The sequence below is a fragment of the Hippoglossus hippoglossus genome, chromosome 17 (genome assembly GCF_009819705.1).
Source record: "Hippoglossus hippoglossus isolate fHipHip1 chromosome 17, fHipHip1.pri, whole genome shotgun sequence".
NCBI lineage: Eukaryota > Metazoa > Chordata > Actinopteri > Pleuronectiformes > Pleuronectidae > Hippoglossus > Hippoglossus hippoglossus.
The window spans coordinates 18,043,769-18,331,152 of NC_047167.1; the positions used below are offsets into that span (position 1 = coordinate 18,043,769).

Here is a 287,384-nt window from a genome sequence, read left to right on the forward strand (position 1 = left end):
CTCACTTGGCAGGTTGAGGTGAGTCGAGGCAGCGGTGGCGCCTCCTCTTTGTTTCAGGTGCGAACCACCTCTCTCTGGCTCATGGGTGCTGTAACCTGTCTCTTATGTAACAGCCTACTTTTCTTTCTCTCTCACACACTCACACATATATAGATATATGCACTGTCTCTCTCTTTTCTTCTCCATGCACACCTCTGCCTGACACTCTCCTCATGTCTTTATCACATCCTCACTGCACATATATCCAGCACACATCTAACACAGATCAGCCTTGTCTTAGCGACTGAACCACAGCACTGTCAAACCAGCGATTTAGCACGGCGATCAACAAGAATCGTTATAAAACCACTACCAGGACAAAGGCTAACAGCGAGGAGCGAGGCCCAGTACGTCGCCTTATGATATCCACAATGCAAGAAGTATGGGAGGTCAAAATCCAACAAGTCAGTGCAGTACCAGTTTCCACCACCGCTAGCCCTCCTTGATCACATTTCCAACACATCTGGGGGAGGGGGGGGGGGGGGGAGTGGTGCTGAAATGGGCTTAGCACAGCCCACCTCCCAAATAGAACAATCCAACAAAGCATGATGGCATGCAGTTTCTAAGCAAACACATGCACCATCAAATAAGAAATGAGTTAAATATTCCGAACTGTAACTCAGATGCTACCTTTTCCTCTCCGCCTGTGCTCGAACACATGTTACATCTCCTGCTTCATACATGTTCTGGGTCCTTTCTCTAAATGTGAAGTGCCGTCCAAATACAATCAACAGGTGAAGCACATTCCTCCGAAAAAGTTCTGTTGACTGAACACGGACAACGATGAGATGAATGTGCACTGTTTAGATTCTATACTGTACATAATACACACACATGGAACATTCTTTAAACAGTCCGGTCGAGCAGGATTTATCCCCCTACACTGCACGACTTTGAGGCAAGTGAGCAAGCAGTGATTGCCGCATACTGTGAACAACCTTCGGGGCTTCCTCTACGTTTGCTGAAGGCAATTTAATGCCCCTCACAAAAGGCCTGCGATGAAATTTCTGTTCTAAAGAGGGGTCGGATTTTGCCACCAGTTACACGAAGGACCATGTAAGTCAGTCGGTTTCTCCATCAAATGAGAGGCTGTTCAACAAAAGCCATCTGAATTCCCCTGGAGGGGCAGCAAGCTGTACAACCCCACAGAGCTCCCATTAAGGGAGCAAGGAGGAGGGTAGACAAGGGCAACATCTATCATTTAGGATAAGCCGGATATGCCTCACATAGCATGCTCACTGCTTCTTTGGGCCTATTTGGAAAAGAAACAAACAAACAACACTAAAAAAATAGAACGTCGCTTACAAAAATAAGTATAACATTCAATACTTTGATTGTCTTTTTAAAATCTATTTATTTTCTGCATATGTAGATGACCTTTAAAGATTTCAAGCGCATAACGTTGAAGGTGCACAATTATCTTTTCTTTTTCTAATGTCTTTTTTTTCTTTCTTTTTTTTTCGGGCATTTTGTTTTGTTTTCAACATCTCAACATGAAAAATAAAATATTGGTCCACAGGGCATAACTGTGCGGTATCAATGTGCTTTTGTACAAAAAGAAAAAAAAACGATATTATTATTAAAATATTCATTTTAATGGCTTTACTTCATACATAAATACATGTTGAAAGAACACAGGCGCAATCCACTGGTTGGTCAGATATATCTGAATGACTTTGATTTAAACGACTGGATTGTATATACACAGGAGGGCAGCTGGGGCGCTTTAGGCAACGCTACAAATAGGCAAGTCGGCGTCCTTTGTTCCTAACTCTCTGTCTGTACCTTCTTCCCAGAACCGCTGCCAGGTACTTCTGCACGGCCATCTGCTTTCTATAGCGACTGTAGCTGTCGGTGAAGATCCATCCGAGTGTCTTTGGACAAGGGCTCTGACTCGTCCTCCATGCTGTTGTCATCACTGGGAATTCAAAAAAAAGAAATGCATACACGTAAATAAATGAACAAGGAAAGTCGAATAAATGTAGATAAACTTCTTCTCCCCTCTCTGCACATTCCTGCCCCTTTCTTATTTTTAAAACCAGCTTTGATCGTCCAGTTGCCAACAAATCATTAAAATTCATTTATGGGCCTTTGTCCTATTTCTTTTTTTCGTTTGGGTTTAAACAACGGGGGGGAAACAAGCAAACAGGCAGAGTTATAGGAGAAACTGTGATTTAAGTGTTTTAGAAAAGTGAAGGAATTATTCATGAGGAGACCATCGCTTATTCTGACGCAGGATTTTTTCTACATCGTGCTGTTTTGGGGGGGGTGGGGGGTGTGGGGTGTGGGGGGGGGAGAATCAATTTATAGATTAATCACATGTAACTCGCAGTTGTAATTTTGGTTTTCAGAAAAAACTGACCCCGCTCATTCACAAGGGGGGGGATTCATGAGCGCTGTGCCACAACAACAACAACAAAAACAACAACAACAAAAACACACAACAAAATGAATGGCATCAAATTGATTTTATGTAAAGAGAGATTTAAATAATAAATGGATAAAATCACGCACATTAAAATGGGAGACAGTGGTGCAGCAGCCTGAACTTGTGCAGCGGAGAAACATTATATTAAAAAAAAAAGAAGAGAAATTAAAAAGATGACTGCAGGTGAACGCTTATAAGAAATGCCCTTACCCTGCACGAATTGTCATCAGAGAATGCAGATAATGCCTCGCTGTTAACTGACCCAGGATCTCCCTCAAGGCTCTATCTAATTCTTCCTCAGCATGCCTTTCTGCTCTGAGATGATAAAACGCCAAAACACATAGATCATCAGTGACTTAAAATAAAAGCGCAGACAAAATGATCAGAAGTAGCCTAAAATGTCCCCCCCCCCCCCCCCTCCCTCAGGTCCAATATCACACCAGGCAAGGTGCAATTAATCCCGAGCCACATGGTCATTTTACGCACCAGGCTTTTTTATCCTTCCTCATTTACCCGCCCACCTTTTTTTTTTTTTTAAACAGTTTTTGGAATCCACATTTTAGGCTACTCAGAGTGAAAATAACACTGAACAGATAACATGAGGAACTCTGGGGAAAACGCAAACAGCAAAAGAGTCATTAACACTGAATCTCCAGCAGCTCAGGGCTCCCTGGCTGCGGTGTGAAGGCGCATTTACCTCTTCTCTGGCGGGTAGTATAGCGTGTACGCGTCGTCGTTTAGGGATGGTGGGCTTCGTATAGCAATCTGATCGCCATCAAAGCCCATGTCGGATAATGAATTCCCGTCCTCATCGAAGGCGTCGTTTTCAAGTCTGCAAATAAATAATATAAAGAAAAGAGCAGAGCACCCGTCACAAATCTGATCCGTGCACAAGTGGGACGCGGCAGAGGAGGGATGCCAAAATGTCTGCATCTGCTTCTAAAATCAGTGGGAGGTTTAAAATGCATTAGAGACACAGCAAAGACAACGAAAAATTTAAAAATTTAAAAATAAGAACCTGTGGGTGTTTTTAAATAAACCCAGAAAACGAATAATCTAAATTCAACCCAAAGAGATTTAAAATGTGTTGAATCTGTGCATCTTAATTTTTTCAATCTTTAAATGGATTATTTAATCGGGAGAATCTGTTTTTAATTCCAACTTGGTGCTTCAGCGCCGAACACGGGGCTACAGGACTCATTAATTATTTACTAATCGAAACAATGGATGTGAAAATGATCACGTTTAGCGTAGGCGTGGAGCCAAGATTTTTATTAAAAGAATGCTGCAGAGAAAGAAAAAAATGAATTGGAGTCAATAACAACCACGCCCAAATTATGGATTATGCTTTTCCCAGAAAAAGGAGAATAAATCTCGCCGCTCTCCTCTTCGTTTTGCCTCGCCTCTCCTTGGTGACGCCAGTCCACCGTCATCCCCAGGGCTATCCAGCGCATTGACTGCACTCTCATTTTTAATAAGGGGAGTTCTGTGAACCGTCCCACCGGACAGATACTTCTACGCAATTTCCATAATCATTTTCCACACACGACTTGCATTTTGTGCGTGTGTGGAAACTGCCGCATTCGCCTTCTGTTGCCCCTCGCAATCCACAATTAAAAGAAACTGCGCGCATTGCCCCTGTGCGTAATTACGCACACTTATTTGGAATAAAGTGCACAATTACCACCATCTCACGCTTAAATCACAATGCATTGAAGAAAACAGTTTTCAGCTGCATTTAAAAAGTGTCAATGTATAATAATAATAATCAGATTGAAAAGCTCACCTACCTGATTTTAGGGTAACTTAGTCCGATAGGTGTGCAGAAGACACTGTAGTGCATTAAGATTCCGTAGATGAGCAAGATTAAAGTCGCTTTACTCGATGTGGCCATGCTGTTAGAAAATGAAAAAAACAGTAACATGAGACAGGTTAGTCACTCATCATGCTTTTTCTTTGTTCTGTCAAATTCACATGCAGTGCTACTTCTCTTAATACTAACTAAAAAAAACTGGATGGAACATAAACCTCTTTAAATTTAAGCAGCGTCCGTTTACTCAAAACAAAACAAAAAAAGGTTTCTGCCTCTTTTATTCCTCCAATATCGTAAAAGTTTAACTGTGATATTGACACTAAATCCCTTGCATGCAGCGCCAAAGTCATTCACAAAAGCAGCAGATCTCCATGCAGCGCAGAGGAGGAAAAACCCTGAATATTTTCCATTACTTTATCTCGCTCTCCATCAATGAATCCCCCCCCCCCGAGTTTGTTTGTTTTTTAAAAAGACGATCCGCAGATAAGGCACATACCTATAGCAGGAGAGCAGGGAGAGCGCTTTGCTGCGGGTTGTGATCCGGGTGCGGCTGCGGTGCTGGAGTGTGTGTGAGCGAGAGAGAGACCGTGTCTTTCTCACGGCACTTCTTTCCCTGGCTGAAGCGCCACCCGTCGTCTCCTTATGTTTCCCCTCGGCGCCGCCTCGCTCACCTTTACGCACAATGAACGGGACTCGCTCAGACCGATGTGGCTCGGGCAAACAAAAAAACTCGGTGGTAAAGTGCGCCGAGTGCCCGTCTACATATCGCTGCTCCAAACTTTTTGTCCTGTGCTGTGATTGCCTTGGATATTTATCCGTGCATCGTAAGCCTCCCCCTCCACTCCGCTCCGCTCCCCCCCCCCCCCATCCCTCCCTCCAATAAGTCACATTAAGGATGCTATAGACGTCATCAAGTCTTCCTCCCGGAATATAATAGTACAGTTCCTTCCCCATCGATGCATCTGTCAGACTCACCCCCACCACACACAACACACGCACACGCACACACCTCCCTCCTAAGATGGAAGTTTACTTCCAAACTTTCGTCTTTTTTAGAAGCAGAAATGGTTGTGAATGCATATAGCTGCTACATGAACTTCACACATGCAGGACGGTGTATGACCAATACAAATCGATTTGTCCCACCGCCACTGCTTTTTTGCCCCCAGTGTCAGCCCCCACCCCGCACGTCATTGATAAGTCCCAATTAAGCTATTTGTGATCATGACTGAGCTGGGGGAGTGGTCGGGTCGGTTTCATGTGACTGGATGGTTTTGATAGAGGAGGAAGATGAGGAAGAAGAGGAAGGGGGGGGGGGGGGGGGGGGGGGGGGGGGAGGGGGGGGGGGGGGGGGGGGGGGGGGGGGGGGGGGGGGGGGGGGGGGGGGGGGGGGGGATTGATTACGAACTTCCGCCCACGCAAGGTTCAAGCCACAGCACCCTGGTGAGTCAGGAGCTGTCCGGTGCTGAAATGAAATCCTCTCAAAGGGCGGTTTGTTCTGACTTCACAATTCCACACCGGTCGACTTTTCCTAATGGTTTTTAAAAATTATTGCTCAGCAGTGGATATGAAGATGGGGAAGTGATGGTGCTTGTGATGGACCTTCAAATGGCGGTGCAATGACAGCGTTAAAAGGCCAGGGCCTGTCCGTCGGATTGTGGAATGAACGAGGTGCGTAATCTGATTTGAACGCAGGCTGGTGACGCAAGATGCCGGATCAGAGCGCCATCAGCCTACGTGGCTTCAGAAACGATTCAGCCACTCAAAGAACATAGTTCTGACATTTAAAATAAAGAAAGGGTAGAAGTGAGAGTCAGAGAAATGGCCTTGATGCTTTGGGGGTTTGTGACAAAGAGTCTGAGGCTTTTTCTACGATTTGCTATCAGTGAAACAAAACCAAGTGTGAACTCTATATGAATATTCATGACGTATAAAGGTGTTGGTCTGCAGCAGGGTGAGTCACATGGGATTTATAGGAGACTTCACTTGGAGAAGGGACGCCATGAGACTTAAGTGCGGTGTCGTGTTGGCCTGTGCGGGGCCTCGACGGGATCACGCACCTTTTCCTTGTGAATCACACCTATAGCTGCAGCAGCCAATTGAAGGAGTTGGCCGAAGAGGAGGAAGATTCACGTCAGCGTTTTGTTTACTCTGACGCGACGTGACGAACAGAGCCCGTCACTGTGGGGAGGGGTGTGTGCTGGGAGGGGGGGATGTATCCTCAACTTGTGTGTGTTTTAGCTCTGAGGATCTTAACTTAAACCCCCATATGTTTAAACTGGAGCAGACTACTATATCAAGCCTGTGGTCTGAGTGAAACGGCGCCATCATGAGGAGAGGAGAGGAACATGCGAGCTGCTCGGAGGTTCATTCATCAGCATCCTGCAGTCCTCACACGAGGGAGAGGAGTAAATCCCCTCCCCTTCATCATCATGTGAACGTATCACATAACACTGCTGTGCTTTTAAAGCAAATCAACTTGCTCATCTTTATCAAAACTCGACTTTAAGAAAAAATCATATATGATCATAGCTTTCAATAACCTGAAGGTATTCATCTTTTTTATATTGTTTTGGGTTGTTAAGGGAAACAAAGAGGGGGGAAGTCTGCTATCACATAGCATCGTGGGTTTAACATATGTTTGTAAGTCAGTGGCTCCAACTCTTTTTGATCATTCGCCGATTAACAACCATCATACTGGTCACAGGTTGAATTTACTGCATCTATGAGTAGTGAGCTGCTCCACTAAGTGATGAGTTTCCACATCTAAACTGCTAATTTGCTTAATTTAAGAGACATAAAGAGATAAACTATAAAAATCAAGATTTCACAAGAAAAAGGATAATATTTGAGAAAAGTCTGACAAATTTAAAATAATTTTTGGTATATTTTACAGTTTAAAAGGAAAACAATCAATTGAAATGTATTATAATATGTATTCCTCTTAAATGTAATGTCATTTTTAGACCTCCTTTTTTTAATATTAATTTATGTAAACTGTTCCCCTCAGAAGAATGGCAGCATCTTAGTGTTGTAACATCATTAAACAGATTTATTTGAACAGTGATTTTGAAAGACAGAGACAAATGATGTCCTCCTGCTGATAGAGGCTTCAGACCAGTAAACACTTTCATTCATCTTTTTAAAAGACGTAGACAAATGACACATTCTCTCATGTAATTTGGAAAAATTGTTTGGATTAGATCACGATGAATAAATAGATATGAATGAAAACATGAAACAAATAACAAATGCCTCACTCAAGGAGGTCCCGTTTTCACCCTCATCTGATTTTTTGTTTACAGAAAAAGTTCGGAACCAATTTGTATCAAACTTGGTGAAGGGATTTGACAGCTTCCAGGAAAGAGCCTTCGGTTTTTTGGTCGATATCCGGTGGGCAGATGTATAAATTATAAAACTATTGGTTTCCTTATTGAGAAATTGGGCATTTGTCCACATTTGAGTCAATTTCTCGGGGGGAAATGTTTGGATCATGACGTAAGAGACATATTTCTAAGGCAGATAAAGGGTTGTTTTGTCTTGGAGGAGTCTAATGAGTGCCATTCTATTTGATTTGTTTTTATTTATTTAAAATCTTCCACCGCCTTGCAACCTGACAGATTTATCTTGGAGAGGTCTCAACTTTTAGATTAAGAACAACTGACACATAACACCTACACAACTCAGCCACTAAGTCTAAATATCCTACAGTTATCTTATTAAAGTGGATGTCTGTGTGTGTGTGTGTGTGTGTGTGTGTGTGTGTGTGTGCGTGTGTGTGTGTGTGCGTGTGTGTGTGTGCGTGTGTGTGTGTGTGCGTGTGTGTGTGTGTGTGTGTGTGTCAGGGCAAGCTTGCAGTGCTGCACTCAGTGTCAATAGGGGTCAGCAAATCACTTCTGAAAAACGGTCTCATTCATACTGAGCCTGCAGTGGTTTAGCTGTTGTCATTGTTTCTGCTGATGTAAGTGGTTTTAGATGTAATCTCAGTATTAACTTCCTCCATCAAAGGCAGTTACCAACATTTATTATCATTCAACCACCCACATCAATAAAACAGACCCGTAGTTCCGCTTTGATTCATTCAGGAAATGTAAGCCTGTTGAACAACATGCCTGCCTTTAAGCTGCCTTTACTTCAACAAACTTATTCTCAGTTTATAACAACCCACGTAAACCCACACTCAGCACTTTATGAAAGCTAGGGGGCGCCAGATTCCTGCGCATTGTCAATAAGATTCACTCAAACAGCTCCATGCACTTTTTACATTTTTAGGTCTGAACTGAAAAAATTTACATGTTTTTTTTAATTATTTGATTTTGTGGAGAATTAAGTTTAAAACGTTTAAAAGTTGTATATGTTTAAAACGAAACCAGATGGAGGATATTCCCTGCAATCACAGACTGGGATGTCGGCCATATTGGGCACACGGGGAAAAACCTTTCAATAGGAGATGATGCGACGTTTCAGGTGCTATCGGAAATAATAAGGATATGACTTCAGGGAAACGAAACAAACTAGAAATAAGATATTAGAATTTGCTCAGTCATTCACTTCTCAGAGTGTTGTTAAAGACTTTTTATTTAAATATTTTGTGCTCATTCATTTTTTCAAAACATCAGCTAAGAGGCAATGGGTCTAGGTTTTCTTTAAATTTATAGCAGAGCTGAAATGGTGAGTTGACCAATCACTCAGCCGATTCAACAGAAGACAATTGCTTACCAATTTAAAATATTTTTAAGAAATAATGTCAATGATCTACATGATGCTATGTTGTATCTTTAGGTTTTTGACCACTAGTCTCAGAAAGTTTCATCAGGAGATGGACAATGAAAACAAAAGTTAGTTGCAGCACTAATTTTGTGGTTCTCAAACTGGAGATCGGGCGCCATACTTAGGGTTAGAGGTGGAATCTTGGGAGTGGTATGTTATTAACTGAAGAAACAATGCATTTTAATTATTTTATTTAATAACATGCAGTGGCAAAGAGAGACGTACATGTGGAGCATAAAAACTAAAAAAAAAGTTGCTTTTCCATGTTTAGTTTAGAAAGCAGACTTGTCCCAGATGACATGAAGGACCTTGATGCTTCATTAACATCAATAGAGAAAGAAAAAACAATCAAAAGAAAAAACTCCCAAAACTTTTGTATATCTGTAGTAATTGGCGCTTGAACTGCCGAGAATCCGAGCTTCATTTGAGCGCCTGAACGCACCGTGATTCCTCCTTTGGCCTCGTCGGCTCCTCGGTGCTCGTCCGGCTATTGTTGTGCGTCTTTCGGGGGAAACCTCGACCCACGAGCAGGCGCCGATTTCTGGATATTCTCACAGTTTTGACTTCGCTCCGAGCTCCGCCACACAAAGCGGTGGTTGTCGGGCCGGCGACCTGCGTCCTGCTGCGGAAGGAACATCCAGGATCCCGGCAGGCGGAGGAGGAGGAGGACTTTGGGCTGGAGAAGTGAGTTAATCGGTATGGGACAGACCGAGAGTCCACGTTAGAGACAGAAGGATCGTGCCCGTGCGTGTGTCGGCGGTTTTCACTTTTCTCTGGATTGTGAAAAGGAGACTAAACCCCGTGCGTAAAAGCACCAGAGGACGCATGTAGCCGAGGGACAACGCTGCTGAGGTCGCGTTCAAGGTAAGAGGAGCGTGGGAGAAGTGCTGGGGTTTGTCCCGGGACTGCGGGGAGCTGGGCCTCGTAGCGCGGTGACACTTGGGAGAAAGTTGGGGGACGCGGTTCAGGAGAAGTTTCCCAGGTTTGGTTAAAACACTGGATCGTGGCTGTGGCTGATCCAGGAGCAGATCTGTGCGCGTCTTTGCTTTGGAGAAGGACGAGAATAGAGAAAAAAGAAAACTCCCTAAACCTGGAGACTGGACCGGTGCTCTGGTCGGTTTTTTACTCATGAAATCAACAATACAATGAATTATATACAACACTTTCTCTGTAGGTTGCACACGTTCATTTAAAGTTTGTTCGAATTTCTTTCACATAAGTTCAATACACTTGTATTTCTCTTGTCTGCCTCACCCAATGTCCCCCCCCACCCACCCACCCCACCCCACACACACACACACACTTTGCACACACACACAATCAGCTGCTGCAGGCCTCAGCTGTACTGGGCCTTTACTGCAGGACATATTGTATTACAGCACTTTCCAAAATGACCAAACTCCTGGGAGCCTATTCCTGTGCTTTCCTACATGTTCCTCTCAAACTGCTCCAAATCTGTAGTTTGTGTGTGCGGTGGTTTTAAAACCCAGTGTAGTGTAGTAGTTGTGTTGTGTTGCAGTGTGTGTACATGTTCATATATTCAGCGTTTCTGTGTGAACGGGTCTGATGCTGTGCTTATATACTCTGGTGCCACAGTAATCCTGCTCCATGGTAATCCCTGTGTTAGTACAGCCCCAGTGGACTGGACAGTCGTGTCTCCCTCACACACACACACACACACACACACACACACACACACACACACACACACCACACACACACACACACAGCTGGGATGGAGAGGGCTGTTGGCAGAGGAGTGAGGAGCACTAACAGGTGGTGTTGGCTGCGGTTCAGCGACTTGAGTTTTAACTGGAGACATGAAGGATCGTCGGGTTCTCGTCGAGAGTCCTCTCAGCATGAAAAAGACTCACACTATCATTACAGTAGACTCATGAGACACTGAGTAAATGTCAAAGCCTGACTGCGACACACTTACGTGTTAGGAAACGGAACAAATGTATGAATTTTGCGATTCTCAGATTTCGTGAATCCACAGTGAGCGACGTGGGCACAGAGACCAAGAAGAGCTCCTCTGTTTTTTATAGCTTGAAGATGGCTTTTATTCCACCCCAGCCTCGCTCTGGACCCATTGACAGGCACAGCAGGTGGCCCCAACGGCATGAATGGATGCGGAAGGAAGTTCCTCTTTCTCCACTTCCCCCTCCGCCGGGCCCCCCCTCCACTCACTGTGATTGGCAGAGATGGCAGGCTGCCCTGAAGATAAGGCCGAGCTGCGCCTCAGCGAGTGTGCCAGGGCAATTACTGTATTAGGCATCAGTAACGGTTCACAGCCCCATGTAGTGTCCCATCTCGCTGTGATTTACGCTGCAAGTCTGTCAACTCAGTTCTGGGTTTCATACACTGGATTTATGCTTCAGACTATGGGCGGTTTGGTTGTGGACTTCATGTGCTGATGTTTGCACAAGTCATGGAAACACTGATGCAGATACATCTCCCTGACTGTTTGTTGTAGAGCTGAAAGGATCAATGAAAAACAAATCAACAACATTATAGTGTTCGATTCGACTGTTGTGTGGACAAAACAGGCAATTTGATCTTATCAACTTGCACGGGGGGTAAATTGAGATTTACATTTTACATCCTAAATGGTGACTCAATCTGTTTTAGTGCCTTAAGCCCAATTCATGCTTCTGCGTGGAAGCTACGCCGCAGCTGGAGAAAGTCCAGAACCAATTGGCCGGACATTTCCTGTGGTTCAAGTCTGAAAACTACTTCACAAACAAATAACTGAGGGTTAAACTATTGCTCATACTAATTACAAAGTCATACTTTTGTCAATAACCAATATTCTGTCGACCAGCTGCAGCAGCGTGCTCTTATCTCGCTTCAGTGATGCACTGTGACACTATAGCACTACGTTACATCACAGCTGGGAGCGGCCACAGTGCAAAGACCCGACCACACCTCGCTGTGATGTTGAATGTCGTCAGTGGGTGCTCAGAAAAAAAGATTTCCTTAAAATAAAAAAAATACAATGGGTGTGTAGCTGAGACAAATGAATTAGGGCTGCACCTTTCAAACATTTTCATTATTGAGTAATCGGCTGGTTATTAGTTGACTGGTTATTGAATGTCTAAAAATAGAGACCAAGGTGAAGCCAGCTGTCAAAACCTCAAATATAATAAGTTTACAATGAGATGGAGCTGAGAACCAACAAGTCATTTCATTTAAGAGGCTGGAACAAGAGAATATTTGACCTTTTTTTGTATTTACTGTTACAAATTGTTAAAATAGTTGCCCGGCTATTTTTGTGTCTGTTGATTTAATGTTTTAGCCCCAGATGAGGTTTTTCATTTTTAAATGTTTTAATAATGAAAGCCAATTAGTGTGGAAGTTGCTTGTTTCTCTCATCAAGTTGCTTAAGCGTAACTTTGCTTAAATATTTGTGTCTAAACTTGAAATTCTAATTAAAACCTCTATTCATTTTTACTCAAAGTTCCATTACTTCCTGTAGCAGCACAGTTTGCCTCAGTTTTGTTCGGAGTGACTTCACAGATTACACAAGGCAGCAGCTCAAAGGTCGAAGGGCCTCTCCCAGATCGTATCATCTTATCTGAGTGGTCACGAGAGCTGCGCCTCACTTCCTGTTACTGAATGTGAAATCACACTGACTTCACTGCAGTCATTCGTTCTGTATTATCAGGACTGCTCTGAGGAAATTCTGGAATTTCCATGATAAAAATAACCTCAAATAATAACACAACAGCTTGGACAACATCAGAGCTAAATATAGAGGGACCAAAAGATTTAGTTTGTTGTTTTGTACCCATGTTATATTAATCAATAGCAATATAATAGAAGTTCAACATATATCGCATTGTGCACGTACACGTAATTGTTTTTTATGTCGTACCACTGTTTAATACTCAGTTTTGTTAATGTTTGTCATTCTCTGCCCATTAAGAAGAGTTTTCTATCCCCAACCTTCACTTAGTCTGTAAACTACAAAGAAATAATAACGTGACATTTATGGTGATACTTATCTTTATCGACTGATATGAGTAATTTAAAATCTTGATATACTTTTTTGGCCAATCGTCCATTCCCTCTGGATTAATCAGATTTTCCTGCTTTTCTTTCTCCTGAGAAAACGGTCAACACTTGCCTGTATAACCGGGTTATAAACATAACCGGAGTCTGGTCTCTCTGTATAAATGGAGTCAACCGTTTGGCCTGATAACTTGTAGTGTTGGGATGTTTTTTTCTCTTCCTGAATGTCGCCTGCATGCCAGCTACAGCCAGAGCGTCCCTCCTGCGGCTCTCTGGCATTGTTTGTATTCGACCCTGTGGGAAGCGGCAGCCTGTGTCTCCTCAATCTGACACGGCATCGCTGGCAGTTTGTCACACAGCCTCGCATGTCACATGTCCTTGGATGGGCTCTGCTTCCAGCATTTGTTGGAGCACATACCACTCCCCTGTGTGTGTGTTCTTGTACAGTATGGCAGGGAGTAAACTAATTCACAAATATGTGTAGGAGCATATATGGATTTATTTTTTTCCATTTCTATGCCAGATTTCCAGGCTGGTTTAAAACCTAATTATGTCTTTTGCATGGTCATATAACTTTTGCTCTCGGACCAAAAGGGATTTAATAAGAGTTTGGGGGTTGTAGTTATGTGAAGTTTGTCAAAAATGTTCCACTAACTTTTGTTTTTAAGCCAATGGGCTCGTAGTTGTGTTTACTGTGTTGATGTGGAGCCACCGAAAGAATGACACACTTCTTCCAGATAATCTCACTGTGGACATAACAGCTTCATTTAGAAAACCATCTGTGAGAGAATATTCACTAATCTGCCTGCAAATTGACTTTCTTTGAAGTCGATTTGAGACGTCAATAGTTTTGGTAAATTTGTCAAAAGAGGGAAAAAAAGCACTGAGGGTAATCATTGTCTTGGCCATAAATATTCTCCAACTTGTTTCTCAGTTTAATGTATTTTCCTAGAAGATTTTTCTTTTCAGGACTTAAACTTCTGCAGCAAATGTGTCCTAGACGCTCTGTGGAGTGTTTTGGATAAAGTCATCCATGAAATAGAATTTGTCGTTTACTGCCATGATTTTATTACATTTTCTGTAGTGATAAAACTGTCCACTCACACCAGCTGTGGTTGCAAATCTGCCCCAGCGTGTGGAAGCATCTGCTTGTTTTGAATATTGAATTGGAGCACTTGGTTTGATTGATTGCCGGGGGTTTTCGGCTCCACTGTAACGATGGCGTGTCTGTGCCCTTATTAGCATTTGCGCTGCTCAGTGTTAGCATGTGTATGGGATTGTGAGTCTGTGGGGGGAGCACCACAAGGTACTTTCTCTTTGTCCATAACAAAAGGTAGATGGGGCCGAATAAAGAGCCTTTCTCTCGGTCCTGAACGGACAGAGGTGAGGTTTTCTCCTTGGGTGGTTTCAAAGCTGCGTAGTGGATTCCTTATCTAAAATGTTTTGTTATTTAAACCAAAAGGTATTCATTTCAAAGACCACTTTCTAAATGGAGGTTAACTACAACCCTGATCAATACGTTGGTGATTTTGGGATAGAATATCACAGCTCGACATTTTAGAGACAGATTTGTGCAAACAATAAAATCTGTTAAGTAGCATGTGTGCTATTAAAGTTCAGCCCAAGCAGCCTCTATTTAGCAGTACATTTAGATCTAGAAGGGTGTGAGGAGGGTGAATACTTCCAGCAAGGCAAACACCCTATCTCGCCTATTTCAAAGTTCCTTGGTACCCTGTTTGTCCGAATCTGCACCAAACTCGTGTATTTGTAGCCTTGGAATAATGAAATCATTTTTCTTGTAGCCCTGGATTTGACATGTTTTCATTGAGTTACTGAAATTCTTTATGTGCCACATTTTTACCCAGTAGCTCTTTTGGGGGGGAATAAGAGAGCGTCAGGGCCTGAGTACGAACAGCAGCGAAATGTTCTTCCTCTTAATGGACTCTGGCTTTCTCTAAAGAAGAGCTGTTAAGTCTCTGTAGCAGCCAGAAAAGTGAACCTATCATTAAAAACAAGACCTTCTTATTCCTTCTGTATTAATGTTATCCTTATTGAGTTATTGATAAGTGACATTTACTATAAATACAATATCCCCGGTTTCATTCTGGATTTCACCGAAGGCCACGTCCTGTCTTTTTTGCCAAAGAGGAAAGGTTTGACATGCCGGATCATGTGCCAACCCTGTGGGCTCGCTCAGGCTTGTGATCTTTTCATGGCCATTTTACAAGCAAATCCTCTGGGTGCATTATACAGAAAATGGGAAAAGGTTGCCAATTATTAAAGAGAGGGGAGGTTTGTAACATAGTTCTCAGCCTGTAATTACATGACAGAATAGAGGAACATTAATCAGAGGAGTCGTTTTAAAGAAAGGGAAACCGCTGTAGGAGTCATGAAGTCATCCAGAAATATTGATGGAAGCTAAATGAGCGTTTTTAATCTGCAGGAAAGGAATGGCTCCCTGTCTATCGAGTTATTTACCAGGGTGATTTGCTTTACATTAAAGCAGTTAATGTTGTGCTCATTTGGAAGAACAGAATCTGTTGCAGGCATCACAATCACCATGAATCTGGTTTCATCAGAGACCCAATTCAGATCTGATTTCGTCTGGACGAACCCAAGTACATCCTGAGATTCAGACTCCTCTATATATTCACTCTCGGTAAAAACAACATAATTTGATCTTCGAGAACACAAACGAATGTGTTCAAATGTTTGCATTTGGAGTGGGGAAGTAAGATCTGGTCACAAGTGGTCACAGGAGACACTTTCAGGACGCACTTTAAAACCCCACGTGTACTTAACTCTGTCCCCTTGTGATCAGACGTCTCAGGTCAGCTGTTAGTACCAGGTCTAAAGGACCAGTTACCTCCAGTCTGGAGCTTTTACTTCCAGGTCACCGCAGAGGATTTCCAACATTCTTCCCCTCTTTAAACTACACTTACCCTCTTTCAACATGTTTTCTCTCAGGTCGGTCGTTAGTTTGCAGTAGCATCAGCTTCAGGGTCAGGCACTAAGTGTTTAGGATATTTGGAAGCAGGCAGTAGTTGACATGTGGGACAGGAGGAGGTCAAAGGTGACGGTCAGGGTTATGTTGACCTCTGCTCTGTGGTCAGTGGCTTCTGTTGTGATGTTGTGATATAGCAGAGGTCAAATGTTTCTTTTTATGGCTTAGTTTATAACAGCGAGGATCTGGAAGTTCAGATTACTTGAGTTAAGCCCAAACAAAACAGGCATTTTCTTCACTACTTGACCTAATAATTGTTTACGTGATAAATCATTGGCTCTGTCCAAAATCTCATAATTGTAACTGAGCCACTGGAACGAGGGTGTGTTGTTGTTTCTGTTTGAAAGGTGACACACTTTCAAAATAGTGCAGTTAATTTTATGGTACCCAAGTAGTTAACTCATCGTTTTAGCTCTACTCAAGATAGAAAATATTACAATTTGGGCTTTTTTGTGAAGCTTTATCCAGAAAATCCTAGTGACCTGACAAAAACTAGCATTGCATGTGACACGTGCTCACTAAATCTCTTGTGCCTCTGTTTCCTGACACGCGTTTGGACATCCGCACAAAGCAACTGTGCATGTTCACTCATTCAACTGCAAATGTGTGTTTCAGACTTTACTGACACACAAACACCTGCTTTAGAAATTGTATTCAACTATATTATTGTCATTTTACACCAACTCCATTGCTCTGAGCAGTTGTCTTGCAGAACCACACATGCTGTAATTGGTTGTTGTTCACAATGCTGGACTCAGCACTAGTAGATGGATGATATTGTTCATCCTTAGAGGGAAAACATTTTAAATTGAGCTGAGATGACTGTTCATTTTTCTCTCTTGACTTGTGCAGCGTCACTTTACCTCTCAGACCATCCTCACTGCTCTTCAGCCTCATAAGAATTCCTCCTCCATTCATCCTGCTCCCTCCATCATTCATCTCACTGTCGGTGTTTCTGCTGCTTCAGCTTTAACTTTCAGTCGATACTGTTTGTTCATGTGAGGACGTCGATGCACCGTCCATCTGAAACCAGCAGATCCATAGATTGATTGCTGAGCCTCATTAGCTTTAGCTGTAGCTCTGCCCTTCGCGAGTCAAGGCCAGCAGAGACTTAATGAATTGTTTCCTTAACCAGAGTTTATTAGTTTGATGGATGAAAGTGCTGCTAAATTAAGACCACCATTAATCTGCAGAGCTAAGAAACAATCTGTATTCAGCATTTCACCTCTTTGGATTATTTGTTGTCCATAATCATATTTCACTTGTGGAAGAGTCACAGAAGAAGAACTATCTTCACACCAACACGGCAGGGTTTTCATAGTAAAACAGTAGGAAAAAGAAACTTAAACCTGGAGCACAGGAGTTTAATATATACATGAATAAATAAATGATCTCCTATATTAAATCCTCTGAGAAACAAGCTCACATAATGATTTTTCTGCCAATCAGTGCCAGTGTTGTCATGACACCAAATGTATAACTTCAACATGCTTCCTGCCTTAATATCTTAGAATCAATACTGAAACAATGGCAGGAGGAGTCTATTCTAGTCTAATTTGAAAGTCTAAATAAAAGAATAGAGAATGTAGTGTGTGGAAAGCAGACCTCTCTGAGTGAGTGCATGGAGTCATCTGTGTTCACTACTATAGCGTGCAGGATAATAATCCTGTGTTTGAGCTATTAATCCTGTGCTTGAGCCTCATCACTCTCAATGCCAGACTTATTTTGTTACTCAATAAAATTGTAGTTTATGCCTATTTTGTTTTATATATAGTTTTTTATACATATAGATGTAATTTGTATATTTATAACAATAATTATTGGATTTCTAAATCATCAGATCAAGTCCAGTGTTATTTAAGCTTTTACATTGTATGCAATAATCTAACGTCCCCTTTACACGTTCATGTGATTTCTTCTAGATGTTGCATAATGAACAGGGTTTAATCAGACTTAATACACCTCCGTGGCGGAGGTCTGAGCTCCACCCTGTCCTTGACAGATATTTTAATCTTTGCTGTAACATGTTACTACACAAGTCAGAACGTGTATCATTGACCGTGGATCAGTCCTGGAGCCGAGTCATCATCTGGGGCAGCTTGTTTTCATGTGTACTGTTGACGGAGCCGACTCTGTAGATGACGCTTCATTCTCATGATAAGACACACGCATACAAACACTTGAGCAATAACTGATATACAGTATTTATTCCCTGGGAAGACAAACCAACAGAGACAAACAAAATACTGAGGAAGAGTTTGTTTTATCTTTTGTTTCGCATGACGAATTTTGATAGTTGTCTTTGAAGAATAGCAAACTCACACACTCACAGGTCTTCATATATCAGTTAGCTCAGGAGGGGAGGGCACCAACTCTAAAGACCTCTGAAAGCTGTTTCAGTGATGGAATGATCTCAGGGGGAAATGGCCCTGGGCCGTAATACGATCTAGTCTCTACCTCGGCTTGTTGAGCTTTTGTTGGAACTTGTGAAGTTTTGTGAGGTCACTCGTTGGCCTTCAGTCTTTGTTTTTCTCTGGGGTAGTAATGCTAAGACCCTCCAAAGAGCTTCAGGCTAGTATGAAGAATATCACAAATGTGTCTCACTTTCTCACCCTCATGACAAAACCAAAATCAGGCATTGTTAGCTGTCACTGATTTATGAAGTGTCCAGTCTAATTCCTGTCCATGTTAGAATAGTTACAAATTCTTATGTTAACCAAGGAGTGACAGTTGTTCATTCATATGGTTTAAAACATCTTCATATGCACGTTTTGACCAAAAGTCCCAGGAACTTTTAATACAAGGAACTTTTTTCAAGGAAGTGAAAGGTTCCCGCAGACTCTTGTTCGCCTGCTGTCATGTGAACAACCAAGTGCTATGTAGACCGTGCAACATGACAACAACATGGTGGAGATTTAAAGTTTGCTGCTGTTGATGGTGAATTACAGCTTTGAAAATAGGATTATTGAGTCAACGCTGAGAAAGAGACCAGCACTAGTCACAAGGTGCATTCTTAATTTAGACCCTGGTCCCTGGTGGAAACACACATAGTTCCTACAAAGGTTCCTAGTTCCCGCGGTGGAAACGCAGCTTTAGCAGCAGGAATCGAACGTGTGTGACGCTGCTGCTTATGACCTAGTCAATAAAAATGCAACCAAACAGTTAAAGTAAATTGAACTTGTCCCTCTTCTTTCTTGCAGGCTTGACGATGGGTTGCGTGAGGAGTAAAGAGGACAAGGGCCCGGCACTGAAGTACCGACCCGATAACTCAAATGCAACGCCAGTAAACTCCCACCTGGGCCACTACGGGCCCGACCCCACCCTGATGGGTCACTCGCCTGCCATGAAGCCACACAACAACAGCTACAACAGTCACGCCGCCTCCCTCACACCCTTTGGCGGGGCCTCCTCGGTCATGACGCCCTTCGGCGGCGCCTCCTCCTCCTTCACCTCGGTGGCCGTGAGCAGCCCCTTCCCAGGCGTCATCCCAGGTCAGTCTGATGAGAGGATTTAAGGTTTCAGAGGGGAACACGGGAGAATCTGGCTTAAAAAGTTTCTAGACATGATTGAATTAGTTATTATCATGTTATCATTGAAATAATTTCATAAAAGATTGGGTTCCTAATCCCTACAGAGAAAATAACTGAAGCTTAATGTTCTGCTTTGTAATAGAACCCAAACGGAAGTAGATACATTTCCTCAACTGAATGTTCTTTCTCAAATCGAATGTTATTTTCCTTTACCCGTTTAAAACTTTTCCGTGTCATCATTATGCGAACATCAGTGTACAACTTCAGATAAAAACCCGGCTGAATATTTGCTATGCACAGGATGTTAGGAGCAGCAGATGTTATGCAAATTAAAACATTTGAAACAAGTCGGCCAAAACATCAAGGCCGAACAGAAACCCAAAATAAGTCTGTAATATGGGAAGCACTGCAGCAGGCGTGGCCCCTCCTGAGCCAAAGGAAACAATCGCATGCTCTGAATCCAATGACTTCAGTTAAAAGTTTTTATTCCCAGCAAGACTTTGACTCGGTGAGACTTTTTGATTAAGGCTTTGTCGGGGGTGGAAATGACGCTCGGTGACATCAAGCGTAATCTCCTGCTATTCTGGGTGGTTAATGCATCTTAGATTGGATGGGTGAATTATGCAGTAAACGTACACAACACAGAAGAATGATGCTTCCTCTCAAAGTGCAGCACGCACGCACACACGCACACACACTCACGCACGCACACAAACACGCACTCAGTCCCTGTCCCGCTCTTTAAAGCAGGATAATCTGGCCTGAGGAGCTGCTGTGCATCTAATCTCGCCTGTTCTGTTTCCTCCCCGAGATAGACATATCAGCTGTTTCGTCCCTCTGCTCCGTGTCTTCAGACCACGGACAAACCAACTCTTTTCATTATAAACCAAAGATGAAATCATCTGTTTGATTCACTGACCTGAAGTGATGTCAGTGAGGAAGTGGGACACGGTTCTACTCTGTGTTACAGTTGGAGTTATATTAGAATAACAGTTTCATTATCGAATGTGAAATAAGATGAGACTCGATGAGAAATTAAATCAAGTGTTAAATATAAAAATAAAGCGGTATAATAAAAATGTCAATCAAAGGCTATATTAAAGGAAGCAGCTATCTGAGGCACTGTGTGAATAACTAGTTGTCGTATATGTTCACCTCTAACGCTCAGTTTCTCTTGATTCCAGGCGGTGTAACTTTTTTCGTAGCCCTGTACGACTACGAGGCGAGGACGTCAGATGATCTGTCTTTTAAAAAAGGGGATCGCTTCCAGATCATCAACAACACGTGAGCACGTTTGCTTTTTTTCACACCAACAGACTCCTGCTTATCCGACGTGTGTGTGTGTGTGTGTGTGTGTGTGTGTGTGTGTGTGTGTGTGTGTGTGTGTGTGTGTGTGTGTGTGTGTGTGTGTGTGTGTGTGTGTGTGTGTGTGTGTGTGTGTGTGTGTGTGTGTGTGTGTGTGTGTGTGTTTGCATTTGTGCAGTCATCACGTGTGTGTGTTCCTGCTTGCATCTGTGCAGTGGCCACGTGTGTGTTAGTTAAATCCCTCATTGTATTCAGGTCTGATATTAAGGCTGAAATCTGTCTGGGTTAATGGATTCCTCTAATGGGCCATCTGTTTAGTCCCCATCGCTTTTCTCCCGCCACAGTTTTCTTCTCTGGTTTATATTTGGATACTGTCGGCTGAAACGTATATGGCTGCTGCAGCATTTAGCAAAAGCAAATAGAATATATATTTAAAAACATCTGAAAAAAGTCATCAGAATATTTTACTCTATCAATCATTTTCTTCAGTTTCCCTCTTTAAGGGAATAATGAGAAGAAGAATTTATTTATGCAATTTATATTTATACAATGCTGCTGTTTTGTTGTAGTTATGCTCTCACAATCTAAAAGAAAACCACAGCAGATTATGAATACATATTTTTCTCTTCTCGTTCCATCCATAACGCCGACTGCCAGAACATAATTTATTTCCCAGGTGTGCGCAGGTGTGAAAATGGGCTTAGCTCCAGGTGCTCCACATTCTATTCTCCTCATCCATCATATACGGACTGAAACCGCTGTCTGTGTTCATGTTGCATTCACAGCGATGAATCTGCTGTCTGCTCTCAGAGAAGAGGTGGAGAGCAGGACAGATTTTTCAGTTTCTCCTCCTTCATATTTAAACCCACACATTTGCTGTAAACGACGCCAGGAAAGAAATCAGATTTTCGCATATTTTAACGTCCGTCTGTGGCCGTCATCCAGAAGCATTTACCACCTTTTATTCATTCTATTACAATTTCTTGACTATTTAGATTAATAGTTTCCATAAAAAGCAATAGGATCAGGTTCAAACCATAGATTGTAAATATAAATGCACAACACTATCAGTTTTCTCCCTTTGTACAAAAATAAAGCCAATATGCACCCTCAGCCAATCGTGGGTCAGTCTCTGTCCATCATGACGATACAACCTGTTTTTATAGCATCAAATAACTAATTTAACAAGAAACACACAGGAAACATTAAAACTTAAACATGCATAACGTCTCCCTAAAATGAAAGAAACAACCTTTTGAGAAAAAAACGTATTTCTCAAAAAGCAAAACTTAGAGAGGCTCTGATTCATCAGCATCCACACGTTAATAATGTAACATATAGGAACACGTCAGTCAAGAGACGTCTGATTATTGATGCATTTTGTGGATTAATTGAATTGGCAGATGAACTCCTCCCCCAACACGATGACTCAGATACCTGACGTGGTTGAATGACGCGTAATATGACCTTGTTCTTTATTTATCTTTCTATATGTGTGTACCATCCATCTTTTTTAGCTTTTAGAGCAGGTTCATTTTTCATTCATGCTTTTGTGCCTGACTGTTCTCTCCAGGGAGGGCGACTGGTGGGAGGCTCGCTCCATCAACACCGGACAGAAAGGTTACATCCCCAGTAACTATGTGGCTCCAGCCGACTCCATACAGGCTGAAGAGTAAGAGCTCAACGTCATGATTCTAACTCCATGTCTGTGTCCTTCTCTTTAACACTTCAATTATTCTCTTTTATTCTCTCCTCATTCCATTCCTGTTTCTCACCCTGCTCAGTCAGGTCTTCTCTGTGTAAGACACATTATGCAGCTGGGTAGTGACATATTGTGACTAACCCATCACACACACACACACACACACACACGCACACACACGGGAGGGAGTGTAAAAACAATGGAGCCCTGTATTAACAGTGAGAGCCCGTAGCGTTCACAATGCTGTTGAACCGGTGTAACAGAAACATTAAGGGAATGTGCAGCTTTAAGACAGGGTTGGTCTGGTCTATAAGTGGCTGATGGCAATTTTTCTAATACAAGCTATTAAAAAGATACAGTAAACTTTGCCTTTAGTCCAAAAAAGTGACAAAAATCTCAGTTTCATTTGAAAATCTCGTCTGAAAAACAAAATATGCCTCTGAGCTGAGACTCGGCTCTTTTCAAACGTCACAGGGTTTGTAGGGTTTCCTTTAAATAGAAAGTGAAGTCTCTCTTTAAAGGACGGCAGCCCCGATGTTTTATTCATTTATTCATCACGGTAATGAAGGTTTTTATGGATTTCTCAAATGTAATAGAAAAAGTTGCTGCCTGGAGCAAAGTTACTAATCAGCTTTGATGACAGTCGCATGGTCTAAATTATATATTTAAACTACACTGAATGGGATTTCGAGCTCGGACCACATTAAATACCTCGATGTTTAATGTCAGGTAATATCAACTAAGTTTAATTTGTATTGTTTATGTTCAAGTTTGCCAGTTTTATGCCACGATTTCATAGAAAAGTTAAAACTTGATCCACACACTGGGGAAATTCAGTACATATCACCAACACTGTGTTTTCACGACTTGAATTAGAAAGTCCTCCTGCTTGTACAGTATCAGACTGAGGGCTCCTCCTGGGACTGACCGCGGGACTTTGTCTCTCTTGACAGGTGGTACTTCGGTAAAATGGGCCGCAAAGACGCGGAGCGCTTGTTGTTGCTTCCAGGGAACCAGCGGGGCACTTTCCTGGCCCGAGAGAGTGAGACGACTAAAGGTACGAGAATTCTTTCTTTTTGAAGCAGGACTGTGATTTATAATGCTGCAGTTTCAATACGACACAATGATGCCAGTTGTATTTTTGTCAGTGTGCGATTGAGAGCCGTCCAGTTACTCCACTTAAAATGCGTCTCCTGTGCAGATTGTATATAGATATGAACTTAACCTAATCACATTGACAGCAGTGCACTGCGTAACGTGTTGTTATAGTGGCTGCTCGCTGCCAAGCTGCTACTTAGCTGGTTTGGAAAAGTCGCATGTGATCGCACATTTGCTGAGGTCGATGCCAAAGTGTCCTTGGGTAATTGGGCAAGATATACCCCAATGACTTTACGTGGCACAGTCAGATTTATTTATATAGCACATTAAAAACAACAGGATCTGAGCCAAAGTGCTTCGCGATCAAAGGAAAGTAATGACATGTACTTAATGTAGGTTAGAAGTCAAGTTACATGTGTTTGTCTTATAATTCAGAGCGTCTGTATATTTTGCAGGTGCCTACTCTCTGTCTATCCGGGACTGGGATGAGGTGAAGGGAGACAACGTTAAACACTACAAGATCCGCAAGTTGGACAACGGTGGTTATTACATCACCACCCGGGCCCAGTTTGATATGCTACAGAAGCTGGTGAAACATTACACAGGTACGCAGCTCGTCCACAGTATCCACACACACATCTTACTCTCATGCAGGTAGGTAGCATTTAGACAAAGTGTTGTTTACAACGGCGACCGATGCTCCAGCTCCAGGAGCAAGTTGTTTATTTGTCCTTTCGAACTCATGTTTTTTTAACCTGCGGTGTGATTTAGGCAAAGAAGTTATTTAGATAGTTTGGGGTTTGTTGTCTTTTTGAAGGTTCTCTAAAATATAAGTCGTCCTTGTTTCCTGCTCTTGTTTAATTTGATATTTCAGTCAACAAATGCAGGGCTGGCAGAGGAAAATGTATTATTCAGCTGCAGATCTGCTGCTGGGAAAGGTTATAGAATATTGTTTTGCTGAAGCTTTTTTTCTTCTGTTCATCTGTTGCATGAAATATCTTCACTGAGACTATCACAGCTCATGACTGTGGGGGACAAATCCCCAAAAAGCAACTCCATGTGAGGCTACATCCACACGACTTCATTTTCATTTGGAAACCTATCAACTCTGCTATGGATCCGACTGGCATCTACACTGCTGCAGAGTTTAGTGCCACTAAAACAAAAACGTTTGGCAACACAGCTGGCCCCGTTTTATTTTGAAGACTCAAGGGAAGCATTTTAGTCTGGGTGGTCAAAAAGGGAGCTGTTTGGAAACTATGACAAAGAAACTTACAACTGCTTGGTGATTGGGTCTTTTCATTCAGGACGTAGCCTTCGCTGAATCATCACACTCCTATGACGTGACCCCCTTCAACCTGCATTAGGTTCGGCTCCCAGTGTAGAATGCCACATGGATAATTACAAGCGTTACTGGCCCTGTTGTCTTTGCTAACAGCCTTTGTGCAGTTAGATTCTGCATTTAACAGCTATACAACTGCGTAGGAGATTATTTGAGCAATCTGTGACAGTTCCGTGTCTGTTTACGTTGCCATTCGAATGCTCAGTGTATATGAGTGGTGACGAGATGTGCATCTTCAGGCGTTAGTGTGGACGAGGACAGATACGGAGCCAAACCTTTCATTTGGACAGAGATCGAAATCGTAGTAGTATGGATGTAGCCTTAAGCTAAAAAGAGACGTGACTTCAAAACATGTTTTAGTATAAACTGCTGCACGATACTATTAAGCAGGCCGCTGTCCTCAAAAGTCCCCCAGAGGTCTTTCACAAGAAAGTGTCTGGATGTAGAAAAATCTGTTTATCGTTGCAAGAATAACAGTCCAACTCAGAGAAGCAGATTCCAATAAACACAAGGACTTTTGTTATGCGGCTCTTTCAACAATTCCTGGTCTTTGCATTGTTGACCCTGCCCTGCTCGTCTCCACATAATTCACGTCATTGACTCACTGACTGCGACGCTCATTATAACTGACGACTGGTACATTCAAAGCTCTGCGCTGCCTCATGTCCCTGGAAGTTCGGCCTCTGAAGTCCATCAGACGTGAGCAGGAGCTGAGAAGAATGGATGTCACCTGTGGAGTGGTTGAATATAACAGACTGGCTTTTCATTCTTTCTCTCCCTGTGCAGAATAAAAACGGGACATTTCACAAGAAGCTCTGTGCTGTCGCTCTCAGCTGTAGTCTCTGTATCTGAAAAGGCTTCTGCACCAAAAACAGCACTTTTTATCTCTTTTTTGTTTGTTTAATAATGAAATCGGGTTCAACGCGGTTCACAACGTTATGGTGAAATAACCGGAAAATTGTATCATGTCTACAGGGGAACATAAAAATGAATGAAATGCTTATTCTGTGAGGAATGACCGTAAAAGCAGGGGCTCGGCAGCTCTGTGAATTTGCTTCATTGTACTTTGATTGTTGTCCACGACAGTTTTAAGTGTAATATTTAATTCATCAAGTCTGCAGTCCTTTTACTGTAGTATGCATTTAACTCTACTCAGTGGTTGTGTACTTGTTTCACAGCCTGATCAATGACAAGCTCCAAACCTAACCTTTTTGTTTTTGCCCTGTGTGTCTCTACCTGTCTGTCCCTCTCAGAACATTCGGATGGTCTGTGCTACAGACTGACGACTGTGTGCCCGACAGTGAAGCCTCAGACTCAGGGACTAGCCAAGGACGCCTGGGAAATCCCTCGAGATTCCCTCCGACTGGAGATCAAACTGGGACAGGGCTGCTTTGGAGAGGTCTGGATGGGTAAGAGACCGATGCCGTACTCCACCACACAGTGTATCGCGTGTTTCACAAACACACAGACTCACATCTGCTATGCATACTGTCTTGTAATGTGGTCTTTGCATGAATCTGACCAAAAAGAAAACACTGCTCGTAAAATCTTTGACTATTATTATGGCTGTGTAGGAATTTTATTTTAGTGAAGACCACTTGTGCTCTCATACACTGACTGGATGACGTAAGTGCAGTTTACTTTTGGGAATGTGGAATAGACTTACCACTTAGGCCTGTTAACTGGCTGGCTGCATATTTTCTGTGGAGCCATTTATACTCCATTAGAAGAAGGTTGGATTAGAATTACATGGAAGGACACAGCTAATATCATATTTATACAATTCCCTCAAAGGTCAGCACTGAATGTCACATGCGTTAAGTTGACAGTTTTATTGCCTTACAGCAACAACTTCGGAATAAATAAAACAACAAAATGAGTGTAACCTCCAAGTTAACATGAATGAGATCCAATATTTCAGTCTTTGTCCTTGTGAATGTGTATCAAAGGTTCTTTTACTTACTACTTTTACTTTCTACCAGCGAGGCCTTATCTCATTACCTTAGTTCTTCAATGTCTTAAACATGTTATAATACACAGAATCACCATATGATACAAGGAAACATGCACCATTGAAAACATTAGACAACATTCTCATTTACCCTGATTGTTTTTTATGAAAAGTATCTGACTTAACCGGCAGGTTTAGTTACTCTCCTCACTGTGACTAGCAACAAGCTAGCAGAGACTTGAGCTTCAACACTAATAACTTTAAAAAGGATGTCTATAAAAGACATCACATGACAAGAGATGCATAAACACGGACGTGATCCATATTTTACCATACAATCTGTATGATAATACTAAGGGTCACAAAATGATCAAATTATCATACAAATACTAAAATTATCGTAATTCTGGCAACACGGAAGACCCTTTAGTTCTGACACTGTAAAAACCTACATGAAGAGAATACGGCTCAAATTATATCTGTGAGAAATCTGTCAACAACCTACATGGAAGTGAGATGTGTCTGACCCAGTGGTGCTCTGTGTGCCAAGATACACAGGAAGTAGTCTGTGGCCTCCAACACACATTTTACATCCATACATTAAATCCTATATCAACAAACATTCCTACACTCTGTTATATCGATTTTTTTTTTACACAAACACGTATCATGAATTAGTAAAGAGTAAAAACAAGCGTGTACATACAATATGCTTACACGGCCATTAGTGCTTACATCCAGAAACACAGTATCCGCCGTGCATTATTTATGACTGATGTAAATTTAATGTTAAACAATCCAGAAGTATTAAACGCATGTGAGCCGTGTTCATAGAATGATTCATGAAATGGAGTGGAAGGGACCTCGGCCCGGAGCTCGCCTTGCTGCCACACTGACCCACATACTGACGCAAACGCTGATTACTGATTGCTGTTGGTTTGTCACGCACACAGACACACACACAGATCTTGGTGATCACAGGTCACCTCCTACACTTCCCCGAGCGGTGTGTGAGACGAGCGGCCTTTCAGCGAATGCCGCTCTCCTCATTCATCTCTCACTCTTTCATTAAGCCTGGCCTGGAGCAAGCCTCGACCTGCAAGCCTCCACCGAGCCATCCCAGGAATCCCTCTGTGTTGCACTGTTTGTTCTCGATGGGTTTTCTGCTCTGCCCAGTGCAAATCCCTCCTCTGCTCATGCGTGATTCTGCTTTCTAAATACACCATGTGTGCTCGTGGCTTTGGCTCCCACTGCTCTCCTGTCTCCGCCTCATATTATTACCAATAATCATTGCCCTACTTTGTCCTTCAGCGTGTGTGTGTGCGTCTGTGTGTGTGTTTGTGTGCAGCTTGTTCAATATGATTCATTCATGAAGGTCAGCCTTATGACGGAAGCAGTAGATCTCCCGGCTCAGCTCTTTGTATGTAAGCAGGGCGTGAGTAAGTGGCTCTCAACCAGGAAGTGGCTGATTATTTAAACTGTCGTGTCCCTTTGCTCCCGAGTGGCTCTTTGCACATGGGAACGCTGCCAGAGATCAGTGGCATCGCAGTGGATTTTAGGATTGGCTTTTTCATCACTTACAAAAGGAGGGAGAAAAAGTATTTTTTAGTAGAGTCAGTGCTTTAGTGTCACAGTGAAAAGCTCCTGTCAGACATGCACTAAACTCTGGGGTTGTTTGTGAGAATGCAAATGTCGCATTTTCCAGAAATGTCCCTGCCGCCCCCCTTTAGTAAAATGTCCTGAAAATGTGAGAATACAGAGGGAAGATGTCCAGCCAGCGAGTGGGCGTGTTGATGACGTTTCTAGCACACAACGGATGCAAAACTTCAAACAAAATCAAAAAGAATACAAATTTTTCACAATGAACAAGAGGTAGAAGCTGCAGACAAAGATGTCCACTTGGAAAGACAACAAGATTGTAGAGCTTTTGGTGATAATGGCCAACGCAGGGTCTCATGTCCCTGTGCTTATGTCCCCTAACTAAATGAATGACGTGCCTTTATTTTTAGGTGTACATCAAACATGAGTGACTGTTTTGTTTTTATTCAGGCACATGGAACGGCACCACCAAGGTGGCGATCAAGACCCTGAAGCCCGGCACCATGTCCCCAGAGGCCTTCCTGCAGGAGGCTCAGATCATGAAGAAGCTTCGACACGACAAGCTGGTGCCTCTGTACGCTGTGGTGTCCGAGGAGCCCATCTACATCGTCACCGAGTACATGGGCAAAGGTAAGAACAGGATAACACGCAGAGGGAAACACTTGGAGATGATTGGGAAACAAGTGATAGAGATGGATACGAAGGAGAGAAAGTTAATTATACAAAGCGCTACAATAAAACATAACAAAGCTTCAATATCGATCAATGTAAGCTCATGTGCTGTGCTTATATAACACTTATTTATTACATTTTTAATATTTTACCTCAGATTTGCTAAATGTTTTATTGTTTATCAAGTGTTCGTCTCTATTTATTTTTGTACTTTGTCCGTACACACACCGACGCTCTGACCCTGCTTGACGGTCGTCTCCTTGACTCTCGACAGGTAGCCTGCTGGACTTCCTGAAGGAGGGCGATGGTGGATATCTGAAGCTGCCGCAGCTGGTGGACATGGCTTCACAGGTAGGAACAAAACGCAGCCTCTGAATATTAACACAGACGCAGCAGCTCCCAGCTCCCTGCTCCGGCCCGGCTGCTGTTCTCACTCAGCCTGAGGGAAGGATGATTATGCATCAGCAGCAAAACAAAGAGACTTTCATGTGGACGAATGTGTGTTTGTGTATGTGTGTTTGTGTGTGTGTGTGCGAGTCAACTATTCAGTCCCTGTGAGTAAGGGTTTCTGTTTGTTCTCCATCTGGCTGTCATATTTATTTAATATCCAACCTGACATCTCTACCCTCCTCTCCCTCACCGCTGCATGAGCCTCCCCTCGTTCTCCTCCACTTAACTGCCTGTAGCACTTAAACACTGCTCATCAGAGGCCACTTAAGCTCACTGGTTCAGTCGCCCACTGTGATCTGCTCTTAATTCACCTCTCCACGCTCCGCGGGACCACCCCCCCCCCCCCCCTCTCCTCACTCAGCCGAGTGGAAAAGTGTTTGAGATTTAGAACGAGGCTGAATCCCTGAGACGCCTCGGAGGGAGTTGACAGCCAGTGTGAGGAGGTCGGAGAGATGGGTTCAATTCTTGTCACATGTGCTGATATCCCTGTTTATACTCTGCATTCAAATCTGGGTCAGATCAACATGAATGAAGAGTATTTTTCCTAAAATGACAACTCACTGTAACCAGTCTTTAGTTTATGTTTAGATGAGTTTTTTTAATTCTATTAAAGCTATAAATGAGCTTACAATGACGGCTTCATTTATTTGCATCCTGAACTCGTTCTCTGCTGATTCTCTGTCTGACTCTCGGCTCTGTCTAATCTGTTGGCAGATCGCAGACGGCATGGCCTTCATCGAGAGGATGAACTACATCCACAGGGACCTGAGAGCTGCCAATATTTTGGTGGCTGACAACCTGGTGTGCAAGATCGCCGACTTCGGCCTGGCTCGGCTCATCGAGGACAACGAGTACACAGCCAGACAAGGTGTGTGTGTGTGTGTGTGTGTGTTTGTGTGTTTGTGTTCGTGTGTGTTGCACATAGATTCGAGAATTTGAACAAACAGACATCACATTTGTTCTGAAGGCTTAAAATCTGACCACGTACCTTCAATTCATGTCTTATCATTAGAGCCTCAGACTGGTTTTAAAACAAAAGATCAGATGGTTGATTGTCTTTAATATCTTATGTGATCATGAACTGAATATAAGATCTTGGTTGTCTTGCTCTCTGAAGATGTGACATTGGACTTGTGATTGTGAGGAATTACATTTTCTTGACTAAAAGATAAAATAATGACAGTAAACAATCAGCAGGATGATTATTTACAGCCTTTTTGTAATCACCACTTACCACAACACCAACACATTTCTTTCCTCATATGTTGTGTCTAATTAAGGCCTTAATTTTATTTCTAGCCAAAGTAATTAGCAGCAAATTCTCTGATAAGATATTCACACCATTTTCCGATATTTTAAAAAGTGCTATATTTAATTAATTGAGGAAATATTCAGCTAATGAATCCACGATAAACCAAAGTGGTTGTTGAGATCTATTCCACCTCCTTGACTCTTCCTTCTCTCCGCACCAGGAGCTAAATTCCCCATCAAGTGGACGGCTCCTGAAGCTGCTCTTTACGGCCGCTTCACCATCAAATCAGACGTCTGGTCGTTTGGTATACTACTGACTGAACTGGTGACCAAAGGCAGAGTACCATACCCAGGTGAGGATACGAGTTGACCTTCACCTTCTTTGTTGAATTTCCTGTTTTAGTTCCCCACCATCTAAGACATTGCTCCTGAAGAACATGAACGTAGAACATCAGAGTTTCCCTCATGGGAAACGGGAACAATTAACTTTGTCTTCAACGTGCTGATCTGATTCAGAGGCTTTTAATAGTGTTTTCTCACACGCGCAGATCAGAATAGAACAGAACTGCTTATAGATGATATGAGTCAACGCAGATGTCCAATGATGTATCAGTACATGGGAAAGTACCCCTTACTCTCCCTGCTTCCCTGCCGCCTCATTTCTGCCCCCTGCTGTTTGGGAGCGGCACTGCAGCCTGTCTGGTGTGGACAGGGTTTGACTGGCACTGATTACAGGCTGTGCCATATGGCAGACTTAACCACCATCTCTTGCGGAGAGCCATCTGGCTCCTCTGGCCTCCTCGGTCTCAGTGCAAACCGTTCAGTTTAATGAATTCACCACAGAGAGTTCTGAGGGATGAACCCCCTCGTTCCCTCGTCTCAAAATGCTTCTATGACTCACGGGGGCATTTGCGGCTCTCGTCCTGACGTGCTGCGGTATTTTTGGGGAGTTCTATTTTGGTTCCCTGGGTAGAGCAGAAGGCAGGTATACCAAGCGTCTGCATGGGAACACATCATCTTTATCTATTTTGGCCCGGCGGTAAATATAGATACCTATATACACTCTCACGTATATGACAAGCGGAGGATTTCAGACATAAATCACCATAACAACCCTCAGCATCCGACACCGCCATATCCTGGCCTCAGCAGTTGCTGCCGCGGGCTTTTCCTCTCTCCGAGTGTGAGATAATCTGATCCCCACTCTCCCACAGTGAGATGCGTGGGGGGGGGGGTTGGAGGAGGGGGAGATGCGACCATGACCATGACCACTGACTCAGTGTCATAACCTCTTTTAGCCGCAGTTAAGCTCCCCGTGGAGCCGTCTCTGTGTCACAGGGTTCAGATCTCTGTCTTCCCGTCCTGGGAAGGAATCCTCCACTCTGGGGCTCTCGCAGGGCAGGAAGGAGCAGGACATGTGCTGTTTGGTATTTGTTTGAAATTGCTGCAGCTGCAAAGTTAGACACTGGTAATGTTTTATTAGATATTTGAACACTGAGATAGACATTTAATCTTATCTACTAATACCAGAAATCTCGGACTGTATGTATATAGCTCCCATATCTTGAGAACTGTTAATCTTATCGGCTTCACACTTGGCATGTGTGTTGTTAAGGGCCCAAGGAAGTGCAGCGTCAAATTTTGTGAGATTCGTACAAACGATTGCTTCAATATTTATAAACATTGCCGGGGATGTTCCTCTGGTCTGCGACTGGGACTCGTCAAACATTAGCGAGGTTGTCGTTCTCGACAATAACGTGGTCACGACAACTGATTCTCCAGCTCCGGGTTCTGTGGACTGAGTCGAGCTTCACTGAACCTTTTATAAACCGGTGAACAGCTCTTTGTGCAGCAGCTGTAGCTCCAGGGTTCTGTGGACTGAGTCCAGCAGCAGGTCTTTACGCACTGCGGCTCAATAACTGCAGGTCACAGTTTCAGTTAGAAAACATCAACCCTCATTACCAGTGACCAAGAAACAGCCCATTCCATTGTTTTAACCTTCAAATTGACTTCAAATATTCCAGGAAATAATGACCCAACTTCCACAAAGTGTTTTCTTCTTTAACACAGTGGTTGCGTGGGCTGGTTCTCCCACTGTCAGCTGCAGGAAGCCAACATCTTCTTATGCCTGCAGCTGCATACTGGGTTGTTTCCAAATTAAATTTGTTCGCCAGTAAAACTTTAGCAAAATCAATTTCCTTAGTTTCACTCAAATACCCCAGGATGATTTGTGGGGCAAGTTTTCATTAAAGTTTCATTTTGTTAACTTCAGAAATCCCTGCTGTCCATTTACATCCTATTTCTTGTTCTTTTTTCCAGGTATGGTGAATCGAGAGGTACTCGAGCAGGTAGAGAGAGGGTACCGCATGCCCTGCCCCCAGGGCTGCCCCGAGTCTCTCCATGAGTTGATGAGGCACTGCTGGAAGAAGGAGCCGGATGAGAGACCCACATTCGAGTACATCCAGTCCTTCTTGGAAGACTACTTCACAGCCACAGAGCCACAGTACCAGCCAGGGGACAACCTCTAGTCTGATTTCAGGACAAAGTCTTTGTCGCTGCAGAGAAGAGCATCGCAGAGCTCGAAGCATCGGACAACAGAAGAGTTCTACAAGGCTGCGGATGCTTGGCTGAAGCTGCAGAGAAAGAGATTTTACAAACTAGTCCACAACCACACTGGCTCACTTGCAAGTGCAAGGAAAATAAAGCATTTTCTGAAGTAGAGGTTTGTCCCTTGCGTTCCTGGGGACCAAATATTTGAGGAGGTGTCCAAGTGTGCAGATTGGTGCTGGTACGTTAAGCTCTGGGAACCCTGCTAATCAGAGTAATCCACAGGGACTGGCCACAACACTGTGATCCAACAGAGAGGGATTGTCTCCTGATTTCAAATCTACTTGCAGATGCACAGTTAGTTTTTTACTTTTTATAAATGATAGATTTCCCTCATCTGCTCCGATTCTCCCCCTTTTTATTTTGTTTTATTTGACAAACACGATGCTTTGATATTGGAGTCGAGATCTTTTTATATGTACGGACATGAGTTTGGTTTGCTGGTCGATGAGTGTGTTGGTTTTAAGTGACCAACAGCTGTGGTTGAGTTGTGAAGTATGTGCTGTGACTGTAAAGCGTCGTTAGAGAACGGTGAGGTGAAGTAAATGGGGGGGGTAGAGATGGATGTAAGAATGTACTGAGATCAGATGTTCACACAGGACGTGCAGGCAGTGTGTGTTTCAGCAGGTGTCATCAGACGGACGAATGAGAAGATGAAAGTGATTTGAATGATTCTTTTTAACACTTGAGCAGAGAATCAGTCTGTTTATTATGTTTCTACATTTGTCATTTAATAAACCGGGGAACTTAAAATCATTAAGATGTATTTTGATGTTTCACAGATGCAAAAAAAAAAAAGGAGATTTCTTGTTTAGCATTTTATAAATGTTTTGAAATGGACACTTCAGCTGTGAAATGTAAGTCGGATGGAGATTTTTTTCTTTTCCGTGCACGACTCTGTAAACAGACTCTAACCCAGTTCTCCTCACGTTGCACACGTCTACACAGTTTAATGATGCAGTAGATGAGTCAGTGATCGACGGACGAGGGGACTGTTAGATGTGTCAACTTCATGTCGTTGTGTCATGCAGAAATGCAGCTGTTGTATTTCCTCCTGTCGGTAAAATCCCACCAACCTCTGATTCTTAACACGTCAGGTTCTGTGTCTGCTGGTGGGAAACTTGCACCCAAATCCAATTCCGCATTAAAACAAATCTCTTAATTTGTGAATGCAACTATGCAAAAAAACCATCCAGCGATGTTTACCAAGAATATGTGTTTCTCCATTTTTATCCTATGGTTTTTTTCCAAACTCTTATTCCCCCCCCCCCAGCGGTGAACGTGATGGATCACTTCTGGAACCAGAAATAAATGGAGGCAGACGAAACACCTTGCACACACTCGGCCCCAGATGGGGCTTCAGAGCTTTATAGAGATTGGGAATATAAAGTGTTTAGAGGTACTTCCACTGTGTGATGAGAGATTTGAGATGATGTAATTCAGCAAGAAAGCTCAAGAATTGGACAAAGATGTGAACAGTTTCTTTTTTTTGTTGTTATTATTATTATTTCTTTCTGTGCGTCGCTCACCAGAACCTAATATGTGATCGCTCCTGAAGGTGGGGACTTGAACTAGTGGAGAGATAATAATGAAAATACTGAGAATGGTAACTAATATGATTTTTGTACAGAAAAAATAAAAAGTTTTACTCAAAGTTCTCACTCAGGTTTTTTTCCTCCTCAGACGGTTTTAGCATTTATGAATCATTCAAGACTCATATTGTTGAACATGTTTCCGTTTCATTCTTTGAACTGAGTCACACTTTCTTTAGTTTTAATCAGGTTTTTATTTATTTACACCATTTGACAACAGGTGAGAAGTACATCTTTTTACATTCAACAAACGGCCGTAAGTGACATATATCAGATGAATTTACATTTCAACAGGATTATTTCTACTCCACAGGAACACAGTCTAGTTCTGTTCATAAAGAAAGTGCAGGTAAAAGTAGATGTGCTGTGGGTTTATTCATCCTCATCACTGTGAAGACAAAATATATTTATGTCAGAATTTTGAGTTTATTCACAGTTAATTTGAATTAAGATTCAGAATAGAAACATAATAATAATTTATTCAGACAGGAAAGTCTCCGGGGTCATTAAACGTCTCACCTGACCATCTCCTTGTATTTGTCCAGAGCCTCCTGGGCCACGTACTGGATGAAGGCCGGGTCCTGCAGCTCCAGCTCCCCGGGGACAGAGAGGATGAGCGGGGGGGAGTTCAGGATGTTCACCTCCACCTTGGTCCCAGTGACAGACACGTTCTGCTCATCCTGGCTCTTTGGTGCCACCTGGAGAGGGAAAGAAGTATTGTCAAGATTTTATGATAGCTCACTGTCTTGGCTCTTGTTGGATGATGACTGGCTGATGCTGTGTTTAGTTTTTCATTTTAAGAATTTATTTTTATTTGAAGTATTCATTAAAGCCAAAGTAAGAAGGGAGGTTGTTTCTTATGAGAGATGAAGCCGTGTTTGTTTTTATCTGAGCTCGTCTGTTTTAGTAGATTTATAAAGAAAAATATACAAATAAAAAAAGGAATAACAGTATAAAAAAATAAACAACAAAGTAAATAAAACAAAGATATGGTTGAATAGGTGAACTCAGGTTATAAATTTACCAAGGGGTAGCCTGTTAAATCTGAATCAGATTCTGAAGGCAGTTGCCAGGTAACTGTCCATCACATCTTATCTTTGATTTTTCTCCTGAGTATTTAAAGTTATAGATTAGTTTTTGGTTTTCATCATATACATGATTAATTCTAGTGTAAAGCTCCTCCAGAGAGTTTCTACTCTGTGTGTTTCTCCCTCCTCCTCCTGCTCACCATGGAGATGCTGAAGATGTTCCCAGGGGCGCTGCTGTTGCTCAGGGCCTGGGACACCCAGCTGAACTCAGCAGCCATGTCACTGAGCCAGTTCAGCGTCTCGTCGGTGTGACGCTGGACGATGGACAGGATCTCGTTGTACTGCTCTTTGGACACGTCCACCAGCTGGGACACCTCGTCCAGCTCCACGTGCAGCTCGCGCACACTGGGGCACTCTTGAGAACAGGAGGAGGATTGGTCAGATGAGATGGGTGAGGGGGGGTTTCAGCTGAAGTAATAACAGCTGGGTGGGGGGGTGGTGGTGCTTCACCTGTGAGCAGGGCTCCCTGACAGACCTCACACTGGCTCTGGAGCTGCCAGCACTCCGAGGTCTGTTTGCGAAGGTCTCTGCACAACTTCTGGTTCCGCAGGAAACGGGGGAAGAATTTCCTCTCTGCAGCAAAGAGAAAAATGTATGAAAAGTTGTGGTGAACATATTTTTTCCCGTTTAACTCCAACCCACTAGTTTTCCACCATGTGCCCCTAGCACCAGAATTTCCAGACTTTTACTCCAACCAATCATGGAAACTGCTGAGATCCTAAATTCACAGTAAATGTTGGGCCCCTCTACCTCTCTTCTCTTTCTCCACTGCCCCATGGAGGTCATCGAACACCTGGGTCACCACGGCTCCGAATTCCTCCACCACACTCTTGCCAAAGTCATAGAAGGAGTCCAGCACCTCCTCCAGGCCCACGCCCTGCAGGAAGCCAGAGTCTCGTCCTGGGTAGTAGGGGTCGGTGGTGCTCTCCTCCGTCAGCACGTTGCTGTTGTTCAGGAAGGTTTTCCGGAGGACTCGGTCCAGCCTGCTGCTCATCCTGGTCACCAGAGCGACGCTGTGGTTCACCACCACGTCCACCTTGGTGATCAGGCGGTTGAAGGAGTCCTCGATGTTGTCCACCTCCGTGTCTGCGTTTTCGGGGCCCTGGTTGACCAGGATGTCCCCTGCATCCAGGCGAGGTTCACGGGAGCCAAAGCGACTGGAAACCCTGTGGAAGAAATTCTCCACCTACAATATGACAGTAACTTGAGTAACTAAGAGCTCAAAATGACACATAGCTTCATATTAAGAGGCCAAATGCAACAAAAAAACAAAGTTGAGAAGTAGTGATGTGAAGAAAATACAAAGAATAACAGAAGAAGCTTTGATTGTGGCACATTTTGTAGAATAGATGGATAAAGATGTTGAGAAGATGTAAGAGGATGGAGAGAAGATGGATGAAGAAGTAGAGAAGATGGATAAAGATGACAGTGACTAAGTGAAGGGGATTTGATTCCATCCAAATGAAAGTTGTCTTATTTTCCGCAGCTTTGTGAAAAGAGTCTGAAGTTCAGAGTTGTCGTTTTCATACCTTGGCTTTGAAAGTAGAAAACCCCCTGCGGCAGGTGGAGGTGTAGAAGGTCTTACAGGCATCCTCCAGACAGGGCCTGCACTCCTCCCACTCAGCCTGCAGGGAGTCTCTGCACTGCTCCTCTGCCTCCTGCAGCTTCTCAGTCACCTCCTTAGCCAGCTGGGCTGCCCCCTGGTGGCAGACAGAAGGAGCACTCAGTATAGTTTCCCTCACAGTTATTATCTGTCTCTGTGTTGAAGGTGAATGTAACTCTCACCCTCTTCTTGTCGCTGCTGTGTCTCAGCGACTTCATGAGGTGCTCGTGTTTCTGCTCGTTCCTCCACATCACCTCCTTCATCTGCTTCACTCCATACAGAGCTCGCTTCACCTCCTCATCCACCAGTTTCCCTCCATCCTCAGTCAACTCTGCGGGAGAGAAGAGCAACAAGACCTGAGTACAGCATCACATCTATATATTGAATTATTAACAACATATACATGAGAATAAACTGTGTCTAGTGTTTGCAGTGTGTTGATATTGACAGATTAATCCAGTTTCCTCTGTTCAGACTCACGTTTTAAAGTTTCCTCTGACACGTCTGTGGGTTGATCCTCAGGAGCAGAGTTGAGGACTCCCAGTGTCACCAGCACCACGACCAAGCCGAGCAGGAACTTCATCATTAGGTCACAGTGTGAGATGATGATGAAGGAAACAAACTCTGAAAGCACATGACAGGTGTGTCACCGGGGTTGTGTGTGGACTCACATTCACACACATATTAATACAAGTCTCTTTTACATATGGACACATGTTTGGATCAGGTGTCGTCTGATCTGATCCAGAAACAGGATCTGATGGAAACATCCTCACGTGGTCATAAGTAGGTCAGCCACACGGTGGTGCTGCACATCTGCCTGAGAAAACTACAACCATCAGATGTCAGACAACATCTGGAGCAGAGAGAGTTTGAAGGCAGGTTCGACAGAAGTGTATTTCAGAAAAACAGATTGTGGAATAATCCCAGTAGGGGTCATCTGGAGGTGAATATTTCGAAAGTTATAGAGCATTTACTTACTAATTACCTTTATTTCATGTATGACAAAGTTCCGCTTATTGTCTGTTTGTGGTGTGAACTACCTCAATAGGGTCAATGATGAAATGATTTCTTGAAGAATATAATGTCTTCAAGGAATTTGTGGATGATGTGAATACCCTAAAATAATAAATTTCTTTAAAAAGAGATGATTATGTAATATGTTGAATCACTGTATTGTTTTCTGACCCTCACATAATAAAATAAGTAAATAAATGTCCCTGCTGCTTCATTTAAAAGCCATGAACACGGTAAAAAACATATTTCTCTCTTTCTGTGAACCTGTTGTTTTACTTCAAACACCAATAGGAGATGAACAGTAGGAGGCGATACAGTAGAGTCTTCACCAATCAAACTCCGCTCACCAGAAACCAAAAGTATTTGCCCATCATGTATTTAAAGTAAAACTCCCCTGACTCGCTCCACAGGGGGCGCTGCCCCAGTTCAGGCACACTAAGTTACACAAGTTGGCATCCAGCAGGGATTTACAGTAAATGAGGATGTACTCATGTGACCTATTTAATTATGGGTTTAAGTTGCTGTGATAATCAGCTTGATCACATACTCACAACATATTGAACATGGATTTATAACTTGTCTGAATGTGTTTGACCTAAACACACTTTTTCATCCATGAACATCATTTCAAAAATGCCAGATCAGGTATCGTCTAATAAAACAAGTGCAGAGAAACAAGTACCTTTAATTCACGTGTTTGAAAATAGTTTGGAACATTATGTTTTCTGTTTTCCTTGAGGGATAAATATTCATTAAAAGGAAATCACCAAATCAGGAAATATCAAATTAAACACATTGATTGTGACAGATATCTAATAAACAGTGCCTAACAGTAACCATGACAACAGATAAAACTCACCAGCAGATGACAGAAGCTGCTCCTCGTCCTGCAGGTATAAACAAAGTGCTCCGTGTTGACAGTCTGAAGGTGTCCTGACCGGGACTGGTCTATTTGTGCTCTTTCCCCTCCAGGTTCATCCTATTACTGTCTTTACTTCATGTTGATGCCTGTTAATCCAGCCCTGGACACGTTGCTGCTGCTGCTGCTGTCGGAGTGTTTTGCATGAGAAGATGCTTCGTCATGTCAGACACTGTGTTTACATCCTGGAAACATGCATTTGGTTGATATGTGGCAGGGGAAGCAGCTTGTGTCACACAAGACTAGTCCAGAAGCCAACTGTCTCTTTCTGCACAGTTGAGATCAAACTCATAATCATTAGATAAAGACAATAAATAGGTTAAACTGCAAATTACAATAGCTTTGTATCCAATTGTGTTTTTTCACACGCAGATAAGTATTCTTGTACAGTTCTGGGAGAAAAAACACTAAATGAAACAGATAATTTTTTTATTTTGTACAAATATTGAAAATATTGCAAACCTGTTAAAACATCAGTGTGTTTTGTTGTCCCCTCAAATGTTGATGAATGTTAAATTAATACATCCATACACCGTGGTGGGTTGTATAATGTGTCACGTCTTAAATCATCCCCCAGTGGGAAATATTCAATGCGACACACCCACACAGAGCTGAACCCTAACGTGCACAGAAGCTGTGTCGTCACAGTGAACGGATTATTAACTCATATTGTTTCTGGGGTTTGATGGATTGTGGTTTGTTTGTCAGTGTGGGATCTTTATTCAGAGGCAGTAACTCAACACAGGGACCACGTGATGAGAGAAGACGGTTCTGGGCCTGAGCCTCGTGCTGATCTCATAAGAGCACGGACACTTTGAGCTGCTGTGACTGTGCAACCAAAACAGAGTCATGTAAAAACAACTTCTGTGTAAATTATAGAGGATTGAAAGAATCACGGCCCCAGGGCAGGTTCCCTCCTCTTTGCCAGATCTGGACCACAAGTCAGCCATAACACATCAGGTCAACCAGAGGTGGCTTGAATTTGTTTTGTGCTATTTGGGTCACGTTCACTCTTTACCACAAGGGCCACTTTAGATTCACATCTAGATTACACCTTTTCTCTAGCACCGCATGTTTGCCCAAAGAGGTCCACGTTTGTTTGGGGATAGTTAGGCCACATTTGCTATTTTACAATTTAAAAGTTTAGTCCACAAGAAGACCAGACGTGCTGCATCATGGCCTGAAGTGGCCCACATCTGTATTCTATCAGGATGGAGCATTTTTCAATATATTCATTGATTTCTCAGACTAACTCATGGACCTTCATCAAAAACAGGCATATGAAGTGTTTTTTACGAGTGTGTGCAGTTTGAGGCAGATCCAAATAAAAATCTGGATCTAGTGAATTTAAACAAGGCCATTGTAGTTGAAAGTTGTATTGAAAAGGTCTTAAAAAGTCTTGTGTATATCTGTCAACACATTTTGAAACATCCTCTCAGGAAGCAGGAAGCCGTTTGGTGTCTCCGCTCACGATGGAATTTGAGGGACTCGGGGGGAAAGGGCTCCTCTTTCCTCGTCTCCCTCAGAGAAATGTGCCCTCTCTTACTCTCTGTGACCCAGAAAACAGGATCCTCAGTGGATATTAACCAAAACCAGCCAGTGTGCATCCTCTCTGACACCTTCGACACCTTCGACACCTGGTTCCTATAACACTGGGGAGAAGCGTTCTCCCACGGCTGACACGGCCGACACGGCTGACACGGCTGAATCTAAACGTGAAACAGTTGACGGTAAAAAAAAAGGTTCTGAGGCTCCACGCTGACACGCGGTGACTCATTAATGTTGATCACAAAAACACCGGCTGACATTCAGCTGAAGTTGAGTTTGTGTCACTGTGATGCTGAAACTTCTTTGGGTTTTATGAAGCCTGTGGAAGGTTCTGCAGCAGAGAACCAGCTGCTGGTGATGTGGTTCTGTTGTGTGATCAAAGTGTGGAGGCCTGAAGAGATAAACAGGTGCAGAGGATAAACTGTTCCACGCAGGAGGGAGAATAACAGATGAAACAGTTCAACTCTGCAGAGTGAACATGATGTGTTATTGTCCCTCAATCAACAAAAGAAGCTCACCGGAGAATATGAGGCTCATCATCACAGCGTGTGAGAAATAAAACAAGTTACAGGACAGATAAGTTCATCTGACAATCACATCATAGTTGTTTTTTTCTTTCTGTAAATTTCAGTGTTTAAAGATGGCAGATATTACAAATAAATATAAATGTTCTCTCATTCTTCTCTATGTGCATGTGCATGATTTCTTTCTCTTTTATGAACTGGGTGATCACTGAGTCTATTGGTTTAACACTTTCATGCTTCAGCTTCAGTTTGATTCACTTCAGCACAAAACTTTCCTGGAACATTTCAGTTCAGATTCTGAATCCTCCAAACTCAGCCAGTGTTTTCAAAGTAAAAAGTGACCGGGCCTTTTCTGTTGGGACGTCCTCTCTCTGGAACAAACTCCTTCTCCTCTTTCACACACTTTTTTAAATGTGTTCATAGTCTGAACTTACTTGTATCTGTTATCTTATAACGTCTATTTTCATACAGTGTCATTCCTGTGACCCCTTGAATATTTCAATTATCTTCAAATTTTCTTTCTTTCTTTTATTTGACTCCTTTAGATTAAAGGTAGTTTGACATTTAATTGTCAAGTTAAAGTTTGTACTTCTTCTCTAAGTTTGTACTTCTTCTCACTCCTTTCCGAATATGTAGATTAAATCATTAATCATTTTATTTTCTTCCTCATCAGTTTGTTAATAATACTTTCTTTCTGTTTTTTTCACTTGTTTGTATAATTTTAGGAAAAAATGCTTTTATCATTTCATCTTGTAAAGCACTTTTTTTCAAAAGTCCTATATAAAAAGATGATTATTATTGTTATTATCATCATCATTTGTATTATTATTATAACTAATAACATATGAAAGTGATCACAATCAATCCCTCATTGAGCATCTGGCAGCTGTAACAGAGAAAGAAAACACAGCAGCATCTTTCAGAATAAGAACACAACACATGAGATGCTTTTATTTTTCTAAAACATTTCAAAAAATTCAGTGATTATGTCCAGACAATGTGACTGAATAGATGGAGGTCCCAACATCATGGGTAAAACCTGCACCGCACACACACACACTCACACACACACACACACACGCACACACGCTCACACACGCACACACACGCACACACACAGAGGGGTGCAGTGGAACCAGAGTGGAACACGTGGTTCCTCGGTGCAGCCCTCGGGGCGCAGCGCCACTTCCTCTCACGTTTGGATTCTTGTGGAGTTTGAAGCTGCAGCTGCAGATCTGAACTGGACCTGGATACATCCTCACCTCAGCCTCTCCTCTCCCACATGCAGCAGGATCTCGGGGGGTTTTCTTCGGTAACTTCTGCCTGAACCAAGTTTCTTCTCCTCTCTGCTGCAGCAGCCTCTGACTCTGACTCCACCTGGACACGTCTCCAGACTTTGGGCTCATGCCTCTGCGATGCTGTGGCTGTGACTCCGAGCAGCAGTGTGTCAGCGGTACAGTCTGGTGAAGCACAATGAAAGGTAGGTTCACTCAGCTTCTATGAGGTGGTGCAGTTCTCTGCAGACTGGCTGATGACAGCGTGCAGGAACAGCTCCTCTCCCCCGGCTCTTTGTTTGTCACCTCTGGACTCCTGCTCTCTGCCTGAGACGCGAGGAATGCGTGCGCTACAACATCTGGTTTCACTTACAGGACTGTGTTGTGTGGATTGTTGTGCATCTGGCTGCTGCTGCACATCAAACGTCCACCTCCTCTGTGCACACACACACTTCACCGGGACACTAGTTTGAGTCTCTTATATAATTAAATAGAGGATTGTTTTAACAGACTTCTTTAAAATTGACCTTTAAGACACAACGTCTTTTATTTATTTACTTATTTCTCACCCAGATTCACTGGAGGAAACTGACCCAGACTTCAGTGCTGCATAATATCAGAGGTTTACCTCCTCTGTGCACAGACTAATCCTGGTTAAAACTTCACTACAGGACTTAAGTTTTAGTCTCATATAATAAAATATTTAATTATTTCACCAGACTTCTTCTTTAAGGCACAATTTCTCTTTTTCAAAAGTTTCTTACCCAGAATCACTGGAGGAACCTGACCCAGACTTCAGTGCTGCACATCAGACATCTACTTCCTCTGTGCACAGACTAATCCTGAGTATAACTTCACCAGGACACTAGTTTTACTCTCTTAAATAATAACATATAGGATTATCTTAACATACTTTTTCTAAGTTGAGCTTTAAGACATAACTTCTCTTATTTAAATGTGTCTTACCCAGAATCACTCAAGGAAAAACTGACCCAGACTTCAGTGCTGCACATGAGAAGTTTACCTCCTCTGTGCACAGACTAATCCTGAGTATAACTTCCCTGCAGGACATAAGTTTTATTCTCCTATATAAAGCAATATAGTATTATTTCACCAGAATTTCAACTTTAAGACACAATTTCCCTTCTATAAATGTGTCTTTACCAGAATCAGTGAAGAAAACACTGACCCAGACGTCTGTGCTGCACATGAGCAGCCTTATTGTGGTGTAAGACTCTTAATCCAATGACATGCAGCTTTTCAACACATGGAAAACACAAAGGAACAAAAAGTGCACGAGCAAAGTTGGTCAGTGGTTGAGAGCTCGCGATTTTAAATACAGTTTACTTTTGTCCAGATGTGGTTCTCATGCAGTGGCCTGATGTTTTAGGACGTTGGTAATTCAACATTGTGAATGTCACACACACACACACACACACACACACACACACACACACACACACACACACACACACACACACACACACACACACACACACACACACACACACACACACACACTCATCAATCTGTTGTTACCTAGAATAAACACCACAGGACTTCTGCCACCTTGTGGTTTGTCTAAGAATAACACCGCTCCTCACTGTGGGCATGGATATGATGAACTACTGCTTTTAACTCTGAGCCATTTCCTGTAGCTACTATAACAACTGGACGTAAGATGGACACTGTGATATTCAACATTTATCTGCATTTCAGTCACTGGAGATGTGCAGAGGAGTTAATGATTTATTCTATATTGAGCTTTATTTCGATAGTGTTGTCTTTTTCAATCCTTTCTTTGGTTTCAGAAGAGTTTTGGAGAATTATAAGTTCTTGAGCCTGAAGCTCGGTTCTGTGGAACTTCATCAGTGGACAGATCTTCCTCGTCCAATCATGAGATGAGGTTAAAAGCACCTTCTCTATAGACATGGACTTATTTTTGCACATTACTCCCAGGGTGCATCAGTGGCCCTCGAGCTCAACACACTGCAACTTGGAAAAAACATATTAAACATCTACATCAAAACACATGCAAACAAATAGAAAACATGCTGCAGACATTCACAACACAACAAAATACTCATCATAAAAAACATGTCTGTGGTACTTTTCATAAAAATGATGACATATTGTAGTATTTGTGATTCAAGGGTCACAGGATGTTGAGGTCAAAGCTGAGCTAAAGTGACAGACGTTAAAAGTCTTGTTACTTTATAAATCACATTTTTTATGAGGGGTTCAATGACTTTCTTTCAGTAAGAAATCCTGCCAAACTAATTCATGAAATAAAGTCATTCAAGTTAAGTGCAGGCGTCTAAACACAAGCCCGGTTTTAATCAGGAAGTCAAAAACATCCTTTGAACTGCAAAGTCACTGGATCAACACTTTGAAGCATCACGGCCCCAAACAACAGAAATCCTCCCAACATCCAAATGACCCTGAGTGGTTGAGTTTCACTTGTTTTTCAGCCCTTTGGGTAAAATGTGATGAAACACACATATACGATAACATTACTGTTGTAATGAGTCACAATCAAGTTGCTTGGAATCACAAACAGGAAACAGGCTGTTGGGGGGGGGGTGTTTGTGAAAAACAAATTCCTGAGGTTCCCATTTCATTTAAAACTCTTCAAATCTTGATGGTGTCTGAACTCATCTGCTCTTTTATTAGATGTTGACTCAATTACTTTATACTGTTTGTTTTTTTACACTTTTAAGTCAACATCAGAAAGAGATACACAAAACAGCTCTAATGAGACGATGTCACATCATCTCTTTCTGGTGATCTTTGGGAATTCTCTTTATGTTCACTTTATGATGACGCAGAGAGGAGCTTTGAACTCCTTCCCCACATTCAGCTGCTTGAAAGGAGACAGCGCTCAGAGGACGTCAGGCCACGAGATCTGGGAGTAATCCCTCAAAGTGAAAGATAGAGATTCAGGAGCTGCGTCTAATCCGAGGGAGACAGGGTCTAGTTTATTGTTTATGGCTCAGAGAATGGATTCAGGGGCCTGTAACTCAGGGATCAGACAGGTGATGTGTTATTACGGCCATGACAGAAAAAAGAAATAGTTTGTAAAACTTCATTCTTGAACCTTTAGAAACAGAAGATTCACTTTTTAGTTATTTTGTAGTCAAATTCGACCGCACCAGCTTCTTACTGGAGCTTTCAACAGCCTTTCACAGTCTTCATCAGTGAATAAAATGTGAGTGTGCAGAGAAATGAGCAAACCCTGGTTTAGATGATGACTCTAACAGCTCATGAAGAAAACTCGTAAATGGACCTTGACCTCAGATCTCTTAGCTCCACCAAGGAGGTTGTGTTTTCAATCTTTGTTCGGTTGTCTGTTGGCAGGTTTACTCAAAAAACGACTGGATGGATTCCCATGAAACCTGATGGAAGACATGATTTGACATTTGGTGAACTTCATGAGAAATAAAGCTGGAATCTTTATTAAAAACAGACATGTGTAGAATGCTGAAATTTGGTGCAGATCTTGACAATCATCCAGATCTTTTGAAGCAATAATAATCAATAATGTTTGCTGGCATGATCTTTATTCAGTTACTGCACAATAACAAATACTCAACGATATCAGAGAATGGATATTTTGCCTGTGTCAAATGTAAACACTTATATGTAAATGGAATATGGTGATTAAGTGGTGATTTAGCGCCAGTTATGTGGTCTCAAAGTGTTTAAATATATATTTTTAACAGACACTTGGAATAATATGACTTGATGTCCCAGTCTCACGTTTTTCTCTTTAACTACAGTGTGACTCGTTTTTTTTTTTTTGGCTCATATCTTTAACTGATCCTTTCATTTCTGTGTTCCCCCTCCAGACGACTTTGCTGATGAAGAGGAGGTGCAGTCCTTTGGCTATAAGAGGTTTGGTAAGTATCAGGCGACTTCTTGATTTCCAGCGGCTGCAGTGTAGTTCACATCCCTCGTGACACGAAAGGATCTCAACTTTCCATATAACTGCATATAGGATATTTTCTTGAAATACAGTACAACCACAATAATTCCATTTGGTTAAAGGAACACCACGCCTCATGTCTCGGAATCAAACTTATTTTTGGCTGCTGCCTTTATTTTGATTTCTCTGTTATAACAGCAGTGGGGTACAGGAGAGAGGGAAACCGCAGCATCCTGGGTGTTCCTGACCAGTCGGCTGAATGTACAACCTTATCTCAGAGTTCTTCAGTTTCACTCGGCACAAAACTACACAAGATAACTTCATCTGAAACCAAAAGAATTAGTCCCATAACGGCTCGTGCTCATTTCCTTTTCTTCTAATATCCTGAATGTATCGGGTTTCCAGAAACGGCGAGAACCACAGTGGCCAGAATTTCCAGACAGGTTCCCAAAATGATACTATTATATATATATATATATATATATAACTCCTCAGCACATTCAGAACTGATACATTAGCACATTCCTGGAGTTAAATTGGTTCTCCTGACGCCAGCCACAGTCATTTCCACCAAGCAAAACTGCAAAATATACAAAACCTACAATCAAACACCTCAGACTCAGTTTTCGCCTGAGTGGTTGAATTTGGTCTCAAAAGACTGTGAAGATTTATCATCAATAGTAATTCAAACAAACAGTCACATTCTGCTTTATCTGAACTGAAGAACTAAACCCACACAGACACAGCGAGAACACGCAACCTCCACACAGGATGCGATGGTCGATTTGGTTCTTTGTCATTGGAGGTTAGCCCAGAACCTCCAGTATTAAGTCAGAGTGGTTGTTGAAAACAGGGCAAATCATGAATTTACTACTACTACTCTAAAGCTGCAGAGATCCTATGCAGTTTCTCTGTAGGAGGTGTATGTGTGAAAGTAAATGTCGGAGTGAGAGCCTCTGGAGCTTCTGCAGACTGTCTCCGCCTGGCCTTCTTCTAAAAACATATAAAAACAAACTGTGTGATGATGATGGATGAATATGTGGACAGACAGGATTGTAGAGATCAGCACAGCAACATACTTTACATCCACTAAAGGTTGTATAAGATGTTCTGTAACTTCTGAAACTTCTCTTTAACTCTCCGTCCGTCTCATAAAGCAACAAGTGTCACCTCTTAATGCAAACACCTTTATTTGTCTTAAGAAGTGACATTTTTTATTTCCCTGCATGACGCAGTGTGCCCTTGTTTCTTGGACGTTCATTGCTGCTTACATTTCTCTCTGTCATTGCCCCAGTGTGATGAATCAGTTTCTCTCCTGCTTCTGTCCCGGAGCAGAGATCCAGTTTCAACTCTCTGGGTTGAAATGGTCTCAGCTTCGTCTCACTCCCTCTGGTTTAAGAGGTGTGTGAGAGTGTGTGTGTCACTTCAGCTCTCAGCAGCCATATATCAGGACGTGTGCGTCCACATTGTGTGTCATCACAATCGTTTTACACATCTGTACACCTAAATGAGTGTGTGGATTCAACACGCTTTGTGTAATTTCATTTATATCCAGATTGCAATAACAGCTTGATGAGATTGTTATAATTAATTCCATGAGTATAAAATACTCAACCTCGTGGTTTTAAAACATGTCAAAACATAAGAAACTTCAGGGGACTGATTTCTATGAGTGCTTTTAATTTGGTGATCGAATTCAAGGGGACAGTTGGGCCTTGATTCTTATTTCACAGAAAAACATGCGTGTTTAACTTTAATGTCTCCACTACACATGCTTGGTAAAGAAATATGCTGCTTCTCACATGTCCACTTTGTGCAGAGAAATCAGGTCCTTGACTCATTTTGACATCTGCTTTCCACAAGAGGTCTATTTTCCCACAGAGAGTCCAAACCTGAGAAGTTGCTGCGCTGCTTCCTGAGTCCATACTGGAAGTTTACTCGAGTCTGTATAGAGAGAGAGGGAGAGGGAGCAGGCATTGTGGGCCTTCATGACTGGACTGTGCTGTGTCAGCAAGGAGCCAGTGAGGGAGGAGGGGGATGGGGAAAAGAGAAAAGTCCAGCTTCATGTGGAGACCATTATATATTATTCGTTTCATTAGTTTAAAAATTCTTTCTTTATCTAATCTTCCTCTGTGTTCACTTTTTGTTTACGCTTTCACTTCTTGTCTGATTCACGGGAGAAACATTTGTTTTTCATTTAATTTTCTGTTTCATTTTGAGATGAGGAGTCGCATTCCTTGCTCGACTTATTTTGGGAGCAAAACAGCAAGTGGTTTTAATTTACAGGGACTTTATTACAAGAAAAGAATGTTTTCAAAGTGCCTGCCTGTTACTCACAGCCTCCTCCAGGGCCTGCATGCATGCAGTGCGTGTTCTGTTGTCCTAATAAAAGATTACCCGCTCGTGTTTTCAATAAAGAGCGGGGTATTCGGCGGAGGAGTGCGGCAGAAAACATTAAAGCTTATGTGGCAACGACAGCGGAGACGGATAAAACAACACAGAACGCTGCTGAGTGGACTTGTTGTTGAACTTATTCCAGATCTGCAAAGTTTTACAGGGTTGTGAGTGGCCAAGAGGACAGAGGGTCAGTCCGGGATCGTCCAATTACAGATGGGGAGGAATGCGTCCCAGACGAGGCACAAATCACTGTTAGTGCCGGGACAAGCAGGCAGAGGTCAGCTGTAAGTCGGGTGAACTGACCCCGGCACCAAGAGCAGCCCTTTGTTTAAGTCTTCATGCAACTGATAATAACTCAGTGGCAGACGGTGATAAGAAATGAAGTGTGGTGCAGTTCATCTGACCCGTCAACAGAGGAATGTGTTCACATCTGCTGAACATGAGACTCGCTTATGATAAAATATCATAAGAGACAATAACTACTCGGGGGGAGGAATTCAGAGCGGAATGACTTTAGCTGTTTTCAGACATGAACTCTGGAGAGTGTCCGCACAATTGGGTTTGGACGTTTTCTGGAGATTCCAAGAATGCAACAGGAGATTGTCTGAGTCAGATGCATTTACAACAACAGGAAAATGTCCGGAGCGTTCAGGTGACGGGTGGCCCCTGGGTAGAGCTTTGCAAGGAAGAAATTCTGCTGCAGAATTCAGGTCCTGACACCAGTGTCGGCCCTTTGCTCTCTTTTCTTGGATGCTTTTTGTTTTTTATTGTTTTAGAAGCATCACCAACTGTGATGAATCCTGCTGTATTCTCACATGTGCTCACTCGGACATTATCCGGAGTTTCACGTTCTCACATACAGCCCCTCCGTAGGATTTCAGGAAAACAGCTGGAGTTCGGTACAGGTCTGAAAGCAGTTTAAGTGACAGTTGTGCAGAAACAGCAGAATAGATGTTTCCTGTATTCCTACAACTTCTAATCATACTGGACATTTCTGTCAGGAGTAGTTTATACCTACTGCCAAAGTACCAGCGCAGGAAGCATGTGCCCCTTATGTAAGCACAGTGGGTCCGAATATTTTCCCACACTGCTTCTATACTGGCAGCTACACTGGTTGTAGTTCATTTCCACAATGAGCAGACAATGTGTTTCCATGCATTGAATTTCACATTCAAGTCCCGGCTCCTCATTAAAGTTCTCTTGTAGAGAATTAGAATGAAATTGGCTTCTCCAATCAGCCGTTGTCCATTTTGCTTTTAGTATTGAGAGAAATCGAGAACAGGTTTGTGCTTCAGCTTCCCAGGGGATTGAGACGAGCGTGACTGGTCATCGGGGAGTTGGTCCAGCGTGTCAGGGGACGTCTGCATAGTTGGAACAGTTCTTGACTTCCCCATTTCTGGCAACCGAGTGACTTCTGAGTCGCTGAGTGTTTTGCGTCATAGAAGAAAATCTATTCCAGTTTGTGGGAACAGTGATTGCAGGTGGTGAGTGGGTGCACACAGTGTGTCTCGCTTTCATACAGTAGACTGGAGTTAAGAATTCATCTTGGACTTCTTCATCTCTAACCATTAGTTTAATGCACAGATGTACAATGTGTACATGACGGTCTGGTCTATGGAGGATGTCCCATATGCATCACCTGCTTTTCCTGCCTGTACTTAAACACCATTAGCTTCTTCTAGTGGCTGCACTTACTAAATTCCAGTAACTTGCATATTGCAATGAATCTTGGGAAAGGTTGACCCAAGAACGATCTACCTGTTGAATCCTATGTTGCTCAGGGATAATGGGATGTATTTGTTGGTTGCGTTTGAAGCAGCCATGAATTGGGACAGTCTTCAAATGCAGCCCGTGAAGGACGCAGCCCCGGAAGGACGCAGCCCCTGAAGGACGCAGCCCATGAAGGACGCAGCCCCTGAAGGACGCAGCCCATGAAGGACGCAGCCCATGAAGGACGCAGCCCCTGAAGGACGCAGCCCCTGAAGGACGCAGCCCCTGAAGGACGCAGCCCCTGAAGGATGCAGCCTCTGAATTCTCACACAGCTAATGTCAATGAGAAAGATATTTAACTTTAACAGCAACTCAGCTGTAGAGTTGCAGAGGAGCTTCTGTCAGTCAGTGATTTATATTTAGTCGTAGTTGTTTTGACGAAACTCAGTTTACCCATCTCCTCAGACCTGCTTCCTGTCCCAGAGGGAAACGTTGGTCAACGTTAACGACCTGCCTGCAACCTGCTGTCGGCTGATTGGGTGTTTTCGCTCACATAATTGATGTTTGCCGTGCTCTCCAATTACAGCAGGTTTTGGCTCAGTCGCAAAAACAACACACTCAATATTGGAAGCGTCTCACTCCCATTTTCTGCTCAGGTCTCTGCAGCAGTATTTCACTTGATGTGAGTCTTCTGGCTCCTGACACGGCCAACATCAACCCTGCTGCTTCCTCTCATTGGAAAAACAACAGACAGTGAGAATGAATACGTCTCACTCTCCAGCTTGCAGACCTGGCTGCGGTTGCGTTGGTTGCTCCGGCTGTGATTTCGTTGGCCCCGAACCAGAACACCCCACAGTGTTTTTCTTGTTTAAGCTTCGGTGATTTTATATTTAGTAGATACAGAAAAACGTCTGCATGTTGCACAAAGAAATCAACCGTGTGGAGCTTTTTCCATCGACTCAGCTCTCGAGCGTTTCAACCACCAGTCATGCGTGTGTTTGTGTGATCACATCTGTTCATCTGCTGCAGAAGAAAATTACAGAAACACTCTGTCTGAGCGATAGTTAGATTAACTTTTATGTCCACAGGATTAACTGCAGAGTTTAATAGTTGAGTTCAGTAGTTCAGTGGCGGTTCACCCACATTCTCTCTCTCACCTCTTGGAATATCATGAACAGTTTAGGTGTAACTTGGACAGATTAAGTGTCGTGCATTTCTTAGATTTCTGATACGGCTCCAGTCCTTTGGAGGGATTTCATTTCTTCACCCTAAAGTATTAAACTGTTCTCTTTGCAAATACAAGAGCATCTTGTCTTTCAGATAAAGGAAATAACTACATTTCTTCATTTGCCAGTGAGGTTTTGACACAGTTGTCAGTTTGACTATTCTCTTGTGCAGGATGTTTTATTTGTTGCCTCTTGGCTTTATACTTGTTGTCTGTGGAATCACAAGATTAATGAGGTTACTGTGTAAAGGAACGTTTCAGTTGAATGTTGATTGTGTTGAATTTTTCATTAGCCTAACACTGAATTGCCCTTTTGACCTCCTCCAGGGAGGTTATGTTTCCATCTGGTATTCGTTTGTTAGTTTGTAGGATTACGTTTATATGGATATACATTTTTTTGTATATATTTTATATCACTTTCTTTAAATATTGTGAGGTATTTTCACATTTTAATCGTTTTCCTGCTGAATAATACATGGATCTCGATGAAAACAATCAGGCATATTTAGGACTGGCATGTATAAGCGTGTCCAATTTGTTGCGGTGTGATTGAATTGAACTGAACTGGGGGGCCTTGGCGGAGGTTTGTGCTCTACTGAGGGCCATTCTAGTTTTTATGGTGATCAATTTGAATATGGCATTAACTTATAAGAAGTTCAATAACACACATCATGATGCTTCTGCCTGTTTCAACATGGACCACAGTGAGACACCATCTTCTCTGTGGTCAGCATCTTTCACCATGAGAGAAACCAGACTAGTTGGATCCGCAGTGTGTGGTTTTATTGGCGCTCCTGGGCGATGGAGCTTGGAAGTGCTGTGTGGTGATGGGATGGAGCGCAAGCACTGACACAGGCTGATGGAAATTAGGGCTCGGTGATGATTGTTGTTGATTCGGTTTCCTAAGTGCTTCCACGATGGGCCACCCAGCAGGCGTGACCACACGAAAACCCCTCTGCACAGATGCTCTGCAAAGTTAGCTCCAGGGTTATTCTCTGCACCCGAGCAGCGGTTTTGGGCTCATAATGAAATATTCTCAAACCCACATGAGAAAACACGTCTCAGTTTATTTGTGTTCATGTTGGTGTGTTGAGGTTGAGATTAGGAAGAACCAGGCTTTTTCCGTTTATGAATAAAATGGTTGAATTGTTGGTGAATTGATTTGGTGTTGCACGTTTTTACCTGGTAATAGTAAAATTAGTTGGATAAAAATGGCATCTTGAGAAATAATGACGTCAGAGAGGCAGCACGTTGCTTCGTGGAGGTTTCAGTCCAAAAATACAACATCCTGCAAGTTCTTGCTCCACTAGAGCCTCATGTACACTTTGCTTAACCCTGTGGTTGCAGCTTGTCCAGTGTCCCATTCTTTTACAACCATGTGTCATATGTTGGCAAGACTTTACATCTCTGCTGAATTCAGCATTTGTTGTGACTGAGACTTTAGTTTGCTGCATTTCTGTGCATCTGACACTTCGACAGACAAAGCTCATGTTAATGTGGTGCGACTGACATGCTGAAAGAGAGCGAGGAGCAACGACCAACCCCCTCTTCACCGTCTCCGAGGTTCACATGGTCCTGTTTTACGTGAAATGACATCATTCCAAAATGCCGACGCTGCAACATGAGCAGGAGGAGCCAAGGGGGTCTCTTGTTCTCCACTCACGCTAATAAAGTTAGTTTATGGCTTCCATATTTTTCTGCATTTGTGCAATTAAATTCGAGAAATGTCTTTTTCAACAGAATGTTCTTATCGCAAATAATTACAAGTGCTCTTTAGTCGGAGATATTTGTTCTTGGTGCACATGGGTTTCTGTTATATATGATTCATTATTAGATAGTGAACAGGAGTGTGAGCTGCTTGGAACTTTTTTTACGTATCGATTCCCCATTTTCTTTCTTTACATTACTCTGCTACCGATATGCCTGGAATCTAAAAAACGATAAAACTGAGAAGTTTGGAAAAGCTGCTGGCCTGGTTTAAGTTTGAAAACTCCGGGGCTGCAGAGATGTTTGGTATCGATGACGTAGACAACCGCACAAAATGCCATTTTCAAAGGAAAACGTAGCAGTATGGATGAAGCCCTACACCCTGTTTAGTGGAGCCGTGGTATATTAATGTTGAGTTGTGATTTTTTCTGTGTGGTTGTTTTTTACGGCACCAGCATGACATATGTTGAAGTATGTTTGAAGTGTAGTTGTGGAATACAACTTTTCATTAGTCAACAAGCACTAGAGTGTGTCTGTGTACTTGCACGGCCCTGCTTTAAACACATTCCTCTTTAATCGTGTAGATGCAGTTGAGTAACACTTTACGGCTTTCACTGGGACTATTAATTGTCAGTTGCATTAACAAAATCCTTCCTGTCAACACGAGCTCTGCTTTCAGGCTCACGGTGGATCTACATCACACGTTTGATTCCATCAGTAGTTTGCGTTTCTCCCCCTGATGCTGATGGTGCCAGCAGATGTGACTCCAACTCTTTATCTCCTGACGACACAGAGCTCTGCCAAAGTACAGACGCACACACTGAGGCTGAATTTCCATCTTTAACAGAAACTGCTGACTGCAACACAAAGACTTTTCTTGATATCTAATCCTGCCTCACAAAATATCCCCAGATACAGTGGCCCTGCTCCGTTTATGAGGCGCACTTGCGTGCTTGAAAGTCTGTCTCTTGAGATTACGATATATGACCTATATGTCATGTCTGTCTTCCTCTAACCAAACGCAGATGGTTCGACAAAACCAGCTCTAATCAACTCCATGTTCACGGCTTCTTTTAATAGACCATCTGACTGTTTTCGCCACCAATTAGACTCCGTTTGTGCCTTTTAGCACTTTGAGGTAAAAAAAAAAGAAGCAGCCTGCTCGGCTAACAAGAAATGCCCCATAAAGTTTTCCCGCAGCAGTGCGCTCTGTCTCGCTGTAGGATGCCATTTGTCTCTGTTTGCACGGTTCTGTCGGTGGATATTGTTTCCCAGTGTTTCTCGCTTGATGTGGCACAACCTCCATGGAACTTGGAATTCTCCATAAGCATGCAAGGGTGCTCAACGGACTTGCAGTTATATAAACTTTCCAGGGACGTATAGAAATATTTAGGAGCAAATGATAGTAGAATATAAAAGGAGCACGTGGTTCTGTGTGTGTCAGGGGGATCCAGGAATTTTTTATTCACTGTCTTTCACATTGCAAGATGGGCCATTCTTCACCATTTCACTGTTTTCTCAGAGAGTTAAGGTGACTGTTGGGCCTTTGCGGAGGTATGCACTCTACTGACTGTCATTCTAGTTATTTACTACCTCCACAGTGGTAGTTATTTATTCCACCCCACAAAATCTGAAAGGTAACTTCAATGAAAATATATCTAGATTAGATTAGTTGTTGCTACAGCGAAACACGTGCAAGATCAGATGTGTCAAAGTCCCTCCAATCAGTGACATGATGCCTGAGTCTCATGTTCGGACGCGTGAGGAGATCTTTAGCCAAGGTCCTTCAAAGGGAACTTTTTCAGCTGCATCAGCTTTGGGCAGCATGTGCGTGTTTGCGTGTGTGTGTGTATGTGTGTAATGAAGAGGGCATCGCATCCTGTTCAGACATGCAGCCGTCCACATTTTATTTTTCTCAAAACAACCTCATTTACAGACCTGTGGCTGTAAACTAATGTGAAGGAAGTGAGTACCAGCTGAGAAGGTTTCTTATAAAAACACTCAATATAGCTCACTGCCAACTTTGCCCCTTTTTTTCTCATGATACTTGGCATGAAGGGCTGATGCATCAAATGTTTGCATGCCTCCTTTTGATTTGGCTCCGGTGTAACAAGGTCCAGATGCTGCGGAGGACCGGGCCCGTTTTAAAGTGTCATAAACCTGTTACCAGCAAGCGGAGAAAAAAAAAGAATCACAGGCCAGGCATGCAAGGCAAGCTCAGCAATTCATGGAAGCTAATGTCTGAGTAATTTGTCTCAGTAGTAACTTCCCCTGTTGGAGAGTGTTTACTTGTTAACATTCCAGTTGCTGACTGTTATTACTGGGGTGGCTATGAGGGCCAGAGGGGGTCACCGCAACCCCAGAGCACCTTCTTAGCCCAGGGTTCAACACCCTCTAAAGAAGGAAGTCGGAGGTTAGAGTGGATCGCAATAGACAAAAACATGAAGCTACAAAGTCACATTATTTACCCAAATTCAAGTGAGGGACATGAACACATCTGCTGACAACACTGAACTCTGGATAGAAATACAGACTTTCTGCCAAACGATGACAAGTGATTGTCCATTCCAAAGCGGGGGGGGGGGGGGGGGGGGGGGGGTCAGCAGGGATGTGAAGGAGAATATATACTTGATGGAGTGTTTGATTGAGATTATTGTGTCTACTTTTATGTGTGGTTTTGGTTTGTCGCAGCAATTCTCAAGTTGATCTGTTTCAGTATTTCAGGTTAATTACAGACATTTCTGTAACTCGAACCACAATCAGATTTAATTCTGGTTTTGACAGTTTGTAGACAGATACCAGATAATGTTGTGTGTTCCCTGTGAGGAACACACAACATGTGAGACAAAAATGCATCATGTGGAAGAAATGTAATGTTCGGCTCCATCCAGGTTGATAGGAGAGCCATAGCCTGACTGTGACTACTGGTTTCTGGCTTGTGATCATATTTAGTTTATTCTTTCATACATTACACAAAATGGAAGGTTAGGAAGTGAAAGGATTTCTGCGGTAGCCACCCGGTTACTGTATATAACATAGTATTAACACTCTGCACAAAGGGTCTTCACACAAAATGGCTCGAGTCCGTACAGGCTTTCTTTGTGTTGCCATGGAAATTTCCACTGCCAGCCAGGAGTGAGACGGGGCAGGCAGGCGAGTCTAATGGCAGGTACATGGAATAAGGGAATAAGTGTTGAGATTTTCTTTTTTTTTCTTTGACTGACTCAGAGTCCAAATGAAATACAGCTGTTTTGCAGACACCACACTGGACGGCCCCCCATCCTCCTCTCTGTCTCCTTTCTGTTTCTCTTTCCTTCTCTACCTCCTGTGACCACAACTCACTACAACCTCTTCTGAGTAACAACAAAGATCACTTTGCAGCTTCTACTGTGATGCATCTGACCACGATGTGCAGAGATATCATTAAGCTGCTGACAGTTGGCTCTCCAAAGGCTAAGTCTACAAAATTAGACTGTATAAAAAGATGGACAACATGTCTCCACTTCCTCCCACTATTCAGAAGCCAAAATAAACTGGATACGAGCGCTGCTGTCTTGCGCATTTGGGGCCTGAGTCTATTTAGTAGCGATCAGGGGATCTCTAGCAACTCAGTCTTAGCTGCCAGTCATGAAATGTCACCGTGAACACCATTCATCTGTGTGATAAGAACAACAGAAAAAAATGTATTTGAGGTGTACTTTCACTTTTTATTTAGGTCCATGTCCAATCCACTAACATGAAGGAGGCAGGTTGTATTATCTTACTGCAGCCAGCCACCAGGTGGTGATCAAGACGCTTTGGCATCACTTTTTTTCGGGGGGCCCTCATGTTGTCAATTTCGATATACAGTCTTTTGGCAGAGCAGTGTTTGAACTAAATGCTAACGTCAGTATGCTAAAATGCTCAAATTGGCAGCTTACTTGCTAATTTCCGCATGAAAAACAAAGATCACTCGATGCTGTTGGGAGTGAAGTTAGTTTGACAGGTATTTAGTCATAAATTTAAGTTTTGGGACAATTTAAATTTTGAAAAAGCCAAATCGTCTGATTGCCCCCTGGTGTCTGGCTTCAGTAAAGGTCATAAACCCTGCCGCCTCCATTTTAGTGGATGGTACATGAGCCAAGACACAGAAGTGAGTTCATTTTTCCACTAAATTTGGTTTGAATTGGTTATTTGATGAAATAAAAACCAGCTGAAACCTCATGATTGAATCTTGAGACTGACTCACTATTGGTCAAGCATATTGGCAGAACCTTGATACCGTGGCTCCGCTGCACAATCACTACTGCGCCTGCACTGGCTGTAAATAACGTCAAAGGCTCACGATGGCAGCACCACAATCCTGGATATTTAAGAATGAATTACTATATAAAAGTAGAAACGTGCCAAAACAACAGGAAGTACATGGTTGTCATTGGACTGTAATACATGTAAGACACAGTGTCCTCCACGGTACCTCTGCTCTTTTAAGGCTCTTCTGACATTTATGTACCTCTCAGGGATTACTGGGCAGGATTCCAGCCTGCTGATTGGGACATCCTGGACGCTGTTCAATTTCTGAACAGCCTCAGTCCTCCCCGTGTTCTGCACCCGGCAGTTTGGTTCAGCAATGTGTTTTCATTCAGCTCATGACATGTTTGTGCCAGCGTGTTTATGTACTGCAGTAGTCTATGTGTAGACAGCACGAGGTCACACCGGTCAACATGACGCACAGCAACTATGACTGAGCTGAAATTGATCATTTCATTTTTTATGTTCTTTGGGTTTTTTCGTGACCATTTTGAAAAGATTGCACATATCTGATTGTTTTTGTTGAAATGTGTTTGGATAGTGGGAAGAACTTCGTGAGTCTCAGACATGACAAAACCAATCATAGCGTTTCAGTGAGTTTCTCTGATTCTTTGTAACAGAAGACCTTGGAAGTGTTTTCTCTTCATCAGCCCTGTCTGCCACATCGCTGACAGAACTGGTGTTAAAGCAGAATCCCTTGGAGGGAGCAGAAACCCTTCCTCTGTCAAGCAGAGGGGAAATGTTGTGACCCTGGACCGAGCTCCTGGCTGCTCTGACAGGATGTATTTCCATGTCTGCTCGGTGGAAGTATCATGGCTTTAAGAACATGACAGTCTAGGTCTGTAACCTGTCCCCGCCTGCCAGGTTATAAAACACTGTGTGTGCTTAATAGGGACAGTGTTAACTGGGCGACCATTTCAGTTTGTGCAGAGACTAAATATACATTTGGATTTTAGTACTGACATCCATCCCATCCATATATCCATTATCTACAGTGCTTATCCTGGAGCCAGTGACATTGGGCATAGTCCTGACAGCCCTAAACATGTTTCCATTGTGAGCCAATTACTTTCCATCTGTGTCTGGGGCAGTATGTCAAGTCGTCTAGTGCAACTTCTAAATCCCCTTTAACACTCACATAACCACATGAATTATTGCACGCATTACACTTTAGTGTGTGACTTAAATTATCTATAAATAAACCAACATACTGTGGCTATTTCTACCATTTAACTGCACAGCTGAGAGAGGCCCTGTTAGGACCTGGTATTAAAATCCGTCCTGAGAGATCCAATCTCAAGTGTGTTCACACCTGGCAATAAAATGAGTCCTGAATGTGTCTCCTGTGACCACTTGTGATTGGATTTCACGTCCTTGCTCTATATGCAAACAAACAAGCACATCATTTCTGTCCACGAAGGCCAAACGATGTTGTTTTTACCAATTCTGAGCATATATGAGTGCGATGTCAGTGTGTTTGTGTGTGTTGGTGTGTGTCGGCATGAGCGAGTGAGAAGGAGAGGTAGAGAAGACGTCAGATTAGTAGGCGGTCCTTCATGCGGCAGCGCAGGATGCATTTGTGTTCACACAGTGAAAAGAATGTGGCCACATACGTCCCAGACCCTCTCCAAACATGGTCTGAATGACCACATCTCAGGAAACATTGAGGATCCATTTGGGTGCATTTAGACCTGCACCCAAAGGATGGATGATAATACCAGGTATGAACAGGGTCAGAACATTATAACAGTATTGTGGTAGTATAATTAATGACCCTAGTACCATAACTAGCAATATTTGACCGGTCTGAATAGTGCTTGAATATCATATCTTTTCGACCTTAGTAACCAATAATATTACAGCAGTACAACACTCTGACTCAGCAACTTTGGATTTAATCAGCAAACATGTCAAATCAGAAAACGAGCTGAGTCATCGCCACAGTGTTGAAAAGACAATTGACGAGAGAAATAGTTCTGCAGCCTCGCTTGTACTTTTCATGCTCTGCTTTTATGATACACTCTGTGTCGCACAGTCTAGGAAACAAAGTGTGTGGGAGCAACGTGCTGAGAAGAACTTGTTCTTGTACGTCAGTAGCAGGAGGTTCGTACACAACGTTGTGATTAGAACAGATCCTTAAAGAAAAGCTCTTGACTGTGAGAAAGTATTTGAAACTCTGTGACCCTGAAAGCATGAGGAGCACACACACGATACCGCCAGGTCAAACTCCAGTGAACACAGAAATACCACCGCTGACCTGCTCTTGACCCAGAACCTGTAGACGCCCGGCTGATTGTTTACATGGTGTGATGTTGTCCTTAAAACAGCATGTGGTCAGGACCATGGGGGGGGGTCTCGTGGAGCTCTCCGCACTGGCTCTCAGTACACATAAGGACAACAGTGGCCTGGATATCCATGTCTGTGTCCACGGCCCGGGCCTCTTTGAGGTGGTCAGATGTGATGTTTGCACAGATGTGTGGGTCCAAAGCAGAGAGGCCAAACGTCCAGTACCCGTCTGGTGGTCCCGGCCCACCCCTGACTGGGAAGGATGGAGAACTCCGTTGGCTACAGATCGAGTCTCATCGTGGGTGACATGACTCAAAGGGACGGAGCGAGGCCCCTGACGCTGTTTGAGGAGGAAGTCATATGAAGATGTCAGTCCAGCTGGGACTATATAACGTCCCTCAGTGGAAACAATAGACCGAGTACCCATAATAGTAATGAGCATGTTTTCATGTACTTGCTTACCTGACTTTGATGTCTGTTGAAACGGACGTGGGCTCAGTGGTTCAGCATTATGTTTATATAACATACTCAAAAGCAAAGTCATAACTAGACTGACTCCAATAACTTTATATTGGCCTTTTAAAAACATTTCGGGTAATGATTCCCAAATGTTTCAATCATGAAGATGTTGTTATCAAACCCTTATGACAAAGAAATGTTATTGATGCTTAACATTTCACAGTCTAACCATAATCTGAATTATAAATAAATAAAAAGAACACACACACCCCAACATATATAGACATAAACATGTATTATCTATTATTTCAAGAAAAACAGCCCATATTATTATTAAAAAAACAGGAGAGGAAACAGCACATTCCAAACAGGCAGGTTTAGAGCCAACGCTGCACTAGTGTTTTTAATTCTACATAATCCGTGGAAACTGCTGGCTGGTTTATTGTCTGTGTTATTACCTGAATGCTTCTGGCCTCATTGGACCAATTCCCACTTCAAAATCCCAGCAATCCCTTTGAAAGGGAATTGATACCCAAGGCTTAATACCATAGTTTCCGTGCTATAACCATTTATTTAATAACCGTCCTGTCTGGTAAAGTACTAAAGGTTATACCCCACATTTTCTCTTCTTATGTAATGTGATTTTTAAAGTTTCTACATGAAGATCTTTATTATCTGTTGTGAACACCAGCTGCCCTCTTGTTCTGCTCACCGGAGGCTGCTTGGTCAGTTGTAATGAAGTGGAGTAAACATCCTGCCTGTAGTCTAATGTTTAGCATTGTGCCACATGCTCGATCTGTGACGTGAAGCATTTCACTGCACCGTGGCTTTAGGTCGGATGGCAGTGAGGAAGGACACAGAAGGGGAAAGTCGCTGTTGTGTTTTGGTTCCTCTGTCGTATGGACAACACATGTGTTGTCGTATGGACAACACATGTGTTTCATCGGGAGTCTTCTTGCCTGTTCGTGAGGACAAATGCTTTGAATAGATACTTGGCTGGAGAAAAGCCACAGAGTGTCCCATGTCATTACTACAGCACTAAACTTAGGTATGAAATCAGAGAAACTGTCCCATGTGATTTCGTTTTTGAATGAAAAACTTTGGCTCATTTATACGAACTCGCTGCGGCTGTTGCACAATATTTGATTTACCAGAAGCAATAGTAACATTGGAGTGAACAGAACAATCACATGTGACGCAGATTCTGTTGTATGTTGTAGGAATTCAGGAGGGGACAGAGTGCACCAAGTGTAAAAATGACTGGGCTCTGAGGGCGGCCATTGCACTTCTCTACGTGCTCTGTGGAGTGCTCACCATCGCTGTGGCGGTCCTCGGATACAAAGGTAAGTCAACACTCCGGTTAATGCAACTTTTTTTTAAATTTCAAAATAGCATCTTCAAATTTGGTTTGATGGCACACTGATGAGGAATAGGGGGAATAGTGCTCATCTCCTGTAAGAAGTACGTAACTGGCTCCACTGCCAGGATCAGGCCCAGCAAGTTCAAGGGTAATGCTGAACTGTAGATGCAGATCAGTTAAAAAGACGAAAAACCAGCGTTTATCTCAGATATTCAGCCAGGAAACTATCAAAATATGAAGAATTCGAAACAGAGTTTGGTGTATTTGTTAGAGTGACAGCTCCTCTGGTTCAGGAAGCTGGGGATCATGGGCAATATATTCACAGGTTGATAGGCTTTGTTTTTTCTCTGCACAGAACCCAACAGAATTAATCACCACATGATTGCTACAGGGGGCGCTGTTGCTCAGTGAGAGTTACAGTGTTGCTTTAAAAGGTCCCTCTCGTACAGCACAAGACATTCATACTGTCATTTTCTCATGTCTCTTATCTCTATTATCTCTATAGTGCATTTTATATAGGTTTAGATATTTTCATCCTACAGGAATGTAAGTAACTGTAGATTTACAAATATGTTCAATGCAGAATAACTATTAGGTAGATAAGTAGGATATGACTGCTGTAATGTACAGTATGTAGCATATTTCATACTGAGGATGTAAATGGTTAAAAACACAATAGTATAGTTTCATTTGTAAAGAAGCCCTCCTATTTGACACAGCTAGATAATAACACATGGATCCAAATAAATGTCACAGTAGAAATATGTTTACGAATCTAAATCTCGTACTGCTGGCAGCAGGAGGGAAACCAAATTCAGCCGAGTCAGAGCTCAGCCTAAGTCCCTTAATAGTATCCACAGTTCACTCTCCACTGAATTGATATGTCTCTGAGTTTCGCCATAGATGGGAAACACATTTGTTGCGCAGCAGTGTCCTGACTCTGTTTCTCCCGGTTTGAACCAAGGCAGTGATGTTAAATAGAAACAGAAAGGAATTTGGGTTATTTCAGGGATCACCAATATGGAATGTTCTTTGTGTTTTGTCCAGTCTTACATATTTATGTAATAAATCATCCACAGAAAACCTGTCAAAATATCTTAAAGAAAAACATTTAAGTCCTCCTTGCTCTGCAGGTGCACCAACCTGGTGAACCATGTACTCCAATACACAATAAGCACAATCCGCCCAATAGGGAATAGGGAATGACTTGATTCAAGTTTGGATCAAAATCTGAATCTGACCTTGTGAGTCAGGATTGTTTGGGGTTTCCAGTTTGGGGGTCTGTGTTAGTGTAAAGCACATGTGATGGTTTGGCTGTAATGTCTGCCAGATGACCACGCAGCGACTCCTCTAGAGGAGATTTTATGGTTTGGTAGCAATTTGTTGTCTCATGAACCGCAGGTTAACTCACAAATGGCTGCGTGTGTCCAACATAGTTTGAGGTTTGCAAGAAACCAGTGTTGGCTGCTTCCGTCCTGTATGTTTTCCTTCTCCATCCTTCATAGCCTGCTGCACTGTTTTCATTTTATGTTTCTTAATTCTTAAACCCTACAAATTACCCTTTTAATTAAAAGTTTTAAAAATTCCATGTTTGTGTCACAAACAGTGTCACCAAGCGTCTGCTCCTGCAGAGTGGATCAGGATAAATCTACCAGACATCATGTTGGGTAATGGCTGGATTATGGCTCATAACTTGGGTCACAATAAGCAGCCAATAAGCCTTGTTCAAATTAGCAGCTTTATACAACTCATAATGCTCCTCCAGTTCCGGGCTGTGGGGGAATGTAAAGATTAACAGAGGGGAATAAGAAAGTATTTCCGTCAGCAAGAGTGTGGGAGGTATTTCTGGTATAAATAACATCATTATCTCCAAGGAGGTTGTGTTGTTTTCGTCTGCATTTGTTTGTTAGTTCGCAGGATTATGCAAAAACTGTTGAAGTGATTTGTGGAGGGGTGGAGCATGGCCGAAAGCAGAACTCTGTACATTCTGGTGTAAGGGGGGAAAGATCCAGATCAACAGTTTCAGGGATTTCTCTGGGAATTATGTGTGGATCTTGATTCATAAAAAGAAACACATATATTTAGGTCAATGATGTTGATGAGTGTGTGGAATTTCATGTGGATTCTACTAAATATCTGGATCTAGAGGATTTAAATATGGTTTCATAGGGGTGTGGGCACGTGTGGTAACAAATACACTGAAAAAAAGAAAATTGTTGGACCAACTTAAAACTTTAATCTAATAAAATTAAATAAACCAATGGTGTTAATATATCTTGCTATTTTAATTTAAACAAACATATTAAGTGATAGAAACCTGTGACCAGGTCGCGATATGAGCTCTGCATAGTGCAATTCTTGTTTTCATCATCATCACTGCCGATTTGAAGTGACTAAATGAATGTTAAGTAAGAAGTATACATGTTTACTGTGCTCTTGAAGATTAAGAAGTGAAAGAGACAGAGAGAAGACTTGAGCTGCATTCTCCAGCTCCCAGCAGTTAACCAACAGCTCTTTGAAACTGGTGGTTTTGTTTGTCCCGAGCCTGTTTTTGTCACTCCTGGAATGATAACAGTGAAAGATTAGGACGTCTTCCAACACAGTTTTTTTTTTTTTAAACGCTCTCACACCGACAGAAAAACAAACGGTGGAGGAGAGGAGACAGATTCTTGTTGCAGATGTGGGTGGGGGGGGGGGTGGAAGTGAAAGTGGATCCCGAGTCGCAGCGTGTTATTGTGGTATTCATCATGTGTTTAACATTATTTATCCCGAAGTGGAATTTGTGAATCTCCTCGGAAAATTGAGGTTTGTATCGACCAACAGATGCACAGTTGCCCGGCTACTGAAGTCATAGGAAACTCTTCACCTTGTTCAACATCCTGTGTTCAGAGATCCCTTGAGAGGAATAAATACAACAGCACCCCCTGCTGGTCAGAAAGATAGAATTTAAAGGTTTGGTGATAGCAGTCTAAAAAATTTAGAAAATTCATTTTACACAAATAGCTGGAGCGTGTGATGATGCTACCTTCCAGTTTGATACTGTGATAGACTGTCATGATAATATTGTCTGTTTAGTTTAACACCTTGTCTGTATATACCGTGTTCATTTGTATTTACACTCTCTTTCCTCTTTCATCGTCAGTGGTCCAGAGAATGGACAATGTGACCGAGGGCATGCAGAATTATGGAGGCAAGATCAATGCTGTGGAGACAGACTTGAAGAAATTAGGTAAGAAAAACAACATTTTGAATTAGGGCCTGGGTGATAAAGCCCAAAAAATATATCAAGATTAAAATGTTCATATCACGACAAATGTCAAACACTTAATAAACAGCAAAACATTTAACTAATCTGATCAATATTGTGTTATACTTATATCAATATATATTGGTATTTTATTATATTGCTATCGGTTAAAAAGATAGGTATTAATATTGTTTTATTGCCCAGCCCTATTTTGAATGCAATAAACTGGAATGTTTATTTTTTTATTTTCTATTATCATTGTTTTGGGTGTCACCTTTTCAGATGATCAGGCAGGAGAGAAGTCAGTGAATGCCACAAGTGAAATCAAGACTTTCAAGTCAGACCTGGAGTTCTTACAGAACAAACTGAATGACATTGCGCTCAGGGCAACCAGAAACCGAGACGTCCTGGATGAGCTCCGGATCACAGGCGATGACGTGCAAAACGGCCACGGGTCCCTGCAGAGCTTTCTGGAAGGAAATGCGGCCTCACTGCGTGGCCTCAACCAGACCCTGATCTCGTACAGTGGTGTGATTGACAACCTCCAAACGGACACAGCACGGCTCCAGTCAGAGATACAGGGCCAGGCTAAAGAGCAGAGCCAGACCCAGGTTACTGTCAGTGCACTAAACATCACCCAGGCCCAGCAACGCAGTCTGCTCAGCACACTGCAGAAGACGGTGGAAGACGCGGGACAGGCTGTGCAGAAACTGAAGAATGATTATCAGGGTCTGCATCAGACGTCCAGACAGAACCGGGCTGACACAGAGTGGCTGAAGGAAAAGGTGCAAAATATCCAGGTTTTGTCAGCGAACAACTCAGCCCTGGCCCGGTCCAACGAGGAAGCTCTCGATGACTTGGATACGCAGCTCAGCACTGTGGCCAGTCAGATCCAGAACACCTCCGCCCTCACCGAGGGACACGACCAGAAGATGCGTGAGCTGATGGACCACCAGAGAGACCACGATAACATCACCTCATCCATGTTTGATGAGATAGAAGTCCGATTAGACAGACATGAGAACAACATGGACCGCGTGACTGGAAACATGAGCTTTGCCTCACAGGTCCTCGGTGCCATTAGCGTCGACCTGGCCGGCCTGAGGTCCTGTGCTGAGACAGTGATTCGCCATTCAGACCTGTTACTGGCGCTGAATGGTAGCGTGATGGAGGCTAAGGCAGAGGGCAAAGAGCTGCGCGGCCAGCAGGATGTGCTGACAGCCAGGCTGGACACAGAGGTCAACAACCTGTTTATGGTGATGGAGGAGATGAAGCTCGTGGACAGCAAGCACTCTCAGCTCATCACCAACTTCACCATCCTGCAGGGTAAGAAAACAAGATGGTTATGTGTGCATCCTGGAAATGAAACACTTTTTAGATCATATTATGAATATTGTTAAACATTGTGATGTAGATAGGATTAATTTGTTATACCCCTGTATAGAGATAACCAGTAAATCCATTCTTTTACTATCCTTCCTCTTTCTATTTCCTCTAAATATACATAAAGATAAGATTATCTAATCTTACATGAAAAGCTTTTGTAATATCTTACTCTTAAAAAATGACTTGCATCCAAAATAAACCAGCTCTTTGAATTTTGAGTGACCTTTCACCATGACTAGGAAGGTACCATCTAGTATGCTGTTGAATCAGCAAAGTACAAGAAGTAACATTTGTTTTCTTTCTTTCTTGTTGCACAGATTGTACATTCTCAGACATGTGGACCACTTGTTTTTTTCTCATAACGTTTCAGGTCCACCGGGTCCAAGGGGCACCAAGGGAGACAAGGGTCCACAGGGGCCAGTGGGCCAGACAGGACAAAAGGGTGATAAAGGAGACAAAGGGATTCTAGGACAGGTGGGACCCAAAGGAGAGAAAGGTGCTGCTGGACCTCCAGGTGCGATAGGTCCTCAGGGTGCAAATGGTGGTCGGGGTCTTCCGGGGTCCAAAGGATCGAGAGGGCCTGGAGGTCGCTCTGGAAACCCTGGTGATAAAGGTGACCCAGGGACTCAAGGGCTTCCTGGTTTGGATGGAGAGCCAGGGATGCCAGGATCACAAGGCCCACAGGGGCCCAGAGGTGTAGTGGGACCGGCAGGATTGGATGGGCCTCGTGGGCCTGTGGGATCTATTGGCCCTCCCGGCCCTCCAGGGCTACCAGGGTTACCTGCAGCTGCACCTCCTCTAATATTAAAGCCAACTCAGCCCACTCGGGTCCCTGGATCTCCCAAAGCACCTGAACCTCCCAAAGCATCTGAACCATCCAAACCAACCGAGGAACCACAAGGGTCTGTGTCCCGGCAGGTCCAGCCCCCAGTGGTCACCACTCCAACGCCTGGTGAGTTCTATTATTACATAAGGATAGAATACAGATATGTGGCTCATTATAAGTATATTTTTTACAAATATTCTCATATCAGAGATTTTACAGTGTGACATTCTGGTACTTACTTGTTTGCAGGTTGTCCACCTGGGTTCAGAAAGTTTGGAGACAGCTGCTATTACTTCTCCTCTGAGCCCCAGAGACTCAAATTCGATGAGGCCAACCACTTTTGCACTAACATGTCATCTTATATGCTCATTATCAATGACAATGAAGAGCAGGTACATGAACCCAGACATTATTTTGAATATTACCTCTTTTAAAGAATGAAAAAAATTCAGTTAAAACTTAAAAAACTAAAGCTAAACAAAGACTTTTTCCGAGCTAATTATCCTGAAAAATCTGTTCTTTTTTTCATAGCAATTTGTGAAAGATGCAATAAACGGAAAAGGTTATTTCTGGCTGGGCCTGACTGACAGAGACGAGGAAAATATCTGGCAGTGGGTGGACGGGACCGTACCTGTTTTCAAGTGAGTTGGTTTTACAGCAGATGGATTCAATGTGTTTTACTGATTTCTGCCATGATTTGTTGATTCATTCTGTTAGAAAATATCAATGATTTGACTTGAGATTTTTTCACCATCAGTAAGTGGAAGCCCGGCCAGCCTGATAACTGGACCAACGGTCATAAAGGCGGCGAGGACTGTGCTGGTCTTATCCGTAATGCCTTCTGGAATGATTTCTACTGCACTGAGCGCATCGGTTTCATCTGTGAACGTGCCTCTGACTGTCAGTACCTTCTCAGACCTTTCTGAACTTTAAATCTGTTTTTAATATTTACAGACATTCAGTGTGCAGTACCTAGCCCCATGTCCATCAATTCATTTTAAGTAAGATAAGAAGGGGAGATTTGATGACTGAGATATAACGTTCATCTTGCACATGTTTTCCCACGGCACAGACTTTTGTTTCCAAACATGAGATCCCAGACACCTGCAAGCTGCTTTTCCAGATAAAATGCTGGGAAATTGAAATTGATGTTGTGAAATTTAAAAGATACACATTAATAGTGAAGATTCAAATCTAATATTTCAGACATACTGTATGCAAATCAGATTTTTAGCTGTGTTTATTGATCATATTTGATATTTATATCATATTTACAGTAGTTACTGTTGCTATAACTTTAAATATATCAGCCTATGAGCACCATAAGTGTTTAAATCTGTCTAATGTGATTTATTTTGTTGTTCTCTTCGCAGTAAGTGTTCCAGTTTTATAGCATCCATCTAAGGCAGTGTGAACTGTCTCTTGGAGGAAGGTGAACAGGCTGAAGTTGAAGTTGCAGAGATAATGAAGGAGATGAGGAGGAGCTCTCGATGAAAAGAGGTCCCTGATGAAGCCAGCCCACATGAGCATCACTGAGACTTGGGTTGATCCTTGTGTCAAAGGCACTTTACGACACAGCATTACAACAAAGCACAGAGCCAGCCCACTAGGGCATTTTTGTAGTATTTGTACTGAAGGAAACATGAGAATGTGGTAATCAACACTACACAAAAATATAAACGCAACCTGCCGGATCTTTTAAATGTAGGAAATCACAGTACATTCACTATTCAGTGAAAAAAACAACTGGAAGTTTTCACCTGGAGCACGCGTGCAGGCATTTGAACAACATGGGGGACAGTTGTCCAGTTTCTCGACTCAGTATCTGAAAAGGATCTTGTGCTGTCATGGTGACGTGTGGTTGACGGACACATATACGATGTACAGTGCTGCTAAACTCTTGGAAACGACTTCTGATGGTTGAATAATGGACATTCAGCTCTGCAGAATCCGCCCCGGGTGGCTCACCTTCAATCAATATGCCGACTGCACGCTTGTGTTCTTGGAAAAAGCAGTAGAAATGTCATCGCAGCTCATGAACAATGGGAACGAAAACAAAACTGTTGCGTTTATATTTTTGTTCATTATATTCAGGCTATACTATGTCATTTTTTAGTGTAGCCACTGTTGTACAGGTGTATCTGTAAATACTATTTCACAAACAGTACATTGTTGGTTGGGATTTAGTTTCATATCATTTTATTTCTTAACTGCCTTGTCAATCTTTCCACTCACAGAAAATCTATGTCAGAGGATTATGTTGTTAATAGAGTTGCAACTATTTTTATACCATCACATATGTCACAGATACTGAACTGTGCTTCGAAATAAGCTTCCGGGAAAATGATGAGCAGCCGCTCACCATCAATGACTGCAAACTCAGATAACAAATAATGTAAATCTCACCTTTCAGCAAACTGAAATATTCATGTCATTTTTTTTATAATAGATGCTCAGTGTGAGCAGTGCTGCTGTTTTATAAAGGAACGTATTTCTTAGATTTTAGACTGCCAGTTTTATACAGTATGAGGCATACATGAACAATATGTTGGTGTTTTGTAATGTAGCCATATACGATGATTTACTCAATATGTCTAATACAATATGTGGAATATGTTACATGACTATTATTTGCATAATCAGTTGTTATTGTCATTTGATTGACCTTTGCAGATTCATATGATGCTGAAGGACTGAGTAGCAGTAGGCTCATTGTGCCTTAATTAAATGTCCAAGTTTCTCTGGATAAGGCCAGGACACTTATCACAATAAAATTGGAAAGAAACTGTGTGTGGAGTCGATGCTTTTATTCCTGTTATATTTTGCAATAAATACACTGAGATGATGTGGTATGAAACACCATTCATGTGCAGTATCAATGGTGTCTAGACTTGCTGATAACAGCACAGACAGAGTAAACCATTTCAAGTAGTGTTTTTTTTTTTTTTACATTATCAGATTATAATAATAACAAAGACAAAACAATAATAATAAAGGTTTCACACATAAGATTTTTTTTAAGTATATTTACATGTTTAGCTCATCTGGAATATTGTAGTCCAGATTTAATAAATCTTAGGTTTTTGATTAAGACCTTTTCCACTGTGGTCCACGTGCACGGAAGACTACCAGGGGCAGGTGAAAGGAAAAAATGAGAGGAGTTAAGGCAGAACATTAAGTTGAAATGAGGAGAAAAGAGTCAAACAAAATTTGAGGATGATTTTTTATTTTTTGGTAGGATAAGAAACTAGAAATACTATTTTCTGACTAAAATCAAGTTGTTGAGAATGAAATAATTAAATGTTATTCTTGCGATACTATGACTTTATTTTCAATTTACGTCTTTATTCTTATAAAATGACTTTTTCTTGAAATATTATGATTTTTCCCTGTAAACTACAACTTTATTCTTGTAATATAACAATTATCTGGATCTCTGTGTTCTTCCTCTTCAATATGGCTCTAATATGCCAAATAATAATAATAATAATAATAATAATAAACAATGCAACTCTATTCTTAACACGTCCACTTTATTTTTGACCAGCAAAATGAAAAAAGACATCAACTTCTCTTTTTCCTTTATTATGTCTGACCCTGATATTCCTCCATATGTATGGGGGATAAAAAAAAACTGTGGTGAATAGGATGAGATAACGTCACGTGATCCCAGTCAGCTGACGATGACATGTTTCTTTTCTTTTTTTTTTAAGTCAAAGGCGATTTGTGGCTCAAGGTTCATTTATTGTTCTGAGCTCCGCTGTTTAATTACAGTCGATGAGCGCAGACGCGTCCAAACACGGGACGATCACCCAGAGACACTGCGCCTGCAGCCGCGTCACTGTGTCCCCCAGCTCCGGCTCCACGTCCATGAAGTTGTCGGTACTATGCGTTGTTGTTGCATGAAATAAACCAGAGAGGGGACATAACGAGAGACGGCGGAAATCTGTTGTTGTTGTCGACACACCAGCGATGCCTCTCTTCGCGACCAACCCATTCGACCAAGATGTGGGTGAGTAGCCGGGACCCGGGGGCTAGTGGTAGCAGGCTAGCTGGAGGAGCTGGGACCACTCAGCTTTGTTTGTGTGGTCCAGCGGGACACAGCCTCTCGGTTAGCATCACACCGCGAATGTCACACATCTGCCCACACAGCATTTATTGTTCCATATATAAGGTTGATGCTATATGAGCTGATCCTGGTGCTGTTCTGTTTCCCCCTCGGGTTTGTTGTGCTTCAGTTAGCCACCGGGCTCATGCGGCTAGCTAGCTAGCTTGCCACATCTAATGGGATTTAGCCAACAGCAGTTAGCATCTTGAATCTTTGAAAACGTTCAATAAAGTTCCGACATTTGAAGATTTAATCTACGTTTTCATACGTTTTCACGCCGTGTTGTGTGTGTGTACAGTTTTTATTTAATCATTCAGGTTGACAGTCAATGGACGTGTGACACAAATGTTGTCATCAGCTAATTGATGCTAAGCTAGCTAGCGTGCTAGCCGTCTGCTTCATCACTACCTGGCTGTAACCAACATGACGAGGCTGGCGTCTCTTAGTTGAATGGAATTGAAATATGATGCGGGCTGATGCGTGAAACCATGAAGCTGCTGTGGTTTTCCCTTTGTCTCTTTGCTGTGGCTCGAGTGGTTAATCACTTCATTAGCATGTGCAGTGAGCAGAGGGAGAGCAAACTGCACCAACACCTCACTGAGCCTTAACATACAAGCTGCAGCACTACATGATGATCTGGATTTATTCTGCGTGGATGGTTAATGTCAGGCTGTTAAATTGGTTTATTTTATATATTTGCTTGTAATCTGTGGGAGTATTGTGATAATCAACTTGTAACAAAGGGTATAAGTAAAATCCTCTGTCTGGTTACATGTTATTTGTTATTTTATGGTCTGTGTGACTAGTGCCATTTTGAATATTCTGCAAACCATTGATTAATGCATATGTCCCTGACTCAATGCATTCCATCAAACACTGAAATATGAAAGACATTTTGGCATAAGGAGATTCTCAAAATATTAGCGCCCAACTTGTTTGTGATTTCGGGGGGCCAATGCCAATACTAATATTAAGGAGTAAAAAAAAAACAATAGAAAATGATTCCTAAGATGTCATTTTCAATCCCTTATGACAAAGAAACATAGGCTTAAGGTTTGTTATTGTACAATTTAATTATGAACTTTAAATAACTATAACAAGAATAAAAAAAATATATATATATATATGACTTGAATTAAGAAAATAAGCATCCTTTTTAACTAAAATGTAAACATAAATGCCCTGTAGACAAAGCTCATATCGGTGCACATAGTTAAACATATACACAAACGATGGTATCAGGTAAAGACGGCCAGTGGGTGAAAGTAAATGTGTACATTTACTCAAATGTTGTATTTAATTACAGATTTGAGGTACTTGTACTTGTGTATATCCATTTTTCTCCTACTTTATACTCTTTCATGCAGTTGTCAGCTCTCCTTTTTAACTCTGTCTCTAAGCACAATAAGTCCTGAAAAATGTGTTTGTTGCAATGTTTAAGTTTTCTGCTGTTGCTGTGCTTCTTTTCTGCAGAGAAAGCAACCAGTGAGATGAACACAGCTGAGGACTGGGGCCTCATTCTGGACATATGCGATAAGATAGGGCAGTCACGCACTGGGTTAGTCAACTGTCTTCTACTAATCCACACATATTGAATGCACACCCACGCATCTCTCAGCTTTTCTTAAAATGTTTTTTTAAAAAGACGATTTCAAAGGGAAGGAGAATGAGACCAGAGACACAAAGTGTGTAGGAGAAACATCTCTATTGATCATTCTCTGTGGCAGAGCGATTCATCTTTACCAACCTTTTAATTTCTATTCTATTTCATTCTGTTGCAGACCTAAAGAATGTCTCCGCTCTATAATGAGAAGAGTGAACCACAAGGATCCTCATGTTGCCATGCAGGCGCTGACTGTAAGCAGACAGGAAACAAACAGCCATGTTTGGTATAAGTGTGACTGTTCAGTTAATGGAGATGTTATGTTTTCTTCTTGTCATCAAACTTCATCAACACTTAATTAAAACGAGAGCTAGTAGTGTGACCAAATAAATTCTCAAGTTTTGTTGCAATACGGTGCATCTGGAAAGTATTCACAGCACTTCACTTTTTCCACATTTTGTTATGTGACAGCCTTATTCCAAAATGGATTAAATTATTCACAGCCTTTGCCATGACACTCAAAATTGAGCTCAGGTGCATCCTCTATCCACTGATCATCCTTGAGATGTTTCTACAACTTGATTGGAGTCCACCTGTGGGGAATCCAGTTGATTGGACATGATTTGGAAAGGCACACACCGTCTATATGAGGTCCCACAGTTGACAGTGCAAGTCAGAGCACAAACCAAGCCATGAAGTCCAAGGAATTGTTTGTAGACCTCTGAGAAAGGATCGTATTGAGGCACAGATCTGGGGAAGGGTACAGAAATATTTCTGCAGCATTGAAGGTCCCAATGAGCACATTGGCCTCCATCATCCGTAAATGGAACCACCAGGACTCTTCCTAGAGCTGGCCATCCGGCCAAACTGAGGGATCGGGGGAAAAGGGCCTTAGTCAGGGAGGTGACCAAGAACCTGATGGTCACTCTGACAGAGCTCCAGCGTTGCACTGTGAGGGCAAAGGTGCTTCAAAAAAGTATTGAGCAAAGGCTGTGAATACAATGTACATGTTATATTTTCGTTCTTTATTTTTTTTTAAATTAGCAAAACTTTTAAACAAACTTTTTTCACTTTGTCATTATGGGGTATTGTGTATAGAAGTTTGAGGGAAAAAAATGAATTGCATCCATTTTGGAATAAGGCTGTAACATAACAAAATGTGGAAAAAGTGAAGCGCTGTGAATACGTTCCGGATGCACTGTAGGTGTTACATGTTTGTCGCCTGTTGTTGCCTATCAATTAGTGAGTCAGATGAATATTTTGACCCCTTTGTCCTCACAGCTTCTTGGTGCTTGTGTCTCAAACTGTGGGAAGATCTTCCACTTGGAGGTGTGCTCCAGAGAGTTTGCCAGTGAAGTCAGTAACGTCTTAAACAAGGTATGTTTTCGCCCTCTGTGTGTTGTCCAGATAACCTCATTAAGTGATTGTGTGCCATCCTTGTTTTCATAACTTCTTGATTGAATATATCTCCAGGGGCACCCCAAAGTGTGTGAGAAGCTTAAAGCCCTCATGGTGGAGTGGGCGGAGGACTTCCGCAATGATCCACAGCTGAGTCTAATCTCCGCAATGATCAAGAATCTACGTGAGCAGGGTGTTACCTTTCCTGCAGTGGGGTCCCAGGTAGGCCTGTGGAGGAAAAAGGACAAATGGAGGATGTTTTTGATTAACTGCTGTATTTGAGGCTCAGTTGTTGATTTCTTGATTCACCTAAGTTTAGGATATTTTGTTCACAGGCTGCAGAGCAAGCAAAAGCAAGTCCTGCTTTAGTGGCAAAGGATCCGTCCACCTCAACAAACAAAAAAGAAGAGGAAGACTTGGCCAAAGGTAACAAGTCCTCAAGCTAAATATCAGACAACTAAATATAACCAGTTTTTCAGTCCTCAGCTGTCGGTTGAGAAAAGGAGTATTGTCCTTCAAAAATGTGCTCACTGACACCTTTGCCTTTTTTGGAATTGCATAAATCACAATTTACACTGGATTTATGAACTGCATTAATATTTAGGGGGGTTTAAAATGTGCAAGGTCTTTCAAGAGCAAAGAAACAATCTGACTCATGTTTGCAGCTATTGAGCTGTCGCTGAAGGAGCAACGTCCGCAGACGTCCTTGTCGGGCCTTTACCCGAGCACCTCCAGCCTGCTCTCCTCGCACAAGTCAGACGGCAGGAAAGTCCGCGCCATCTATGACTTTGAGGCTGCTGAGGACAACGAGCTCACCTTCAAGTCTGGAGAAATCATCACTATCCTGGACGACAGGTGAACTACTCACACAAACACACACAAATAAGCAAGTACGCACAGCAAACAAGGATTAGTCAAATAACAGAGGATTCGGGACAGTTTGATGGCTCTTTGTTGTTGAGCATACAATTTAATACGTGTCCTGAATCTACCATCTCAAAAGAATCTACCCCTCGAGTTATCACATGATCACATCTCGAGGAATCTGATGAACAGCTTTTGGATTCTGTTCCCATTTGATGAAAACCTCTGAAATTACTCTTCAGGAATTACAACAAAATCCCAATATTTAACAAAGTAACTAATTTAAAGTGATGACGTCATGGAGTGTGCAGGGCCCTGTCGCCTGGGAGATGATGTAAACAAAAGGCCGAATTGTAGTGCCCCTGCCAGGCAGTGTGTTCTCAGAGTGGGGGTGCCTTGACAAAGACTAACCGAAGCACCTTGCTGATCCCAGAACAGGTGACAGGGTCCGTTAGCTAGGCTCCTTTCATTTGGAGGCAGTGACACCACCGGCGGTGACGTCGCTCTGGGTTCTATTGACGTTATAAACTTAAAATTAACTGCTTATCTACTTCGTTAACTCTGAAATATCGATTCTGTAGCAAGGAAAAAGACAACATATCAAATTGAATATTTTAGTTTCTTTTCATATGTGAATTTTTATTTTTTAGTGACCCCAACTGGTGGAAAGGGGAAACATATCAGGGAGTGGGGCTGTTCCCCTCTAACTTTGTCACTGCTGACCTCACTGCGGAGCCTGAGATGAGTGAGTACACACACACACACACACACACACCACTTATGTCATATCTAGTTCTTTGATCTCCATTTAGTCCATTAGCAGTATTGCTCTATGGATCCCTAAGAGGAAAATACTTTATCACTTACACTCGGCTGGTGAAACAATACAGTTCAATTGGAAAAACACAAACAACACAGTCGAGTTATTGGTAACATAAAACAAAAACTGATGTAAACAATTACACTCCTGGTACTTTTGTTGAGTCGTATGAGAATTGTCCTCATAGCAATTTGGACATATTTATTATTATCAAGAGCTTTATACAACTTTTACCTTATTCTGATCTAACAGACCTGTCGTATAGACACAGATCAATGTTTTTCTCCTGTAACTGCTTCCATGTCTCGTGAAGTGATGCACGTTCTTTATTTATCCACTCACTTGATTCCTGCGTGTTTAACATCTTCATTGCTGCGACAGTGGATTCTACTGTGTGAGCCTCAGAAAACGTTTTAGCCTCAGGCATCACATCTTACAAAGCAAATCTTCTGTCATCTCTACGGCTTCCTGTCAGATGTAGTTACACCAGAGGACTTCTGAGCTCCACATGAAAGGACTGCATGTACCAGCTTGTCTGTGCATGTCAGTAGTTACAAGATGCTTTGTCAGTCTGCATAGAAGCTGAAGTTGTTCAATAAATTGTCAGAACCCACAGATGTATTTCTCGCCATCCAGCGCAAATGGCTTTCACTGTGTATGACCTTTGCTCTGATGCTGTCTGCTGATAGTTTGTCGTGCTTCTTCCTTACATCCACAATTTTTTTTTTATGTTGCTTGTCGTCATATTCATTTGTGTGATGCTCTTGCAAATGTTTAATCCCTTGTTTATTTACTCATTCTGCATGGGTGCATTCCTTATTCCTCCGTTTGTGAAAAATCACTTCGCTCGACAAACATGACAACAGCAGGCAACTGCTCTGTCTATTTATTCTTCAATAGCTTATGAGATTCTAACTTTCATCTTCATTTGTTAACCATACTAATATTTTTCACTATTAATCGGATATTGACTGTGAAGCAGTGTTTCTGATTGCTACTGTTGCGTTGTTTTTTTATTGCCGCATTTGCTTACTTGGAAATCTACAGTGAAGACGGAGAAGAAGACAGTACAGTTCAGTGAGGACATCCAGGTGGAGACTATAGAGCCCGAACAAGAGCCTGCATACATAGACGAGGTAAGTGCACAGGCTCACTGAGTCGTTCAGCTTCACTGAAATGTCACCAAAGTGATGTTTCAAGATTTTTGATTTTAAAACCATCACCTGCTCCTAACATGAGTTACAATACAGTCAGAATCAAAACTTAACAACATTTTCTATTATAGGACAATAAAATCATGAATTACCCCAGGAGGAAATTTTTTATTTCCAAACTGTATGAAATCATTCAACAGTCTCATCAAAAACTTTATTTACAACTTCCAGGACAAAATGGACCAGCTACTGCAGATGATCCAGAGTGCCGATCCCACAGACAACCAGTCAGACAGCGCCGAGTTATTACAGCTTGAAGGTAAACTGAAGACTGAAATAATCTGAGTAAAAGAATAAAGGTGTGAGGAAAAATGATCAGTTTACAGCAACAACTGTGGTGATTTATGTTTGAGTAGAGATGAAACCGATACCATAAAAATCTTTATTTTTTTAATCAGGTGCCTGCAATCAAATGGGACCTCTCATTGACCAGAAGTTGGAGGATATAGACAGGTGAATTGTGCAAGAACAATAAAATGTGACTATTGTGAAAGTAAAACTTAAGACCATCAGACGTTAAAACGTATAACAAATAATATAGTCGGACCCTTATTAAATATGTAGTTAAGGAAGTCTTATTGTCTTTATGTGTTTGTATTATTCAGGAAGCACTCAGAGCTGTCAGACCTGAATGTTAAGGTGATGGAATCTCTGTCGTTGTATGCCAAGTTGATGAATGAGGATCCCGTTTACGCCATGTATGCCAAGCTGCAGAGCCAACAGTACTACATGCAGCAGCCCGCCAATGTAGCACAACAGGTACAGTGACACCAAGACACTTGGACTTCGCACTGAAATGTTGCTGTCACAGCTGCTGCGTCCTGACAGTTTAATATTTAGACAAGGATGTTGCTCTTATTTTGTTTTTTACCTTTACTTGCCACTGTCCAAATGCTTTGCCTCTGCACATTTCACCAAAATTATCTTGCTGGATTTGTCGTCCCCTAAAGAGACTGATTTCCTAATCTTGATACTTCAGTATTTCATCTGCGTAACTCTTCGCCAAGCAATTCTCACATTAGCAACTCAGTATTCGCTCTGTGCTTTGTTTTTGACCACAGGTGTACCCTGGTCAGCCTGCATCAGGTTCATATGCCATGAGCGGTACTGCTGTGCAGGGTTACAGTGTTCCCATGGAGCAGCTTCCTCCTGGAAGCTCCATACCTGGACAGCCAGCTCCCAGGTGAGTCCCCTCATACATCTTGATGTCCTGGTACAATATAAACTACAAATTGTTGACATTATCTCTGTCATTCCCTCTTCTATCTAATTTTCCTATTTGTTCTGGTCTCAGCTGTTATTGGAGACTTGGACATTATTGAACACTGTCTTCTATTGGAGAGTTTTCAGTATTAATATTTCAACTTTTCTTTAAATATTTAACGATTCCACCTTGCTGGATTGTTAAAATTCATGTTGCTTCGCTCTTTCCCGTAGTGATGTTCATATGTACATGGGCCAGCCGCCAGTCTACTCTGCTGCTCCAGGCAGCATGGCCCCAGCAGACATTCACTACCACAACCCAGCTGCCGGCCATGGTCCCCCTCCCGGCACGGCTCCCACGGGCATGACGCAGACGCAAAACTACAGCCACCACTCCGGCCCAAGCATAGCACCTTCCACAGACGCCGCACAGGCCCCCTACTTAGAGAAAGCCTTGCTATAGGGCCCCCTTTGATCACTGTTATCCTTACACGTACATGCACCAGGCCTGATCAAATAGTGGTCTGAGATTATTTCTTTTATTATATTTTATGATTTGTTTTTATCGTGAAACACCAGAAGGATGGAAAAAACAAATAAGAGTAAGTTAACCTTGACATTTGCCATTCTCTGTGTTATTTTATCTGGCAGATGTACAGTCCGCTTTGATTTGAAGAATTCGCCCCAAGTCACACTTGGTCTGAAAATGGACACTCGCTCTTCTCCTTCGTGTCTTCACCTGATTTATGAGCATGGAGGAGACACGCAGGAGCTTTCAGTTGCACTTATTTCATTTCTGGATTTCACTCAAACCTCTTGTTCTCGAATCTAGATCTAATAGCAAAATATGCATTGTCCATTTTAACGGACAAGACCTGGCATTAACCATTTCCTTGTAGTGACAGGCCTATTGAAAATTGTTATTGGTCCGTATTTTTTCATAATTTCTTTGGAAGTTTCCTGGTAGAGAACCACTTAACTGTGTCCTAATTAATCTTTGCTAGTTCAGTTGAATCTATTGTCAGTTATTGATCAATTCCAGTGGAAAATAAAACAGTTTATTCCTCAAACCGTCCACAGGTTTTTGGATTGTATAGACTAGCCCTCACATTATTGCATATTCAGCTAGTCTACTGTGTGATTACAAATATTTGGGTCACACTAGCAATTAATTTGAATAATTTAACAAGTGAACCAGTTTCTATAGTGTTTTATCTTTGATACCAAATTCCAGAAACTTTCTAGGAAATTATTAAGAAATTCCAGACCTGTTGAATGAAGCCTAACCAAAATGTTTTGCGATAACAAGTGTAACTGTAACTACAATCTAACAATCCATATGCAAGTACCAATATAAAAGAATGCACACAGGCATTCTTTCATGCACACTGGACCTGCACAACCCGATAGACACACTACAGGAAGGTGTACAGCAGTTACACACACACACACACACACACACACACACACACAGCGATACACTTACAGCACTTGGCTCACACATCATCAGTTGTACTTGATGATTTACCGTCACACGCCACAGCCTTCTCACCGACTTAAATCAACTGTGGTGCTGATCACATCACTAAAAAAGGGGAGTTGACTTCCATTAACTTGCTTTTTATTTAAATATCAGAAAAGTGATGTTTGGCAATGCTAAAAAAAAAACGTCAGGCTACTACATTCTGTATATGTTGTCAATTTTAAAAGTACTGAAAACTGAAGCCACTTTGTTTTTTGGAGGGGAAAAGAAATGAGAGGAATTCAAGCATGCACATGACTCTTGTAAATACTGTACTGAACCAGTAGTGAAGCCACATGATGACCTCATGGGTGGGATGTCTGTTAACACAGCTCTGGGCGGGTTTAAAGGGAAACTCTGCAGTCGTATGTCACAGATGAATGCAAAGGTGTGGAAAACAGTACCCACATGCTAAAAAATTCAAGATCATTTTCTTGTTTTCTTTCAGTGACTCCTCACTTTATTCTGCAGAGTTTTTCTTTATTTCTAAAACAAGCAGTCCTGCATCCTTGTTGCTGGATGTTGGAGTCACTGTGTCTCCGTTCAGGAGCTGTACTAACAGACTCGTACCACAGACTTGGCTACTGGGGGGGGGGGACTCTCTGAACCTCTCCAGTGTATTTGAAGCATCTCTTTAGTCAGTGTTGAAAAATGAATACTATGGAGTTTTTCTTTTCTTTTTTGTAGTGCATTTTAAGTATGTTTTGATTATTGTTAAGCTATTTTAAATGGAGAACCAGTACAGGATGTATGTATTCAGAGAAAGGTGGAGTAAGTGATATTCTGCCGAACTTAGTTGTATATTTAAATGGCTCACACGAGAACATGGACACTTCTCTCTGTGTTTGATACATGCTTGTCGTACTGTAGGGTCGAATGGTAATGTGAAAACTGATCAAAACACTCCCCTCCACATCCATCTCAGACCTGTCATATCTTAGAACTGTCTCACACTAAAACACACCCTATCTGAAGCTCAACAGAAGCTAGAGGAGAGCGCAAACCTCCGCCAAGGCCCAACTGTCCCTGTAAATTCAATCAAGCTGCACCGACACACTCATCGATATCACTTCCTTTTTTTTCCCCTAAAGATCCATGCATTGATTTAACTTATGTCAAAGAAAAGACAAATCTTGCAATGGACCCTTGTTCAGATCCTTGTCAAAACCAATTGGCAGGTACAAGAATATAACTTCCTTGGGGGAGGTGACAAGGTTTAAGATCCTGGACAAGTATGTTCAAGATTTGTAAAGCTCTCTTAACCAAAATCTCCATAAGCTATTGGTGACAGTGCCACTCTGAGGGAAGGATCAAAAGTACAAAGTCTCCTTCTCATACATTTTATATAAACGGCTCATTTATGTGGATTTTAAGTGTCAAAAGTCATTGGAAAAGAGATTTTTACAAAAAAATGAGTGGAATGCAAAAGGCTGATGAGACTGGGAAATTATTTATGTTGTATAATATCGAATGATGCTAAATGAAGCAGCTTTTAATCTGTTTAACCAGATGTCCCATTTGCCAGATGAAGTCATGTGTTGAGCCGACTCTTGAGATCCTATGTTTCAAATGTGCTGCTTCTCGTCATCCCTGTGCCGCCTTAAGAATCTAAAACAAACCCCGCAGCTCGAATGCTTTGTACCTGGAACTTTGCAAACAAGAGGCCATTTTATTCTGCAGACCTTGTTTTTTTTTTTTGATTTTTTTTGCATTAACTTATTTGATTCAAAGATAAAGAATCCCCTTTCTGTGCTGCCTTCAATGCTCGAGTGAACTAGTGTTAAATCTGTTGGATCTAAGAGTTCGACAATATCGAAGTAGCTGCTGTTCTGGGACCACGGTAGCAGGAGCCAGTTCGTCCTCACACATCTGCCCAATGTAACATGTTGCACCGCAGGGTCTGCCCCCCCCCCGATTAATGTACAGGATTGAAATGCTGCCTGTTTTTAAGTTTGAAACCGACATTATTGTAAAGGTTCTGTCTAAACTTGTATCCTGCTGTTTGTATGTATTCTTTTAACCATACTTATTAAATTGGTATTCACAATAAAACCAGGCCAAATGTACAGGAAATTTATCGCCTTGTTTTCTTGATTCTAGAGATACTTTTACAGATAAAGTGAAATACAGTGTTTATTTAGTGATGTTCAACACTGCATTTTTTTTTTTTTTCAATCCACATCTTATTATACGCTTATTGTACGCTGAGGTCCTACGTGAAATTTACATTATTTCACATGAAATCCACGTTTCCACTTTCATGTGTAATCAATGTTTGGAATATTAAAGCTATGTCCCAAATCCATACTAATTCTATACGGTATATACCTCTTGATATATAATTTCCTGTTTTACCACATAATGTACAATAAATCGACACTTTAACATTTAATACGAATAGAATTACTAACATAAAACACTATGATGTTAGTAAAAAGCTTAACCTTCACAGAGAAATCGAAAGGGTTAGTTTTTCCTGTTATGTAATGCATGATATTGATGATCAGGATAAATGTCTTGTTTCTTAATTTGAAAGGCTGATGTTATTTCCTCAGTGAAGGTTATGGTTTTAAACTGTACGAGCAGAGAATCACAAACACTTGATAAAAGGCCAACATTTAACAAATCGGAGGTGGATCAATCATGTGTTACATCCTCACTGTACTTGCACTGTGCAGCATTATCGAAATACTGTGTACAAACCTCTTATATTGCTGTTGATGCCATTTATAGTGCGATAATTATTGATCTTGTCTTATTTCCCACATCAACACCTCATTATTCTTTTTGTCACATAACTAGTATGAGCACATCACATATTTCGAACCTAGTGCGTAATTTATGATGTATAATCAAAACTGTCCTGTACAGCCCATCTAATAATCAATAATCAAACTGTCACTGCTGAATGAACCTTGATGTTAAGCCCTTGTTTAGAACCAGTTCATATTATGGGCTGAGGCACTGTTTGATTTTAAACCAAATGTCCAGGAGGTTTAAAATGTGTCCTTTGCTTTGCCACTAGATGGAGATCAGTGTACATGAGAGTGAACAAGTCCCGATAGAAGACATTTTTAAAGAGCAAAAGCAGTTTTGATTTGCCGCTCCTGAATATTTTCAAAATCATGAGGGATTGTGAACTTTGATGCAAGCGTAACACCAGCTCAGGACATTTAATATTAACATAATCATTTTTATTTTAATATAATTTTACTGATTGAAAAATCACGCTGTTAAAATGGACCATGTGTCCAGATCAGCATCAGACTCGATGTTATTGTCTCCCTCGTTATTATGGGATGGGAGTGCTCTTCTTTGTGAGCCCATAAAAAGGTGAGCATGACCACCTCATTACCTCAGCAATAAAAGAATACAGCCCCCGGTGCAGTGTAAGCAATGTCAGTGTGCAGAGTCCAACGGCTCCACTGGCTCCTCTTGTGGGAGATGATTGTCAAAGTCTTCAGCTCCCAGTCCAGACCAGCAGCTGGTGTTCAGGGACCATGACCTCGGGGAAGACGGTCAAGCTGCTCCTCTACGAGGTGCTGCAGTTTGCAGCCCTCGTCGTGCCGATCTTTGTGCTAATGGAGAGGTTTGCCAGCCTCATACGTGACGTGAAAGGACGGGATCTGACGGCCTACTGGCTCGTGGTGGCGGTCTCTCTGGCCTATGTGACCTCTGTGACCCTGCTGGTGTGGGTCCCTCTCAAATTTGTGATTCTGAAGCGGCAAGGTTCCATCGCAGAGATCACACAGTGGTGAGTGCATGAGATGTGTGGGATAAGGTTTTACATGTAGGTGAAATAATGTATCTAGTACAACTAATTTGAGACAACATAGACCGGTTAACAAATAACAAATACAACCCAACAAAACAAAATTTGTGCCCAAGTAAAAGTTAAGGTACCACATGAACTGGTCGTCTTTAACAAAATAAGTAAGAACTTGCTTTTGAAGATAAATATAGTGTAGTAAAAAGTACAGATATTGCCTGATATATCTAGTGGGAAAAAGTGAAAAGTACTTTATGTACTTAAGTATAGTAATAAAGTAAATGTTTTGCAATAATGTAAAAGCAATTGGCTACATGTGCAGCCCTGCTCAGCTCAGTTCAGTGGTTTTACTGTGTAGTGGTGACTAATGTTAGAAAACACTATGCAGATAACTTGTAACTACAGATGACAGATAGATGACCTGAGTAAAAATGGAATCCATCAAGAAGCATACAATATATACTCAGATTTGTCAAAATTATACTTGAATATAACTGTGATTTACTGTCTGCCCACCTTTTAAACAACAATTATTCATCATATTCAGAGGATCGTCGTTCACACGTGGCCTAAAACGACCTCTGTTGTCTTTTCAGGAGACCGACGGCACTGGCGTATCTCATCCTGTGCACATTACCGTGCTTTGCTATTTTAATCGCCAGCTCCAAGGTAACGTCATCGTGACCGATCTTCCTTGTCTCTGAGCAGCACCTGTTGACGTTTTGCTCCGCCATGCTCGGACGGGGCCCTTGACAGTCCATTTGTGGCACAACTCGTGTTTATGGGCCCCGCGTGTCAGAGAACGTGTTTAGAGCACGAAAGTGACTCAGTGAGTGATGGTCGACTTGGCCCAGTGCACCACGGAGGAAAGGAAAGGCCTGTCACCAGTTTTACTCCCTAGTCCCTTGAGATTTAGTTATTGGCTGAGCCTCAGAGGATTTGCTCTGCATGTACTGAGGAGGACTTTGGCATCATCATCATCATTAAAAGAAAAAGCCAATGGGAATGTGTGGCCTGTCACAAGACTGTACTCTGACTGGGGTATTCAGTAACCTATAGTAAACATACCAGGTTTTACATTAACTTAAATTCCCCCCTAAATCTTAAAAAGACACACAAGTAATAATATGTCCTTTTTATGCTCAGACAAGCAAAGACACGAATAAGAGCATCTGACCTCAAAGACCTTTACATGTTTAATATTTCTTCATCCTGTATCGGGGCCGTTCAGCAGCGTCTTAATGTTTGTAATTATGGGATAGTAAAATTGGACAGGTTCATAAAATCCCGAATGCAGGAGCTGGAGCCAAATGTTGCAATAAAAAATTTCAATTTCGTTTCTTCCTGCTTCATCCCTCATAATTTCTAAGTGGCAGGTCAGTTCTTTCGACTATTGAATTCATATTTATTTTTCTCTGTTATCGTCAAACTGTAGGTGCAGGTGGACAGCGGACACAGACTTGACCATTTCGCAGAGTTGCCCATTTCCTTGGTGCTTTTCTCCCTCATCTGTGTGGATATCACAGAGAGGCTTCGCCCCTGCAGGCTCCTTGGACAATGTAAGATTTGAGGTTGTTGGCATTATTAAGAATTCTGAAAAGCTTCATGTTGCACGTTTTCTGTAATGACTTGGCAAAGAGAGGCCTTTTTCACAGAATGCTTTTCGGCACACCTCCTACTGGAAAGATTATCAATCTACTATAGATGATCCCATGTTGATTATTTAACTCAAACCATTTTCAACCCAGAGCTAATGTTGTTATCTTTGCCAAGGACTTATTATTTAGGGGTCTGTAATTTAGCAGGATTACGCAAAAACTACGGAACAGATTCCCACGAAACTTGGTGGAAGGATGTGGTATGTGTCAGGAAAGAACCCATGAAATCAGGGGTCAGAAACCCCAATTTTATTTCCACTTTCTTTCACTTCAAATCCCCATAAATGTCACTGGATTCAGATTTCTATTTCGATCCAAACCAATTTGCATAGATACCCCTAAGTACGCCAGATTGTCTTTCATCAAGCTCCATGAATTATTCCCTGGGAAATGTAAAAAAAACACCCCATTTCGCAATGTTTAAAAAATATTCCTCGATCTGCCCCTTTGTCCAGATCCATAACAAAATTAAATGAGTTTTTTCTTTCCTCATGTCCCATCCTTCTACAAAGTGTGTTTTTGTAATCCTGCTGACCAACAAACCAACCAACAAATGGACAAGGGTGAAAACATAACCTCTTTTGAGAGGAGGTAATTTATAAAAATGAATAACAGTGAGAAAAGAAATGTGGATCATTCACATGACGATTTAATCAGGTCGGCATCAGACTGATGAATTCACAGAAAGATTTTCATTAAAATCATTGGATGGAAAATGTCAACAGATGAATACGACCAATGATCATGACATTGGCTGAACTTTTTTCTTTTTACCATCATCGTATCATAGACAGTGTGTGTAGTATAACAGCTGGAGTTGTGTGTGCATTTTGCCATTTGCAGCCGACAGCCTGGATCCTGACTTTGACATCCACGGCCCCGTCCTCACCCACCTGGAGCAGGTGCCCACCGTATCGAGCCAGCTGCCCCCTGATGAAGGCCAGAACGGTTTGACCCCAGGCTCTCCAGGGGCCAAAAACGGCAGCACATCGGACCGATGGCGGCACTTTGCCGGCTCACCCACCCACTCAACTCCCAGCGCACGAGCACCCAGCACTGCCTACCTGTACTCCTCATCCTCACGCCACAGGTCCTACTCGGGTAACCTCGGCTTCCTGTGGAGGAGGGATGGGAGGTCGGAGGTGTTTGTGGATAGTTTCCTGTTCTGGTTGGACACTGTGGAGATGATGAGAGTAGCAGGAGAGCCCTCGATCTTCTACTCAGCCTGGGTCTTCCCTGTCTATATTATTAGCTTCCTGTCCACTCTCCGCATGGTCATCGCTCCTAACAACCCGTTATTGTCCTCTGCTGGAGTGGCTCTGCAGGACTTTCCTTTCTTCATCGTCCGGGTCGTCCTGATTGTTGTGTTTGGTTATGTGACGCCTGTGTTGTACCCGCTGAAGAATGTGCTGGTGAGCTTGACGTTTATCTACTTTACATTCTTGACCAGGCTGAGGATATTCAGGAGGCAGAGCATGTTTTGAGGAGGAGTGGCGCATTCTGTTGTCGATGACAGATTTGCTTTGATTGCGGGTGCTTGAAAAGTTGGTATATTTATGTGTTGGAAGCAGCACTGAGGGAATCATGGTGGTGGATGATGTGGAACAGCCTGTGTTGAATGGTAATGTCTGTTAATGAACTGAGAGCCCACGCATCCAAATATCCCAATGTAAAGATGATTCTGTAGTGTGTAGGTTACAGTATACAATTGGAATCCAAATGTATTTATTTATACTTAATTTTATGTTTTCCAGCTATGTTTTTAATTGTTTTTTTTATTTGTATCACATTTGTTAACATACCACAAAGAGTGATGGGGGGAACAAATATTTGTAAACAAAACATTATTGAATAAAAAAGTCTTATTTTAATTCTGGTGTAAATTTGTTTTAAATTAAATTGATTACAGCGCCACAAATCAATATTTTAACGTTAACAACAGATCTAATGCAACAAATACTAATGCAACAAATATAAACTGCTTCTCCAAGTCTCTGGGAATCAACTGGAATAAAGAAATATTTCTCTATTTAGGGATTTGAGGTTGAGTGGTAGATCTGCTGACTGCCAAAACAGCAGCGTAGGATTATTATCATTTTCATACTTTCTTTCATTCAGTGACACAGGATGAGCTGCATCTTCTTATCTGGGCAGAAATCTCCCTTCAGAGGACATTTGCTGTGACCTTTCCCTCGAAGAGGTCAAGTGATCATTAATGGTGTTTTTTCCATTACGTTCACATTCGTAAGCCCCAACAGGAGAGAGGAGGGCTCACACCAGACCTCTGACGTTGTTTATGGTAATGACGCCAACCTGATGAATCACACCGGCTCCTCTTCTCATCTGCGTTACAGAACAAAGTGTCTGTTTTTCCTCTCGTGATTTCAGATACAGTTCCTTCAGCCTGTGTTTGCCTTCTATCACAGATCCAGGAGATAAACAGATTCTCTCTGCCGTGCAGCTTTTACTTCCTTGCCTCGTCCTTGGCGGTCGCAAAATTAGCATCTCACCCTCGTCTTCAGCCTGTGGCGCAGGCAACGTGTTGGTTTATGAGTTTTTCGTGGCCGTGTAACTCACTGGGTTGTAACCTTGGCATATATATGTGTGTGTGTGAGTGTATCAACAGTGACACCACAGACAGATACTGGTGTGCAGTGTAATTGGCAGACCTCCACCATGCAGGACAAGTCTGACAGAATTATACCCTATGGAGCATTTGGTCTTTGTCTGTCTGACGGATGAGCCGGGGCTGCAGGACAAACGGTTTAACGGAATTGCCAAACCGACGACTCCTGTCTCTCCAGGAAAAAAATGGGTGAATTCGAAAAATAGCAGCAAACGTCAAACAGAAATTTATATCCTTCTTAATGTGGTAATGCATTCAGCACGGTGCGAGAGAGGAGGATTTGTTAAAGACGTTGTTAATGATAAACACGTCGAGCGACAGGGCACCAGACGATAGCTGTAATTCACAGAGAGGAACCAGAGCTGTTTTCATGTACCAGTATGTGAACTAAAATTAACTCTCCTTAATTTCCCCACAGCCATGATCAGTCTCCTCCTTAATGATTCATACTATAATCTGCAACAAAGCATTAGCACAGCCAGGGTATATTGTGGCCATTTTGCAGCTCGTCATGTTCACTGTCTGCAGAGCACTCTTTTTTTATTCTCGTGACACAGAGTGAACAACCTGAATGATCAAGTGAAGAAGCAACAGCCTCTATTCAATCTTCCTTATCTGACTCGGTAAGGTCCATGTTCAGCTATAAAAAGTGGCACAGGCCTTTTGTCATGTAGTCAAATAAACCTGTCACACTCACAAAAGCGTTGCATTAATTTATCCACTTTTATCCTCTTATTCAGCTTGTACACTACGGAAATACCTCCGCCAAACCTCAAAAGCCCCCCTATGAAACCACATTTAAATTCACTAGATCTTTAAATTGGATAAATTGAATTCTCTGAGAAATCAACAAAAATGTAAAAAAGAAAATGCCCCCTAAACCAGATCCGCACCAAAATTCTTCCCTGACCAATACTACATAATAATACTTTCTGTGGATGTTGTAACCCGAGTCATTTTTGCATAATCCTGCTACCGAACAGACAAAGAAATAAACTAACGTGGACGAAAGCATAATCACGTTCCCCACCACAACACCGTCAACTTTGTAATTAGTCTTCAACACAAAAATCAATATTGTTAATCATTCCATCCTCAGTTGCATTTCTGCATCTCTGTCTCTCTTCATTCTTGTGTTGTGCTCATTAGGGTGTTTTAAGGTTTAGTTTGACCTTCAGTTCTCCCCCATGTCTGTGTGGGTTTACTCTCCATCTTCCTCCCACTGTCCAAAGACATGCAGACTGGAGGGAGGTTAATTAGAGACTCGAGAGGAACAGTAGGTGTGACGATCGTCAATGACCTTTAAAAGTATAACACTATAGATAATGGATGGATGGATATATTTCGTTTTCAGTGATGTGTTTTTATTTTTCATAATTTTTGTCATTGATTCGTCTACAGATGAAAGTTACTAATGATGCTAATGATGTTGATCGAGGGATAACAAATAATGAGAATAAAGATGGTAAAGTTTTGTGCTGACACTCACGGTCCCCAGAGGATGACTCATACCGGTCCAGTGAAATATCTCATAACATTTTGTACAGACATTCATGGTCCTCAGAGGATGATCGCCTGAATTTCTTTAATGTTTTCAGCGGAACCCACGATTCATGGTTCCCAGATGGTGAATCCTTGGTGATCCCATAACTTTTTTACCAACTGTAGTGCGACCAGAAGATCAAAATGTTGAGGTTAAAGACGTCCACTTGATGCTCAGCTGTACTTTGTGTTTTGTGCTTTTATCAAACGCACATTAACATAAAAGACTCAAGCTTCATAGCATTGACCCTCATGTAGCTGCTGTAGCATGACTGTACAGTCTTAAGCTTTACCTGAAAAGATGAAAATAACTCCTCTGTAGTAACTTTTACAAACTAATCGATAAATGTCAGATACGTGTTGAAATAAAAGTGAGATTTTCTCAGACTTTTAAAAGATCTTTTTTGTTGCAGTGTTTAAACAAAAGCAGGCTGCCTCCTCAGCCCACTCTCCAGGTAACGTGAAAAACGAGGGAGAGCGCGACAGCAGAGAGGAGAAAGGACACAAAAGGAAGCAACAGCGGAGGGACGAAGCAGCCACAGTGGAGAGAGAGACGAGGAGAATGAGCTAGAATGAGAGAAACAGAGGATACAGATAGAAAGATGACAGGGGTGAGGGTGGTGGTGGCGGGGGGGTTGTTACTGTTAAGGAGGGGTGGAGGCTTTGTAAATCTGAGAAGCTGGAGGCGCATTTGAATTCAGGCTGTGTGTCTCCTGCGCTATAGCCGAATGTTACCTGCTCTAGCATGGCAACAGAGAGAGAGAGAGAGAGAGAGAGAGAGAGAGAGAGGGAGAGAGGGAGAGTGGTGAGCTTCAGCTGCAGCCTGCACACACACACACACTCACACACACTCACACACACACACATGCACAGTCACAACAGGGGTGCAATGAGTGACTCAGGTAAGCAGGAACGCCCCTGATGAGAGAGGACCCCTGAGAGAGGGAAGCAGCATGGTGAAGTGAGAGGCAGAGATACTGGAGGAGGAGCCACAGAGCTGGGATTTTTTTGAGCAAGAGGAAAAGAGGAAAATTCCAAATCTGGACTCCCAGGGTGGGTTTAGGAGGGAGGAGGAGACGGGGATACAGGAAAGTCGGCCGTGGAGTGATGCAGGGGCTCTGATTGGATAAATCTGACAGACGACCGAGCACTGAGACACACACACAGACACACACACGGGGAAAATTACATTTAGTTTTTGTTGCAAGACTATTCGTGGGGGCTTAAGCTGCATGGGAGGCTGAAGGGGAGCCGGGACAGAGAGAGGGGGGGTGAGGTGCAGTCGGGTAAATAAACCCATGGTGGCCACCTGTCCTTCTGGGATGAGGTGAGCATACTTACAACTTCCCACAAGACATACCTCACACACCTCGCCACGTCAGGCTGAGTCTCTGGGACAGCCGCTGGAAGTCCGGACCACAGGACTTTGAAGATGCTGTGAAGACGTTCAGTGTCGCCTGGACTCAAGAACTTAGGGGAGCTGTTTCTCAACCCTCTCCCCCCCCCGACCCCCAGGTGATCCTGCCCTGCGACAACCTGTGGACGCAGCAGGAAATTGGAGTCTTTGTCTTTAAACTCCCTGAAGAGCTGGAGATCAGGTGGATCACCTGTGCCATGAGGATCCTGTGTGTGAGCCTGCCCTGAAACGACCCCCCCCAGCACCCATCCCCGGAGGCTCAACCGGCCTGTCCCCTCCTCACCCCCCAACTGGATGTCTTGATGTATTGCTGTGGGCTGGGACACTGGCGGAGAGTGCAGTCCACCTATGTAAGTGACCATCGCAGCATCACTTGCAGCATCACTTGCAGCATCACTTGCAGCATCCATCCCCATCTTTTTTTGATTGCATAGCAACAGTGGAGTTGTTGTGTTGCAGGGGGGGGGGGGTATAATCTGTCTCAGATTAACTATAAAAATGCATGAGTCAGCGCAGATTATTTGAATGTGCAGGCAATAACTCTGCAATACTTCAACAAATACTGTTGGTGATTCATTCATATATCCAGGCTTCTGCAGTATGGAGGCATGCACAGTAACACCAGCTGTGAGTGTGACTCCTACAACCTGATTTTGCGGCTGAGGTGTTCACTCCTCGGTGACGGACTGTGTGAGTTTTCAGCCGCGCTGCAGTTTATCAGGACGGACAGTGGCGTTGTCAAACAGCTCTCTGCATTGATCCCAGTGTACATGACTTCATAAAAACATGACTTTTTACACATCATTCACGCTTTCCTCTCCGGTTAGTCTTTTACCCCTCATAGTTTGAACTATTTATGGATATATTTATAATATTTTGCACCCTGAAGATATAGTGTTTTTTTTTTTTAAATACATGACAGCTGCTTGGAGGAGCTGTTCTCCCTCACGTCATCTGTCCTCCTTCGCTCCTCCACTCCTTCAGACAGATGCAGTTATCTCATTACAGGCCAGGTTTTACTGTCTTCTCAATGACAGACAGGAGCAGGGGGGACTCTCTCACTCCTCTCCTCCACCTGTTTCTCTTTGTTTTCTCCCCTCTAACCTTTCTTCACTCCCTCCTCTGTCACTTTCTTCCACTTGCATTTGCTGCTTCATCACTATGTCTCTTGCTCTTTTCTCTTCTGTGTGTGTGTGTGTGTGTGTGTGTGTGTGTGTGTGTGTGTGTGTGTGTGTGTGTGTGTGTGTGTGTGTGTGTGTGTGTGTGTGTGTGTGTGTGTGTGTGTGTGTCTACCCAACCTCTGGTGCAGCCGATTGTTCACAGTCACAGAGCTGTGCATTGTGTGATGGCGCTGACTGCAGAGGACCCGTATCGTATAACCACATTCCTACATGAAATAGGCTTAGTGTCAGCCCTCGACACTCAATAGGCTGTCAGCGCAGAGCCTCGCAGATTACCACGTACTGTACTTCTGCATGCGATGTGTGCCCACCTCAGCAACAAGCCAGGAAAAGAAGCTTACAGAATCAAAAAGCCACAGACGGCTAAGAGCTGGGAGACTTCAAGTGGGACCCGGTGCCCACATCCAGGGTAGTGTCATTGATTTTCTGTGCTTACACCAGTTTAAAAACCCTCAAGCTGTGCAAATGCATTTAAAGTACATCAGTCATTGGTTATTTCCATTTGCTGAAATACTTTGTGTTGTGCTGTTAACTCCACGTTGTCATCAATGAGATTAGAACGGATTAATCCATCACGGTAAGTCACCACTTGTTTTAGGACAGTGGTCCCATCGTGGAGGCTGTGAGCCCCAAGTGAGAATAAATGTGAAGGTCATGAGGTGACTAATTAGACTGGAAAATAACAAGATAAACATTTTAATGGACGATTCGTGTTTCCTTTCTAGATTTTTCTCTAATCTTTATTCTGGAACACTGGGTAGTTTTCTCTGATCATGCTTCTAAAAACAACTCTGATGAAACTGTGTGAGGAGGGAACATCGCTCCTTATTCGCAGAATCAGAAAACAACCTTTAATGATCCGTGCAGGGAAATTACGCTTCGTTACTACTGCTGTACGCTCAGTTAGGAAAAAAGTAAATAAGGGAAAAAGTGAAACTACAACAGTAACTGCAACAATAATAAATTCACAGTAATTGAACAGAAAATGTGAAACGTAATGTCCAAGGTAGAATCACTGTAAGATCACAGGTGTAACTAGAATGACACTGAGTCAAGCTCCATGTTGGACTGAAGGGGCTCAGTAGAATACTCTAGTGTTTAAATTAAATGATTGCTTATTCTGAGCCTGAAAAGAAAAAGATGTTTACATGGCAGTGTCCTGTTGAGACTACTGACTTATTCGGGTTAATATCGATGAAAATATTGTCTTTCTATTATTAATGCATATCAGCTTTCAGCTTTACTTCAGTGTGTGTCGGATTTAGTAAAGAGAATTCAGCTGATAGATGATTTAGCCAAAAGATGTTTACGACTTTTACACCACTTTCCCATCAATTTATTGAAAACACTCTTAACAATCCAGTTCATAGCTTTAGTTTTTCTACGTTTTTTGGTTTCATTTTTTTGCTTTTGTTTGATTTTGTCAGAATATTTCTGCCTCCAGGTTCAGTTCATGTGCAGCATCTTTTTTGTATCACAGAGGTGGTCGTTGTTCCTCTCTTTCTGAAGCCTTCTCACAGTGCAGGAGAGAACATTGATTATAGAGGTGGAATCAAAACACGCTTGTAACTGCGCTCGGTATTGACTTGTTTCCACACTCACACGGCTATTTCCTACTTCACCCGAGGCGATGGATTGTACATCACATGCAGACGTGAATCTGTGTAGCACCGAAAGGCTGCTGAGCCTCAGCTACTTTTTATTTATTCATAGGTCCAGGTAAGAGGAGGAAAGGGGGGGGGATACATAAATACACAAATTGGCTATGAACGTTTTTTTAGACGGCTGTGCATGTGATGTTGATCTTCTAATTTCGGTGGGTATTAGTCTTTCTGTATGAATGGAGAAAATGAATGTTTGTTCATTTTGGTGCCACTGTAATATCATTATGGTTTTACAGCCAGTATCACCAACTTCAGGCTCAGTGCTCCACGCTAGTTTAAATGCACCAAGTGAACGTCTTCATGGTTCTAACATTATATCGTTGGGGGTGAAGACTGTAGCTGCTTTCGCTTCTTTTTTTATTGTTTAATGCGGTTTCAGCTCTGTAGACAAGAGAATTGTATCAATATTCCAGTTTACTCTCTAAAATATTTTCTTAAAACACTGAACTATTCCTTTAAAGCCTGAGTGGCAAGCTTGCTGACAGAGCTGTATATGTTTGTCGTTGGGTCTCTAGAAGGGAGCGTGTTAAACCGGAGTTTATCTGTAATACCATCAAGCTCTGATTCTGTCAATCCTTCTCTTGCTCTCACCCACCGCTCACTGAGCTCAGCAGCGTGATGACAAGCAGACGCACACATGTCAAGGAACACAATCGCACAAAATGTTTAAATGTCCATGTTGCCTGTCGCTGCCTTTCTTCTGTCTCTGTGGGGAATCAATGAGCCAGAAATGTCAGCACTAGTTTCCAAAACAACCAATACACTCTAACATGCTTTTTTTTACATTTTCTTTAATCTCATGTTTGGGATCAGTAACCTGTCGTCCAATCTGTCCTGTCCTGAACTGACCAGCCCTCTCCAGTTGTCTGTCCACCCTCCTCCACTCCATCACCTGCTGCTGCTTCCTCACTCACTATCCCTCCATCTCTATCTCTCTGTCTCTTTGCTTTTGCGTTCCCAAAGCTCTCTCTTCTCAAATTCATCATTTTGTCGCCCCATTCTTTCATTCCCGACGTCTTTCCCTTCCATCCATGACTTCTCAATCTCGCCTCTCCCAGATGTCAGGAGGGCAGGATTGGCCGTTTGCTGGCCCCAGCCTCCGGCCACGGGAGGAGGGGCATCAGCCAGATGTCTGGTGGCATATTCATACAGGGTTTATGAATTTGAAGGGAGCAGTCGGCCACTGACAAGGAGGAGAAAGAGGAGGATTCAGAGGGAATACTGAAGAAACTTTTCTGCGTGTTCTATTCCTGCCTCTAACGGACACTTTGTGGAGTTATCTTGTCTTTGTTCCTCTCTCGCTCCCACTCCTCCTCCTCCTCCTTCTGGAGTCAGTTTTGGATCGTGTTTATCCGTGGTGTGATTGGAGGGCGATGGTCCAGGCAGATGTAAATCTGGTGAGGTTTGTTGGCACGGGGGAAACGGTGGAGGACGTCAAATGAAAAGCGCGTCTCCATCGCTGGGCAGGCTGCTGCTTCTGCTGCTGAAGGTGGACTGGCGTCTGCGGTGTGTGTGCATGTGTGTGTGAGGACGCTGAGTGCATCGGGAGGAGTTGGGCCCTCGGCCTCCTCCGCCTGCAAGCCATGTCAAAAGGGCCCAAGAACAAAAATGTCTCCTGGGTGAGTACTTTGCCTCTGTGCCTGGTCGGTTGGGGGAGGGCTGTTGGTGGATTATATTAGTTCAGTTTGAGTGCTTTTTTCATTTCTGTCAGCTTTATCTGCTTTGGAATTTGATATATTTGGCTGTATTTTACTCTCCTGATTGCTATAAACACGGTCAGGAATTTCACATGCAGCAGTTTGGACTTTACCAAAACAAAGATCTGCGTCATGACCACAGATGAAGCATATTTCATCAGAGTAATTCAGGATTCCAGGTAGAAAACAGAAAAATGAATAACATTGTTTTTCATGACTTGATGTGTCCAACAGCTGTGCAGTCGAAAGCTCAAGAACAAAATCCAAAGAGATTCACACCAAGTAGCGATCTTAATCCTCTAATCGATACGTATTAGCTATGATGCTATGATTGAGATCTGTTCTGTCCATTTGCTACCAATAGTAATATTTTTTTTTAGATCAGAGCATGTGTGTGATTTCTCTGGGAGTCTGAGCTCTAAAGCTTTGCCTGAAATCTTGCACGACATCCATCTCCACCCTGCACCACTTGCCCCAGCTTGACACATACAGTACATACATATCTGCATATCTATATATAAACACACATAAGCTTAGGGACAGATGTTTGTTTATCTACGTGTGCACATGAACATGTGTGATGTGCACAAGGGGGCGGGGGCTGAGATGAGAGGCTTGAGCTTTATGAGATTCTGTGTCAGTGGCTCCGTGGACGATGAAGCAACAGAAACTGAATTTGACGAAAAACAATCTGGACTCAAGGTTCACTCAGTCGCCTGTTCTGGAGCTTTCAGCGTCTCCACTCAGGCCTCGTCACCACATGCAGTTTGCTCACTTGTGGGTCAAACATTTTGTGATTCTGCTGAGAAACGTTTGACATCTACACTTGGATGAGGACTGAGCAAACACATTCTGCTGATTAGGCGCGTGTGATACTGTCAAAAGTTCCAGAACAAGCACATAAACGGACCTGGAGTTAAATAGTTCTGTCAACCACCTTTTCTATCGTTAAGAAAGTTCAACAAAATGAACTTCAGCAGTTCAGATAACAATGATCGAATGTTTAATCATATCACATGATTTTTATCACTCAACTGAGCTGTCATGCATGTTTTTTTTCTAGGTTTTTTCAGTTTGAGAGCAGGACTTATTAATTTCACATTCAGATTTTGTAACGCTTTCACTCAAATCCCCGTGTACACTCTCACATAGCTTCTGCTTGTGCTTGGATTTGCTCTGCTTGCGCTCAAACTCTGCGATTTGCTGCGCTCCAGGTTCAGAAACATCTGCGTAAAACGTCTGCGCTCGGATTAATCCTCTGCCATTGGATTTTTTTGCTGCTGCGCTTGGATTTTTTTTCCTGTGCAGTCTGACAATATTCCCCAACCAATAGAATGTCAGGTGTAACCTCCACATCAGGGAATTTCATTTAGTTTTCAAACACTTTTAAACTATTGCTTTCCACTGTCTTTCTTCCAAGAATTTTTAAGGATTCCATCGTGGAAGTAAAATGAAAATGTAAACATCTAGATATTCTGTTCAGGCACATCTGATGATGAAGATCATGCCGCATGATCGAAAGCTTCCAAACACCTACTAAATGATCCTTGAGGTGAATTTGTTTTCTCAACAGTTGATATCGGCAGTGATTATATTCAAAACTCTCACAGAGACTGAATATGCATCATTTAACATCTGTTGGGTTAAGAGACTCGCGTTCACATACTTTGCACGGGGCGTCATGGTGTTTCAATGGAAACAGGCCATACAACTGGTTCAGTGGGTTTGGATTACTGAGAATATTTCAGCTTTTTAATGTATTTCATGTGTAGAGTAATCAGACGGCCTTATGTAACATCTCCACAGTTGTGCTCTGGACTCTGCTGGAGTGTTGTGTTGGCACATGAGGAGAGCTGGCTCCTGCTGGAGGAGATTTGAGGTGTCAGGGAGCAGATTGAGCAAAGCCCCCGAGTCTGGTTCAATCCCAGGTCATGGGCTAAATGTTGGGACCTGGCAAGAAGAATTATTTATTTTCTTTCTGAAGCGGCACAGATATCGATAAGGACAGTGATGTGTGTGTGTGTGTGTGGATCTGTTGCCTGCATGTGAGTGTAGTGGTCCAGATGTGTGTCTCACCCAGAAGTCAGTGTCACAGCCCGGACCAGCTGATTACAGCTTTGCATTTCTTTTTCATTCTCCCTTATGTAACACTGATCTCCCTGGTGACTCTGGTGCTTGACCGTCTGCTGACATCCTCTGCCTGGCTGCTCGGGTCAAAGGCCGCACTGATTAATGGACATGCAGTGTTGCTTAACTTTAAACAGTGATGGAGGAAGTAGTCAGGGATGCATTAAGGGAAAATTCATGTATGCGAAACTTCAGTAATGTAAACACAGGCACAAAAACATGTTTTCTTTCTTACACATTTAGTTGGTTAGGAAACTATAGCCACACGTATTTCTTTTCTTTGGGTATTGAGATATCAGTCTGCTGATCTTGTCGTTTCCACTTTTCACCAGGAATCTTTTCTCCTTATTTTTTGAAAATATAAAAACAAAATAAACTCCTTACCACTCAGTGATAAAAACAATTAATTGCAAAGTCCATCTCCTTGTTACACATTTTACGATACTTGGTTTTAAGAGATTGCAGCTTCAGGTGAATTAGTCCAAAGTGTAAATATCTGGTAATTGGAGTAAAACTACACCAATCTCAACTGAAATACAGTATCTGAGTAAGCAGCTTCTGTGTGAGTGTGACTGATACTTGGCAAAGTTTTAAGTAGTGACATAATGGGCTGAGAGAGTATCATGCTTCCTCAGTGGATGATGAAGACTGTGTTTGTCTGTTGTGATTTACTGTACGATGTCAATGTGGCACCCAGAGGAATAATGCATTGCTTTCCAATTTCATCGTCCTATTCTGATGCCTGGCAGTGGTGATACTCACATTTGTGCAGCCAAACCCCGGAAACTTTGGATGCACACACACACACAGGCACACGCATGCACTCACACATGCACGCACTAATCAGACCTCACACGCGCAGAGGAGGGAGCCAACCTAACTGTGGTCAGCACCACTAATGGGACATCCCTCACTTTGCAGTGTTTAGCAGTCCCGGGCAGCGCGGAGCGGTCGGACACCTTCCTCGGTGCTTGAGGTCAGAGTGAGCGGTGTGCGGCGCAACAGATGCCGCGCAGAGAAATAAGCCTTTAATACCCCAGGACTCGGGAGAGGGTAACATCACTCAACACACAATACGGACTTAAAGTGAAACCCCTCACGCAACTCGTCTCCGGCGGTGTCCTGTACGTCTCGGCTGCTCGGGACGTCTCTCACCTTTACGCACGAAACTGCGCGTAAAGAAAGGCGGGCTTGGTGACATTTTATCCTCGGCCACATTCACCTGTCCCAGAGGTAGATCCAGGCTCATGGCACACTCGTCCATGGAACACTTCATGGAGCCAGGTGAACGGTAATTTGTGGGTGGAATAACACGCGCGGACTGCTTTACTCATCATGCCACCCAAGAAAAAGGTAAAATATACGAGGTCTTGTGTTTTTTTTTTCATGTGTGTGTGTGTGTGCCTCCTTGCGTGCGCGTTTGTGAGTGTGAGTGTGTGTGTGTGTGAACAGGAAGGATAGGAGAATGCACCATCTGTTGCACAGGGCGTTAATCCTAGTGTGAGGCCTTTCCACATCATTGCACTCACAATGCGCAGGGGCAGAGAGCGATGCATATCCACATGCATGTATTATACCATGTGTCCAAGTGAAGAGCACCAGGCTTCACAGGGAAGGTTGCATAACCGGTGGCCTGTAAAGATCAGGTGGATTAAATCGCTTTTCTTGCCCGTTTGTTCAACTTTGTGTGATGGTGTGTTCAAGGTACAGGAAATGAAACTTGGCACATTTGGAATTATATTCCCTTCATGTATGAAGGAGGTTTTAAGTTATAGGTGTAGGAAGTGCATTGAGGGTTTACTTCCATATGATTACCTCACATTTTATGAGTCAAATTATGTATTTTCCAGTTCGTTTATGCTTCTCATGTATTACCATTAACATTCAAGTCACAGAGCTAAACATCCACCTGTCTCTGAATAAAGCCACTGGATTGTTGAACACCATTTACTGCTGCTCGGGGGTGTGTTATTTACAGAATCCTTTAAAGACTGTTTTAACCGTCTGGATGAAAACATATTCTGACCAGTGCACAGTTTTAGATTTCCTGAGCTGCAATTCTTATTTCCTAAAATCCAAAGAACATAATGAACACAGTGGAGCAGTTAGCAGCGAAAGAGCCTGATATTTCCTTCAGGATGTGGTGGAGAACAAATCACCGCTGAGGGATGGTGAACACAGGGGCTTCATTCACCAGGTGGCCAGAAACAAGACTCCAAATGAACGTTTAGAATCTGCAGGATGTGGAAATAACCAGAGTGTTCACACTTTAGAGGAATAGCAGGCACAAGGTGGGGCTTGAGGAAACCTGTAGATGGCCTACTGTCTTGGATTTCAGTGGGGTGGTTAGTGCCGGCCCACTACGTGTTACCCAGAATAGGAAAAGCCTCTTAGTAGCTGTTAGTGGGGCATTACATCCACATACATGCTCCTCTTCCAGGCAGGAAGTGGAGCAATGAGGCACTGGAGCTGTGTGGAAAGTTCCAGAGGAATACTTACGTAAAGATCTTTCCGTTGGGATTAGGACTATTTCCAAATCTACACTTGTATTGTTTTTAATTTCCCCACCTACTGTAAATCTAATGGTTTGCGTCTAACATGACAAAAAATTGCATATTGCAGAAGAGAAACAGAGGTGACAGTGGTGGTGGTGGTTCAATAGGAGCCACGCTGCAAAATCATAATGGGAGCGGTTGGCAAAATGTTTTTTATAATCCTCACACACGCACACACACACACACGTCCTCAACCAACCCTAATCATGTTGCATCACAATGCTGCGCAGTGCAGAGGAGCAGGGGGACTTGCCATCTCGGAAACGTGGATGAAACATATCTCTTACAGGAGCCGTGCAAGCCAGGAATTAAGTGGTATCGATGATATTAATGCAGCTATTGTGTCTCTATCTGATGAGCGCCAGGGCGGCTGAGCACACGCAGACCGGGCAGCAGTGTTGGCCGTCTGTGAGGAGTTTGCATTTGTCTCTCTCTCTCTAAATCCTAGATTGACGCATGCTATCTTAATCTCCTTACTCAGAGACAATCATGACCCAGAGAGAGAGAGAGAGAGAGAGAGAGAGAGAGAGAGAGAGAGAACATACACATTTCCTTTTCCCCTGTAATTCTCCAGATTTTTCTAATTTAGTCTCGGCTGCTTCTTTTCTTTGAGACAAATCTTTTTTTTTCTTTTTATGGTTCTTTAAATGTGCAGATTTTCTCTGCAGGGGCGAGGAGTCAATGTACATTGATGTAGAAATTGTAGATAATGTTATGTTACTCTGGCATCATCACCTTTTTGTTCAAGGTAAAAGGCCTGAACCATTGTAAATAAAGATGGAGCACAGGTCTTCCTCCCACTCTCCAGAAATTAATCTAATATATCCCAGATCTGACCGCTTATTGTTTTGGTCTAACTTTTTAGTTTGATCCATACCCCATTCACGAACATGGAGGAGGCAGGGTTTATGACATATATTGCAGCCAGCCACCAGGAGGCCATCAAGATGCTTTGGCTTCACTTTTGGGTAGCGGTCATGTCGTCCATCTGTATTCACACTCTATGGCCTGAACACACTACACTACAAGAAATGACCCAAAAAGGTATTGACTGTTTGCTGAGCCCCTCCCACAAACTGTTATCTGTCCAATCACATCTCAGCGAGAAGGAGTTCTACAGCCTTTCACAAACATTAGCATGCATGGCTAACTTTAAGACTGAATGGATGACATGACAGCTCCCCAAAAGTGAAGCCAAATCATCTCAGCTGCCCCCTGGTGGCTGGCTGCAGTGTAGTTCATAAATCCCGCCTCCCCTATAGCAGAGGAGTGGATTTTTAAGAATCGTAAAATCAAAAATAATTGGAGTAAAGTGTCCTGATGTAGCCTTTAATGCCAAAGACGGCGGCTCATGCCAAAGTAAAGGTGGCAGTGCCAGACTGGATATATCTGCTCTGTGGTAGCATCAGGCCGAGGGCACAGGGCCAGTCTCCTTCTGACAGATGATGCTGAGCAGCTGATCAGGCAGAAGACCGGGGCTGGAACGCAGTGCATGCAAATGAACGGGCTGGTAATTACTAAGAGACAGAGTCATGAACAGAATAACACAACAGAAGTAAACTAGCAGCGAGAGGATCAGAGTTATCAGAAACAATTTCGCTGATCTTCGGCTACAGACGGAGGCAAACAGCTGGGCTCAGTGCCAGCAGCTCATTGGAGGGCCGTCAGGAAATTAGTCACAATTAGATCAGTGACCTGCTCTACAGACAACAAACTGTAGTAAAGGGTGTTTGGTAAGCAGACACGGTTTTTGTCCTTTCTAATGCAGGGATTTATCCACTTAGGCTCAGCAGCAAGGTTTTAATGAAGGTTATTAGTCTTCTGTCCAGGAATGTATCCGCACGTCAACCTCAACAGTCTGTGGTCATCAGGTGAACATTTCTAACCCAATTATCAGGCTGAATAAATGGTCAATTAGCAAATGTTCCTGTAGAAGATATTTTCCTACGCCAGGGAAGTTTAGCCATCACCTCTTTCCATCTGTTTGTTTGTTTGTTGGCTTGTTGGCTTGTTATCTGCAGGATCTGCAAAAAACGACTTAAATGATTTCCATCAAAACTTAGTGGAAGATTTGTGACATGGGAATTTTGAAGGGACTGTTGATTTGTGTTATGATACGATGATTTTAGATCATATCGCTCATCTTCCACCGGAGTATTTATTTCCACCCTGGTTTCAGACTGAAGTTTTGAAAATGTAATTTTCAAAACATGTTCACATGACCGAGCATGTACATTTACACGCGTGTTCACAGAAGCTAATCCTCCCCGCTCACTAGTTGAGATGCACCAAATTAAAATCCAGCATGATAAACCTAACTGCTCCTGGATGGCTCTGCTCATGATCACTCCACACTGCAAACTTCAGAGCTCACTGTCTTCCACAAACTTTTCAATTCACCTTACGTTACAAGAGACTCTGGGCGAGAGGCATCTCAGATCTGTTCCCACTGGAGCCGCTGTGCACTGAAGTGGAAACTCTTCAGCCTAGTCGTCTTTTCGTGGCTGCAAATGAGACATAGATGACGTCTGCACCTGGGGAGCAGCCAGCAAGGTGCAGGACGCAAGAGCACACATGCACACTGCATCTCACATCACATCACACACACACACCTCCACCTCCTGTGGTCTGCCCAGTGCCCACCCACTCTTCATCAGGCACTGGGATGAACCCTCAGTCGGTTCACGTAGTTTACTGCTGCGTCCATGTGGACTCTGATGTGAAGCTGGATCAGTCTGAGCTGTGTGAGAAAGATGCACATACTATGCAGGGTAAGAAGAAAATATGATGTTACTGATTACATCATTAGATTGGATTCCTTCCTGTTCCTCTAGGACAGGTTAAAATGCTTATTTATCACTTTTAGTGTGTGTGTGTGTGTGTGTATCAGTCTACTTGTCAATGAGAAAACACATTGTTTTTGTGTGTATTTGTTCACTAGCGTGTTGCCGTCCTGAACGAGAGTGATGTTTGACATTCACATGTGAGAAGTACACCAGCAGCGCAGTTGAATGCTGCCCAGCTGACCCAATTATACAGACGTTCTCTGTGGAGATCTGTCAATTCCACAGCCCGGCGATGGATCTCCCACAGATTTACATGTACTGCTCGATTACAGCGGCTTTAATCAGTCCATGGGGATGTAGAGTCAGAGTTTTTCTTTATTTGTGTATTTCTCTAAGGATCACAGCATATAAATTAAAGTATTTTCATCAGTGGGAGTCATTTATGCTGGGGTTGCATATTTCGCTCAATGGTTGCCAAGGAAACGACTCCCCATTTGTTGAGGGATTGTGCATCAGGATAGATGGTATAAGTGTATAACATAGTATCTGCTGCCAAACCTGGAGGTGATGGATGGATTGATGAATTGATGAATTGATGAATTGATGATTGATGGATTGATGGATTGATGGATTGATGGATTTCCGCTCAGAGACTATTTCTACCCTAGTGCGGAGACATTTGATTCATCACTGTCGCAGCTTTCAACTTTGCATTAAAAACCCTTTATAGCTCCAAATAATGTCACAAAAGTACATCAAAGCATAATTTTACCTTTCATTCCTTTTCAATACTTATGACATTTTATTCACCAACTTAACGGCTGTGAAGTACACCAGGTGTAGGGTTTTTGTCTAAAATCTGACTTTGTTTGCATTCTGTGTAATAGTGTTAAAACTTGTGTTGCTTATATTCCGTCTTGTTCGGGACTCTCTCATCCACTATGTGGGAGACAGTCTCTCAGGGGAGTAGTTTCCCAGGCGTGAATTTGTAAAACCAACCAGCTTGTTCAGTAGCTTTCTATAACACTAAAACACTGTAGATACAAAAATAAATCTTTCCTGAGCGGTTGTTTTCCGAGCTGGTAAGTGACAGTGGTTTCTTTCCTCACCTCCATCGTCCATTCCTCACTTGACAAACAACCTTGGTCCAGCCAATCGAATGAGATTTATACTTTCTTATAAATATTATTTTTAACACTACTTTGGTTTTACGAGAGAAAAAGAGATAAAGGGTGAGGACTAACTGCTGCGTCTGACTATTGTACGTCAGGTAATTTAACGGCTCCAATAAAGCACAGCAGCAGCAGTGGATACTGTGTCTAACTGAGACTGAGCGGTGGGAGTGTTTAGTGTCACTGTAATGTGAGTGTTCTTAAGTGTTTTACATAAAGGTGACTGAAAGTATCTGGGCCTCTGCTACAGGTTGTTTCTTATACGTTTCATTTTCAGTGTTTTTTCATTTAAGGCCATAAACTACATAAATAAAATCAGCAATAAAACGGGATATGAAGATTTTGGATGAAGTGCTTTAAATTAGTTTTATCTCAGCCTTTCTTTGAGTCCTCGTGCAGAGAACAGTTTGTTCTCTGGGGGAAGCGCAGCAGTCCAGGGCCGCCAGCTGGCTCCTGGCGACTCGATGGCACTGATTATTTTACTTTAGAGATGGAGTCAATCTCCCCAATCAGACGCTGCTTTCCTAATGTACTCCTCTGGCATGTGCTGATAGAGCTGTGTAGACGCTTTTTTGCGAGGGAGAGGAGTCACCTTCAGGTTGCACAGGAGAGCGCGTGGCTTCGCTCGTTCACATCATCCTTGTCCTCCGCCCTCCTCCGCCCACCTCTCGAAGCCACGTAATCACGCTAATGGGCTGGGATGGCTCTCCGACGGGAAGGGGCGGGGCATTGGCGAAGGAGCGGGAGGTGAAGATGTGGAGATGGGATGAGGGAGGTTAAGAGTTTGAAGAAAAGACTGAAACAAAAAATTCAACCTCCAGGAGACTCTTAAAGAGTATATGGAGTATAACAACTCTTTATTTAAATTTCTAAAAAAGACTGGATATATGTTGTATATTTTATTGACTTGTGTTCTTAAATTATCTTCAAAATGTTTCCAACGATTTTCAAACTCAGAGAAATTGACAATTTTGTTCAAGGTAACGGATGATCTCCCACTCCCATGATCCCATTCTGCTCCATGACATCGTCACACTAGGTTTTTCATCATCCACGCTACTCACACCTGCACATAAAGTTAAAGATAAGATGGTAAATATTGACATTTTCACACTATACACGAATCTAAAGAATGACTTTTTATCTTGGGTAAAGAAATCATATCAATAATTCACGTAACTGCCTACGTTTTGCTTCCCTCCTCTCAGACAGTAGACATCTTTAAGTCACCTGCAGTATTGAGCTCATTACTGTTTAATAATTCAGCGAGGGCGTTTTGTCCTGTTGGCCCGGTGACATTGGCCTGCAGGAGAGGCGGTTGCTGTGCGAACAGATGTCTACACCAGTCATGGGTAAACAAAAAGCCATGCCTGGGCATAATTCTGCCCCAGGGAGATTTACTTCCTCCTCCTCCTCTTTTTCCGTTGCCGTCATGTTGAATTGTCTGTCGTCACATTGTCTCCACTGCATCCTCCTGCTTTTCTGCTTCAGTCACCAACACTGGCCGACCTGGTTAACACATCATGTCCTCATCCTCCTTGAGAATGTATTACATTTAACGTTAATATAGTAATTTAGTTAATTAATTCTTTCTCTCCTATGTTGCGGACATTTTCAGTTTATTTCAGTTTATCTTTCTGAGTAATTCATCGTTTCTACTTTGCTTTTTCCCCAAAAATGTTTTTATTATTTGAAAGCTTTATTTTCTTGTGATGCTGTGCAAAGCATTTTAGGACCCATGTCAATCACTGCAACCATAGACAGTATTTAAAGATGGGCGACATCATTGTTCTCCAGAGTGTCTCGATCGCCCCCTGCTGCCTGCCCTCCTGGTTAGTTGATGGGACACGAGTCATACTAAAAAGTCAAGGACATATCAAATAAATGTTTCTCAAAGATGGTTTCTGTTATTTTAGCTATTTATCACACTCAAGTGTTCATTTGTATGGTAAGTTTAGTTTAGATGTGTTACTTGATGCTGTAGAAATATCATGGCTCCATCCCGTGATCACTACTGTGCAGACTCTACTGTGCAGGTATTTTGGCTTAATAGTAGGAGGAAGTGGAGATGCGTCGTCCATCTTTATATACAGTGTATGCTTCAGACCCATGGGTATTCTGTAACTTCAAATAACAGAACTACTACAGATCCTCCTCGCGTACGGCGGGAAAGAATAGAGACAAGCCACTTATACTGTTTTTGATTCTAAAATTCATTATCCAGCCTGAAAACCCTCAAAGTGAAACTTTTCAAACTCAAACAAACATGTCCCTGGCGTCAGTTCACATCACAGTGAACAAATTCACTTTTAAACATATTTTCCCATTGCCTTTGTCATACACCTCCAAAATGTGCTCCAGGGTCAGTCTGGAAACACAGTTAGTCTTCTTTCTTCTTCCTTTCATTCAACAAGTGTCCTCACCTCACTTGTCGACTCTTCTCTTCTTTTCTCTCTCGCCTCCTTCACACCTACTCTCGACCTCCCTTCCTACACCTCTCTCCCTCACTTTTCTCACTTTACTTTTTTCATACAAGCGGTTAAAGCTGAGTTTTCATGGAGTTGAAGATAGTTCCATCACAGCTATTTGGCCTAGGATAATCACAAACATGCATAATCCATCATTGTCAAAGGCAGAGTCAAAGTAATGCACACATTACACCAATTTCAAAGTCTCTGCACTGGCGACCTGTTATGATTGGTTTGTAAAGCTCTTAATGGTCTTGGTCTCACCTATTTATCAGATTTACCTTTAACCTATGAACCTCTGGAACCCTCAGGTGTTTCAAGTGAAAGTCAACCTCAGAACAGAAACCCACTCTGACTTTTTTAATAGGGTTTTAATAGTGTAAAGCACTTTGTTTGATAAAGTCTGGTTGATTGATTGATTAGTTTGGTTGGTTGGTAGATAGAGATGCTCGATCAAAAAGCAGGACATGTCTTACAAAACATATTTTCTTATGCAAAGCAGGTTTATCTGAACATAACTTTTAGGAAGCAGGGAGTGTGTAAGTTCTTGTTCTGTGAATGAAATACAATCCGTTTTACTCTGATATCCTCTGGTTGCCAAAGTACAACATTACAGGATGTTAGAATAAACCAAAATATGTTTATTCAGAAGTTATCTGTCAGTCAGTGTGACTCTGGTCTGCACTCTGAACCAAAATTACACAGAACTAAAGGAATCGTTTTCTGTCCTGCAGTGTTTTATCACAACAGACAGAAAGATGCTTTGGATACAGGTGTCGAAGGAAGTGTAAAGTAACAAAGGTGTGAATAGGTAGAACAAAAAGATTGAAATATAAGTAAGATATATTATGAAATAGTAAAGCTAATAAGTTCTATGTCATTAATATGCACAAAATATAATATATTCCTTTGTGCGCTAACAATTGATTTGGTTTGAGAATATTGAAGGATGCAGGATGCCTGTGTTGTTAATATGCATCAGACTGAGCAGCCTGTCTACAACAGAGAGGGCTGATTTGTGACTTTGGGATGCAAGTGTGTATCAGGAGTTCCAGATTGACGCAGAGGGCTGTGCCACCTCCTGGCTACGACACAGAGGGCATTAATTACCATGTCTTTGAGGGGACAATCTAATCTCTGGGACACATGGCACATAAACCTGAGCATCCCTGGAGGGATCTGCTGCAACATGTCTTGACAGTTAATGACAGGAGGGCTCTGAGAAAAGAAACAGAGAACGAGGAGGCATGAGTAACAGGCCATAAGCTCAATGGTGATGGTGCTCAGTCAGTTTGAATTAGGGCGGCGGTTGAAAGACATTTTGCGGAATTGATGCGACAAACTAATTGTAATTAGCGTTTTTTTTTACGTCCTATAGGTAAAACACTGATACTGTCTTATTTATCAAGCCAGTCTTAAGAAGAAAGACGTCTTCTGAAAGCTGTCCTGGTGCTGCAACTAATGATTATTGTATATTGTGATAATATGATGATGATGATTATTATTATTATATGATAAAGAAAAGCAGCAAATCTCCACTTGAATTTTGGATTTAATTATTGATTTAACAATTGATTATTATCAGAGTAGTACAAATAGACTACGTTGCTGAATCAGTCTGTAACACACTGCAATGAAGGGATCTAACTGTCATCACTATGTCTCCTCTGCAGGGAGAGCGTCACGATTTGGACTTCGTCGAGGAGAGAAATGCTCAGGTGCAGCTGGAGAAGGCCAAGGTACTTCTTCACTTCACTGCATCGCGGTCTCAGCCGACCCGACCCGCCGCTGCCAGCGCAGACTCATTTTTCAGAGAGGCTGCTCTCAAGGACGTGATTACATCACAGACAGCAAACACAGACATCAGGACATTGGATTAGCAGAGCAATATTCGGCCGTTAAAATTAGTTATTGGGGTCTTTATCCTTTTCATCTTTTTATGTGCTCAACAACTAGAGAAGGATAATAATGAAGGATATGGATAATTGCTCTGATGTGTTAAATACTTAACTAGATTTTTTTTACTTAGTTTGTACTGTTTTTACTATAAGAAACCCATTTTTCTCCGATTTCCTGATTAATCATTACATTTAATTTTTTTGACACAATTTATCGGGCAAGAATCAAATTTAATAAGAAAATAAAATAGACATATAGTAATGATGATAAGTACAATAATGAGGGAGCCGTGGTGGAGGGTTCATTTCAGGCCACTTCAAGTTGACTGCAGGTTCTCATTGGGTAAATGTAATCAGTTGTTATAGATATAATGACCACGAAAAAACATTACACACAGAAACATCCAAACGTCACAGCTCATATCAAACTCTGCTGACACACGTCCCATTGAATATTGAATTAAATCCTCCCCCACAGATTTAATGTGCTCCCGCTGGTGCTTCGTAATTAGGCGGCAAACACCCTCTGCCCGTCCCCCCCAACCCTGCAGCCTCCTCCTCCGCCTCATCTTTTCAAAGTGGAGTAATTAGCAGCCTCATCCGCACGCCGCTGACATTTGACTGTGATAGGATTACAGCACCAACAGGCGTTCAGTCGGGAGGAAGCTGCTGAGCGACAAAGAGGACGATGCAGTTTTCGTTTTTCACAGCAGACTTTTTGACGTGTCATAAAAAGCACAGGGGTTTAGAGACAACTTTAACAGTGTCTCTGTTAGATTCAAGACAAAGACATGAGAGTGTGTCAGCAAAGTTTAATACCAGCATCCTGTAACTGAAACTGATCAACAAAGTCCATATTTTTATTATTTATTAGTCAGCTGATTTTTATCAGCCAATGGATAAATCATCTGGAAAATACTGTGCACACATTATTATTAGTTCATTATTAGTTGAGATTACCTCTGAGAAAAACAAATCATTACATTTTCTTTTATTAATTAGAATTTGAGTGAGCACGTGTGTGTTGGTGAAGTTTATGGATTAAGATGATGGTGACATTAGTAGTAACATTTTGTTCTGAACACCTGTCCCATGTATCCAGTACAAGCCTGTTGCATTCGCCGTTCGCTGCAACTTCTCTTACACTCCAGCAGACGACGACAACGTCCCCGTACCGGGCCAGGCCGTCACCTTCGAGTCCAGAGACTTCCTGCACGTCAAAGAGGTTTGAAACAAACGCACACAACGTTGATAAAAGTGAAAAGAGAAAAAAGTAGATAACAAAGACATAAAATGCAATAATGAAGATATGAAGGGCATCATTTACATTCAGATCTTTTTGTTTTTAACTTCCAGAAGTTTAACAATGAATGGTGGATCGGCCGGCCGGTGAAGGAGGATGGTGTGGTGGGCTTCGTCCCCAGTCCAGTCAACCTGGAAACTATCCTCATCAGAAGAGAAGTGCAGGCGAGGAAGGCTGCCAAGGCCTTAGCCAAGTATGTAGCATGTAGGATTATACTGTATGTTATTTAGGTATTCAGCTGACGTTTTTTGAAAACGTTTCGTAGAATATTTAAACAAGTCAAAAAAAATTTCATAATCCGTACAGGCCGGCTATAACCTTATCATGTCACTGTTGCATTATCTCGATCAAAAGAAACATCAGTTTTAATTAAAGATTCAAAAGATGATGGGACCACACCAGTGATTTTACAGGTCGTGGTGTTTTTAATACATTTCCCTTTGGTTTCTATTAATTTCAGCATTATGTAAAACGGCCTCACTTCAAGGGATTTACTCTGGACTCTTTATACAGCTGTGTCTCATGAGTCGATTTAAAGAGATACTGAAAGCACAGAGTGAAAGTGATCTTTATTAATCATAACTGAAGGGTTGGAGTGGGAAAAGATTAAACGTGAGCTACAGTAATTCTGGACTTTTCTCTCAAAACTTCAGTAAAGCAGCTGCTCAACCCGCTCAAGATATGAACTCAAAGAAATACACTCCTCCCTCACAAGGTCAGTGGGAGCTGAACTGTTTGATGAGACAGCTTGTTGTCAGTTTGTATGATTGGTGAGTTAACATCAGGCTCCTCTGTTACCTTTCTCTATGCACAGCCAATCAGCAAGTGAAAAAGAAACCGGTAAGTGACATTTATTGTGTGTAGATATTCTCAGAAACACCAAGTATGAGGACTATTAGGGATGTGTTGCTTGCAGTGCTTATACATATAGATACTTCATCTAATATAGTGAATGAATCCTGTGTTCCTGTGGCTGTAGGGGGAGCAGGTGGCTATGTATGATGTAGTGCCTACAATGCGTCCTGTGGTTCTAATGGGACCATCACTGAAGGGCTTAGAGGTGAGTCTCCCTCACACACTCTATCTTCGCTCCTAATCCTCTTTGATTTATGAAGATGCTGTCAAATCTGAGAGACCCGATTCCAGTTTTCAAAGAAATATTGGAATTTCTGTGTGAAAGGGACTTTGCATTTAAACTCCATGTTTTCTGTCTAATTCCAGGTTACAGATATGATGCAAAAAGCTCTATTTGACTTTTTAAAACATCGATTTGAAGGCAGGTAAGTTCCCATTGCATTCTTCAGTGTCGCACCTTTATAATAAAATAGAACTTGATGGAAAGCCTGACAGTTATAATGCTATTCACTGTGTCTCCTCTCCAGAATCAGTATCACACGAGTCACAGCAGACATCTCTCTGGCTAAACGCTCCATCCTCAACAACCCCGGCAAAAAGGCCTTAATGGACCGGTCCAACACCCGCTCCCATTTAGGTGCGTTTGATTTCACTTTTTATTTCACTTTTAGTTTTTATTTAACCAGGAATTCCCGAGATAACACACTATTTCAAGATATCTAATCAGACAAGGAACAATTAAGGAAAATAGAGCATTTTAAAAAACAGATAAGAGACAAACGATAAATGAGACAAAGTCCATCTTAGAGAAAGCTTTTGCACTCTGCAGTTTTTATCAGAGCTTTGATTTCTCCTTGGGAGACACAATCATTAAGCTGAAGAGATTTCCGCAGGTTATTTCATGACCAGGGAACAAAGTAGGAGAAAGCGGCTCTACCGCGCTCTGAGCCAACTCTGGTAGAGCAGTCGTCTAGTGGAGGGAAAACATCAGCAGCAGGAAGTAAGAGATAATAATAATAATAATAACAATAATAATCATCTAATCAACTAATAGACAAACAAATAGAACCTCCACGGCGGAGGAAAAGCAAACAAATAGGAAACAAAAGTTACTTGAAGATCACACATGATTAAAGCACAGATACAAGAATAGAAATGTTACAGATGAGAAAAATATTAAATATTAAAAAAAAAATATTAAAATATATAAAATCATTTAAATACGTGGTGAGATCATGCTGAGCTAGATTTAAAAAATTTAATAATAGTTGAAGGCAGTTTCAGACAGGAAACCAGATCCTAAAGTGCACAATGATGTATGATGGCTTAATTCATCCTAACCTGCAGCCTGCAGCTGTGGCAAATAATCTTTTATCAGTATACAGATTCCAGATGGTCGGACTTTACTGCAAAATAACTTTAATTGTCTAGTACTCGTTCTACTGTCCCCTGTGGCAAACATCACCCACTTCTAACTCTAATAAGGCCGAAACAAACAACTTAATCTGACTGAAATAAATGAATGTGTCAGACTTTTTCTTAATCTTATTGAAACACTGTTTAGGTTGACAAGATTTTTCTTTTTACATGAACACTGCAAAGATGTTGTCCGGATGGACTCCGTAAAATGATATCATCAGTCAGGGCATGACGTATAAATCCTGCTGCAGAACATGAAGTTGACATTTTTGTCTGTGTGTGCATGACTTTGTTATTAGTCCTGAGATCTTTGTATTGTTTTTGTTTTTTATCAGTTTTATGTCTGTTGCGTGATAGAAACTTCATCAACGTGCCCACTAGCTCACGGTGAATTCTACAGAGATTTTAGTCTCACATGAGCTCACTCGGACATTCTCTGGAGTTTTTATTCGGGTGCTGGCAGAAAAAACTCTGGAGAAAGTCCGGAGCAACTAACTCGTACCTTTGAAATCTCACGTACGGCCCTTCCGGATGATTTCAGGAGAATATCCAGAGTTTAGACTTCAGTCCTCATGTCTGACAGCAGCTATAGACTTAATTGAAGAATGTCTTTGCCACAGTGACTTTGTACAGTAGTATAGTCGTAACTGGTCCTCTTGGTTAGAGGGAGACAGAATGAAAGGGGAAAAGATTTACTTGGTTTTCTCTACTCTTGTCTTTCTCATTGCTCTCTCATCCCAGATGCTGCCGGTATGTATGACTGAACGCTCTGGTAGCCCATGTGTGTATCCTCACCTTCCTCCCTGTTCCTCCTCTCGTCACCTCATATCAGCACCAAAATCCACTGTCATGCCACTGTTTTGACTTGTTGTCTTTGATCCAGATTATTTGTTGTAGTGGGTTTACAAATATTTCAGATATAATTGTCTGTTATATTTCTTAAACACCAGAATAAAGAAACTCCTCTGTGCCCCTCCTCGCTGAAATCCCTCTAGTGGCCTATCTGTGAATTACTCACCCTATGAGTGTAACATCCTGCTGTCTCTTTTGGATTAGTTACACAGCAACACATAAATACACACCATTTAATTTGTTACTCTCATTAATGAGGCACTGCTTATTTGTATGAGCTATTCATCCTGTGTCATATGAGTTGCTCTACTTTTTGCTTGTTATTTTAGTTATTTTTCAGCAGAAACATGAATATCACAAACTTTTTCTTAAATTCATACATAGAAACAATGCAGCATGAAGTCCCAAGTGTCCTTTATGTTGAAGAGACCAACATGTGACATTGTTGACAACACAGTTTCATCACAAGCTCCTCCTTCTGTTGAAGAACATCGTAAAATGTGCTTGAAAGTTCCAGAAAATTGAATAAATTGAGATTGACATTTCTCAACATATGACTTTTTTTTTTTAAATCTCCAACCAAATACCTTGTTTGGCAGTTCAACTTTAAAAAAATGAAATATGCAAAGTATTTTAGTTTTAATTCACATCTCTGGATCTTGATTCAAACAAAAAAAATTGAAAACACCATCAACTCTCTAATGCAGACATGTATAAAGGTGTTTGTACAATAGTTAAAAATGACATGCAGTTGCACAATGTGTGTGTTATCAATACATGCTCATACGTGATGTGTCGTCCTGTTTTACATGTAAACAAGGAAATGAAAGATGCACAACTGACGGATTTCCTGATGTTCACGTCCTTCTTTGACTGTGTGCTTGTTTAGCTCAGATCCAGGGCGAGGTGGAGCGTATCTTTGAGCTGGCACGCAGCCTGCAGCTGGTGATTCTGGATGCAGACACAGTCAATCACCCTCTCCAGGTGGCTAAGACCTCCCTGGCTCCAATCCTCGTCTACGTCAAGATCTCCTCACCGAAAGTAAGCTTAGCTGGAGAGCTCAGTAGAATTAGATGGAAAACGTTTTTTCCAAGATGTGAGCGACGACCTTCTTTTGGACTGATTTGGTTCCTCAGTTCTATGAACAGTATTATGAATCCTACGTTCATGTAAAATACAAGGAGTTACTTTGTCCTTCTTTCATTTCATTGTCTTCACTCCTGCTGTGTAGGTGTTGACCAGACTGATCAAGACGAGAGGGAAGTCTCAGACCAAACATCTTAACGTTCAGATGGTGGCAGCAGACAAGCTCGCCCAGTGTCCGCCTGTGAGTGCCATCTAGTGGCCCCTGCATAAAATTGGTGCAGTGGGAGTTAATGAAGGCTGAATGAATGAATAGATGGATGGAACGATAGTGGTTCAGATGTTTGATGTCTCACTTCATGTCTAGAAGTATACATTTGGATTTGTTTCTTCAATTAAAGTTGAAACGTCTGCGAAGAGCCGTAGCTACTATTGACGAAACAATGACAACACAGTAGTTTTCTTTCCTGGTAATTTAGAGGATGTTGCAGCTTTACATGATTCATGGTTGTATAAGCTGATTTCAGTATTTTTAGTCACAGTCTATTTGAATTCAGCATATTTCTCTTTGATGCCAAATTCAAAGTCTTCACTGAATGTTCATGTCACTGTTCATCTGGGTCTCCCCTTTTTATCATGACCTCATTTCCTTACATCTCTTTGTCTGAACCTCACTGCAAGAAAGTTTGATTTTAAAATACTGTGCCAGTTACAGGGGTGTTCGTTGTTGGTCTTTTACTTATTTTCTTTTCTTTGTTTGTGTTTCTCTAAAGGAAATGTTTGACGTCATCTTAGATGAAAACCAGCTAACAGACGCCTGTGAGCACATTGCTGATTATCTGGAGTCTTACTGGAGAGCCACTCATCCACCAGAAATGGAGGCTGCCAACTCACTGGTGGCCCAGCTGGCCGAGAATACACTGCCCACCAATCCTACAGGAAAGCCGGTAGATCAAACACAGAAACATGCTGTACACATGCAGGGGAAAAACTACGTGCACAATAAAAGTTATAGAATATAATATCATTCATACTGTCATCTCATCTCATCCCATTCACATCATCTGTATCAGAATCTGCTGAATATGGATAAACTTGAATAGTAACGAAAGAAATTCGCAGTGTGCTGCGTCTGTATTTGTTTTCATTCTTTCATCTAACATTTTCATTTCATTTCTCCTCATCCTACTCCACTGGAAAGTCGCTGAAATGAGATAGATCTACCTCTGGTGAGTGAGATACCTTCAAATCCTACTGTAGCTGCATTTCCACCATTCACTGCAGTAACGCAGATCAGTTAAAAAAAGACTTAGAAGTCATTAAAAACCAGCGTATAGCTGATATACAGTGAGGAAACTCTAAAATTAAAGAAAATTAAGAAAAATTAAGAATTCTGAACATAGTTTAATGCATATGTAACAGCAGCAGCTCTTCTGGTTCAGGAAGCCGGGGATCATGGGTAATATCCACCACTCAGTTGTGTTTCAGTTCAGAGAGCAGGACGACGCAGTCAAAGCTCCACTCAACACGTTGTTGTTTTTTCTGTACATGAAAAACACTTGTTCGCTCTGACATGGAACCCATAACAATCAATCACCATTTGTGGCTGCAGAGGGCGCTGTTGCTCAGTACAAGTTGCATAGTGTTGCTTTAATGTTAGCTTGTCTTATTTTCTTATCGTCCTCTATAACCTTAAATACCTTTTGGCGAAGTTACTAACATTTATCTTCATTTCGGTAAGTCATCAAAAAATCGAATAATCTATCAATATAGCAAAAAACTATATTGATTATATAGTGAAATAGAAAAAGAATAAACAGTTGTTCCAGAGAAGCCTGAGGCAGCTAATGAGTCGGTTGCAGAAAGGCTGCACTGTGCGTTCCAAGGTCCCTTGATAAATCTGAGTATTATCATCCAAGAATATCCTAATTGCCTCTGGTGAGGCTGCCAATAAGCACATGTGGGCCAGCTGCCTCCATAACAGCTGCTGTGTGTGTATATCTGACTTTGTGTGTATGGACTTGAAAATACAAATGTGTGACAGCTTGAATGTGAAAACATGTATAGTACGTATGTGGTGTGACTATAGTCGGATGATATGTTGCATTGTTTTCTTCCAGGATGAGCAGAAGAACAAAAAGTCAGCAGCCCCCAAGAGGAAGGGTTCCCGTGAGAACCACCTAGACCCCGACCCCCCTTCAGCCCAGGCCCAGGAGCAGAGGGCGGAGGTGGGCCAAAAAGAGGAGGACGAGCGGCTCCTTAAGAATGAACCAAAGAGACCCCAGCACACCCACCACCATCACCATCACCACCACCGCCGGATGGAGAACCACAGTAACACCCAGCACAGCCAGACACCCGGTGGCATGGAAGTACAGTCGAGCAGGGATTACAGCCAGAGGCCTCCCCGCAGGCCCCTGCCCGAGGAGAGGGAGGAGGAGGCGGAGGATCTGGTGGAGGAGGACAAGGAGGAGGCTCGCTACAACCACCGGGGCAACAACCACCACCATCATAACAGCAACCACCAGCATCACCACCACCACCATCAGCATCACCGTGGCAACAGTCAGCCACACGTCGAAGAGGACTATGAGCAGGAGCACAATGAACGCAATCGGCAGCACAGGCATCACCAGCACATTCCACCGCGGACACACCACGCGGAGCACTATCCCGTACACAATCAACACAACTACCATCATCACCACGGCAGAGACAGAGAAAGAGAGAGAGACAGAGACAGAGAGAAAGACAGAGATAGAGATAGAGACAAAGAGAGAGATAGAGAAAGGCACAAGGACAGGGAAAGAGACAGAGATAGGGATCGAGGTAGAGACAGAGACGCAAGACAATGGCACAAAGATTCTTACACACACTCATGACTGTTTGTCTCGACTGCTAATCGGTGCATGGTTTTATGCTGCTCAAGTTATAATGCACTAATGGACAGGGCAGAATGTGTCATCTTTGTAGAAAACGTTTTTCCTGATGTTGTTTGCCACACACACACACACACACGCACACTTTGTCCCTTTTTCATTTTCTTTGCTAATACGAATTTTAGCACTTGTAGGGTACAGTTTGGTCTGAATTGTTTTCATCGAATCCATTTGTCTGTGTGTGTATTTTTGCACAAACATTATTCAAAATTAAGCTGCATCTGTTAGCTCATGAAGTATTCTGGTTTAAAAAAGGGCTGCATTTAACAATTATTTCCACTATCAATGAATCCTGAATTTTACCGACTATTGCAGATTACAAGTTGATTTTCTTGTTGGTGTTATATTGGAGATTTTGATTTAGTAAAATAAAATAATACTATAATAATAAAAATAATTGCCTCACATAGATTTTTTTCGAGCACAAATGCAGAACATTATAACATTTTGTAACTTTGTTTTAGGACTGTTGGTCACACAAATCATGCAATGTGTACCGTTTCCGAATTTTTGACATTTTCTATCATTTATGTTATTATCATTAGTTGCAGCCCAGAATAGGTCATCAAATAATTAAATCATAATCTTGAGATACCATGATAAAGTTAAATCATTCAGTCTGTTCTTGGCTTTCGTACGTTGATTTTATGATTTTTCTCTCTAGAAAGTCACATATGTGGGATCAACTTACATGTGTATTTATTACCAGATGCATATCTTCAGAAGTGAATTGTTTATGTTAAACATTGGTACTGAAAGTCCAACTATTTTTCTACTTGATTCCAAAGGGAAGTCATTCTTTGCTTCCTACTTTTTAAAACTGGTGTTCAATCATATTTATTGACTTGCATTTGCTGTGTCTGGAAGCATGAATAGTCTTTTGGTGACACTGACCTGTGTTATATGCTGGATCCTCTATGCATCTAATTGTGATAAAATATAGTGCTTGAATACAATCTCTATGCATTTGTACATACTTCATTATTGCCTTGTTAGGTAAATATAGGGAGAAGCAGAGAGCTGGCTACACTGTCTGGTCTCGACTTGACCTAATGTGTATGATTGCTTCGAGTCGACGAGTTCATTTCAGTACAATCGTTTTGTTTTGTTTGTTTGTGTGTTTTGTACAGCATTCAGAACTTGATTTTGACAAATATGCATTCTGTTGGTGAAAATCATTAAAAATGTGTAAACAAAGAATGTGTTAAGTTTTATTTTATTTTAAGATAATAGCACCTGCCACACTCAATAGTATTCAGACCACACATTTTGAATAATAATAATAATAAGTAGGATTTACGTCGCACCTTCCAACAGACCCACGGCTGCTTGACAGAGTTAGAAAAATGAAACATAAATAAGTATTAAAAGACAATGTGTTTATTGATATTTTATTTGAAGATAATTGCACCTATGTCACTTATTATTCAGACCATAATGACATTTTATTTGACGATAACAGCACCTGCCTCGATTATTACTATTCACAGCCCTAATTTTGTAGTATAATAATAATCATAAAAATAAAATAAATATAATAATAATAATTCAGATGTATAAAGCTGACTTTACGGAAACCAAGGACGTTTGATAGTGTTAGAAAAAAATTAAAATAAAACAAAGCAAAGACAGAAAACAATATAACAGCCCTTTCATGTAAACGGGTGAAACAGCGCCCCCGGGGAAATAACCGCAGGCAGCCAGCCTGTGTGGACAAAAACGGTACTGCACCTTTACCAACGACTGTCGATGGCAGGAAACCAGAAGGAAACGCAGGTGATGTCGATATCGGTTCAATTAGCGATAACTGTGAAGTCAGTGGAACCTAAACTCTAAACTCTTCAATGGCGTCTTAGTTTAGAAAGTTAACAACTCACATCAGGCTAAGTTACCGGGAGAGTTAACGTCAGCTTAGCTCGCTGTGATGCTAATGATGGAGTCTGACGGGAGATTTGTCAACAACACAGCTTGAATTGCATCAGGAGCTTCTGTGACATGGAGGCCAAATGGAGGAAGGAGAGGATAGACTTTGACTTTACACCTGAGCTAGCTGAGGTCTTATTGAAATGCGAGTAACTACCAGTCAGTTACCATTAGCCAAAGTGAATTCATTGGTCACCTGATAAGAAATGAATAAGAAATAACGCAACAAGTGAAGATTTATTGTTTTTTTGCCAAGTTTAATGTTCATTTTAACAGTGACAGGCTTAGAGATTTCAAATTAAAAGCAATGACCTGCATCTAGTGGGCATAAGCATAACGTGACATTCCTATACATTCAGTCATACATCAAAAAAGATAAAGTCAAATACTAATTATTCCCATTGAGACATCCTAGAGCCTAAATTCTGTTCCATGAGGTTAGACATCGCCAACTCAGCTGAAACTCACATTTAGTGACAAACTGTTAAATAACTGAATATAGACCGTATAAAGTAAAAAAAAAAAAATTATAGCAAAAACATAAATGAAGCATCAATGTGTAATACATCAGTCGGCGATATACAGTACAGTGCATGTCCCACTAGATTATGCTACTTGATAAATCACAGAGATATAATAGGCTCAGGGTTTTCCTCCTCTGCCTTCTCTATCAGTTTATTGGTGTCCACCACATCGGGCTGAGATCGTTCCCTGTTGAAGTACAGTGGATTGTCAAAGGCGGGTAACGAACGAGGGGACTTCTTGTAGATGAAAAATCCAATGGCTATCAGTGAAGACGCGATGGCAATGATCAGCACCACTACCAAGCTCGTGTGGACACGACTGCGAGGATCCGGACCTCCGTGTGGTTCTGCACAGATTCAGTCCAAAGTGATCAGTCCGAACAATTCAAGACAACGTTTTACTTTCAATTTATCTCACTACACAAATTAAGGGGAAACATGTGTAACTTACCAGGTTTTGTGCCTGGATCAGTGGGCATCACTGACGGGGAAGAGGAAAGGAATGAGTACATAATGAATCTCTCACGGAATATTTGTAATTTTATCTGTTCCACCTATACATTTTTATTAGTTTTTTGCTAGTGTTTTGTATTGTTTTGTCTTACTGCATTAGATTGTGTAAAATGTGCTTATGAAAATATAGTATTTTAAACTGTGTGGGTGTGATGATCATACCTTTAGGAGTTTTACAGATGTATGGTCGATCATGCCATCTGCGACCCGATCGCCAAGTCCCATCTGAGGATCCGATACTTCCAAAGTCAGCATCGGGCTCACCTTCAGCCCAGTTGGTGTAGTCCAAGACGGTTTTATCCAACCACATCCATGTCCCTGTGCGCAACACAAACATATCCATATCATTATGTAGCTGTATCTGCTAGCTACACAAGGCAACACAAATAAAAGAGGTAAATGGCTTTTTAGAAAATAATGAATTTGAGCTACAATTCTGTTATTTTGGAGACTTCCTGGTTTAGCTCACTTTGATCAGCAGAACGGATTTTATGATTGGTTTGTCTAATTTATTTTGCCTAAACTGATTTTAGTTAGTAGAATCGTTTGAAATGATCTTTTTCTGAGTGTGTTAATACCTTTATGAGTTTTATACAGGCCGATCCAGAACGAGCTGTGGCTGTTGGCAAATATTTCCATGTTGCTTCGGAGGAATTGTTGCTCAGAGGGATTTTCAATGCTAGCCAGGATTCCACCTTCACAAAAAAAGAGTCAGATTCCAACAATTACTGAGTAAATATTGCAGCTTTTTCTCAGTCTATACTGGTGAGAGTGACATTCTCTCTGAATTGAGTGTCTCTTACCATGCCTTACACAACTGCTAGCTGCATCTGCCCATTCACTTTCCTCCGAGACAAACAAATAACAGTAACCCCTGAATGGCAGCCAGGAAATGCTCGATTGGTACTCTCCACCGTCTTCAGGGCAAACTCCGGGGAATATGGTTGAATCTGTTGGTGCCACATCTGTGAGGAACAGAGACAGTGATGATGAGATCAACATATAACGCGATTTCTTACAGTGACATTCAATGTTGTGAACATAAAAAGCTTCATATACTGGAACTCTTGATCATTGTCATAGAACAACATGAGTATAATACCTCATGACAGTCACAGTTAAGGGATAGGTGAACAAGCAAACATCATTCTTATCTATACAGTTTGTAATTCAGAATTTACAATGTAATCCTGCACAGTTTGAGACTTCGTATGACTGGTGGACTGCAGTAATTAATGTTTCTTGTCACTACGTACCTGTAGACTGAATACACACACTATTCATGGTCCGATTGCATAAAGCAGTCTTCCATTTTCCATCCAAGTCCATGTACACACAAGGTTGGTCCCTTATTGGTTCATCTTCAGCCCAGTGGGCGAAGTTCAAGTGCCAGCCATCAATATACCTAAAATAACCCCCAGTCTGGAAGCAGGTGTGGATCAAATTATTCAGCATGCTGCTAACATTCAACAACGTTTTTACTGCTGTTTGAAATACACTTCTATAAAGCACTAGCAACAGGTTAAACAAATGTACAGTTTTGTATTATTGTTGTAGCAGAATAGTCATATGTCTTGTGGAGGTTTTATGCCGACTGTCATGAAGCTAAAAATCTTGCTTAATCAAATCTGCAATGATTTTACTGGAACTGAGAGTTTTGTGCAATAGTACAGTAATTTCAGATGTTTGCAGCCTTGTACCTGCTGCTTGTTCAGTCCAATCCAAAGAGGAGCTTTGAGATTCATAGCCAGCAGTTCAACATAGGCCTGTGTCCATTCATTTCGCAGGTTAACCAGCTTGGCTTTTTCACCTTCACAATGTTTCTTGGCATCGTCCCAGGTCAGATTTTTAGTCACAGCCTTGATGCTGTCGTTTCCCAGAGCTACGTAGAAGTTAGGAACTACTGGTTCTGGTTGAGACGGGATATTTGGGTCTGTAGAGAGCAAGACAGAAATTAAGCGATTAGCTTATGTTTTCATATAAGAATTTTGCCAAATATTTACAAAACTTTATATTACTAAGTAATAAAGTAAACCTTGACTTTTGGGGATGAAAGGTTCTGTATACCATTTGCACTTGGGGCCTCAATGTAAGACGTACTATACTAAAACAAAATGTTGCATGATCAGTTTTTAAGCCATCATCACTTTTAAAACACAGACGGGACGAACTCACCAAGATTTCGATGACAGACATAACCATTGGAGTCATTGCAAGACTTTATCACCCATGTCCCTGTCCCAATGGCAGAATTGTGGTTCATCACAACGCAGTCTTCCTGGTAAAGTACAGATGAGTGTTACAAATTTAAATTTTACTCCAACATGAAAATTTCAAATTAGCGTTTTTTGTCCTTGAAATGTTACCTCATTCCATCTCTGATAAAAGGTCCCAGGACGACGTCGATGTTTCTACAGGAGACATTTTTTTTAAGTGAATACATTACCATGCTGTTAAAAATACTTTTCTAATTTTTCAAGTACATCAATACTAAACTAAAAACTAGTGTTTCAATGCCATCTCTGGTTAAAAATGTGCTTCTTCTTCAATTGTTCACCTTAAACACACACACAACCTGTAATGATGCACTGACACACCCTGAAGCACATTTCTTCATCACTGCAGCAACATGAGAATTTAAGCCACTGTAGTTAAGAGAAAACAGGATTTATAGCTGGTAATGTACATGACAGTTTTACATATACTTACAGCATATCCCCAGTTCGTGTATCGCCTTGGCTTTCCATCCGTCCAGAAATATCCCTCATGTTTTTTACTATTCAAACCTATCCACAGATCTGCAGTTGCTACTGTAGCCATTATAGGGATTAGAAATGCTGAAAAATGTCAAAGGTAGAAGTTAGGTAAGGTTTTTTGTATCTGTTTTCCAGTCAGAGTTAGAGGCCAGGTTCCGGTTAGCTGACAATGGGGTTAGGGTTAGCAAACCTAATAGAAGGGTACAATAACAATTTTGCAGGAATATGATTAATTAACAGCATAAGTCAAGATCCTTTTTCTAGTGTAGACTTTTCCCCCCCAATGAGTTATTTTCTCAGGTGTTTCCCAAAGGTCGAGAATGAACTTTCACACTACATTGTACACTTGATTGTATATGATTGTGATCATCACAAATATATATAGCAGAAATGGACCAAACCTTGCACACGTCTTGTAGGAATAGAGACCAAATTTCCTCCAATGGTTATGCACAGTTTTCTTGCTTCTTCCCAGTTGATCCTCCGGCTATTGACACTATAACACTGCAGACAACAAATGAAGTAATTATTTGTCACTCTACAACCGAGCGCTATGCTTTTTTGATTAAGCGTCTGCATTTTTTTTCCACCATCAAACTCTATTAAGGCTGACAGTGATTTCTAACCTTCGAGTCAAATTTCGTCCACTTAGGTGGGCAGCCGCCTACAGGAGGAACTGTGGGGGCCACGGTCGTGTTGGCAGGTGCTGAGCCTCCTCGTTTACAAATGGACTGGTACTCTTGGCCACAATTGTTAGAACGCCAGAAACCTGTGAGCACAGCAGAGATACAATGAGACACATTTCACTCTCAGTAGCATTTTACTTGTTATTTATTTATTTCATTTATATACTATGATACCTTAAATTTGACTTTCTTGTATTTGTTATTTGCTCTGAAGCTCTCTTTAGATTGCTCACCCATAAAATAAGTCATAGATACACAGTTCTCATCAAAGGCTTCAACATTAGGTTGATTTTCGTCCCATTGTTGCACTGACAAGGAAGTACCATCCATCCACCTTTAAGCACACACAAAAATGTATTCTGTACTCATGTAAACAATCACTTGACACCAGATCTTTTTATCCACAAACCCCATTCATGTAAATATCACGTCACCTTACTGAAGCTAAGGATGCACATGCTTTAATGTTACTGTGACTTTAATCCTTGAAAATTATATGGAGGCCCAAGAGTTTTCTCTGGGTTTAATTAATACTCACCAAAATGACCCGTCAAGATCCACAGACATACCAATATAATATTGCCCATAGCCTCTGGATATCTGTGAAAACACACACAGAAATACACAGAAGCTTTAATAAAAAAAATGCTTGTTATTAAAATGCCAAATTTGAAAGTGCTGTTTACCAAACCAACAAAATACTGACCTGTTTCCATAAGAAGACGTTTTCCTCTTTACTGCTGATAGATACCAAGTCGCCATGCCTCTGCTGACAGTAGTGACGAGCATCTTCCATGGGCATTGGCATTCTGTTGATGAAATACTGACTCCCTTTCCACACAAGCCATCCATCTGAAGTGGTGTTGTAATCTGCAAAGATTTTAGAAAAACATTGATAATTTAAGTTTTAAAATCAGTTTTTTCCTCACTCTATAATAAATAAGTAACCTTCCTACTGTATGTAGACAACATAAAAATGCATATTTCTAATGTTATTAAAAACTAGAGACAGAAAAAGTTTTCTGTCCAATCTAAAACCAACCATCTAAACCGCCTGCTATTGACAGGAAATATTGCAGCAATTCAAAATGCAAGCCACGTACAGTATCGCTTTAAGTAATCTATTTTTAAAATAGTTTTATGAATGAATACTAAGACCTACAGTCCACTGTAGGAAATGTTGTGCTACTAGCCAGAATTATTTTTAAAAGTGTTCATGCAAGATGTTTTGTGGGTCTGTGGCTTTGCAATGTCAACTTACCATTTAAAGTGCTATTTGGAGGGGGTTTTGGAATCAGTCCTGCACAGACACAAACAGCTGTCAATGTCAATCAAAATAAAGCTAAAACAAAGCTAACAAAGCTACCATTCTTACTACTACAGCACTTATTAATATTCAATATGACACTTGCTGAGCATTAGCAGGAATTGGGGATTTGATTGTCAGTTTGGTCCCCCATGGTTTGAGTTACTATGGATAACAGTATCTGGTTTAGTATAGCAGTAGTAAAAAAAAAAGTATTTGCTTTTTAAGTAAATATTTGTGCACTGTAGAATTACAACATTCTTAAGCATTGTAGAAAACATACTAAAAGTCAAGGTGCTGACCTTCAACTGAATATATATTACAATTGATTTAGAGAAATGAAAATTACAATTCATTTCTCTTCAGAAGAGACAAAATATAAGCATTCAGTTCATATTATTTCTCAACTGTACCTGTGCGGATCTGGCACAGCCAGTCATTGTAACTCTCACAGTTCACATCATTCCAGGACCCGGACTCATCCCAGTGATATATTCTGAATTCAGCACATGATTCTGCATTATTAAAGTTGTTAGGCTCTCCTTCCTGCCAGTGCTGGAAGTTTAACTGTGAACAAAACAAACAAAAAATACATAGTCATAGTAAATAAGAATAAAATGCATATACAGAAAAAATGCTGAGATATGTTTGAGTTATGAAATTAGATTTAAAAAGTATAAAACACAACTAACCGGAGATCCATCGCTCCATGTATAACCGGTGCTTGAATCCGGAACATTAAGCCCAATCCAGGCCTTTCCATGGCTACAGTACGATAAAAAAAACACACATCAATAATTTGACCATCTAACATTTGAAAAAGTGTGACATTCACTGCTGAAATAATGCTTTAGATCAGAGGTCTTCAACAGGGGGTCCGCGACCCCTAGGGGGTCCGCGGAGGTACTGCAGGGGGTTGCGGAATTTTTTGTTGATTAGACAATTTTTTATATTTAAAAAAAAAAAATGTACAACCAATTTTTTTTCCACAAATTTAAATGTCTTTGAATAGACATTAACATGAATCCAACATATTGTAGCGAACAGATAAATGGAGGCAAAAGACGTTATCTTTCTGTGTATTATTTGAATAGCTTAGTATTGAATGCACAATAACAGGGTAGCTATGTTTATACATGGCACTCGGCCCAGTTTAATATAAAACACAATTTTATACAATATATATAGTAGGGGGTCCCTGCTCCATCTCTCCATCAGTTGGGGGATCCTTGGCCTGAAAAACGTTGAAGACCCCTGCTTTAGATATCAGCGTTGTGTTCATCATCGAGTTAGAATTGTTTTTAATCAACTCATACCGTCCCACTAGTAGCTCCGCAGGGCTGTGGATGCTCAGCAGATCTCCTCCAATGGCCTGACAGTAATCCCTGGCCTCAAACCATGTCTTCTCAAATGATTGGGACCCTGTAAAAAACTTCAAGACAAGAAGGGCAGGTTGAAATTAAGTCCGCCAGATAAGGACAGTAGTATAGTGGAGGATTTAAATCGTTGGAACATCATTTGACTTGTCTACAGTAGCCTAACTTTTGTATTTAGCTGTTGATGTACCTTAGAGCACATGTTTCTTGTGCCCACTCGCATCCAACCTTCAGCACACTGAGGAGCAGTTTGAGTGGGTGGTGGAGCGGTTAAAACTGCCCCCTCGGCCAGGTGTTTGCAGATGTATTTTTCCTGGTTGGTGCAGGGCAGCAGATCCCAGAGTCCAGCAAAAATTCCAGTTGTCATGGCAACACAACCCTGTCGGTTACCTTGAGCGTTTGATTGAAAAATGATGTAATGTCAATTATGGCGTTGCTGTAAATCTCTACTGACTAAAGATGGATTTCATATTTGTTCATACCTGGCATCTCGGCGTTCCAGTGTGTAAACGTCACAGAGTTTCTGTTGGTCCACACAAACTCATCAAGGTCTTTCTGGTTCGAGAGCCCAAGCCAGAAGTATTTCTCTGGTCTCAACCCCACCAAGCTGACAAGGAAGGCATTATCCACCCTGGAAATATTTACACAAGTTTATAGGTTTCTTGTGGGATTGAATTGTATGAAACAAACACTTGATGGCACTAGCATCACATGACTCATAAAAACAAGAAAATGTCCTACCCATTTGAAACATCAGCTAAGTAGGAGTCTGAGCTCTTGCAGCCATCTTTGGCTTCATCAAAGGTCTTTGTCTCAGCTCCTACAAAGTAGCAGTAGGAACCATGTCTTTTCCAACCCTGTTGGAAATCAATCTTGGATTAAACTGCGTTTAAGGGCTGAATATCCATTCTGTTGTTAAAGACATTGATCTGCAGTTCACCAGTGAAGGTTTTTTAAAACAATGATAAAGTTGTTTCAAGATTTGTTTTATTTTAATCTCCTATGTTATCTGTAGATCTGTAAATTATGCAGAATTTACAGATGATGACTGAATCAACCAGTTACTTCTTATATTTTAATTTGAGTTTTAAACACACACCCTCTTTAGCCACATACTTTTGCATATAGCATGTAAACTTCACTCACCGCTTTGCAGCCAATGTCCAGATCTACTTCTTTTCCAGTGGGTTCGGTTTCACTCTGCTTCATACAGAAAAAACCGTGTTTCTCATCACACGAGCGATCGGCCCAGTTCCCTTTCTGAAAGAAGAAAGCACCATTAAAACATATATTGTTTTGATTTACTGGGTAGATAATCTACACACATTTAAACCTCATACATTAATGTTTAGATGTTTTTGGTGCAAATCTGTTGGTATTTACAAGAAGTGGGGACCACTTAATTTATTCTTCCAGCAATTTGGAAATCAGAAAACATTGATGAATTCAACAAAAGTAGTAAATTTGTTCTTATGCACAAATCAAGATCATGTCTGCGTGAAACTGTTTCATGAATGATTTTATTTTCTCTTGGTTGGTACTGTGTTTAGAAACTTTTCTTACAGCCATGATGTGAGCTGACACTTCCCCCATGTATGATGTGTTCAGATACACATTTATGAATAGAAGGATTTATATGCACCATTATACCCACATAATGCTTTTTACCTCCCCCGTGATGAGAACACAGTCTTCTGTCTCAGAAGACACCGTAGGTTTCCCATACTGCCAGCTGGTGAAGCTGACTGTAGAGTGGTCACCCCAGTCAAACAGCCCCTCTGTCTTCCTGTCATTCAGTCCAATCCAAAGCTCATCGTTGGATGCTACAGACATGGACATCGAAGAGTTGTATATGCTTTTTACATCGTAATTGATCATTATTTGTTTAAATCATCCCACAGCAAAAAATGGACCAGCACAATCTTGATTGTTTGAGAACATTGGACTGTCTTCATACCCGTGGCCTCCTCACTTACCATATCCAAGTTGAGAGATGACAAAGCTTTGGTCCTCCACATTGCGGATGCTGACCAAGTCCCCTCGCTCTTTGCGGCACTCCCTCTGTGCATCTGACCATGTTTGTAAAGAACGCTGAAGGTGGAAGCAGTGACCACTGTAGGGAATCCATGGGCTTGAACAAAATCCTTGCTCAACTGATGATTAAAAAAGAACATAGATAGAATACAAATATGAGGGATTGAATGACTGATCTTGTACAGTGAGCTTGTCACAACACAATTCCAGTAGCCAGAGGAGGGATGAATATTCGTGTGTACTTTGCGGTGGAGTGGGTGGGACCATGTCTTTGTAGCAGACATAGCCCAGTCTCTTCGCACAGGATGAACTTTGCCACATGTGCTGCCCGGTAGTTTCCAGAAATCCACAGTTGTGTCCTGGATTCGGAAGTGGGTTTCCTTCAGAAGGAAAAAAAAGAGATGATGGTTTAACTTGAGTTTGCTTCTGTAGAGTAGTGGAGATTCACATACATTGTATCGTATCACTATTGCTTTGCTTATATCCAATCTGAAATAGGTTATTAGATATGTCATTTCATGTAATTTCCAATGTATCCAATAGATATTAACTGAGTTATAAGATGATGATATGAAAATAAAATGTGGAGAACACGTTATCCATATGGGTTTGCCTTGCTGAAAAAACGGATTTTATGCATTTTGAATGATCCACGGTCATTAAGGAAACTCCAGCTGAGCATTTTAAATCTTTTTTTTCTAACTGGAGGGAAGACTTACCTTGATTCCATCTCAAGTAGCGGAAAGGCTTCCCATTGGACCACTGCCAGCCATGCTCTGGGTCCAGAACCACCCCGATCCAGAGTTTATGTTTCCCAGATCCTACCAGTGCTGTGTGTGGTAGAGAGGGACGGCAAAAAGGAAATGGACAGGGTAAAGAAATTGTTCCTCTTTTTCACACTGTTCCTTTTTTTGTTGCGTAAAATAACAAATCCACAAAAAGACCGAAATCAGAGTCAAACGATCACAGGCCTGCGAATCTTGTCTCTTTTATCATTTTGTGTGTTTCAGGCTTTAGAAATCAAGAGACATGATCTTTGTGTCAGTGCAGTAAAATGTGTCCTGAAACACGGCAAACTTTAATATTTATGTTTTTTCTTTGTTATGCTGTTCTCTCCATTCAAGTGAAAGGTAAAGTGTTTCCAACACAATGTGATGATTAAGGGTTCTTTAAATTAACAGGAATAGATTTAAAGATAATTAAACTTGAGCCCATTGTGATATAACCAATTCTCAATCATTTGCGAACAAACCCCTCAATATCTGTTTCGGTAACAGTAAAAATCCACCGGGTGGCACCTTACCTGAGATGAAAGCCTGTTCGTTGGGATCTGCGACACTGACCAGGGTGGCGCCCTGTTGTTTGCAGCTGACTTCAGCCTGCGGCCATGTTAGTGCTGACTGAGTGTTGAGCTGGTAGTATGATCCTGTTACGAGGTTTTTCGCCCAGTTGTCCATGACTGATCATTGATACAGAAATATGGCAAACGACAAGCTAGAGTTAGTCTAACATTTAAATGAATCATCCAAAAGCAACCAAAAACTGTATATATAATTGCTTTGCATTAGGGGTCTGACAAAGTGGGGAGTTAAAAGTAGTCTTCCTAAAGATGCATACATATACAAGATTCATTCATTCCTTCCTACTCACTGTCGCAAGATTTCGGTCCTGAAAACAGTACTCACCAGAAGTTGGGCAGTATCCCCACTGTTCGTGTTCATATTTTGTTTCAACTGAACACCAAAGTCGCTTCTGTGAGGAGTCGTACGTAGTGCACTCCCCAAACCACCGGTCTTTGTACAGGAAGGGAAACATGCAGATCTTGCCAAACGCATTTCCGTCAATGGTATAAAGTTCTAAAAGAGAAAAATTTGAGTTTGGTCAAATAACATCTGCTTAAATTGCACTGTGACAAATGTTTCTGCGTGGGTGTATTGTTTAGCCAATTTTTGAGGGCATACTTAATTCATTTGCTTGTTGTATTCACTATTGATTTACTCCAGACATGCACAGACAAAGTTTAATGTCAAGAAGCTTGATATATTGTTGTGCTTGATTAAATTTAAACTGTTCTGTTTGAATCAATACGTTTTGTGATTAGTTATTTGATAAGTCCAGTAATAATAGTGTTAGGGTTAGAATCATATGAGCAAATTTAAACTGTGGTCTTCACTGTCATGGCTATACAATACTAGTGCCCTCCAAAGCAGTGGTTTTCATACTATACCTCTGTGTGTTCTTGTGCAAGCACCACTGGATGTCCCCGGGATTGTGAGGTGGTTATTTGGCCCAACCGTTTTGGAGAGAGCAATTGATTCGTCAGCTTTGACTTCAATGTAGAGCTCTTTGCCTTTAAGGGCGATCAGTGTGTTATTCTTGCATTCCCACTTCTGGAGGTCAGTTTTGTCATCACAGTCGTAGAGGCTCACTTCGCTCCCCACACTTGTACCCTGCGCTCCCAGGCACTTTTTGGTCGTGACAGCGTAAAGCCGATTACCGGTCGTCCAGCGGATGTCAAGGCAACGGTTAAATTTTTTCAACAGGCAAAACCCAGTGGCCTTGTTGGTGAGGGAGAATTGGGCATCTGCGGAGAGTATACACTTATAAAGTTGAATAAAATCTGTTATATCACATGCATAGGTTTATACGCTGTTTGTATTTCAAACTGGCCTTGTAATAAATCTAAAAGACTTCTAATTTCTGACGATAGATAGATAGATAGTGAAGCTTCTCTCTTTAAAAACATGCTTCCTGTTCAACTTTGACAGACTAGAGTTGCATTCACAGCATCCTTGAAACAAACCAGTCTATCACTGCAGTTTTCGCATTCCTAAATACAAATTAAACCAAAGGTCTAATAGAAGATAACAATTTATAATCAACCCGTTTTTGTTTTTGAATGTTTCCGCCCGAAATACAGAATACATAATCAATCTTGGGTTCATACTCTACCGTTTGCTGTTGAACAGTGAGATATTAGGACGAAGAGTACAAAGGCTCCTAGCGTTATCCTTGGGGTGAGCATTCTTCTGGTAAGTCTCACAGCAGCAGACATCGTCCACGCGTTGCAAGCAGAGGACTAATGAGCGTGACCATGAAAAGGAGGGAATCTTAATAGCACACCCTTTTCATTGAGTAAGAGTCATGTTTCTGATTGGCACATTTCAACATTTTGCTACTAGTAAAAAAAAAGGGGGGGGGGGGGGGGGGTTTGGGAGGGAAGTAGGGGCAACATACACACATTCACTTTTTTTCTCTCGCACAGATGTCACACTCCAGAAAGGACAAGAAGTGGCCCCATTCACTTCCTGTCCAGTGGAGAAGGAAGAAAGACGTTTTGAAGAGATCCGTCGTAAGCATGACTCTTCAGATTTAGTGGTCCAGACCAACGTCTGTACAGACTTTTATTACATAAAGCTTATGGCGAATACTACAACTGCACTGAATTGTTTGTCTTGGTTGTCTTGTCTCATTGAATCTACCGTTGCGTGATTATGAGCTCTAACGACTGTTGAGCCACACAGTCTGTGGAAATACGTTTTCTACTCCTCGAATTTTATGCTGTAAAAGTAGGACAATCAAGAAATATCTGAAGAAGAAGACACAGTAGATGGCGGTAATGCACCTTGACGTTGGTGCACCTGCCAATAAACCGAACAAAGAAGAAGAAATTCTTTTGTCGAGATCTCTTTACTACCTTGTATTTTTCTTTTTCTTCACAAAACCCCTTTATTGCAAAAAAAAACATATTTTCTGTTTTTGTAACCCTGTGTGAGTTTGTGTCCAGAACTAAATTATATTTCAAAACATGATCGAAACTGTAATACAAATGTGTCCTTGTGGAGGAACTACAATCACAAAAAGAGACAGAAAGTGTGACTGATAACATGTAAATGTTCTATTGTAGGTGTAAGCATTCACTGGTTACTTGTGGGGTTATGAGACCAGGTTATTAGAGTGATATTGCATTGTTGCTGATTAGGAACATTTTGTGCATCCTGAGTGTGGCAACACAATATCCTGTTTTGGGGCAGAGGCTTTCAGATGTTGAGGTTTGTTCTCCAACTCTTCCTTAACATCTATCATAGCATTTTGTATTCTCACTTCCTCTTTGGTTATTCTCCTTTTTGCTTAAGAGGTCTGTGCTGAAATATAAAAATTAGCGACTGCAAAGACTGCTCTTACACAGGAAGAGTGGCGACTAGTACACAATGATATAGCATTGTTGGTGTTGGTTTGTTTGTGTGTGTGCTCGTGTGTGTGCGCATGTCTATCTATAGTTATGAAGGCCAATATTTGTTCAATACCCGTATTGTGAGAACGTTTTGCCGCTCCTTCACAAATTCAATGGGCTGTTTGAGGGTTAAGACTTGATTTTGGGGTTAGGGTTAGAATTGGGTTCAGTTTAGCGTTAGGGTCAGGCATTTTATTGTGATGGTTAAGGTTAAGGTAAGGGGTTAGGGAATGCTTTAAGCCAATGAGTTTCCTCACAACTACAGAGAGTGTGAGTGAGTTCATCCTCCATCTAGAGGACAGGTGGTGAATAGGATTGGTTATCCTTTATAGTGAATGAGAGGTGAGATTGCTCTGTTGCATGTTACACATAAAACACAGGCATGATTAGTTCAAAGTGTAAGTACCACCCTTTTGAACCCTGTGCCTGGCAAACATTTACACCGTGAGCTGAGACTGAATTTTCCTTGTATTTCTATTCTAGAGCTGGAACGTCAGATAAGATGCAGTTAAGTGTGTATATGTGATACACAGACAGACTTTGCATCTGAAATGAGAGCTTTTCCACCTTTTATATTTCTAATGGACTAAGTGGCTTATGTTTGATTGTGTCTTTCTGAAAAAATACAATCTAAACTAACTCCCCTCTGTAAACCTCATTTTTCACTTGACCATCTCCTCACAGTTTTCACGTGCTCGTATTTACAACAGGAGTCGATAAAATTCTGGATCTGTACCAACAGCTGGGACATTTCTTTGACATTAGGTCATTCTTGTTATCTAAAGCGGTGCCATAAAGACAAGCAGCGGAAATGTAATGCAGTTCACACTGGACTTTAAGCTGATCTCGACCGATAATGACTCCTGGCTGTAGCTCAAATGTTGAAACACTTTCACTCTCAATTAATGGGACACAAACTGTTGATAGGAGGGCAAACTGGATTAACGGTAATGCATTAAGGATTGCAGATTTTCTCTGGACTTTGGATATGAAGCAGCTGTTTATTCTGTCAGGTAAGAGTCTTCAAATCTAAATAGCACACACATTTCTGTATCACTTTTTGTCTTATATGTAGTGTTCATCCTTTCATGTCCATACTGGTCAAATGTTGTCACCAGAGCTTTCACTCATATAAACTAATATGTACATTGAAGGTTATGGTCACATTTCTTCCCCAGGTTCTCTTCTTTTAATCTAAAGAAAAACTCTCTTTACAGTATTGTTGGTCTCTGTGTCTTCTTGTCCTGATGGGGAGTTCACCTGCACATCTGGAGAATGTCTTCCTCCAGAACTTGTCTGTGATTTTAAGGAGGATTGTAAAGGAGTCTCTGAGGACGAATTTTATGGTATGAAGTCTCAACTTTTCCTAAGCCTATGTTACCAAACCACACACGGTCCCTGTGTTTAGAATACCAACATTTGATATTGGTTCATCTGAGCAAAGTCTTTTAGGTATGGCATTATGTGCTGGGGTATCATGATCGGTTTGCTGGTCCGTCCATGTATACAAAAAAATGTTTGTTTCCAGAACAGAACTGAACTCAGAAATTCTTCTGAGTTCAGTTATTTTAAAAATACTAAACAATCATCTGTTCTATCTATATCCCTGAGGAAAACATTATGACTTCAGGTTATTAGGTGCCAGGGGACATGTCAGCTCCTAAATTTTTATTGTCTATGGACAAATATAAGATGCTGAGCATATTCACCAATTGATAGAGGAAGGCCAGGAAGGTTTTAAATATAATTCAACAACTGAAAATACAAACACAATATATTTATCAAATAACTACTGGGAAGCTCTTAGATTCACATAATCTTTGAAATAATAATTTTTTTCTCTGCTGCCCTCCTTTACCTTAAGGTTCGTGTAACTTTGAGCATCACACCTGTGGCTGGAATGACCCCTCCCAACGCTGGAGACGGCAGATGGCAAACATGACTTCAATACCTGGACAGGACCACACCACAGTAACCCCTTGGGGTGATTATTAACTTCCTGTCAGGATCCATTTGTCCCATTACTTTGTAACTAATTTTTAAGAGGTGCAGTGGCTAAGTGCTAATTGAAGTCACACGAGGTAGAAGTGTTTTATTGGTTTAAGAGATATAACCTTTGTCTGCTGATTACAGGACACGTCATGCATGTAAGTGGTTTTCCAGTGGCGAGTTTGGAGTTTGCTGTTGTCAACGGGACAGCCCTAGGATGTCAGATCAGGTACTGACAATAAATAAATATCAGTGGTGTTGAAGTTGTCATATACCTTCATTGCAGCAGTGGACAGATCTGTGTGATTGTTCTGTTAATGTTTTTCAGTTTCTGGTTCTATACTTTTGATGGCACGCCTTCATCATCATCACGCTTAAAAGTAGAAATGGTCCGAGGCGGTGCCGAGGTGGACCTGCTGGAGCCGCATATAAGGAAAGCAAACAGTTGGGAGAATGCCACAGCTTTCATTGGTAATCAGCCAGGGGGATACAAGGTTAGTAAAACATCCTGTATGATTTCACAATTTAAGGTCAGGCTACACTTTTTAAACACATTTTAATACTTAAACAATTTTATATCCATTTATAACTTTTAGATTGATGGTGTTGTTCTTATGTTTCTATGCCTCTGCGCTGGACATAGCCAGTGGCGGCATGGAGCCACAATGTTTTCGGGGTTTTCTGTCCATAAGTTAAAAGTCATCGCAAACCATTATTCTCAAGAAAAAGTTTCTTTCCTCTTGTTACAGTAATCTGCTCCTTTAGTGATAAAAAAAACACAAAATCACTTTCAGAACAAATGGAGAGTAAAACACTTTTGTTTCTACAGCTGCTCTTTTCATTCAAACCGTCTTTTCTTGGACCCAATGAAATTATGCTGGATGATGTCAGCTTTGAAAACTGTGGCGAGGCCGATGTCCCCACAGGATCGGACCAACTCTCGTGTGATTTTGAAAATGACAGCTGCTCATGGTACCATGACAAGACTGCAAGCATTTCTTGGGAAAGGACTAAGAGGATCGAGCTAGACCCCACTAGGAAGGGTGAGTGTTTTTAAATCTAGGAATTTAGTTTTACTTTGTGGAAACAGTTATATTGGGGTAAGCACAATAAAAACTGAACCAATAAAGGCTTTAAAACTCTATTTTAATTCGTAGTCACTCTATAAGACTCAAAGTTATGTGGGTTCAGGGCAGTTACCAGTTTCAGCCTCTGCAGCATTTACTGTCCATGTTCATATTCACCCATATTAGGATTCTGTGTTTATTTTTATTTTACTGGATTCCGTTAGCTTCTGTAGTTGCAAATTCTTTTTTTTGTCTTCCACAGGCTACTACATGCTCATAGAAGCTACATACAAGCTAAACATCTCCTCAGCAGCCAGACTCGTCAGCTTCCCTCAACCTGCAGGTCAAATATGTGTGAGCTTCTGGTACCACATATTTGGCAACAGCATAGGTATGTGCCTCATTGTCCATATAGCCCTTCCAGACAAAATTAAATCCTAATGTACATGCAAATAAAAAGCCAAAACAATATTTCCAGCATTTTCTAAGATGCATATTTAATAGGTCTGTTTTTCTCAGCCTATTCCCCATAATGGACAAGTTCTATTTGTGTGTTCCTATTTGCAGGTACACTGAAGTTTATTGCTAAGCATCCTGGTGAACCAGAGACGCTTGTGTGGATGAGGAGTGGCACACAGGGAAACAAATGGCGATTTGCCGATCTTACCTTCAACAGTGACAAGCCAATACAGGTCTTCTTATTGTTCTTTTTTTGTGTGAATGTCTTCTCCTGACAAGGAGATCATTTTGACGAATGTTTTTAGAGCACCACTGAGAAGATAAAACATTTTATTTCCTGTGAAGAACAGGTTGATTAAGATTGTTCAGAAGCTAGGCAATACTTCTGGTATCCTCATGTCAGTGTGTCTGCACTTCCAACCACAAACACCGAACTTATTTCTGTTTCTCTCTTATTGTTTATCCACAGATAATATTACCTTAATCTTTTTCCTCTGTACCAATGTTTTAGCTTTAAAGCATTTTCGAAAGTTGCAGCCTGGTGCCCTGTTGAAACCCATTCAGCTGTTTGACTTTGTAATCAAATATATATTTGTTTTAGGCTACTAAGTTTAAACTCTTATTCTCTTGAGTTCTGCACTCAAATTCATTTGAAATGTCCTCCAGTTTATTATAGAGGCTGTTGTGGGTGGTACTCAGGGGAGCATAGCCTTCGATGACATAGCAGTGTCCCGCACAAACGGTTCTTGTGCGCCTGAGAGAGAGTGCACCTTCCAGGGTTCCCTCTGTGGTCTGCAGCCGTCTGCACACTTCGGATGGAACCGGATCACCGGGACGTCCCAACCACTTAACTCTTCAGGCCCTACCGTAGATCACACTCTGGGGACAGAACAAGGTTTGCAGCTCCTTGAGATTCTCATCTGGCTAATAGCACTGACAAAAATAAATCAGAAAATTTTATTGTATTTTATTTATCTCTTGTTTGCGTTGAATGTTTTACACATTTGTTGAAACTGGGAAGGGATGAGGTTGACTCGTGCATCTGACTATGTTGGTCCATATGTTGACTATAACATCAGGCACCACGAGCCTCAATTTGGCTTGAATTGAAAGTTGTATTTTTTAATTCTTTGCAACAATTCCTCTAAAGTGTGTCTGAAAACTGAATCTAATTTTCAAGAAGGTGCTTGTTGTTTGTGATTGCCTGATATGTTCCTTACAGGTGTATGGCTTGAGTCATCATATATCATTTTATGTGATCCTATGCTGAATAAAGCCACTTTTCTACAAACACTCTCAAATACAAACAATCATGTCCATAACTCCACCTTACATGCAGGTTATTACCTAAGTGCCCAGTTGTGGAGGCACCCTGTGGGGTCCAGAGGAGCAATGATGACTGCTATGATGGAGCCCACCCCTCCTGATGGGGAATGTCTAATGTTCTGGTACTACATGGAGGGAAGGGGAGTGGGGAACCTCAGTGTGCACCTCCAGAGCCCTGACGGCCACAGAAAATCCCAGAAGCTCTGGGACAGAAGTGGAGATCAGGGGAAGCACTGGAGACATGGGAGAGTGACGCTTTTCAGCCCCGACACCCCATATCAAGTAGGTTTACACCCACCAGGAGCAAATTTATCAGATGAATAGATTACATCAAAATCACTTCACATCTTTAAAAAAGCACTTGTGTTGGCTTTCTTTCTTATATTGACACACTTAGGGAATGAAACTTTTGTTTTAAAAGGTCAGGAGTTCTGACACTCTTGACTGGTAATATGTATAGTGCAGATGTAGATATTAGGTAATACTTCTCAATAAGGGGGGTGATCAGGGGACACTCATGCTTTTTTATCATGTTTTAAAGTATATGTTGAGAAATCTCTCTAACTTCATACTCGTAAACGAAATATGTGGCAATAACTCCACTCATCTCATATGTTAAATTTTAATAAAAGTAATTTGTAATCGTATTTCTGAGTGACAGGTGATTTTTGAGGCGATAGCTGGGGACGGACCAAGGAGAGATATCGCTATTGACGACCTCACTGTCTTGAATGGTGCCTGTCCCCCGGCAGGTTAGTGACCAAGGAAATAATGGGAGTGGGATGGGGTGTTTGAGCTTTTTTATATGGCTGCATGCTGTGCGTGTCTGTGCATCTCTTATTCCTTTCAGGTTTTTGTGACTTTGAGATGGACTTGTGCGGTTGGGTGAACAGCCCTCCGACAGAGTTCGGAGTGGACTGGGACTGGCTCTCGGGCAAAAGTGAAAGTAATATGAAGCCAATGATGGACCACACCACAGATTCTTCTTTTGGTGAGTCACCACATACGCACAACAACCAGCGCCATATTCAGAGTTGTGTTTTTCAGTTTAAAAGAATTGGTAGCACAACAAGGATCCTCTGCTTGAGACAAAAGTGGGACACCACATACTTTAACTTCGAAGACTGGCATATATATCAGTGGATAATCTTAACTGAGATTCTCCTTTTTATTCACGGAGGTATTCTTTTTATTTTGAATGCAGCCATTATTGGAATTTGTAATTATGCATCTCTGTGCATGCACAGGTCACTTTTGGAAAACAACTCACCTGCATATTATGTCTTTTTTTTCTCTCTATAGGCCACTTTGCGTTCTTCCTGTTCTCTGATTCGCAAGTACAAGACATTGCTCGACTGGAGAGCGAGTCGATGGCAGCTGTGGACCGAGCTTGCCTGGAGCTCTGGCACTTCTCAAATGGGTGGTCATCAAATAGTGAGTAAAATCTACAGTCTTATCTCTACCTTTTAAAATGAAGCTATTTTGGGTCCTGGTCAAGATATCACAACTGCATAGAATATAAAATGTAGATTATGACAGTATCAACCAATTCAGAGTGATTATATGAAATAATGATATTATACTGTGTGCCATGATGATAATAATGTATGAAATATATTACTAAAATCTTAAAACACATAATAAGATTGATGATAAAGAGTATTTTACTCAATGTAAACACTACATAGCTTCAATAGAGTTTGAACATGATGATTATTCTCCTATTTGCAGTTAAATTATTCAGACATGTACAGTATATACATCACATAGTACAGGATATATACACACAAAAATGGAATAAAAAAAGATGAAAAAGACAGCATGGGGTTTTACCATTGAAAGGGCTTTTCTCATTTGGTGCATTCAGATCTAATTTTCCTTCACAAATTATCAATGACATATATTTATGTCCCATTGCATCATCCAGGTCCTTCAAAGATTACACTGACAGTGTTTGTGAATGAGAGTGCAGGAATGCGCCCCGTGTGGAATACAAATGGATACATGAATAGAACATGGATCCTGGACAGGGTGGATTACAATGCATCAGAGCCTCACCAGGTAGAGTAACATTTATAATTTGATGATCTACACTGAGGTCATCACTTGAGAAAATACTGTTGCTATGAATTAGAAATAAGAGCAATCTTTAAATCACCTTCAACATTTATCACAGATTATTTTACAAGCCAGTTGTAACAACACACTGGGAGGAAGCTTTTCCCTGGACGATGTCCACATCATCAGGGACAAGTCTTGTGATGACATGATCCCTACCACCACCTCGGCCCCTGCCACCGTTACCACCACTGCTCCTGCCTCTCCCATGGACTGCTCCTTTGAACAAGGTGATGCTGGGAAATTCGAGTTTCAGTAAAGTGTGTGATAAGTCAAAAAATGTATTTTGCTCTCCCTAAAATGCTTGAGTACAATCACAAAATGAAACCTCCACCAACCTGTTGACGTTAATCAATCAATTGCAGGCATGATTACTGTAAATGGCTCCCTTGTAAATTATTTTAAATAATCAAATAACTGACTGCGATGTTTGACTTTCCAGATATTTAATCGATTTAAAGGCTCATACTAAACCACTGTTTTGTTTTGTGACCATCTATGTGTTGGAAGTATTATAAATGTACAGTTGCGTAATTTATACAACTGTCAAGATCAACATTTTAAAGCATCATAATTAATTCAGCTAAGACTCAGTAACTCCACGAACAGAAGCAGTGAGCTTTTTTACTACAGAAGCATAATGTAGACACCATTACTGACTTAAAACTGAATTACATCCATAAATATTAGAATTTGTCTTGTGTCCAGATATAAAGTATTTGTATGCTGAATATTCAGGAGTTGTCCTATTACCTATATAACAAATACCATATTCTAAGATTTCAAAATGCTCTTTTATAACAGGTCTGTGTAATTGGGTCCAAGAGGACAGTGATGAATTTAACTGGACTGTCAGTAGTGGACTTCAAGTGGCACAACCGTGGGATGGACCTCAGTATGATCATACTGTTGGAAATAATCAAGGTACAAAAAAAATTGACAGTCACAAATGTGCAGCCACGGTGAGGCTGTAGTGACCATCAGACCTCTTTGTAACCACTGTATACATTCATGAACATAGTTAGACACAGAATTCAGAATGGCATATAGAATTATTTACATGTCATTGGGAAAACCTCTATTTGTTTTCTTTGTTTATCAAGGTTCCTTTTTGCTGTTGAATGGATCCAGTTCCAAGAATGGAGAGAGAGCGGCCCTGTCTCTTCCTCTCATCAGTCCTTCATCACATATCTGTGTTGGTTTCTGGTATTACATGCTTGGACCTTCTGTGTCCACCCTGGATCTGCTCGTTCGAACTGTATGTAGCCCAGTTAGTTCTTCAGCAAACCTTCTGTAGCAGGTTTTGCTTGCAGCATCTTTACCAGGGAACTACAATGACAATAACTTGTTTTTTCTAGAAATCCTCTGAGCTGTTAGTCTGGACTCGCAGAGGGACCCAGAATCCAGAGTGGTTGAATGCACAAGTAACCATCAGCAAGAATGACACAACACAGGTATATTTGATCCAGTTTGCACAGCCTGACCAAACACTGATTTGTTTTTAAGGCTTGTGATATTGATATTTTTATTTTCCAAATCTGATAAATGTATTTCTGTCTGTATTTCTATTTGTATACATATAAGGAACCCTTATATTTGTTTTTAAATCAACTGTGACAGTATTTTTATGAAGCAGATCACTTTACTATTCTCTTGTATGGACACTGTCATTTCGGCCTCTCTGCTCTGCAATTTCTTGTGTGTTTAGTAATACACTGTACTGTGCCAAATATATTCAATATGCTATTATCGGCGTCAATTTTTATTTGATTTCATGTACTTTATTATTAGTTTAGAATAAAAAAATTGATGCTAACATAAATACAGTATTCACACAGTCACAAAATATCCTTTGTCCACAGATGGTGTTTTCTGGCCATAGAAACACAAACAGCCGAGGCTTCATCGCTGTTGACGACGTCACAGTGAGGGAGGGGGCCTGCACTAATCAGAGTGTGTAACGCAGACCCAGCACTGTCTGATGTTAACAGGAAGTGACAATATACCTAAAACTTATTTAACTTTTCCTTTAAATTCTAGAAATGTGTGGGTTTGAATCCAACTTGTGTGGCTTTGAGAACGATGTCAATCATAGAGGTCAATGGGGTCGCAAAAGGGGAACACAACATCACGTGGATCACACCTATGGAACTGAAAATGGTGAGCGGAAAAACTGTGGCACCAAGCAACACACTGCAAATCTGTGACTGAAAGAGTAGAGCAATCACAGTCTCACCACAACAAGATGGAGGCTTTAATGAATTGTGTTGAGCAGTGGTTCCCGACCTGGTAACCTGTGACTCCACAATAACAAGGGTCATGTTGCAATATATGGTAAATCAGCGATTAGTCTTTGAATGTTCTATCAACTCATGACTTTGTGACATACTGATGTTGCTTCACTTCTAAGTGTCACAAGCACTTGGTTGGGAATCGCTCTTTTAGAGTATGTAGTGTACGCTGAAAGCTTTTAATCAAAAGTTAACACTGCTAGTGACATCGCTCATCACCACTTTGGTCCACACCGAATACTCATTGTTTCCATTCCGTTTCTCATTGAGTTCGAATCTTACTGACTTTGGTGATCATCTGGTTTTTCACCATGAGATAAAACATTTATTTTTCCCAGTATTTTGGTTTATGACCATATACCTGGAAATCTAAAGACATTCCCATCAGCCTCAGCTGTACTTTTATGTTTAGAGCAACACCCTCATTAAAATGGTGAACACAGTAAAGATATATGTACTAAAGATCAGCCTGTTTATCTTTATGATATTTGCATTTAGCTCAACACAATGCTAACCTCAGAGATGAAGCATGACTGTCACACTTTGGTAGGTTTCTATGTGACTGTGATGGAAACAAATGCCACACAAACTGAAGTGGCTCAGCTGCTCACACTAGAGTTCACTTCAGCTACAGAGATGTGTATGCGCTTCTGGTAAGTCTTTTGCTGTCGCAGCACACATTTCGCACATCACACTTGTCATCTGATGATCAGATTTTAATATGTTTGCACATTGACTGTATGTCTTCAGGTACTGGTTACCCACTGGTTCCTCCAACAGCCTGGCTGTCCATGTGCTGCACAGCGGGCAGCAGAGTAATGCCCTTTGGCAACGGTCTGGAGAGCCCTCTACAGGCTGGGAGGTGGCAGAAGTCACCGTGTCCTCCCCGGGGAAAAAACGTGTATGCTGTGTTTACCTTTTTGCTCCCTGACAATCAAACCATGAACAAACTGCTATCTGTATTTATCATTCCTGTAAGATGCCACCTAAAACAGTCCATGTACCTCACCAGGTGGGGTTTAGGGCTGTCCGACTGCCAGACACTGACTCTGTGGCAAAACTAGATGATATTTCTGTGAGAGATGGAGCCTGCAATCCTCCAGGCAGCTGTGACTTTGAGTCCGGGCAGTGCAGCTGGATCAACATCCCTAAAGAAGATGGACATGATTGGGTGATGGCCAATGGGGGCTTCCATGGTCCACCGACAGACCACACCATTCAGACCCCAGAAGGTATGACCTCAGATGTACTACCGCCAAACCGCGGTATTATGTATCTTCATCACCGCAGTGAGAAAAAAAATGCTTTTATTTAAAATCTAGGAGGTGATTTTGTTATTTTTCATTCATTTTGAGATTACGTTTGTAAGTTTATTTAAGTGCAAGTTCCAATCTTGCAATGATCAACATTATCAGCTGCTCATAGTCACAGTCTGCTCATAGTCACAGTCTGTTACTCATTAACCACTTTTTTTTTTAGCGCTGACTTATTTCCTTTTACTGTAATTACCTCCTCCTTTCTCAAGTAAAGTTTTGTTACATCCTTTGTTGAGCAGAAACTTGTTACCGAGAAATGTATTGACGTATTTTCAAACTTCCGCTTCAATAGTTTAAACAGAAGAGGCATTGATAGTTTGTACTAAAAATGAGACACGAGTTGATCCATCATCAAATATTTAACTTATAGACCAATTAAAATACAATAATCTAGTACTGCAAGAAGGTGTGTTTGTTTTCTTTTATGTGTAGGTTGGTTTTTGTTGAGCTCATCACTTCACCTAAACCACAGCAGTCGCGCCCAGGTAGTGTCAGAGTGGATCCAACTGAAGGAAACTACCTGTCTCACCTTGTGGTACTATATGGAAAACAGGTAAGCAAAAACAAAACATCCCAGATCCACCACCATTCTCACATCCTACAGTATGTGACAATGCAGAGGATGCACTTCATCCTGTTTACTCTGTTTAGTTTCCTCATGGACTTCCTGAGGAAGTGTGGACAAATGCCATTTAGACATGAATCATCTGCTCCACTTTGTGCAAGAGTACGAATATTCTGTGGCAGAGTTCAGTCTTGAGACAAGACTTAATATTTAAAATAATTGTTTCAACCCAATGACAGCAAAAAATGTCTGGGTAAAAAAACAAATCTTCAATTGTTAACAGGTGAAAACCAACAGAAGAGAAGTTTATCAAATGAGTTTTTAGGTCAGAAGAATTAAAGAGAAATGTTCAGGGCTGTGCTTTTTGCAGTATTAATAGAAGTTGAACTTCTCCAAGGATCAGGGGCAAAAAATATTTTGTTTGTTGAGTTTTGGGAAGTGAACAATAGGTTTATTTTAGTTAAACGGACATAACTAAAGCAGCTTTCACATAATATTTCTGTTGTCTGTCAGTGACTCAGGGACACTGCAGGTGTACAAGCGATCCGGGCCATCAGAGGAGGACCTGATGTTCCGTAGTAACAGCAGTGGCCGCAGATGGAGCAGGTTTTCCCAATCTGTAGAGAATACGAAGCCTTTCCAGGTACTCACACATACAGCAGTAAAATAATAAAGAGAACAGTTATTTTATCAATGTTATTCACCGACTCCCTGAACAACATCACACTCAGCTGTGGATTGAAGCAGAGGCTCACAATAGAGGATTCATTGCCATTGACGACATCACTTTAACATCAGGGCCTTGTCAAGGTACTGATTCTGTTTATTCCTGTAGTTATTTACTGAAATATGTGCAATGATATTTGAATAGATGATTATTATAAATGTAACTCTTCTTTTTAATGTAGCGAATGAAACGAGTTGGGGATTTGTGGGTTGCTCATTTGAAAATGGCACATGCGATTGGGTGGACACCAGCATGGGCCAGTTTCAGTGGGTGAGAGGAAGGAACGCTACACGAAACATTGGACCAGCTGTGGACAACACACTGGGCACTGAACTGGGTAGGACCACACTCTAACCCAACCTAAATTTGTTTTACTCTGACTTGGGTTTATACTTCTTATATTCCAATTACCAACTTGATTATATTGTTAAATCAGTTGCTTTCACCCAAAACAAAATATTCCTTCCAGGTTGGTACATGGCGGTGGAGTCGGACAGAGGCGAACAGATAAGCCCTGCTGCCCTGCAGAGTCCCACCATGAAACAGGCCGGTGCCACCTGCACGCTCCACTTCTACTACAACCTTTTTGGAGAGGGTATGTTTGGCAGATGCACACGTACGTGTGCAGCCATTCAAACTGTTTTTTATGCATGTCCTCTTCATATTTGAGTCACCTTTTGTATTTGCACATGCAGTCTTGTATTCTGTACCCTGTTTCAGATATAGAACAGCTGAATGTGTCACTGCTGGAGGGCCCCAGGTCCACTACGCTGTGGTGGTTATCAGGCAGCCATGGAAATCTGTGGCAACGTGGGGAGGTGACGGTTGGTAGAATTCCTCAGGACTTCACCATCCTGTTTCAAGCCTCCAGAACCTTCAACAAGCCCGGACACATTGCCATTGATGACATACACTTCACAAACTGCACCCTGCCTGGTAAATTTACAACTTTTTTAATTTATTTTCAGCTAGCACTTTCTTATGCTGATTTTACAATCATTCAATATTGTTTTTCTTCTTAGAGCCCCAGCCCGTGTGTCCAGAGAGCAAGTTTCCCTGCAACAACAGTGTGTGTGTTGACAACAACCAAGTGTGTGACTTCAGCGATGACTGTGGGGACCGGTCCGATGAGAGCAACTGTGGTGAGATATCATCATGATAGTGAATGGTAGATTGAGCACTCTTACAGAGAATTCATATATAGTGCTTGTACATTATAGTATATACAGTATATACCGTAGATGTGCTGTAAATATCTTTTGTGCCATTCTTGACTTGTAAAATTTGGATATGATTCCGTATGTACAGTCAAATGTGTTCACTGGTGAATGTTCTTGAGTACCAGTTTATAGTTGTGGTAATTGTCTTCCTTTCACTCCCCCTTTATATGATGATACAAAATGATGTAGTAGAACAAGGTTTGATGGAGCGCTGCAGCTTCGAACAGGGCTTGTGCTCCTGGGCAGAGAGTGACGTGGACACACCTGGAGATGAGTGGCTGCTTCGGAAAGGACAGGAAGCCTGGCCCGTCCATGGGCCTCACAGGGATCACACCCACAACTCTGCTGCAGGTATTACACTTCCTGAGACTCCTGGCAAAGGGGTCTTGACTCAGTGCATGGTTAATATACAATATTTAATCATTCTGTTATCAATAAATCTATACTTATGGTTTCCATTTTATTGTTATTATACAGGCCACTATGTGATACCTGGGACTTCCCTCAAGAAGAAGGGACAGACATCAGAGATTCTCTCCAAAACTTTACTACCCGTCTCGAACTGTACTGTGAGTTTACCGTATGTCGATCAAATGGATTGGTTACGCCCTTGAGATGAGCCATCTTGTTTTTCAAAGGGTCCTCACAGGTCATCTTAATTCATTTCTCATTATTGGTGAGTGTAACCAGGAAACAAAAACAGAAAAGCAGAAAAAAAACCCACTATGATTAGTTAAATAAAAAAATCAAAATAATTCTTCATAAACTATTCATATCATAAAGGAGAAAGGTTTTGGAACTTTAGAGAATGTTCAGGCCTTGTTTAACTGCTTTAAAGTATGTTAGATTTGTGTATTGAATGTCCGTCAACACACATTTTCTCCTGTACTAACCAAGCACAGCTCCAAAAACGTTTGAAAGTGTCTGATACTATATCAGTAACACCTTGCTGCATATGTGTGAATATTTTATGAGCTTTTATTATCTATCTCATGCTTATCTCACCTTCTTTTCTATGTTCCTCTCACTGTTTATTGCAAACTTACCTTTTCTATGTAGATGAGGTTCTTCTACTTCAGCCTGGACAATTCTACAGCCACACTGACAGCCCAGTCCAGGACACGAGGGTCCGGTAGAGACGACAGCCTGTTATGGCTCAGGGAAAACTCACAGAGCTACAGCTGGCAGAGAGCAGAGGTCACGTTCTCCTCATCAGCCAGCAGCAAGGTCAGCGAGGACACAATTAGATTGACAGCTGAATGCTCATTTCTAACCGTGTTCACAGATTGTTGATCCTGTCCCATGAGCAAGAAATAAAAGTTGCAGCAATTAGTTTTAAAAGTTTTTTAAAACGTGTAGAACAATCAGACTGTGCAGGCCCTCAGATAAAGTAGATTAATGCACTGTACTGATAGTTAACTGCGCAATACTTGGCCTTGACTGTACCATGGCTCTTGTTTTCTTTATCAATGACGTTTCACAGTATTAATAATAGAAAGAATTTGAGAATATTTGATTTTATATCTCAGATCGTCTTCAGATATGAGCATGGTGATGGTCGCAGAGGGAAGGTTGCACTGGATGACGTATCTTTTTCCAAAGAGTGTGAATTTGACCCTGACAACAACGAGCTCCCTGACACGTCACCCACCTCCCCCCCACCTACCTCAACAGCACCAATCAACCCCTGTCCGGTAAACAACTTGACACATCTACAGTCCATTCTCTGAAGCTTTCAAATGTTCCACACAACAAGTCCTGTAACATTACATGAAAATACATCATGATTTGTGTTTCCTGTCTTTGGTGCTGCAGGATAATACATTTTTCTGTTGGAGGTCAGCTGGAAAAGTTTGTATTCCGGCCACCTTACTGTGTGATTATCATCTAGACTGTCCCCAGGGGGAGGACGAGGACGGCTGTGGTGAGAGCTGCATTTTGCATGGATCTTTAACAGGCCGGAGAAACCTGCAGTAAATTTGACAAGTGGTCATTAGTCGGCTACTAGATGGCAAATAGAGCAGTGTGGTGACTTTCTCATTCTTTTCAACTGAGGGAAAAAGACAAGTGGAGTTTTGGGGTAAAAATAATAATAATAATTTTATTTTTATATGTCACTGGTCATTAAAGAACAAAACTTCTTAACATTTGAGCAAGATTTGGTGCATGTAAGTTGTAAAAGCAGCAAATGATTAGCTAAATCTCACAGTGTTAAAAGCCTCCATGTGGAGACAGCTGACATAGCAGGGGTTTGGAGGGAAATTCTTAAAAAGGCACAAACAATCCCAAAGGCCATAACTAAAAAACCCATGCTAATTAATACAGAAATTCTTATAAAGGCAAAAGTAGTGTTGGCTTTTGTTGAAATATGATCCTTGAAAGAGAGACGTAAATAATATTTTCCTGCATGCTGATACAACTTGTGGAAATTGTGTCATTGACTTTGTGTCATTGAGACATCAGCCTGCTGGACAACATGACCAAGTTCTCTCATAATTTACGATCAAAGCAAAAAGTGTCACAAAAGCAAACTATATAAAGAAAATAAACAGTGAATCCACCCCTCTTTTCCCAGCAGTATTACTCATGCTTTTTTAATGTCAATGCAGGTCCATGCTCATTTGAGAGGAATCAATGCAAATGGTCTGACTCCAGTGAAGGACAGAGCACGTGGCAGAGACAGAAAGCCAGCAACTACACCGAGCCGCCCACTGATCATACCACAGACACAGGTGACCTTAGTGGATAAGTTTCTGATTCATTGGTTGATTTTATGGATCCACAGGAAGATAAATCAATTGATAACGTGCCGAAGCTCTGAACTGATCCCAGTACAGCAATTGAATCAATAGGAGTAAATGTTGTTGATTCAGGATGTTCTCCCTTGTTTTCTCAGGCTTCTACATGAGAGTGAATTTCAGTCAGGGGTCCACACAGAGCGAGTCCCGGCTTCAGAGTCCCTCACTCCCCCTGTCATCCCACTACTGCCAGATTCTGTGAGTGACAACCACGGCATTGATCGTCACATTTGTTTTTGATTCCAAGTCGTATGAATTGCTCAATGCTCCACACCTCCCCCATCTCTCTGCCACTCAACTGTCTTCCCATTCCAACACTCTCCCCTCCTTCCTTCCTTCTTTCCTCAACCCAGGTTTCACTTCCACATCAGTGCTGTGAGTGCTGGGTCACTCAGAGTGCTTATGCAGCAAGCTGAGGGGAGTGAAGCAATCCTGTGGTCACGTAGTCACAACACCGTCTCCCATTGGACTGCAGAGACTCTGCTTCTCGGCCTGCAACAGCAGCCTTATAAGGTGTATGCTCATGTTGTCTTTGAATCTTTATGTAGGGGACACGGAAATATGCAGTTTAATTAACCCGAATAAACGAGTGGAGAAAGAAATAACAAATCCTGTCGCCAGGTCTCTTCCCAGATGAAAATCTTATTTAGGGAGATTTTACATGAATCCGTAGAATCCCAAAACCTTAAAAGTATTTAATTGGGTTTTTGTCTCAAATAAACCACCCATCTTCATATTTTTAATGCATGCGATCTAATAAATAGTTGTGCAAATTATTTTTGAAAAACGTAATGGATCTGAATGTGGTGTACAAAAAAACAATCATGTGCAATTATATTACCACATATTTATTTGTATGTACTAGTCTTCTAAATATGTATGCAAAGGTACCCAAATGTGCAGTACTTCTCATATGCATCTGTCATTACCTGGTATATGAGGCCAACAACAAGCAACTTTCAATTTAGTAAACCAAAATAGTGTCAGTTGTGTATTTTACAATTATGCCCACACATTGCATCTTTGTTGAACCTGTCTATTTTCAGGTTTTGTTCAGTGGTATGAACACAGTCACTCAGGAGGCCACAGCCACTGGAGGTTGTATTTTTGCTGTGGATGACATCTCTTTTTTAAACTGTGAAAAATCCTACCAACCACCAGGTAAATATGATTTCAACATGTGAGTTTATTTAGAATATGTAGTCGTGGTATTGGGTGTTATGTGATTCTACATCCATATCTCTACCATGTTTAAATGGACAACTAACGGCTTATTATTTAATATTGTGTTTTCCCTCCTCAGCTCTGTCTGCATACAGCTGCCCTTTTGAAGATGGCCTGTGTCTTTGGGTGCAGGGGGCTGAGGGTGAGCTTGACTGGCTCAGCACATCTGGTCCCACCGAAACCCCCAACACGGGACCTGCAGGAGACCACACTACTGGCAAAGGTCACAACCATTACAAAATATATTTACAAGCTATTTCTGAAAACATACAGTATTACAAGCAGGATCAAAAGATCCTCACTGACTTTGTCATTCACACTCACACCTACGGATGATTTAAAGTCTTCTGTGTTCCTTATCAGGGAAATACCTTTATATTAAGAGTTCAACACCAAGTGTGAAGGGGAACATGGCTCAGATGAAGTCTGCACTGCTGCCACCTGCTGGAGAAAGGGGATACTGTCTCACATTTTGGTACCACATGTTTGGAGCTACTGTGGGATCTTTGAAGATGTTTCTACACTCAGCTGATCCCTTGAAGAAAAAACTGGTAAAACATAAATAAAAATAATAGTTTTCTTACTTTGTGTTGTTATTTTTTAAATCAAAGTCGCTGCGTGAAAAATATGGGAGGATTTTTGCTCTGAAGCTGATTGAGAAATATTTGCTTCCACAGCATTTTCTCTCCGTTATCATACTTTTCACATAATTGTGAAATTCTGATTGCAAAATAACATAAATCCATGGTATATGGGGTGCAAGTTGCACAGTTTGCATAGTGCGGTGTTGCAAAACCCTCCCCACATCCTCATTGTAAGTGAATCACCCTCCGTCTTTCCTGTAGGTGTGGCAGAAATCGAGAAATCAAGGGGATGAGTGGCTGCTGGTGCAGACCCATGTGATGCTGCAGAAAGTCCACCAAGTTATTCTGGAGGCTACAGTTGGAGGAGAGGCGGGAGATATCGCCATTGATGACATCTCCCTCATCAGTGGACCGTGTCCTGCCTCTGGTAATTGGGCTAAAGCTGCAGAACACTACTTTTTAATATGTGGATTTATTAGGGTTTGTTTTTTTCATCGATATCTGTGAATTTTTCCCTGAGAAATCCTTGAAAATGTCAAAAACACACCATCTTTAAATGTAAAGAAAGTGGAAAAAAATGTGTGGATCCATTACTAAAGTTAATGGGTCTTTCAATAAAAAAATGGTCAATAAAATACAAACATTTACTTGAATGTTCAGTTAGACTCGCAGATTAACTGATTAGATTTGAGTTGTAAAAAAGGTCGAGGTTACGGCAGCTTTACAAAACATCAGGGAATTTCTTAAAATGTTGACCAGTTGTCACTTGGACTCAAAGATGAACTGATTAGATTTTAAAGGTCAAAGGTCACGTTGACCTCATATGTGTCTTGAAAGAAATGTATGTAGATTGAAACTGCACTGGCTGACAGAGGCATACAATTGCAGAGCCGTATTTCTAGTTTTATAATGCATTCCAAAATATTATTATTTATATATTATTATTATTATTGTTATCTTGTAGATTTGTGTGACTTTGAGGAGGGGAGCTGTAACTGGCAGCAGAAGACCACTGATGACTTTGATTGGGTCAGAGACTCGGGCTCCACTACCAACCCCAACACAGGACCAGACACCGACCACACCACCAACACGCCCACAGGCCACTACTACTACCTACCCTCGTCTGCTGCCGACAGCACCGACCAGAAAGCTGCAATGTCTTCACCCCTGTACCCTGCAGGTCAGAGTCGCCACAATGACCGGACAGATCTGCTTGGCAATTCTATTTTTCTCTTTAAGAAAACACTAATAACTTGACATCGAAGCATTCTAAATTTTTACAGAGGTAAAAGATGAACAGTGACGATATTGAGCTGATGTTGATATTCAGTGTAATATCTCTGATGAAATGACATTTAATAAGGTTTTCCTTCCTATGGCCGTTCAGGAAAAGGAGCTTGTGTGCAGCTGTGGTTCCACATGTATGGAAAAGGCGTGGGGACGCTGAATGTTTACCAGCAGAGTGAAGACGGGAAGGAAGCTCTGATTTTCTCTCAGACAGGAGACCAGGGCCGGCTGTGGAGGTTCGCTCAGGCTTCACTTCTGCCTCGTGGTCAGCCTTACAGGGTGAGTCACAAAGACCCGCCCACAACAGGCTGGTGACACACAGTCACTGTGGGAAAGAGATAGACACTGGTGAGAGGTCACTAACTACACTTACTAAGGTTCTGCATTTTAGTAAATTTACCTTAGTACCTTACTTGACTATTTCCAATAAATATTGCCCCTCACTATAATTACTTGGCAGCTCTAGTTGCTATTGACTTTACAGATTAAGCTCATATACTATGCATTGTTGTGCTATAAATAAAACTACCAAAATTATATTTAGACATATAATTGAATCCACAGTAATAATATAACTCTGGCAATGGACCATTTTGCCTACATGTAAGTAGTTTAGCTTTTTTTTTTAACTAAAGTTTAACTTGGGCCCTGTTAGTTTCAACAAAGTATTTGTAATTTAACTTAAGTCAAAGATCTGAGTACCTCTTCCACCAAATGTGTCAGGTCACCTGAATTACTGAGATACTTCTTCTCTAAAAAGTATTTTAAAGTGGATTGGTTCTCTGCACTGACATTTGGGCCTTTACAGACATTTACCACTTAATTGGATGAGAAAGTTAAAATCAAATACTTTTTTATCTCAAATCTAATTGTTGACAAATCATACGATATACAATAAACTGATGGAGTCTGAAAAATGAAACCACAATGTTATCTAATAAGACTGAGATGACGTCTAAAACTTGTCTCATATATAGTTTATCCAGCAGTTTCCATCATCACACGCTGTGTTTCAGATTGTGGTGGAAGGTGTAAAGTCAGGCTCCACTCAGGAGGGAGACATGGCTTTTGATGACGTACATCTGACGGAGGCTCAGTGTCCTCCTCATGGATTCTGTGACTTTGAGATCAACATGTGCAGCTGGAGCAACCTGGGTGGAGACGTTGACCAGGGGAACTGGCTCCGTGGCAGGGGGGACTCTCCAAACCCGAACACCGGACCCAGTTTGGATCACACCACCAACTCAACACATGGTGATAATTTACATAGTATACACATCTTATTCTAGGTAACTATAAAACACAAAGTCTGACTGGGCTGTAATCCGAATGCAGGTTAGACCATCTGCACATTATTGTTCGAAGTGATATTGGCAATGTCTGCAAAAAGAATATAAGAGCTGATCCTGTCTTTCCTAACTGTTTCCCACAGGTTATTATCTGTATGTGGACAGCTTAGTGGGAGAGTGGGGAGACAGGTCCTTCCTGATCAGTGATGTGTTCCAGCCGTCCATTAGAGGGCACTGTCTCATCTTCTGGTACCACATGTATGGCAGCCATGTTGGGACTCTCAGAGTTTTCATAAATGACAGGTAACTAACTGTTCATGTCGAAAGTGGAGAAACATTAATGTCTTATTAACTTCGAAATTAAATGAGTGTTGTCCTGTCCCGTAGAAAAATGCAATCAGGTGGCAGTGAAGAAGGAAATCTGAAGTGGATTGAGTCGGGAAACAAGGGAGATAAGTGGCAGATGGCTCAAGTGCCTATTAAACATGAAGATGCATTCTGGGTAACTATTGGATTATGGTGGTTTTCATCAGAGATAATTCAGTCATAAGTTTGTAAAAATAAACTTTAAAAATACAGCTGATGTTTGGTCAAGAGCAAAATGTGTCATCTGATCATGAAGCACAGGAAAACTGAACAGATTAACCAGTAAAATTACTTATTCTCTTCAGAATTCTCTGAGGAATATGCAGAATATGTCCCGATTTTGACTAACTTTGTATTTTATGTCACAGTTCGTGTTTGTGTATCAGAGGGGGGAGAATAAAGGTGGGGACGTCGCTCTCGATGACATCACCATCTTCCCTGGCAGCTGTTACACAGACCCCCCCATCGACCCTCCTGATGAACACTATGGTAACTGGAACTCCTCCTCAACTACTTCGACTGAGCATCTTTCATATTAACTCAGATGCAATGAGTGTATATCGAGATGCATTTACCTTATAATTTGGTAAAATAAAAACCCAGAAATGTCCTTCTCTCAAAAAGTACTTGCATAAAGTATTTGTGACAAATGTGCTTTTAACCCATCAGCAATTCACTTGTTGGTAGAATAAATTAGGTTCTATTGGATTTTTTAGAAATTGGAAAATTATTGGCAATCCTTGAAACAATTCTTAAATTGAAGTGAATTTAAAGCCTTATTCCAAGAGGTAACTGCATTGTTCACAGAAATACATGCAGGGAATGTGCTGATGTGAAATGCTGACCTCTTGTGATGTTTCTTCGTCTGCAGATATGTTGTCCTTAGGCCTCGCAGTGGGTCTGACTCTGTTGGCTGGAGTTGTCATCACCGTCTTCCTCTTCAGGCTGAACAAGAGACGCTGCACAATGTAAATACATCAATAATGAGGAATACTCATGTGTGTTGTTGGCTGACTTTTCTGTTTGTGTGTCTCAGGAACCAGAACTCAGTGTTAGACTTCTTTGACTGCAAAACAGGTGTAAGTGCACAGTGTCTGAGAGCAAAGCATCTTGTCTTGACGCAACTCAGATGATAAAAGATGTTTTTTTCTTTTCAGGGCACACAACATGGAACTGAATCGGACCTTTCCTTTGAGAACAGGCTGTACGATATGTCGCCGAACTTAACCGACACCTGTGTGGGCTCATCTGACACTTAGACCAGATTCATAATTATAATAGAACAAATCCACCATAAAGTATGTCAATTATTCCTGTGAACTTCTAATTCCACTAAAACTATGTACAAGATGAAACCATCACATGGTATTGTGCTGAGCAAAATAAACGACTGTTCAACTGGAGTAGTTTTCAATATTTGCAAATACTGCCAATCATAAACAACTCAATGAGAAATAATTTGAAAAAACATATATAATTTGTTCGAAATGCAACGTCTTGTGATAACTTGTCTTAAATTGCTCATGTTATCTTTGCTGTAGAGCAAGTGGAAACATGAACGCTCAAAAAATCTCGTTGTGTTGTTTGCCCGAAGATACTGAACATTATAAAGAGATTGTGTCACGTCTGTTCTGCCCAACGTGTTGTGACAGAGCTGAAATTACAAAGTAATTTAAGGATGGGTGCACTTTAATTTCCAACATTGTGCAACATACATACTTCTACCACCTGCGGAAAACATAAGAATGTTACTGGACCTGCTGAACAGACCTTAAAAAACTACACTATACAACTTATTTGGATTGTGATTGGCTGGCTGCACTGCTGACGTTGTTCCTCCTACATGAGCCTGTTATATAACAGTGTAGTACAACTCACCCACACATATGAATGCATGGAAATCGACAGGAACAGGTTTTAAGGTTGTAGCTGGTTGAGCTGTGGATAGTTTCATGTTAAACAAGCAAAACCTTTTTTTATAATAACTAATTCATATGTTTTGTTGTACAATCTGAATCTGTTATATAACCACTAACTGTGGGTTTTAGTGGAGAAATTTGAATTTAACATTATTTGAGCAAAGGTACTTTAGTGTTTAGTACAGTTGGAGTTGAATAAACCGTGTGTGTGTGTGTGTGTTTCTTGGTTATATTAATGTGATGTCAAAATATAACATCCAAACAGGAAAAGGTCTGAAGTGGAAACAACTGGACGAGGCACAGCAGAGAAATCACAGACGGTGGAAACCTCGAATTTTAATCCCTTTACCATATCATAATGATTCTATTTTGTTTTTTTATTATGACTTTTAAATCATAATTTTTGATTTCACGTGAATAGGATCCATTTTTTTTTTCTTGTAATAATCGACAGTAAGGCGGAAATGGGGCTCGTTCCAAACTCTCTCGCTCTGTCACACACACACACACACAGTGAACCACGCGGGTCACGTGATCGCCCCGTCCTGCAGTGAGCGCTCACAAGCGGCGAACGAGTCCAGCTGCTCGGTCACATCCACATCACTGAGAAGAACAATGGGAGTCAACGTCGAGATAATCCGACCTGGCGACGGTGAGGGTTGTTCACAACTGTTCAATTAATCCATATGTTTTATTGTCGTTATGGATCTGACCATTGCAACCCCGCGCTCTGCTCCTGTAGGGAGGAGTTACCCGCAGAAAGGACACCAGGTGGAAGTGCACTACGTTGGTAAGAGACGATCCGAGGTTCCTCACTTTCCATTCATATCTATAAACAACATGTTCACGTTGAATCTGACACTTATGATGTATGTGGTTTTTAATTCTCCCGTGGGCTGAGGCGAGGGGATCTGTGTGTGTGTGTGGGTGGGTGGGTGTAGCTTCGGGTTAGCTAACGTTAGCTTGGCTTGGCACGGACGCCGGAAACGAAGGGGGCACGGTGGTGGTGGTGTTTTTTAAAATTCCGCTAACCGGCTCTCGTGAAGCTCACTGGGTCACACGACACGTTTCCTTTGCGGTTAAAGTGGAGCAGCTCGCCCACATTCCACTCACTGCTCCCGGCTACGGCGATGCTAACGGTCCTAGCTTCTGCGATGCTAATGGTCCTAGCTTCTGCGATGCTAACGGTCCTAGCTTCGGCGATGCTAACGGTCCTAGCTACGGCGATGCTAACGGCCCTCTCGTGTCTCAATTATTCATTCTTGCGGTGAAGATGTTCAGTCTCTGACTCATCGGATCAATAACTAGTAATCGAAACTTGAAATCTGAAGTGAAGCCGCTCAGCTACAACAGGAAATATCACCAAGCTGCACCAAACTTCACACACTGAGATATTAGGCCCCTATTTTTTTCCCCCCAACAATATGGGACAAGATGGTGAATGTTACTTGTAGGTTTGATGGTTTTGTGCCAACTACCAGCAGATGTTAGCGACATGTCTTCAGTTGTGTACCTTAGTGTCCTCAGGTGTTTCTGCCTTTTGAATCACAAGGCACCTTCTTCTAAGACGGGCCCACCACAGGTTGATCAGACCTGGGTGCATGTCCCTGGCAGCCTGGGGCCCAGCTGGGATCTTTCCCTTTTTATTTATTTATTTTTAAATCAAGATCCATAAATGATTTCCTTTTGAAATCGGCGAAATTTTAAAAGAGCCCTATCTCGCAGATTAAAAAAAGGGAATACAAATCCTGGGTCCTGATGCGCATTGCAAACTAAATGAGTTCTTCCTTCCGTTCCTCCATACAACATCCTCTGCTGATCCGTCCAGTCGTGTTTGTGTCTTCAATTTCACAATCATAAGTTCTCTCATTATACTTACCATTACATGTATCTTAGAAATATTTATTATCTCATAAATATGCCTTTTTTAATCTCATTATTATACCATTGGTCCCTCAACTGTGGTTAACTATCTAATCATTTAAATGTTTTTCTTTTTCATTTCCTAATCACCACACTTTTTTTCTTGTCGTTTCACAGGCACGCTCACAAATGGAAAGAAGTTTGACTCCTCCAGGGATCGGGCAAAGCCCTTTATTTTCAGACTGGGAATGGGAGAGGTCATTCGTGCTTGGGATGAAGGTGTAGCTAGGGTAATGAGATGAACTTTAAAATTACATTTCACTGAATTGTTGAATTTCCCGCACACCAAGATTAGTTTACTTTACAGTGGGATTACTTCTCTGCCTATGCAATTGCACTGGGTGACCTGAAATGACTGTGTCTGAGTTAAGACATGGTTGAAGCAATGTACTTCCTGTGCAAGACTTCTGAGCGAGATACCTGCTCCACCTGGAAGCCCTCTCATAGTTATGGATATTAGAAAATAATATGATGCATAAAGCTCTGGTCTGTGCACCACAGGCTTTAAATCAGTCTCCATACAGACGGAGCAGAGGTCAACTAAGGGATTCATTTGCTCCTGTGTCTTAAACTGATAAACATAACTTCCTCAGCAAAGGATCAATAGTAGCATCCTCTTAAATCCTTTCCTAGGCGCAGGCAACTGGTAGGACAAGCAGGAGCGAATGCTGTTGTTGCATGATGGAATATTTAGAACCCTGTGTTTCTGGGCTGATGTTTTAGTCGGTGCATCTCCACCTCTGCTGCAGTTTTATGTTTTTTAAATACAAATTATTGGATTCAAAACTTGCACGGTTTCCTTTTTTGTAACTTTTTTTCTTGGCCTCCTCCACAGATGAGTATTGGCGAACTGTCAAGGTTGACCTGCTCACCGGACTACGCGTATGGCAGCGGTGGATACCCTCCCGTTATCCCACCAAATTCTTGTCTAATCTTTGACGTGGAGCTTCTGAGATTTGGATTTTAAATGTTTAAGATGGTGGTTTGTTGTCAGTTTGTTTTATTGATGTTTTTTATTTTTTTTTATTTTGTTTGCATTCCACCCACATCTCTGACACAAATAACTGCTTAATTAAAGGTGCTGTGAGTCGCATTTACATTAATGGATAAATATTGTCTAAAAGTAATTTTCATATCCTCGATAATTGAGACAATTGATGGACAAAAAGATCATGTTCATGCTAATGGTTATGTTAAGATTAAAGGAGAAATCCATTATGGGAAACATTCTTCTTTATGTTCCTGCAGTGAGGTAATGAGAGGTGGCGGTGGTGCACCTGGACATTAGTTGCCACTCGCTAATAAACCAAAGGAAGTTATGTGAACAGATAATCGTCCTCTCAATATCATTTCTAAAGCTCAATCATGAACACATATCTTTCTTAAAGCATCCGAAAACCAAAGTGGTGTTCAGGGGAGTTTTGTGACACGTGACTCCTTGACTGCGTGCAGCTCAGCAAACCTGCCTGCTGTCTGGCTTCATATTTACCAAACAGACATTAGTATCATTAGTCATCTCCTGTGCCTTCTGACAGGAAAATGTCTCCCACAATGTTGAATTATTCCTGTAAAACGTCCAATGTTTTTAAACTTACAGGATTTATTTGGCCTTCATTCTTGTATTTCCTGTAGAACAAATGTACTTGAGAGCAACAAATTAAATGAGCTTCAGAATCAGTGATCCAGTGGCACTTAACACATGTTGGCAGATTCAAGTCTTCTTAGCGGGTATCTTATCTGTTCCTAAGTATTTATTACAATGTCTTAAAAATTGTAATGATTTGTAATGTCAAAATGCTAATGTCACACCTTTTAATAAAAAGCGTATTTGTTTTTACCTGCAAGAATTTTTGCTTTGAGTAGATGAATTGATTTTGAAGCATAAAAGCTCGATGGAATGGAACAAGACATTTATTCTGACTGGAAACAGTGAAAACTTAAAATGTTGTGATATCTACAATATTAAGAACATTTTAAAACCAGAAGAGCTAACAATTGAATAAATGTGAAACTTATGACTTAAATTTTGCCAATGTCCCATCTGCTAACAAGGGGGAGGCAGACATCAATGCGTCTCCATCGTTCCCTGGTGGCTGCCTGTGGTGTCGGTCATAAATCCCACCTCCATGTTAGTGGATGGAACATGGACCAAACTTTCTTTCTTTAACCCTCTTCTATTATAGTTTTATTCTGTCTTATATATCCCCCATCTTTCCTTCCTCTTTCATTCTGTTTCCTGACTCTAATTTCTTTCTTTCTATTATTGATTCATTCTTTCTCTTCTCTGTTCAGTTTTTTCTTTACTATTTCTTTCTTTTTGTATTTTCTCCATCTTTCCCTTCCTCTTTCATTCTTTCTATTCCTGACTATAATTGATTCTTTCGTTTTTTCTTTCTTAAAGAAAGAAAGATGGCCATAAAAATAAAACGTGACAGAATACGAAAGAAATAATGAAAATAGAAAGAAAGGATGGAAAAAGAAAGGAAAAATATGGAAAGAAAGATTGCTGTTGTGATGTGCAGTAATCTGATGCTGAGAGTTCCCACGCCCAGTGAACGCCTCCTCCCTGTGGCTGCAGACTCGTCTCTTTCTGCAGAAAGTGAAGAGTCGCACAGATGAGCTGCGGACATTTGAAAACCTTAACATGGACGTTAACGTGAGGAGAAATTTCACGTCAGGACACAAACGCTGTTGTGCTTTTGTTTAACTTCTTTATAAGTGAGAGGGAGGATGATGATGAGCGTGAAGAAGACTCTTCATCTCATCACAGGACTCATCCTCGTCTTCCAGTTTCAGTTCAGCTTCCATAAAATCAAATCTGCCACTGGTAAGTTATTTAATCTCTATCTGAGAATGTGTGAATGGTTTGTTTGACTAACGCTGGAAAATATATCCAAGTGTTGTGTAAGAAAAATAGAATTAAAGCCACGTTTTTTATTTATCACTTTAAATAATTCAAATGAAACGTGTTGATCTTAATCAATGCACCAACTACAACCTACTAAAGCAACAAAAATGATCAATAATAAATAATCATTTTATTTTCAGTAAAGTGTTTCTAGTAATTCTCATGACATTTCATAGCTCCATATTTGACCATCTTGTTTTCACTTGTTATACAAGTAATGTGGATTATGTGGATATAATTACTGTATATTATTATATTATACATTATGATGTTATACAAGTATAATGGCTTTAAGGAATCACAGAAATATCCTGAATATGTTAATGTTCATTTCACCGTTGTCACTTTATACTAGGCCGAGTGACACAGTGGGAAATAACTGTGAAATAACTAAATAATCACTTTAACTTATGACACCAAGGAAATAAATCGTAAAAGCTGCTGTTTAGGCCTCTAATGCTCTTCTGTTTGTCCCGGGACAGGGATTGTCCCAGGACAGGGTTTGTCCTGGGACAGGGATCCCTCACTTTGAAGTTCCTTTACCTGCTAAAAGCTTTTTTAGTTTGGTAGTTTTTCTTCGCTCCAGTTCAGGGTTAAGGGCAGAGGATGTTGACCATTTAGATTTGTGAATACAGGCTATACAAATACAGTTCGATTGATTGATCGGCATCATCTTTCTCCGGAGAGAAAACTTGACTCCTTCACCAGATCTTTTTCATTCTTTACTTCTTTTTGACTTTCTTTGTTTCTATTTTTCTGTTCATTTTTTTCTTTACTATTTCTTTCTTTATTATTTCCCCCCATCTTTCCTTCCTGTTATTCTTTTTCATGACTATAATTTTTCTTTCTATTAATGATTCATGCTTTTTTAAAATTCTTTCTGATTGATTGATTAGCATCATCTGCTCTGTCTTCTCCACCTCTGCACGAATAAGACCTTATGTAGCGAGGCTTGTTGTGAGGCCCCTGGAGCCACAGGGCCGTGTGCGCTGCGACAGTAAACACAGACACAACAGCCCCTGACTGCTGCCCTGCCCGGCCTCACATGCCTGGTCCTGGAGCTGCTGGTGTGAAGAATGTGAAGCATGCTTTCACCCTCCGCTGTGAAGAGGGAGGTCAGGATGCTCTGTTGTCACTGGCGGGGGCAGGACGACGGGACGCCCGCACGTTTTCCACATGGCCCCCGCTCTGGAGTTGTTTATGTCCTGCTGCATGTGATTGAGGACACATTCTGTCTGCACAGCTGATATTCCCTCACACAGGTTGACCTGTTATTTGCCCCTAAGTAGAGTTAAGATTAAAATAGTGTTGATATCACAGAATAAGAATATATATGTGCCAGGTTTTTCAAGCATTGCACAGCAGAAAGTGTTTGCAGTTATATTTAATGGATATATTATATTACATATTTAAGTAGCCTGAATAACAAAATGCTGCTTCAGAAAAGATTTATATATATTTTGGTCACATGATTTGCGGTTTTCTTTTACCTCTGTCAAGGAGATTGTGTTATTACCTCTGTCAGTTTGTTTGTTGGTTTGATTGTAAGATTACACATGAAACTACTGGACGGATTAGCATGAAAAAAGGTTGGAAGGATGTTTTATGTGTCTGGAAAGAAGCAATTCATCTTTGTGTAGATCTGGATCAGAGGGTGGATCCAGCAATTATTATTATTTTTTCACTTTCTTTACCATTGTGAAACAGGACGTTTCACAACATTTGTATTTATTTCTCAGGGAATAATTCATGGATCTTGACGGGAAAAAAAATCTGACATGTTTAGGGGACCGAAATGAGTTTGTGCAATTCGGTGCAGATTCAAATAAAAATCTGGATCTAGTCAATGTAAATGTGGTTTCATGAGGGGACAGTTATGCGCTGTACTGAGTTCCAGTGTAGTTGCCTCACAAATCACTTAAATGATATTTTTGTTGTAAGGTTTGCTGTTTTCTGTAATTGGAAAAGCTGCAGTCATGAGAATTGTATGAATTGTCTTGTGGTTTTAATGGTGCAGGTTTAGTCGTGTAGAAAGTAATTTGTGACACAGAGAATGTTGAGATCTATAAAATACCTCAATAATGTATTAATATATCCGGTATTTGAATTTTATTGATAATTTATTTTTGATAGTTAAAAAAGACGCATTAAAACAATGATATGATCACAGTGCTAATTGATCTCCCTCTCCCTCGTCTGTAAGGGGTCTACCGCAGTGACACGCAGGGGCTGCCTGCTCCAGAGGGACGGCTGCATGTGAACATCGGGAGTCACAGGGAGAGGAAGTGGGCGTCCAGGCCCAGGTCAGGGGCCCCTGGCTGGGCTGCAGACAAGAGGGGCCACTACAGAGACCAGCACCAACCAGAAGAGTCAGATCTCGACCTGATGATGGAGGAGAGACACGAGAACTCTACACAGATCGTGGTACATAACTCTCCACCCAAGAAACGTAGAAATCAAATGGTGAAAAACAAAAACACGATGGTAGTTCAGGACATCATTTGGGGAACAGTTGTTTGAAAAAGAGAGTTTAACTGTAACAGAGGGAGAATCAATGCATGCTGGGAGTTTTGATGGAGCATCTGTGTATTATGTCTTTTTAAAGAGAAGGAAAAGGGGATTTTAATCATTATATTCACCCCAAAATTGTTCCTGAATTGTACAATTATATAGTGAAATATTCTTTTTAACTCAGCAAAAATAATTCTCATTAATGTGCTGCTACGAACACCAACAGCTGAAAGCATAGTTTTGAAAGGTAATGAGATTGTTGGAAACATATGGACGAACAGATGGAAATTTGGAATCTACTGTGATCCAGGCTTCGCACACAAGGTAAATAAGAAAGACAGATGGGATGCAAGGATTTGAATACCCATGTTCCTCAACAGGACACTGATCACGCCTACTACACGTCGAAAATCTACGGCCCTGGAGACGCGGCAGGTAAAGAGCTGTGGGTGAACATCGATGAGATGGAGGAGGACGAGTGGAAGGTCCATGGTTTCCTGTCCAACACCCACAGACAGACAGAGGTAAAAAAGAAAAACCCTCTGCATGGATAAACTGGAGAAATCCGTGTTTTATCAAAATGAAAGAGGAGCTGTAGAAACATTTAGAGGAAAACTTGGACTTGCTTGGATCAGAGTTGACCCTCAGTCGTTCAAATCAGGATGGAGGAACTTTAATGCATCACATAAGAACAAAAGTGAATTCTCATTTAGCTGCAGTAAAGTTTTATTTTGCATCTTCCATGGCTGATGTATGTCCAGTGTTTCTTGTGATGCCTTCACTTTGTTTGCTGCCAGAGGGTGAATCTTTCCTTCGACTTCCCTTTCTACGGACATATACTCAAAGAAATCACCGTGACAACTGGAGGTGAGTCGCATGATGTCTTTCCTCACTGTTACAAGACGAACTCTGAGATGTTGTCTTAATTTGAGTATATTGTAGTACAGATAAATTATATGAATTTAGATTTTTTTATTGTCTTCCTTTCAAAGTAAAGTTGCACCGTGCAGTTACATCACAAAATCAAGATTCAAGTGTGTAAATCAATTTAAATATATTTTACAGCAGAATGACACAATTTAAAGAGATTATAATGTGCATCACAGCTTTGATTTCATGTTTTCTGTGATTTTCTTTTTAATGATCAGCTCATATACAACCTCTCCATCTCCAGCATGAAGAAAATCCTGAAGTTGAGGATGTGTTTAAAAACTGCGGCAGAAATTAACCTGCACAAATAAACACAGAAAAAGTAGAACGACAGTCAAAAGAGCACAAACCTTCACCGAGGCCCAATTGTCCCGTTCTCTGAGCCACAAACCATCCTCCTCACAAGTGAACCACGTTGAAATGAATACAGATGAACATTTGATGCAACCTCTGCATGTCCGTCTCCTCCAGGTTTCATTTACACAGGAGATCTAATCCACCGGATGCTCACAGCGACTCAGTACATCGCTCCCCTGATGGCCAACTTTGACCCGAGTCTTTCCAAAAACTCATCCGTCTTTTACTTTGATAACGGTGAGAACGACAGAACCATCTTAATTTTACTGTTAATTGCAGTTTTTCTGTTGTGGATCTGCTGCAGAGGTTTGACTGTGTTGTGCATGTGGGTTCATGTCGACTCTTCAGGAACTGCACTGGTGGTTCAGTGGAACCGGATTCCCCTCCGTGACTTGGGTCTGGGGACGTTCACCTTCCAGGCCGCTCTGCACAGCGACGGGCGGATTGTCTTCGTATACAAAGAGGTGACTTTCCTTATCTTCTTCTTCGTGGTCTTCCTTTAATGCAGATTTAGTTTTTATACGTTCGTTATTTTTCTTTCATAGATTCCTGTTGACATCAGCGACATCAGCACCGAGAATCATCCTGTGAAAGTGGGATTATCAGATGCTTTTGTGGTGCTTCATGAAATAGAGCAGATTCCCAGTGAGTGGCCCATTTGTTCCTAAAATCCTTTATTTCAACTTATCAAACAAAATGTCAGATATCACCAGGAATTAACGACATAATGTCCTTTCTGACACGTTCCAGATGTTCGGCGGAGAACCATCTACGAGTATCACAAGGTCGATATCCTCAAGTCCAAAATCTGCAACTCTACATCAGTGGAGATGGTGCCGCTCCCGAGTAAGTTTCTAGAGAAGAAATAACTTATCTCATTCATTATTAGGTTTATTTTAAAGTTTTTTGATTTTAATTTCTAGAATCAAGAGTCAATTTTATAAAACTGGAAACAGAAACTGAAAAGGCAGTTTAGCTCTACACTGCAAAACTTTCAGTGAAAAATACATTCAGGTTTTATTTTCAGGCATTAAAATGGTGTTTCTTCCTCTTCACTGTTTTCCTTATTGCCAGCGTGTCTCCAGTTCTCCAGCTGTGCTCCATGTGTCACTTCTCAGATTGGCTTCAACTGCAGTTGGTGCAGTCGGCTACAAAGGTAAACTGGAAAAGCACACAGAGCACATACCAGTGAGGAGGCTGCGCATTCCTCAAAATGTCATTTCATAAAGCACAAATCTGCAACCGTTGAAATATAAAGATGAGTAAATCATGGCTCAAGGCATGAAGAATATTTGGCCATTGTACATGTCGTCAAAAACTACATAGAAATATTTACATTAAAAACAAAAAATACCCCCCAAAAATTAATTTACCACAGTAAAACTTAAATTAAAAAAAAATACTGAATAAGATGATTGAAGCGTTCTCAGAATTTATAGAATCGACTGCATTAACATTAGTAATACATTATTCAGTAAAGGTTTGTGCATTTGTAATATTTTTTTTTTTTACTACATGCTGCCTTCTTGTATTGGAGCATTATAGTATTTACAGTATAAATGATTATTGTTTGATCATGATTATTAGGATTATTAAGATGATATGATGATATCAGAAGCCTTCTTCTTAATAATTTGTGAAAAATCCTTTGAGGCTTAATTCAAACTCAAAAATATTAATATTATAATACTATATTTGGATCAATGAATAATATATCCTTGCTTCCTCAGATGCTCCAGTGGGTTCGATCGGAACCGGCAGGACTGGGTCGACCTCGGCTGCCCAGAGGAGGTTCTCCTTGTGTTTACATTAAAAAACACTTTATTACGATTATGACTTTATCCCATTTCTCTTTGGTTCTGCACAAATGACGTCACTGATGCTTCTCTTTCCAGAGGCGAGATCCCCGGTGTCTCCGGATAGCAGACGTCACAAACGCCACATCTCCCCACCTGACGCACACGACCACCCCGGTTACAGCTATTGCAGAGGAGCAGAGGACGTCCGCCGTGACCCCCGACCCCCTCAGCAGGACGTCCTCCCTCACCAGCCCCTCAACGCGCCGTAGCACCACCAGCAGAAGAATAATGTCCACACCACAGCCTCCCACCAGCAAACCTGCAGACGGTAAACTTGATCATTTTCTGAGACACAGTGTGGAGATAAAGCAACACTACTTCTGAAAATGTTGTTTATCTGATTTAAGATTGGATCCCAGCTCAGGGGACGGGCGTCATCATGGATGAATGTTTGTTGTTGTCGCACAGCGTCCATGCCCACTGTGTTCTGTAAGCTCCGACAGTGTGAGGGTCAAGTGGTCAGCTATTTCCCAGGCCTCTGCTAGATCATAGCCGAGCGTATACAGCGCCATGTTAAATACTGCATAGTATCCTCAGCTACGGGAGGATGACTCAGTATGTGTGCATCACTCTGTGCTCTGGTTGGGTCACAGTATACGGGGGGGGGGGGGGGGCTGTTTTATTTGGCTGTAGTGACTAATGTTTGTATTCGAAGACGTCAATGTCCAACTCCAACTAAAGTACACCCCCTTATTTCACTTTGGAAGAAGGAAAAGAAAAGTAAATGTATAATTTAATTTATTTATTACAATTTATAACAAAGTTCTTTAAAAATGTATTGATGGCAGATATAATGTAAAAAATAATATAATTAAAATATACTTCAAATGACTAAATCTCTGGCGTTCCTTGTGTCGTCAGCTTGACTCACAAAACTTAAATGACATTCTAGTGTCATAGTGAGATTTTATTTCTCTAGTGAGATTCTAAGATTCCCTACAAACAAGTTATTGTACTAAATGTCATGATGTGTTTCTGTTTCTACAGATGACACAAAGATCTCGTTACACATCAGTGAAGCACGTAAGTTATTTAATTTAATGCACTTTCACAAAACTTGGTGGGAAGATTACTTGGGAAAAACAGATTTTTCAACATTTTACTGCAAACAGAGAAGAAATCTAAAGCTTATATCGATTTTAAAATATAGGTAAGGTTTATCTGCATCTTATAGAACTACAGACCTAAAGCTTGTACAAATAAATAAATAAAAGTATGATTGTGTAGAATGAGAGAGACATGATCTGCAGCGTATTTAAACAATCGGTCTTTATCACATTGTATGAATGACGTCATTATGAAAACATGGGACTGAATCCACTGCTTTTCAAATATTTTAAAAACAACCATATTTAGAAATGATGATTGCATGATTTACAGTGTTTTGCAGTTATCTGCGTACAAACCAACATTTTTGCGTCACACCAAGTTATGGATAAACTCAACATTGATTTTTAACTCGTTACTTATGTGCAACTTGCAGTATTTTTGTATTTACATGTGTTTTCCTAAGTGTAAAATATTTCCGTCAGATTCCATGTGAATGTGACTCAGTGAGTTTCCCCCCTCACCTCTGTGCAGCAGCAGACGAGGAGGAGGACACGGGAGAGGGAGACGAGCGGCTGCAGATGGGCCTCCTGGCGGGCATCGTCCTGATGATGGTCGTCATGGCAGCAGCCGTCCTCCTGTCGCTGTACGTGTACAGTCACCCCACTTCCAGTGCCAGCCTCTTCTTCATGGAGGTGACACACAGCTGCTGTTTTTACTTCTGTGCCATGTCGAGCAAGTGACGTCCTCAAATGTTTAATTATCATCTTTAACCTTCCTGCTCTGCGTTTATTAGTCCGTCTGCATTTAAGGTCACAAGCAGACTTGAAAATTTGTTCAAATAAAATCCATCACTATCACGTATCACCGTGGCTGTTTCAGATCTTCCCTTTAACATCTACATCATTTAAAGAAGATACATTTCAGCTCCAAGATCTTCATCCCATTGATTTTCTTAATATTACATTCAGTTACCTCTTTATGGTGTTTATCTCTTTATTATAACAGTGGTATTGGCTTGTTCAAGTGTACCTAACAAAGTGACATCTGTGAAGGAGCAGTAATGACTTGTAACAACGTTCCAAAATACAACTAAAATCAATAATTTCTATTGATTTGAGACCAGATTCTTGTATTATCTGTTTTCCTCTCCCTCACACAGCGGCGGCCGACCCGCTGGCCCATCATGAAGTTCAGACGAGGGTCTGGTCACCCGTCCTACGCTGAGGTGGAGGCGCCCGGTCAGGACAAAGAGGGCTCGGTGGTCATCGACCCCAAACAGTCGTTTGTGATGTCGGACAGAAGAGAGAGCGAACAGAAGGAAGGATTCATAGTCCCTGATCAGAGGGAGCGCTTCCTGGTCTCAGAGAGCTCCTGACCAACACTACACATCCCACAAGGCTTTGGGGACAGAGCTGGTTCTCTATGTGAGTTAGCGTTATGTGCTCCAATGCTGAAATATTTCTCAATTTAGCTGCTGCTCAAGTTCACGTTAAGGACAGAATTTGAGCCCAGAGAGGAAAAGTTAACTTCAGATGTGTTTATACAACACTTTGGCTTTCGTGTTTACTTGTTGAGCCACAGAAAGTTTTTATTTCATGAAGGAAACTGGATAAAACCTTGTTTTTACTTTACTCAGGTCACGCACTCATGTTTACTGCTATGTTTGTTTTGAGTTCCTTTCTGGTTCCCACACCTACTTCACACGCAGGAATGTCGTATTCGGGTGTCAAGTCCTCACCTTTACACCCCCCTGCCCCCGGGGAGCCACTTTTCAGATTTTTTTTTTATTTTCTGTTCTTAAAAATAAAGGCGGAAAACAACAGTTACTGATTGTTTTTCTGTACAAATACTTTCACTACAAGATGGAAAATACAGGTTTATATCATCCATAATATCACTGTTAGACAGTCCTTCAACATTTTTCTAACATGTTGTAATTGTTGAACTGTATATTCATGATATACAGTAAAACTGCTGATACTGTGTCTTTTCTGTCACTACACATCATTTGTAAAACTTTAATTATCAGAAAGTTAAATGTCCAACTCATGGCATTGAAATGACCTCTATAAAAAATATTATTTTTACACTGACTGTGTTACAGAATCATTTCACAGGACTTATCTACTTATTTTTTTTATCTAAAAAGTCAAAACTCAAATGTTTGTGATTTTCTTGTCCTGGGTTCAGCTGTACTGTCTCTTACAGTTGGATCAATATGGATACAATTTCAAAACTGTTTTGTCTCAAATCCGAAAATAAAGTAATTTCATCTACTGTACATTTCTGAAGACGACACCAGAATCAATGATTTCCTGCACATCGACACATGATCTACGTAGAGCACTAGTGTCCCATATTGATTGAGGTATGTTTAAGATAAAATTAAGGCAAAAATAAAACCCAACTGGATCATTTAAGACTGGCTTGTAGGCTGCAGGGTCAAAGGTCAAGGCACTGCTGTGTTGGAGGTACTGCAATGGTCCTGGGTCCATGATTTAGGTTTCTTTGTCCTCTGAGGGAATAAAGAGTGAAATTCAAAAGTGAATATTTGAATAAATAAATAAAAACACTTTTTTCAAAATGTTCAAAATGAAAAGACACTCGAACCTTTCACTGGTGGAGCAGGTAATCGCCTCCTCAGTTGTCTGGTTGAGTCGAGGGTGACCGGCTGTGAGGATTCATGTAGAATGTGTTTGACATAAAGTTCGGACAGTTACACTGTTCACTCTTATGATAAATGATCAATATTAACAGGTATTTTACCATAACTGGAATGGATCTGGCCTTAGTGAAGCGTGACTGTGTGTCCACGTTGAGGCCGGCACTCTTCAACGCGGCGATTCTCGTCGAGATGTCGCCGATCTGCAGCAGCACGGACACAAATAGCTTATGCAGTACATGTTTATACCAAGAGGGGGCAGCACAGCTTGGAGTGAACAACACGCATCCTCATCAGACTGATGTTGTAGTCGTTACAGCACTTTTAAACTGATCGACCGCCTGTTATAATCGTAGACTGTGTTTAAAAATGGACGTAGGCTCCAGAGTGCTGAAGTGCCTGAAACCTGCATTCTCTCTAATGACCAGAAGAGGGCGACTCCACTGGTTGCAAAAAGATGTTTGTTTCTGTAGAAGTCCACGAAAAAAGTGAATCTACTTTTCACTTGATTTATAACATCAGTGAACATTTATAGGAGTTCATGTTCTCAATCTGTAGTTTCAAGTCTTCTTCAATACAACATGATGTTCATCTTGTAAATTAAGGTCCAATTTAAAGTCAAATAGTTGGGGAGGTGGATACTGTGTGATTGACAGCTAGCACCATCCAATGGGTGCATGTAACAGGTGTAGGTGGGCCTGTAGTGCCCTCGAGCTCTCAGTCAGACTCCACCCCCCGAATCCCCAAGTGTTGTTACTTCTGGTTTCAAAAAACAAAGATGGCGCCGGTCATGATGCCGAACTTGAGGCTTCAAAATAACAACTCACAAACCAACGGGTTATACTCCCCGAGGTATTCAAGATGAGCAGTTGAAAGAATTTCGGATCTCTAAATATTCCACTTACGTCTCTGACCATTGGTGCAGTTTCCACCCACCTGTAGTTCAGACTGTTGGACCTTGGCAGCAGCTGACGCCACCTGCTCCTCCAGGAAGGACAGCTCCATGTCGGAGGTGGAGCTGCAGATTCCCCTGGCACACTCCTCCAGGTCACTCAGCTCCGCCTCCAGACCGAACACTGAACCAGCCGCCACATACACCTGCAGCACGAACCACAACAACACAGGCTTTACTTCACAACCAGGTATTTTATATGCAAACAAGACAAACCCAGATGACGTAACATGAACCTGCTTTTACGCCGTGTTGTTGCACTGCTGACGCTTTCAGCCCAAGAGCTCCTAAACAAACGCTGAATGATAAGAGAGTCAAACTTACGTTTTCCTCCAGTCGGGAGAACTGTTGGTCCAGCTTCTTGGCGTCGGTGTTTGGGGGCAGGGAGGTGGAGGAGAGTCGGGCTTCGTCTCCTCCCTCGAATCCGTGAAGCAGCTCCTCTGTGGCGTTCAGCACCTTCAGCACCTGAGTGGTGATGCTGCACAGGGACACCGCTGAATACCTCTGCAACACACACACACACACACACACACGCACACACACAAACACACATTTTCTTAAAACGGACTCTTTGTAAAACCTGATGATTTGCAGTGTGATAAAAAAGTATAATTAAATGTTCACTTCTTCTGAACTGCTTTTTGATGCCTGAGGAAACTTGACCAAAGAATTGCACATCTACTACTTTGTCACAGTGTGAACAGGATGTGGACTCGTCAATATAAAAATCCTGCAGCATTGTGATCATAATGAAAGAATCTAATAACTCCAGATATCTCTCCCTGGCAGTCAGCGTTGAATTTGGCCAATTTGGATGTGCAATACATTCAATATCAATTACTGCAGGTCACTTTTACAGTTTCTGAAACCGAGCAAACAGACTGTGTGTTAGAACCAGCTCAGCACTGTTCCAATAAAAAGGAAAAACTCTAAAGCACATCACTGCTTTAAATGGAGTCGAAACAAAAATATTGAAATGTATATTTTAAGTTATATGGGCGAGGATTCTCTTTATATCCACAGTGGATAACTGGATGTTATTTAACAGCTTAATAGAAGAGCATCAACAGCATATAGAAAATAAACTTTGGTAAAAAGATACCATGAAAGGAAATTGTGAGGAGAAAAAGTGAAAAAGAAGTTGAGCTTCACATTCATTTCTCCAGCTTCCTACAGCAAAACAAGTTTGTTCTCACCTGCTGCAGAAGAGTTGATATTAACTGTATAGTTTTGTAAAGCTCGGCGTCACTACCCTGCACGGCACAGAGAAAAGACAGAGAAGAAGAAACAGCACAGACATGGAGGCGGTAGTTAGCCGAGGGGTTAGTGAGGTTGTCAGTAGCAGTGCAGAGAATATTTGAGTGTTGTCAGTTGCTCCAACAGAGATGAGGTGTTATTGGAAACTGAGCAGCGGTGCTTACATGTTGAATCTCCTCTGGGGACAGAAAACCCTCCTGAAGAGAAGAGCTGTCTTCCTCCCTCTTTTCTTGTGTTTCCTCCAGTTTCTCATCCTTTTCTTTACTTTCACACTCTGCAGCAGCTTCCTCCATCATTTTCTGCTCCATCGCTATTTTTCCACCTCCTTCCTCTTGTTCCTTATCATCCTCTTCTTTTTTCCTACATGTCTGTTGGGCCTCGTTTGTCTCGAGATCCAAACTTATTCTTTCTCGTGGATCTGCATCTTTTTCTTCCTGCTCGTTTTTCTCAGTTGCATTTTCTACTTTCTCCACACTTCCTGTCTCCTCTGAATCGTATCTACCTTGTGCCTCAACGACCTTTTCTGTGACACCGCTCTCCTCTTTTATTTTAATGCTTCTGTCTCCCTCTGTGGCCGGCGGCTCTATATTTACTCTCTCGTTTTCTGCAGCTGTTTCCGCCTGCATGTCCTCTAAAGTCATCATCAACATGCTGCTGATGATTCTGTCAAATTCTGCGTCTTCCTCCTCACTGTCCGCTGACGCTTCCCAGCTCTCCTGACCCTCTTCGCTTTCTTTAAACTTCCAGTCTTTGCTGTTGTCTGGCGTCTTTGCCTCTGGCTGATTGTCTTGTTCCACTCGTGTCTCATTTGAGTCGATGATCTCTTCTGTTTTCTCAGCTTCAACCACTGATTTCCTCTCGTCTCTTTCTCGTGTCTCTTTTGCAGTTTCAGCTGCATCTTCACGTACATGCGTCTCTACGGCTGTTGTTTTATCCTCAACCCTCTCTCTTATCTCGATCTCGCTTGTTTCAGCATTTTCTCTCTGTCTCTCATCGTCCAAAACATCCTCATCTGTTGCTTTCTCATCCTCACTCTTCGTTTCCTCACTTTCATCCCTCAAATCAAACATGTTCACATCCAGATCTTCGAATGATTCTCTCCTGTCCTCTGCTCCTCCCCAAACCTCCTCCGTCTCGAAGCTGCTCTCCATCTCTCCTTCATTTACCTCCTGCTCTCTCTCCCCCTCGTCCTGTTCAACTCTATCCAGCTCGTCCTCGGTGGATGAAAACTGCGAGGCGCTGACTAGACTGGCCAGATCTCGAAGCTGAGCGGCCTGAACTGCCTTTTCTGCCTGTAACGTCCACAACGTCTCCTCGTCTATCCCTTGCTCCCCGTCTCCGCCTCGGCCCGCTCGGTCCAGCTCGTCCTCTGTGGAGGAAAACTGGACGGCCTGGACTTGTTTTGCTAATCTGCACACTTTCACAGCCAGCTCCTCGTGGCTCCCACTCTCCTCCTCTGTCTTCCTCTCGTCGATGCCAACTCTGTCCAGCTCGTCTTCTGTGGAGGAGAACTGCGTCGCTCTCACTTCTTTTTCCAGTCGACAGAGTTTGTAAGTGAGTCTCTCTGTCTTCTCCTCCTCTTCCTCGTTATTGTCTTCATCCCATTCTCCCTCACTTGGGCCAACTCTGTCCAACTCCTCATCGGTAGAGGAAAAGTAAGTGAGTTTGGACTGTGCCACGAGTCTGTACAATCTGTGCTTCATCTCTTCATCATCTACTTCATAATCTTTCTCATCCTCCGCCCTCTCATTCTCCATTCTTCCTTCATCCAAGTCGACTTTCATCTTCCACAACCTCTCCTCTTCGTCATCTCCATCCTCACTTCCTTGTCTCCTTTCCTCTCTCAGTCCATCATCTCCAGAGACTCTGTCTTCCTCGAGCACCTTCTCTTGATCGGAGGCTGCCGAAACTCGGCCTGCATGCTTTTGTAATTCTAATTCAAGCTCCTCGTCCGTCTGATTCGCTGCATGTCCAGTGGTGTCGCTCTCGAGGTCAAAGGGTTCAGGGGTCGTGGCTTCACAGGTCAAAGTGTCGGACGTCAGGGCATCAGAATTAGGTTGGGACTCATTGTCTTTCTTGTTTAAATCCTGAGGATACAAGAAGACAGAGTTAAATGTATTTCTGTGGTGAATTAAGCACATTTAACATGTTTATTAGTAAACCAATCGTCAACTATTAAATCTCATTCAGCAGTACTGTTATTACTCCTGCCTTCATGTGAAACTGTTTTACAGAGCTGTCGTGGTTATTTTGCAGCTCGAGTTCACAATGCTGCTTGACCATATATCACTATTTTATATTAAATGATCTTAGTTAGTATTTGCCTCTTAAAATAATTAAATGTCTCCAATCTCACATCTCATCAGTTTGTAAATTAATGTGATTTATTTCTTACCGACACAGAAGAAGAAGCAGCTACTTTTTTACTCTTCCTTTTCCTCCGCGATCTCCTGACTTTCCCCCCCTCTGGCTTAGCAGCCACACCGCTCCTCTCCTCCTCCTCCTCCTCCTCCTCCGTGGCTCCTTCTACGTTGAAGTTCACATCAATGATACTCGTCCTTTGTAATGCTGAAGGTCGCCTGATCTCCGCAGGGACCTTCCTCTTAAAAAGAGCGACCAGAGGTTTATGAGGTTTCCAGTTCCCCTCAGAGTCTGAAAACAGACCATCTCTGCTGCCTCTGCGGCTCATCAGCGGGGACGCAACACTGTCCTGAGCGTCCTGCAGGTTCAGGTTACAGTCCGTCATCTTCCTGTGGATCTGCTGGAGGGTAGCGCCCCAGGAGCTGTCGGGCTCAGGCTTGGTCTCGTCGTCAGAGTCCATGCCTTCGTAGGCGGACACCAGCCCGGACTCCCTCTCCAAGGCACTGTAGACCAGGCTCTTCCTTTGGGTCAGCAGGGTGGGGCGAGACAGCTGGGTGCTCTGCAGGGCGATCCAGTTCCCGTCTGGGCTCTTCAGGACTGAGGACACACCTTTGCGTGCAAGCACAGATATCATGCAGACGAGCAGAGGAAGAGGACATATGTCAAATACACAAACAAACCAAAAACGTACAGCAACAAAACAGAGAGGGGGTAGTTATTAGCTGACAGACTTGAACCCGTGTCCACATCACACCTCTTTTCTTTTTAATTGTTATCCCCTTTCGGGAAAATCTTTATTGAATCTATACAACATTAATACTATATTCTAGCACAAAAATCTGGAACAACTATTATTGGGAAGCAATTTTCAACATCAGAAAACATAAAAATGTAAAATTCAGCTCGAATTTGAAATAAGGTTCCTGTGGGTTTGATAATTCTGGGCTTGTTCTCAGCTCTCGGACAGAGGTCACAGCTGAGGTTACAGAGGTCACAGCAATGAGCGTACCAGCGTTGTCGAGGCGGTCCACACTCTTCCAGGCAGAGATGGTCGAGCCGATGCCTTCTTTCTTCAACGTTTGCAGAGATTCTTGTATCAGACCTGGAGCGTCGGTGGACAACAGGGAGAAGGCAGAGTGTGACCTCTGAGGAGAGAGAGGACAAATTTAAAAGGGTGTTAAAAGATGATAATAAAAATCCACTGTGTGTTTAACAGTTTTACCAGCAGAGGTCAGCATTTATCACCACACCCCACACACCATTGGCACATTTTGGCCACTCCTCACTTTTTCGAAAGGCTCTTTGAGGGTTAAGACTTAGTTTGGGGTTTGTTAGATTAGGATTAGGGTCGGGCATTTAGTTGTGATACTTATTGTGAGGGGGCTGAGGAATACATTATGGCTCACTAGTACAAGAATTTGTGTGTCCCTCCATGACCCTCCAGGTGTGTGTGTGTGTGTGTGTGTGTGTGTGTGTGTGTGTGTGTGTGTGTGTGTGTGTGTGTGTGTGTGTGTGTGTGTGTGTGTGTGTGTGTGTGTGTGTGTGTGTGTGTGTGTGTGTTCTGTTACCCAGAGGCCTGGTTGGTGTGTGAGTGAGCAGGAGGCTTCATCACAGGTTGACTGATGATGATGATGAGGATGATGAGGGTCAGTGTTGGGCCAGTCCTGGTCGTACTCTGTCCTCATCTCAGCCAAAGACTTCCTCCTGTTAATGATCTTCAATACACAGACACGTTATTAATACTTCATGCAGCTCTGATACCAAATCAGAATACACAATATAAAGTATATTCTTCATCCAACGCATACTAATGGCTTTGTTGTTCTATGTGCAGGAGGAATATGTTTGCAGCAGAACAGCTGTGAAAGCTTCACTCGCTGACTTACATTGGACTGTTACGTAACAGATTCCCACACAGTAAATCAGACTAATTACAAACTATAAAACATCTGTCTCAGCAAAGTGACTCTGCAGCAGCTCAGACATGCAACATTAAATCCCGTTGTTTTTTTTCCTTCTTACTTTTTGCACAATAGTTTTAGCCAGTTCGTCTATGAGCTCTCCTCTGTGCTCCCGCAGATAGTGGGCCTCATCCTGCTTCTCCTGGTAAACAAACAAACACACACACACACAAATAAGAAAGCTTTTAAGCACCACACACACACACACACACACACACACACACACACACACACACACACACACACACACACACACACACACACACACACACACACACTATAAGCTGATTACTTCTCTAAGTATACACTCTGAATATACATATTTGATGTACTATGTTCAAAAGCTTTGGGGTACTTTAACAGATTAGTAAATATCTTCGAACGTATACTAGTAGTTCTCAGTGTAGGCTACTGTACTTCAGATTTATCTTACAGATTGAGTTTCTGGTGTCATAAAATGATTAAGGAATTTAGTAAAGTTGTGGATGCTCATTAAAAACATTATGAGATATGAGCCAATGACCTGAGATTAACTGATATTAATGTACATGTCTAATGAAGGATGAAGTGTTGGAAAACTTTGAATGTCAAACAAGGAATAGATTATTAGACAATGGGGCCCAGGGCCATAGACAAGCATGTATAAAGTATGTAGTTGTAGTTCTGATTTTCTTTGTAGTTGTTTTGTATCTCTATCATCCTGTTGTGTCACTTGGTTGTGTCAATGGTGACAGACAGAGTCTTCTGTCCGTTTTCTGTGATCACGTCCATCATTTTGTTACGAAACAGAAAAAACAGAACAGGATCGCCGGAAATCATGTAGCAAACAATTCCAGCAGACGACCAGCGGACTCAAGGAAGAAATTCCAACAGTGTCGGACATTTTGAGTTTCGGGATGGAAACTCTTGATTCTGCACTGCCCTCTAGTGGATGTATTGCATAACAACAATGCCAAGTATGTCAATGATTCACATCATTTGAAATATCTACTTTTTGAAATGTAAAGGCAGCATAGTGTGTCTTTGTGGTTGTTCTTTGTCTCTTTGTAGGTCTTTGTTGCTTCATGGAGTTTTTGCTTCTGTTGCTGGGTATTTAAATTCTATTGGTGGGTGTTGGCATCTGTGGAGCAGCTTTGTTTCTTTGTGGTAATTTAGCATCTACAAATCATTTGTCTCTTTGTAGACAAAAGGTTTGTGCACTTGTGACATAGAACCTCATGTTCTGAAAGATCACTACTTTGAGTTAAGTATTGTCGGCCTATGATTTATGTAATTTTATTCTATATTCTATATTACGTTATGTATCATATTGTCATATTAAAGTGTCATATGGACTGTAGGATAATCCTTATGGTCCCTATAATCTGACTCAAAGGGCTAAACCAAGGTCAGATTAAGAGGAAACCTGATGAAAAAAAGAATGTAGAGGATATTTACCAAAGGGAATATATTACAGACGAATAAATATTACAGACTGAAACATTAACATGACAATGCTGAGTACAGTCTGAAAATCCCCTCTCGTACATTGCTGTTTATAGAGAGAAAAACAACTTCTTAGATCTGGGTTGGTGTAAGTGAAAGACAGTGTATATAGCAATTTACCAGAAAATGTCTATTTATAATAACACTATTGATAAGACATGAGTAACATCAATAACCTGACTGGCAGTGTCGAACTCCGCCTCGGAAATGGCCTCGTCTATGGCTTCCTCTGCCACCCGCAAAGCCACAGTGAGCGTCTCCGCCATGCTGTGCTCTGCAGACAGAGAAATACCAGACTCACAGTTTGGTCAAAAACATCAGTCACTCAGTGTTAGAACATTGAACAGGAGGGAGGGAGTGAATCCTCTTCTGTTTCATTTTTGCTCTCGAGCTCTGCATTACTGATGTGTCCCTGCCTCAGTCGTGTTTCTGAGCCACTGCAGACAGAGGTGAGACCGTCGGGCTGCTGCAGCTTTTCATTCATGTTTGCAGTCACTCATCCTGTTGGTGCAGTGAACTGAGAAGTGAGAACTCAGTGGGACATCAGGCCAACACATGTATTTTAATGCAACCTGCACCAAAGTAATCAAACTATTCATTCTCCACTGTGTTATGGGCTGTGAGGTACAAGGAGGGTGTCAGCACAATTGGGGATAAATATCTGAGTTTATGGCTTCCTGAGTGGATTGTTCATTTAACCTCGAAGTGGATAACAGGGCCTCAGAAGGTCAGTTGTGATACATTTCTTATGGAAATTAAATTCAGGGATCACTGCAGGAAGCTGGATTAACAGTCAGGCAACTGCCCCGGGTCCCTAAAGGTGCCAGGTTCACTGTGAGGTAAATAGTTTGAGCTAATTTAATCAACTGATTTAATAGAAACTGACAAGGAAAGACACTGTCATCACTACCATCTGACATCAAGGCAAAAGACAAAGTTTTATAATCAAGTGCCAATGTCAAATGTTATTTGAAAGTATGATTTAGTAAATATACAATAGTAATAACTTTAAAATATAATAAATATTATATGAATATACTGTAAACTATTTTTAACCATCTTATTTTTAATGTTTAATATTGTCAAACAATGTTTTTATGTACAAATCAAACACGTCTGTACCTTCACTTTGTCTGTAGAAGGTCGAGTCGCTCCCACAGACGCTGCCCTCATTGCAGACGCTCTCCTCGTAGGCACTGCCCTCTGTACACACACACACACACACACACACACACACACACACACACACACACACACACACACACACACACACACACACACACGGATATAAAAAGACATAACGTCAATGTGTTTATTTATAGACTAAATAAAAAAAATAAAAAAATTCACTGGTTGATAATATCCACATTGTAAAAATAAATAATTTTAAAACCCATTGAGCCTGGCAGCATCAGTCTTTTAATATGAAGTTTGACATTTTAAAGTTCTGTAAACCCGTCGTTATGTCAATAGTGCCCCCCTCTAATTCTGAGTCTTGAGTCCTTGTCACGTTATGTAAATATTCATGCAACAATGCAGCCATTGGAGGTTATGTAAGTGCATTAGCGTGGACCCGTGTGTGGCATTACCAGGCAACCTGATCTGCTCTGCAGGCGCTGGTTCAGAACTAGAGAACACAGGGTCACTTCCAATCATTTTACTAAACTGCAGATTATTTTAAAAAGGCAGAGAGCCCTCTGCTCTGATTCTTGGAGACTAAAAACTACGGGCAGGCTACGAGTTCACTGGTGTGAGACGTCCTGTAAACCAAAACTAACTCAGGATATTTATTTGTATTTCAGAGGCTGGAGTTTGTTCCTGTGACCCTCTGGTGACTTCTCTGTGCTGTAATGACTCAGGACACATTTAGCCCCAGAACAGGGACGTGCAGCAGAGTCATGACCGACACAGTTGTCTCTTTCACAGCAGTTAAAGGCCACGGTTTCCCTGAAGGCACCGTGCGAACATGATGAACTGACAGTAACATACATGTTGCCTCTGTATATGTGTCACTACAGTGATCAGTATTACCATGAATGTACAGTGAATGACAGCAGGTTAACTCACAGTAGTTAAACTCATTCACAATCCTGTGAATTCAGTTTTAACCAAAGATTGTTAAAAAAAACATTGACATGTGGGTTGTTAAATGAACCATTAAATTAGTATTAAAGCTGCAATTGTCAGGTCAAAAAGTTGCATTGTGTTGTTTTAAGAGGTTAAGCGTAAAAAATCTGATTCTTTTCTATATCTTTTAAATCCGTTTGAGATCCGAAAAGGAGTTCATGTTTTTGTCCGTCCGTCAATTAGCAAGATTATGCAAAACTTTGAGGATGGATTATAAAGAAACTTGGTGGAAGGGTCAAGAAAGAACCCATTAAACATTTGGTTCCGATCTAAATCAGGGGGCGGATTTCTTTTTCATGTTCTAAACATTGCGATACAGGGCGTTTTCTGACATTTTTGTCGATTTCTCAGAGAACAATTAATGGATGTTAATGAAAAAAAAGAAGCATAATTAGATGATTTATTTATGAGTGTGTGCAGATTGGTGCAGATCCAAGTAAAAACCTGCATCTAGTAAATTTAAATGTGGTTTCAAAATGCCTGTATGGTTAAAACTATGACGTTTTGACTTACGACGCATAAGAAGATCAGACTTTTAGTACGTCTACGTTTGTTCTCTCCCCCACTCCCTCTGCTCCTCGGGGTCACTTTGCTCTTTTTGCGTTACTCTTTACAGGAGGATATCTGTGAGCGCTGTTGAGTCACCGGGCTGTGGTGGAAAATGTTCCACAGCCACATAAAGCTCACACACGATGATGCCTATACCCCACAGCTCTCAGCTCCCAAATGTCAACTCCATTATTTCTGGTGCTTTCATGCAGCATCACATTTGTCTCATGCAAAGCAACATTAGTATGAGTCAGACTAGGCAGATGGGATTTGGCAGCTGAATTCATACGGCTGAAGCGGTGCGGGTCTGTCATAAACAAATTAAAATGCATGATATGTTGTGTGCCAAGTGTAAAATGCAAAAAAGAGCTTCCTGAATCAGAATGAGACGCAGAGCAGCGTCCTGATGCCGGCCCACATCAGGCCTCCTCCCACCAGGGTCACAGCTCTGCATCATCTGCAGCCAGCGACCTCCACAAAACACCATTCTCTAAAACCCCTCTTCTGTTCAATCACAGCTAGAAGCTTTGAACCAATGGCCTGGAGATTAACTCCTCCTCCTCTTGTTCTGTGTACATGGAGGAGCACATGCTGCTCAGTCATAGGAGAGCAAATATATCTTCCTTACCCTGTTTGTGTCACAAGATTCACATTAAGCTGTGGAGCTGCGTAAAAAAATATGCTACTGACACAGTGGAGAAGGAATAAGACTGAGACAGCGCTCTTCTTAATAAGGAGTTTGCCCCATGTGGTCGAATGTAGGAAACCAGATAAATTCAATTGTAAACCTCGCAGGGAAAAACCCCTGAAAAGACACGATATATTCACAATCTGCTTTTATTAATGATCAAGAATGAACTGTCACTTAAACTTTAAAAACTTTAAAATTAAAGTGAATGATTGGTGAAACTGAGAAAAGTTTAAAAGATAGGTTATGTTTTGCTCTTTTGTCAGCAAGTGGCCCTCAAGTTCCTCGATCCCATTGTGACCTTTAAAAATGTTGTGTGCAGCATCACAAAATCCAAAGATATTAAGTTTACTCTAATAGAAACATAAGTTAACTCAATGAATATTTACATTTAATAAACAAGAAACATTACATTTTTGTCATTTTTGCTTTAACAATGAGTTAAGCTATTATTTGATTAGTGAACAAGTTTATATACTTTCTTTTTCTTTCTTTGATTTTCTGTCAATCAACTATTTGATCAAGAAACTAAACATTTCAGCTCCATTCAAGTGTTTTTATAACAGCACCTGTGCAGTTTATACAAAAGCTTTCAAACAGTCTAATAAAACTGAGATCCAGCAGGTCGGATCCCTTGTCTCTCTTCTGAGTGACGATGCAGAGGAGGCACACAAACAGTTTGGAGTCTGGCAGCGGTCGCACTAATCTGCTGAAGTTATGTGAGATGAAAGCCAAGCAAGAGATTAATCCTGTTTCAGCCTGACGTCCTGTTCTCCACTGGTTTGACATGTGAAACGTCAGGACTCAGACAAATTCAAAGCAAAATCAAGTGGACACAGTTTCACACACATGAGAGTAAATTCTCCCTACAGGGATCTGTTCAGAGCATTCAATGAAGGAATAGGTTTGTGATGAAGATCTGAACTGCTCATATAGAGGATTTAACCTTTTCAGTAATCTGAGGGTCAATTATTTCGTTTTTTTGTTTTCAGTTTCTTTCTTTACAGTTGACCCTAAATTCTAACTGAGCCTTTAAGTTAAAAAATACAATTCCTGACAACACATAATGGACAGAGTAGATGTTGGTTCTCTCTGAGGTTTCTACGTTTTTCTCCCCTGTTAGGCTACACACAAATAAAATGTGATAGATTACCAGTCAGCTCTGAGAGCGCACTGTGCTGAGCCAAGTGCTTCCTGTAGAGAGTCTTCAGCACTTTGGCGCTGCCAAATCTCTTGTAGCGCCTCTTCACATTAGTGTAGAACCATTCCAGTGACTGTGTCTTCAACAGCCTGAGAAAGACACAAAAAACTGACATTTAAGATTTTATTTTTGTATCTTATCATAAACATTTGGAAATACAACTATAAAACCTTCATATCAAATGTGCAGAAAAAAGGTATATTAGCATGTTTCAGTCACGTGACACAATAAAAATGTTATTATCATTAAGTCACAATAAAAACTAGAACGGACAGAGGTTCACAGTGGAACACATCTGCAGGAGAAAAGGAAACACAGACATCATCAGAAGAACAAATAAAACAGCAGCATTAACAGACAGTTTGTACACAGAAGAGGTGACAAATCTCACCACTGCATTGATTTTACATATAAAAACAGGCTTTGCATCTTACACTGTGACTAATCAGACAAATCCACCACATATTTAGTTTTGAGGAGACAAGAAACCTCTAGAAACACACAGAGATACAGAAGATAATCTGTGACCCATCACAGGTAAAGGCAGCACGCATCCAAAAATGTATTTTGATCCAGATTTGTGTTCTCTTCTGGCAACTGCACCTTCACAAAGTGGATGTCGTGTGTACAGTTTGTCTCACAGGCCAGATGAACCCATCCACTCCACCCTGCAGCTTCACTGGAGCTGCAGGCTGAAGCCTGTTAACAGGAAACTCAGGTAGCCTGAGGAGCCACTCCGAGAAACGTGTGAGACCTTGTTCATCTGTTTGCGTGTGTGTGAGTGTTTGTGCATAAATTCAAACCACCTTAAAGTCAAAGGTTAATCAACAGAACATAAGTTTGAGAGTCGGGTCATTTATGTCCATGATAGAGTTGGAAAATGCAGTTTGGCAGCGTTTCTGTTTTACTGTTTTACCAAATGACAAGTACATCCAGAATAAAGCCATTTGATTTGCATATAGAAAGTGTCAAACAAATGGAAGTACCACCCACTAACCGTTGTATGGCCATCTACACAAACGACAACTATGTGCAAGCGTAACAGAGGCAGCTGACAAATAACAACACAAAGAGAGAATTAAATATTTGTGAAAAGTCTCAGTGAAGTGCAACAATCATATTTTGTCATGAGACGCTTTAATTCAGCTTTTAGTTGTTAGATTTTCCTTCTACAAAATTTGCCTGAGATAAAATTAAACTAGTATTTAATGTTGTGACATCTGTAAATGAGTTTTAATTTGGCAAATGTGAAATTTTAAATCTTTGTAAAATAGATAGTACATACTTATGATTACTGCCAGTGACAGCATCATAACAAACAGTATGACAGACAACAACAAACACCACCAACAGATGAACAAGCTGAAAACATGTAATAAAAACTATAAAAACTATTTGTAACACGCTACAGTCAAAAAGAAGGTTATTTTCTTTGAATCAAATCGGAACATCAGAGAAAATTCATTTGATTTCTATGCCAGAGCATTTTAAAACAAGTTACATAATGTTGTAGTCCTTGTTTGCTGTATCTAGAACATTGTCATGTATTATTAATTATTAAAACACGGTCACCGTCAGAGTGGACTTTGATTTCAGTCTAAATTTCCTATGATACAATTACAATAACGGTTTTCACTCCTCGCCTTCATGTTTCCTGTCTGCGATGGAAATGAACTTGGATTTAATTGAATGTCGAGGAGTGGCAGCTGAGGGACGCAGCAGAGAAACCTGTGTCAGCATGTTTAATGAGTTACCATCTGCTCACTGTGTCACTGAGCTCCATGTGACGGGGTCGGAGTGGGAGTGGGTGCAGTAGGTGTGTTGACGGGGGGGGGAGTGACACAGAAAGTCTCCCGAGTGTCAAAGTGTCAAAGTGTCACTCGTCTCCAGGAAACTTCTGCAGTCAGCAGGATGGTGCTCCCCCCCACAAGCCGACTCATTACGATGATAGGTTAGATAAAGTAAGAACTTTGAGTTTAGTGCAGAGGAGATTTCGATTACAGGATTGTTTTTAAGTGCTAAATCATTACTTTTAGCTCATTTGGGTGAGATCTGTAGACACCCTGGTCTGCAGGAACTCCCATCATCAGACACGAATGCTGAAATATTGAATGAATCTGCAAAACCACAGATTACAGTCGATATTCTACAACATCTAATACTAAAATTCTATGTCTCTGCTCTGTGTTTACTACAGTGTGGTTAAAATATTAAGCTTTGCACTCCCATATGTTGTAGAACAGTTATGCTTGTGGTGACTAATGTCCCTTCCAGCTCCTCGCCTCCAGCAGGGATGAGGAGGTCTGGTGAGCTCACTTCTTTTGGAACAAATACCCTCCAGAAACTTCTGCTCTTCAGCCCCAATCAAAGCTGACGCAAGTGATGTCACTCGAGGCAATTTATCAGACTTCACACTGCTCAGCCTGGAACAACAACCTCTGCACAGTTGCTTTACATAGAAAGACAGTGTTTTGTGCATTGATGAAAATAGATTTTTGGACTTTCAGGAAGAAACTTATATTGCAGAATAATAGTGAAATGTAAACTGTGTATTGAATACATGGCATCCACTGCAGGACCTAAAGATAAGTCAAAACATGGACCTCACCTGCATTCTGGTATTACCGTGTATTAATAACTGAACTGTTAAGCAGCGCATATAACGCACATATTAACTTACTTCACCACTCATACAAATATCACAAAAGTTTTTGTAATGAAAAAAGAAAATATTCTAAATTCAACTATACTTGAAATACAGTGAATAGAACTTGCATTCAAAACTTTTGCGCTCTTGATAGAAGAAATGGAGACTCCAGCCCCACAAACAGGTGTGTTCCCTCTGTCATGGTGTGTTGTCAGGATGTGTAAAAACATTCCAGCCAGTGGTCGACTTCATGTTTTACGTATTATGTTCTAAATCCATCTCTCCAGCAGCAGCAGCAGCAGAGTAAGAACTTAATAACCTTTGACGTCATCGTCAGACTCTCATCCTGAACTTGGCCTCCTTGCAGGAGGCACATGCACACACATACTTAGTGACTGCAGCACCAGCACTGCTACCACTGCTGACCTTACCTGCTCTTCTGGCAGGCGGAGCAGAGCCAGGCTTTGTCCTGCTTAACGTAGACCCTGCAGGCCTTGCAGACGTTGTAGCGGCAGTCGCGGCACTGGCGTTTGGGGTTGAGCAGGAAGGTGAAGGGCAAGCAGCAGCGGATGCAGCAGCGCTGGTTGAAGCAACTCTGCCGTGACAGCAGGAGGCAGCGACTGCCCTCCTCATCCAGCTCCTGCTTCAGTTCACTGTGGGGAGGAGAGGGAGGGAGGGAGGGATGAGAGCGAGGGAGAGAGGATGGTTAGAGGGAGAACAGACTGGAACCAGGAATGTGTCTGTGTAAGAGAGAGAGAGACTAATGATGAATCTATTAAAATAATGCATATTAAGTCAGAATATGTGTGTGTGTGTGTGTGTGTGTGTGTGTGTGTGTGTGTGTGTGTGTGTGTGTGTGTGTGTGTGTGTGTGTGTGTGTGTGTGTGTAAAATGAGATTGGGAAGACAGTTCATCTCTGTTGAGGGTTTACTGTGTCAAATAGAATGATTATCACAATGACAATCACACACACACACACACACACACACACACACACACACACACACACACACACACACACACACACACACACACACAAACACACACACACACACACACACACACACACACACACACACACACACACACACACGAGCACATACACACATAAATCCTCTGCCTCCCTCTAATAAAGATGAATCAGAAATTAAAGTGGTTTCAAAACATTTCATCATTTCATCATTTTCTAAATGATTAAAAAAAGGAGCGACACAGTATCTACCTCTAATGTACAATTTGAATTCCAAGTGTCAAGAGAAATAATCATCCAACAACGTCTGAATATTTAATCAGCACATTGCATCTTTCCATATTCATAATAACTGTTGTCTGCCGAGCTCTTGTAAAGGTTAAAGGAGGCGGCTGAGCTGAATACTTCATCAGTGAGTTCCCTCGACAGCAGCAGCAGGAGCTTTTCTGTCTGTACGGCTCCGGATGCTCAAGGAAAATAAACTGTGTTGTTTGAGAAAGCAACCTCACAATTAGGTTCTTAGCTTTAGAGGTTTGGAGCTTTTATGTCATATAACATGATCTTTGGAGTTTGCCAGGTTGTGTGTATGTAAGTGTCCATGGAAATGTAGATGCTTTAAAGGGGACATAGCATGCCCATTTTACCACAAGTTGATATGGTTCCTTGGGGTCTTAATGAAATGTCTGTAACATACTTTGGTCAAAATACCACAAGGATCATATAAAACAGCACCCTTTTTACCCTGTATAAAACAGCCCTCCACAGAGTGACCTGTTTTGAGTGCCTGTTCCTTTAAATGCTAATGAGCCAGCTCCCCCCTCCCCCTCTCCCCCCATGATTTTAAACGATATAAATTACATATTTTATATGATATAAATTATCAAATATGCATCCCATACTTTGTATTCCCCTTGTTGTCCTGGAGTTTTAATTTTCCCAATCACATAATTAAATGTCCCCCTCTGCCCATCCACTACAAGCACACAAGCAGACAGACAGAGAGAGAAAGAGAGGGGTGGGGGGGGGGCTATGAAGACCATCATTTACCCCCGAACCCCGACATTCAACGGGTACAACAACAAGCGGAGAAAGCAGAATCGCGGGCTGACCTTATATATACAGTCTATGGGGCTGACCAGTGGAGAAATGCTCGTCCCGTGTGAACAGCCAGGCGGCTGCGTGCTGGAGAACGGCGCTGCGCTGCCTCGCAGCTGCGCTTCCGCGTCCGGTGTACCCCGGCGTAACTACTGTACCCCGGCGTAACTACTGTAACCCGGCGTACAGTAGAGCTGAACACTGCGGAAGTCTTCCACACAGCTGGCAGTGTGGAAGACCGCTGCGAGGCAGCGCAGCGCCGTTCTCAAGCGCGCAGCCGCCTGGCTGTTCACACGGGACGAGCATTTCTCCGCTGGTCAGCCCCATAGACTGTATATATAAGGTCAGCCCGCGATTCTGCTTTCTCCGCTTGTTGTTGTACCCGTTGAATGTCGGGGTTCGGGGGTTACAGTAGCGCTGAACACTGCGGAAGTCTTCCACACTGCTGGCTGTGTGGCGCTGACACAAATTCCAGCTCACGCATGGGAGAGCGAGCGGTCGCTCCCGAGCAGCTGCTGCAGCCTCCCAGTCCCAACGATCCAGACAAATGCCACATGTGAGTGAATCGCAGGCTGACCAGCGGAGAAATGCTCGTCCCGTGTGAACAGCCCAGGCTGCGTGCTTGGGAACGGCGCTGCGCTGCCTCGCAGCCTCGCTGCCTCCGGTGTAAACCCGGAAGTAACGAGTGTGGGGGGACCGGGGGGGGGGGGGCAAGACCATGTAGGGAGACTTCCAGTTCCTTGTTACGACACAATACCCAGGAAGCGCAATCGAGTCGCTCAAGCATGACGTTTCTGACTTAGAGGAACTATAACAAAACGCGCGAGTGTTTTTTCCCCAGAGTTTTTGGGTTGGTAGACATGCCAGATACCCACATTAACCTGTAGAAGCACTAACAAAGTGGAATTTGCATGCTATGTCCCCTTTAATACTTTTGGGACGTTTCATTTGAAACTTGAAACATCAGATTTTCTCGCCACTTGAGGACAGCAAAAGCAATCTGAGACAAAACAAACATTTAATTGATATGATGAGAAACCGTAGTCTAATTATACAGCCAACAGTTATAGAGCGACAATATCATAACTTTGACTCATGCTTTTTAGCTCCACCACCTGTTGAGAGAATTATCTGTCTTCTGAGCTGCTAAATGCACCACTGTGTTTAACAGCTAGTTGCTAACTTTGTGATATTAAAAGATTTTCAGAGCCTTTTCCTTCTGAAAACAGCCGCCTTATAAAAACATGCCGAGAGCCGGGTTTTTATTATATTTTACAGCTGCATAGTTGTGAGTTGAGACACCAGTTCCATGCTGGAGGAAAGGAAATCTCTCTTTCTCTAAAATATCTCATACAGTTTATGTAATACTCCTGAGGAGCACTGATCCACACACAGCAGCACATGAATAGTTAATCACACAATATTTAAAACATGTGGCAGACACACCAGGCGAAAGCAAAGGGATGGTAAATTACAGTAGGAAAACAAGATTGACAAATGGGTGAATGATTGAGGCAGAAAACAAGAAAGTGGTGTAGGTCTGGGTAAAAAGAAAAACATCCATTATTTTAGGCTGCACCGGCATCAGCCACGACTGAATCATTTATAGGTGATCGTTGCTGGAGACTGATGGAGTCTGACATCATGAGAGAGGCAGGGACAAACACACTCTGAGCTTCCAGGTCGGTTTCATTCAGGTTAAATGAATCAAGTTCAAAATGTGAAGGAAAGAAAATGTGGAGCTTTTGTATAGATTGTGTTTGTTTGTGTTGTGGTGGAGGGACGATGCCTTGACCTGAGAGGAACCCAGTAGACGTGGTGCAGATGCAGATTAAGCGGCGGATCCATTTTTACTTTTAAATTGCTACTTAAAAAATAAGACAACCTGTGTTCAGCGGATGCATGAGCTATGCTGAGTTACAATCCTGTTACCATGATGAATTTCTTTCTCAACAGCTCAACATTTTCAAATGTTTGATTTTGTCCAAATGTGGTTTAAATTCTACAAATATTTAGTCCAATAAAGTCAAGTAAGAAATCAGCATTTGAGAAAGTAGAATCTCCCGTCAATATGGATCAATTACCAAAAGTTTTCCATAATGATTTCAGCTCTATTATACACACCATACAACTTTGAAATTCTCTTATAAAAGCCACATGTCCTTGAACATTAAAGCAGGTGATTCAAACAGCCCTAACCTCCAGGTCACATTTTCTCTGACTCTCAAACTATAAAAATGTAACAGTGTCCCTAACGTGCCTGTCTGACGGAGAGAGACGGCTGCTCTCTCACCACAGCAGCACACTCCATTACTCAGACTCAATGGACGGTATAAATAACTCTGAAACATAGCACACAAACACACACACACACAAATACAAGAGAGTGAAGTTACATGCAGAGTTACACATGCACACAACAACCACACAGGTGTAAACACACCTGTGACAGAGCAAACACGAACAGCAGCAGCAGCAGCAACAGTCATTTTTCTTTCATTTAAAAGCGTGTGATGACACATGAAACAGTCCAGGTTCAGCAGCTCACACAGCATCTGTAGAGCAGCTCTGTCCTCACACTCCCTCGTCTAAAGGAGCTTTCTAGCTCCGGGCGGAAAAACTGAACAAACAGGTTCGAGCTGCGTCAGAAGCAATAATCCTCACAAAAAGTCTGGTTCTTGGTGATAAGCCTCTGTGACATCTGCTAATGTGTACTCACATTATTTATTTTCTGGTGTAGATGGGGATCAGTTCTATTTCTGTTTAGGAAGATACAGTCCGGTTGTTTATTATGAGTAATGTGAAATATACCAGCGGCACCTCTCTTCAGCAGTGGAGCATGAGACTGTGGGCGGCCACCCACCCGCCTCGTTTATAGGCTTCACAAGAAAGTTAATAATAAAAACAAAAAGTAAGTATCATGAGCTAAAGTTACGTTAGGTGTAGTAGTAGTGAAAGTAGTAACAGTAGTGGCAAAATGTATTTTATGCCACATTTTATTTGGCTTTTGAATCAATTAAAACTTGAATAACGCACAGTCGAGCACATTCCTCCATCAAGGCCCAACAGTCTCTTTAATTCAATCAAGCTGCACCAAATGTCACACACACATAAAATATCAGCTGTCAAAAAAAGCCCTATCCAGCAATGTAAAGAAAGATGTTCCCTTATCCAGATGCACAACAACATTAAATGGGCCTTTCCTGACCCAGACTGCTTTATGGGAATCCATCCAGTAGTTTTTCTGTAAACTTGCTTACAAACAAACAAACAAACAAACAACAACAAACCATAAACAAACATACTCCACGATTTGATTCTGTATAAATATGTATGAACTAGTATTTGTGCACCGTCTGTCTCCACTCTATTTAAGATATGTTTGAATGCACAGATATACAGAATAGTTTATCAGAAATACAAAGCATGAAGTGTTATTTGCTTGGATTTTTTATATTATATTTTATATTTTCATTGTGCGTCTGGAGGAACTGGATACAAAATGTGTGTTTGTGCACGTGTGTTAACAAAATCAAAGTAAATGCATTAACATTGCTTTACATGCACCTACTAAACTCTGCCTAATTTCAGAGATTATCAGAACTTTGATTATTACATTAAACAGTAAATACACTAAATATATAATCAAGATTATATATTAGGCCCAACAGTTATAATCAAGATTATATATTTCCATTAGTTGAGCCTGGCTGTTTAAATAACCTGAATAAAGTGCTAAGATATACTGTTTGCTGCAGGGTTTTAAAGCCTTTTCACTGCTCAACCCCAACAGAAATCCTGCTAATCTCATCCTGAGTTATTTTCCTTTAACTGGCATGATATTAGTTTGGATATCATTGGGTGTAAAAGACGGGTCAGATATGTCACAAACGTCTGCACAAGGTTACGAGCAGTGACACGAGATTCAGTCCCAGATCAGCTCTGAGTTCCTCTGCATGAGAAACAGGGGAGCCCATCTTGTGCAAAAGCAAAATTCAACATTACATTTCACACGCTCGTCTATATTCCTTCGCTGACTTCAGCTGTAGACACTGATTGCTTTCCTATAAATACGCTCCCCTCTATCAGTCACCGCTGTTTGTCATTCTGTGACGCTGCTGAGTTTCATCTCAGGGGGAGTCGCTGCAGAAAGTGAGAAGCGAGATTCATAAAGTCGGAGCCCACTTAACAACTCGAGGGAGCACAGCCTGCGTGACACAAGGGATTTACCTTATAGATGTGATATTAGAAAACTGTACGTGTCCCTATGTGTCTATATACCTCTGCTAACAAAGACAGCTTTTAGTAATTGTAGCTGTTGAGACAAACATTATCATAGAAAAATAGATCCAAGCTCTGAGGAATTATCTTCCTGGCTTCTTCCTAAACAGAAACAGGTTTGAAGCATCAGAGAAATGTCAGCATGTGTCACCTCATGCCTTGTAAACAGATTAGCTGCTCATAAGCACCTTACTTGTTGAAATTAGAGAAAATGGAAACACTCGCCACTTAATCCCTCTCGGTCGTATCACAGGAAAAACCTTGTGGTTGCAATGATTCCAGTAGAATAACTTCAGTCATGGTTTCATTGGTGTCTGTCAGCAGATGGTTAGAGACTTTAGTCCAAGTTGTTTTAAAGGTCCCTCCATCAAGATGCACACACCATCATCAACTAAATGTGTTGTGAAATGAGTTTACATTAGCTATTGCATGTTGTGTGAGGCTGCAAGATTTTAGGCCTCTACTCAGAGGCGTTGCAACAGGGTAGGCAAAGCAGACAATAGCCTGGAGCCCAGAACTGAGGCGAACCCTAAGAACTGCTACTCCCCAAAAACAATGCAGGACCCCCCATGTCCCTTTTTCCAAGGGGCCCCCAAAGTCCCTTGAAACGCCCCTGAAAATACAGCTGATCAAGGCTAATACCATATGATGCAGGATTTTAATCCGAGGAAAATAAACTGACCAGGCAGAAGTACTGGTCGATAATCACTTACTGTAGATACACTCAGGTGGTAGTTTATTACGTACAACAAACTAATAAACTAACAACTGAGTGAACTGCAATAAGCAACTGTTGACAAGTACATATCAGCTTGGTCATTTTACCGTCCTCTCATTAGTAGAACTGAGGGGATTTGGAAAATACCCCTGTGACATAATTTGTCCACTAGAGTGCACCATTTTTAACAGTAAAGCATTTAGTATGTATCTGTCTGAAGAAACATAAACAGCATTGTGAAAATACCATAATATTATTTCTCCACACTTTTTTGAAAACTTTTTTTTTACATTGGCCTGTCACAAGATCGACCTGAACACTCAAACACTGTCCATTAACGGCCGACTGAAATTATTCTACTTCTAGACATATATTCAATTCAATTTTAATTTGTCTGCTGCCGAATTACCTATACATCATCTCAAGACACTTCACAGAATGAGGTCAAGAACTTCCTGAGAAACCCAACAGTTCCCGCACAGGCAGCTAAATGACTCCATTATGAGATTAAACTAGTGTCTGTGTTCATGATCTACTGCTTGAAATACAGAACACAGACAGGCATACTTATATTAATTATATTATATTATATTATATTATATTATTATTATATTATATTATATTATATTATATTATCATAATGAAAAACTGAAGGGATGAACCTGCTCTGTCGAGACTGGTATAAATAAAGTTCCCAGAGTTGTCCCGTGGGTCAAAATACAGAAAATGGAGCTTAAGACACATTTCCACATTAAAGCCTCATGCATTAGAGGCTGCAGGAAATTACAGCAATTAATTTTATCTTGAACATTTGACCTTAAAAAAACACTCATCATTTGCCTGGATGGTCCTGATCGATGAAAGCATTGGGGAGGATTAACGTTGTAAGAGCGCCAGGAGGAAATTACCTAACTGTGTTATTCTTAACGTCTGAAAACAAATCCTTTCCGTCTATTATGCACCTCTCACTCTCTGCCCAGACTCAGACCCACGTAATTAGCATCTCATTCTGGTATTTCTGTTCATGTGTATTGTGTTTGGGCTCTAAAGGCATGATTGGTTCTGAGGAAGCTCGTGTGAATACAACAGGAAAGGGCTGTTCCCTTCCTGTCCAGTGTTTAGAGGACAGTCCTCAGAGGGTTACATTGTAAGGATTAGTGAGTGTAAAAAATAAAAAAAAAATCAGTCTGGGTGTCACCAGCCAGCTCATCTGGGGCTCAACCCTGTGACACGTTCACCATGGTGGTCTGAACTCACCTGAGTCGCTTCTCCTCCTTCTTGCGTAACGTCATGTCCCTCTGCACCACCTGCAGCACATGCTCCGCCTCATTGTCCGTCAGACCCGACAAATCCAACTTCCGACCCATTGCTGGCAAACGTCTGGCTGTCACTCAGGCCCTGTGACCAATCAGTGAGCTCGCTGTTGTCATCTGATGAACAGGAAATTACACAGTTTGTCAAGAAAAACAACACGAAACTAAGATTATTGTGACAAATATTCATATAGTATTATTTATAATACCTATACTTGACGAGACTATTTCATTTTATGCTTCTTGATACTTTAGTTCCACCACATTTCAGAGAAAAATATCTTTACTCCATTAAATTACATTTATCTAGCAGATATAATTACTATTTTCAGATTAGGACATTTAAAAATATGATCAGGTTATAAAATACAACATATTATGAAATATTAAGGACTTAGATATTAGTGTGCAGGAGTATTCAGTGTCTGGACATAGTTTAATTGATACTTTTACCTCTTAAAAGCATCTGATTATGTGATACAGTTACAGTCAGGGATCATTACATAATGTTTGTATAGACTGATGCATGTAGGTGACCGATATGCTCTGATAAAGCATTTTAAGACAGAAATAAAATGTTACATAAATGAACTTATCATTCACCTGCACTAAATCATTTAATAACCAGTATAACTTTCTTTTGACATGAGATTTAAATCAAAAAGCGTCATTACATAAAAAATTAAAAGTTCACAGGCGTGCCACTGCTGTGTTCCTCTCTGTGAAAGTTTGGGTACATTTTCTTGGAATAATAAAACAACTATGTCCAAGAAATATCAATATCCAAGAAATAGCGTGTTAAGGCTCTAGAGAAATACAGTGATATATATCTTATTGATTGCATCTACGACAGGACACATGCATCAGCCCTGATACCACCGTGCAGCTCAGATTCAAAACCCACTGTACAGTCCTGAACTGTGTCCATGTGAGCTCTGCAAACTCAAGCCCCTTACACAAGTAGAGCAGGGGAATTAACACCAGGCAGGATTTGGGATTTCTGTAATAGCATTCCTGAGCAGGAACTCAGTCTTTTCTGCCAGACTCAAAGTTGAATCCAACTTAAAAAATCAACATTTGAAAAGACAGTTTATCAGTGTTAATCAATGTGTTGCTGGAATATAGTGAGAATATTGACCAGAGGTTTTAAAAGTGCAATAAGTTTTTATGCATCAGTTGTTCTGAGTAATTTTACTGGGATGTTAAATAAGGATCAACATCTATCACGACTAGAACAAAAATCAGAAAAAGACCATTATTATTCACACACACACACACACACACACATGCAGCCATCCATTCATTTGGGATAACCTAACCCTGACCATGACCAGTTCATGCATAACCTTAACCCGGCTTTGGTCCCGATGAAGTGTTTACACTGGAAAAGTTCCTCAAGAGGCAACAAAAATGAACACACGCACACACACGCACAATATGCTAAATAACACCAGGCTGCAGAAACCTACATCTCAGTATTTTCTTTAAAAGTAGTTTTATATAAGATTGTAGTAAAACTCACTGATCTCTGCCTCCGTTGCTCCTGCGGGTTTAAAACATGATCCCGGCTGCACCTTCACCGAGGAGGAGAAACACGTTAAATCCTTGAGTAGATTGTTAGTGATTCTCTGCCCAATAATACAGATGTGATGTCAGGATCCTCTCCAGCAGAATGTGTGTGTGTGTGTGTGTGTGTGTGTGTGTGTGTGTGTGGTGTGTGTTGTGTGTGTGTGTGTGTGTGTGTGTGTGTGTGTGTGTGTGTGTGTGTGTGTGTGTGTGTGTGTGTGTGTGTGTGTGTCAGCAGCAGCTTCTCTTCCTGAGAGAAAACCATGATGAAGCTGGTTCCTGATTAACTTCACTGTTTCTCCTCTGGACACATCCCAGAACCATGAGGTCCGTGCTTTGTGAAAACACGGTCACCAGCCGCACTTTGAAATTGGATGCGCGTCTATTTCATGTCTTACGGTACATGTCATGGCCGCAGACAAACAAGTTTTGACGCTAATGATAAAGAAGCCAACTTTGCCTTTAAACTTCTGAAACTTGACATTTGGTGAAATATCTGTGTCACTTTTCAAGGATTTGAAAAAAAATTTTTTTTAATGTGAGTAAGTTTTGAGTGCCATGATGAAAAAATTGCCAACTTTGTCTTTGTTCTACAATAAAATCTTCTGAAACTTGACATGCAGACATTGGGGGTCACCATGAACAAGACGGAGATGACATGTCTATGTCCCGGCCTCGCCAGGCCCCAGTAGGGAATAGTGTTTTTGACCTTTTCAATTTAAAACAACAGCTTCACAATTAGTTTGATGGATCAATGACTTTGATACGACTGAGTAACATTATTAATGATTAATTTATAGCTACAGAGGGCGCTGTTGCTTTGTAAGAGTTGTATGCTGTTTCTCTAACATGACCTTTCCTCTGGTCCTTCACCTTTTCGTGAAATGAAAATGTACGTTGTTGATGAAAAGTGGCCTGATCACTTCAGTCAAGGCAGGACAGATTTATTTCAATAAGAAGTCTTTGATGCATTAACAGCTTGAAACCCACAGAACATTTGTTTTTACAGGGAAGAGGTTTCTACTCACACATTTGAAAAACAATTTATATACAATTATAATCCAGATGCTCCCGAAAGGTTTTGCTTTACTTTTGTTTGAGGCCCAAAGACATAAAATCACGTGTAATCTCTCTATTCTAGTCAACATCCAAACGTGTGTGGTTCTTTTCCTCAGACTGCAGTGTAGGAAGTGTTGCTCTGCCTCCACCTCTTGTTGACACAACTGACAGGATCTGTCCCAATGCCCACACTTGCAGTGTTAGTGAGTAATCGAGTGCCTACTTGTATGACGTGTTTCTGTTGAAGACCACACACTGACGTCACATCACGCAAATACAAATACTACGAGTTCGGTTGTTTCTCTTTGTCATTGTTTGTGTCTCTTGTAGCCGGTCTTTGTCATTTTTAGTGTTATGCTACTGGCCGTCAGTTTTTCCTTCAGCAGATCAAAAGAAGCTATCAGGCTCATGCCTTTCTATCACGACAGATACTAACACTCTGCACATATGATACCCAACGCTAAATGCCACAATATACTAAATACCAATATGCAATCATTGCATGTAAGACATATGAAGTAATCCATCCATGTGTAATGTTTTGCAAGTTAAGGGGCAGATGGAACCAGTTTCTCAGAAATGTTGTCGTTTAGTAAGACAGATGAAGTAAGACAGATTGCTACATCTATTTTTGAATTACAATAAAATTTCTGGTTAACTGATTTTAAACCATCGTCTGTGTGTGAGTTTTTCATTCAACAATTTAACTTGATATTAACTTAACTGGGAGCTGCTCAGTTCAAAACTTGAAACCCTCCACAGATGATATGTAGTCTTTCATTTTACCTATTTTAATATAGGGACCAATAAAATACATAAAGAATTGCACAGCAATTATCTGATGCAATGAATCACTGAATTTGTGGCATCTATTAGTTTCCAATGTTCATCCATGGAAGGAGATCTGTTTAATATTTATAATTACATTTGTATTTAAACCATTTACACAAAAGGTTTTTAAATCAATTACTGGATGTAATTAATCACTCATTAAATTTGCTGCTTAATGTGAGCTGTTAAATGTCATCACTTCTAAGTTAAGTTGCCGTGCTTTTAGACATTTTAATTTAACATATTTTTTTGCATAATATGATTGTGAAAGTTCAGCTTAATAAATAGTGAAATCTTGCTGATGACATAATGTTGTGTTATTCCGTTGCTGGTTCCTCTTTTTTCACATGAAAGTCGTTGTTGGGCAGTGACTATAAAGAGTGTGTGTGATTCCCAGCTGCATCAGACGCTTCAGTTTATCAGTCATGGACAAAAAGTTACTGCTGGCCGTGTTGTGTCTGCAGGTTTTCCTGCTCATCAGCACCTTCACTTCCTCTGATGCAGCCGCTCTGGAGACATATGATCTCAGACAGCATCCTCATCAGGTAAGATGATGGACGAGGAGCTTCTCTAGATTTGTAAGAAGGTCCATGATTCATATGGTGTTTTCTCATCAGACTGTTAGAGTGCAGAGAGAGAGAGAGAGAGAGAGAGAGAGAGAGAGAGAGAGAGAGAGAGAGAGAGAGAGAGAGAGAGCTGCAAGAGCAACACTTTTGATCCTGTTTGAAATTTTAGTGATTCTAAAGTGATACGTCACTCAGCAGAGCACACAACTCTTCCAAAGCCAAGCAATCCTACATGTTTGTCTAACCCTTATGAAATAAAAATTTAATGCAAACATGTAACTCAGTTAAAGGAGATGATTTTCTGTGAATAATAATACTCTATTACTTTTCACTTTTTGTTACAGAGAAGACTGGTAAGAAAAGGAGAGGGAAAAAATAACAAGACAACAAGGAAACCTAGAGGATGTCTGACCCATCCAGGAGCATGTGGCCCTTTCAAAAAGGTAAACTTGTTTTATGTTTGTGTTTTTCCATCTCCTGTGTTTTGTGCAATATATTCAGAAAGTACCTTTTGATGAGAAGATTAATATCAACTGACGCAGTGGTTTGTTGTTTGATAAATAATTGTGCATCTCTTTCTCTCCTGCTGTTTAGCCCTACAATCCTTTGGAGAAGCTTGAAACGATCCTACGTCCTGCAGAGAAACTTCAGTGATCAGTGTGATGGAAACCAGAAGTACCGCTTGAGCTGTCCATCAAACAAGCTTTGCAGTAACTGCCATGATATGAAATCTATATTACTAATCGTCTGTCTCACAGAACAAATACTTTTTTTTTTGCATTAATGCAAAATAAAAAAAATGTAATCAGATATTGACATGTGTGGTTTTCTGTTTGACACACACTCATTTGTGGTTAAAATAATTTCTGCTTCTTCTAACAAGTGTTTTCTAAGTGGAGACTTTGAATAATCCAAACTCAATTTCAAAAAAACAACAAGTTAAACATTAACCAACAGAGGGAGCTGTCCTGTAGAATACTGAACTACATCCTAAATTTCACACTATACACAAGCAATTGACACGTAGGGAACTTTTTTCTATTCCTGACTGACTTGTTTCTATATCAATAATTAAAACAGTTTGATATCATCTAATTAAAACTAAACATTTTAGTCTTCAGAGATACAGCTGCTGCTGTAGTTCATGAAAAAAATCTCATTATCTGTTTCTCCATGTTTGGCATAAAGTGACCACAAGATGGAGTCACAGCTTTGATATATTTATTTAACAGCAGTAATACACGTTTTGCTTTGTTATGCATCCTAATAAATTATAGGAGCTTTATTTTATATATTTATATGAAACGAATGTATTTTTATATGTGGTTTTATTCATTGATATGAAATAAAGTGGAGTAAAAAGTACAATATTTCCCTCTGAAATTAAGTAATAAATGGTATAAAGTGAAAACATTAAAGTAGAATGTTAGACCCTCAAAACTGTAAAGTACTTGATGAAGTGTTGATCGTGCATTAATCAGTGTTTCCACTGTGGCAGACAAAAAGCATAAAGCCAGTTTTCCTCACCTCCCGCCCACTCAGCTGATTCACACCAGACGCAGCCTCTGCTGCTCAGAACTTATGTCGACACATAACAAAGTATTTAGTCTGTTGTGCATCGGGTCGACACACAGGACTGAGAGGTGAATGAAACACAGTGAGTATCAATCAGACAATACGTGCTGCTTCATCTTTCCTGCAGTTTGGTTTCAGCTTCGTTTTAAACTCTGCTTTTGATTCCTGATGCTCCACCAACTCTTCAAATACCTGCTTGTACGAACACTGTGATTTAACATAGAGAACACCGACTGTTTCTTTAATTTATATACGTTGTTGATGAAAAGTGTCCGGTCACTTTAGTAAAGGCAGGACAGATTTATTTCAATAAAAAGGCAAATCCAGAGCGCTCAAACAAGACAATTTAAAGTATTCAATAATTAGGAAGTTTGTTGCATTAACAGGTTGAAACCCACAGAAAAAATCAACAGCTCCAGAAAGCACAGCTAACCAAGATGCAGGCTGTGTCAGCACTGGTGGGGCCCCGTAGGCAAGATGGCGGCGACAGCAGAGCCAACTTCACTGTACCAGGAAGAGAGGGGCGCGGACATGGCCATGGCCATGGCCGTGGCCGTGGGCGAGGCTTCCCTCGACGCCTCCCACTGGGCAGAGATGAGTGTTTCATCTGCAGACAGAAAGGACATTGGGCAAGGGACTTCGCCCAGCGGCAAGAGGACGGGGGGGGGGGGGGGGGGGGGGGCGGAGGGGGAGAAAGGGGGGGGAGGGGGGGACACAAGAACTTTCACTGCTGACTGAAATACAGGAAGTGAGGGGGAGCAGGCGGAGAGAAGATGACTTGCCTACCCACAGAGGAGCAGAAAAAGGGAAGTGAAACACACACACACGCTCATGCAATGAAGAACAGCTTGCTGTACTAACCACACACACACATAATGTTAAATACAATAATGATGCTTTTAAGAAAATGCCTCAACTCGTGTTAATGGTCACAAACACAACTTCATGGTCAACTCTGGTGCAGGTTATTCTGTGGTTAGGATGTCTGATTTACACACATCTCCTGAAATGAGTGGTCGCTTTATTTTCTCTCAAGGTTCAACAGCAAACGTAAAGGAAAATTTCACAAAACATCCCATAAGGTTTGAACATGATTTTCTGTTGTCTCCCTGTTGCCCAATTAATCTATTAGGAAGAGATTTGATGAATGCGTTTCCTCAATTTGGTATCCTCCCCTGATGGAGTGACGGTTACGTATGAGTCCTCTTCACCTCCTTTCCTCATGTCACAAACCCCACATGAGCAGCTGTTTGTGTATCAGTGGCATTTTCCTATAAATAGCTCAACTGATCTGCTCTCCATGTCACGCTCTCTTGTCACCCCTTTTTCAGATTTTATGCACACTGATTCATTGCACTACACCTCACATGTGACAGACACACCAGATCACGTTCATGAATCTCTGTTTTTGCCTTTTCCTGAGGATTCTCTGAATGTGTCCAATATGTTTTGGACTTGTTCCAGAAGTGCAGCTGCCGTCTCACCCACCGACCAGCAGTTGGCACAGTTTCGCGTCTCGAATTCCAGCCCTCACATTTCGCTTTCCAAGTCCCATGATGACCAGTGGCACGACTTAGGCCCATTTGTCAGATCATGCCAGGCTGCCGTTGAATGGCAACCTACAACTACGCCTGACGTAATGTATTCACGCAGTGTGTGTGCATTTGATCTAAAAGTTTCTCCAACCTTCATTCTTATGCCATGTTGTCCAGCCCCTCTGATGATTCTCCTGTACTTTCAGATCGACCTGAAACACTGTGGGCAAAAGACAAATACGATGTTGGCCTCATCAGAAACTGTGACCCAGTCAAAATCAGTCCAAAATCTGATTATCGACCATGTAAACAACAATATCCACTCAGACAGGAAGCGGTGGAGGGGATACGCCCTGTTTTTGAATCCTTTTTGCAGGCTGGTGTAATTGCCTCCTGCCCTAATTCGCCTGTCCGCACTCCAATGTTTCCAGTTAAGAAAATCAAAGACAAAGGTCAACCTACTGAGTGGTGATTTGTGCAGGATTTGAAGGCTGTGAATGACGCTGTAATCGCTCTATCGCCTATTGTTCCCAACCCGTACACGCTGCTTTCCAAAATTCCGCCTGATGCAGCGTGCTTTTCGGTTGTAGACTTATCCAATGTCATTTTTGGACGACGGGGAAGAACACAACTGTGTTTCTGAACTTCAAGTCCAGTGTTCTCCACGACTTGACCTTTCTGACGAACCTCTTTCTAACTCTGACTTGACTCTGTATGTAGATGGGTCCACCTCACGTGACCCTGTCTCTTTTACTAACTGTGTTGGTTTCTCTGTTTGTTCAGATAACAACGTTCCCCTCTCGAGTTCTCTTCCTCATCACCTCTCAGCTCAGGCAGCAGAGCTTATTGCACTCACAGAAGCATGGAAATTGGCTACTGGTAAAACACTCACCGTCTACACTGACTCCAGATATGCATTCGGTGTAACTCATGATTTTCGCGCCATTTGGCAAAACAGAAACTTCCTCACATCTTCTGGTAAAAAGATAGCACATCACAGTCTCATCACAGATCTTCTGTCTGCCATTTTGCTCCCAAAGACTTTTGCTGTATGCAAATGTACAGCACATACACATGCCATGGATGTGGTGTCTCAGGGGAATGACAAAGCAGATGCTGCTGCTAAAGCTGCGGCTCGCCTACCACTTCCTCTTTCAAACACACAAGCTGTCACCCTCACATCTGACATGTCACATCCTCTTTTTCATACACAGACAGTATTTATCACTTCTGATATGTCCTCTCTCTCTGCAGTACAGTCCACTGTCACTCCTCCTGAGATCTCCCTATGAAAGACCTCTAGTGCTATGTTCCGAACTGGTGTGTGGTATAGTCCTGACATCAAACCATGTTTGCCTAAACATTTCTTCCCTCATTACGCTAAGTTAGCTCACGGTAAAGATCACACATCTAATATGTCAGGCATTCGTAGACTGCGCCACACACAATGTCAGCAGGTCAGTGGCTGTAACCAGCCAGGCAGCACACCCACCACCAACTCAACCTTTTGAACATCTGATGATGGACTTCATAGAGCTATCACCATCAGAAGGTAAATCTCACTGCTTAGTGATGGTCGACATGTGGTCAAAATGGGTTGAAGCCTTTCCTGCCTCAAAACAAACTGCAAGTGTGGTCACCAAAGCATTGTTAAGAGACATTATTCCACAATGGGGAATTCCTAGCAGAATTTCCAGTGACAACGGCAGACACTTCGTAAACGAAGCTGTCAAACAACTCGGTTTTCATCTAGGTATGGATGTGCGAACACACTGTGCATATCATCCAGCCAGTGGTGGAGCTGTGGAACGAGAGAACGGCACACTCAAAACTAAGCTTCCAAAGTGCTCTGAAGACACAGGTCTCACATGGACAAAGGTCCTGCCTCTGGTGCTGATGTCCATGAGGATGAGGAAACGAACCAGGTCTAATCTTTCACCTTATGAGATTCTCTTTGCAACTCCTCCCCACATTGGTATGGATCCTCCGTCCTCTCCAATTCTGTCCACAGACTTGTGTGATAATGATGATGTTGTGTAACCTGATTTCCTACTACACCTTCCATTTTTCTTTTTATATGCTTGCTCAATTACGGGAAAGTACTTTTTTCTTTGCACAAAAACAGCAGCGGTTACCTATTGTGTCCTCATCGCCATGCAGCGTATGTTCTAGAACCTCTCCATGGTGGATGTTGACCCTCTACGTACGTAAAGTGCATGGGTTGAAGACTCTTCAATATTTTTCTATGATTTGATGTTTATTATGGTGTTTCTTGACTATTTTCTTGTGATCCTTGTATAATCAAAAGTGGGGAGTGTAATGGAAAATTCCACTGATCAATGTCTTACTACTGTTTTGACTATTTTCTGTGCACTTGGAGGATGCATCCTCAAAGTTCATGCCCTTACTTGGTAATTTCACCTCCTCTTGACCTTTATCTGTGCAACTGTTCCTGGGTTTGATTCACTCTTTTTTTGTAGCAAGTGATGCCAGACTTTCTGCAGTCTAAGAAACTCATTATTTCACATCTCGATATAAATTTCCACTACAACGTGTTTCTGTTGAAGACCACACACTGACGTCACAGATGATATGTATTCTTTCATATACCTATTTTAATATAGGGACGAATAAAATACATAGAGAATTGCACAGCAATTATCTGATGCAATGCATCACTGAATTTGTGGCATCTATTAATTTCCAATGTTCATCCCTGGAAGGAGATCTATTCAATATTTATAATTATATTAGCATTTTAACCATTTATACAAAATGTTGAACAATCAAAAAAATATTTTTTTAACCCTCGTGTTGTTCCTGGGTCGGATTGACCCAGAGTGTGTGTGTGTCTGTGTGTGTGTATGTGTGTGTGTGTGTGTGTGTGTGTGTGTGTGTGTGTGTGTGTGTGTGTGTGCGTGCGTGCGTGCGTGCGTGTGATCATCCGCAAGTCCTGGCCGGTCAGGGTTAGGGTTAGGGTGACCCAAGGACTTGTCATTATCCAATTCTCCTGGGGTCATTGAGACCAACGGATTGTCATTCTCGATTCTCCTGGGTGGTCATTTAGACCCCCAGAGGGGGCGCTGTGTTGCTCTGTGGGGTCATTTAGACCCACACCTGATTCCAATTGTAATCTCGGTGGGTATATTAGACCCACAGAGAAGCCAGTGTGCCATTCTCCATGTGCCACCCTCCCTGACCATGTCACAATGTCACGTCAGGCGCGTTTCACCAGAGAACAAGTTCTCCAACAGCTATTCTCCCAGCAACAATCCTCTGAACCCGAAGAGGACGCGAAAGAGCCAGACCAAGAAGCGGACGGACAAGCAGATGGAGAAGAAGACAGAGAAGACGAAGACAAAGACAAAGACAAAGACGACAAAGACGAAGACCCAGTGGGTGATGCTGCTGCAGATTCGTCATCCTTGGAAGAAGAAGAAGAAGGACAAGACCACGGCACCACCACCACCACCACCACCGGACCCGTGGACAGAGAGACCTTCCCGTCAAGAAACGGGGAAGTAACATGGTCCTCGAGGGCGTACGGCCGAGAGGAGGGCCGCTGCTCCTGCTCCTCCTCCTCCTCCTCCTCCTCCTCCTCCTCCTCCTCCTCTGCTGCGGCTCAAAGCGCAGCCGCTACGCCCATCGGGGTCCCCCCGGGCCCCACGATGCACGCGACGTCCCGCGCCAGTGACCTAGCCTTGACGTTCCGCCTGTTCGTCACCCTGACGGTAGAGAACATCATCCTGGAGATGACGAATCGGGAGGGTCGTCGTAAAAACAGCGACGAATGGAAAGGGATGGACGAGACCGACCTGCACGCCTACATAGGGCTGCTGATCTTAGCGGGCGTGTACAGGTCCCAGGGCGAGGCCGGCGTCAGCCTGTGGGACGCCGAGAGCGGCCGGGCGATATTTCGTGCCACGATGCCCCTAAAACTCTTCCACATGTACTCCAGACTGCTGCGCTTCGACGACCGTGAGACGAGACGCACAAGATGAGCCACGGACAAATTGGCGGCCGTGGGAGAGGTCTGGGACGGGTGGGTGGCGCGGCTGCCTCTACAGCCCGGGGCCCGAAGTGACCGTGGACGAGCAACTGGTTCCGTTCAGAGGTTAGTCTTTCTTTTCGTTTTTTTTAATGTTATTATTATGTTATGTTATTATGTTATGTAACTATAGCTAGATAGTGGTTGCTAGTCCTCGTCCTCATCTCCTCTCCTCTCATCTCTTCTTCTCCCTAGGCCGGTGTCCTTTCCGACAGTACATGCCCAGCAAGCCGGCGAAATTCGGGATCAAGTCGTGGGTGGCCTGCGATGCAAAATCCAGCTACGCTTGGAAGATGCAAGTGTACACCGGAAAGCCGAACGGCGGACGCCCAGAACGGAACCAGGGGTTGCGGGTAGTGCTCGATGTAACGGAGGGACTGCACGGCCGTAACATCATGTGCGACAGTTACCTCACCTCCTACAAACTCGCGCGGCAGCTCCTGGAGAGGAAGATCACCGTGGTCGGCACGGTTCGGAAGAACAAGCCCGAGCTGCTCGCGGTCAAGGGAAGAGAGGTGTTCTCATCCAAGTTCGAATTCACGCCCACCGCCACTCTGGTGTCCTACATCCCAAAGAAAAACAGGAACGTGGTGCTCCTGAGTACGCGGCACGCGGAGGCCGACGTCAGCGACCGCGAGGACGGGAAACCGGTCATCGTCCTGGACTACAACCGCAACAAAGGAGGCGTGGACAACCTAGACAAGGTGATCGGAACGTACAGCTGCAGGAGGATGACCGCGCGCTGGGCCCTGGTTGTCTTCCACAACATAATCGACGTCTCTTCCTACAACGCCTTCGTGATATGGAGAGAGATCAACCCCGACTGGATGCCGGCCAAGCGGAACAAGCGGAGGGTGTTCCTCGAACAGCTGGGAAAGGCTCTCGTGACATCGCATGAAGGGAGCGCATCCCCCGCACAGAAGCATCCGCCGCGGTTGTGAAAGCTGTAAAAGCCGCCGTCGCCGCACGGAGCGATCTTGACGGCGACGCTCAACCCGAGCGTCCGGCCTCCTCACTAGCCCTAGTCGCCGCCGCAGCAGCCCCGCTCGGGGTGAGTAAGAGGAAGAGCCCCAGGAAAAAGGACTGTAAAACTCACACCGTGTGCCGCGGGTGTAACAAATACATCTGCAAGGGCTGCTCACTTGTCTATTGCCCTACGTGTGCGTGCTAATATGTGGTGGGCTATGTGAGGGGACCAAAAGCCGGGGGAAGCAGGGACAACACAAGGGTTAAATCAATTACTGGATATAATTAATCACTCATTAAATGTGCTGCTTAATGTGAGCTGTTAAATGTCGTCACTTCTAAGTTAAGTTGCATTTCCGTGGTTTTAGACATTTTAATTTAACATATTTTTTTGCGTAATATGATTGTGAAAGTTCGGCTTGATAAATTGTGAAATCTTGCTGATGACATCATGTTGTGTTATTCCATTGCTGGTTGCTCTTTGTTCACATGAAAGTCGTTGTTGGGCAGTGACTATAAAGAGTGTGTGTGATTCCCAGCTGCATCAGACGCTTCAGTTTATCAGTCATGGACAAAAAGTTACTGCTGGCCGTGTTGTGTCTGCAGGTTTATCTGCTCATCACCACCTTCACTTCCTCTGATGCAGCCGCTCTGGAGACATATGATCGCAGACAGCCTCCTCATCAGGTAAGATGATGGACAAGGAGCTTCTCTAGTTTTGTAAGAAGGTCCATGATTCATATGGCGTTTTCTCATCAGACTGTTAGAGTGCAGAGAGAGAGAGAGAGAGAGAGAGAGAGACTTTTTATCCTGTTTGAAATTTTTGTGATTTAGTTTTTTTTTAAACGTCACTCAGCAGAACACACAACTCTTCCAAAGCCAAGCAATCCTACATGTTTGTTATGAAAAAATGTAGCTCAGTTCAGGGAGATGATTTTCTGTGAATAATAATGCTCTATTACTTTTCTCTTTTTGTTACAGAGAAGAGCTAGAGATTGTCGGGACTATCCAGGAGGATGTGGCATTTTACCAAGGGTAAACTTGTTATATGTTTGTGTTTTTCCGTCTCCTGTGTTTTGAGCAATATATTCAGAAAGTACCTTTTGATGAGAAGATTAATAATAACTGACGCAGTGGTTTGTTGTTTGATAAATAATTGTGCATCTCTTTCTCTCCTGCTGTTTAGCTCCGCAATCTTAAAAGAGAAGCTTGAAAAGATCCTACGTCCTGCAGAGAAACTTCAGTGATCAGTGTGATGGAAACCAGAAGTACCACTTGAGCTGTCCATCAAACAAGCTTTGCAGTAACTGCCATGATATAAAATCTATATTACTAATCGTCTGTCTCACAGAACAAATACTTTTTTTTCTATTAATGCAAAATAAAATAAATGAATCAGATATTGACATGTGTGGTTTTCTGTTTGACACACACTCATTTGAGGTTAAAAGAATTTCTGCTTCTTCTAACAAGTGTTTTCTAAGTGGAGACTTAGACCAACAGAGGGAGCTGTCCTGTAGAATACTGAACTACATCCTAAATTTCACACTATACACATGTAATTGACACGTAGGGAACTTTTTTCTATTCCTGTCTGACTTGTTTCGATATCAATAATTAAAACAGTTTGATATCATCTAATTAAAACTAAACATTTTAGTCTTCAGAGATAAATGTTTCTCCATGTTTGGCAAAATGTGACCACAAGATGGAGGCACAGCTTTGATATATTTATTTAACAGCAGTAATACACGTTGTGCTTTGTTATGCATCCTAATAAATTACAGGAGCTTTATTTTATATATTTATATGAAATGAATGTATTTTTATATGTGGTTTTATTCATTGATATGAAATAAAGTGGAGTAAAAAGTACAATATTTCCCTCTGAAATTAAGTAATAAATGGTATGAAGTGAAAACATTAAATTAGAATGTTAGACCCTCAAAACTGTGAAGTACTTGATGAAGTGTTGATCGTGCATTAATCAGTGTTTCCACTGTGGCAGACAAAAAGCATAAAGCCAGTTTTCCTCACCTCCCGCCCACTCAGCTGATTCACACCAGACGCAGCCTCTGCTGCTCAGAACTTATGTCGACACATAACAAAGTATTTAGTCTGTTGTGCATCGGGTCGACACACAGGACTGAGAGGGGAATGAAACACAGTGAGTATCAATCAGACAATACGTGCTGCTTCATCTTTCCTGCAGTTTGGTTTCAGCTTCTTTTTAAACTCTGCTTTTGATTCCTGATGCTCCACCAACTCTTCAAATACCTGCTTGTACGAACACTGTGATTCAACATAGAGAACACCGACTGTTTCTTTAATTTATATACTTCGTTTGTTTTACTTTTAATCAGGTGTATTTGAAAATACTTCATAATTCTGATGTACCCAAGTAAAAGTATTTCAAGTGTGACACTGCGTACAAATAGGTAGTGTAATAAAAATGAAAGGCCATAACTGGCTCATATTAAATATAATTTTAAAAAACGTTCATATTTACTAAATATATTTCATGTCATTCTTCTTCGTGGTGACTTCCACTGTCTGCATGTCAAGTTTCAGAAGATTTTACCCTAGAATTAAAAAACAAAAAATGTAATATGAACAAGTTTTGACGCTAATGATAAAGAAGCCAACTTTGCCTTTAAACTTCTGAAACTTGACATTTGGTGAAATATCTGTGTCACTTTTCAAGGATTTGAACAAAATAATATTTAATGTGAGTAAGTTTTGAGCGCCATGATGAAAAAATTGGCAACTTTGTCTTTGTTCTACAATAAAATCTTCTGAAACTTGACATGCAGACATTGGGGGTCACCATGAACAAGACGGAGATGACATGTCTATGTCCCGGCCTCGCCAGGCCCCAGTAGGAAATAGTGTTTTTGACCTTTTCAATTTAAAACAACAGCTTCACAATTAGTTTGATGGATCAATGACTTGGAACAGGGAGAATGCTGCTGCATCAACAGCATCAGGCAACTATCCTACAATAAAACCTTTGATACGACCGAGTAACATTATTAATTATGAATTTATAGCTGCAGAGGGCGCTGTTGCTTTGTAAGAGTTGTATGCTGTTTCTCTAACATGACCTTTCCTCTGGTCGTTCACCTTTTCGTGAAATGAAAATGTACGTTGTTGATGAAAAGTGGCCTGATCACTTCAGTCAAGGCAGGACAGATTTATTTCAATAAGAAGTCTTTGATGCATTAACAGCTTGAAACCCACAGAACATGTGGTTTTTACAGGGAAGAGGTTTCTACTCACACATTTAAAAACAATTCATATACAATTATAATCCAGATGCTCCCGAAAGGTTTTGCTTTACTTTTGTTTGAGGCCCAAAGACATAAAATCACGTGTAATCTCTCTATTCTAGTCAACATCCAAACGTGTGTGGTTCTTTTCCTCAGACTGCAGTGTAGGAAGTGTTGCTCTGCCTCCACCTCTTGTTGACACAACTGACAGGATCTGTCCCAATGCCCACACTTGCAGTGTTAGTGAGTAATCGAGTGCCTACTTGTATGACGTGTTTCTGTTGAAGACTGCACACTGACGTCACATCACGCAAATACTCTGCAACTTGTCTCTTTGGAATATTTTTTCATCAGTTTGTGTTCATTTTGTGTGTCTACAGGTTCGGTTGTTTCTCTTTGTCATTTTGTGTGTCTCTTGTAGCCGTTCTTTATCATTTTTAGTGTTATGCTACTGGCCGTCAGTTTTTCCTTCAGCAGATCAAAAGATGCTATCAGGCTCATGCCTTTCTATCACGACAGATACTAACACTCTGCACATATGATACCAAACGCTAAATGCCACAATATACTAAATACCAATATGCAATCATTGCATGTAAGATGTATGAAGTAATCCATCCATGTGTAATGTTTTGCAAGTGAAGGGGCAGAGGGAACCAGTTTCTCAGAAATGTTATCATTTAGTAAGACAGATGAAGTAAGACAGATTGCTACATCTATTTTTGAATTACAATCAAATTTCTGGTTAACTGATTTTAAACCATCGTCTGTGTGTGAGTTTTTTATTCAACAATTTAACTTGATATTAACTTAACTGGGAGCTGCTCAGTTCAAAACTGGAAACCCTCCACAGATGATATGTATTCTTTAATTTTACCTATTTTAATATAGGGACGAATAAAATACATAGAGAATTGCACAGCAATTATCTGATGCATTGAATCACTGAATTTGTGGCATCTATTCATTTCCAATGTTCATCCCTGGAAGGAGATCTGTTCAATATTTATAATTACATTTGTATTTAAACCATTTACACAAAAGGTTTTTAAATCAATTACTGGATATAATTAATCACTCATTAAATTTGCTGCTTAATGTGAGCTGTTAAATGTCATCACTTCTAAGTTAAGTTGCATTTCCGTGCTTTTAGACATTTTAATTAAAATTATTTTTGCGTCATATGATTGTAAAATATCACCTTAATAAATAGTGAAATCTTGCTGATGACATAATGTTGTGTTATTCCGTTGCTGGTTCCCCTTTTTCACATGAAAGTCGTTGTTGGGCAGTGACTATAAAGAGTGTGTGTGATTCCCAGCTGCATCAGACGCTTCAGTTTATCAGTCATGGACAAAAAGTTACTGCTGGCCGTGTTGTGTCTGCAGGTTTTCCTGCTCATCACCACCTTCACTTCCTCTGATGCAGCCGCTCTGGAGACATATGATCGCAGACAGCCTCCTCATCAGGTAAGATGATGGACAAGGAGCTTCTCTAGTTTTGTAAGAAGGTCCATGATTCATATGGTGTTTTCTCATCAGACTGTTAGAGTGCAGAGAGAGAGAGAGAGAGAGAGAGAGAGAGAGAGAGAGAGAGAGAGAGAGAGAGAGAGAGAGCTGCAAGAGCAAAACTTTTGATCCTGTTTGAAAGTTTAGTGATTTAGTTTTTTTTTAAACGTCACTCAGCAGAACACACAACTCTTCCAAAGCCAAGCAATCCTACATGTTTGTTATGCAAAAATGTAGCTCAGTTTAAGGAGATGATTTTCAGTAAATAATAATGCTCTATTACTTTTCTCTTTTTGTTACAGAGAAGATTGAGAGGACGTAGCAGATGTGAGAAATATCCAAGAGCATGTACCTTTTTGCCAAGGGTAAACTTGTTTTATGTTTGTGTTTTTCCGTCTCCTGTGTTTTGTGAAATATATTCAGAAAGTACCTTTTGATGAGAAGATTAATATCAACTGACGCAGTGGTTTGTTGTTTGATAAATAATTGTGCATCTCTTTCTCTCCTGCTGTTTAGCGCCACAATCCTTTGAAGAAGCTTGAAACGATCCTACGTCCTGCAGAGAAACTTCAGTGATCAGTGTGATGGAAACCAGAAGTACCACTTGAGCTGTCCATCAAACAAGCTTTGCAGTAACTGCCATGATATGAAATCTATATTACTAATCGTCTGACTCACAGAACAAATACTTTTTTTTCTATTAATGCAAAATAAAAAAAATGAATCAGATATTGACATGTGTGGTTTTCTGTTTGACACACACTCATTTGAGGTTAAAATAATTTCTGCTTCTTCTAACAAGTGTTTTCTAAGTGGAAACTTTGAAAAATCCAAACTCACTTTAAAAAAAACAACAAGTTAAACATTAACCAACAGAGGGAGCTGTCCTGTAGAATACTGAACTACATCCTAAATTCCACACTATACACATGTAATTGACACGTAGGGAACTTTTTTCTATTCCTGTCTGACTTGTTTCGATATCAATAATTAAAACAGTTTGATATCATCTAATTAAAACTAAACATTTTAGTCTTCAGAGATAAATGTTTCTCCATGTTTGGCAAAATGTTACCACAAGATGGAGGCACAGCTTTGATATATTTTAACAGCAGTAATACACGTTGTGCTTTGTTATGCATCCTAATAAATTACAGGAGCTTTATTTTATATATTTATATGAAATGAATGTAATTTTATATGTGGTTTTATTCATTGATATGAAATAAAGTGGAGTAAAAAGTACAATATTTCCCTCTGAAATTAAGTAATAAATGGTATAAAGTGAAAACATTAAATTAGAATGTTAGACCCTCAAAACTGTGAAGTACTTGATGAAGTGTTGATCGTGCATTAATCAGTGTTTCCACTGTGGCAGACAAAAAGCATAAAGCCAGTTTTCCTCACCTCCCGCCCACTCAGCTGATTCACACCAGACGCAGCCTCTGCTGCACAGAACTAATGTCAACACATAACAAAGTGTTTAGTCTGTTGTGCATCGGGTCGACACACAGGACTGAGAGGGGAATGAAACACAGTGAGTATCAATCAGACAATACGTGCTGCTTCATCTTTCCTGCAGTTTGGTTTCAGCTTCTTTTTAAACTCTGCTTTTGATTCCTGATGCTCCACCAACTCTTCAAATACCTGCTTGAACGAACACTGTGATTCAACATAGAGAACACCGACTGTTTCTTTCATTTATATACTTCGTTTGTTTTACTTTTAATCAGGTGTATTTGAAAATACTTCATAATTCAGATGTATACAAGTAAAAGTATTTCAAGTGTGACACTGCGTACAAATAGGTAGTGTAATAAAAATGAAAGGCCATAACTGGCTCATATTAAATATAATTTAAAAAAACGTTCATATTTACTAAATATATTTCATGTCATTCTTCTTCGTGGTGACTTCCACTGTCTGCATGTCAAGTTTCAGAAGATTTTACCCTAGAATTAAAAAACAAAAAATGTAATATGAACAAGTTTTGACGCTAATGATAAAGAAGCCAACTTTGCCTTTAAACTTCTGAAACTTGACATGTGGTGAAATATCTGTGTCACTTTTCAAGGATTTGAACAAAATAATATTTAATGTGAGTAAGTTTTGAGCGCCATGATGAAAAAATTGCCAACTTTGTCTTTGTTCTACAATAAAATCTTCTGAAACTTGACATGCAGACATTGGGGGTCACCATGAACAAGACGGAGATGACAGGTCTATGTCCCGGCCTCGCCAGGCCCCAGTAGGGAATAGTGTTTTTGACCTTTTCAATTTAAAACAACAGCTTCACAATTAGTTTGATGGATCAATGACTTGGAACAGGGAGAATGCTGCTGCATCAACAGCATCAGGCAACTATCCTACAATAAAACCTTTGATACGACTGAGTAACATTATTAATGATTAATTTATGGCTGCAGAGGGCGCTGTTGCTTTGTAAGAGTTGTATGCTGTTTCTCTAACATGACCTTTCCTCTGCTCCTTCACCTTTTCGTGAAATGAAAATGTACGTTGTTGATGAAAAGTGGCCTGATCACTTTAGTCAAGGCAGGACAGATTTATTTCAATAAAAAGGCTTTGATGCATTAACAGCTTGAAACCCACAGAACATGTGTTTTTTACAGGGAAGAGGTTTCTACTCACACATTTGAAAAACAATTTACATACAACAATAATTCAGATGCTCCAGAAAGGTTTTGTTTTAGTTTTGTTTGAGGCCCAAAGACATAAAATCACGTGTAATCTCTCTATTCTAGTCAACATCCAAACGTGTGTGGTTCTTTTCCTCAGACTGCAGTGTAGGAAGTGTTGCTCTGCCTCCACCTCTTGTTGACACAACTGACAGGATCTGTCCCAATGCCCACACTTGCAGTGTTAGTGAGTAATCAAGTGCCTACTTGTATGACGTGTTTCTGTTGAAGACTGCACACTGACGTCACATCACGCAAATACAAATACTACCGGTTCGGTTGTTTCTCTTTGTCATTTTGTGTGTCTCTTGTAGCCGTTCTTTGTCATTTTAAGTGTTATGCTACTGGCCGTCAGTTTTTCCTTCAGCAGATCAGAAGAAGCTATCAGGCTCATGCCTTTCTATCACGACAGATACTAACACTCTGCACATATGATACCAAACGCTAAATGCCACAAGATACTAAACACCAATATGCAATCATTGCATGTAAGATGTATGAAGTAATCCATCCATGTAAATGTTTTGCAAGTGAAGGGGCAGAGGGAACCAGTTTCTCAGAAATGTTATCATTTAGTAAGACAGATGAAGTAAGACAGATTGCTACATCTATTTTTGAATTACAATCAAATTTCTGGTTAACTGATCTTAAACAGATGATATGTATTCTTTAATTTTACCTATTTTAATATAGGGACGAATAAAATACATAGAGAATTGCACAGCAATTATCTGATGCATTGAATCACTGAATTTGTGGCATCTATTAATTTCCAATGTTCATCCCTGGAAGGAGATCTATTCAATATTTATAATTACATTTGTATTTAAACCATTAACACAAAAGGTTTTTAAATCAATTACTGGATATAATTAATCACTCATTAAATTTGCTGCTTAATGTCAACACTTATAAGTTAAGTTGCATTTACGTGCTTTTTTTTAAATCAAGGTAAATTAGGCAATATCTTGTTTTTCTACTATGAAGGTGTGGTGTAATATGATTGTGAAAGTTCAGCTTAATAAATCGTGAAATCTTGCTGATGACATGATGTTGTGTTATTCTGTTGCTGGTTCTTCTTTGTTCACACGAAAGTCGACAGTGACTATAAAGAGTGTGTGTGATTCCCACCTGCATCAGACGCTTCAGTTTATCAGTCATGGACAAAAAGTTACTGCTGGCCGTGTTGTGTCTGCAGGTTTTCCTGCTCATCACCACCTTCACTTCCTCTGATGCAGCCGCTCTGGAGACAGATGATCGCAGACAGCCTCCTCCTCAGGTAAGATGATGGACGCGGAGCTTCTCTAGATTTGTAAGAAGGTCCATGATTCATATGGTGTTTTCTCATCAGACTGTTAGAGTGCAGAGAGAGAGAGAGAGAGAGAGAGAGAGAGGAGAGAGAGAGAGAGAGAGAGAGAGAGGAGAGAGAGAGAGACAGAGAGAGAGAGAGAGAGAGAGAGAGAGAGAGAGCTGCAAGAGCAACACTTTTGATCCTGTTTGAAAGTTTAGTGATTTAGTTTTTTTTTAAACGTCACTCAGCAGAACACACAACTCTTCCAAAGCCAAGCAATCCTACATGTTTGTTATGCAAAAATGTAGCTCAATTTAAGGAGATGATTTTCAGTAAATAATAATGCTCTATTACTTTTCTCTTTTTGTTACAGATAAGATTGAGAGGACGTAGCAGATGTGAGAAATATCCAACAGCATGTGGCTTTTTACCAAAGGGTAAACTTGTTATATGTTTGTGTTTTTCCGTCTCCTGTGTTTTGTGCAATATATTCAGAAAGTACCTTTTGATGAGAAGATTAATAATAACTGACGCAGTGGTTTGTTGTTTGATAAATAATTGTGCATCTCTTTCTCTCTTGCTGTGTAGCTCCCAGGAAACCTTTGAAGAAGCTTGAAATGATCCTACATCCTGCAGAGAAACTTCAGTGATCATTGTGATGGAAACCAGAAGTACCACTTGAGCTGTCCATCAAACAAGCTTTGCAGTAACTGCCATGCTATGGAATCTATATTACTAATCGTCTGTCTCACAGAACAAATACTTTTTTTTGTATTAATGCAAAATAAAAAAAATGAATCAGATATTGACATGTGTGGTTTTCTGTTTGACACACACTCATTTGAGGTTAAAATAATTTCTGCTTCTTCTAACAAGTGGAGACTTTGAATAATCCAAACTCACTTTAAAAAATACTGTAAATTAAACATTAACCAACAGAGGGAGCTGTCCTGTAGAATACTGAACTACATCCTAAATTTCACACTATACACAAGCAATTGACACGTAGGGAACTTTTTTCTATTCCTGACTGACTTGTTTCTATACCAATAATTTTAACAGTTTGATATCAACTGAACATTTCAGTCTTCAGAGATACGGCTGCTGCTTTAGTTCATGAAAAGAATCTCATTATCTGTTTCTCCATGTTTGGCATAAAGTGACCACAAGATGGAGACACAGCTTTGATATATTTTAACAGCAGTAATACACTTTGTGCTTTGTTATGCATCCTAATAAATTATAGGAGCTTCAGTTTATATATTTATATGAAACGAATGTATTTGTATACGTTGTTTTATTTATTGATATGAAATAAAGTGGAGTAAAAAGTACAATATTTCCCTCTGAAATTAAGTAATAAATGGTATAAAGTGAAAACATTAAAGTAAAATGTTAGACCCTCAAAACTGTAAAGTACTTGATGAAGTGTTGATTGTGCATTAATCAGTGTTTCCACTGTGGCAGACAAAAAGCATAAAGCCAGTTTTCCTCACCTCCCGCCCACTCAGCTGATTCACACCAGACGCAGCCTCTGCTGCACAGAACTAATGTCGACACACAACAAAGTATTTAGTCTGTTAATAGGTAGTGTAACAGTACATGTTGATATGTATAATGATACTTTCATAATAACATACTGCTTTACATATAATATCACAGGATTATTGTGACTGATGCATTAAATTGTTACTTTTCGGATTCATATTTTACGCACAAATATTTGATGAGCTTATGAAATACGATTGAAATTGATTTCTCTCCAAAAAAGATCTAGCTATGACAGTAAATGTCTACTAACCCACTTCATTAATAATATACAATAATACAATAATGATCACCGCTGCACCTTCACCGAGGACGAGAAACACGTTAAATCCTTGAGTAGATTGTTAGTGATTCTTTGCCCAATAATACAGATGTGATGTCAGGATCCTCTCCAGCAGAAAGTGTGTTTGTGTGTGTGTGTGTGTGTGTGTGTGTGTGTGTGTGTGTGTGTGTGTGTGTGTGTGTGTGTGTGTGTGTGTGTGTGTGTGTGCAGCAGCAGCTTCTCTTCCTGAGAGAAAACCATGATGAAGCTGGTTCCTGATTAACTTCACTGTTTCTCCGCTGGACACATCCCAGAACCATGAGGTCCGTGGTTTGTGAAAACACGGTCACCAGCCGCACCCAACCCGTACACGCTGCTTTCCCAAATTCCGCCTGACGCAGCCTGCTTTTTGGTTGTAGACTTATTCAATGGTTTTTTTGGACGACGGGGAAGAACACAACTGTGTTGCTGAACTTCAAGTCCAGTGTTCTCCACGACTTGACCTTTCTGACGAACCTCTTTCTAACTCTGACTTGACTCTGTATGTAGATGGGTCCACCTCACGTGACCCTGTCTCTTTTACTAACTGTGTTGGTTTCTCTGTTTGTTCAGATAACAACGTTCTCCTCTCAAGTTCTCTTCCTCATCACCTCTCAGCTCAGGCAGCAGAGCTTATAGCACTCACTAAAGCATGCAAATTGGCTACTGGTAAAACACTCATAGTCTACACTGACTCCAGATATGCATTGGGTGTAACTCATGATTTTCGCGCCATTTGGCAAAACAGAAACTTCCTCACATCTTCTGGTAAAAAGCGGATGCTGCTGCTAAAGCTGCGGCTCGCCTACCACTTCTTCTTTCAAACACACAAGCTGTCACCCTCACATCTGACATGTTACATCCTCTTTTCCATACACAGACAGTATTTATCACTTCTGATATGTCCTCCTCTCTCTCTGCAGTACAGTCCACTGTCACTCCTCCTGAGATCTCCCTATGAAAGACCTCTGGTGCTATGTTCCGAACTGGTGTGTGGTATAGTCCTGACAACAAACCATGTTTGCCTAAACATTTTTTCCCTCATTACGATAACTTAGCTCACGGTAAAGATCACACATCTAAAATGTCAGGCATGCGTAGTCTGCACCACACACAATGTCAGCAGGCCAGTGGCTGTAACCAGCCAGGCAGCACACCCACCACCTACTCGATCTTTTGAATCTGATGATGGACTTCATAGAGCTATCACCATCAGAAGGTAAATCTCACTGCTTAGTGATGGTCGACATGTGGTCAAAATCTGTTGAAGCCTTTCCTGCCTCAAAACAAACTGCAAGTGTGGTCACCAAAGCATTGTTAAGAGACATTATTCCACGATAGGGAATTCCGAGCAGAATTTCTCGGAACTCGGTTTTCATCTAGGTATGGATGTGCGAACACACTGTGCATATCATCCAGCCAGTGGTGGAGCTGTGGAACGAGAGAACGGCACACTCAAAACTAAGCTTCCAAAGTGCTCTGAAGACACAGGTCTCACATGGACAAAGGTCCTGCCTCTGGTGCTGATGTCCATGAGGATGAGGAAACGAACCAGGTCTAATCTTTCACCTTATGAGATTCTCTATGCACTCATCCCCACATTGGTGTGGATCCTCCGTCCTCTCCACTTCCGTCCACAGACTTGTGTGATAATGATGATGTTGTGTAACCTGATTTCCTCCTACACCTTCCATTTTTCTTTTTATATGCTTGCTGAATTATGGGAAAGTACTTTTTTCTTTGCACAAAAACAGCAGCGGTTACCTATTGTGTCCTCATCGCCATGCATCGTATGTTCTTGAACCTCTCCATGGTGGATGTTGACCCTCTACGTACATAAAGTGCATGGGTTGAAGACTCTTCAATATTTTTCTATGATTTGATGTTTATTATGGTGTTTCTTGACTATTTTCTTGTGATCCTTGTATGATCAAAAGTGGGGAGTGTAATGGAAAATTCCACTGATCAATGTCTTACTACTGTGATCAATGTCTTACTACTATTTTGACTATTTTCTGTGCACTTGACGGATGCCATCTCAAAGTTCATGCCCTTACTTGGTAATTTCACCTCCTCTTGACCTTTATCTGTGCAACTGTTCCTGGGTTTGATTCACTCTTTCTGGAGCAAGTGATGCCACACAGCAGACATTTCCTGTCTGCTTTCTGCAGTCTAAGAAACTCATTATTTCACATCTCGATATAAATTTCCACTACAACGTGTTTCTGTTGAAGACCACACACTGATGTCACATCACGCAAATACAAATACTACCGGTTCGGTTGTTCCTCTTTGTCATTTTTTGTGTCTCTTGTAGCCGTTCTTTGTCATTTTAAGTGTTATACTACTGGCCGTCAGTTTTTCCTTCAGTAGATGAAAAGAATCTATCAGGCTCATGCCTTTCTATCACAACAGATACTAACACTTTGCACATATGATATCCAACGCTAAATGCCACAATATACTGAATAGAAATGTTATCTTTTAGTAAGACAGATGAAGTAAGACAGATTACTACATGATATGTATTCTTTCATTTGACCTATTTTAATATAGGGACGAATAAAATACATAGAGAAGTGCACAGCAATTATCTGATGCAATGCATCACTGAATTTGTGCATCTATTAATTTCCAATGTTCATCCCTGGAAGGAGATCTGTTTAATATTTATAATTATATTTGTATTTAAACCATTTACACAAAAGGTTTTTAATTCAATTACTGGATATAATTAATCACTTATTAAATTTGCTGCTTAATGTGAGCTGCTAAATGTCAAGTTGCATTTCAGTGCTTTTAGATATTTTAATTTAACATATTTTTTTGTGTAATATGATTGTGAAAGTTCAGCTTAATAAATAGTGAAATCTTGCTGATGACATAATGATGTGTTATTCCATTGCTGGTTCCTCTTTGTTCACATGAAAGTCGTTGTTGGGCAGTGACTATAAAGAGTGTGTGTGATTCCCAGCTGCATCAGACGCTTCAGTTTATCAGTCATGGACAAAAAGTTACTGCTGGCCGTGTTGTGTCTGCAGGTTTTCCTGCTCATCACCACCTTCACTTCCTCTGATGCAGCCGCTCTGGAGACATATGATCGCAGACAGCATCCTCATAAGGTAAGATGATGGACGAGGAGCTTCTCTAGTTTTGTAAGAAGGTCCATGATTCATATGGTGTTTTCTCATCAGACTGTTAGAGTGCAGAGAGAGAGAGAGAGAGAGAGAGAGAGAGAGAGAGAGAGAGAGAGAGAGAGAGAGAGCTGCAAGAGCAACACTTTTGATCCTGTTTGAAAGTTTAGTGATTTAGTTTTTTTTTAAACGTTACTCAGCAGAACACACAACTCTTCCAAAGCCAAGCAATCCTACATGTTTGTTATGCAAACATGTAGCTCAGTTTAAGGAGATGATTTTCAGTAAATAATAATGCTCTATTACTTTTCTCTTTTTGTTACAGATAAGATTGAGAGGACGTAGCAGATGTGAGAAATTTCCAAGAGCATGTACCTTTTTGCCATGGGTAAACTTTTTTTAATGTTTGTGTTTTTCCGTCTCCTGTGTTTTGTTCAATATATTCAGAAAGTACCTTTTGATGAGAAGATTAATATCAACTGACGCAGTGGTTCGTTGTTTGATAAATAATTGTGCATCTCTTTCTCTCCTGCTGTTTAGCACCGCAATCTTAAAAGAGAAGCTTGAAACGATCCCACGTCCTGCAGAGAAACTTCAGTGATCAGTGTGATGGAAACCAGAAGTACCACTTGAGCTGTCCATCAAACAAGCTTTGCAGTAACTGCCATGCTATGAAATCTATATTACTAATAATAACAAAAAAAAAAGTAGTCCGTCTCACAGAACAAATACTCGTTTTTTCAATTAATGCAAAATAAAAAATAAATGAATCAGATATTGACATGTGTGGTTTTCTGTTTGACACACACTCATTTGAGGTTAAAATAATTTCTGCTTCTTCTAACAAGTGTTTTCTAAGTGGAGACTTTGAATAATCCAAACTCACTTTAAAAAAAAACAGTAAATGAAACATTAACCAACAGAGGGAGCTGTCCTGTAGAATACTGAACTACATCCTAAATTCCACACTATACACATGTAATTGACACGTAGGGAACTTTTTTCTATTCCTGACTGACTTGTTTCTATATCAATAATTAAAACAGTTTGATATCATCTAATAAATCTAAACATTTCAGTCTTCAGAGAAACAGCTGCTGCTGTAGTTCATGAAAAGAATCTCATTATCTGTTTCTCCATGTTTGGCATAAAGTGACCACAAGATGGAGGCACAGCTTTGATTTTTTTTAATAGCAGTAATACACGTTGTGCTTTGTTATGCATCCTAATAACTTATAGGAGCTTCAGTTTATATATTTATATGAAACGAATGTATTTGTATATGTTGTTTTATTTATTGATATGAAATAAAGTGGAGTAAAAAGTACAATATTTCCCTCTGAAATTAAGTAATAAATGGTATAAAGTGAAAACATTAAAGTAGAATGTTAGACCCTCAAAACTGTAAAGTACTTGATGAAGTGTTGATCGTGCATTAATCAGTGTTTCCACTGTGGCAGACAAAAAGCATAAAGCCAGTTTTCTTCACCTCCCGCCCACTCAGCTGATTCACACCAGACGCAGCCTCATCACAGTCACATCACGCAAATACAAATACTACCGGGTTCGGTTGTTTCTCTTTGTCATTTTGTGTGTCTCTTGTAGCCGTTCTTTGTCATTTTTAGTGTTATGCTACTGGCCGTCAGTTTTTCCTTCAGCAGATCAAAAGAAGCTATCAGGCTCATGCCTTTCTATCACGACAGATACCAACACTCTGCACATATGATACCAAACGCTAAATGCCACAATATACTAAATACCAATATACAATCATTGCATGTAAGATGTATGAAGTAATCCATCCATGTAAATGTTTTGCAAGTGAAGGGGCAGAGGGAACCAGTTTCTTAGAAATGTTATCATTTAGTAAGACAGGTGAAGTAAGACAGATTGCTACATCTATTTTTGAATTACAATCAAATTTCTGGTTAACTGATTTTAAACCATCGTCTGTGTGTGAGTTTTTCATTCAACAATTTAACTTGATATTAACTTAACTGGGAGCTGCTCAGTTCAAAACTGGAAACCCTCCACAGATGATATGTATTCTTTCATTTGACCTATTTTAATATAGGGACCAATAAAATACATAGAGAATTGCACAGCAATTATCTGATGCAATTCATCACTGACTTTGTAGCATCTATTAGTTTCCAATGTTCATCCCTGGAAGGAGATCTGTTTAATATTTATAATTACATTTGCATTTAACCATTTACACAAAAGGTTGAACAATTAAAAAAATATATATTTTAAATCAATTACTGGATATAACTAATCACTCATTAAATTTGCTGCTTAATGTGAGTGATTTCTGTGCTTTTAAACATTTTAATTTAACATATTTTTTTAAATCAAGGTAAACTAGGCAATATCTTGTTTTTCTACTATGAAGGTGTGGTGTAATATGATTGTGAAACTTCGGATTCATAAATTGTGTAATCTTGCTGATGACATAATGTTGTGTTATTCCGTTGCTGGTTCTTCTTTGTTCACATGAAAGTCGTTGTTGGGCAGTGACTATAAAGAGTGTGTGTGATTCCCAGCTGCATCAGACGCTTCAGTTTATCAGTCATGGACAAAAAGTTACTGCTGGCCGTGTTGTGTCTGCAGGTTTTCCTGCTCATCACCACCTTCACTTCCTCTGATGCAGGCGCTCTGGAGACAGATGATCTCAGACAGCATCCTCATCAGGTAAGATGATGGACAAGGAGCTTCTCTAGATTTCTCATCAGACTGTTAGAGTGCAGAGAGAGAGAGAGAGAGAGAGAGAGAGAGAGAGAGAGAGAGAGAGAGAGAGAGCTGCAAGAGCAAAACCTTTGATCCTGTTGGAAAATTAAGTGATTGAGTTTTTTCTTAAACTTCCCTCAGCAGAGCACACAACTCTTCCAAAGCCAAGCAATCCTACATGTTTGTCTAACCCTTATGAAATAAAAATGTTATGCAAAAATGTAACTCAGTTAAAGGAGATGGTTTTCTGTGAATAATAATACTCTATTACTTTTCTCTTTTTGTTACAGAGAAGACCGGTAAGAAAAGGAGAGGGAAAAAATATCAAGACAACAAGGAAACCTAGAGGATGTCTGATCTTTCGTGGAGGATGTGGCATTTTGCCAAAGGTAAACTTGTTTTATGTTTTTTTTTTTTTCGTCTCCTGTGTTTTGTGCAATATATTCAGAAACTACCTTTTGATGAGAAGATTAATATCAACTGACGCAGTGGTTTGTTGTTTGATAAATAATTGTGCATCTCTTTCTCTCCTGCTGTTTAGCCCTACAATCCTTTGGAGAAGCTTGAAACGATCCACGTCCTGCAGAGAAACTTCAGTGATCAGTGTGATGGAAACCAGAAGTACCACTTGAGCTGTCCATCAAACAAGCTTTGCAGTAACTGCCATGATATGAAATCTATATTACTAATCGTCTGTCTCACAGAACAAATACTTTTTTTTTGTATTAATGCAAAATAAAAAAAATGAATCAGATATTGACATGTGTGGTTTTCTGTTTGTCACACACTCATTTGAGGTTAAAATAATTTCTGCTTCTTCTAACAAGTGTTTTCTAAGTGGAGACTTTGAATAATCCAAACTCACTTTAAAAAAACCAGTAAATTAAACATTAACCAACAGAGGGAGCTGTCCTGTAGAATACTAAACTACATCCTAAATTCCACACTATACACATGCAATTGACACGTAGGGAACTTTTTTCTATTCCTGACTGACTTGTTTCTATATCAATAATTAAAACAGTTTGATATCATCTAATTAAAACTAAACATTTTAGTCTTCAGAGATACAGCTGCTGCTGTAGTTCATGAAAAGAATCTCATTATCTGTTTCTCCATGTTTGGCATAAAGTGACCACAAGATGGAGTCACAGCTTTGATTTTTATTAACAGCAGTAATACACTTTCTGCTTTGTTATGCATCCTAATAAATTATAGGAGCTTTATTTTATATATTTATATGAAATGAATGTATTTTTACATGTGGTTTTATTTATTGATATGAAATAAAGTGGAGTAAAAAGTACAATATTTCCCTCTGAAATTAAGTAATAAATGGTATAAAGTGAAAACATTAAATGTTAGACCCTCAAAACTGTGAAGTACTTGATGAAGTGTTGATCGTGCATTAATCAGTGTTTCCACTGTGGCAGACAAAAAGCATAAAGCCAGTTTTCCTCACCTCCCGCCCACTCAGCTGATTCACACCAGACGCAGCCTCTGCTGCTCAGAACTTATGTCGACACACAACAAAGTATTTAGTCTGTTGTGCATCGGGTCGACACACAGGACTGAGAGTGGAATGAAACACAGTGAGTATCAATCAGACAATACGTGCTGCTTCATCTTTCCTGCAGTTTGGTTTCAGCTTCGTTTTAAACTCTGCTTTTGATTCCTGATGCTCCACCATTTCTTCAAATACCTGCTTGTACGAACACTGTGATTTAACATAGAGAACACCGACTGTTTCTTTAATTTATATACTTCGTTTGTTTTACTGTTAATCAGGTGTATTTGAAAATACTTTATGATTCTGATGTACCCTTACACAAGTAAAAGTATTTCACTGCGTACAAATATAGTAGTGTAACAGCACATGTTGACATTCATAATGATACTGTCATAATAACATACTGCTTTACATATAATATCACAGGATTATTGTTACTGATGCATTAAATTGTTACTTTTCTGATTAATATTTTACACACAAACATTTGATGAGTTTATGAAATACGATTGAAATTGATTTCTCAACACAAAAGATCTAGCTATGACAGTAAATGTCTACTAACCCGCTTCATTAATAATAATACAATAATACAATAGTGGGACTGTTACTTTAAATATATTCAAATTAATACAGTCATTGAAGATATGCACAAGTTTTTTATGCTTTAATATGCGTCACGCTGCAGGGACTGTTGCTTGTGTTAACTAGTGTGCATGGTCCCTTTTTCCATAAAGTAAAGGTGGAATATAAAACTTGGTTTCATGCGGTCACAGATTAAAAAAGAATGCTAAATAAACAGTGATGCATATGGGAAGGTTTAGAAGTTATTCAACAACTCATCTTCTCTTCAGTGAATTCATTTATGCAGAGGACCAACGTCAGCAGGGGGATCTCCAGGGGAAGGTGATAGTTTATACAAGCGGCCGTTATGGAATCTATCCTCCTCCGCCCTTCACTACAGAGAGGGAGAACCAACAATTTATTTATCTCTGTGATGATGGTGCAACAGAGAGGAAGAGGGCAGGTCAGGACATACCAGATGTTAACAGCTGATGTCCACTCTGATTTCATCAAGACACAATAATAAGACTACAACCAGACAAATAAATAAAGGTTGGAGTGGTTTACATGAGAGATACGTTTTCCTTCTCTGGAGCATCTCTAGTTATAGCTCAGTGTGCAGTGGAAATCTTTATTGTAATGAGAATAATAAATACAGAGTCTCTCTATTGGCTTTCCAGTAAATGATCACGCTGCCAAGTTTCTCCCGATGTACAAAGTGTTGTTCAAGCTGAATGTTTAAAGAAACAGTCAAATGAGAAATAAAGTTTCCGTCTGTGGCTAATTTTGTCTTTTCTGTTCCTGTTAAAAGAAAAAAGTTTTTGATGACTAATCTTAAATTTGGTTTCAGTTTGATGAAAGTGTTCACATGAGTGTTTTGGGTGACGAGCTATAGACCACATGATTCCAATGTGGTTATAGCTCTACTGTTAATCCTGCAGTTACTACAGACAAGCTGCCTAAATGTTCTTATTTTGTTGTGTTACGTAGTTGTAGCAGTTTGCTGCAAATTAAAATGCGTTTAGTTCCCAGACTATGAAATCCTTGACTCTGAAGTCGCAGTGTGACATGATCTGCTGTTCAGGCTTGGCCAAAAACACAAGTTTTGATTGAACAGCATTAGAATTTATGAATTCAGCCACATGACATCAATTTCAAGGCTGTATTTCAGTTAACAGTGTAGTTCAATGTCAGTGAGATTTTGAATGAGGTTTTCATTTATCTGGAACAGAACCTGGAAGTGCTGGTTTCATGTTGGCTAAGCCAAACATGATCTAGTGCAGATAGTTAGCAGAGCACTAAGAGGTGTGGAGATTCAAACTGATGATTTGAATCTTACTTTTATTTACTTAATCCCACCAACATTTATCACTTTACTTTCACTCTGCCTTTAGTTAACTGACACTAACTTACTTTTCTCCAAAGTTACTCGACACGTGTTGCACGAGGAGAGCTATAAAGACGAGTAATCCAAAATGTCTTCCCTCACAACTTTATCAGATTAGCATGGATACTGCAGTGGGCGATGACTACTACTACTACCATGACAACATCAGCTTCAACTTCAGCTACGATGACTACCCCACCATATGCGAGAAGGCGGACATCCGATCCTTTGCCGGCTACTTCCTCCCCATCATGTACGCCATGTGTCTGGTGGTGGGACTGGCGGGAAACGGCTTAGTCGTGATCGTGTACGCCTACCACAAACGCCTGAGGACCACGATGGATGCATTCCTGACCCACCTGGCTGTGGCCGACCTGCTCCTGCTCTTCATGCTGCCGTTCTGGGCCGCTGACGCTCGGAGGGGCTGGGAGCTTGGGTTGGTCGTGTGTAAGGTGGTGTCGGCTTGCTACACAGTCAACTTCACCTGCTGTATGCTGCTGCTGGCCTGCATCAGCCTGGACCGCCACTTGGCTATAGCCAGGGCGCAAGGGAAGGACCAAGGAAGCTGGCTGCAGAGGATGTTTTGCAGGAGACACTGTTGGAAGGTGTGTTTCGTCGTCTGGGCAACCGCTTTCATGCTTGGTCTTCCTGATTTAATTGTCTCCGAGGTGAGGTGGGGCTCTAATCGGAGCGTCTGCCTGGCAGTCTACCCTCCGTCTATGGGCAGAGGAGGTAAAGCTGCCCTGGAGATAGCAGAGGTGCTGCTGGGCTTCCTGGTTCCCCTCTTGGTCATGGTGATCTGCTACTGGAGCATGGCCCGAGCGCTGAAGGGTCTCCCTGTAGAAAGCAGAGACAAGAAGTGGAAAGCTCTGCGTGTTCTTCTAATAGTGGTGGGAGTGTTTGTGGTCACACAGCTGCCTTACAATGTGGTGAAAGTCTACCGAATGATGGACTCGGTCTACGCTCTGGTGACCCACTGCGGGACAAGTAAAGTGCTGGATAAGGCGGTTCAGGTGACGAAGAGCCTGGCCCTCACTCACTGCTGCCTCAACCCCATCCTCTACACCTTCGTGGGCTCGTCCTTCAGGCAGCACCTGACCAAACTGGCAAAGAGGTTTGGTGAGGGGAGAAGAAAGAGGAGGACGAGGAGAAAAGACATGTCTGCAGAGGGGGAAGGGATGGAGATGTCATTTAACTCCCACAGCGCATCTCAAGCAACAAACACTTTCTCAATATGAGTTACTAGTGTGCAACAATGAACATCTTCACATGGATCACATATTTAGTATAAGTAGCATAAGAGTAGAAAACAGCAGCATTGGAAACGTGTGAAACCCATTAAGTACAAAAATGTATATCCCTCGATGTCAAAAATAAGAGGTTGGTATTTTAAATGTATTTGCTGTATTAATGTATAGCTTCAAGCAACTATATTTTTTCTGTCAAGTGAGTAATGATGAAAAACACATTTGTCTTTAATGTTTGTTTGGACTGTTTTTAATTATTTTTTTAGTCTAGAGTCTAGAGAATTTAGTCTAGAAAATCAGAAATATGTGTTTTTTGTCCAGAAATACTATAAAATACTCTGGATATCAGTATTCACATTAAATTCAGTGTGTGTGACCTGTATACTCGTGAGCGCATACACTACCTAAGTATTCATGACTGGAAGTATGGGTGTTAGGACAGGACCTTTGATTCCATGCCATTTACACCAAACTATTTACTTCCACTTTTCCTCCCACTGTGGCCCCTGATCTCTTAGCTTAGACCATGACTTCCAGAAAATGAGATTAAATTGAAACCCAGTGGGATTTCACTCCCTCTCATGTGGTTAAGTCTCAATTTTGTTGCTTCCTGGATTCCTGAAGCCTCCTTTCTGAATATTTGAAACACATGTACACCTCACATTTTCCTGCGAGCAGAAAGCCAAACTCCACAAGAGAGTGAAAAACAACCTCTTTGTGAGAAGATGATTAAACCACTAAAATATTGTATTTTCATTGATGCAAATCTTGTTTGATCATTACAGATGTTTTCCTTTAACACTAATGATGTTGTTTTCCAAACCAGTTTAAAGATCCACTTGTTACTGTAAGTTCAACATAAATACCAACTACATAGTTTAATGAGTGTGTTTTAAAATCCCAATATTAGATGCACTGTTCTGCTGTTTGTTATGTCTGTGTCCCAGCTGGTAAAGATGAAGTGATTCTTCAAGTCATGCTCTGGCATGTGTGTCGTCTCATGTGGAAACCATTTCACTGAGGTTTACCATCTGCTACACTGAGTGTTTCAAAGGTCTATAATAAACAAAACAGAAACCATGTTGAAATGATTCCTTTCCTCATTTCCAAATCAAACGATGATAATTACTTGTGAGAAAAGAAAAGTTCTTACGTTGAGATTAAATACATTTATTGAAAATGTGCAAAGAAATGACAAATGGCAACAAAAACATGGCTTCTTGTATTTAAAAAAAATATATAAATATTCAAAAAGCCACCTAAGGCTTGTAATATTTATTGAGTCAGATAAGAAACATGGATAATTAACTTTCTAAATTACAATTAAGGCAGTCAACCAGCTTCAGTTTCAAATTGGAACAAAGAATTGTCTTTTCTTAAATTAAATTTTTAAAAAAATATCTCAAATACATAAATGTAAAATAATCTAAAGATTATTTTAAGACAAAAAAACTCTTGGCCTCAAATGGCAGTGACACAATAGAAAAGAAAACTTTCTGGCATTTTTCACAAGAACAAGGTTACAAAAAGTAACCAAAACATTCAGTCCTTAAATACAATATGACATAACTATAAATCTGTTAACACAGTTTGGTTTCCTTGAAAACAAACATACTTTCCCTGAACTAGATCATCAACCCTGTATCCAACATTGGAAAAAAGCCAATACTGAACATGTTTTTGTAAATATCCTCTGACGAATAACACTGTCACAGTCACAAACGTTGATAAACTGCAGGAAATAAATGTGTTGTCTTCAATTCTCTTTTCAGTGGATGTGGAAAAATACAAACTTCACATGGAAAAGAATCAGTAGGATGCTACAGGGTCTGTGCTGGATTTCTTCCAGTAAGGCACCAAATTTCCCTGTGGAATGTTGTAACTTAACCACATGGTAAAACTTTTAAGACGCGCTTGCAACATAGTGAATCTTGGCTCAGTAAATATATATTAAGTTCTTTTCATTCAGGCACTTTGTTTTATGTTGACTGGAGGCAGTGTTGTAAATTGAAATATTCTGGTACTCAGCTGTGAAGTCTTATTTGTGCGGTATGCATTTTTTTTTTTTTAAACATAACAATGATGTTAAAGTATCAGCTATGCAACTATAACAAAACTGGGGGAAGGTGTGTTTGAGGTGACTTTACAGATTGTATAAGCTCACAGGAGAGTCCAATATCAGCCGTCAGTAATTTAGGATCTGCATGTCGAACAGGTCACACACTCCCTCGCTGTCGTCCAGATTGAAGCTGTAGTCCATTCCTGCGTGAGGAGAGAAACTTAAATGAGACAGAGACTGATATAGAGTAAAATGGATGATTAAGCACGGTATGCACTGGGGGGCGTGGATACAGTGCGATTGACAGGTAGCATGTTAAAAGAACATGTTAACCTCCCCTGAAAATGTTAGATTTGCTGACTTTTAGTGGTTTAAATATAAACTCTGAGCTGCAGAGATAAACAGGTCGACTGCAGGTCCCATGAACGTCTCAGCTGAGCGTGGGAAACAAATGAAACCGATTTTGTTTCTAATCACACTGAGTCTCACAGCGGTGAAACTGGTTTGTTCACCAGGTGTCTAAACTTTAATAATAAACACATGTATTATTATTATAATAATAATAATTGAGATTCTTACCATCAGCAGACATGAGCTCATCAATCAGATCAACAGCAGCTACAAGAAAATAAAAATCAGCATGTTTTTGTGTTTCACAGTAAGTTCACTACCAAAGTATAAATATATTATTCTGTCTCGTCCTGAAGCTCGGAATCAAAATGCTGAATTAAAGCAAGCTTAGATCCTAAAGCTTTTACAGAACGGAGACAGTTCAAAAGGCCTGAGCCTCACTGCTGGATCCGATTACAGAATAAAGTCTGTTTCTGGTTCACATCCTCTTACTCTCTCTGTCGTCCTTCATGTTGTCTCCAGCAGCGCTGAGCACCAGCAGGCTGTTCACATCCAGCACAGACTGGAACTCCGAGCCCGCCAGGTCCATCCGCTTCTGCTCCAACACTGCCACAGGCTGACACTCTGCAGGCAGCAGGCCAAGAGAATACTCAACTAAACAGTAACGTCCTTTTTATCAGTGGAATCCTGCAACATTACAGGGTTCAAACATCTGGACCCAGAACCATTAGACGAGGACCGAAACACTAATAGTGAAGCTCTGGAGTCTCTGAGAGGAGCAATTACAAGATTATAGGAAATAAGCTAATTTGCCAAGAGTCGGATGAGGTGATTGATACTGCTCTCATATCTGTTGGTTAGCTTAGCATTCAGACTTCAGGAAATAGTCTTACACAAAGCTCTGTATAACTTGTAACTGTTATTTTCACCAGTCTCTGTCAAAAAGTAAAAAAATAAAAAAGCTATTCTTTGGCTATTTCTTTGCAAAGCCACTTAATGATCACACGATTTAAGTCTGGTTTGTTGTTTTATCAAATTGCGTTAATGAATAGTAGCGAAACTCCCTCCTGCGTTTCTGAAAGGACAGTTTCACATATAAAAGGGGATGTCTGTTGGCATGTTGATCACACATGATTAGAGCAGCACTGACTCATCCATTTCCTCGAAATCCTGGATCTGAATGAGTTAGTCATTCACGCATAAATGGTCTGTATTTATTTACGATTTTCTAGTCTTGATGGTCACTCAAAGTGCTTTACAGTACAGTTTTTTGCCATTCACACACATTCATAAAGTGCATCCATGGGCAGCACTATGTTTTCCTATGAGGCAATTTGGGGTTCAGTATCTTAGCTTTTCCACAGCATCTACAACACTTCTATTGTTCTGGAGTCAGTCGGTGTAGATTTCAGGAAAATTATGAATTTAAATGTTCAGGATATTGTGTTAACAAAGTTCAAACATTGTTTTCTGTTCTGGCATCGTCGCCATCTCTGCTTTTCTACCCACACTGCATGCTGTCTCGTGGTTATGTTTGCTAAGCAGATAAAAAGGACATTTTTACCCCATATTTTTCAAACGATATATACTTTATACAACCATTTTACTAAAACTTAGGGTTTTAGCTTTGATTTATGGATCATTGTTTTTTGGGTCATTTAACTGCACTATGAAAATTTACTTTAGAAATTTTAAACATGCTTTAAACAGTCAAGCCATCATGACTGACAGAGTTTTGTAGATACAAGCAGGAACTTTTTTCTTTCTAAGTTTCGTGTTTCAACGTGTCAGGGTGTACTGACAGTTGACAGTGAGTCATATGAATAAATCAAGTTCTCATGCTTCATTTCGTAATGCTTTCCTTTCCTCTTTTTCATCAGCAGGCAGCTCAGCAATGATTTAGTTTCAGTTATTGGACATGGGAGAGTTACTAAGAACACAGTTTCGAAAAATTGCCTCTGATTGTAATTGCATTTGAAATTAAAACGCATCACAAACTACAGCCCCTATGATCATAATTCACTGTCAAGTTTATTAAAAAAAAACTCAACATTATAAAGTGGTATTTATATGAAGCTGAAGTTTGACATCGGTTTAACTAATAATGTGGCATTTGTGTGAATGTCCAGTAGACTTCTTCTCATCAGGGATATTACCAGTGGTATTTGGTGCAAGTCTACACCAGTGTGGATTTCTCTGCACCATTTCTGATCTCATTTAACCGTAACACTTAGTGCACTTAGCCAGCGTCACTGTGGACATCCAACACCTCGTGTGATGTGACTCGGAACCTAAGTGATATTGACTCAATGAATTGCAGCAACAGGGACTCCATTTAACATCTCCTCTCTAGTGCGGTTGAGGATGTTATCTCAGGTAAGTCAGGACAGAGGAATTGTAACATGAAAATGAAATAGTCTTTCACAGTATCTCTCTGTATGGGACACTATTTCCCCACAGAATTTGAGTTTTTACTGTTGTTAGATATACTGTGCAAACAGGATAGGTGAAATCCAAGCTAATGAAGCTGTGGCTTGTTTTTTTTTAAATTATTTTGTTTAAACGTTATGCACAAATATCAATTTTTTTCAGATTATGTTCACCATAATTATGTTCACCACCACAGAGTGAAGTCTTTAAATGTTAATAGAAGTTGTATGTGGTGCTCATATATCAAAACCCCTGTTCTTACCCATCTGCACATCAGGAGGGGTGGACGACATCGTCAGCAGTTCATGTTCTGGCAGCACCATCTGGTGGTCTGAGCAGAGGGAGTCCTGGCTGCAGAAGGAGGAAGTGGTGTTGGAGCTGGAGTACATGGACGAGGAGAGGGAGAACCTCTGCAGGCTGGCGGGGGTGCTGGGGGGGGTCGGCATCGAACAGATGTCGTCGGTCGGCGGCACCGAGAACACCACGGGTATCGTGGAGTCTGAATCTTTGTTGATCAACATGACCTGGATGGGAGCCGAGTGGCTGCGTAGATTCACCTGGTACCTCTTCTGACCGCTCTGGCCCTGTGGAGCAGCAACATGGTGATAAGCTCACGATCGTTAAAGCAGCTTTAATCTCTACTGTTATACACAGTGGGTCATGTGACTGTTTGCACATGACTCTGCAGGTTCCCTCAGCATTTTATGCCCAGTCCCATTGTCCACCCTCAAGGACTCAGACTTTGAGGCACGTTCCAAATAAGTCCATTAGGGGTCAGGGCTGTTCCACTGTGAAAACGTCAAGAGCGTGAGGGCACTTTTGCACACTTTCTGCAGACTTTGCCAAAGGGAATTACCCACAGTTCATAGCGTTGTAGTACAAACCAACCAACAAACTAACGGGCAAGGGTGAAAAACATGACCTCCTTGGCAGAGGTAACAGGAATAAGTTTGGTTAAAAAATATGCTGGTGAGGATTGAGAGCTTTTGCAAAAGTGACCAACCATTTCAGGTAATGGAACCTCCAGCTGAGTCCCAGCAGGAGCCACAACAGCAAGAAGAGTGTCGCCGCTGAAGGCACTGCAGACGTCTTCATGTGTCACAAATTTGTAAGTGGAGAGGTGTTAAGGAAACAGGAACAGGATCACTTATGGGAGGAGAAAGTGGGCAATAAACTGGAAAAACAAGTCTGCACATTTGGGACGTTAGGATTAACCTGACCGCGATTTCACAAGACACTGACAACAGCAATTATATCGGTAATCCTTCCTTCATAGCATTTTCTCTGCTCAATACTCAAACAATGCTGAAAGGATTAAAAGGGGATTCTATTTCCCTATGAAACAAATAAATGGGACTCAAAGAGGAGTTGAATTACGAACTACTGAGACTACAGAGTAGACCAAGTGACATTTCACTCAAATGTCACCGAAGACAAAGTGTCATTGACATTTTAAACACTCGATGGGATGAGTAAAACTGGAGGTTGCTTTTAGGTTATGTTACAATGTGAGAATTTGGGTGTTTTGATTTCCCCTAAACATGAAATAATAATAACTCAAAACTACAGAATGGGGCAAATGAAGAAAACACTGACTTTAACAAAAACTGAAATGTGAAGTAAAGGATATGTGCTGGTGATGGGAACGTGGTTCAGGCGTTTGATGTTTTCCTCCAGCCAGGCCTTCTGCTTGTCCAGCTCCTTCTCTTGGGCCTCGAGCTCAGAGATCTGTGCCTTCAAACCCTTCACCTGCTCCAGCATCTCTTGAGTTTGGCTCCCTGTGTTCTCACCCCTGGACTCGAGGAAGATGAGACATCAACAGAAGTCAGCGACCAGCGTTTTAATCAGCAGTTGTAGCAGGTTTAGAGGCATCGTAAGCAATGCGGCTGATAAAATGGTAATATGTCTGAAGTAGCATTTAACTTTAGCTTTAAAAAGTTCACATTCAGCAGCTACAAGACACTGATTGTACCATATAGAAAAACACTTTTCAAACCTCCACTGGATAATGTTCTTGTTTTTCTTCTCAATCAGCCCCACACCTTCCAGGACATTTGTGATGTCGTATATCCTCCTCTTCTGCTTCACTGCCAAACTGTCTGCAGCCTGTTAATTCACACATACAAGGTCTTACTCTGGGGAAGCTGAATGTGAATTATTGTTGACAGGGTTCATCACAGACACTTGAAACAGGCATTAGCATTAAAACACGACATTTGTGCAGCAAACACTGCATGAAAAAAAAAAAAGAAAAAAAAAGGAGACTTCATTGGAGCCAACAAATGAACGATTTGGCAAATTAAGCTGCACAGGCAGCAAATCAAAGCCTTGGCTGAAGAGGACATGTATACAATAGCAGAGGATGAAGGAGGAGGGAAATGGTGTGAGGAGCCTGCTGGTTAAACATTAGCCAGCTTTGGCGCGCAAGAAGAGAGGGAAAACTACTAATCACTGAGAATGAAAGAATGTACATTTGTAGAGGACACCTCAGGTAGGTCTGACAGAGATGAATCCACCTGTCAAAATACTGAGAGCTGAAAGGAAAATGGTTTTCAAACCTTAGGATTTGAGCCAGAGGAAAACACATTCATTAGGGAGATGACAAGAAGGAAACTTTCAAGGAAGCACTTCTGCTTGTTGGCACATCTCACTGCAGCTTGGGGTGCGACTGATGATTACTTCATTCATCAATGAATCTATCCATCAACTTCTAGATAGTTTAAAAAACATCAACAAATGTTGACATATTGTTGTTTTTGTCTGAGCAGCAGTCCAAAGGAGAAAAGCAAAATCAATGGAAAAGTTGGAACAACAAAATTGTGTTTTTTCACCCTTTATCATTTGATGTTTTAATTGACTGGTTGTTGCAGCTCTAACAGACAGGACGTGTTAAAAGAGACTTGTTTCGCTCTACTGGTTCCCAGTGTGGGCGTCAGGACATCCCAGAAGTCTCTCGGGTTAAATTCACACATCCTCCAAAAAGTGATAAAGCTCTTAGTGGAGGAGGTATTCAGGTTCTTTACATTAATAAAAGTGTCAATACATTAATGTAAAAACACGAATACAAACAAAAGTCATGCATGCAATACCAGTATTATCAGCAAAATGTGCCCAGTGTTTAAAAATCAAATACTTGTTAGAGAGAGAAATGTTAAATCTGACTTAGTGATATTATTACATCACCAATAGTGGCCGGACGATGTAGCCACAAGTGTTAGGAGGTCAACAGTTTCATATCAGTAGATATCGAAAATTATTATGATAAATACCAAATTATTCTGTCTTTTAAGTTTGGAAACTTCTTCTACTGAGTGAAGGTTGTGGTAATTGTGTGTTATACTTCCTCACCGTGCTTGCACATTGTATAATTATATATCTTATTGGTCAAGTGATAAACAACCCCTTCAGAGGAGGTACAACTGAAAAACAAACCTTTTGATTTGTGGACAAATCTCTAACGTTTACTCTTTACTTGCCACAAAACAATTTTTTACTTGTGACTTTTACTCACAAGCTAAAATGTTGGGATCCACTGATTCACTCTTTAATATGACACTTTATTTTATGAGCTTATTGTGATTTTGTTTAATGTAGAGTGTTGATGTGAAAGATAAACACAGCTGTCAGATAAATGGGGTTTTTCCTCTCGTGTGCAAGTATAAAACAGCAAAAAAATTTAAATACTAACAATCAAGTACCTTTAAACTGTACTTTAGATAGACAGATATACAGATAGACAAGTAAAAGGCCAAATGAGTCAAGAATAAGTTAACTGCAGAGAGATGAACGTCACCAGAACTACTACAAAGCTGTCACTGTAAAGAACTACGTGCTAATGGAGATATTGACAGTATTAGTATTAGTACTGAGTGGCTTTCTACCACTGAGTGTTAGTGAACCCCCAGAGGAGCAGCAGGAGGAGCAGCAGGAGGCGGCCTGGCTAATGGCGGCTCGCTCCTCCACCTGTTAAAACAAATCACAGCACCTGACTGGTTGTGTTTGAGCCTTTGTTCGCGGCGGGTGGTGCCTCGGGATCAACACAATGAATTCCTCCTGAAAACAAAGCCCCTGAACCCGCTGTGTCCCCCCCCCGGGTCACTGACCACTTTCAGGTCCAGGACGCCATCCTTCGCTTCCTGTAGCAGACACACAAACTTCATCGTGAGGAGCCCCAAACTTTTCTCGTGTCGACTCGGCGTGGAGCGAACCGTCCCCGGCGCCTCGAACTCCATCTTCTTCTTCTTCTTCTTCTGTGTGTGAAGTCAAACTTGTTTATGAATCCGCAGCTCGAGCTACGAACATCTCCTCTTCCTCTTCCTCTTCTTCTTCTTCTTCTTCGGGCTGGTTCCTCTGCGGGACGACGCAGGCACCTGCAGCTTTTTTAAATCGACGGACGTTACGTTGAGGTTACTGTTGCCACGGTAACCCCCGTCCAGCTCCGCCAAGCGCACCCCGTCAGTGAAGCACCGCCTCGTCCCGGGTGTGACCCCGCCCTTCCCAATTTTTTTTTTCCAGCCCCAACCGGGCACACCCCTCATTGCCAGCACAGATCAAACGCTCCCTAATCTGAATCTGTACGTGTCCACCCAAAAATATCAATAAATATAATAAAAATTCATACAAAGTTGAATAGTATTTTATATAATACAAATGGGTAAAATTAATAAAATAAAAATAAACCAGACTATTGACTTTTTACATTTAAAAGTCAAAAGGTATCACAATAAAATGTTAATATTACAGTCAAAATTATGGCCACTTTTAAAAATATATAAATTATCCATCATTACTGAATTAGATTCTGACTTCTCAGATAATTTTCAAATGCTCAACTTTGTTTATTCAACATGTGTGATGAGCAAACACTTATCCAGTTAAAGTTCCCCTTAATGATTTATATGTATTTTATAAAACTGTTCAAGGGCAGCACACCAAGCATTTACCCCCAGTATATTTAAATATTACAACATTAAAATGTAGTATATTTGAATAACTTATCATATAATAATAATATTATAAAATACCTCTTGCAATGTAAATGGTTTTACTTTGCCTGTTGTCTTCTATTCTCATTTGACTGTTGCAAAATTAAGTCTCATTGTAGATTTATGTCATACACTTTGATTAATTAACACAAAAGCCAACACTTTGTAACAGAAATATGCTCAAGTGCAAATTTATTACATAAATCATGATATATTAAAATAAAATAACTTAGCATCAAAATAGATTTGTACATTTTAATACAAATTTAGTGTTTTAATATATACATTTCTGTAGCTGACACACAATATTTCATGGGTTAAAAGTCTTTCAGTACACTAGTGAGACGTTTCATTTTCTCTTCCATGATCCTCTTTTCTGTCTCTGTCTCCACCAGAAGCTGACGCATCTCCTGTTCCACTTCAAAGACCTGAGGAAGAGAGAGACACACAGAGACACACACACACGCACACACACACACACACACACACACACACACACCACACACACACACACACACACACACACACACACACACACACACACACACACCTTATTGAAACTGTTCAATACAGGATTTTCATACTCATTACATCATCATTTTCAAGCATTTTGTGATGGTCTTGATTGGAGGAAGAAGACTGACTGAAACCACCACGTTTCAGTTACAGGGTTTGCTCAACTTCCTAACATTTATTCATTTTTACTATATTTGTTTTCTCAAATCAAGAAAGTCAAGGACCACTGAATGAGAATGACCAGGGAGGTTAATGTTTCCCATTATGCAATTAAATTAAATGTTAAATTGCTGCACCAATCATATATTACGACACTTTTAATGAGAGTGGTACAATATTTACTGCAGACAGACTAATCCTATAAATCATTGATTTGGCACAAAGCAGCAGTTCTGTCTACCAGCTTAGAGGAAAACAGGACATTTCTGTATAAACTGTGTATATTTTACCTTCTGATTGGCTTGTTCTATTTGTTGCTGCTTTTCACTAGCCTGTCGTACGAGCTCAGCTTGATGAGCAGCCTGGACAGACTCCAGTTGTTGCCGAAAAGCATCGTCCACACAGTGTAACTTCTCCACAGCAGTTCTGCAAGGAAGACGGCAACAATTTAAAATGCAAGACAATTAGATCGTGTCCTAACTGCCTTGAGTACAATAAGGTTTTTAGGGTGGAGGGACCCATAAATGAAACAATGACATAAATCTAAACTAATATTTCATGTAAAATTATATGTTTTTGTCTCAGGGGCAAGGGGATCAATACCCCTCAATCATGATTTGAAGTCTGTGAAGAGCAGAAGGAAAAAACGCTTAAGATAGAATTTCCTCTGGTATTTAAGTGTACCTGTGTGCTTCTGTTGCTTTATCTCTTTCTTCAAGCAGCAAGCTTTCCTTGGAATCAAAGTTGTCCTTCATGCGCTTAACCTGGCTCTCCAACCGAGTGAGCAGGTCAGCCTTCTCCTGCCACTTCTTACTGGAATCTCTAATCTCAAAAAAAAAAGATAACAAAGCAGAAAAGGTATTGATGTTTGAAGAAGTGGTTGCAACATTAGTGTTAGATCATCATCATCATCAGCAGCAGCAGTCTTAAAATATGTCAACATTTAATTTCACTTTGAATGTGGTGTTTTCAAAAACCTTTTTAAAAATGATACACTGATTATAACTTGTAGGAGATTGATTAGTAGAATGCACCTTTAACTTTTTATTCCTGTCTCATTTAATCTTCTACACATACGCCTCATGAGAGCTCCTCTGTGCTTGGCATGGTGTGTTTGTGATGGGGTCCTTGCCTGTAATCTCTTTTGACCTCCTCGAGCTCTGCCTCTTTGTCCCCCAGCTGCTGTTTCAGCTCCTCCTTGCGCAGGCTGAGATGTTCCAGACGCTCTCTCAGCTCAGCCTGCCGAGCTGCTGCCTCCTCCTGCTGCTGCTGGAACCTCTTCTGGGTCTGGACTGCCTCCTCACGCAGCCTACGGATCTGATCGTCACGCTCCTGCAAAGCCTAAACAGCAGGGGATTTGGGGAGAATAAGAAAGAATATATATGCAAATCACAATCACAAACATACATCAACTCCTATACAATGCTTACAGTAAAATGAATACAAGTTTGAAGGTTTGAAGAAGTGACAGGGAGTGCTACCTCTTTGAGTTTGCGGATGGTCTCTGTCTGGTCATCAATGATTTTGGTTTTGATTTTGAGGGCATCATTGTCTCCTTCGTTCTGTTTCTTCTGTGTGTCGAGCTCAGTGCTCAGCACTTCGATCCTGGCCTCCAGGCGCCCACGATCCTGAGCTAAAGACGATCCTATCAAAGACATGCACATGAAAATGTAAATCAGATCATGTCTTTAATAATAACACAAACTGTACAATAACCTTTATTCCTTAATCTTTACCTCATTTTACCATTTAATGTTTTTTTTTAAATCTGTAATATGTAATATAAAGACATATGAGTGTATGTCTCCCAAATATCCACTTGATGGCAGGCTTTACTTGAAACAGGATAAATAAAAATCAGTACCTGCAGTATTTAGCCCCTAAAAAAAGACCTCCTTCATACTTTACAGTCAATAATAATTCACAGGCCGACACATCACAGAGGAAGATGCACGCTTACAGTCCATAAGAACAAGTTAAACATAGTACAGCCACTGCAGAGTGGACAATTGTCCTCCTGGACGTCTCAAACCTTGCAGAGCGAGCTCCTGGCCCCAGATCCGCCTCTCTGCCCTGAGGCCATCTATCACTGACTCCTGAGCTGTGAGCTGAGAGAGAAGCCGCGCTTTGTCTTTCTTGAGCAACTCGAGCTGCAGGCCGAGACGCCGATCCTGCTCCACCTCTGCTTCCAAGGAATGCAGACGACTCTGGCAGAGGGACGGACAGAGAGACAATATTAATGATCGGTGGCCACCTATCATGGCTGACAGATGGGAAGGCAGCTGAATCATTCAGTTTTAGTCAGTCTCCTATAGGCACAGGCTGAACAGTTTGAAAAGACAGTGACTAATGCTGAGGACTGGTCATCTCCACTCTCTCAAACCTGAATCAGGTAATTTGATTTTAATTTACCTGGAGCGCAGGATAAAAAAAAAAACTCCCTGTGGTGTTGTACCTTCAGATCAGTGACAGCATCTCTCTTGGCTTTGATGAGCTCAGAGATGCGGCTCTTCTGCTCTTTGACCATGGCTGTGAGCTCCTGCACCAGAGAGGCGGACTTCTTCTCCCTCTGCTGGGACTGGGCAAGGGTCGCCTTCAGCTCCATCAGCTCCGCAGCCATCTGATCACAAGCCTCCTTCACCTACAGAAGCAGAGTGTTGCTGAATGTTAATGAGACATCTACAAGTTAAACAGAGTGAAGCCTCTTTGCTGCAAGCACTACCTGACTTGACAATTTTATCGATCAATGTCACTGTTGAGGTCTCACGGAAAAGGCTTCAACGTTACAGATTTACAGAAAGCAATCTTTTAAAGGTTTTCACGAGTGAAGGTTTGGCAGGCAATCTGTATCTCATTCGGAATTTTCTCAAAGGTCAAAAGTTTGAACTTGAACTGGAAACCTGTGCAAGCAGTTGTAACCGAGAATAAGATTAGATTTTGTACAGAGGCTGAAATTGAAATTGGTAACCATAACGTGAAAGTACAGATTGATTTAAAGCCAACGCCTTTGTGTGGCTGTCTTTGTATAACTATCTTCCTGTGGCAATCACTGACTACTTGTCCAGAATGATCCTAATTCAATCTCAGCTCTCACCATGGGCCTCAAACAAAATCCATTGTGTTTATTGAGATTGGGGTCAGTTCCAGTTCAATCACTTCACTTTTATTTGGATGTAGCAATCTTTTATCAGCGAGACTGTGCAGAGAATAGAATGTAAAATTACAGGCCATCTGTATGGCTGTTCTCCATCTTTTAGCTGACCTCAAAGAAGCGAGCAGCCTCGATGGTTAGTGCCATGCGGAACTCGTCCTCCAGAGCAGCGTACTGTTTCCTGCCATCCGCCAGTTTCTCCTGCAGCTCAGCCTCCCTGTGAGCAAGTCTCTGTTCCACCAATGCCGCTTCTTTTGCCACCGCTTCACGGAAATCTGCCCCGCCAGGCTGCAGCCGCAACTCCAGCTGTTTTCTGTAGAATACATGCCAGATACATTCACCTGAGTAACAATGGGGGTGTTTAACACTAACAGGAAGTCTTCACATTGTAATTTGTAGGTAATTAAATGGAATTAACATTTTAATGGGATTTTACCATGGGAAAGTGTTTCCATAAAGAGTTTATATAATAAATGGATGGACAAAAATCTTCCTTCAGTAGTGAGTCTAACATCCACATAACAGATGTACCTGTGCTCTTGTTCCCTGGTTGCGAGCAGCTCATGCAGCTGCTGCAGTTTGTCTTTGTGCTGGTGTACAGAGACTCTGTGAATGTCCAGCTCTCTCTTCAGAGCTGCTGCCTTGTTTACCAGCTCCTGGTGCTGCTTCATCTGTGAAAGGTCAGCATGAGTTTTATTTTACCAGCATGTCGCACTGAGTGACTCTCTCTGCTGAATTCTAAATCAGTCTGAAGACTAAAATACTGCACAAGTATAATCAAATATAATAGTGACAGGTATTCAGGAGACAGGTTCACTAGGGTGCCACTGAAACAAAATGAGATGGGTTTGCATTTCTAGAGTCATCTGAGTGAATGTACACCACCTGTGCCAGAGAAGCGATAGAAGTGTTATGGCCGGGTATGCTAAACCAGCTACAGTACCTCTTCAGCCTGCTGGCGAGCCCTGAGTGCCTCTCCGTGGGAGATGCTTTCCTCCAGTCGGTGCAGTGCAGTTTTGTGTTGCTCTTCACTGCCGCGGGCCTTCTGCAGCTGCTGGGTTAGGGACTGACACCTCCCCTGCAGCTCCTCAACACGAGTCTGCAGCTCAGAGTGCCCCGAACGCTCCTTCAGCAACATTTCCTTCAGTCTGGGTGGGAGGAATAGCATGATAAGGAGGTGTAAGAGATGCAGGAGTAATACCCTGAATGTCCCTTTTTTAATGAATATGGAAATTGATATAGGCAAAACAAAAATGTGATAGCCTGTGAAAATGAAGAACTCTGATACTACAGCATAGTCAAATCTAGTAAATCTGATCTCAAGGAAGAGGAAATGAAAATATGGTAGGAATGGAAAATATTTTACAAAAGATCAGTTTGGTGGAAAGAAAAAAAAACCTGGAAGACACACAGTACAGGTAACAGCCATTAAAACTGTAGGACCACCTCATATACATTAGTACCCTTTAAATGGCATGATGAGTAATTTCGCTGTAATCCGTCTCCTGATGAGCGAGGGAGACAACAGTAACAGCCGTGTTTAGTATCATTAGAAAGTGACAGTTAAGATTGATTCATGAAAAGCTGCTGACATATGCTTCTCACCAGGCTTCTAATTACAAGCGTAATGCAGATTGATCTAAGCAGGGTGCTGTACAGACGAGGACTGTGCAGACAATAGTTACACCTGGCTCTCAGGATGGGTCTGTGCGGTGTAGAAAGAGGGTATAGAGATAGGAATATTCAATTATGGATAATAATAGCTTCTGGAATTTAAATATGAAGCATATAAGCTGGATGGGTACTTAGGTTAATGATCTTTTTTTATACGGGATAGCTTTATTACCACACACACCTGCAGGCATACTCAAAGGTTTTTAGTGCGATGGAGTCAATATGTGTGCTTGATTTCATAAGAGGCTATGGGACAATGATAGTGACTCATTTTAATAGAGGGATGGATACTCATTGTTCACGAATGAGACAGGCAGCAGGCCCTGGTCTCAGGAGAACCAGTACAAAAGATCAAGAGGGGAGAAATGGATGAGAATCCATTATGCAGTTGACAACTAAAATCCACAGAGATGAGGTTCAATTATCCCTTTTCATCAAATCCGCTTTAGAGACGCTGTGTGGAAGTTTGTGTGCCAAGTGTATACAGTGTGCAACAATGTTTTTCTCCTCTTACCTGTCTGTGGTGTGCACGGCCATGCACTGCAGGTCTTTTTCCTCGCTGACCTTTGTCTGCAGGCACTTTAGCTCCTCTGTTAACTTCCTCACAGCCTGCTCGGCTTTCCAACGCCTCTCTCGCTCCTGGTCCCGCTCCTCGACAATGGTCTGAGCCACATGCAGACAAAAATACACACTGAGTAAAAAAACACAAAACCAATGGCATCACTTTGGCAACTTAAAAAGTGGATTTCAATCACATCTCAACTTTTTTAATTGTTGTCCTGAGTTGAAAACCTTGGTAAAAAAAGGTTACTTTCCAACTTTTAGGTTTACCAAAACATATTGTCAGATTTATTGATAGTAAAAAAATTATTAGCTGTACAGCTAGATAGAAATATGCTAGTATGTACTGAGTTTTAATGACTGAAATGTATGTTATTTTGTTACAAAATTTCATATGAGTGTAAGTCATGTATGACTTATGAGTCATAAATGTTGACGTCAAAAATGTTGAGAATGCAAATACATTTTTTTCTCGTCTGTTTTACAGTCATTTGTTGTAAGTGGTATCTCTTATCCTGCTTCTGTGTGTTTGTTATTGTGGAAGTCAGCTTAAAAAGAAATACAAACAAAAGTAGCTTTTACAGACAGACTGGGACAAACCCAGCAGATACTACTACTCTACTCCCTTCTAGTAAGGGGGCATAACCTTTTTCATATTACACTCATCCAATAAAAACAGAAGCTGCCCTTCAATCCGCAGGTGACCTATCCATCCTGTACCCTGTAGGTTTCCTCCTCCTCAGTGGGCTTGGTTTTCACACTGGCCTGATGGCCCTTGGCAGCTCTCAAAGGTTTAGCTCCTTGTTGACCCTTGCTTGCAATTGTGTCGCTGGTCTTCCTCTGAGGCAACCGCAGCCGACTTTGAGCTCTTCTGTTTCTGATTCTCCTGATCGCTGCGTAGTTTGCGGCACACCGAACACAATCACAGGCATTGAACCACTGCAAAATCGATTATAAACAGCCCTCGGGGCCAATGTCTGGTTCATAAAAGGGTCAAACCGGACTACTTTGATCATATTATAGGTAAGAAAAGGTTGACCACTTAAATTGAATTTGGAACTAATATTTTAAAATCACCTTGCTTTGATTAGGACAGTTGGGAGCTTACTTAAGTAAAATTACTGAATCATAAGCACCTGTCATCAGTGGGCTGATGAAGTGAGATGAGGGTTGTAAATCGTAGAAGCGCGGTCGTTAATCATGGCGGGGAGGTGACAGTTGTAATTTCTAACATAGAGGAGGAAAGTTTACTACATTGCTCAGAGAGGACAATGTATCTCCCCCCCCCCTTCAGCTGAGAGGTAAAAGATTTTCCCTTCATCATCAGATACCTGATGATATTAACTTTATGCATAATGTACAAAATGGAAATATGGATTACTGCATAATGTGTTAGATTATTATGGATGCCGGCTTTGTCACTATTATTTAATAAACACTTCTTTGTCAGCAACTTTGGTGAGTATATGAATGTGATATCATTACTGAGAGGTACACTCCCTGATTTTGTTAGTGTCCTAATAAACCTTAAAACAGAGAGTAAAAAAAACATGCACAGCAAGTTCTATAGAATTTGAGCTCTGTGGGGGCGGCAGTTAAATATTATAACAAAATCAGAGGGAGAAGAGATGAGAACATGACGACCTGACAGCTGAAACACAGTTTAGTGCAGAGCTGTGCAGAGAGAGAATTACCCGTCTGATCTCCTGTTTGTCTTCTCCTTGCTGGTTGTCCTCCTCGTTGGTATGCTGTTACGGTGTTTGGGGATTCTGGTGCGCCTCCTGTTCTCCTTCCCGCTGTCACACTCACTCTCCGAAGTGCGGTCTATGTCCCTCTTGGCTTTTCGTATCGGCACCACAGAATGAGTGGAGTCAGCGGATTTTTGACCTGCGAGGCGCCTGGTCAGAAAACAATGCAGAATACTGATAATGTGTACGGGATAAAATAAAATATCTGACAGATGACACTTTAGATAAATGACATAGGGGATATTTGATAGCCACAGCAGCATCATAAACTGGAATATAAAGAAGTAACTGTCAAACCTGACACAAATACTTCATAATAAACGACTCAGGCTTTCAGTAGTGTTGAATAAGCACCTGCTGGATGAGCTGGGACACCTGGTGTTCCAGTTTCCTGATGCGTTGCTCATTAACGGGGTCAGCCGGATCAGTGGAGTGAACTGTGTGGAAGCTCTGGCAAACCGGTTGTGAAGCTGGATCTGTGACTTCTTCGGATGCAACCCGCTGATGAAACTGGGTCAGCACCTTGTCAATGTGGGGTGTGGTCAGAGGGACATCCCCACCACGCTGCAATTGAAAAAACCATTTGTTTTTTACCCTTGATTAAAGAAACAGTCTTAAATCAAAGTAACTACTATGCCTATGTTAATCTCCACTCCAGCTAATTTTGCATAAGAGAAAAATTGTAGAAATTACCATCTGGTGTAATCAATGTATGTCTTCATTAAAATGTTCAGAATCCCAAACTTTTGCTGTTGTGGTATAAATCCACTAGTTTCCAGTATATTCAAGCAATTCAGCGAATTTTCAACCTTATACTCATTTACACTTATTTTGGTCTGTTTGCACTTTCAATAGGTGAGAGGTGTAGATAATTAAAAAATGAAGAAAAGTACAAGGTCTTTAAATTACATTTTCATTGTGACTTGTATCTGAGGAAAGCAGGAGGTCCACATAGTCCTCGAGACCGGGGATATCACAGAAACTACCTGGACCTAGATCTACCGGTTTCCCTGTAGGTCCAATCCATCCAGGACAGAGATCTGTGGCAATGACTGCATGATAATCTCCCCTGTAACCTGCAAACATGACAGATATTTTGAAAAAACCTGATCAGAAGGTTAGCCATAAACTCCATTATTATTGCTGCAAAGAAGGTGATGTTTTAACTCATCTGTATTTGTTGGTTTGTTTGTTGTTAGCAGGAAATCTTTATAACTTTATATCACTTTCCTTAACATTGCAAAACCTTCTTGTCTGTTCCCAAGAAATTATGGATCTTTATTTAAGAAAAAAAAAAAGCCCCATATTTGTGGTGTTGAGATTAATGAGTTTGTCTACTTCCTCTTCCTTTTATTATTCTATTGTAAGATTGAGACTTATATGGAAGGTATTCATCTAGTTAGTTATTGTCACACCAGTGGTATATGGCCTGATTAAAATGTCAGGTGCTATGGTGGTTATGTTACATAAAATAATCTATATCTAAATGAATAACTTCTCTTCCTCATATGCTCTATTGATGCTGCTCATTTAATGAGAACTGAGTGCAGCTAACATTATGTCTACACATACTGACAGCAAGGCTGTAAGAAGTATGCCTGTATTGATTTAAAGAAATGCTTTCAGCATCTACTGGAGTGAATTAATCATGGACAGGAAAATATGGAATATGGGTGCACAGCATAACTGAAAAGGTTTTTCACATTGCTAAAACTGCTGTCAAACCAATTATAAAGAAAAGAGACGTAAAGTTTATGGAGAGATAAACAGACCACAGATGTTACTGTCAGTATCTGTGAATTTGAGCACCACTGATTTCCACTGTGCTTTTATCACGTACAATATACGGGAGGTTGGTGAGTCAGCTAGACTTCAAAATCTAGCAGCTGTCCTCTGTGCTAATGTATACATGAACACACACACTTCAATCAAGAATCAACTGTATTTCACAATGAAATGTTCATGCCCTACCTGGTGATCTACACACAGGGTTGCCTTTGCCATCCTGGCTTAAAGTCACCTCTCTTAAGCTTTGCAATCCCAGCAGGCACTGCAGCAGGTGATCAATGTGGTCCAGGTGGTTGCTATGGAGACCGAGGAAATTCAGCTTGTACTGCGTACCATGAAGGTACAACAACCCTAATGAGAAGAGCAGGAATAAACAGCGTTGATATGTGATTCACTTTTTTCATTTGAATGCAGAAAGGAAAAACCGGTTCAGTCTGTATTGAACTCACCTGTGAGGTTATTTATCTGATTGTAGGACAAGTTTAATCTTGTTAGGTTCACGAGGCCGTTCAGTCCTGAGGTACAGGGAGGGGATATTAACACCTGAGTGATTTTACATGTCATATAGCTGTGACAGCAACAGAAGAGTAAACACAAGAGCCAGTAATGAAGAATAATGACTTGAAGCTGAAACATTAATTGTCCGACTAAAAACTGTGACTAAAGACTCACCTTCAACCTTCGCGATTAAGTTACAGGATAAATTTAATGTCCTGAGGGAAGTGAGGGAACTTAAACCCTCAATCTTAGAAATGCAATTGGAAGAAAGGTCTAAGTGCCGCAGATGCCAAGCTGAGGTCAGGCCCTCGATCCTTGGGATGTGATTACAGTGCAGATTGAGGGATGTTACAGTGGGACTCAGGGGGATATCCAGCAAACTAGACAAAAGGCAAGAAGGTGATAGAACAGATTCAACATAAAAGAAAAAATGTTTAATCACTTATTACAACCATTTGTTCTGCAAGTAAACCTTGTAGGGTGACAAGCAACAATTACCCACTAAACAACTTTAACAACAACATTAATCACACTGTGTTTTTATATTGGTTAATTGTTTAGGCTATTAAAGTTCACAACAATTGTGCAACATGCCTATCAAAGCTAAAACCATTACAACATGTAGACATAATTTTGTACTACAGATGCATGTTTATATTTATCCTGATATAAAGGATAAGGATTTAATAGTTATAAAGGAAGGATAAATAAAGTATGGGACAAATGAAGAATAAAGTTTTCAGAGGAAAATATTTACTCATAATTCAATGTGTTTATCTCAGGGTTGTAGTTACTTCTCACTTTGAAGATTAAGATTTCATTCTGAAAACCTGGGATAATCTTACAAAACAGGGCCGGACGACATGACCAAACAAATCACATCAAGATCAAAACGTTCATATCAGTCGGAGTCTATTTCTTTTAAATTCAACGACTTGGTTTTGCTGCTGGGTGAAGGTTGAGGTTTTAAAATCTTCTGTGTGAGCCGAGAATAACAAACACATTTTACAAATCTGAGATGGATGAATTACACCTTCTCACTGTACATGCATAATGCATATCGATGTATTAAGACCCTTTGTTATATTGCTATTGATGAGAATTACATTACGACAATTATTGTTATTACTTTATCTCTCTGCTCCATTACAAACTATGATGCATTGGTACAGATTAAACTAACAAGCAGTACATACAATACTAGCTCACCCTTTGACCCAGCCACAGCATTTAAACACTTATTCATTAAAGTATAACTAATACTGATTTATTGATAATACTTCTGTACTTTTTACGTAAGTACTTCACCACCTTTGTTCAAGTGGTGAACCATTAAAACTCTGAGATTATGTACCTGGTTATTTCCTTGTCAATAAGACTCAGCTCCTTGTTTCCCATTACGACGACGTGAGCTACTGTTATTTACCCGGAGGACGAAGCTAAATCTTTAGCTAAGACACTTCGCAGCCAAACTTTACTGTGGCCCGAGCCCCACGGAGGCTAACTCACTGTAACCCGCCTCCAGACGACACGTACACGGGCTGAAACGGCGAACTACTGACGTCTTACACCATGTTTGACTGAGTTAAACCATTTTCTTCTTTAGCCTCCATCGAGTTGAACTAACCGCTTCGAGGATCACAACTTCCTGTTTACGTGACGTGGGGAACGGCAACATCCGGGACACTCGGAAGACTCCGCCCACACTTCCTCAAAGTTGACACATAAGTATAAAGACATATTTAAAGATGGGGCTGAGGTAAAAGGTCTCAGTCTGTGTACCACCAGAGCTTTTAGTGGTTTTTACGTGTCCTGAACAATGGAGCAAAAGTACCTGATTAGTATGTTTAAACAGTGGTTGGCAAGTGGTGGCTCGTGGGCCAAATCCGGCCCGACACCGGCAAGACAAGTAGTTTCTTCTTCATAGTTTCTATCAAAACATTTTGAATTTTTTTCTTCAAATCTTCCGCAGGTATATACCACACATTGTGTCTGTTTGTGGTTATTTTGTGTCTTTCTTTTATGTCTTTTTAAAAGATATATAGATATATAGCTACATAGATACATAGATAGAGTTACTATTAAGTTTGTAGGCTTAAAGTAGATCCTCAAAGTTAATTCAAATGTCCATTTAAGTGGCTTTTCTGGAGCCTGCAACCACATCACATGATCTTAGTGAGGAGAGGAACCTGTCAAATGGACCCTGAGAAGCAGTTGTTTCCTCTAAGGCTGTTTTCATCCAGCAGGTGCTTATTCAACACTACCGAAAGCCTGCGACATTTATTATGAAGTATTTGTGTCAGGTATGAGGTGAGAGTACGTGAAGAGATAAACACACTGTTACGTTTTTTAAAAGTAGAACATTTAAGTATTTGTTTTGAATAGTTGCTAAGGCTTTTTTCAAATTAACAAAATTTGATATTAAGTCACATAAATTATAACTAATAACTGCATTTTAACATTTAAGAGAACATCCATCTTAATCATGCTGCAGCAGCTTAATTTGTAGTCCTTTACTTCTTTGTATTCCAGTTTATGATGCTGCTGTGGCTATCAAATATTCCCTATGTATTTATCTAAACATGTCAAATCCATCTTTAAGCAACTTAATTCATGTCAGATACTGAACATTGCGCAGTATGTCAATGTGCAAACCATATAAAATCTATTTTATCTGACATTTTTACAGATGTGTTTACCTCAGGCCAATAGTATTAATCATAGCTACATCACTACTGTGTCTGAATCTATCTCTAAGCACCTGTGTTTAACTGATATGGATTTTGTGTTTATCTGAATCTAAGTCATCTTATTGCTAAAGCACATCATGATTAAAACCCAGTATCCCTGTTCACCACATCATTACACTCTTGTTTCAATTCAAGTAGCAGCTGCGTCCCTCATTTGTACAACCCCCCCACCGTCCTCTGCATCGACTCCACAGTCAGAAAATGTGTTAAATGCAGTCGTTCTTGGCTTTTGTACAAACAACATGCAGCATGAGAATTATAAGCACCAAAACACAAAAGTAAAAAGACGTTACATGCATTTATTACAAAACAACCATCAAATCCTTGATCTTCAATTAAATTGCTTTCTATGTTCAGCAATTTTACTTGCTAATACAAGACCTTGAGGGAATGTTCATACAAATCCTTCAACCTTGACAATTTTTTATTATTATTGATAATATGAAATTGCATATGACTCTGTAGGAAACCGCACACACACACTATGATCTTTAGTAGTAGACAGTATGTTTGATTGTCCTAACGTGAATAGAACAGTGCTAATAGAGAATCGATAGGGTCACTTGGCCTCTGCTACAAATGAAATTAACTTCTGCATGTGGACACAAACCGCAGGAGAGGAATGTAATAAATCATCTCACAAATATTTGGTGATGCAAATATATGGTAGATTTTATTCACTGGATTGTGTGTGAAAACGATAAATAGAACAAATGTTGGAGTCATTAGAGTGAAATATATGCGTCAACTTAAACCACGTGAAAGATCATGAAGATGGACGAGTCTTTGAATTTTGGGGAATTATTCATAGTGCAATAAATAAAACATATTTCTCTTTTTATGTGATCTTTCCCTAAAGTATAATTAATAAATATCTGTCATTATAATCTACCTGTGACTCATCGACCTGTGAAACAATGCCTGCAGTGAGTTGTGCATCCTTGCTCAACAATGACGAATCACTGACGCATTATAAAGATCCTGACGCCTATTATTCTCATAATTCATCCAGCAGCTACACAGGCCGCTGATTGATTCAGTTCATCACACACTGAACCTTGTCCATATTAGAGGAGATGCATGACGGATCATTGTACTCAGTGGCTGCTGGCCAGTGGTGATAGAACCAATTATACCTGCAACCCGGCCACTGGCCCTCCTTAACCTGTGAAAATGATGATCTGGTGCTAATGAAGTGGATGAATTAGAAATACCATCTGTTGCTGCCTCGCCACCACTTACTGTATCTCCCATTGGCTGTAGTGTTCAAGGACACTGCATTAAACAAATACTATATGAATATTCTCACAGCCCATAGGACCGATGTATATCAATGCTTTAATTAAACTTGGGTGGAGAATCTTTACATTTAGATTGTGTGCCTATTTTCACCTTGCGACTGTATGAAAATGGTTTGACTGTGGAGGAGGAAAAATGTGTAAACCAGGCAGTGGAAAAAGAAGGCAGCAAATTTGCAATGATTTTTCTTATGTTGTGCAAAATGAAGAGCGTACAGCTGTGCTACTGGCTCAGAGACACAGCACTTAGGCATGGAAATTATGGAAACAACCATAGAGTGGCTCTCGGTAGAGTGCATACTTCCACCGAGGCTGGACAGTCCCCTAATGAAACCATATATAGGTCACTATAGGGGATTTGTAGTCCCCTAAACATGCCTGATTTCTTTCATCAAGATCCATGAATATTCCCTGACAAATTAAGGAAAATGTTGCAATCTTAAAGAAATGATTCATTCCTGGATCCACCCCCTGAGCTGGAATTTAATGATGTTTCCCCCTGATCCATTATGCATCCTTCCACCAAGTTTCAAGGGAATCAATTCAGACAACCAAACAGACAGGGACTTGATCATAAACCATAGCACTGGACAAGTAAAACGTGTGTATCTCTTGTGCTAGATGAAAAGTTAAAGAATCTCCAAAGCTATTTTTAATCATCATCATCATCATCATCATCATCATCAACTTGTAGTCTGGAGACTGCGGAGGTCTTCAGTGTAAGCCATCGTCTTGTTCTCTTCTTCTGTTTCAGTTTGTTCCAACCTGTTCATAAGTCATCATCTAAAGTTAGAGAACATGCAGGAATTGTTACTTTCAAGGCTCAGGAGGTAGGGTCGCTGGTTCGATCCCCGACTCCTCCAGTCTGCATTCTGATGTGTCCTAGATACTGAAATGCCTGTGGCGGCTGTACAAGTAGTGTGTATGATAGAAAAAGTGTTGCATATAGACGATTTGTGTGTATGGGTGAGTGAATGTGACTTGTACTGTAAGCCATTTCAGTCAATAAGAAATAAAAGCATTTTTTAAATATATTCTAATTGATATTTGTCTTCCATTGTTGCAGGAAAGCTGTAAGTGAACACATTTCTCAATCTCTAAAACAAAGTTTCTTCCTTACCTTTCTACCAATTGGTTTATTTATTGGCTTTTAACTCTATACATTTTAATAAAAAAATGGGGAGAACTTTTGATTGTTAGTGTTTAACCTTCAGCTGAGTGAGGTCACTTTCCAAAGCAATTTCTTTTATTATCTGTAACTTGTTTTGCAATCCTTGAGTAAAAGAAGGCTTTTGTTCAGAGCAGCAGACTTCCACACAAACACTGTCTGCATGGTTTTGATGTTTTCGTTGTCTGTGAAAACTAAAGAGTCAGAAAATTAAAGACATAACACCTTTGTTTTTGGGAGGAACGGGTTTATTTCAAAAACTGTTATCTTCCATAGCTGCGACAGATGCAATGAATACAAATGATGCATAATAGCCACATTTTTAACATGCAAATAGTAAAAAATAGTCATCTTTTGATTACCATGAAACAGATATTAACAGAATTTTAAAATGCACCTTATCGTGTTAAACAAATGACAAACGTGATGTGCGTACAATACAGTGTGGAGACTTTGTGAATAAATTACATCCTGTACATTTTCAGCTTAATGTACAAATAAAAGAAAATCACATATTTATCATGTGCCAAAGAAAACGTGTTCCTCGTACATTCATATTTAGCTCTCTGACCGCGTCGGGGCTCGTCACAGTTTTCAATGCACAGAAACAGAACAAACATACATCTGCAGTACGACAAAAAGGAGGGCATCTCATGGTTCATCTGATTGATCGCGTAATTGTATATTTATGCACAATACAGATCATAATATATTAAGCACACAATATACCGCATTGTCCTGATTTTCCAGATAGGCAATCTGTCTGAAGGGAAAATATTGATTGCTGTTTGAAGTTGATCTCGCTGCAGCAGTGTGGAGAATATTGATAACCGGCGTTTTGATGGAGTTCACATCGCGGAGTGTTGTGTTGTGTTGTAATGAAGCAAACAAGCAACAAACAGGGTTGTAAAACTCTTCCTTCTGCTGTCACTGCTCTCATTTCATTTCAAATACACCCTCTCGATAAAGAAGGTATTGCTGGTATCTGTTCCTCCAACTTCATGTATTGTAGGCTTCCTCTCTTCAGGCGTAAAAAAAAAAGAAGAGAGACAGCAGTGAAAATCCATCGTTATTGTCAGACTGTTGTTCATAGAAAACACATGTGGGTATGGGGGCTGTGTCTAGCGTTAAAATAGACGAATGGTCCTGATATCCCCTGAGATAGCAAACTGAGGGCAAACAGTTCATTATGTCATCCACTTAATAGTCTATCATGTTCATTTCCGTTATCGGGCATTTGAGGACAGCAGGAAGGAAATGCCAGCGACACAAATAGTCTCATCACTGTGTGTACATGCGAAGAATATCGGCGGAGATTTAAATGTCTTTTGACGGAAAGTGCGGAGGAGACGGCGTCGTATCTCTGTGGCTGTTCAGACAGTCGTCAGTGATAACTGCAGAGAACCTGTCTCTCCTTACACTCCCAGATGGAGGGAATGACGAACAGGGTGAAGGATTAAACTGGAGGGGGATGAGCAGTGTTTTTCACTCTCTCGCTCTTGTTTAAAAGTGGAGAAAAAAGCTGCAGAACTTTGAGTAGCGGTTGCTGTTGTCTTTAAGTAGGGCACTAAAAGATGTATTGAGAATATGTTTTGTCATACTTTGTTCAGGAAGTGAAGTGGTAGACAGTGAATTGTTTCCTTGTTAAGAAAAAAAAGTACAATTAAATACTGACCTTACTCAGTTGTCAATATCTGATATGTGGTTCTCTATCTGCAACACAAAAACATTTGATTATCATATTATTATAGACATAAGTGGAATACAGTCATCCATTCTTTTTTCCAATTCTTCACCTCTACAAACTAAATGATATACAGTAATTTATTAGAATTTCTGAGGCAGCTAATAAAATATATTGATTGACATATTTTTCCACAATGATAAAGGACAGAAAAAGCTTTATGTAGCTTTAAGTTTTATGCAACTGATGCTTTTCATTGTGATAAGTATCTGCTCTAATAATCTAATTCTTACGGAGAACAGTCAGCTACAAATGTGCCATCTACTGACCAGCTATTTCAGGAAACTAAACAATAAAAGCTAAATCTTTACATTGACTGTACAGGATCAAAAAGAACTTCCTGAAATGTTTATTTCCCTATCACCTGAGATTATGACTTGTAGAATAAACACATACAGCGTCATGTGATTAATGGACGTGTGTCATACACAGACACACACAGTAACCCGACTGAACACATTATCCTTACAGGAGAACTCAGTTGCCACTCACTCCTTGTTGAGACTGGTAATGGCGTCTTGTCCTAATTACCATGTCGCTGGTGCCTTCATCTTCAAAGTCATCTTCACCACCGTCCGTCATCTCCCCCGCCTCCACCTCGGCTGTCCCATCCGCTTCCTCTCCACCAGAGTGGTCCAGCGCATCACCATGGAGACATTCACACATCTCCTCTTGTTTCCTCTGCATCTCTGGCAAAAGAGGCAAGCAAGAGGGACAAAGACGAGCAGTTAACACCAGAACATAATAGATTTATTGAAAGAAGCTTTTAATATTTTCTGAATCCCTTTGTCCTTTTTCCTCAAAGACCCTGTGTGTCTTTTCCCCATGTGCTGTTTATATGCAAACTCCCCCAGCAGACAGGTCCTCCCCTCCCCTCCCCTCTGTCATGTCTTACCGGCGTCACAGCGATGTTGCCGCTCAATCTTCTCCAGCCTTCCCAGCAGTGAGTCGATCTTGGTCTTGATCTGTGACAGCTCCCTTTTGATTGTTACGAGCTGGTCTGTCTTCACTGTCGGCAAACATGAATAATGTTAAAAAGCATAGTAAATGTGATGTTTGACAAGTAGACAGACACAGTTACAACAGCAAAGCCGCTGCACTGCGCCGCTCTGACGTGTCTCAAAGAGCAAGTTCTTCAAAATCAGTGTGAAAAAGGGCGTGAGGATGAAAGTTTGTGCTATTTCACTGTGCTGCATTGTGACTGCTGATTATTATCTGTCAGAGTATGATCAATGCCAACTTTGGATAAATGGAAGAAAGATAATTTCATACAACCTGAATGGTCTTTTTGGAGTTTTGGCCACGATTCTGCAGTAACAACACAGAACTCTGATCTTTAGTCTTGTGAAGGCAGCGCAATGTGTTACAAACACCTTCTGAAAATTTGGTAAAAAAGTTTGATATCTTCTCGACGCTCCACCATGTTCACCAGATGTGCTGGCGGCATACCATGGGTTTATCACAGGGCTTTTGCAGAAAATGATGTGGTGAGAATGAACCAAAACAGAAAAGTTGCAGCTGTGAAACCTAAACAGTGAACAGAAACATGTCAACACATTCTGGAGAGCCAAAGTGGTTTGGCTACAGTAACTGCCTTAACGGTTGGTGTGTTTATAACCCGGCAAGAGCTGAAACAATTATTCAATTAGTTGCCCCAGTTACAGATCTAAGCAAATACTTTGGTGTCTAAATTTGTGTTATATTTAATAAAGATAATGGCCAAAACTACAAAAACGAACAAAAGTAGTAATAAACCAGAATGTTTCTGTCAACAGAACAAGAAAAAATTAATAGGACGAACAACAATGGACAAAGAGAACATACGTTTAGGGGCCGTGATGGAAGAGACGGCATGGAGTGCTCGGGAGGAGGACGAGGAGGAGGAAGAAGAGGAGGAACAAGCTCTGACTGTAAAGGAGGATTTGGCTCTGCGTGTGGAGGGGACGAGTAGTCGTGAACGTTTGATGGGGATCACAGCCCGGGTCGGGGGCGCGACACGGCCGTGATACTCAAAGAGTCTGAAAACAGATGAAAAATAAAGTTGCAGCAATTTAAGAGAGGAAAAATGTTACACGTGTATTACAGCACAGAAACGCTTTAATCAAAGGAAGGGAGCTGGAACTCTGGATTCATTATGGGCAGTGAACACCAGTGTGTCACTGATACTCCTGCGGTGCCTTGATGTTGTTATTCTAGCAACAAGAAATCCTTACAAAGCTGAAAATAGACATGCCGCAAAAGATGTCTGAACGATCGGGGAGCATATTGAACAATGCCGCGGCCATTCAATCAAATCCTGTTCCCTTTTGCCTACGACATATTAAATTGCCAAAATATCAATAATGACTCAAAGCTGAAGGATTCGACTCTCAGGGATATTGCAAAGCCGAGGAAATAAACAAACCCATGAAAATGTCAAATGGAAGATGCATTATTTTCCTTGCCGGTGCAAATGACCAGCCAGGGGACTATCTGACATTCAGTACTCGCCTATGCAGATAAAAGCATCATTAGTAAGCCCAATGGAGAGGAATAAAAACTCGTATGACATTCATTATGCCTGTGATAATGTAGTTACTTCGCCTCAGACAGAAATGGGGCCATTCTGCAGAAAACTCATCCTTATCTAAGTGGCTGTCTTGAAAACAGACGAGGGTGAAGGGCCAAAATCAAGACATGGAGATTAAAGAAAGGGAGTGAAAGCAAAAGTTAAAACAAAGTGTGAGTTCTATAGCAGTGGATCTTTCTTACATACCTGCTGTAGAAATCGTCTCTGTAGTAGTCATAGTCAAACTCGTAGCCACTGTGAACATAAAAAAAAAAGAAAATGCATATCTTATTGCTCCAGTATTAAATGATTGTGCACATTTTGTGTGTAGCCAGGGAAGAAACTAAATCCTGCCGGCTCTTTAGAAGAGGCAGTTCAGCAGTTTAGGATTTCGTGCTGAGAGTTAAATGAGAAGATACAACTCTCGTGACTTTGCAGTAAACACGATTCCAGCAGCCAGTGAGAAAAACTGCGAACCAACATCTCTAAAGCTCACTAATTAACACCTAAATCTTGTTTGTTAAAAAAAATGTGTGCAAAAACAACTATTTGCCTCTTTATTTAAAGTGGTTTATGGTGGAATGTTTTTTATCAAGGTTAAGTTAAACTGATCGACGGCTGTGGCCTATACAACACAGAATAATATCAGTTGAATCACGTGGGCCGAAGCCTCTCCAGCAATGTAAAACAACAACACTACATTATTTTCAACACTTAGATTTTTGCAAGGACAAGAGATGGTCCAACACATTATCTCATTGTGAATAACACATAAGTTTTTGTACATATAACACATAAAGTGTTAACTGTAAATTAGGGAGATTTTCTTTCTATATAGATGTATAACTGTCTCCTTCTCCTTGCTGTAGGTTCATATTTAGTGTATAAACATGACATTGACATTGGTTGTATCAACAATCTCTATAAGCAAAAGAGCAATTTCCCAAAAGGTTAACTGTTCCTTTAAAAACTGAAATAAACTGCTGGTTTTTTATATCGTCGGCCCCGTCACACTTTGCAAACTGGATTTCCTGAGCTTCCAACAAAATGTCAGGAATGAGTGAGTGTGTAATAACAACGGACGCAAGTGGCCCTGATAGCACAGGTAGGGAATTGGCTGTTTTCCTCCACAAGTACCTGCGGCCTGCCAGCGAGGATTATGAGCACATATTTTACAGACTGTAAGTACAGCAGCGAAAGTAGGTCAGCAAAGCAACAGCCAACAGATACAGAGAAGTAAGACGCGTTTCACACAAACCTGTAGAGCGACGAGAGAGGCCTCTTGGTGCCCAACTTAGGCCTGTATGGTTTTGGCTCTCCTGCCATGTTGATGTCTGGAAACAAGAGATGTTGATATTGAATGAAAGAGTTTGACCACAACAATGAATCCGTGAAAACATGACTCGTCATCTTAAATGGTTAAAACCAGAGTTCCAAAATTCTTTATAAATATTTGTCTTAAGCTGAAATGAATTGCTGCTTTTCTTTGAAAATTGATAATGTCGACCTCCTGGACTGTTGCTCGGATAAAAGAAGCGATTGAAAGACTCCTGAAGAGATATCCTTGAGTCTGCTAAAGCTTCATATTAGCTTTGGTCAAGCGTCACAATATATTTCTAAACAAAGAGGACTATGGATTTGTCCCCCACTTCTTAAATTGAAAGAGGATCAGACAGGGATCTCTCCATAGCCGATATAGACAGGAAACATTAGTTTAGCTTAGTCATTAAAATGTGAGAAAACAACTAGGTCATTATGAAATCATTGCATCAGACAACTCTAATAAAACAGGGTCAGCGATGGTGATTTCAATTACCCAGTCAGCTCTGAGCAAAATGTCTCCAACATCCAGCCTGACCTTTCAAAGCAATGGTGTCCGATGGTAATTCACTGTGATATCAAAGCCCTTTGACATGAATACAGTGGAATTCATCAAGATGGACAAAGGACGTGAAGTCAGTGTTTCTCAACCATCATCGCTAAACAGACAGACGAGTCGGTGCTGCTCTTTGATGACCTCACTTCATACGATAGGTGTTGTTGTGCAAGATTGAAAACTATTATGTATTTTGTTAAGATTTACTTAAGATCTGCATATGCAGCAAATACTATATATCCGTAGGTAAAATGTACAGTACTATTTTTTCACATAAACATAAAATCATTTTTTTTTTACAGAAGGTTTAGTATGACATAATTAAAATGGTAAAGGGAACAAAGACATATGTTCATGTATCTTGTACTCATATATCATTTCGCTCTGAACAATGTAACACATGTAAATCATCTAATAATTAATCAGTTTAAAGTAGGGGGAGCTGTATATTTTGTAAATGTTACATATTAAACCTATTTTACTTGTGCTACCTGAGTACTTTGGTAAAATCATGATTGAGTCATCACACGTGTGGTAGAAGTTGGGTTGGTTCAATTAGTTTGAGATGGATAATAACCCTGAGATCTCAGACCAGACACATTGAGGTCAGCAGTGTGGGAACATTGTGATTTACCACCACCTGAGCTGGAAAGTAACATTCTGTGCAGTTTCTTGTTACAACTTGGCAAATCAGGGCCCCATGGGCCAGCCGGAACATATACAAACAATATTTTATTCCCCGTGCCATAGAGGCACTGAACAAAGGATGACATTTACTGTTCTGTAAGATTTGCTCTCTGGTTTTCTTTATTTATGCAACTTGCTGCTACCCGTCCATGGCAGTTTTGTATGTTGCAATAGTGTATTGTATATATCCTATATTTTGTAGGTTTTTAATCTATCTATCTATCTATCTATCTATCTATCTATCTATCTATCTATCTATGAGAAGCTGGTTTTGTTCAATATCGTTTATGACAGGCATTTAGAATCAGCTAGTCATATAATCAAAAGTTAAATAATTGAATGAACTTTGAAGCCACTCTATGTAACAGCGTCCTCTGCAGCCACACGTGATAATTAATTCTGTTTGGCTCTCTGTCCGAGAAATGAATTGGTTGTGTCCCCTGACAGGAGCTCTAACTGTGTCGTCCCACTCACTAAACTGAAACGCAACTGGACGGTGGCTATTACCCATGATCCCTGAACTTTCCTGAACCAGAAGATCTGCTGCTGTAACAAATCCACCAAACTCTGAACTCTTAATATTCTAAAAGTTTCTTATTATATAGAATATTGGAGATAAACACTGGTTTTTAATTAGGTCTTTTTAACTGATCTGCAGTTCGGGATGACTCTTGAACTTGCTGGGCCTGATTATCCTAATTATAAGGATAATGGGCCTAATTATCAACTTTCACCTACACAAGGAGATCACACCGGCTAACCCAAGTTCCACAGAGCAAGAACAGAGGCAAAATCCTCCCTCTTCCAAATCAGTACCATCGGAATAAGCAGCTTTTTGAAGGTAAAAAAAAAGGTAGCATGGTCTTTCTTTGAATAAATCAACTTTTAATGAGTTCCTGTTGGTTGGATCTGTCTAAACACCTAAAGGCTACAATGTGATGAGACCGGCAGGTGAACTGAGGTCGAATGCACTGAATAATTTACAGAGACATCTTCAGTCCAATGTTTTCCTCCAAGAAATGAAAAACCAGCAGAGAGGCAGACATTTTAAAGAGAGTTTTAAAGCTCATGAGAAAACAGAGACAAAAAGGAAAGTAAATGTTAGGGCAGCAGTCTTACTCAGTAAAACAACAGAACTTGAACAAATTCATTCAAATGCATTAGTGGAATTCTATGACTCATCTGTACTTTCTGTCTTCTGGGTTTCTTTTGTGTATGTTTTGCGTTTGTGTATTTTCTTTTCACCTTCTGTAACTATTACATTATTGCAGCTACTTATTTGTTTCCTAAAAAACCAATAAATAAAATGCAAAATATTTATATATATATTACAGAATATAATCCTAGTAACATCATTGTTACAGGTTAAGATTAAAAGACTTAGATGTAAAGATGTACTTGTAAAAAAAAACTATTGAATAAATAATCAATAGATGATCGTACAAAAAAATATATATACATATATATACATATATATTAGGACAGCAATCCTTACTCAGTGTAACGACCGAAAATAATTCTTTGAATACATTAGTGGATTTCTGTGACTCATCTGTATGCAGCTCGTGGCTCCTCCCGTGACTGGCAGCAGCCTCTATACCTGCCAAGAGCCCTTGTGCGTTAAACCGGGCTGGTATCACTGCATTTAGTCTGTCGGCTTGTCGTCAGTGCTTTTTTGCTCAAACTCAGCTCAATCAGCCTTGAAAACATGGCTCAAGGTCAAACACAAAAACACAAACAAATATCAAACACCTCCCTCCCACTCACACACATGTAGACACTCGCTCGCGCTGACAAAAGCCGCACAGATCCCCGATTGATGAATGAGTCCCCCCCCTGGACGGCTTCAAAAAGTTGCACGGATAAAACATCAGCTTTTGCATCAACCGCCCTGGGGATCCAGTAAATGTCATGACAGGAGCTGGAGTTGAGTCAGTTGGCTGAACGTGTTGCAGAGGTTGATAATGAAGTCCCGAGCTGCCACGCTAATGTGCTGAGCTTGTGAATTTAAAATGTTTTAAAATATCTCACACTACAGTAGGCATGTGTTTTTCTTCGATCCTGTTTTGACACGCGCTCCTCTCTTTGTCACACACACACACACACACACACACACACACACACACACACACACACACACACACACACACGCGCACATACACACACACACACACACTTACAACTCATTGGCTGAGTAACCTGTGGTGCTATGTTTGGAGCTGACACTGTCTCCCTTCCTCATCCTCTCCGTCCCCCCTCATTCCCCCTACTGGACTAATGGATTGGGGAGGCATTGGGAGCGTTCAGGTGCACTGGGACATCTGTATCATTATCATTATGCTCCAAGAAGATGTGAGGAACGGTTCCCAATATAAAGCCTGCTCTCCTTTGGTCCCCTGCTTGGGTCATTAAAGAGAGAGCAGAGAAATAAAAAGCACTCTGAAACGAGCATTGCCACTGCACAACCCCCCCCCCCCAACCCTGCACGACAGACACATACCGAGGCTCTTATTAATTACAGTCATTATAATAATCATATACACAAATGGCACGTATGCCTGAGTGTGTGCATGTGTGCTTGCAGACTGACTTGTTTATGCGTGCATTCATAAAAAAGTTGTGCCTGGAGATAGAGGAGATAGAAACTGTTGCTAAGCAATAGCCACTTAGGACTTGATTGATATTGTAAATTGTATGCGGCATCGCTCTGAGGGGTGATATAAAAAGTAACTTTATGCCGAAGCCATTATGAGCAAGTCGGCTGCAGCACATTAACATCGAAACACACGTAGCGACAACATAAAAAGTCACATGTAAGCTCCTGAGCGCTGGTTAAAATTTTAGCCGCAGATGAAAGCTTTGCCATGACAGGGTGTATTTGAGCAAGGCACTTTACAAATGACCGCAGACGATGCAGACAAAAAGGTTCAAGTTTTTTTTGCCACTGCTCCAAGGAGTGAGTTTATGTGTGGGAATATGAAACCAGTGTGGGGCAATAAAGAGATAGTATCTAATGTGCAGTTCTGTGGAAATGATCCTACTGGTCGCAATTTACAGGCAAATTTAACAGTATGAATTAAATATTTACTGGTTCCTGATGAATATACAGGGGAACAAAACAAGATTATGTGGTACAAATTGGGTATTTTAGTGGAAAGGACAAATTAATCATACTTCATATTTCTAAATACTGGGCAACTTTAGGGTACAAAAAAAGGAAAGTGTTGCTTACTGTGTGATTGAATGAAAAAGATGAGTATGAATATATTACAGCGTGTATACTTGGGACTTACTGTGGTTTAATGGAGATACATGTGGAAGATTCACCTATTAACCCTCATTATTGTGGTATGAAGGAGAAAATACAATATAAAAGAGCAGTGCTCAGATTTTTGTGCCATTAGCTGCACACACTTATTAATATGTCTTCTACTTCATTATGACTTGGAGTAAGTCGAGATATGAGTCTACAGCTCATGTTTATCCAGCACTCACTGCAGCAGTGTGTAGATAATACATGTACCTGCATTCTACTGTTGTATTCTGGGGAGGAAAACTTTGAAACAGCTTGACACCTCTGAAAACAGCTCATAAACCCAGCATCCTCCATGTTAATGGATGGGACATGAACCAAGCTAAAACAACTAAGGTACAGGTTATATAAATGTTTTTAGTTGTTGTTATTTCAGGTAACGTTGTGGTTATTTGATGTTATATAAAGGGGGTGAAACGTCATGATTGGCCTTTATATCCAGGATATTATGGCTTCATTTCCATATGGTGGTAGGAAGTGGAGATCCGTCGTCTATCTTTATATAAAGTCTATGGTTTGTCCTCACAAGAAAACCTTTTAATATCATTTAAAGATATTTAATCAGCTGTTATACAGATGGATTAGTGAAGTTTTGAGCAGTTAATATTATGGTTAGGTTTATGAATTTTCCATTTCCATCTCATGCATAAATTTAACTTTCTGTTTACAAAGTGCCTTACACATAAAAAAAGACAACAAAAAGTTTTAGTAAATAATAACATATAAATCAAGAAAAAACGTTTTAGAGTGATATTAAATTGAGGCAAAAAAAGCAAACGACCACTTTGAGAAAACTCGATCCTGAGATGAGGTTTACAGAGATTTTATCTGCTGTATAATGATACCAGAGAAAGATTTTTTTTTATTCCTAATATGATAATAATAGCAGCCATTCCCACAAGCCCTAAGCAACAGCTCTAACATGCACTGTAACACCCCCTCACAGATTTTTTTTGCTTTTTCTTGCTCAGTCTGCAGTAGTTTTTAAATCTCTGGGGTCAAAAGAAGTGTTTTTACACCGTCTCCCCTCATCTATGTACGAGATGAAAGCATCAATCGCAGGTTATACAAGACCTCGTTTTGACAGAGCGCGTCTCCCGGCGAGGATGCGGCTGAGTTCAGTAACAGATTTATTCATCCAACACTGCAAGAATACAGTCATCACCACCTCAGGGCGCTTGTCTTCATTCATATTAATGAAGCTGTGCTAAATTACCTGCGAGTCTGTTGCTGTGTTACTGAATGTGTGTGTGTGTGTGTGTGAGTTTCCATTTTAGTTGGATATAGACTCCTCAGCTCAGCCTGCCCTTGAGCTCTAAGTCTCTGGGGGTGTGGACGAGTCGTGAGAGCTGACGCACGCACACAAACACACACACACACACACGCACGCGCGCGCACGCACGCACGCACGCACGCACGCACGCACGCACGCACACACACACAAATTGAATTGGTCCACTGGGATGAGCTTAGTTTGAAAAGGAGAAAGTGCCTAAATAACTTTACAGCCTCTTGTGCTGCTTCTATTTAGCCAGACAGCAGCTGAATGCCAGTAAGGCCTGTGGTAATTCCCATCGGTAACAATACATTGGAAAAGACTTTACATAGCAAATGGGCCTTTTAACCACGTCCTCCTTCATCTATGGCTCTTAGGCAACGTGTAATGGAAATAATTGGGAAATCTAAGTGGTTATCCATGTTTAAACTGGTGCTTTCTGCGCCTGTATGACTGAGGGGGTATACGTGAAGTTTTAAATTAGCTCCGGGAAAGAAATGAGACAATGGATTTCTTTTGGCAGACAAGCCGTCACCTCTGGCACATAACAAACTCCAGCTCCGCCGCTGCATGCGTCCTGAGAGCAGGTGAACAGTATTTGATTAAGAGATCATCCGGGCCCCTGTGTGAATACAAACTCGGAGACATCCTGCATGACAGCGGTGGCAGATTCAATCTACGGCCTGTTCTCACACCCTGTAAATCTGACAGGGACGACTGGAATAATCTTCGATCTTGGCTCAAGGGCAAAGGCGGCTTCGTCCTTTTTTATTACAACTGAGTGACAGGTGTAGAAAGCAAATGTGTTTCTGGGTATTTACTTTTAAAGTATTATCTGACAAAAGAAAAATCGATCAGGCTCAAGGAAATCACCTGGTGTTAATCAATGATAAAAATAATTGTTGAGATCTCCAGAATCTATACTTCATAGAGTCAAAAGTGAATTATAGATTGCTTTTTTTAGATTTTCCGTACAACACATCACTTCATTCGTACTAATGAGAATGTAAACAGATCATTTATATTTGAAATAATTTTTTTAAATAATATATTCTATCTGAATTTCAACAGCTCAAAATGGGACTAAAGATATTTCAAGTTAAGATCTCTCCGGTCCAAAATTAAATTCAGACATTTTTATATAAGTGAAGAAAATCAAATACATGCTGCGTGCTTAAACCATTTACCATACACGCAGGGAGCAGATCCATTTGGCGAGCGTCCAGACATCCAGACTTCCAAACACGTCTATTTAAATGACTCTGTCAACCCTCTGTGAGCTGAATGCCCAGATCTACAGCATCTCCACTGATTCCATTCAGGAAGAGCACCCCGAGGCGTTAACGGTTTTTGTTATGGGTGGGACTTGGATTAATTGCCTGACAGCCTGTCCTTCCTTAATTAATATCTTGTACTTTGCTCCTTCGCCCTCTTAAGGAAAATGGCTACTTGGCACAGTGTGGACGTGTTGGCAGCTCAACCACAAACCCCTGAGCTTCGAATAAAATCATTTTCATTAGACCTGCTGAGCTATAATCCATTAAGCAGAACGTGATGTGGGATTTCTATATTTTAGGGTTGGATGGAGTCAATTTATCTCACTGGGAATGTTGATCAAATCAAAAGAGCACATCACCAGCACAGAAGTTGAAATTTTGATGCTGCTGAGGTTCGTCCCAACGTTGGCTCGTGTTGATTTTTGCATTAAATCATAATGAGCGTATTGCTGTAGCCTGAGGTGAAGATAATTCAGTCTTTCATCTCTCCTGAGCTGTTACCGCATGCTTCCGTCTTTTCTCTTATGATCTTAATCTTATGATCTAATGATGCAAGTTTGTGGCTTTTAACTGCAACGCTTTGAAGCGTTTTAGCCATAAGAGGCCGTCCATCACTTCCAACTAAACGCCCGCTTGTTAATCCAAGCAGGCAGCTGGAAAAAAAACAACCTCCAGCTGCCACCTGCTCAGAACTACTGGTACATTTGCCTCCTCGTTCATGAGCTGACTGTGGAAACACTGCGGAGGATACACAGTGAGGAACAACTGGAAACCATCGCAGACGCTGCACAACACACATCTGCACTGGGATAGACACAAGTGGCCACAGAGTATCTTATGTGTTGTCATTTAGTTATATAGAAAATACAGGAAAATGATTTTTGGGATATTTGATCAATTGGAAGAATCTGTGGTTCCAAACCTGAGGGTCATGACCCCAAGAGTTAAATTCAACCAGTTGTAAGAAGATTAAGAGGATCCCAAAGCAGAAAATACCACAAGCACAACGTGGTTTCTCCCACAAAAAAAACAAGAGATACAAGATTCTCAGATTTTTGTTCTATTTGTTTTGTTGCTACTGGATGATTTTTCTGATGTTTCTGTGCTTTAAAGGACTAATCTCATTAAACAAGGTGAAAAAATCTTTCATGAGAAGTGGTAACAACTTGACAAAAGGGTGCAAATTACAAAGGTGCTGTCATCACTTTTATAGCATCTCCAACAACACAAACTGTGATGCTGGAAAAATACTCTAAAGATGTTTATATGACTTTGAACACATTGTGCTGCAGAGATTTTTCATGACGCTGATAAAACAGACATCGCTGCTATTTCAAAAATAACCCCAGGAGCTGGATTTCCTTACGACTGTCACACTGTCATTGGACACTTGACTAAAACACCCGTCTCAATGTAACACACAGTGATAGTGATCATTATTTGCAGCCCCACTTTTGGGTATAAATATGGATGAAAAGATTTGAAATGCAGAACACATTCATTGTATAAACACCTGCCACCGATCATAAATCAGCACACATAGATGTTAATATATGAGATTTATTCATCCACAGAAGCAAAGCATGCAAAAATCTTTCCACCAGCCCTGTGCGTCACAGGTGAGTGCACACACACACACACACACACACACACACACACACACACACACACACACACACACACACACACACACACACACACACACACACACACACACACACACACACACACACACACACACACACACACACCTGCAGCTGCCAACCATCCAGACACACAGTCCATTGCTCACAGGCTCCACTGCAGTGGTTTCTGAACACACAACTTTTCTTGTCACAGAAGCAGCACACTAATTGTTACACTAAGTGCAGCCACAGAATAGATGACGCCCTTTAGGCAGCACTCTGCCCCCTGTGATCAAATCACAGAGAAAAATGAGCCTCTCACACATTTCCTGTGAAAACCCCCAAAAAACTGGCTGAAAAAGCATTTGCTTTGTCTGAATTCATAAATTATCACCACATTAGACACATTAATGAAGATCCTGTATGATTTATATGGCTGCAGCCAAAGATTAATTACCTTATTGATTAATCTACTGATCTAAATATGTCAGAAAACTGTGAAAAAAGCTTGTTATGATTCACCACCACCTAAAGTAGATAGAGAAAAAATTCTATAGTCCAAAACACAAAGATATTCAGTTTGCGGTCATATTCACACATGATGAAGAAAAAGCATTGAGTCTTCACATGTGAGCAGCAGAATATTTTTGGAATCCTTGCAAACTAAAAAGATTAATCGATTATCAAAGTAGTTGAGTCGTTTTTTAATCGACTAATCACTGCAGCATCCGTGATCTGATCACCTATGATCTATTTAAACTACAAAGCAGTAGTTAATTGTGCCTTTTAAGGTGAAATAAGGGTTATATATTTATTTCTTTGCAAGAAATGTCACATTTAGCCAGTATGCATACGATGCATACGATGCAGACGGCACAGACTTTAGACACATGACAGAAAAGCGCCATCGCTATGTGTTTTAACACTCAACAACAAGTTCCTCTGAGCAGCTACTGTCATTCTTAGCTCGATAAAGAAGTTAAAATCAGCTGAAATGAAATCTCACTCACACTAAACCAAGTGAAGCTCCTGCATCAATCAACTTCTAATCATCCTCTCAAACACCCCAGAAAAAAATGAATCAACTCATCTGTCTGCCTCGTCACATACTCACATCTGTGGTTGCGACGCCTGCCTTTGTACATGGTCATGTTGAGCAGGAGGAGGCTGTTGGAAGAGATGCTGAGCTGAGATCCACTTTTCTCCTCTATGTGTTTTATTCTCTGACAGACTGATGCTGCTGCTCCAGCTGCAGACTCTCAGCCTCAGACCATACCATCTGTCAAACTGGTTCAGGGGGAAACCTCTCCTCCAACACTCCACTCAGCCCCAACAGCAGGAGCACAAATTCAACCACAACATCCCCGTCTTTTTCCCCGTGTGTCGACACGGATTAGACGAGGGGAAATGACATGATTATGATTTTTTTATGGGAGGAAAGAGGAAAAATGGCTCCCAAAAGGTCCCCCTGTCTCCCCTTACATGCTGACGTCAAGTATTTCATTTTAAAGTGTCGTCCAGGGAGTCAGAAGATGAATGACAAAGAAAATACAAAAAGTTGACTTCCCTGTATATAACAAATACAAACGTGTGTGTATATATATATATATATAGAGATTACAAAAGGTAACCAGCATTTTAGTATGCCTGTTAATACACAAATTATTTTCTAGGTTAATTATTTAGTCAATTAAATATTAGCAAATATATAGTGAAAATGCCTATTACAAGTTCCCACATCCCAATGTTACTTTGTTGAAAACATTTTTTTGACTGATAATAAAAACAGCCACTAGGAGGCGATAGAGATGTTTTAACTTCTATGAAGGGTGGCTGATGGTGAGAGTGTTGTTAGTAAACATCAACCTATACAAACATGAAACAGACTAACATTAGTATTTATTCTGACATTAACTTTACTTTTAGCTCAGTTTTACTCGCCCCCAACTCTTGAGGAAAACATCTGGCTCCACTATCTTCTGCAGCTGAAGTCTCTGAACTGTGTCAGGTGCTGAAACTGACTCAATGAGAGATGTGAGAATGAACCAAATACATAAAGCTGTGGGCTAGACAACCAACACAAAGAGACTGACATGAGCTGAGTCATGAATCCCTGTCGCTGAAACCAAATTTAAAAAAAAACAATGAGGAATGAATGAATGGATCAATTAGTCAAATTCAGAACATGCATATTGATTTTCTCAAAAACATTCTAGCAGCTACAGGGTATTTCAATACAAACAGAGTCAGGTTGAATACACATATACACATATGCATATTCATTTAAACATTTTGTCTTTGCACATTTTTGATTTGTGGTTGTTTTATTCATGTGTGAATTCACTTATTTAAACCTTGTGTTTACATCTATTGAACATCTTTTTTTTTAAGTATGTAAAATATTTGTTTTCACTGTCTCTGTTAAACTGTTTAAAGAGAAATGCTTTAACGAGGGAATTTAGATAAATAAACACATAAAAAGAAGGGATTTCTGGTGCATGGAGCATAATAAGCATTTGCTGATAAAATATAATTAAAATGAGAAATGCTCAGAATAAAAAAAGAAGGGGGCAGAGGTAAATTCAGTGCAGTAGATTATTTGAAAATCAAGAAAAAAGTCACACAATTAACCACTATTCAACAAACAGTAAATTAACAAGAGGGTCTCATTTGATATTCAAGCTTCATATCAGAAAATACAACCGGTTCTCTGTTCAGTTTAAACCTGCAGAAAAATCCAGTTCGACCTCACCAGTCAAACAACAGAGATTCATCCACTGCAGGAGCGATTCAGCTTCCTACTGCCACCATTCATCTCTGCTTTTTAAATTTCATTTAAAGTGGATGGGCTGTGGACTTCAGAGACAGATTGAAAGAGCAGGGCGCCCAGGGGGGGGGGGGGGGGGGGGGGGGTGGAAGCAGCCTTCTGAATTCCCAGCTGTTGCAGCATTTGGACTCTGTTATAGATGAAGCCTTGTAATTGTAATATCTAATTACACTGACACGGGGCTTTGCAGCTGTCTCATGCGCAGCGTGACATCTTAATACTTCCCCAGCTTCTTTGTTCTCGGTAAGAAAAGACAGGAAAAGTGGAAGCTCATGAAAGATAGAGGATTCGCAGCTTCAAGTCCAGTCACTGAAAATTAAACATCAATGTCCTCAACCATTGTCTCCTTTTGACACGTTTGGATAAATATCAAAAAGACATTTCTAATTGTTTCATGTGGAAAACTGTGCAACACAAAAACTAAAGTGTCATCTATGTGCTTGTGATTTTCGGTTTTATTCAGGAAGATTATTCCAGGTTAATTCTATTATTGATTTGACTCAAAAACAAAAAAACAATCTCTCAGAAGTCAAAGAATCGTGGGATAAAATGACAAAAGTAAAATGGTGGTTTAATATTCTGCACAGAGCATCCCTGCAGGAGTTTGACGACTGAGGACACAAATGACTCAGACATGCTGAGGGACAGTATGTCCCAGATATGATGTCACTCTCTCTCAGCACCATCTAGTGGTCAAGCACGTGGAAAATTCATGAGTAGGCAAAAACCCCTGTTTATGTTTCAGTTATAGTTTATATATTTAATCATCACATCTTAAAAATAGCTTTTTAATCGACCATATTGATGTAATGTCTTCATTGTAATTGCCTGTTGTTTGAATCTTGTGAAGCACTTTGTTAGATAATATAAGATAAGATATAGATAGATAGATAGATAGATAGATAGATAGATAGATAGATAGATAGATAGATAGATAGATAGATAGATACTTTAAGGCATCCAGTACTACACAAAACTACGAAATTGCTTTGTTTGGTGATTTATAGATTTCAGTTTTCACAACTAGACCTGAAAAAAATAATAAATAAATTAAACACTGTTACATAAAATAAAGAAACAGTCCCAAACTCAAACAAAGTGTCTGAACATTTTTCAAAACTTACCACTAATTTTCCAAGTATTTATGAGAGCGTATATCTGCTTTATATCACGAATAAAGACCTAATTAAAACCAGTGATTTAATATAATGTTCTGCAGTAAGCATTTCAGCCACAGGGAGGCGCTCAAAGCACATCAAACTAAACACTGATTTAAAGAATGAACCTTAAATCATCAATATGTCCGGATTTTAAATCAGCACGTATGAGGGGAAATGCTGAACTGGTGAAACTGGGATTCAACCTTCTCCTTTGCTCTTCATCACCAGCAGACGTCTTCATCAGGGTCTAAATAGCTGCCGTCTCAGGCCAAACACCAGTGTGATTGAAAGTCTCTGTTGTTTGTATGAACTAAATAAATAAAGTGAGTAAAGCGAGTGAAGCCTCAGTATCTCACATCAATTAAACCTATTCACGTGTGGGACGCTCCAGCAGCCCGCCGTGTGCTCGGGTACATCACAGGTTCGAATCCGACCTCGTGACCCCTCCTGTCGCCTGTCTTACCTCTGCACAATCGTCCCTCACGTCACTCCTCCCTGTGTGTAATTTAATAAAGCAGGAATGCGTTGAAGAAAATATCAAGAATTCACATCTCGTGCCGACCACTCGCACCTCTGGCGATACAGATCCCAGAGTTTAATCAAATATGAGGTTCATGTTTAAAAGATAAGACTTCAGGGGTTAAATTTCACAGTGGCAGCTGAATAAAAGCAGAAGAGATCATTTCCAAAGCAGAGACGTTACCGTGGGCGCCTGTAGGTTTACCTCTGACACTTCAGGTGCATTGTTAATGTCCTGAATTCATTGTGTTTTCTTGTGGGTTTACAGGAACATCATGAGGACAGTGGCGCTGCATTATCACACTGTGTGCTAAGGAATATCCCACATCGGCTGAGGCATGGAGTCGTGGTCTGCATGATTTTTAGCTTTCGCTGCGTTTGTTGTTCAGCTGAGATCTCCTCAGCTCGACGCCATTAATAGAAGCTTCCTGTCTCTCGGGAAAAACCGCAGTGTAGCTGGTGTGTGTCTGAGGTAATGTAACTGTGTTGTGGTTTGTCAGTGCACATAACAATGAGAGGAGCAGTAAGTGGAAGCAATGATGTAGACGGGACACGTGAACATGTGCTGACGACAGAGTGAACACAGGGGGAATATTTCTGTGCTGTGGCAGCATGAAACTGCAGATTTTTAGCCTCCACGCTAACGACAACCAGAGGTCAGAAGCACTTTGTTTTCAAGTTGTGCGTCCGTCCCGTGTTTGTGATCAAGATATCTCCAGAACGTCCCAGGGGAATTTCTTCAAATTTGATACAAACTTTCCGTTGGGCTGATGAATGAACTGATTACATTTTGGTGGTTAAAGGTCCTTACAGTGACCTTATGAACTCAGCAGCTCTGAGGGAATTTGGTAAAAACATTCACTTTGATTCAAAGATTAGGGAATTAGTATTTGGAGGTCAAAGGTCAAGGCCACAGTGACCGCTTAAAACTCCCTTTTACCTTGCAAACATGTTATCTTGAGACCAAGAGTTAATTTACACTCACAGATTACTTATTAGCCTGCAGCTAGTTAACTTAGCATAAAGGAGTTGTGTGCTGCAGCTAGTCGGATAATTTGCAAAGAAATGTCCAGTCTTTATGCCTAATTAATGTAATTACATCCTCCACATATCCACATAGAACAGACTAAGATTTAGTCCCTAACTCCTCTCTAAGCAAATTTATTTCAAAAGATTTAAAACTATTCCTCTAAGTCATGGGTTTATTTGAATAGTCTGGGCCACTGCCACCACTGCTAATGATGATATTGCACTAATTCAAGTAAATACAATAGATGGAAACAAGGCAGAAATCATTGTAACTCTGTTAGCTTCCGTGAAATAAGAGTAATAGTAACTTAAAGAGCAGGAGAATGATGTGACTGAAACTTCAGCAAATCGTAGGTCAAAAGAGAAACATGGTACCAGGGGGTCAGTTGGTAAAAACATTCAGTTTTGTCCTAATTTGACAGTTAGTTTTCATTTTTCTCTTCTAAATATGTTGGTTTTTGTTTGGGTTCATTAAAAACTTGTCCAGCATCCTGCACAGCATGGGTGCAATAATGTTGCTCCTAATCCAAAACTACCAACTCCTAACACCTGTTAGCTCAGGGCCAGTCACTTGAGTTAATCTAGTTTCACTTCAGATTTAGAGTATCTGTCCTAATTTTCTACAATAAGGAAATTATAGCTCTCAAGTGAAATAATGATGAATCAAATCACTGTGAACTGAAGTCGTCCCCACAGTTTTAGCACTGCCACATTTAATTTCAGCGCCGAAATGCATGAAACTGGCCAAATGCAGGGTTGAATTTCAGATTTGACCCTGCAGCGCTCTTATTCATATTTAATGAGAGAGCAGGGCCCGGGGAGGACTTTTATTTTCTACGGAGGGGGCCGTGAACTAATCAATAAGTAATATAAGGAAGATTTACAGGGATCCATTGAATGCCCATGAGGACTGAGCTGTGAACGTTTCCTCCGTGATGCAGCTTGTCTGTCGTCCCAGTTTCTCCTCGTCTTCTCACTCTTATCTTTACGCCTGCGCTCGTCTCGTGTCCTCGCCGCAGCCTCGCCGTGTTTAACTCCTAAAACTGGGTTCCCTATCTTAGCATCTGCACAACGGCTGCACCGCTCCATCTCAGGATTATTCAAAGGTTTTACTGATCAAATTTAAGATTGCCGGCAAGATCTGTTGCATAACTTTTGACCATAAACAGTGGGAGCAGATGGCAACTTCAGGTTTTTATCAATTAAGAGTTAGAGTTCAGCCATTTACTTGAAATAAGGTGTTTTAAAGCCTCTTGCTGACGGTTTCTCTATCAAATTTACAATCCTGAAGCTCGTATTTTATAGAATTACTTTTATTATAAGTATTGATCCCTGTATTATGCCTCTTGGTTTGCTTTTATATGTATTTCTTATTTTGTTTTATTGCTTTCGCAGTAAACTGATGCGTTTTTATGCAGTGCTTTTCTGTTTTATAATGAGGTTTTGAAAAATACTGCAGATAAAGGATTGTAATGATCATATTACACTTTTCATTTATCTACACATGCAGTCTGTGTAAATTATTTATTATTTATAGGTTTTCAGTAAAACAGTTACTCTCACCATTTTTCAATTACTGTCAGTGATGGACATTGATGCTCTGTGTTGTTGCTGTGGAATGAAACATCAGGCTTAGGTTAAGGATGGAGGTCTATTGCAGTAGCTAACAAAATATTTTATGGGCACATTTTTATAATGCTATTAGTGATATATTTTTTGCAAGGGTGGAAGAAATATAAATAAATATAACTTCTTCTTGTTCGACCCTTTTACCCTGAAAGTTCAGTGTAGTTTCCAGTTTTTTATCTCCTATGCATTTGAACTGTTATTGGTGATGTAACCATACACAAATCATTACATGTTGCCCATATGATTAACATTACCTAGTGATTGGCCGCCGATGACCCTGGCGTTCTCCCCGGCCACGGCCACCCTGGCGTTCCTCTCGCTGGCGTACTGGACGAAGGCGTAGCCCTTGTGCACCGAGCAGCCAAAAATCTTCCCGTACTTGGCGAAGATGGCCTCGATGTCGCCCTTGGTCACCACAGCTGTGTTGAGGTTGCCGATGAAGACGCGGGAGTTGAGGGAGCGTGGGTCATTCTTGTTGGTCACGTTGCTGGTCTGGGTCTTCCCAGTCATCCTAGTCCTCGTGCAGCAGTGCCTGCTGGGACACACAGTCGGACACTGCTCAGAAAGCTGGAAAGGTTAGAGGTCACACGCAGAAAACCAAAGAGTGACGTAAACTCTGAAAGCAGTTGTTCCACATCAGAGGTTAAATCATTTGAGCAGTTTTGTAGGTGCTGTACTGTCGTATATGTTTTTATAATTAATTTCTAAAAGTAAAACTAATTCTAAAACTGGTCATCAGCAGCTTATTTTACATTTAGGAAGAAAAAGAGGACTCATACAGAAACATTGATTGTTTTTGCTGCACCAGGAGACTTGGAATGCAAATCATAGGTTGTTAAATTGTGTTGCTGTTGCACTTGTATTACACTGACGCCTGTTTGTGTCTCAGATGCAAATCCTTGATTAGAATGTTATAAAGTCATGTTCGGTGGGAGCCTTGTATTCACATTGCATTACCTACAGGAGACGTGGACGCTGTTTGCTCCCCACCGCTGCAGATAATTACAGGTTTTATATGAGATGAGAATATTATCATAACACTGTTTTCTCCAAATCCACTGGAGGCTCAAAACAAATACAAACGTACAAGATATTCACTCATTGATGGATCAAGGAAACAAAACACTGAAAAGTTTCATTTTGATCATTCAGAGCCACGACTAGCGGTGCTCCTGATGAATCAAAAGTAAGAAGATGTCCATCACAGTTTCCCAAAGCAAAATCTTACAAGCAATATTTTATTCACTGATTCATTTTTTTATCATTTTCTTGAATGATCCGTTAATTCTTTAGTTTATGAAACATCAGATAACATTGAAACTTGTAAAATTTAACTTGTACAATGATACAACACAGAGAAAACTAATGTCACTCCATCTCTTAAATTCAGCTTTAAAATGGGTCGTGATAGATCATTTAAATAGTTGCCAGTCATTTTCTGTGGATTGACTAAGAAGCTCTATTGTTCAAATTACAGGTTTTGACCAACCTATAATCGAATATTAAGAAATCCATTTGACTTCTATGAAGGACTGAGAAATAGAGTTAAAATCGACATTTTTACGTTTTTGGCATTTATGCTTAAAATTGTCTCAAATGATTATCAAATTAGTCGTCTCAACTAATTGATTCAATAATCTGCTAATAGTTTCCGCTGCAGTATATCTCAACACTTGTAGTGTTCCCCTCTCTCTGTGTGGACCCTCACTGGGATCCTCTGTGTTCTGCAGGAGCGGAGAGGGACTGTGATATGACAGCTGTGATATGACAGCTGTGATTCAGACGTGTGAATTTGACAGATCTCACTGTATATATATATATATATAAGCTGTGGTTCCCACGTTTGAAAATAGCACAAGTCACAAGGTACTTGCAGTTTCACCTTTTTTTTTTCCATGTGCAGTAAACTGGCTCCAACATCTTCTAGGTCATATTTTGTGTAATGCACAAGTTTGAAGTTACTTGTATTCAACTTGAGGAGTTCCAGGTTTGGATTTATCTGGTGACCTTTTGGAGGAGAATGACCCTTTGGATTTAAAGTAGAATAAACTGCCTATAGCTGCAGTTAAAGGAGTTAATATAAGCTTCAATAAAATTGGCTAAATTGCTGCTTACATGTTAATGCACCACGATCAATAATATGATAAAGCAGGATATATTTTTCTGCAGATAAAGCATCTGAGTTCCAGCAGGACCTTGAAAGCAGGACTTCAACTTGTAATGGAGTACTGTACCTAAAGTACTCACTCATAAGTACTCAGTCGTGCACCAGTGACAGCTTCATTACTTTCAAACAGAAACCGGGTCAACACAAAGAAAGAAAGGAGGATTTGAGTGGACACTTCAAACAGATTTGCCTGCAGACATAAGTCAGACAGATCATCTCAAATGAGCCCTGAAGCGATTTCTCTCTAAACATCACCAGTCCTTCACGAGCTTTGTACGCCCCCTGCAGCCTGCACTGTTTGCTCCCATAATGCCACAGGCCTCTGGGGCGGATCAGAAGGCGTCCTCACAGTAATTCAGAGGAATTTGACACATCCACTCCAAGATGAAGCAGGAAACCTGTCGGGTTGTTTCTGCCTGGAATTTGGTGATGTTTTTTTTGTTCATTCATTTGTTCAACCAAATGTTCTTTGTATAGCCCAAATTCACAAATCATTGTCTGAAAGGGCTGAACAAGGTTCATTCTCTGTTCTTAACCCTCAACAAGAGTCAGGAAAAACTACCAGAAAACCCCTATTAACATATATTAAAAATGTAGAAACCTCAGAGAGAGTCACATGTGAGGGATCCCCCTCCCAGGACTGACAGAAGTGCAATAGATGCTGCATGTAACTGAACTCATCGACAAAATAACAGTATTTACAACATTGATTAGAAGAAACAGTTTGTAATGAGGCGATTTAGCCCGGTTTCCTGCCGACACCGGACAGAGAGAAGAAACTGATGAGGCTGCAAGAGCACAACAACGTGAAAACTCTGTGAAGGAGTCTCACAGTGGAAGTTTGTTCCTAAAACACATTCTTTTCAAGTACAAATCTGAAGAGCTTGTACTCCTGTGTGAATAATTTATATTTTCTGTGAGTGTTTTGTGGCTCCAGTCCAAATGTACAGACCTAACATGTATAGGTGCTTTTCTAAAAATATGTCTCTGCATGTTCCCAGGTGGAAGCGGAGGAGGAGCAGGTATATGCACAATGATAAATCCCTTTCACGTCCTCTCTCTCTCACACACATACTCATGCACTAACACACACATACCAGGACTCTCTGCAGTCAATCTCCTCAGGGCACACTTCACGTCACCATTCCCCCCCCCCCCCCCCATCCTACCTCTACTTTACCTCCATCCTTTACCTCCACCCACACATAAAGCATTCTAAATCTCCTCTGCTCCAAATTACAAGAAAAAGGGAGAAAACTCTCCTTTTGAATGTCAAAGAATGAAAGAGAATTCAACACTGCTGCGAGCCCCATAATGTGGCAAAGACGTCATTGAGCTTTTTCAGGAGATGATTAACTTAATTATCAGCAGAGCGGGGGGGAGGAAAAAAAAGCCACCAGTCAATCCAATCAAATCAAAACCAATTCAGTCCGTCTCTGTGCGTCTCAGCGGCCTCGCAGCTCCGTCATCTGATCCAACCCAGCAACTGACGGATGTGAAGTGCACTGAGTGGCCTCTTTAAGGCAAATGTACAGAGGTGAGGTCATCGGATGGTTGATTTAGAAAGCGAGAGCGAATTATTCAACAGTCTTTAATGGGAGCTCAAGCTGATGTTTGGATATTGTGTCGAATGAAAAGCTTCCGCCTTTTCTCATTAAACGTAAGGTTATAAAGTGCAGTCAGGCAAAAATGATTTCATACATGTATTCATACTTTGCAGAATAAAGCGGAAAGTGCAGAAGTTGGGGGCCACATGAATACCAGAGCCACCATTTGTGTTTCTATGAGTAGGAGTGTGGGTGTAAAGCATTGACTGTATATAAGGATGGACGACACATCTCCACTTCCTCCAACTGTACGAAAATGAAGCCAAAACATCCCAGATTCGTGGGTTACCATCTTTGGGCTGGTGATGTAATTTGGAGCCAGCGTCTGTGCAGTGTAGGGGGTTTGGCCCCCGTCTGCCCAATCAGGAGTCAGTCTAAGCTGTCAATCATGATGCCACACCTCCTTTTCATGGCGTCAAATAATTAATTAAACTTGAAAGAAAAGAAGCACATAGACAAACATCAGAAAGACTACTACCGAAAATAACAGAAACTATCTTTGGGAAGAAACATTACTTGACATGACTTTTTAGTTTGGTCCATGTGTCCATATGTTAACATGGAGGAGGTGGGGGTTACACTGCAAACAGCCATATGAAGGACAAATGATTGACAAAAAAACCCACACAAAAATCAAAAATCAAATAAATAAATACAGCTGGTAATAAAAAATGCAATTTCTGTATTTCTTCATTTATTTATTTCTACATTTCCACTTTCATTCATTTACATATCTATTTCTGTATGTCTACATTTATATGTATTGATTTGTATATGTATGACTTATATGACTTTTTCTGCAGAATCTCTGTGAGCTTCATATTTGAGGTTTTGGCAGAAACGTCTCATCAGCTTTAAGATGGATCGCCAAAACATTTGATTTGACAGTCATGCCCCCCTCAGGATAAATAGTAATAACATGACTCATCATTATCATGGCAGGGTTTAGTGTGTGAGTAGGTGTAGGCTTCACAAAGCTGAGATAAATACAGACGCTTTATCGAACCCTTCGGTGTTTAACAGAACTTTCTTGATTTAAACAACCTCCTCTGAAGCCTGAGGGAGCAGCATCATAAACAAAAGCAGCTACAGACCGGGAAAGGAAGTGAAAATTGCTTTTTAAGTGTTTGTTTTTGAATTTTAAGTCTGTCTCAAACTTTTGGACACAAGACATTAGCTCGACTAATGGTTTGTAGTTTCCTACCAAGTCTGTAAATCTGCTGAACGTCTGTCAGCGACTGACGGGATCGAATGGTCACAGAGCGACCACTCAACCGAGGCTCTAAATAAGTGCAGGCAGCGGCAGGTACAAGAATAAAACTACAGGCCTGTAAAGTAGAGAGAGAGCAAAGCGTTTCCAGTTTCTCCGTATCTCCACATGCATCACCTTCGACTATCAGCCCAGAGACACTTAAGCTTTTCTTTTTTTTTTTTGCAAATTGCCCTTGATTACACATTTTTTGTGAAAATGATCAGAGGAAAGAGAGTTTAACATTACTCTGTCTCATTCAGAATAAAAAGAGACTTCAAAGATGGTTCTTTTACAATATTCATGAGTTTCTAAGATCCTCAAAGCCTGTTAAGAAGAAGCATGTGGTAGGACTGCTGGCAAATGCTGGTGGAAACATCCCGGGCCAGAAAACACACTCATACTAAATCTGAAGCAGCCTGATCGGCAGAGCGGGAGGTGAAGGGTTTGGATTCATCTTGGCACACTTGGCGCTCCAGAAATTAATGCTAAATAACATCTTCATGCATCAGAGGAGCTGTAAACGCATCCCGGCTCATCACTGGCATATTTGCCTCCACGCAAAGTCCTTTTGTGTGTGTGTGTGTGTGTGTGTGTGTGTGTGTGTGTGTTTGTGTGTGCGTCTCTAAAAAGTCTTTCTTACAACAGAGGAGTGAGAGTTTGACAGTGATGTTTTTTCTTGGGGGATTCCGCAGCATCCTCCGGTGCTGAAGAGGTTCCAAGTGTAAGTATTTCATGGATCCTCTTTGGTCCTTTCACACTGACTGTCAGGAGCTTCAGAGTCTGAATTCTCTGGAGATAAAGAGGCGAGGAGCTGGTGAAAGTAATCATTTTAGCACTTCCTCGCTCCCTGATCTCTCCTCACTGACTCACGCTCCTGTCTGAGGAGAAAAGATGAAACCTCCTCATCCGACATGACAAATACATACGGGATGTGAAAGGTGCATTCAGGCCACACTCACTCGCTGCTGTTTGAATGTTGCATTGCAGCATTTGATCTTGACAGTGGTACAACTGTCGTCAATAGGGGGAAATAAGGCTGAGTTTAATTTGCAGACATCTTCATGGCCGCCTGCAGACGCTTCTCAAACTGAGTCTCAACTTTTAGTGCCTCACTGGGAGAAAAACATCTCTGCAAAGGTGAATGAAATATTGGACGATAATAAGCCCCTTTTTGCCTCATTCTTCTGAATGACGGCCGAATGTTTAATATGGGGGAATAAATGTGGACTGAAATATAATCAAATTTTTACACAGTCTAAATTTATGACACTCTACACTGCGGTGCAGGTGTGGGTTATTTTTCCTTCTCTCTGCTGTATGTGACAACACATGCAGCATAAAATGTAAGGATTTAGAAAAAATTCTGCTCTGGATAATACAAAAGATGGTAATACGGCTGAAACTCACTCTGTGACAGAAGCTCTGGGAGATTTGATGTCAAGGAAAATGATTGTAGGTGACCTGACTGCTACGCTTTTCTAATTGTCAGTCAGGGACAGAGAGAGAAAGAAGCAGCATTTCAAAAGTGAAAAGCCAAATTGCATTTTGTCTAAATGATATTAAATCAAAGAATATAATGAATTCAACTCGGATAAATGGTGAAAATGATCTATAAAAAAGGAGCTAACAGCATACAGATGCTTTTGAGAGTTATTGTCAGGTGGTAGTGAAATAATTTGCTGGAAGAGAAGATTGATTCTCCTCGCACGTCCGTGTATTTAATATGGAGCTCCAGCCAGAATACCTTTAGCTTAGCATCGTAGAGACAGTGAGAGCAGCTCAAAAGTAAAACGTCCACGTACCAGCACCACTACAGCTGAAATATAAAGTGAGCACGTTTCTGTTGAATGACAGCAGGACACAATACATGGGAATAAATATGGAATCTAATTATGTTTTTAATAAAGTCTCAATTTGCAAACTACACCACCATGAAGGTATGGATTATTTCCCCCTGTCACACTGTGAGATTTTATCAAAATGTTGCTGAAAAAAGGTTTAAAATCCCCCAGGGACAGACTTTATTATTATCTATATACTTTTATTACCTGGCGACTAACTGGCTATATTTCTTTGATTGTCAGTCACAGACAAAGAAAGAAGCATCATTTCAAACATAGAACAAAGATAAATTGAATATGCTTAATCAAAAAAGAGTGAAGAGCCAAATTGCATTATGTCTAAATGATATTAAATCACAGAAAATAATGAATTCAACTCAGACAAATGGTGAAAATGATCTATATAAAAGGAGCTTACAGCATACAGATTCTTTTAAGAGTTATTGTAAGGTGGTAGTGTAATAATTTGCTTTTTTGGCCGCTGTTGAAAGAGAAGATTGATTCTCTCTCTCACGTCTGTGCATTAAATATGAAACTACAGCCAGGATATCTTTAGCTTAGCTAAGCATTGTAGAAACAGTGGGAGCAGCTCAAAAGTAAAACATCCACCTACCAGCACCACTACAGCTGAAAGCATGTTTCTTTTGAATAACAGCAGAACAATACAATGGAATAAATGTGGAATCTAATTATGTTTGTGATGAAGTCTATTTGAAAACCACAACACAGAGAATTCAGCAGAATGTTGCTGAAAACAACTAAAAACCACTCAGTCACAGAGCAACGTTTATTACTGGGCAACTGACTGCTACGCTTTTCTAAATGTTAGTCGGAGAGGAAAACAATAAACATAAATTTAAGACAAAATAATATGCTTCATCAAAAAATACTCAATTAAAATGATATGCCAAGTGGAGATTCAAATTGCATCGTGACTAAATGACGTTTAATCACAGAACATAATGAATTTAACTCGGAAAACGGTCTTATGAAAAGAGCACTGTGCAGATTTTGGAGACTTGACATAAGGTGGTTGTGTAATAACAATGCTGTGCAGGCACCAGTGGCCTTTTTTCTTGGCCTCATCCATTTTTTCCAGCTCTTTCGCAGCCATAAATTACTCAGCTAATGCCCCAACAGCAGCAGCTATTGCTGAATCATTCAAAGACCTCAATTAACAATTAAAGGCTTAATGAATAGAGGTCCACGCTGGGTGGCTTTGCTCCGCGCCCAGAGGAGCCCAGTGGAATATAATCTCTCCTGCAGGACAGTACAGTAAATACTGGCTAACGGCGCGGAGAAGATAGAGAACAGCCCGTTAATGCCCACATGTAATGAGCAACAAGCTGTGCAATTTTCTGAGCTTTACTGTGGCACCTGGAAATTCTCCTTTGTGAGTTTTGTTGTGAAGCTTAACAAGGAAGTATGACTGTCAAGCACCGTTCTTATTTTTTCCTCCGCTCCTACACCCCATTACCTCCTGGATAATACCTGTCTTGAGTTTGAATTGAAGAAGGAGAGGAGGGGGTGGGTGGCAACAAAAGGAGAGAGACAGAGACATAGAAGCAGAGAGAGGGAAATAAAAAGAGGTGAGATGGAAGGAGAGAATGAGCGACGCTGGAAAAAGGAGGGTGACAAAGGCATTTGCAATGCCAATCATCTTCAAGGAGCTTAGAACTGGGCCTCGGACCAGAATATCAAAGATGGGAAATGCAGGCATACATCATGTGGTAGGTAGGTAGCTGGAGTGCTAGCTTATAAATTATTACTGTGAATCTCTCCCTTTATATTGCCATATCCTATCTGCCTTTTATTTACATATTTTTCATACCTTTAATGAACTGACTTTTTGAACTGTAAAGCGACGCTCCGCCGTGTGGAGCCCACAGCTACACGACTGCGCCGCGCTCCTGTGAAGAAAACACATTCCAATTCCCTTCAGCTTTATCTCCTCGTCCTCCTCTACACAAATTTATGGAGGCTTTCTGAAGCATGACGGCAGACGATCACGCACCTAAAATGAGTTGTACCATAATCAGATTTTAGCAACCTATAGCCTCGACCAGCGACGACAGCGGCGAGATAAAAGCTGGCTGTGACCTGTGCTGTGAGCTGGGATGAAGCCATATCCCTGCGAGGAGATTTTATCCTGCATTTTATAATAATAACAGGACTGATTATCTCTGGAATCAGGGCATTTGTGTGCTTTTACTACGCAGCACAAACCTGATCTTTGAGGTCAGTGTGTATCATTTGGACAACTTCAAGCTGTTTAGAGTGGTGGCTCGTGTGAGTAGTTTTAGAAGTGATAAACGGAGGGACCTCTGGGTGACTTTCGATGTTGCCTCATCGATTCCACAGGGATTTAATGTTTTAAGGGAACATTTTGAACCAGATTTTTCTACCAGCCAGGCTTTGCCAACTACTTTTCTTCAGAGATTCTCTATTGCATCACCAAGTATCACAATGTTCCTGTCTGAATACTCTTGAAAGTTTGTTTTCTTGGAGACTTCCCCATTCTCACACTTAAAACAAAGGATTACTCCTACATCTCTGTGTGTATTTAAAGCAAGGAGCGAGAGAAATAGACTCCACCTGCTGTTGCAGCGGGGGAATCCACAGCTCCGCTCCAGGGCATGTGAACATATGCCATGCATTCCCATATCTCTTGGCACGGACATTTTTTCTCCATTTCCTTAATTCTCCTGTTGTGTGAGTGCCAAATATAGCTTCCGCTCCACCAGGCTAAAGTAACTGGGTCACTAGAGCTGTGAGTAATTAGCTGATAACAAAATATGTTTCTGTTTTATGACACCAGGAGCCTGAAGACTGAGGTGAGAACTGTGGCAGGGGTTTGACGGTTGAGGGTGAAAAGGTCGACGTGGGCAGGAGGCCAGAAATAACACAATCTGTAGGTTTGATCAAATGAATAAAAAAATTTGCATGAGGCAGAGGTGGATGTGAATGACGTCCATTTTCACACTGTGAATATTTTTAAACTAAATGTCCAAGAGCTAATTATAGGGAACACATTTCAAGTGCGTTTCTAATGGGAAACCAGAAAATATATAGAAAGAAAAAAAGGAAACATTAAAGCAGGCTCTAGTGTTTTGATCCCTTGACTCCCGAGTTTCTATATTAGTTCAAAAGCACTCCATAGTATAATATACCATCACTATATAATGCAACCCAGTGCAATGTTATTATATACGTTACATTTGTCTTGGGTCTATCTGTTCCTGCAACGAGATAAATTTAGAGCCAAATGTTTGTTCCTTGCTGGTAGGAAAACACAAATACCTGATGTATTTAATATAATAGAAGGGATACTGCCACTTTGGTTTGAAGAAAGTGAAATATCTCATTATCTCCAACTATGTCATTTCTCCAGATTGTGTATCTGTGAACCTGAGCCCCACTGGTTTCTTCCTGCTTCCACAAACATGACATTCTTTTGAGAGTGTGTGTGTGTGTCTGTTTGTGTGTGTGTGTTGACTTGGTGACGTGGGAGGATATCTCCACTTTATTAACTTTTGTAGCTAATCTGTCAAAGGTCAAAGGTCAAGGTCAGAAATATGGTCTGAAAAACACATTTTCTAGAATATCTCTGTAGATAATAGAGCCAGAGAGACAATCTGAGGCTTTACTTGCTCAGAAAATAATTCCCTATTGTATAATAAGTGACGTCATGAAGAAGTCACAGTGAAGTCAGAAAAGGAATCAGAAATTCATTTTTTACTGCATCCTATAGGACTATGACCTAAAGTTTATATAGATCAAAATATATTTTGTTATCATATGGTGGGAAAGATTTTAAAGTGTTGTCTCTATAAAGTCTGGCAACAACATCATATAGTGTAGTAATGCATTAACCTTTGCAACCAATAACATTAGAGACACAAGCTAATGTGTTTATGTGCACATGTGAGGTTTATGCAGCACACACACACACTGTATGCATCGCCCCTCTAGAGATTTTCATTAATAGGTTTGATGAAGTTCATACAGCTATTGTATCACTTTAAATACCAGAGACATCTCAGGTACAGCGAATACTTTTCAGTCGTTACAGCTGGTTCACATTGGAGGTAAACTGAGACATGTCCTGTGCAGTAACTGGCTTTTTGCCTGTTCATCTGTATGAATGAGTTTCTCCACTACCTATACACTCAGGTAAACATGTTCCCCTGGTTCTATGGCACAAACGATTAGGATACCTCAGGCTTTGCTTGCACAGTCCAAATACATGTGTCCTTACAATAAAAGCCTCATTCCAGTTTGGACTGAAAAAGATTAAAGACCAATTCAAGTTTTTCAACATTTCCAAAGCACCAAGGAGTCTTTTCAGTGAAAGTATAATTGTTTTCTCTCTTATCTGGGGTAAAAGTCTCCTTTTAGAGCCTGGTGAATGTGGCTTGCGGAGCTTGAAATAGCTCCGAATGAGCCGTGCGCGGTGGCGAGGCCGGGGGTTAGTGAGTGGAGACACTCCAGACTTCCAGGCAGGAATCAACTCGCTCCAGCTGCCAGAGTAATAAAGTGCTGGCAGCTGTCCACGGTTCTGAAATCAACCACTATCTCTTTGAATGGAGAATAAAAGGAGCTGGCCGTGGTGCTGAGACCCCCCGATGCTGCTGGGCTAATGGCTCGACTCACAACTCAACTGAGCATCAGGTGCATGCGTGTACAGTGGCTGCTGTTTATCCAAATCTGCTGCTTTCCAGTGGCTGAAAAGACAGAGACAGACTCTGTGTGTTGAATATGACTAATGCAGGGGTGGAACGTGGCATACACATCCAAGAATAGGAGATCAAATAGGGAGCAGTGGGTATTGCCACATGCATAATGAAACGCAGAACTATATTATGTGAAGTGGATATCATATATGAAAATGTTGACGCAACGCGCTCCTCTGAATGGCCACGCCGTCGTCATCCTTCTTTGTGTTTGTCTGACTCCCTCATCTGTTTTTCTCTTTGGTTATCTCTCACATGCAGGGGTATAAAAAGACACAGGGAGAAGCAGCTCCTCTAATCTGTTCTTTGACCTATCGTCTGAAAGCTGGAGCAGCTCTAAAATGTTTTTCCATCTGTATCCCACAGAAGACGGACTCTGTGGTGCGTGGCTTTGAAGCAGCCCACATCATACACCTAGGGTCAGTGATCATCCCAGCCCACGGGTGCACAAACCCACTGGACAGACAGATTACTGACTGGGCCAGAAATGCCTGGCTAAACTTTATTCCAGCTCTCTCCTCTCTGGGCTCATACTGATTCTGTGCATGCATGTATAGGCTGGCCATTCCTATAGCTCATCCCTGGAGAGAGATAAGTATTGTTTGAGTAGCAGCACATTTCATGCTCCGCTTCCCCCACCTGTTCCCTGACCTGCAGAGTCTCGAGGCTGGAATAACTGTCAAACGCCTTCACCCACGTCTTTTGGGGGATGATTGAAAAGAGGGGTTTGTCTTCCAGAAGTTACCAAAGCACAAAAACAAACTTTGCTGAAGGTGATCATATAAAAGGATAACGCCACATTTAGGTCAGTGTTTTGGACTTTGTCGTCTGCAGATGCGTGTGGCTGCAATGTCAAGGTCAAACTATTAATCCAATCTATCGGGCTGATTTGAATAATGAAGAGCAGAATTTGTCTGGGCCTCAAAGATACCCCCCCTCCCCCCCTCCCAGCGGTGCCTCACGGGGCCAATTTAAGTTTCCAACCTTCTCTGTGTGATGTCTCACTGTGTTCGCTGGTTATCAATCGCGAGTGCAATGAGGTTTGTGTGTAATAAGAGAGGAGCACAGCTGTGTTTGCTTCAGTTGGCAGGAGTCTGTTTTTGTTTTGCACAGCGGTGATTTGCAATCATGGACCTGTCTGAAATTTTACAAATTGCCATCAGTTGAAGGACAAGAGTCGTCCCGCATCCTGTGACATGCTTTATCACTTTGCATTAAAAGAAACAGAGTTTAAAATATCTTTTAATGGTGGCTTGCTGTTTGATTCTTCTCAGTTTGGAAGAGAAATCTCAAATCTGGAAATCGGTAACTATTTGATAATTTCAACATGATTCCAGCTCTGTCCGAGATATTCAGTTAAAAAAGGTTATTTTTAAAGATTTTTTAAAAAGTGTGATGCAGTGCAGGAAGAAGTACGAAGAAACACCAAAGTTCAATTCCTCACCTACGAGAAAAGCAAAATCCTCAAAGATGAAAATCAAAACTGTTATCTTTGCGCCCTCGGAGACGAACTGCCTCCAACACCAGAGAAACACTGCAAGATCAGAGAGGAGCACCAAAACCAAAATCACACCCAAACAAGCCATGAGAAAGAGGGGGGGGAAAAAGCCAGAAAACAAGCGAGAGGCGTGTGGATTGTGATGAAGTGAGCTCGTAAAAGAAGAAGCTGCTTCGGGAGGAGAAGAAGGAAGAGAGAGAAGAGGAAAGAAAAAAAAAATACCAAGAGCGTCCGCAAGCACGTAGTAGTGGGTCTATTTCTCAGAGGATGTCTCCGGAACACTCAGCATCCAAGATTGAAATCATTGCATGCAGAGAAACGAGAGAAAACACTTTCCCCGAGACAAGGCAGCAAGAAAAAGAGGCTTAAAAATATGAAAATGTCAGTGGAAGGTGTCAGTACTCACCGAGCGGGAGTAAAAAGGTTTCAAGTAAAAAGAAATGGGGGCGTTTAGCGGCGGTGGGTTGGTGCTGTGCAGGATTGTGGATAAACCGAAGCGCTGCGCTCGCTATCACTGCCGGTTGTTGAGTCATGTGACTGAGGATTGGCCAGAGTTTGAGAGGCGCGCACACAAACACACACACACACACGCACGCACGCACGCACACACGCACACACACACCGAGGTATTCAGGGCTGTAATGGATAAGGGCTTTTCGGGTAATGTCATTGATTTTTTTTCTTCTCAGCACAATTCCAGTTTCTTCAAATTGGGTCCAGCCACTACACGGGGGGGGGGGGGGGGGGGGGGGGGGGGGGGGGGGGGGGGGGGGGGGGGGGGGGGGGGGGGGGGGGGGGTCCCAGGAGGGTCCATATGGGAAAGTTAAGAATATATATATATATATATATATATATATATATATTGCAAGCTACTGCAGTGAGTAAGTGCATGGTATCATATTT

General features: G+C 41.1%; 15 protein-coding genes, 1 non-coding gene and 1 pseudogene across 37 annotated transcripts in view; 10 read left to right on the top strand and 7 right to left on the bottom strand.

The window, feature by feature from the left end:
- adcyap1b (adenylate cyclase activating polypeptide 1b) overlaps positions 1-5,099 on the bottom strand; it is a 6,316-nt gene extending 1,217 nt beyond the window's left edge. Inside the window, 6 exon segments of the mRNA XM_034613934.1 lie at positions 1-1,914; positions 1,916-1,957; positions 2,678-2,782; positions 3,165-3,299; positions 4,258-4,362; positions 4,777-5,099. The exon segment at positions 1-1,914 is cut by the window's left edge and continues 1,217 nt beyond it. Coding sequence (XP_034469825.1) covers positions 1,776-1,914; positions 1,916-1,957; positions 2,678-2,782; positions 3,165-3,299; positions 4,258-4,361 — 525 coding nt within the window. The 5' untranslated portion in view covers position 4,362; positions 4,777-5,099 and the 3' untranslated portion in view covers positions 1-1,775.
- Positions 5,100-9,470: 4,371 nt separating this feature from the next.
- Positions 9,471-35,129, top strand: yes1 (YES proto-oncogene 1, Src family tyrosine kinase). 2 transcript variants are annotated; one of them, XM_034612646.1, is made up of 12 exons: positions 9,471-9,734; positions 19,269-19,559; positions 20,783-20,882; positions 22,477-22,575; positions 23,559-23,662; positions 24,159-24,308; positions 26,299-26,454; positions 29,046-29,225; positions 29,542-29,618; positions 30,432-30,585; positions 31,190-31,321; positions 33,288-35,129. In XM_034612646.1, the coding sequence occupies exons 2-12, from the start codon at positions 19,277-19,279 to the stop codon at positions 33,494-33,496; spliced, it is 1,644 nt and encodes a 547-aa protein (XP_034468537.1). In that variant the 5' UTR covers positions 9,471-9,734; positions 19,269-19,276; the 3' UTR covers positions 33,497-35,129. The 2 variants fall into 2 exon arrangements, with proteins under 2 accessions (XP_034468537.1, XP_034468536.1); XM_034612645.1 differs by having other exon boundaries at positions 9,472-9,914.
- Positions 34,823-40,079, bottom strand: clul1 (clusterin-like 1 (retinal)). Of its 3 annotated transcripts, none has more exons than XM_034612649.1 (9): positions 39,735-40,079; positions 38,339-38,482; positions 38,041-38,189; positions 37,785-37,955; positions 37,006-37,441; positions 36,706-36,828; positions 36,396-36,610; positions 35,687-35,865; positions 34,823-35,555 (listed from the first exon to the last, which is right to left on the bottom strand). In XM_034612649.1, exons 2-9 carry the CDS (start codon positions 38,442-38,444, stop codon positions 35,540-35,542), a joined length of 1,395 nt encoding a protein of 464 aa, XP_034468540.1. In that variant the 5' UTR covers positions 38,445-38,482; positions 39,735-40,079; the 3' UTR covers positions 34,823-35,539. The 3 variants fall into 3 exon arrangements, with proteins under 3 accessions (XP_034468540.1, XP_034468539.1, XP_034468541.1); XM_034612648.1 differs by having other exon boundaries at positions 36,706-36,831; XM_034612650.1 differs by lacking the exon at positions 34,823-35,555 and having other exon boundaries at positions 35,683-35,865; positions 36,706-36,831.
- Positions 40,080-42,952: 2,873 nt separating this feature from the next.
- Positions 42,953-80,517, top strand: LOC117777743 (collectin-12-like). Its single transcript, XM_034612651.1, has 24 exons — positions 42,953-43,346; positions 46,989-47,039; positions 62,360-62,482; positions 65,642-65,728; positions 66,029-67,072; positions 67,503-68,084; positions 68,208-68,350; positions 68,490-68,599; positions 68,716-68,794; positions 69,165-69,204; positions 71,926-71,970; positions 73,540-73,624; positions 73,848-73,923; positions 74,951-75,046; positions 75,143-75,289; positions 75,403-75,493; positions 75,733-75,922; positions 76,582-76,676; positions 77,799-77,887; positions 78,137-78,224; positions 78,364-78,418; positions 78,571-78,724; positions 79,027-79,148; positions 79,403-80,517. The coding sequence occupies exons 1-24, from the start codon at positions 43,340-43,342 to the stop codon at positions 79,629-79,631; spliced, it is 3,828 nt and encodes a 1,275-aa protein (XP_034468542.1). The 5' UTR covers positions 42,953-43,339; the 3' UTR covers positions 79,632-80,517.
- On the top strand, positions 76,253-76,365 carry LOC117778969. The gene has a single exon (XR_004616873.1). It is a non-coding gene; the product is annotated as a small nucleolar RNA SNORD89 (small nucleolar RNA).
- Positions 80,518-84,184: 3,667 nt separating the features above from the next.
- On the top strand, positions 84,185-87,776 carry si:dkey-32m20.1 (transmembrane protein 236). The gene is made up of 4 exons (XM_034613611.1): positions 84,185-84,444; positions 85,056-85,128; positions 85,895-86,018; positions 86,961-87,776. The coding sequence occupies exons 1-4, from the start codon at positions 84,191-84,193 to the stop codon at positions 87,599-87,601; spliced, it is 1,092 nt and encodes a 363-aa protein (XP_034469502.1). The 5' UTR covers positions 84,185-84,190; the 3' UTR covers positions 87,602-87,776.
- Positions 87,777-91,792: 4,016 nt separating this feature from the next.
- Positions 91,793-117,989, top strand: LOC117778139 (voltage-dependent L-type calcium channel subunit beta-2-like). Of its 4 annotated transcripts, none has more exons than XM_034613440.1 (14): positions 91,793-92,052; positions 109,026-109,091; positions 110,353-110,475; positions 110,607-110,746; positions 111,207-111,268; positions 111,368-111,393; positions 111,533-111,613; positions 111,775-111,833; positions 111,936-112,045; positions 113,569-113,577; positions 114,569-114,720; positions 114,911-115,006; positions 115,536-115,709; positions 116,883-117,989. In XM_034613440.1, exons 1-14 carry the CDS (start codon positions 92,005-92,007, stop codon positions 117,642-117,644), a joined length of 1,908 nt encoding a protein of 635 aa, XP_034469331.1. In that variant the 5' UTR covers positions 91,793-92,004; the 3' UTR covers positions 117,645-117,989. The 4 variants fall into 4 exon arrangements, with proteins under 4 accessions (XP_034469331.1, XP_034469332.1, XP_034469333.1 ...); XM_034613442.1 differs by lacking the exon at positions 91,793-92,052 and adding an exon at positions 95,601-96,166; XM_034613443.1 differs by lacking the exon at positions 91,793-92,052 and adding an exon at positions 99,095-99,724.
- A 1,871-nt stretch (positions 117,990-119,860) lies between these two features.
- mrc1b (mannose receptor, C type 1b) lies at positions 119,861-131,931 on the bottom strand. Of its 2 annotated transcripts, none has more exons than XM_034613439.1 (31): positions 131,772-131,931; positions 131,047-131,403; positions 130,505-130,675; positions 130,123-130,278; positions 129,539-129,649; positions 129,062-129,199; positions 128,762-128,938; positions 128,454-128,608; positions 127,932-128,045; positions 127,527-127,642; positions 127,268-127,416; positions 126,976-127,175; positions 126,726-126,841; positions 126,102-126,174; positions 125,823-125,976; positions 125,373-125,403; positions 124,810-124,978; positions 124,642-124,703; positions 124,337-124,437; positions 124,044-124,186; positions 123,819-123,921; positions 123,371-123,498; positions 123,028-123,072; positions 122,837-122,939; positions 122,362-122,594; positions 121,918-122,083; positions 121,465-121,626; positions 121,240-121,356; positions 120,824-120,979; positions 120,600-120,629; positions 119,861-120,495 (listed from the first exon to the last, which is right to left on the bottom strand). In XM_034613439.1, the coding sequence occupies exons 1-31, from the start codon at positions 131,872-131,874 to the stop codon at positions 120,248-120,250; spliced, it is 4,287 nt and encodes a 1,428-aa protein (XP_034469330.1). In that variant the 5' UTR covers positions 131,875-131,931; the 3' UTR covers positions 119,861-120,247. The 2 variants fall into 2 exon arrangements, with proteins under 2 accessions (XP_034469330.1, XP_034469329.1); XM_034613438.1 differs by having other exon boundaries at positions 124,810-124,973; positions 125,365-125,403.
- A 1,912-nt stretch (positions 131,932-133,843) lies between these two features.
- Positions 133,844-155,085, top strand: si:ch211-106h4.4 (MAM and LDL-receptor class A domain-containing protein 1). 2 transcript variants are annotated; one of them, XM_034613612.1, is made up of 51 exons: positions 133,844-134,066; positions 134,271-134,399; positions 134,918-135,037; positions 135,187-135,271; positions 135,371-135,536; positions 135,872-136,085; positions 136,372-136,500; positions 136,677-136,801; positions 137,235-137,463; positions 137,908-138,176; positions 138,556-138,646; positions 138,745-138,885; positions 139,197-139,324; positions 139,821-139,955; positions 140,071-140,242; positions 140,817-140,936; positions 141,116-141,270; positions 141,371-141,466; positions 141,875-141,965; positions 142,053-142,172; positions 142,854-142,956; positions 143,054-143,204; positions 143,316-143,535; positions 144,052-144,172; positions 144,698-144,827; positions 144,916-144,994; positions 145,093-145,248; positions 145,381-145,506; positions 145,632-145,847; positions 145,934-146,053; positions 146,321-146,482; positions 146,609-146,700; positions 147,191-147,358; positions 147,661-147,825; positions 147,947-148,055; positions 148,741-148,863; positions 149,028-149,127; positions 149,283-149,442; positions 149,976-150,090; positions 150,233-150,376; positions 150,517-150,704; positions 150,999-151,164; positions 151,702-151,920; positions 152,128-152,306; positions 153,044-153,281; positions 153,460-153,619; positions 153,704-153,818; positions 154,051-154,171; positions 154,554-154,650; positions 154,719-154,761; positions 154,840-155,085. In XM_034613612.1, exons 1-51 carry the CDS (start codon positions 133,910-133,912, stop codon positions 154,939-154,941), a joined length of 7,260 nt encoding a protein of 2,419 aa, XP_034469503.1. In that variant the 5' UTR covers positions 133,844-133,909; the 3' UTR covers positions 154,942-155,085. The 2 variants fall into 2 exon arrangements, with proteins under 2 accessions (XP_034469503.1, XP_034469504.1); XM_034613613.1 differs by having other exon boundaries at positions 139,197-139,321; positions 139,818-139,955.
- A 944-nt stretch (positions 155,086-156,029) lies between these two features.
- LOC117778221 (peptidyl-prolyl cis-trans isomerase FKBP1A-like) lies at positions 156,030-158,751 on the top strand. Its single transcript, XM_034613614.1, has 4 exons — positions 156,030-156,253; positions 156,344-156,391; positions 157,642-157,754; positions 158,360-158,751. Exons 1-4 carry the CDS (start codon positions 156,217-156,219, stop codon positions 158,489-158,491), a joined length of 330 nt encoding a protein of 109 aa, XP_034469505.1. The 5' UTR covers positions 156,030-156,216; the 3' UTR covers positions 158,492-158,751.
- A 1,525-nt stretch (positions 158,752-160,276) lies between these two features.
- LOC117778288 (plexin domain-containing protein 2-like) lies at positions 160,277-168,514 on the top strand. The gene is made up of 14 exons (XM_034613765.1): positions 160,277-160,351; positions 162,636-162,856; positions 163,324-163,467; positions 163,741-163,810; positions 164,345-164,467; positions 164,579-164,694; positions 164,776-164,875; positions 164,981-165,076; positions 165,305-165,386; positions 165,961-166,021; positions 166,126-166,357; positions 167,077-167,112; positions 167,671-167,831; positions 168,299-168,514. The coding sequence occupies exons 2-14, from the start codon at positions 162,818-162,820 to the stop codon at positions 168,512-168,514; spliced, it is 1,476 nt and encodes a 491-aa protein (XP_034469656.1). The 5' UTR covers positions 160,277-160,351; positions 162,636-162,817.
- Positions 168,515-169,226: 712 nt separating this feature from the next.
- Positions 169,227-195,113, bottom strand: si:ch211-106h4.9 (rab effector MyRIP). 2 transcript variants are annotated; one of them, XM_034613762.1, is made up of 17 exons: positions 194,929-195,113; positions 193,351-193,523; positions 185,461-185,682; positions 182,335-182,471; positions 178,940-179,020; positions 177,994-178,091; positions 176,394-176,474; positions 175,940-176,086; positions 175,381-175,516; positions 174,406-174,980; positions 172,175-174,097; positions 171,950-172,006; positions 171,078-171,257; positions 170,738-170,899; positions 169,906-170,004; positions 169,750-169,810; positions 169,227-169,654 (listed from the first exon to the last, which is right to left on the bottom strand). In XM_034613762.1, the coding sequence occupies exons 2-17, from the start codon at positions 193,458-193,460 to the stop codon at positions 169,638-169,640; spliced, it is 4,086 nt and encodes a 1,361-aa protein (XP_034469653.1). In that variant the 5' UTR covers positions 193,461-193,523; positions 194,929-195,113; the 3' UTR covers positions 169,227-169,637. The 2 variants fall into 2 exon arrangements, with proteins under 2 accessions (XP_034469653.1, XP_034469655.1); XM_034613764.1 differs by lacking the exon at positions 171,950-172,006.
- Positions 195,114-199,001: 3,888 nt separating this feature from the next.
- ackr4a (atypical chemokine receptor 4a) lies at positions 199,002-227,004 on the top strand. 4 transcript variants are annotated; one of them, XM_034613766.1, is made up of 2 exons: positions 199,002-199,085; positions 225,604-227,004. In XM_034613766.1, the coding sequence occupies exon 2, from the start codon at positions 225,610-225,612 to the stop codon at positions 226,726-226,728; it is 1,119 nt and encodes a 372-aa protein (XP_034469657.1). In that variant the 5' UTR covers positions 199,002-199,085; positions 225,604-225,609; the 3' UTR covers positions 226,729-227,004. The 4 variants fall into 4 exon arrangements, with proteins under 4 accessions (XP_034469657.1, XP_034469660.1, XP_034469658.1 ...); XM_034613769.1 differs by lacking the exon at positions 199,002-199,085 and adding an exon at positions 211,789-211,866; XM_034613767.1 differs by lacking the exon at positions 199,002-199,085 and adding an exon at positions 223,496-223,621.
- LOC117778368 lies at positions 199,481-216,804 on the top strand (annotated as a pseudogene).
- An 887-nt stretch (positions 227,005-227,891) lies between the features above and the next one.
- On the bottom strand, positions 227,892-235,979 carry e2f5 (E2F transcription factor 5). The gene is made up of 8 exons (XM_034614426.1): positions 235,681-235,979; positions 233,574-233,683; positions 233,208-233,369; positions 232,581-232,689; positions 231,840-232,161; positions 229,640-229,771; positions 229,376-229,414; positions 227,892-228,999 (listed from the first exon to the last, which is right to left on the bottom strand). The coding sequence occupies exons 1-8, from the start codon at positions 235,807-235,809 to the stop codon at positions 228,923-228,925; spliced, it is 1,080 nt and encodes a 359-aa protein (XP_034470317.1). The 5' UTR covers positions 235,810-235,979; the 3' UTR covers positions 227,892-228,922.
- A 758-nt stretch (positions 235,980-236,737) lies between these two features.
- lrrcc1 (leucine rich repeat and coiled-coil centrosomal protein 1) lies at positions 236,738-248,314 on the bottom strand. Its single transcript, XM_034614461.1, is given in 20 exon segments — positions 236,738-236,990; positions 237,528-237,663; positions 237,922-238,059; positions 238,370-238,578; positions 238,719-238,882; positions 239,270-239,444; positions 239,693-239,878; positions 240,500-240,701; positions 240,920-241,059; positions 241,332-241,536; positions 242,577-242,725; positions 243,344-243,469; positions 243,471-243,516; positions 244,318-244,514; positions 244,720-244,935; positions 245,281-245,447; positions 246,343-246,510; positions 246,609-246,674; positions 246,832-247,037; positions 248,012-248,314. Coding segments are annotated over 20 exon segments (3,051 nt in total). The 5' UTR covers positions 248,056-248,314; the 3' UTR covers positions 236,738-236,879.
- Positions 248,315-252,103: 3,789 nt separating this feature from the next.
- On the bottom strand, positions 252,104-287,011 carry LOC117778667 (RNA-binding Raly-like protein). 10 transcript variants are annotated; one of them, XM_034614406.1, is made up of 11 exons: positions 286,888-286,988; positions 286,428-286,517; positions 273,638-273,915; positions 257,424-257,499; positions 256,373-256,420; positions 255,442-255,635; positions 254,893-254,925; positions 254,513-254,626; positions 254,110-254,306; positions 253,549-253,586; positions 252,104-252,894 (listed from the first exon to the last, which is right to left on the bottom strand). In XM_034614406.1, the coding sequence occupies exons 3-10, from the start codon at positions 273,891-273,893 to the stop codon at positions 253,554-253,556; spliced, it is 951 nt and encodes a 316-aa protein (XP_034470297.1). In that variant the 5' UTR covers positions 273,894-273,915; positions 286,428-286,517; positions 286,888-286,988; the 3' UTR covers positions 252,104-252,894; positions 253,549-253,553. The 10 variants fall into 10 exon arrangements, with proteins under 10 accessions (XP_034470297.1, XP_034470298.1, XP_034470300.1 ...); XM_034614407.1 differs by having other exon boundaries at positions 273,638-273,918; XM_034614409.1 differs by lacking the exon at positions 286,428-286,517 and having other exon boundaries at positions 252,104-252,902; positions 253,550-253,586; positions 254,149-254,306; positions 286,888-287,011.
- Between the last annotated feature and the right edge of the window lie 373 nt (positions 287,012-287,384).

Bases quoted from the DNA above. Each gene is read 5' to 3' on its own strand.
- yes1 (XM_034612646.1), top strand. From the start codon at position 19,277: ATGGGTTGCGTGAGGAGTAAAGAGGACAAGGGCCCGGCACTGAAGTAC. The intron at 22,576-23,558 runs GTAAGAGCTCAA...CTCTCTTGACAG, and splicing joins GACTCCATACAGGCTGAAGA to GTGGTACTTCGGTAAAATGG. The intron at 31,322-33,287 runs GTGAGGATACGA...TCTTTTTTCCAG, and splicing joins AGGCAGAGTACCATACCCAG to GTATGGTGAATCGAGAGGTA.
- clul1 (XM_034612648.1), bottom strand. From the start codon at position 38,444: ATGATGAAGTTCCTGCTCGGCTTGGTCGTGGTGCTGGTGACACTGGGA. The intron at 36,832-37,005 runs GTAGAGGGGCCC...TTCTCTTTGCTG, and splicing joins AGTGGAGAAAGAGAAGAGAG to CAGAGAGGAAATTCTTCCCC. The intron at 36,611-36,705 runs GTGAAGCACCAC...CCTGTTCTCAAG, and splicing joins TCAGGGAGCCCTGCTCACAG to AGTGCCCCAGTGTGCGCGAG.
- LOC117777743 (XM_034612651.1), top strand. The intron at 68,351-68,489 runs GTACATGAACCC...TTTTTTTCATAG, and splicing joins TCAATGACAATGAAGAGCAG to CAATTTGTGAAAGATGCAAT. The intron at 78,419-78,570 runs GTGAATTGTGCA...TGTATTATTCAG, and splicing joins AAGTTGGAGGATATAGACAG to GAAGCACTCAGAGCTGTCAG.
- si:dkey-32m20.1 (XM_034613611.1), top strand. From the start codon at position 84,191: ATGACCTCGGGGAAGACGGTCAAGCTGCTCCTCTACGAGGTGCTGCAG. The intron at 84,445-85,055 runs GTGAGTGCATGA...TTGTCTTTTCAG, and splicing joins ATCGCAGAGATCACACAGTG to GAGACCGACGGCACTGGCGT. The intron at 85,129-85,894 runs GTAACGTCATCG...GTCAAACTGTAG, and splicing joins TTTTAATCGCCAGCTCCAAG to GTGCAGGTGGACAGCGGACA.
- LOC117778139 (XM_034613440.1), top strand. From the start codon at position 92,005: ATGTATTGCTGTGGGCTGGGACACTGGCGGAGAGTGCAGTCCACCTAT. The intron at 111,269-111,367 runs GTCAGTGGGAGC...CTCTATGCACAG, and splicing joins ATACACTCCTCCCTCACAAG to CCAATCAGCAAGTGAAAAAG. The intron at 111,394-111,532 runs GTAAGTGACATT...CTGTGGCTGTAG, and splicing joins AGCAAGTGAAAAAGAAACCG to GGGGAGCAGGTGGCTATGTA.
- mrc1b (XM_034613438.1), bottom strand. From the start codon at position 131,874: ATGTCTGCTGCTGTGAGACTTACCAGAAGAATGCTCACCCCAAGGATA. The intron at 127,643-127,931 runs GTGAGTGAAGTT...GATTTCCAACAG, and splicing joins TGGACATTGGCTGCAAAGCG to GGTTGGAAAAGACATGGTTC. The intron at 121,357-121,464 runs GTAAGAGACACT...TTTTTTGTGAAG, and splicing joins TAGCAGTTGTGTAAGGCATG to GTGGAATCCTGGCTAGCATT.
- si:ch211-106h4.4 (XM_034613612.1), top strand. From the start codon at position 133,910: ATGACTCCTGGCTGTAGCTCAAATGTTGAAACACTTTCACTCTCAATT. The intron at 144,828-144,915 runs GTACTCACACAT...CATCACACTCAG, and splicing joins AGAATACGAAGCCTTTCCAG to CTGTGGATTGAAGCAGAGGC. The intron at 144,995-145,092 runs GTACTGATTCTG...TTTTTAATGTAG, and splicing joins AACATCAGGGCCTTGTCAAG to CGAATGAAACGAGTTGGGGA.
- LOC117778221 (XM_034613614.1), top strand. From the start codon at position 156,217: ATGGGAGTCAACGTCGAGATAATCCGACCTGGCGACG. The intron at 156,254-156,343 runs GTGAGGGTTGTT...CTGCTCCTGTAG, and splicing joins GATAATCCGACCTGGCGACG to GGAGGAGTTACCCGCAGAAA. The intron at 157,755-158,359 runs GTAATGAGATGA...CCTCCTCCACAG, and splicing joins GGGATGAAGGTGTAGCTAGG to ATGAGTATTGGCGAACTGTC.
- LOC117778288 (XM_034613765.1), top strand. From the start codon at position 162,818: ATGATGGAGGAGAGACACGAGAACTCTACACAGATCGTG. The intron at 164,876-164,980 runs GTGAGTGGCCCA...GACACGTTCCAG, and splicing joins TGAAATAGAGCAGATTCCCA to ATGTTCGGCGGAGAACCATC. The intron at 166,358-167,076 runs GTAAACTTGATC...CTGTTTCTACAG, and splicing joins CACCAGCAAACCTGCAGACG to ATGACACAAAGATCTCGTTA.
- si:ch211-106h4.9 (XM_034613762.1), bottom strand. From the start codon at position 193,460: ATGGGTCGGAAGTTGGATTTGTCGGGTCTGACGGACAATGAGGCGGAG. The intron at 178,092-178,939 runs GTACAGACGTGT...CTCTGTCTGCAG, and splicing joins CTTCTACAGACAAAGTGAAG to AGCACAGCATGGCGGAGACG. The intron at 174,098-174,405 runs GTAAGAAATAAA...TTGTATCCTCAG, and splicing joins CTGCTTCTTCTTCTGTGTCG to GATTTAAACAAGAAAGACAA.
- ackr4a (XM_034613766.1), top strand. From the start codon at position 225,610: ATGGATACTGCAGTGGGCGATGACTACTACTACTACCATGACAACATC.
- e2f5 (XM_034614426.1), bottom strand. From the start codon at position 235,809: ATGGAGTTCGAGGCGCCGGGGACGGTTCGCTCCACGCCGAGTCGACAC. The intron at 233,370-233,573 runs GTTTGAAAAGTG...CCTCGAGTCCAG, and splicing joins AAGAACATTATCCAGTGGAG to GGGTGAGAACACAGGGAGCC. The intron at 229,000-229,375 runs GTAAGAATCTCA...CTCCTCACGCAG, and splicing joins TGAGCTCATGTCTGCTGATG to GAATGGACTACAGCTTCAAT.
- LOC117778667 (XM_034614403.1), bottom strand. From the start codon at position 273,893: ATGACTGGGAAGACCCAGACCAGCAACGTGACCAACAAGAATGACCCA. The intron at 255,636-256,372 runs GTATGTAAGAAA...ATCTGTTTTCAG, and splicing joins AGAGACGATTTCTACAGCAG to ACTCTTTGAGTATCACGGCC. The intron at 253,587-254,109 runs GTGAGTGGCAAC...TTTGTGTTGCAG, and splicing joins ATTACCAGTCTCAACAAGGA to ATAGAGAACCACATATCAGA.